The following is a 285,014-nucleotide window of genomic DNA, read 5'->3' as shown; positions in this document are numbered from 1 at the left end:
CGATGGCAAGGTAAAAACGAAGAAAGTTTATTTTCTGACTCCAACTTTTATACTTTTCCAAAGGTGACAGTGGGTTGGAGAGTGAATGGGCCGCCTCTCCAATGACATTGGACAAACCACCAGTACATCAAGTTTCTCCATCCCCATGAAGGAATGCAAAATAATATGTTGTTTATAGAAAATGTGTGGGAAAGTTTTCTAACAGAATGTAAACTCAGAAGCCTTTAGAAAATCTTAAGAATCAGGGTGACACCAGTGGGCACAGCTGCCCAGCCTCTGGCACTGCCAGCTGCTCTTGGCTGAGCGTGAGACTCCCCAGGGATGTCCAAGACCATGCCCAGCTAGAAGCTGTCCACTCAAGAGAGCAGCAGCTGTGTTTCCTGCAGCACGAGCTGGAGGCAAACTTCAGCAGCGAAGAGCAGCCTTAATTACCCAGCCTGACACATTCCACCCTAAGAGAGGTGTGGGGCAACTATTGCCTCCATGAGCCTCAGGAGTACAAGGCACAGTGCCCAGGGAGAGGGGCTGTGTAAGATAGGGTTTATAAAAAGATTTTATCATCTTGCCTTGTGGGAAACTGGGTTCAAAATATCCATGTTTTTCAAGCGTCTCTCCAGAATTAAATGAGACCATGTCAGCTGTCTCATGAACAGTCACAGGGATGAAAACTCTGCTTCTGAACACACCCAAATTTTGGGAAAGCTTGGGATTTTATGACTCAGTCCCATTTTCCAGTCCCCACCCCCTCACTCTGTAATGAATAAACACCGCTTGCAGTTGCTCTGTGGTACAGTGTTTCCTTTACACCTCATGGATTAAAATCCACAGGCTGAGGCTGAGAAATACACAGTTAACAGCATCATTCATCCTTGCTGTACTGACTATAACCTCACACTGGTTTGGTAAATTTAAAGAAACAATATTTTAAGCCAAACACTGCATAAATTCACAGCAGTTAGTAAATAGTTGCTTACATGTTAATAAGTGCTAAATCAGAAAAGAAGGAACTACAGAGACAAGTACAACAACATTTATTTTATAAATATCTGTGTCACATTATCATCACATTGAGGTCTGGATCACTTTTGTAAAGATCAGCCAGTCATCCAGATGGATCTTGAGCCGCTCTTTACTTCATGTCAGAGCCATTAGAACTGTGGTTTTCACTGTGGGTGGAGCAGCATGCTGACAATCTACCAACACCTTCAAAATTAAAAGCACATCTAGACGTCATGAAACCAAAAGTAAAAGTCTGAGTAACTCATCTTGCACATTTGATACCAGCACTGTTATCTAAAGCCAAATGACATCTGGGTTAAAGTTTAATGGTCCCTCATTCCCCATTTTCTGTTTCCTTGTCTCCCTCCTCGAAACCAGGCAGCTTGTCCTGGATTTGCCAAATTGTATGGCCATACCACAGACCACCTTCTGATATTTATTGTATGTGCCAATGCTCATTGCTGCATAGTAGACTGAGACTTGTTTGCATGATTCATTATGAGGAAATTTTGCACATTCTTCCATTTTCCTTACGCTGATCTTCCTGACTTGTGATCTAATCCTCATCTTGTTCTTAGTGCATAATGAGTCAGAAACACAAATTAAAACCGATCAATGTGAAAAATATTTACAGCCTGTGAGCTGTTTATATATTGTTTAATGGTGCTGTGACATTTCCCATTGTGGCCAGTATTGCTCCTGTTTCCTGATGGAATGCCACTCAGGTGAAGGAGAGGTGTCCACAGACATGCTGGGAGGCACCACCAGGGCTCAGGACACTCAGCCATGCACAGACAAGGAGATACCTTTACAACAGGGCAGGGCAGATGATCCTGCAGCATGTGAGGATCTCACTGATATTTTCTACATGCCAGCAGAGTGGTTGCCTGCAGGTAGCCAGTTTATTTTTTAAAGACTGCAGCTGTGCTGTACTGTACACAATTGCTGCCCACAGAGGCTCTAGTTGAGAGATAAAAAGAGATATTTGCACACCCACGGCCATTCAAAATTCTTTGCAAAGGGAAAAAATTACACAAAATCCTGAAGTGACCAGGAGAAACAGATGTGCAAGACATGTATGCACCTCCCACAGGACAGGTGAGAAGAGTTTAAGGGAAAAAAAGCAGCCATGGAGGGGCACTGGGATGAGGACACCACAGTGCTTGCCTACCAGGCTCCCAAGGCTGATGGGGTTTGTAAGATTCTGCTGAAAAATCTTATAAATGGGGCTCTGCTAGAGAAGTGCATTGTCGTGCTTGCAAGAGGAGGGGCACCCAGCCTCCACCCCACGCCCTCCACAAAACCAGCAGGGACCCAGCAGGTGTTAGCTCCCTCCCCTCTTCACGCCAGCCCCCAGGAGATGCTCCTAACACCAGAGAGCAGGGCTGTGCAGCTGCCCTGCCTCCTCGCCCTGTGCTGCTCCAAACCACCTCCTTGCTCCTGCCCCTGTTCCCTGCAGGGGGGAGATGGAAGCAGTCATCTTCCTGTGGCTCAGACTGCTCAAACCTCTGCGAAGGGAGTGGGCACAGCACTTACTTCCTTCCTTCCTTCCCTCTGCCTCCAGAGCTAGGTGATATCACATTGGCAGCTGGAGCAGAAAAACAAAAAAGTCTGTGGAACCAAAGGCTCACTCTGGGACTCAGCAATGCTCTCTAGACTGGCTGAGACCTTCTGTTTATTTGCTTTGTCAGATACTTTAGTTGTCTTTGGTTTCCCTTGTGCATCACTCTAACCTGTATGCAACACTCCAGCATGCATTATTCAGTCACAGGCCTGATCAGATCCTAATTAAGCTCTTTGTTCTTTATACCTGAGTGCAGTAACATTTGCTATGCACTGGGCCATGACAAAGGGGAAACTGCAGTTTTGCAAAGGGAAGTATCACAGAAACCAGCAAACCAAGCAAAGTGATCCTGCCCAATGCAGCAGCCCCTCTGAGCCCTGAGCTGGAGCAGGAGGTCCCATGTAGGAGACCATAAGGGAGCTGGGCTCTGTTGCCATCCCCAGCATCTATCCCAAACTGAGCTGGAGCTCAGGAAACAGGAGATGACCCAGTTTTGCAGAGGCACCAACACCTGCAGGGCAAGGACACAGATCTCTGAGGGCACCTGCCCAAGCTCTCACCTCACCCGTGCCGGGCTGAGGAGGAAGAAAAGTGCCACCATCACCTGGAGAATACCCACTGCCCCCACAGTGACAGCCCCAGCCCATGCATTTCAGTCACCAGCAGGTGTTGAAGGAAACATCTGCTGCTCCCTCGGGAAATCCTACCCCTGCAAGCTGGAAGGGCAGGGGGATGTGCCTGAAGCCATCTGGGGCTCTTAGCCAGCAGGGCTTCCGAGCTGCACCAGGGCTGCCTCTTGCCAGGATGTGGGCACTGCTCACCCTCTCACGGGAGCTGGTGGAGATGGCAGCCCCAGATACGACACATTTTGGGGCAAGGCTCACACAAAGCAGCGTGGGAGCACTGGCAGAGGTGCCATGCTAGGAGACACTTGTGGGTTTGGGAAGGCTGGATCCAACCCTCCCCAGTGCTGTTGGTGCCTCCAGGAGTCTGTGGCACGTTGCCAGGTGGGTTTTCCTTAACAAAGCACATTCTCTCATCTCACCAGCTTTCACATGCTGCCAGGTTTACTGCTGAACACTCCTGTGACAAAGCACAGCTCTCCCTTTTCTCTCTGAAACGTTCCCAAGGAGTGTAAAAGTGGCTTGTCAGACAACCAGATACAATCAGAGCCTACCAGAACATTCAAACACAGCTTTGATCCGAGCTTTCCCTCCTTCCTACCTCAGCATATGGCATGCAGGGTTTGCTGCAGGCCACCTGTCAGGGCTGATGGAAAAGCAGGAGACACTGCTGCTGCTGAGCTGGGAGCAGAGCAGGTCTCCTCCACCCTGCCAGCACATGAACCCATGGAGTCAGCTCTTCACCCATGCCACCAACGTGCTCCAGTAAACTTGGGTTTGGGGTTAAAAGCAGATCTCTCTGACTGAACTAGATTGCCATTTACCTGGCACACAAAGGCTGAGAATTGGGATTGGAAGACTGAGAAAGGTGGGGTTGTTCAGCCTGATCCTGATCCTTAATGCAGCCTTTCTGTACCTGAGAGGGTCCAGAAGAGATGGAAAGAGACTTTTACAGGGGCATGTCATGGTAGGACAAGGGAGAGTGGCTGCAAACTGAAAGAGGGTAGATTTAGATCAGATATCAAGATTTCTGTATAGGTGGTGAGACACCAGAACCCAGAGGGGCTGTGGATAGACCATTCCTGGAAGTGCTCCAAGAAAGGTTGGATGGAGCTATGAGCAACCTGCTCTAGTGGAAGGTGTCCCTGCCCGTGGCAGGGGGGTTGTAATTAGATGATCTTTAAGGTCTGTTCCAACCCAAACCATTCTGTCAGATAGCAGAGACAACAGTGATTAATACCTCATCATACATGTACTTTAGTCCAAAAGGTACATTGCACAATGTCTCTACCAAAAAAGGTGAAAAGCCACGTCAAAAAAAAAGATAACTTTAATACTCACTGTGTTTGCCACAAAAGTAGAAAACCCTTGGGAAGCCCATGAAAACTGCTATAAATAGGAACTTGTTCCACCTGTTAACAGTGGGAAGCGAAACAGAAGGCTGCACGTTTGCCAGGAGCTGGAATCAGCTGAAATGGAGAGCCAGCAGGTCAGAGCCTGGCCAGATCAGCTCTGCCAGGTGAGTACCAAGGTCCCCTCCGAGGGCAGCAGAGGGTGGCTGCTCCCTCCTTTGCCCTTCCCTGGTCAGCAGGGGCACACAGGCAGGCTGACCCGGGTAAGTGCAGCCTGTGAGTGCAGGGCTTGCAGGGGAGGGATGCTGCAGTCCCATCTCCTGCAGTAGCCCATGACCCTGGAGCAGCCCACACACGGACCAAACCTGCCCCACCCTCACAGCCAAAAAATACCCCTGGTGGGAGCAGACCTTTGGCTTCTATGCCCTGTTGAACCAGCAGGACAGGAGCTATGGGTCATGAAATGGCAGTGACAATACTTTGCTGACATTCCCTCCCTTGCACAGCCCCCTGAATATCAGGCTGGCCCAGAGGTCCGAGGCTGGGAGGGGAGGAATATCAGGAGATGGCAAAGATTCCCAAAAGAGGATCTTACCCCAGATATGTTGGTTCAGCTCTCTTTATTCTGTGGTGTCCATGTGGAGAGCGGGACAAAAGAAGACAAACAGAAAATGTCAGGGGTCTGTACAGACTTTGGACAGGGTGGGCTTCCCTGGCTCTCCACCAACCCTGTTGGGCAGGAAGGAGGGTCCAGAGTTATCTGATCAGAGCCACAGGGTCCTGGGGAAGGGGCCACAGAGTACCCATGAGCTCACTGGAACACTTTGCTAAACATGATGTCACTGAGCTTTCCAGCACTCACAGCGCTCATCGCTCTGCTGGTTCCACCACAGAGGGCTTCACCAAGCTAGTTTCTGATGCCTTCTCTTCTTCTGTCCCTGCTTCACGTGCTGGAGAAGTGTCAGTTCACACACACCCAGGCTGTCACACAACAGCTGTGCTGTTTCCAAAGCAATCAAAACGGGGAACTCCATTTGATGCGACTGGAGGTGGACGTTGGGAGATGAGATTAGATGAACTTGTGATGAGCAGCAGAAATAGGTCTGTGTCAAACTGAAATCCCCAGAGTGTTATTGTAACCTTCTCAGCCATGTTTGTGGTTTTACTTCCAGCTCGGAATGTTAAACTCCAGTAAATAAAGGCACAAAGCAACAAAACCCCAGTAACTGCATTTTATCATCAGAATGAAAGTGGTGGAACACAGGCCGAGCCAACTACAAGAAAGGCCAGACAGACTGAAATAACCAAAAGAATAATTTCTTAGAAAAGATCTCTCTGGAGGAGAGGAGCATGTTTTCTCATCCTGAATCCTAATTCAAGGAAGAGGGAGGGGGTTTTTGGAGGCAAACTGACATGAGAAGTTCATCCCAGGCAGAAGAACCTGGGTGTAGAAAGGCACCAGGCAAAGTCATGCTTCAGAAGAGCAGCAATATCTGACTTCAGCAAGCATTCAGGATTTGTTTCTTCAGGCTGCATTACTCTACAGGCACTCTGTTTTAAGCTTGGATTCCCTCCTTTCTGACAGAGAGCTCAGTTCTCCCTCAATGGGGGAAAATATCCTAAGCATCAGGCCTGGGGAAGGTGTGCCACTGCCACCCAGGGTGGCTGAAAGTGAAGCTCCCACAGGAGAGCACACCTTCCTGACAGGTGAAAACTACACTTTGAGAGCTGTTGGTGTGTGTTCCAGCTGGGATGGCTCAGCCATGCTCACCCAAAGAGCTGCTTCTTGGATACATGCTTGGTTTCCCACCTTACTTCCACTCAAAAATCAGGTGGAGAAATGGATCTGGTTCTAACTTCAAACTGTAGGGGCTGAATGTAATTCAGTTGTAACCAGTGGTGACTGTGGCTATATATCAAGGCTGTGTATTTGTTTTAATGTACCAGTTGAACTGGGGTGAAAACTTTGCTTTTCTCCCCTTCCACCCACCCTTCATCAGGCTGATCCCCTCCCTGCTCCAGTTCCAATGCAGGCAGAAAACTGAATGGGGCTGTCAGCTAGCAAAGCCAAGAGAGTAACTTCTCTGGGGAAATGACAGGAAATGAGCTGCAGGATAGAGTTCATTCACATTATAAAGGCATGTTACTCCTTCCTACCTCAGCAGGCTGTATTACACAGAGCAGAAAAAACACACCAAAATAAGGAAATGCTTTCTGGTAGGTGACACATCTACAGCTGGACTGAAGCACAGTCACCCACAATTAACTATATAGGCCAATACAGTGCCACTCAGGAGTTTATTCTACATTTACAGCCCTGTATCCAAACAGAAGTGAGCAAAATTCCAGTCTGAGCCTCTGATTCACAAATTCACATCTAACCTAATGGTTGACTGAGGCCACTTCCTGCCAGCTTCCTCAGAATACAGTTTTACTGCTGTTCCAGGAGAGAAAGGAGACTAAGAGGCAATGAAATATCCTCTGGAGGCTTCCAGATTGTTTTCATTCATAATTCTGTCCCAGTACTGTAATTGAGATCTAAATAATCTCCTTGTTTCCACTTCAGTTACTTTCAACCTCTCCAGTGTGAGAACAGAATCTTGTATCTCTCAGGTACCTCAGAAAGAAAGTTATTGCACCAGAAAGCAAAGATGATTCAAAAACTATTTTCCACATCAGCTCAAATGATAACACAGTCATGCAGGTGTTGTATACCTGATATTATATTCAGAGTAGTTTACTTTGTCAAAGTGAAGTATAAACATTTCAAGCATACCTACTTACAAGAAATATGCTTACAAAGCATGATTACTTCCTATGAGGAAAAAACCCCCAAGACTCTTCTCTTTAAATGGGCAAACAATACATTTCCTCTTCCCATACCACAGCAAAGGCTTGCACATGCACACCACGTAAAGGTTCACATGTGTAAGATCCACCACAATCTAAAAAGGAAGGTGCCATGAAAGGACCCCGCAGTAATTGGGCAGCACATCTCCATGTAAATGAGAATATCTCGGGAAAGCTGCAGGCCTTGTAGTCTGGTTCTGCTGTGCTAACCACACGCAGACACACACACAACAAACTGCTTTCATGTTAGATCAGCCCTCCTTCCACAAAGCTTGGTGCTAAAGCTCTCCCTCACATCCATCAAAGAAGAGACCGAGGAGGTGAGAGCTGATGAAAGTTTTGAATAGCCAAGGGAGCTGATGCTTCGAAGAACTTAATTCATCCCATCTCAAACAAAAGCTTGTTTCCCTGGGAACTCATCAGAGTAGCTGTTCTGAGAAAAAACTCCTTTTTTCTCCTTGCTGTACCCTGTCCTCAGGACAAAAGGATTCCTCTGGCATGTAGCTACCCATCTCAATTCCAGTGTGGGCAGCAAGAAGGGATATGCATTTTTGGAGCAGTCTTTGCCTCAGCCCAAAGTAAACATGTAATATAGGTCAACTGAGTTACCCACCCCCCAAAATGCTGGGGCTGAATGCAGGAAGGAAGCATGGTCCCAGTCCAGAGGTTAAACCTGAGGACACAAACAGGGTGCACCATTCCTCCACCACAGCACTGGACAGTTTCTTACTTCATCATACATCCTGCCACTATCTCTCCATCTGTCCCGGGGAGAGGAAAGGGCTTCCTCCGTGGCACCTACATCCCTGATGCACCCCAGCATGGGTTTAGTAATAAGGGAAATGTGAATGGTGACTTGATCACCTTTCCAATCCCTTTGGACATGCTATTTCAGGGTCAGCTGGCACATGTCTTGTTAATTATTAAGAATTTTCTTCCTCTGCTGCACAATAACTTCAACAATTTGGTGCATTCCATTTTGAAAATTATCTAGGTGCTTACCCCCATTACACTGCTTGAGAGACTGATTTCACTGCTGGAGAGACTGATCTTTGAATGGTTTTACTAATTTCAAGCCTGAACTCCCTCATGACCAATTTCCAGCCAGTTGGGTTGGAGCCAGTAGTGTCACTTAACTCAAATGCTTCTTTTCCCTCTGTGATTTTCCCCTCTCTCCCTGTTCCCAAAAACATATTTATAAGGAGACATCATTAATGTCTCCAGTTTAAGAAGCCAGTGTTTTTTCATGGTTCTTGCAAAGGAAGATAGGACATTCTTCTCCCATTAACCATTTAATTAGTTAATTCTTCTGGACCATAGATAACCAAAGTTATAAAAACAATTCACTGAAGAATGTCAGTATAAATGTACCAATACTTCCCTGTCTCTATTCAGAAAAAAAACCCTCACCTGCTAATCAAGTTTGTCATTGTTGCTCAGTAGGAAAAAAAAGACACAGAGGTGTGGGACTCAGATTCAGTCAAAGAAAGAAACTGAGAGTTTCTAGCCAGGCAGAAGACTGGGAAAGAGCTGGGAAAGAATGTAAATACTTCTTTATCTCTCTTGTTTTTCACATTGTTTATATGTGAGTTCTATCACTGTGCATCAAGCACTCTGCACCAATGCTTTGGGTTGTTTTCACTTCAGAACCAATGGAGTTGGTATAAAAAAAGCGGTGTATTTTGAATAAAGCAGAGTTTTACTCTCAGCAGCCTTCTGAGTCAAGCCTATTTATTCCCGTCCTGCCTCGACAGCGACACAGAGGTTGTTACAGCATCCTCTCACCAATCCACAAACCCAAACCTTTCTTCAGCTCATCCCTCCAGAGCAGCAGCTGCTGTGAAAGGAGAGCAGGGCCCAAAGCAGAGCCAGTGCTGAGCACTGATTGCAGAGCAGGGACAAAAAGGGACTTTGGGGCTGGCAGTGCTGGGCAGTGCTGAGCCCACACCAGCTGCTGGGAGGGGTGCTGTGAGCTCCTGGGCCCCAGAGGCACAGCTCCCTCTGCCAGCCCCACTCTCCTTTCACTCCCCACTTCCCAACCTGGCTTTCCCTCTCGAAAGGAACGTGGCTGAACCAATCCTCTTTGTTACACTGAGCTCATGGGCACTCTGTTCCCCTTCCCTGGGACCCTGTGGCTCTGATCAGATAACCCTGGACCCTCCTTCCTGCCCCAACAGGGTTGGTGGAGAGCCAGGGAAGCCCACCCTGTCCAAAGTCTGTATAGACCCCTGACATTTTCTGTTTGTGTTCTTTTGTCCCGCTCTCCACATGGACATCACAGAATAAAGAGAGCTGAACCAACATATCTGGGGTAAGAGCCTCTTTTGGAAATCTTTGCCGTCTCCTGATATTCCTCCCCCTCACAGCCTGCTTACCTCTGAGCTAGCCTAGGATATTTTGGGGGGCTGTGCAGGGAGGGAACATCACCTCTTCTCTCAGCTCCCCAGGTAGGTGCCAAGGACGTGCCAGCCCAGCAGCCAGCGCTCCTGCCATTATACCCCCAGACAGGAGCTGTGTTCTCCCTCCCCCTTTCCCATGTTTCCCTAGGAAAAAGGACAAAGTTAGCACACATAGGGATAAATTGAATAAATGCACGTTTACAACAGACCCTCGCTTCCCCCTTGTTTCCTGTTTCTTAGCAAGCCAGTGGGATTCAGCCCCAGCAGCCTGTTGGTTCTGCATGTTGAGAAGCCTTTCTCTGCCACAGGAGCAAGGCAGGCACAGGGCTTGGCTCAGCCTGTGGTGATGGAGGCACTGCAGTGCCCGGAGCAGCACAGCTCCTGCCTGCAGCCCCAGGCACAAATGCTCCTCCAGCTACCCAAAAGAGCCTGTGCTTGTAAGGTCCAAAAGCACTCGCCCTCTTGGGACTTATATTTAGCCTGAGAACAAACAGTACTTTTGGCTTATGGCCTGGATTCTCATCAGAAGGAAGGAAAAAGCTGGTCTGAGAGGGTTTTTCAGCTGCTTTCCCTAAAACCATCTGATTTTACTCCTCTTCATGGAAAACATTTGTGGTTTTGTGCTAAGGAGTTCATTCATCAGTTCTCCAAAATACAAAAAAAAAAAAAAAGCAAAAAAAAAAAAACCCAGAGTTTTTTCTAAAAGGTGACAGAAGTATGAAAAATGAAAATATTTAATTCCAGCTATAATTGCTGGAGTTTTGCATTGTCATTCATTTTCCTAAGTAATACCCAAATATTTTTTCTCACTGTGCTGCAGCCAATACCCACTTGAGCTTTCATATGTGGAAAGTAAAATAGATGTGAATTATTCAAATCTAAAAGCACCAAATCAACCACTATACAAACTTAATGGTGCATACTGGCAATCTTGTACAAAAGTATCTATGACCTATGTCATTATCCTCTGTTGAAAGGTAATGAGGTGGGGGAAAGGACCACAATGAGATTATTCATAGAACTGGGTATCTCACGGAGGGTTAGATGAGCCCTCAACCTCAGCATCAGCAGAGTTAATTAATGGGGTTATTGTTCCACTGGGGAAAGACCCTTTGTCTGATCCTTGACTAGATTAGTCCTACTCTGTGTACATCAAAGGAATCAAATCTGATAGGCAATGCTAGTGATCCCAGCTCCCTCAACCCTTTCTATTTTATGAGAAAAACAAATGAATTTAGAGCAAACAACTATCCTTGTTCAATCCTGTTCTGTTTCACCCCACACCAGTCCTAGTTCCATTAATTAAGGAGGGACTGCTGGACAAGGTGGCCTTTGATATAGATCCCAACAAGCAGGACAGCCACCTTCCAGAGGGGACAGGCAGGAAAGGTTTGCAATCAGATGGTGCTATACAATATCTTGTAACTCTTGATACATAAAATTTACGTATTTCATACCCACCACAGCTGGACCACAGCTGGTGACAGCACTCTGAGCCCAGGTGATGCTTTGGTAGCTGGAACTTGGTGGTAGGCAGGATTTCCAGAGGCATTCACACCAGGAAAAAGCCTGTTAACATAGCATTGCTACAACCTTGGTCATTCAGCAAAAACTTTGGGTTAAAGCATGTGAGTTGTCTCCCTCAGCAGCATGCTCAAAAGGATGAGTGAACCTGGAGTACAAGAAAAGTTTTGGTTTTTTTTTTTAACAAAAACTCAAACTTTCTGTCCCGTAAAAAAGAAATGAGAGCAGCCCTGTGGGTATTTTCTGGAAACAAGGAAATGAAGAGGCAGATTCATTTCTTTGCTGAAAGCATTTCACTGGGCATCCAGCAGCACAATTCCTGTGGTGCTGCAGAGCCTGTGGGGTAGGTAACTGCTGCCACAGCACTGTTGCTTTACTGACATGGGTAAAATGCAGCTGGTGTGGTGGCAAAGGCCCCACTGCATGGCACCCATGCTGAGCGACCAAGCCACATGAAATACACCTTCTGCTTCCTTTGCTAAATTCACATGACAGGCTCCCAAATCACTGGCATCCGTAAGAAAATCCTTTAAAAGTTCTAATGGAGTTCAGCTCTCAGCTCTGTTCAGTTGTATAAAGCAATGCACTCGACACTTTTGAAATTAATTATTGAAAAGACTGAAAGGGACTATTTTGCAAATATTTTGCTGTCTGTAGTTCATTTGTGGGGCAGTCCTGATTTCCAAGAATGTGTCAGTCATTCAGTTTGTTCTGCCACAGGGATGTTGAAACAGCTTGGAGCCCTACAGTTGGTTGAAAACACTTTTGTTCAACTGTTTACAAATCGTTAAAATAGTTTTGTAATGCCAGCAGTACTTCTGCCTCTCTGACTGAGACATTCTGAAAAGAAAAGTATGAATAATGATCAATAAATAACAGCACAATGACTATGGAAATAAATGCTTGAAACCACATACAGATTCAGGCATTTGTCTGAATGAAGGACAGCTTGCTGAACACACAGACAAGCAAAACCCAAGCTGCCTGGAGCAACCACCTTTCCCTCTAAGCCTGGCCTCTTCTGCATCCCTGCCTCTTCCCAGCAGCACATGGGACTTTTCAGTGATGACTTTTCAGTGCCATCTTTTCCATCCAACATCTGGTACTTTGCTATCAAAACGCTTTCAGGCTAAACACCACCCCATATATACACAAAGTGACGTGGTCAAACAAGCATACCAAGGGCTGGGCAGCAAGGAAACTTCAAAGGTTTGCCTACCTAAGAGCTTCTGGGCACTTTGTGAAGTGCTGGAGCAAGGTTTGGGTTTGCCCGAGCCAGTATCTGTATCTAGCTGGTCCCCAGCAGCCTCATCCCTCTATCCCCCTGACACTCAGGTAGCCTGATGCTGGGTGCTGGCACTTTCTGCAGCACAGAGGGGAGCCAGCCCATGAGGTTGCCTCATCTCCCCTCTCTGAAGCCCTGGTGGTGTGTGGGACTCAGATTTAGTCAAAGAAAGAAACTGAGAGTTTCTATCCAGGCAGAAGCCTGGGAAAGAGCTGGAGAAGAATGTAAATAATTCTTTATCTCTCTTGTTGTTCACATTATTTATAGTTAAGTTCTATCACTGTGCATCAAGCACTCTGCACCAATGCTGTGGGTTGTTTTCACTTCAGAACCAATGGAGTTGATCTTTGCGAAGCTCTGTATAAAAGAGCAGTGTATTTTGAATAAATCAGAGTTTTACTCTCAGCAGCCTTCTGATCAGTCTCTTCATTCCCGTCCTGCCTCGACAGCGACAGTGGTGACCATGTCCAGTCAATTCTTCAACACCTCCAAGGGTGATAACTCCACCACCTCCCTGGGTGGCACATTCCAACACGTGACAACCCTGTCCATGAAGAAATTCTTCCTGATGTCCAACCCAAACCTCTCCTGGTGCAACCTGAGGCTGTGGCAGCTTGTCCTCTCATCTTGCCAGTCACTGCCAAGAAGAGATTGAGCCCCACCTGGCCACAACCTCCTCCTCCTCCCCAGCTGTATGAACATGCGTGGTGCCCCATTGTTTTAGGGAGCAGAAAAGGCCTGGGGGTGGGGATGGACATGTACTTACAGAGACTCAGCACAGAGTCTGAGCAGTGCCCATCACTTATTGAACAGCCACTTCAGCCTGCTGCTCTTCAGACCCATCAGACACAGAGCCAGACCAGGGAACATAAGGGCAGGGCTCTCCTGACTCCTGTAAAGAGACAGCCCTGCACAGAGGAAAATTTGGTAAACATTTTGGAGATGGTTCAGTGACTGCAACACACAGTACAATGCTGCACTGAGCCAGCTGCAAAAAAAAACCTAATTCCTGGTTAAGGCCTCCTAGGACATGGTTAGAGTACACATGGTGCCATTTCCCAGAAATTTTTATAGACTTGAGTGGCTTTGGCAGAGGAACACGTCTGCTGTGCAGTTGCAATAGGCTATAAAGAAGAGCAGGAAAATATTTTTTCTGCAGGACATTTTTGGTACTAGGAGTCAGAGAGCTACAGCCCAGTGATGGCTGAGCTTCTGCCTCCACCTCTGGGAGCAGAGGCATCTAACAGCAAGAGCCAAAATTAAAAGCAAGACAGTGGAAGGAACTGAACATGCTCCTGAGCATGTCAAATCTATGGGCTATTGTCACTATTGGACACAAAATGAGCACACAGAAGCTTGGAAAGTTCAAAAGAGAAAAAGACACAGCTTTATTCAAACATCTGGTATTTCTAGAATTCCAAAGGTGACCGTGGATTGGAGGATGGAATTACCACCTCTTCAACCACACTGGTCCAAAGATCCATCAATCATTTCTCTCTACTCACAGAGAAATATGTAAACTATTTTATTTATAGATGAAATTGTATGGGAACTCTGACTCTCAAATATGTAAACATTATCAGAAGGATAAAGAAGTTTTATGAGAACTTTAAAACTTTCAAAAGAACTATAAAAGAAAATTTAACACTTTTAAAAATCAGGGCAACAGGCTATCTTCCTACCTTGCAGGCAATCAACAAGTTTTCAGATCGCTTTTCTCTGAAGAATATTAATTCCGAACATATCATTATTACCACCAGGACACTTAGGGGAACATAATCATGGGGAAGATACAGCTGAGTGTCACAGCCTAGCTCAAATTAAAACCATCCCACATCATGCCCAGAAGCTGCAGCACAAGGGTCTATCCAACATAAGAACCATGATTTCTTTTCTACACATTGACTCTCTAGAAAAATAATGGCTGGAAACTTGAGCCAAAGGTGTTTGGACAAGTCAAGCAAAAGAAATTGCATCCAGTGTTGAGCCTTAAAAAAAAAAAAAAAAAAAAAAAGAAAAAAACAGAGAAGAAAACATTTCTGATAAATCAATATCTGTGGTAAATGCACATAATTTCTCTGCTTTTTCACAGCTGTGCTAAAATTTTCATTGCAACAAAAGCCCAGGTTCCCTGCTAACACAGGACAGCCCTCAGCTTCTTCCATATCAAGCCAAGGGAGCTCCATTCCATTGCAGTCAGCAAGTTAATGAAAACAGGAGTAATTAGGAGCAGGGGGGAGAAACGAGATCCAGTAAGTGTCTCAAGTAAGCAGTTTTTGTCAACTCAGTGTGAAGCTGAGTTATGTCTTCTATTTTGACTGACAAATGTTTTCCATTCTCTGAAATTTCTCATTTTCCTTTTTCAGAAATTATAGATTTCCATCTCCTACCCTAGCAACTCTTTTGGTGGTTAATTATTTTTCCAGCCCCTTCTAATTTGTTCAGAAAACACAGATATGCCAGCTATAATAAACCATAGCAGGATGTGCAAAACCTCCACAAGAAATAAACATCTACAGTCTCTTCTTGCACCCACAATGAAACGTTAAACAAAAAGCAACCTGCCATGTGTGGGTGAGATCTGATTTCTAATCTAAACATCTCTTAAGCTTTCTGAGTGCTGTTTAATAGATTATCAGTTGGCCTCTTCTAGGCATAAAATGTCACTCAGAGACACAGCATTGTTTTGAGATGGCTGAAACCTCCAAAGGATGAGCTCTTGCCTCCCAAATCGAAGTTACAGTGAACCAAGAGTTTAAATTTTGTACTCTGCTTTTAAAGATATGTGCATGGGCTTTGCTTTTCAGCACTTACTCATCATCATTTCTATATTCCCAAAAAGAAACACTGGATATTCATCAGCTCATGACATGTACTCCCTGAAACAGCCCTGGGCAGCCACCTCCTCCTCTGGCTCTCCTGGGAGTCACCCACTTCATGTGTCAGCAGAACCCACCTGACCTGTCACTCTGATACCCAGCAGACTCCTCATTATACAAATTATCTGTCATTACCAAGCAGATACAAAGCTCCAGAAAATTGTTAATAAAAGGCTACATAAAAAAACAACAAAACACTCCAGATGGACCAGCAGCACACAGTTGTCCACCTTTTTGCCACCATTCGTGCCAATGCAAAATGATCAGATGGTGTTTTACGCAACACTTTAAATTACTTTTGAAGGCTTTTTCTTAAAATCATCAGCACAGAAAAGCACCCCAGTGATTTGGATGTAAGGGAAGTTGGGAAACATTACTAGCAGCTATGATTTAAGCAGTTTTAAACCCATAAGGCTCCACCACCTGAAGGAAAGTGTGAGACTCACCCAAAACTGCCACGCACCACATTTTCCAATCGTACAACCCATAACACGTTCAAGCTGAAACACCTGTAGGAAACTCAGGTTAAAGGAAAAGAAAAAAAATCAAATTATCTGCTCTGCTGACCCATTGAAACTGAACCCAACAGGTGGGCTGATCCTCAACAGCACTCCTCTGCTAGAAATTGCTTCAGCATCTTCCAAGGTGTTGCCAGCCTGGCCAAAAGCAACGACTGGGACATTACAAATGACAATCAGACATGCCTAAAATCCTCCAAGTTTCTGCTTCTTGCCATGTTTTGGTTGTGATAAACTGTTTTAGGGTTCAATGCTTCACCAAGCTTCCAGGATGCAATGCAATTTTGGTGAACAGGCTGATATATATATAAAAGGAGGAGCAGTCAAGGTTAATGGCCCTCTTCTCTAGAGGAAGCTTTGAACAACAAAAACAGCCCATGTTCATGTAATAAATTCTCCATGAGCTCTCTCACAAACATATAATTCTTGATGCAAAACCTTTTCAGGATAGGAGTTGAACACAGAAATAGGAGTGAAAGTCTGGTAAATATTCTTAAGGAAGCACTCTCTCATATCTGCCAGAGAGGAAAAGAAATGCAGCCTTTATTTTTCTCTCCAACCATGCGGACTCTGTAAACCTGTTAGAAAGAAAGTCAAGCCACAATCATTGCCCAGATTTGTTCAAAGTAAATTTAAGTATTGCTGGAGAGACATTGATCAGTAGTTTTGTCCCCACACCATGAGAGACTAAGTGCTCTTTTTAACACTTGTCTATTACAAAAAACAAAACCAAAAACCAAAACAAAACCAAAAAACCAAATATAATTCAGTTTGCTAGGGAGCTATGTAAACTTTGGTGTTAAAGTCACAGAGAAAGGGTAGTATATTAACTGACTGCTTGGCCTGGGGAAAAAGGCTCAGAGAGTAATGTGGAGAGATTGAAAAAAACCCAAAATAAACCACTTCTGAGTAAGTTACTTAACTGGAAATGCCTAGGTTGACTTTCCTCTGTCACCCTGGGAAAGTCACTTGTTCCTTGTGTCTACCCCAGCTGTAGGACCTCTGAAGCAGTAAGTCCCAGCAATGACCTAATGTGGAGAAAGTGTGCTCAGGTAACTCTCAGAAACAAAGGCTCTAGTGCAGGACAAGCTGGTGGGAAAGGATTGAAAGAAAACACAAAAACAAGCTGGTTACCAGGCATTAGCAAGCCCATAGTAAATTCCTAGAAGAGATAAGGTGGCTGTGTTTTTTACCACAAGATAACTAATGAGGACAACTTGCTCCACTCCACCCATACCTAACCTCACCACCTTCTTCTCTTCACAGTGCTATGGTATTTGCAGTGAGTAACCATATGTAAACTGCAGATAGCATATCCCTAATGGGCTGCTGTGATCTGCATGCTCTTTAACTCAATTATATTAATCTCCTCATTAACATAAAAAGTCTTAACTGATGGTTTTGAAAGCTTCATTTCAAAAGGCTTCATTTTCCTAGGTGTGGATTGCCTCACTTCTCCCATAGACAGAGACACACAAAATCAGAACCAGCCTTTGAAATGGCAGACCTTCACTCCCACACACACATTTTCTTAAAAAATGTGAAAACCAAGGGCCGAGCACGGTCTCATTCACAGCCCCAGCTCCACAGTGGTTTTTCCATGTTCTTTAGTCAGTAAAGTCTCACTGGAAACGTGGTGCCAAAAGGTCATAGACCACCATTTGCCTGTATATGGAAGTGGTACAGGCTATGAGGTTTCCCTGTAAGAGCCTGAATTTTCAAGCTTTGTCTGTAAGGCTTACAGGCTTTAAAAAAAAAAAATTAAAAAAAAATAAATAAAAAAAAAAAGTAAAAGCCCACTACTACCAGTTGTAGTTGTTTCGTTTAATGGAGCCTACCATATCATCTTCTTGTGCTTGAAGCCTGAGGGACAAAACAAGAACAAGACTCATGTGCAAGACCAAGCCCAGAAGTGAGGGCAGCTCCCCAGGCTTGGCTTGCATTTCCCACAGCTCTGCCTCTGCTCCCACCTGTCCTGCAGGGAGCACTTGTCTGTGTCCTTTCTGGAAGGGAAAGCAGTCTGGACTACCAAAGCAATGAGAAGGAGAGGTTCATTATAGCATCACAATTTTTTTTCAAGTCCTAAAAATCCTTTTAAGAGCCCTCCATGCTTTGGCACGGGTGGGGAAGGAGTGTTGTGCACTACAGCATCCAGGACAGAATTTCCTGTCCCATAACAGGTCTGACAAAAAAGACAGAGAACATCAGGGTGCCAAGAACTTCCAGATCTTCTCATCTATCTTGGAGCTTTCTTGGAGAGACAGTCCCCAAACCTTGATGGGTGTACCAATCTGACAAGCTGAATTAAGTGGGTAGAGAAAAGTTGCTGTGCTTCAGAGCTGCAGAGAAAAACTCAGGGAAAGACTTCCATGGCACCATTTGTAATTGCTAAAATCCTTTGCAATACTAGGACCTTGCAATTTTGAGTCACAGGACTAATTAGTAACGCAGGACTTGTGATTTGGATCGCAGATCCTGATCCTGTTTTTGATGTCCAAGAAGACAGCTGGACAGCATAGGTGACCAGAGCCCTGTGCAGGCTCCATGTCCTCCAGGACCTGCACTCACAAGCTCCCTAGCACCACGCTCAGCCACTCGGGCTGGGAAGCAGCATGAGCTTGTCCTCTAGCTTTGGAGACCCTTCATGCTGCAGAGGGAAACACTGGGGCTGGTGCTGGAGGTTCTGCCAGGCTTGGGTCAGCTGGGGCCAAACTGGCTACTGCCATGAGAAACAGGTCGTGATTTCTTGCTAAAGCCTGGCTGGAGCACGCGCTGCTCCCTCTCCCATCAGCAGCCCTGCCTATACCTGAGTCCAGGAACACCTTTCTCCTTCTCTCTCCTCCTATTCCCATCCCCTCACCATGGGGCAGTCCCCAGGAGCATCTGTCCCTTGGGAAGGTGGGCAGCTTGAGCAGAGCAGAGGGATGGCACCAATCCAGAAGTGCCTTGGTGCCTCCGTTTGCCACCAGCAATGCATGTCCCACCCCTGGGGTGATCTGCTCGTGTGGGGGGCTCAGCTGGTGGTCAAAGGGGTCTGGACATGCCCCCTATGCTGGCACAGCCACCAGTGCTGGGGAAAAAAAAATAGAAGAGGTTCTGGAGATGCTGAGCCAGAGCAGTACCAGGACTTCCCCACCGTGGTCAAAGCTGGGCTGACTGAGGCAGAGGTCACCCTGCAATTTTCCTGAAGTGACAGAGTGAGCTGTGACACTGTGACAAGATGCCTGCATCACTTCTGTGGCAGCACACCCTGGCAGGGGAAAACATTGATTTTCTCATTGCTCGGATCACAGTGAGGTAGAGAAGGTTCCCTCTTTACTGGCTGCCAGTTGGAATATGACAAACCACCCGTGATTTACCAGGATCCCTTTTTAATATACCCAATACACATAAACTGTAAACTCAGCCTTGCTGCTGCTCCTAGCTGTGGAACAGTAGCTACCACTTCTGCAATTAAGAGAAAAACAGAGCAGTTTATTAAGCACAGTTGTGGGAACGTAGTTTCAGTTTTCAGTGGGTTCATCTGAATATTTTTTCCATTTTAGTTCATGTAAGTTCACGCCCTTTGGGTTTCACATAAAGCCGTAGGGTCTGAGAAGCTCCAAAAAATCTCAAAATCAAAATGTCAAGTTGAAACGAAACCATAAAAGGTATTTGGATTTGCATGAAAACGGGCCCAGATTTGCTCCAGGAGTTCCTGAAGCCTGGTAAAGCTTTTGAAGAGCCTAATCTGAGTTTTGTGGTTTCAGTGCAGACAGAAGGCAGTGCAAGGGAGCAGATGGGCTCCTTCAGGAAGCCAAGGCAGAGGGGAATGATTGAGAAGCTATGAGAACAAGAACCATGGAGCAGGTGGGAAGTAGGGGTGGGGAGGGAATCTAAAAAATGTCCAAAACCAGATTTTCAATCGCTGGATACCTTATATCAGGATCTAAGAGAACATGGGGCAGGTCAAGGCACTACAAGGTAGCAGACAGATTCTGATTCTGAGAATCAGAACAGAGGTTTGGAGATGAGTCCAGCCATGACAGTGCCTTACACTCTTCTGCCATACACTGAACATCCCTCTCCCCTTATAAGTAATGCTCTTTCCACAGTACTCCAGCCACACATGAGGCAGGAAAATAAAAAGAAAATAATCTACCAGGCTTATGCTCTCTGGTTAACACCTATAAACCTGTCTCAACATCAAATATTTTAAATTCTGGCTTTGATTTGTTTTTTAAATAAGTTATTTAAATTTCATATGCTCTAAATTTATCCTTGTTGCATTTTTTTACTGACATAAAAATAAACATTTCAGAGTGACAAGTCAATTTAGCTGCTCACCTGAAAAGATGCAGAATAAATTTAATCGAGAAATTAACTTTTCTTTCCACTAGGAGTCTATATATTTCATTCAATTACACTCTTTACATTAACATCTTTTACATTGACAGATGCAGAGGAGATTTATTGAAAAATTGAATTTTTTCAATTTCATTGATTGCTTGAGATTTAGTCTCCTGGCTGAGCAACTGGGTGTGTTAAAAACAGAAATCTCTCACCATGACTGACATAACAAGGGCATACAATGTTATGAACAATGTAAACAAACTGCAGCACTCACAAGTATCTTTCTTTGAGAGCATTTTACCTTCTAACTACATGAAAATTGAACATCTAACCAGCAAATTAAACTTCCAGTCTCCTCTTCCTGACTTTTCTGGAAAAAAAAAAAAAAAAAAAAAAAAAAAAAAAAAAAAAAAAAAAAAAAAAAACCAGAAGAAGAAATTTTCTTCTTTAAACAAAAGAAAATATAAATTTGGGCTGAAACACTGAGTTTTTTTCCCTTCCATCATAAGGATCCATACTTTCATATCTTCTCATGAGTTCATCTTGCCAAAGAAAATAAAATGGTTTTGCATAGCTTCAGCATTTGCTTGAATTCTCAGGAACTTGGAGTGCTGCTGGCATGTTCTGTTATCCTCCCAGGAGCACTCAGGAGATGTGACACTCCTGCTGACATTGTCATGCAGCATCACCACAGACCACAGCAGCATTTCCAGCATCTGCACATCTAATAACCATGGTTTGAAGAACAGGATAAATCATTACTTCGTTGTCCCCTTGCTTTGGCATTTCACTCTCTCTCAGGTTTACTTTCATGCAGGCCACTAAACTTATTTAATCTACAAAGCCATTTGCTCTCCTTACCCTTTCAGCACCTTTTTCTGTGATATAGAAGAATTCCATTGTTTGGCCTGAGCTCACAGCACCCACTCACAGCCATGGCTCTTTTTGAGAGTCCATCACAAGTGCTGTCTGGAACTGCAATTGTACCTTGGATCCATCTTTCAGGCAAGATGTTCTTTGCACTGTCAAGAGCTGTCTGCATCCTCCCAGCTAACACCATACCTGGCATTCAAAGGATGCTTAGTCAGGCCATTTCCATTGAAATCAATTTTAAAATGCTTAAGCATGCTTGCAGGCTGGGCCAAACAGTCTTTGTGCCTCATCCAGTAGATCTGCAGGCAAACACTACATTCCCACACCGCAAGGATAACAACTAGGTTTGTTTGGAAAATTGTAGTGGAGCAGCTTCACTATCTGACAACTCAGCCCTGATTTCATCAATACCCTGGGTCAGAGTAAAAATGGTCACAAGGCAAAAGGTTCCATGCCCCAGTCACAGCCAACCAAACTACTGAGGAATCTTCTTTCCAAATTATAATGTCTCAATACATTTTCTATTAATTTCATAGAAATGGGCATAGTAAAATACACAACCTTAAGATGCAAGCCAAATCCCAAACCATAACAATTTACTTTAAACTAAACTAAAAAGTGTAATTTTCTGTCTTGGAAGGAAAGGTTACAGGGGGTAGTCTGAATTCTTGTTGTTCAAACAGTTTGGACCATCGTGCAGCAGTTTCAGGAGACATCCCAAATGATAACAGTCCAATTCCCACCATTTCCACAAGCAGGATTTGAAGTGTCCAGCCTGGCCCTGGAGGGGGCCCAGGCAGCTCTCCACCCTCCACATCTGGCATCCCAAACAGCTCACTGCCCCCAGAGCCACTGAGCCCCCAGAGAAGCAGCTGATTCAAAGGAGCAGCTGCTGTGGCCACCAGACAAACAGGGCTCATTTCACAGAATTCACAGAATCATTAGGTTGGAAGAGACCTACAAGACCATCAAGCACAACCCAGCCCTAACGTTGCTATCGGACACTAAAATGAGAGCACAGAAGCTTGGTAAGTTCAAAAGAGAAAAAGACCCGGTTTTATTCAAACATTGGTATTTCTAGAATTCCAAAGGTGACCGTGGATTGGAGGATGGAATTACCACCTCTCCAACCACACTGGTCCAAAGATCCATCAATCATTTCTCTCTACTCACAGAGAAATATATAAACTATTTTATTTATAGATGAAATTGTGTGGCAACTCTGACTCTCAAATATGTAAACATTATCAGAAGACTAAAGAAGTTTTATGAGAACTTTAAAACTTTCAAAAGAACTATAAAAGAAAACTTAACACTTTTAAAAATCAGGGCAACACCCTAACACCTCAACTAAGCCATGGCACTGAGTGCCACATTCGGTATTTTTTTAGACACATCCAGGGATGGTGACTCCACCATATCCCAGGGCAGACCATTCCAGTGTTTTATCACTCTTCCTGTAAAAACTTTATCCTAATATCCAGCCTATATTTCCCTTGACACAGCTTGAGGCTGTGAGCTCTCGTTCTGTCAGTTCCTGGAGAAGGAGCCCAACCCCAGCTGAGCACAGCCACCTTTCAGGGAGTTGTAGAGGGTGATAAGATCACCCCTGAGTCTCCTTTTCTCCAGGCTGAGCACCCCCAGCTCCCTCAGCCATTCCCAACCCTCTCCCTGAGGATGTGTATGGACTATGTTAGGGTTACTGCTTCATCAGGGGGTGGAAATGGGGCCATGAGGATTATCTCAATCATAACTCAATTTCAGCTTCAGAAACTGGATGACAATTAAATTTGTTACTGCAGGGTAGTGAGAAGAAGGTTTTGGCAGCATTCCTGCTGGTTTCACAAATTTTCTACGAGCCTTTAATTTTCTAAGGTGACCTTAAAAGCCACTATCCAGATCCCAGCGTCACTGTAAATTGTCTTAGCAGCATTGAGGGAAAGAAGAGATGGTGGTGGTGATATCTCTAAATCATATTTTAAAAAGAAAGAAAAAGAGGAAAAAGCAGAACAAGGAGTCCTTGCATTAATCATCCATTAACAACATCTAACAGTCACAACAAAAAAAAAGGAGGAAATGGGAAATAAAAATATTATACAGGGTAAGGGAAAACACAATAGAACAAAGGTATCACCCAAAGATTAGCTTGTCCCCACACTTAGCTGCATGCATGAAGCAGTCTTGCTCACTAGCTTGTGGTAGGCATGGGGAAGGCTGCAAGCAGCTCACTGGGTTTGCAGTACTTGCTCTGAAATTTGCCACTGAACCTTGTCCATGGCCTAAAGCAAAACCAAAAAACAAATAAACAAAAAGAAAAGCAGAAAAAGAGTGAAAATGCTACACCACAATGTTATGTAAAAAGAGAAGCACAGCTGGAATCATTTAGAGAAGATTTGGGGTTTGTCCTGTGACCGGTTCATCTCTGTGGTTTTTCTCGGTACTGATGCAGTGTGAAAAGTGTCCAGCTGTACTTCCCTTCTTGAAAATCAGCACACAGTCCTAAGCAGAAATCGCTTGGTACACAAGGGAGCCAATTCTGCCTGATGTCACCCAGCTCTACAGGCAGGAACTTCCCCAGAAGTGCCACTCTGGGCCTGCGAGAGCCAGGCACGGGGGATGACACACTGGCACGGCGTGGTCTCACCCAGACCTGCCCCATCACACCCTGGGCACAGCACGGGGCCAGGCCTGAACAGAGGACACGAGCCATGGCACCCAAGGAAATGCAGCTCCTGCAGCAGGGCTCCAGCATTTCTCAGGAGCTCAGCAGTCCAGCAGACACCTAAACACAGGGCTGGTTTTTCCCATAGCTCAGCACCGTGCTCTTTGGAAAACCTGACTCACAACGTTGCGAGCAGCATCAGCAGCTCAAACCCTGTTATTTATCTGTAGGACAACAATGTCTAGAGGCCCCAGGCGTGGCGTAGCATGGCTCTGGCCAGGCACTGCACAATCCTGCTGGCTGCGAGCAGTACCTCCAGGAGAGCTGACCTGGCACTGGCAGCCACCATCAGCTTCCCAGGACACCGAGCAGGCGTGGCTGCCTGCCAGCCCTAAGCCATCCCATTTCTCTTTTCTGATCAATCACACCACTGCAGAGAACATTTAGCTCTGAAACTGTGAGAACCTTGCTCTAGGGTCTCATCTGGTGGTATAATTTCTCCTCCAAGCCTTGCTTCCAAAGAAAAACTGTGCAGGTTCTTGCTGTTCAGTCTCAAGGCAGTTTATTGCAAATTATCTAAAAGATTTTCTTCTCGGGCTGTGGCTGCTTGGTCAGCAGCTCAGGCAGAGGCACACACACACCCTGACATGTTCCCTGTCTGCTGTCTTCTTCTTCTCTCCCCCCGCCCAGGGCTGCTGCTATCTTTTATATTATATATTACGTGTTACATGTTTATAGTTTTCCCCCAATACCTACTACCTATATTACCAAGTGCTTTTCTACTCTAAACCAATCCATAAGTGCCAGCATCACCAAGAACATGGAGGCAAGGAAGAAGAAGGAGGAAGAACAGGATCAGCCCACTTTCCTCCATCTTAGAACTTCTGACCCCCATGTACAAAGTAAAAACCCCCCTGGACAGGTGCTAAACCCCCCCTGTACAATACTAAAAAAAATTTCCCTCTACTTTGTAACTACTCTTACTATACTATCTAACCCTTTGTGACTGCTTGTTCCACCTCCAAAGTTGGTAACTCATTCCATGGCTCAAACCCAAAATCACAGCTGTTTGCAGCTGCATGCCAGGGTCTAAAATGCTTCTGACCAAGGCCTGGAACCTCTAAAAATGTCTGAGGGACATTTTGAGTTCCAACATGAAACCACGGTGCCAGGCTCCAGCAGCTCTGCTGCTGTTGGTGAGCATCCCAAGTACATTGCCTGGCTTAACTCCAGCCCTGCTAGCTTGGATCACAGGTGAGACAGACAAGGGCAGCCAACATCTTTTTCTATGGGTCATATATGTGCTCCCAATCCTCCATCAGCCCTTGGGGGAGAAGCTGCCACTGCTTCCCTGAGCTCACATTTTCTCCAGCCCATCAGGAGTTTTCCTCCAGCTTGCACTTAGGAAGGCAGCATGAGCTTCCATCCCTCTTGCTCTCCTCTTCCTGAAAAGATCTGGCTGTGGCTTCCCCTGTGCACAGACATTTAATGGGGACTTTGTAAAACAAAGCTCATGCCAATGGGGACACAGCCAAAATTCGTCTGGCATCAGTTTCACAATGAAAGGAACACAGAGGAAAAGAGGGAGGCAGCTTAATCTTTTGGCCAACACAGGGAGAGGGAGCTGGCTGGCAGCACCCCTCCAGGAGGAGACAGACCTGGCTTAGGGACATGCAGCAGTGATTCCATTGTTCAAGAACCCCTAGCAGAAGGAAATGCTCTCTGCAAAGGAAGAAGGGGACTTTCTCAAGCAGACAAAGACGGAAAGACTGGTCTGGACCAGCGCAGCATATCAAGATCTAGATTTACTTCTGGTTTTCCCCCCAGCCTTCTCTGTGACCTTAGACAACTTGCCCTAATCTTTGAAGAAGTTTTGTGTGTTTTGCTCATGCACAGTAAGGGCCCAGGCTCAGCACCCTGGCAGACAGGCTGCGTGCCCACCTGCTTGCCACTGGTCATGCCAAGGACAGCATGGCACCACAAGGACATGGAAAGGAGCCCTGACCAGAGCAAAGCCAGGGCAGAGGCACCTTTTGTGTGAAACACTTCCAAAACAAAAAACATCTCATGTTGCCATCATGAGAGGACTGAAGTCAAGCTCTGAAAACACAGACGACCTCTTTCAGAACTCAAACAGTGCTCCCCCATTCCCCAAACGTAAATATACCCAAGGGAAGGAGACTGGCAGCAGTGCTGTCAGACATCATAAGTCTTTTCAACCCATCTGGCCAAGAGCAGAATAGACCAGAAGAAGAAAAGCCCTTGCTGAACCATAACTAATGGTCTAGCAATGTTAGTCAGCAGGAACACATGGGTTTCTGTGGAAAGGAGGAACAGTTCCCACAGGATAAACATACCTTCATGCTTTTTGGTAAAAAAAAGTACCAAAAAAATACTCATAGTAACCTGTTAGCCAGAAACCTGTGGTGGCTAACAAGACATCTGAAAATTGACCTGCAATTTAACTTCTGGCAGAAAATGAGCAACAGAATAGGTCCTTGTTTCAAGCCTACACCTCTAAGACAGATCTTGGACATTTATTACCAAATGTGAAACTCTTAGTTCAAGCTAAACAATAGAATTAAGGAAGTAATTTGTTTATTATATAAACACTGATGTTTCAGAATACACAGCTGGCAACAGGCACATCTCCAAGGGCTGCAGCTCATGGGTAGAGATCCCAAATCAGTATTAGTTGTGCACCATCAGCTCACTCACGTTTGCCTTGTTCCTTCCCAGTCTCAAAGGAGCAGACTATAAGAATAAGCCTGTGCTATCAGCTGGAGATTTTTGGCTTCTGTGTTTGGGGGCAGTGAGATTGCCCACCCAAATTCATCTCACTGCAGCACATGGACATTTGAAATTTGCTCTTGCCCCACAGACAGGAACAGTTCTGAGTCACGCTGAAAGCGACAGGGGATTTTCAGAATTATCACAACACAAGACGTCACCTTCCTCTGCTGGCAAGAGGGGTTGAAAATGACTGACCTGATTTCATAAAAATATCAGCGTGTGAGTGGTGTGTGCTCTGTTACTCCTCCACACTCCTGCGGTTTCTGGGCACGCAGCAGCAGCCTGCCTGCTACAGATTGTCAAGAAAAATACAGGCTGGGAAACTGAAAAAGGGGAAGAGGAACAAAACAGAAATGCCTGGACAGATCTGTACCCAGTGTAGAGCAGCTAACATTTGAATCAGAACAAAAGTAGTAGCTGAATGGGAAACGTTTATTTCCTCTCCTTCTGGAACAGCAGTAATATGAGGCACAGGAAGTACACATGCTCTCATGTTTTGATTTTCAAATAAACATCAGATGAAATGACATCAAGAAGAGATGGAATAAATCTGGGAAAGTCCTTTGTTTATTTTTTTTTTCCTTGTTTTCCTTTGCATAGAGGCAAGGTTTTGGCTTATTTCTACATTTGCAGATTCACTGAAATAATTTCAATCATACCTGTAATTCAGAATATATCACTACAAACTATTCAGCAACTGGGCTGGAAAATATTTTTATGACTTAAAACCATAGTTTACTTCAAAATTGAAGTATATTATCTCCTTATAAACATTTCAACAAGACAAAAAAAATGGCAGGTTCCAATGCACAGGTATGAATTTCTCCAGTAAAAGCATAAAAATAATTTGGTTTTAAGTTATTTTTTCTTACATCATCCACATCCTGCCCTCAGCTTACTTTGACCCTCCTAGACCTCATGGAAAAGCCTCATTTCCAAAGCCCTTCACTGCTTTAAAATGTATTGAATTTAACAGGCTTGATGCAAAGGCATTGTTTTTACATTGTTCCCTTCAATTTCTTCAATTTCTGATTCAGTTTTGGGGGGTTTCCATGTCTTTTCACTCCAGTTTAATGCACTTCTGGGTATCATTTCAACTCTACACATTCAGAAGCAGCTTCTGTGGATCCACCAACCTCTCTGTTGCCACTGTTGGGAAGAGGGAGGGAGCAGAGCCCTCTGGCTGAGAAGGAACCAACCTTGTGGATGGCAGCCAGGGAATCAGAGGTGAGCCCACCCCCAGCAGCTGCTGGAGAGTTTGTGTTCCACAGGCTTGCTTCTCCTGAATGCTCTGATCCTCTGGTGTCTTGAGGCTAACACTGAAAATGCCCATTTTGGCACCACAAGGTGCAGTACAAACACCCCATGGATAGCTGAGGAGGTGGCACACATCACCAGAAGCCAGAGATAATCTGATTTACTCCGTTCTGCTCAATCTCAGAGAGCCAGTGTGCTCCAAGCACTCACACTGACAACCATCAGAAGGGATGAGCACAAAAATGGAACACTGATGATAATGTCCCAAAAACCAGCTAGGGATCTAGCACTGCTCAGGATGCACCAGCATCTTGAAGCAAATATTCAGCAGCATCTTGCTCCCTACGTGGTCTTCTCCCCCCTGCAGCAGGTTTGGGGCCAACTTCTGAAAAACAGATTAAAGGACTCATACCCCAAACCAGCTTCTGTCCTAAAAACTAAGAGCAAACTCTGGCCAGGTTCACTTTTTGAAGGTCAGAATAGAAAATGGGATGGGGCCCCTGGTCCTACAGGCTTGTTCCTGGGGAATTCTTCATTCTTCCAGGCTGGGGTGGCAGCTGCACTCACTGCAGCCAGCCCACACGCCCACCAATTCCTCTATCCAAGGACCCCTCTTCAACGTGTCTGCTCCCCAGCCAGCACTGAAGCTCTATCAGCTTCTTTACACCCATGAAATGGCAGAGGTATTATTGCCTTGAAACCCGTGAGCACAACCTCTGTGCAAGGTTAAAGCCAGGGCAGCTCTACCTGGCCCAGCAAAGAGCCTTGCAGCAGCAGCCCCTACAAGCAGAGTAGCTCATCTCTGGGAAAACCCTGATTCATAGACCAGCTATTCTTAAATCACAGTGCAGACACCTCTTGCTTTTAGGAAGCAGCCCAAATGTGCATGTGTCTCACCTATTTCAAGGGAGCTTTTTCTTAGTAATTCTTCCCCAGATTAGTTTGCAGCAAGAGGGCTCGCCAGAGCCTCCTACGTCATGCAGTGATGCCCTGTGTCAGACAGCACTTTCTGTTCTTAGAGAGAGAGAAACCAAGATCACTCTCATTTTCCTAAGGCACATTTATTGTGAGTGATTTCAGCAGTGTTGTAAGCTAACTTCAGAAAGGCAGGCTAGGTGATTCAACCAAGCCAAGCACCTTGGTAGTTACTGATTTTCCCTTTGCTCTTGTCACTTCTTTTGGAGGAATTTATTAATTTTAAAAGTGATGGATATTCTTCTATTTTAGAAGGTTACAGCCAGACAGAATTGTGGTTTTCCTCCCCTTTTGTGCAAGTTAAACAGCCTCCAGTGGGTGCTGGATTTGAAGAAGCCTGCTGGAGCTGGGAAGAAAAAAATCATCTTCCAGTAACATGAGCATCCCAACACAAGAGGTGGAACCTGCCTGCACACAAAGCACTTCTCCAGCACATCAGAAACATAAGAGAAAGTGCAAGTTGAAAAGGCAGGGTGAGTGCAATATTGAAAAAATATCCTTGAACCAGTCTGCTTCGGGGTGTACTGCATAGCATCCATAGCAATTATACCAGTTTGCTATGGCCAGCTTATTTTCTCCCTCAGAAGAAGCCAGACATGAAAAGCTTTGATTTGAATTCAATTACCAAGCAATATATTTTCCTGTAGTGATAAATTATGACCTTTCATCAAAATGTGCTTCAAATTTTGCATTCTAGGCACTTTCTGAAAGGGAAACTCCTTCACATTTGACTTCTGAGTAGAAGACAAGACTCTAACCATGACATTTTCTGCTATCTGGAAAGGACTCCAGGAATCCCCCACCTGAAGGTTAGTTTCAGATGTGCAAAGAGACCACTGGGTCCTGATTAGCTACTTGCAGAGGGAAATTTCAATGTGTTCCCCTTCTTTGCTCCTGCTAAAACCTTACTGTGAAAGCCTCACTGAGAATACCAGTTAGGAGGAAAAGTGGAAGCTGCATCTGTGGTAGCTCCCAAGTACCTCAGGGTCAGAGAGGCTCAAAGATCAACCCCAGAAACTATATCTTCAGTAAGGAGAGACTGCAGAGTCTCTGCTCTCCAGCAAGAGAATTGCTGCTTTCATCACAAACAAGATAAGCAACTCCGAGTTGTGAAATGTCCTGTTTGACACTGAAACATGGAAAGCACATGAAGATCACAGGCAAGAACAGAAATGGCTTTGGTTGGCGTTCCCCATAGACTTTTCACACAGCCCATGGGAATCCAAACATAGATATCGGTGTTGCTTCCCATCAGATGCCAAGTCATCCTGCAAGTTAAAATATCCAAAAGCTCGGGGTCCTCTTAAACTACAACAGGCACTTGAAGATTTGCTGCCCTTTTTCTCATCCACCATTTAGAAATACAATCAGGCACCTCCCCACGGCTGCAGGTAGAAGCAGCTTCTCGTGTTTCAGCCCAAAACAACTCGGGGCACGTCCCACTGCTGCACATCACAGGCCACTCCAAGTCTGGAGTTATGGAAGGACAAGACTTCCACGTCTTGCTGTGTCAGCTCAACAGCTTAGCACCACAGCATGTCCATAACCTGCTTTCCTCCTTAGCACACTGAGCCACAATGGGCTCATTCCAAGAATTTACGTAGGTAAACAGGGCTGCTTTCATCTCCAGCGGGTTACAGATAACGAGTGGTTTTGCTGGCAGATCAAGTCAGGGCTTCGTGTTGTCTTCCTGCCCAGTAGCTTGCCCTGCACCTCATGCTGAGGGCAAGCCCCCAAAGCACCAGAGGCAGCTGCTTGCTCCAGGCAGGAAGATTGTGCCTGGGAAATGCTTCCAGGGATCCACCACGGCACACCGGAGAGGGCTGCTGCTCCTGCAGCTTCCTCCCTCTGCAACAGGAGCCAGTGGGCAGGCAATGGTAATATCTTCCTTTAGCACAGCTGGTTCAAAGTGAACTTGCCTTAAATTATAACTGAGTAAGCAATATTGCTTATCAAGATACTTGAAGGCAAAAAAGAAGTCTTCTCTGAAGAAGCAATCAACTTAGAATCCAGCTCTTATAAAACTACACCTTAAATTTGAGATTATTAATTTTGAACTCGGAGGTTCTTTGTTGCAAGACTGAGATGGAAAGGTCACTCTTAACACAATATTACCTTTGAGCTATGAAGTGAATATATTATCTAACTAGACAAGACATTGATAAATATCTAAGAGGGTGGGGCTTTTGGCAAGCACAATTTCTCATTTTCCACTGATGCAACAGAAATTGCTTTTTTAAGTACTGTCTAATATTGTCCAAACTGAACATGCATCACAGACCACAATCTTGAGGCACACAGAATAGATGATCCCTGGTTCCAGGCTCCTCCAGTGATTTGCAGATGCCCCACATGCTCGTGACACCCACAAGGTGATCAGTGACTATCATCACCAAGCGTTGTATGCAAATTCCACAGTCTCTGCCCTTTGCTGAACCGTGGGCCAGACACCACCAGACCAGTCTGGGAGGCCATTTCAGAGATGTCAGTGCAGGTGGCCAAGTGGCCACCTCCTGAGGCAGAGACAGCACCTAATGTCCTTTCCCCAGGAATGAGCCACTTCACAGCACTGACTGTAGGTAAAGAAGTCTTCCTCTGGAAAAAACACACATCAGCCAAATGGAAATGTGAGCAAGGTTAAAAAGCAGATGTGTTTGTGAAGGGTTGGGGAGGATCATCACACATTAATGTTGAGCTAATTTTAGCATCTAACTTAGGTGCTGTAGCAGGGCTAGGGACTCAGCAGAGTATCCAGAAGCTGACTCAGATTCCCAGAGCCCACCCTGGGTGCTCTGCCCTGCCTGCTCCCCTGGCACAGGGGGCACCTCAGGGGCTGTGGCTCTGCAGAGAAGCTCCCACCCTCCAGAAGAGAATCACATTAAACCAGGGCTTCAGGAGACAACAGGAGAATGCACAGCACCCAGATCCAAAGAAGTTACCATAGAAGTAGACTGGTGATTGCAGAGCTAAAAGGCACATTGCCTACAGCCACCTTCTAGTGGAGGATGTGGAAGCAGAGCTGCTGACACCCCGGTCTCTGCTCAGACCCCTCCTGGCTCTGCACCTCCACACACCCTTTCTCTGCTGCCTGGGGACCTCTCCACACCAGCCCATGTGTTCAGGAGATTGCGTGCTGGGACCCTGTGTTCTCAGCAGGGAGCAGCAATACTCAAAAGCAGCTCCTGGCCAGTCTTGCCCTCTCTGTCAAAGCACAAAGGCTCTCTTCATGTCGCAGTCTGGAACAAATACTTTAATGGGAGCAGCTTCAGAGGACTTCCAGCTGCATGCTCAACACCTCTTCCAGACACACGAGGTTCTACAGATGGAAAAGTAGCCAAGCCAGCATATGCTTCCTCCCAAGTTTACAGGAGCCACCTTTTAGGAGGTGAGACTGAGATATACCTTCATCTAACCACCAGTCAAAGTTCCTGTCCAGGATTCACATGTAACTACCCCAATTTAAGAAACAGATGTCAGATGTTGGACTGCAGCCAAAAAATCATGCTGAAGAGCCTTCTTTTCAGGAATAAACATTATTCTCTGTAGGCTGGAGTTAAGCTACTCAGTTACAAGAGAGAGATTCATTATCAATGCCCAAAGCACCTACTGGCATGTGCAAGTGTGTTTTTCTTCTCTGCTGTGTACACATACACATGGTCACTTGCAGCAGCACCTGCAAGTTCACGGGCAGCAGTCACACACGAGGTAGCTGATCTGTGACTGTCAACCTCAAGTGCGGCACAAAAAAGTGCCAACCCATGGTCTCTGCCATTCCATGAGCCACAAACCGACACTGCCAGACTCCGCCAGGAAAACCATTTTAGAGATGTCAGTGGAGGTGGTCAACTGGCCACCTCCTGAGGCAGACACAGCACCCAACATCAGTCACTTCCCGTGGGAAGCTCTGCATGGACCCACTGTGTGAGAGAGAGGAGGAGAAGAAAGACATTTGATCTATCTGACTTAGAGGCTTATCACTGTCAGGCAAGAAAGGCATTTTTGCCATCACAAAGCTGGTCAATGCATGGAAGAACCTCAGCAGAGGTGCAATGCCAGGCTCAGCATTTGGTATGACTTTGGTGAGCCCCAGATTTCCCAAGCCCAGAGGCAAACTCTTCTCCTGACTGGCCTGGACTCTCCACACACTAGGTGAACGTGAGGAGTAAGGAAATGCCACAGAGCTGCCAGCCCCCTCCCAAACTGACAGCAAAAAAACTGGGGAGGAACAGTGCACAGATTTGCAACAAGTCACCTTAATTACCCTACAGGTTGCTTAAATAGTGAGAGCTTCCCTGGAGCACATGCTGGGTCTCCAAGTGCTCGTGAAACAAAAGCCATTGGTGTTTCCAATGTCTTTTGGAACATAGCATGTTCCTGCTGCTATTATAAAACAACAAGGGCTGGCAGGAGTCAATGGGGACCTGCCATTTCATATCAGCTGGGAGGAGAGCACTGAGTTACTGCAGTGCTGTTTTTCTCACATGACTGCTCTATATGATAAAACTTCTAATTATCTGCATAAATGCCATGGGAAGACTCTTTTGCTAATTATTTCTATGCCTACAGGCAACAGAATAAAATCAATATGTAGCAAGAAAATGATAGTTAAATAACTGTGGCAACTTGTGCTGCAAGTAAATTAAAAGTGTGGCAGCAGAAGGGAATGCCTCCACAAATCAGGGTGCTTCAGATGTGTGTCACCCACCAAAGCTGCCTCTGCCTCCTTCAGTACAGCCTCACAACTCCCTGCAATGGGGTCCTACAGATTCTGCTCAAAGCAGAATAGGCTTCCTACACTTTCTTGTATTGAAAAGTCTCTACTACATTTACTTGCTTTAATGCCACTGGAACAGCCAAAAGGAGAGGAAATGACCTTTGGAGGCAGGCAACTGGCACATTTCTTGTTATCCCTCACAGGCAAAACAATTTTTGGATTCAGTCACGTTTGTGTAAAACCAGGGCTCAAAACTGTGTAATTCTATTACCCCTCATCAGTAGTTACTTTCCCACATAGAAGGAAAGACGAGATTTTAAGGCTTAAACCCGAGGGATTTCTCACTTTGGAGCTCTGTTTTACTGCAGCCACTTTCCTCACGCTGGAGGGGATCTGTGTTTCCAGGAGCCACTGAAGTTTGCTCGGAGCTGGCACCTCTGAGAGCCGGAGCATGCTGGCTTTGCTAGTCGGCCACAGCGTGGTTTCACAGATCTGGGCACCAGATAACCACTTACAAAACAAAACCACAACCACTTGCGAGCCCCGAGTGCCTCCATCTAAGGCTGCACCAATTCAGGCGTGGAAGTGCAGCCAAAGGGTGCCGGCGTTCCCTGGCGTCCAGCCCCATCCTGCCGCGTTCCCATGCCGAGCTGGCAGCGCCGGGGCAGGCGCAGGGCAAGCCTGGCAAGCCTGGCAAGCCTGCTGCCGTGCCTAGCTCTGCCTTCCTGCCATAACAGCTCGCCCAGCCCCACATGGGCCTCGCCATGAATTCTGCCGCGTGGGTTCCACGAGCGGCAGCGCCAGGTCGGCGCTCGCTGCCGCTCTCACAGGCTTTCTGGGCCTGGGATATCCCCTGGCTCTCACACACAGCTCTGGTTGCTGTCAGGCACTTGGGCCAGGCCCGCTGCTCCACTACCAAGGCACTGCTTTTGTCCGTACCGGTACATCACTCCCAAAAATGCCCCATGGGCACAGAGTGCAGCAGGGCAGATGGGAGCACAGTGAAACCCCTTCCCATTAAACCACACCAACACACCCAAAAAGACACACAGGTTCTTCAAACCCAGTGCTTAGCAGCCTCCACCTGATAAATGCCTCCTCCCCTTCCATCTTTTCCCTCCCTCCATAATGTCCCAGAGTGATATACTTTGAAAGGCACGTATCATGGGTCCATACTGTCATTATACACCAGAAAAAGCCTTTGCAGCTTTCAAATCTTCAACAACAGAGCTTTCTTGGCTTTCAAACACAAGATCTCAGGCTTGTTCACAAGAATGAGCTTACATCAAAGCAAGCTGTCAGCAAAATTGCACTAACTGGCACAAATCAGGCACATCCAGCAGTTGTTTTCTCTGTTGGCACTAGTTCTTGCTTCCATTTCCTCCACACCGTGCTCTTGGCAAAGTAAAATACTCATTTGTCCCAGGTCCTGAACCCCTTAGGATCATTTCCACAGCCCATGATTGGCTAGCTAGGAATAGCCACATAAAAATTACTGCTTCCCACACTGGGGGTCTCACCTCTGCCAAAGAGGAGTTGAGCAGCCCACCCTTGCCTGATTGTGGATCCCAGCATGGACTGGATAGGCAGAAGACAACCTGAGCAGGGAGATAGATACAAGGCTGCAGGCAGGGTACACCCAGAGGGACCAGCCCCAGAAAACAGACTGCTAGAAGAAACTTTTAACTTGGGTTTTCTAATGCCTGCCATCACTGGGCAATGATTTGCCAGCATTCACTGAGCCTAGAGTCTCTGCAGGAACCAGGGGGACCACCCTAAAAATAATGGACAGCTTTATTTCTCAGGGCCCTGTAAAGTAGAACCATGTCACTCTTTTTTTTTTTTTTTTTTTTTTTTTGAGGAGCCTCCTTGCCCTGATATCTTTAATTAAGAGGCCTGTGTGTTGTTTTTCTTTTACTGTGTGGTAGCTTTTATCTAACAGGCATATGTAAAAAGTGTGCCTGGGGAAAATCATATTCATGGGAACAAACTTAGCAAAGCCACTTTAACCCAGCTGCTTTTTTAAGAAGCACCTGAGGGCAAACCCTTGAAGATATTTATGCTCTATGGCGAGTCAGAGGCTTCTGAAAACTCCCACTAATCCCACTTCCCTTTATTCCCCGGGTACAAGCAGTGGGAAGCACCACTGTCCCTCGGCTCTCAGTCTGGAACATTCATAAGGAGCTGCTTTAAATCCAGATGATGGGCTCCACCCTGTGAATTGCTGAGGGCCCCAGCCCCTCGCAGTAAGCCATGAGTGCCCCAGCAGCTCAAGGGGTTTGAACGTGATTGCCAAGCTCATGCAAATCTAAATAGCTGCATAAAACATTGATGACGAGCACCTTATGGCTACACCACACAGGCCAGGTACACATCACCAGGCTGGGGGATTTTTGGCCAGAGAAGTTGTCAGTCTGCAGCTGGGATGTCTACATGATGCAACTGGTGCTGGCAAAATGTAGCACAGCTGGTACCACAGTCACAGAATCACAGGATGGGCAACGTTGGAAGGGAGCACTGGAGGCCATCTGGTCCAAGCTCCCTGCTCAATGTGAGTCCCCCAGATCTATTACTCAGGATTCTGTCCAGACAGCTTTTGAATATCTCCAGTGAGGGAGATTCCACAACCTCTCTGGGCAACCTGTTCCAGTGCTTGGTCACCCACACAGTGAGGTGAGCTCTTGCTCATACTCAGGTGGAACTTCCAATGTTCCACTTTCTGTCCATTTTCTCTTGTCCTAGCAAAACCGCAAGAGAAATTAAGATTTTAAGTTACAGTTGGAGATTAGAGAGGTACAGGGCATTTTTACTATGCTTCATCATTCCTTTTATATAATATCAATCTGCAACATCATTTCTAGATTAGACTTTAGTTTCTGTTTAAAAAACTACAGAAGCTGCCTTAAAATCTTGATCCAGCTCCTCATTAAGTCCATGTGAAAAGGGTTTTCTGAAAGGATCACTCCCTAAGCAGCTCAGGTCTGTGCTTTTGTGGAGGAGACCTATCTGCATCAGAAGGAGGGGTAGATGTAATCATAGTGAACAACACAGTCCTGTTGCCACTTTCCCCAGCTTTAAGCATTCAGAAATTAGGGACAAGCCCCTTTCCACGGCACAGATCTTTCCCACACCAGCTAAAAAAAAAAATCCCCACAAGGCTAGCTTGTAAATTCAGGTCTTCAAGAGAAAACAATTTAAAATAACAAAATCAAAAAACCCGAACATCTGGGCGGTTTGCCTCCAGGTGCCTGAGCGTGGGGAGTTTTCCAGCCACAACCCCAAATGCTTTCACCACAGCCCCGGGGCCCAGCAGAGCTCCCAGTCAAGAAGCAGAAGCAGCTGGTCAGCAGCAGCTCCTTGGCAGCCCAAATCCTGGCTGCAGGATGCCAGGCTGCTGCTGTGAGCTGTGACCCCGTTTACAGAAGCTGGCACGGCTGCATGGGATGCACCAGCATGTTTTTCCATCTGTGGACTGGAAGCCCTACAGGGAAAGGAGGGGAGAGGGGGATCCACTGGGCATTTTTTCCCAATGGAAGTTGGTGGAGTTAAAAATTGCCAAGAACAGGCCAAAAAGGGTTAGGCAAGGGGAATTCCAAGTGCATCAGGCAGCAGCTCGAGCACAAGAATCTGCATGGCACTGCCAGCCCTGCTGCCACTGGGCTCTGCCACCTGCACTGCACCCAGGCAGCACGGACCTCAGGAGAAAGAGTCCCAACAAACTTCCAGAAACGCATGCAGGCCCTTGCTTGCCAAGGAGGATGGCGAGCGTGCCGCCATGCCCCGGGCAGCACCAGGCTCAGTGCTCGCTGCTGGGCACGATGCCGTCCTCACAAGCCCTGCCAGGATGCTCTGCTCTGGCACCTGGCCACCGAGCTGGGAGCCTGGGGGAGAGCAGGGCTCAGGCTGCTCCCCTGAGCCGAGTGCTGCAGGAGGGGAGGGTCTGACCTCCCCACCTTGGTCCCTCTCCCCTGCTCTGGGACAGGGCCAAGTCCCTGACCAAGCAAACCTTGCCTGGCATTCACATCTCTGATATGAAACAAGCTCCGATTTCATCCCTGCTGAAAATTCCAGACAGGAACAGGAGTGGTTCCTTCCAGACAGCTCCTGTTGTTTTCCAGTGTTTCCTTTCTCCTTCACCATGGCACTTTTCCTGCTCCCTCTCTGGCTGTGGCACGGTAAGACTGGAGTGAGAGGGAAGGTGCAGGAGTGGGTTTTGCTGCTGAAAGGGACATTTAGACCCTCTCTAGCTGCCAAGGCATTTGGACATGGGCATGCCAGTACCATGCACTGGCATTCCCTCCGTGCACAGCTGCTCTCACCACATCTGCAGCACCAACAAAAGCAGAAAATCCCTACGTACACTCTGCTTGTGGGAAGCGAGCAGAGGAGCATGAACGTGATAAAATAAAACCACCGAGCACTCACACTGTTTTCTGTGCCCTCATTTACACTGCAAACATGGACAGCCACAGCCGGTCTCTTTGACTCTGGCTAAGCTGGGAAACAAAGGAGCCAGGGCCAGAGGCCAAGGCTGCTCCCCTGCAGCCAGCCTTCCTGCCCCCAGCCAGGAGATTGGCACCCATCCGTGCTGTCCTGGGGGACAGCCCCAGGGATCAGCGCCCTGCTGCCCCAGGGCCAGGGCTGCTCTCAGCGAGGCAGCACCCTGGCACTGAGGCTGGGTGCCCGCCCCGGGGACGTGCCCCTGAGCCTGCTCTGGCCCTGCTCCTGTGCCTGGTGCAGAGAGAAATCCTCTCCCTCTGTGTTTGTGCCGGGCATTTCACACAGGAGCCTCTGGGGACCACTCTGGGAGCCCCTTGCAGCCCACATCCCTGCCTGGCAGCTCTGAGGCTGCAGTGTCACCTTTGAGATGAGATGCACTTAATTCTCACCGGAGCAGGCAGAGTAAAAACTGTCCTACAGACCTCCCTGTGCTGCGGAGGTGTCCTGGCAACACAGACAGACTTTACAAGAGGCCCAGAGCAGCTGCTGATGCCATTCCAACACCACTTCTCTATGGACTGGACAGGGAGTCTGCTGAGGCTCCCAAACCAGGATACCAAAATACCAGGAAGTGCATATTGGCCAGGCTGGGGATTTTGACACAGAAGATGGAACAGGGCTATTATCATTATTGCTGTTGTTGTTTAAAAAGTACCTTTTTTCCAGGAGGACTCAGGAGCTTCAGTCTTGCTCTGGACTCCATATGTAATAGGAGGATGTTCCTGTCCCAAAGAGCTGCTCAGCTCACCCCAGAGCACAAACCAGCAGCCCAAAGTAGCACAGGTAGAATCACAGGTGCAAGCTTTTATTTTCTACCCTCAGCCTGGTCAGTCAGGAATGAGCACTGCTGGGCCAAATCTCCTAAAACAGGCACAGGTGATGTATTACTACTTGAAATGTACTCCTAGTAGCAAACTAAGAGGCCTAAATCACATATCCAGGTATATAACACTGTAAAACACCTCCAGCACAATGTTATGTCAAATGTCAGTCCATTGAGAGCTTTCATATCAAAGGGCAAATGCTGATTGAAGAGAAGCAGAGAAGCAAATAAAAGGAAAGGTCTTAAGAGGCTTACAGCCACCCTGGTATAAAAGAATAATCTTTCAAGCTGATAAAAATATTGTTACATGCTCTGATAAGAATAATCTCTCAGGCTCTGATAAGACTACAATGAGAACAAGGCTTTTACAACACAGCATTAGTGAACCACAGCCCCATCCTGCCCAGAAATACCCTTTCTAGCTGCCGCTTCCTTTTGTTCTGCACTGGGGCAGGCACTGAAAAGAGCTGCTGTAGCTTTCTCCCTGTGGAGCAGGGACACAGCCAGGAGAGGACTCGGTGGACTCCACCCTATTGAATATGGAGCAATTCCCTCCAAAGCAACTAAAGCATGCAAATAATTGCATTGACTTCAAATGAAATTATTCCTATGTGTAAGTGCTCGACTGAATCGGGGCCAGGGTGCTTAACACTCTGGAGTATCAAGTCTTAAAAGTTTTGGAAGGCTTTAAGTGAGAGAGAATGGTTTGGGAAATGGGGGGGAGGAAAGTGGGTGGGAAGGAGTTCTCCCACTGAATAATAGGTCAATTATCTCTGAAGTCTGTGATGGGTACGATCAGATAGGAGAATTGGAAGGTCTGAATCTATTCGGGCCTCTGCCTTAACCATGACTTAGCACCCCAAATCCACACTGACCCAAAAACTGGACTGGCTATATGGTTAGGAATTTGAATTTGGAAATACATCCTGTAGTAGCCTATGCACACAACTTATCTTCTTTCTTTCCTTATTTTCACCACAATACAAGAACCTATTCAGACAACCTGCTGTTCTTGAAGGGATGTGATGATTTCCATGGCACAAAAAGTGGCTGAAGAAGGTAGAAACTTTTTATTGAGTGAAACTTGAAGTCCATGAAGTTCCATGAAGCCCGCTGAGCAGAAGCACCTACTCAGGCCCTGTAATTCAGGGGGACAGCTCAATGCTGGAGGCCAGGCATGGAGCTGTTTTGCTGGGTTGGTCACACTGACAGCAGCAGATACAGGGATGGCTCCCCCAGAACCACTGGTTTGGCAGGTGGGAGCAGCACAAAAACCCAGTGGAAATGGACTACAGAGCTGAGTGCCACACGGGCATTTGGCTGCAGACATCCAAAGCAGCCTGGGGGCGAAATTAAGGGAAATATGAGGTGAAAATGGAAGGCCATAACTTCAGTTTAATGCTGAAAGACCAGGAATATTCTTTGGTGTGTTACACTCATGAAAGGTCTCATCCCAAGAATGTGGACATAGCCAACAGCTCATTCCCAAACATCTCCCAGCATCACTGGCTTCCCTCTGCCCTAACAGACACTAGTTGTGTGCACTTCTCAGGTCTGATCCCAGTTTATTCCAAAAACAGATGAAAGGCAGCAAGCATTAAAGTAAATAGGAGTTTTGCTCTCAACCACATTTGGAGCAGAATTTGACTCAGAATTAAGAGGACACTTTTTACTGGGGATCTAGCAGGTTTCTGATGCTGTTCCAGTAGCTCCAGGAGGCACACCTGCTCTTGGATCTGCATGGCAATTTCTGTGGTTTGGCCACTGAGGAGGGTTTTATATTATTTTTAAATGTTACCATTAAAAACAAGGAGCTATTTTTTCTTTTCTCTTCACTTTTTTTTGCAAAAAGCTTGGACAGGACTGACTAACCATGTAGGTGACAAAGTCATACATAAAATATTCTATACAGAAAATATGTCCCACAGTTGTTCTGGATTCTTCACCCAGCCTCAGCCTCTCATGCAAGAGCCCTTCCCTCAGCTCCTGCTGCTGCCTCTCAGAACTGACCCCCACGAGCCAACTGCAGCAGCAGAACACTGGGGCATCTGGTGTGATTCCAGAGGACCTCCCCAGCCCCTGCTCTGTGTTTCTGACTCACTTCTCTCTCAATAATCATGGGAATTGAATGGCAGGTGATGCCAAGCTGATAGACTCCAATAGCTTTTAATCCACCCATTACTATCCCACCTTACATAGGGAGAGCCATGTCACAGAGCCAGGCTGGGAAGCAGAGGCTGTGGTCTAGTGCTTCCCACCACTCATACCCTTGTGCTTTGGCCATTCATAAATGACACGAGATGGCATCTGCTGTAAATGACCAAATCAGAAGTCGAAACATTTATGAAAACGTAGGGTGATGTGGCGCTGAGCTGATATTGAAGCAGTTTTCCACAAGTGTCACCAGCAGTGCAGAGGAGAGGACAGCTCCAGTTCAGTGAGGGCAGCTCACAAGTCCTGGTGGAACGATGTTGTATGATGTGCCTGTCAGGAGAGATAGGCCAGGAAATGGGACAAAAAGGAGAATCTTTAAGCCACTTCATATTATTTTAAACAGTTTTGGATAATAGCAAAAACGATGCTGCGAAATGATGCTTAGGTATCCGAAACAATTTCTACATAAAATGGGGGGTGGGGGGACAAAAAAGATCCACATGTTTAAATCAGAAAAAAAGGCCAAGCAAAGAGTATTTCACACCAAAAGAAATGAAACCCCCCTTTCAACATAACCTACCTAGAGCAGGAGCTCAGCCCCCAGGGAATTTACAGGCTGCCCTTCACCAGGATGTGGGGAGCAGCAAGGGCTGAGCAGGGCACTCCTGCCCGGAACCCACGGCGGGGCTGGCATTGGAGCCGGTCCCTGGCAATTAGTAACTGCTCCAGCAGCTGGGGAACGCCTGTGGCTGGATAAAAACTGTTCCTGATGCCAGTGCCTGCTGGGCACCGAGCTCTGCCCATCCCACCGGGGCAGCCACGCTGGTGGCAGAGACGCTGCCGGGGTAAAGCTGCCCAGGAACGCAGGGCACACTCGGGACTGACGGCAGGAGATGCTGGGCCAGCCAGCCTGCTCCCTGCCAGTGTGCACAGCCTGGGCTGGGCTGGGGATTTCCACAGCCAGAGGCTCAGGAGCACGGGGAGTCACATCGCAGAGCAAGGATGCTCACTCTGGCCGGCAGAACTCAGAACGCCGGAGCTGCTCCTTCAGCCAGCTTAGCTTCTAGCGTTGCACAAATCAAACTTGTTGATAAGTCATTTCTGGAAATGTGGAGAGTAACAACGTAGAGAAATTGGAGCCGGTATGGAAAATACTTTGACATTCTCTGTGATGAGGCATTTTCATGATTCACCCTAGATCCGAAGGAAAACACTTCTAACATGTGTCACAAGTCAGGCAGTTCAAATAGCATCAGTGAGATGTGACGTGTCTCTCTGCTCAGCAGCTCTCAGGTATTCACTTCTCCATCATCAGGTAAACAACCAGAAAAAGCCTGCCAAACCATTGGCTCTGAGGGAGTCATCCCTGGATCTGCTGCTGTCAACATGACAAAGAACATGCAGACCCCAATTTTAGCCCTACCAAAGAAGCAAGTGCTTTTAAATCATATACCTGGGCAATCTTTTGTACAACTTAAAAAAAAAAAAAAAAAAAAAAAAGAACTCACCATCTAGATATAGGGAAGGTTAGGGGAGACATTCAGAGGATTTTAGGCTTTTGGTGTGGCAGTGGCAAAGGCATCACTGTATACCAAGGACAGGAGACACAGGAGCAGGTGAGGCAGGCTGAGCACAGCAGCTCTCAGCAGAATTCGACTTATCAGAATTGACAAACCAGAGCTCTTCAGATATTGCTTTTTTTGCCCTCAATAATGAAACACCAAATATTGACTGGTGGCTAACTGCAATTCATGTAAAGTTTATTTCACTCCAAATTCACAGTTTCCCATTAAAAATTACATATCACTGGCACTCAGAGATGATCTGGTGAGAGATAAGGAGCAAAGGATCAACTATCTAATCCATATGGACAAAAAGAATAGTCAGAATTACTGCTGTAAAAGCATGGAAGAGTTACTCAGTCTCTGGTTTGGGCCTTATAATAATTAGATTATTAGTCATCTGATCTCATAGGCAAGATAATCCCGACTTTCACAGTTTTTGGATCACATCTCTAATAGCATCTAATGGCATCTGCTGTCCTATTTACAAACAAAACCATTAAAAAAAAATGCTCATAAAATATTAAACAAGGCAAAGGAATACACATACTACAGAGCTGGAAGGAAAACCAGCTACTTAGCAACACCATCATTTCCCAGTAATCACTTCCAAATAAAAAAAAATTAATAATGTGAACATATTAATTCCAGATCCCTCCTACTTACAAATCTTAGATGTTTTCTGTGGATTAAGTCCGCTGCTGATGTAATGGTCTGGAGCCAAGCAGAGCTCGCAGCTACCATGGCCTGGGTTCCACCTGTTTTTAGGTAAACCATTACTTCCTACATTAGGCATATCCAAGAGCCAGAACATGGAGATAAACTGTTTGTTTTATTGCTTTGTCATGGCTGAGTTACACTGTCCTGACACCCAGACCCAGCTCCAAAAGGCAGCAGAAGTGCAGCAAACAGCCAGGGTGGAGAACTGTAATGGCTGTGAGAACAGGCAGGGGCAAGAGCATATTTGGCAGATAGGAAGGGTGTGTTGTACGGATTTAAAAAGTATTTCTGTGCCACAGAGGAAAGCTTTAGAGAGAGCAGGGGACAGAAGGAGAATAGTGAGCTGTTGCATTAAGCTATTAGTGCCTTTCTTGAGAGGACCTTGTATCACTGGTGTTCTCTTCCCATCACAAAAGCCTATATTTGAAAAACTCAGAATAGAAATCTACATTATTTTCCATCAAAAGGAAATCTCTCTGCAGGTCAGTGGTAACACTCACCTGCAAGCACAATCTCACAAGACTCCATGTGTCTAAACAATACCTCTAACCCCCAGACTCCTTGGAGTAAAGTAACAGGATAGCAGGTAAGAAAAGCAGGCTGCAAGAATGGAGCCCATTGCAGCCCTGCCTTGACACTTGACACCACTGCACATGCCTGGAGTCACAAATCGAGGCTTTACAGCAACCAGAGAATTCCTATCCAAGCACAGAACAATCTCTACTCAGCAGGAATACTTAACCTGAGCCAATAAGGGGAAATGCATGCCTCTTAGGAAGACCTCTTCAGTAGCAAGTAATGAAATTCATTTGATGCAAATGTAAGCCCCTATTAAGAAATACAAACCAGACATTGCTTGTGCATTTCCAAACCAGCATAGCTATTTTTATTTTCATTTTGCATACATCCTCACAGATTTTCAGAAGGTGTTTTCAGCTGTCTGGATTTTGCTAGAGACTACATCCTTGACATCTTGTCTTTTTATGCATTGATTGGTTTGGTGTCATAAGAAGCAGTATGTGCATTCTGCCTCTTCAAGTATCCAATGTCTCAATTTTCCATATGGAACAAATTCCTATTTACCAGTTCAAGCAAATTATCGAGGGAGAAGGATGACCTTCATTTACTCACAATGCTTTCACATACTTTCTCTGCTTGCTGTAAGCCTAGAGCCAAGTTCTTTCTGGGTAAATATTTTTCCATCTAAGAAACCTTTTTTTTCCATTACAGGGTTATATAAGCTGTTAGCAAACCCTGTTTTAATCAGGAATTAAGCCCTGATGGAAATGAAGAAGTGCGTGAAATGCTGGGAAAAGGAAGTCTCTTTCAAAGGAAAATATAATGAAAAAGAAAAAACAAAAGAAAAAAAAGAAGGGTGAGGGTGGGGGTTGTCAATTGCTTAGCTTAAACTGGCTGGAGTGCTATGAGCATTTGCTGCCTCCTCTTCCACTAGATGAGGTTGCCAAGAGACACCAGAGATATAGACCATCAAATTGTTCCTTACCAATTTCACTTTCCTAGCCTCTGGCCTTGAGGAGGAGGTGGGAGTCAAGGTGGGCAGCAAAATCTTATCAGTTCCCACACTGGTGGGCAGAGTGGGCGAAGAGCTCTGGAGGCCCCATCACCTGCAGCCAGCATCCACCAGCAGGCAGCCGGTGAGAAAGTGCCCTGGCCAGAGTGGGGCTGGCAGTGTGTGACAGGACCTGAAACCCTCCCAGGCACCCAGCAAACCCTCCCTGTGTGTGGCCGTGGCCCCAGCCTGGGCTCTGCCCCGTCAGGCTCCAGGCTGCTCACTGGTGCCCAGCCAAGGCTGGCTCCTGGCTGGAGTTGAAGCTGTGTATTTGCTAGCACCCTTTGCTTCCCAAGAAAACCAGCAGCAAAGCAACCCAGAAGTTTGTATACCTCATACTGATCAAACATCAATACAGGAAACAACCAGACAAAAGATCAGTACAAAAGATAACCAGAAATAGTGTGCTATGTCTTCAGGACAGCAAATGCAAAGAATTAAGTTTAAATCATTCCATTCTTATTCTGCAAATAAATGATCCATTTCTTCCACTTCAGTCCAAACAGTTTATCAAACCAGCATATCACACACAGCAGCAGCTCCACCTCAAGAATTAACAATATAGTTACACAGATACATATAAGTGTGTATAAACACTCACATTAGCCAAGGTACAGGTCTAGCCTGCATTATATTGGATTGTATAATGTTAACTTGCTCTTGGTTTCTTTGCCATTCCAGCTGTTAAGCAGAATCCAAATATTTATGTGATTGCATGTTAGTTCAGCTAAAGAGCTGTTAGAAACATCAGCACAGAGCACAGACAGGGCTTATGTATAATTCATACAACAAGTTTTTTACCCCTGGCTGGATCCCACATGTTGCCCATTTGCAAATGCAGACACTGGATATCAGTTTTGGAAATGGATGTGTAACAAGTTGTAGTGTATAAACTCCTAAGGATCCTACTTATTTGTTCTGAATGATCAGAAATGAGATAGACTTACACCAGGATAAGAATTCATAAAAGGCATTGATTTGCATTAAGCCAGAACAATTAGGTCAAACCATCTCCTCTCTGACATCTACATGACCACCCAGCAGCACTGAATTTGACAGCGTGGAAGGAACCTGGGCAAGATAGCATCTGAGCTGCTCGAAGCACAGGCTCAGCCTGCACGACACAGCTGCTGCTTGCACAGCTCCTGCAGCCTGTCATTCACTCCAGCTATGCAGAATCAAATTTTCCTGGCCACCAAATACAGCAGCTCTGTGTAGTCAGTGGCAGGGCCAACACTGTGAGGTGACAAAATGTCCTGCTATTGCTCTGCTCAGGCAGCTCTGCTTCTGACACAGCTTTATGAGCCTTAAACTGCCCTGCACATGGCAGCTCTGCTGAGTTTTTCCTGAAAAGCAAAGAGGAAGACATGCTGATTAAGCAGGAATCCTGCATCTGGAGTCCATGTAAGACCTGGAGCAGGAGATCTCCAAACCTTTAGAAGGCCAAATAGATAGGATGTCCAGCACATTGCCAGGCTGTTCTCCCTGTCATCCTTCCCAGCCTGCAGTGATGTGCCTGGAGACGTCCAAACTCAGCCTCCACCTGCAGAGGAGCCCTAAGAAAGATGAGTTTACCACAGCATTGGTATTGAAGTCAGGGAAGTACCCAACCTAGCAACAAGAACATCACCCACCTACCAAGAAAAAGATGAATCACCTAGCTCACAAGCTACATGAAACCTTGATTTATTGGCAAATTGTGACAAGTGGGCTGGGTTCCTCATCTCTGAACAGGCTGTGCTGTTCAGGCAAACACCCCCAAGCATCATTTGTGATGTGAAGTGCTGGTGCAGAGCTGCTGAGCTCATTGATGGGAAGGAACTGGCTTCCTCAAGTGTGGTTTTACTCTGAAGAAACTGCCTTGAAAAATTACCATCCCTCCTCAGGCTGTGTCTCTGCAGAGTGAGTCAGAGTGTAATAGATGTCTTGGGTGGCCAAGATAAGTTTGCATGGCCAGACACAGGCAACATGCTGAGCACATTCTGCATCCTGAGCTCAGAGCTCAGCCCCAGCTGTGGAGCAAGACCACCCACTCACCCCCAGGACAGGCTCCTTCCTGATGATCCAGGTGGCACAGCTATGCCTCATGCAAGCAGCCTTTCATTTCTGACTGCTTTCTATTTAAAGCACCTCCTTCTGGTGCATCCTGATGCTTTCTCCCTTGGGACATTAATCACAAAAGCAGTCACAAACAGCACAGCATTAAAATGCAGGAGACCCATTTCTGCTTCTCACAACACTGGGACATGAAGATCATTTGTCCCCATGATGTCTTGGGAAGCTGGATGTTCAGTCCTCAAGAGAGAGATTGTAGCAGGTGTGGAAACAGCCTGAGTGTGCCACATCACATAACTGAGTTAACATGGACCATGAAATTTCCTCTGAAGCGTCTGCTTTTGGTTCTCTCCAGACCCACATCCGTGGTCAGTGGCCTGAAGCAACAGATTATGATCACCAAAAGGTATTTTGTTAAAAGCCACATAGAAGAGGAAAATGCAGGCTCTCCAGTTAGCTCGTTTTTTCACTTGGATGTCTGGCTCACTTTTCCCCAGAAGGAGAGGTGGTGGGATTCCCCAGCTGGCTTTTGCTGCTAAACACCACTTCTGTCTGCCACATTTTTTCCTGAAGGCAGCCAAGCTAATAGAAGAAAAAGACTTGCAAAGCAGAAAAAAACTGTTTGCTGGAGACCTTGTTTGGCTGCATAGTGAAAATACCTGAAATACTTGGGAAAAAATGTCTTCTTGCTTTAAAAGAAAAGCCTGCAGATTATCCATCAAGGTTCAAGGAAAACTAGTCAATTACTTATTTCTTCATTAAGTTCCTGAACATATTCCAAGGAAATCTACTTACCTATGCAGTGTTTTTAATGTAGCCAAGTTATGAAAAAGGAGAACACTCAGTAATCTCTTTCTTAAGACATAAACTATGACAATCAGGCTGCATCTCAAGAATGTCCTTTTTTATATTTAATTTTAAATTTTTACTTGAAGTTATTTTCCTTCAGAATTTCTGAAAGGGAAAAGAAATGGTTGAAAGAGGGATATGGGGATACTCTGAAAGCAGAGGGGAAAAAGCTCTGCTCCTAATTACCTTCAGATCAAGTCATTCTCCTAAACCCAGGTTCAAGCTAACCCTGGGTTAATACTGATCTAGCAAGAGCAGAACTCTCTGTGAAACCATTCACTCTCCATTTATATGTCAGGGTGAGGAAAATGAAATAGGAAAAAACACAAGCCTATGTACAAGGTCAGATCTCCTTAAGAAACCAAGAGCTGGGCTTTTTTTTTCCTTTTTTTGTCATCCATCTCGCCTTTCCTTTGTTAGCTGCTGCTCTGGAGCACACACATTTAGGTTATCCACACTTGTGGCCCCACTGGAGACTCACAGATCTAAATGTAGTCAGTGCACAGATGCAGAGGGAAGGCCAAGCCCACGCCTGAGGGCTTTGGTGCAGGAAGATTCACCAGCAGGCTCTGTGGCGGTGCCAGACACGGCTCTGACCACGCAGTGCCACGCAGACTGGGGAAGCCCTGGGAATCACAACGGGCACCTTCCCAAGGGCTCTCGGGACATTTCAAGCCTAATTCCAAGTGTAGTTGACTCGAGCACGGCCGCTGGCAGAGCTGCAGGCACCCCACGCGCTCGTGCTCCACCAGCTCCTGGCCATCTCTCGTCCCAGCACACCCACACCCCAGCCCAGGCCTGTAACGCCTCCACGGCTGGGACCCAGCCCCATCCCTCACTTCTAGGAGCCAGAGCTGCCCACACAACCCCTTTGCCACCAGCCATGACCCACCTCTGCACTCTGCAAGTGGGGATCTAATGGAAAGGTGAAATAAAATTCCCCCTCATTTTGTACATGGTGGAAGTGCTGTTGGACCCACCAGTAAGCACACTGGTGGACTGATGGACTTCTCTGAGCCATCCACAACACTTCAGCAGGATTCAGCCTTGCTGCCACCCTGTCCTCAGCAGAACAATGTTCCCAGAGCTGCCAGACTCTCAGGAGATAGATCACTGCTGCACAGAGCCACAGACAGAGAAAAACATGAGCTCATGTCACCCTGATTCTTAAGATTTTCTAAAGCCTTCTGAGTTTACATTCTGTTAGAAAACTTTCTCACACAATTTTCTATAAACAACATATTGTTTTGCATTCCTTCGTGGGGGTGGAAGAAATTGATGTACTGGTGGTTTCTCCAATGTCTTTGGAGAAGTGGCCCATTCACTCTCCAACCCACTGTCACCTTTGTAAAAGTATAAAAGTTAGAGTCAGAAAAATAAACCTTCTTCTTTTTACCTTACCATCGCGGTGGCTTGTGTTGTGCTTTCTCATGTCCTGTAGCAACAAGCTCAGATCTACTGGCTGACACAAAGAAAGGCTGACAGTGGTGGGGTTCCCTGTGCAAGGGGCCCAGCCTGGGCTGTGGCAGGCAAGAGAATGGGAAGAATCCCAAACCAGCCCTGGCACATCTACAGGGGAAGGAATCACGGTGCTGGCACCAAGTATCTACATCTTCCACCACAAACTGATCTTCATCAAGCACATTTCTGAGTGAGGGGGAAGTATTGGTATAAAGCATGCTGGTCAGGGAAAAAAAATCACCCTGAAAATTTGGGCAGACTAAGCAGAGCATATGAATCTTTTTCTCTGAAAACCCCATCAATGCCATTTGGCAGTTTGCTCAACCCTCCAAATTGTTGCTGACAATTTTGGGTTTTTCAGCAGAATTAGTCATGCCGTAAATTGTTACACTTGAAATGAGAACCACAATCAGCAGTTTATCATACATCTAATTAAAACAAACCTAAGTATTTCACGCTATATATACACTGTGGTGTTCATGTGCCAAACATCAAGATACAAAATACTTTGGAGTTCATATTGACGTCAGTTTTCTGCTTCAATCAACATTTACCTTTTAGCTCAATACATTTTTGTGTTTGCCATAACAGAAGCTAGAATCAACATGCTTATGTCTGTAATTATTTCATTTAACTCTTTCAGCGTTTGAAATAAAGTTTGTAAGGAAAAGGCAAAGCTGAATACAAGTGTGCAGTGGCTTTGCCTGGCCTTTTGCTCAGTTAAAATCAGAAAAATACTATTGCAGGGCTGTTATCTGGAAGAATCACCTTGTTCTTTGCCAGCACTGGCACAAAATACACAACAACATTGCCAGTAATATTAAATACCAGTAATAGCCCACCTGAATAGCCGGGAGACAAACATTCAGTTATTAAAAGTGATGGTACAGAATTGCCTCATTAAGCCCAGGAGCTCACTGTTTACAATGGGCTAGTGCCAAAACAAGAACACAGTTTTACAGCTTTTATTGCCATTGTCTCAGTGCATTGAACTATCTGTTTTCAGATAACCTACAAAAAAAAAAAAAAACAACCCAATTTTAATCAACCTGAGGTATTTGAACTCTGTGGCCATCATTTGATCCAGCCCTGCTAAGTAGGAGAATGTGTACTTATCTGTTTGGTTTATACAACAAGTAAACTTCTTATACTCTGCTGCTCTTGCCAGCATTACCAGTGCTGGCTGGAGAGCTGCTGGAGAAAACATCTGCCCAGGGATGGATGATCTGTGTTATGAGTGCCACAAAGGCTGGCAAACCATGACCGTGGGTGCCAATGGCTTCCTCAGCACTGCCACCCCAGGGAATGAGTTTGTGTCTCCATATATCCAAGTTTAAAATGGGCTCAGGATAAGAGGAGTGTGTAGGAATGGTATAAAATGTGCAGGCACAAAGTCACATGTGCCCTGCCAAGAAGTACACACACATATTCACATGGAGGCTTGTTGGCAGGCTCAGTCTCCTGCTTTCTCTTTCACGCGTTTACATACATATGCACGTATATGTATGTATACATATATATATATGTGTGTGTATTTTTTTTTTTCTGGGCCACAGGTCTTTCTACAAGCCCAGAATTGTCAAAACCCCTTTCACTGGCCTTACTCTAAATTGTTGACAAGAGCAACAGTTGTTCAGGGAAGTGAGGAAAAGACATGTGTGTACAGCAGGGCAGGAAAGGTGGGCACAGGGTGTTTCAGTGGCTGCCCACATCCAGGACAGAGCTGTGATGCCAACAGTGGAACTTCTCTGGTGCAGCACCTGTTCCATACCTCCCTGCACTCATCCCCATCCCAATTACAGCTCCTCAAAGGAGAAGGGAGGAGGAAGCTCAGTGTGCTCCATTGCAGACTGAAAATAAAGATAAAAAAACATGTAAAATTGTCTATTAGTGCATGAAAGACAAACACTGTTTGCCTCACTCCCCAGTAACTCACACCTTAGTGGCAGAAGATAGACAATTAATAGTGTGGCTTCCGTGCTCAATCACGTTGGGGGCTATGGCTTAAACCCACTTTAAAGAAAGTAGGTCAATCATTTTATGAGGCGTGGGAATTGTTAAATTGGGCTACCCCTTCTGCTTTATACAATTGCATGAAGGCTGGTATTGTGGAGAGGCTTTAATGAAGGCCTTGTATAGCCCTAGGTCAGGACATTTGCATTTGTGAAGATTACACTGAAGACACAAGAAATGAAACAGCATGAACAAACAGCAGTGTTTTCATCTTAAAAAAAAAAAACCACCTCACATTCCATCCGTGGGAATATGGTATAAGGGACTGGGAAACAATAGTTTCTATTTCCAGCTCTGCTGTCAACTTTCAGGAGTCTGACCTTAAGCAAATCATTTTACTTTGGAACCTCATTTATCTGCCTCGGGTGTGTAGAGGCTCATTAGTACTCTTACTAATGAGCTTCATATAATCATATGCAAAGCACAGCATTTTAGTAGATTTTGGAAGAGTAGGATTTGTAAAGCCCTTTGAAATTCATGATGATGTAGATATGTAAAACTCTGCCTCTTGCTTGTTCTCTCTCACACACACTGTCTCTAGGTGATAAAGACAAATTCAATTTAAAATTTTCAATTCTCAAGCACAAACAGTGTAAATTCAAAGTCCAGTTCTTGAAGTTTTATTACTTCTTTGGAATAACAGCACTAACACACTCAAAAGAAAAACAAACAGCAGCAGGGTACTGGAGCAGTTGATCCTGAGCAAGCAATAAAAACCTACACAAAGCTGAACTTTGGATTACATGCCATGTTGAGTTATTGAATTGGACAAGTTAATTTGTTCATTTCTTTGCCCTGATTTATACACTCACTGTATACTTGCAGGTCTACTCCTCCTCAGGTGTTGCTTTTATACTTCTTAGCTCATTGTAGCCTCAGTACTACAGAGGCAGACACCTGCTCTGAGTGATTATATGATTGCAAACCTGTCTTTTATTAAACTAATTGGTATAGATGGAGAAAACCCTACTTGTCATGCCTACAACCCAAAATCAAAGGATTATCCTATTCCAATAAGAGTGTCATTTTTTTGCAATTATAACAGTTGGTTTGATGAAATATTACAGCTTTACCTACAAATCTCATCCATCTTTTGTCCTTTCATGACAAAATACCAAGACAAAAGCTCTGACTTAGCCTCCTCACTGGAAATGAGAGGTGCACCAGTTTTGACTGGGACATTTGCTTCATAGCAGCTCATACAGGGCTGTGTTTCAGATTTGTGACCAAAACAGAGTTGAGAGCACACTACTGTTTTAGCTACAGCTGAGCAGTGTTTGTACAGCAGCTTATACAGCTTTTCTGCTCCTCAGCCTGCCCTGACCAGCAGTGAGGGTCAGAAGCTGGGAGGGGGCACAGCCAGGACATCCAGCTCCAACTCACCAAAGGGATGTCCCACACCTTCTGCTGCCATGCCTCCAGCACGTGGGCACCAAGGAGAGCCAGTTCCACCTCCACTCTCACAGGTGGAGGTGCACCTTGCTGCTCAGGGACACGTGCTCACATCTAAACTGGAATACTTTCCTGGGGAAGAAAAAAAAGATTTGCTGTAGGAGAAGTGGCCAGAGCAGCCCTGTGTGAAGCCTCAAGGCTCTGGTGAGCCAGTCACCTTGCAAGGATATCCCAGCTATTTGAGAGTGAGGAGCAGTGCTGGAAGTTAATTGCAACGGTGGGGAAATTGTCCTGGTTTGTTTGGTGCAAGCTTTATGCACACTAATTATTTGCTTGGCTGGAGGTTTTGGGTGTTAAAAGTAAAGGGAAATTATATTTTTTTGAGTGCTAGATGAGGTCCTCTTGACAACTTAGGTTTCACTAGGGCAAGGAAGCAGCAGGAAGACCGCCACTTTATAGATCAAATCAAACTTTTATCATTGATCAGTTTTCTACCATTTGTTTTTTCATTGAACCTAATTGCATTACTTTGCATTTATCCTTGGGTAAGGCAAAGTTAAAAAGTAGGTAAGACATGATTTAAGAAAAATTAGGTCAGGCAAGGAGGTTGAAAGGCTTTAATTACAGCCTTGTCTTACCAACTGACTAGTTTTGTTCACCCTCTGCACTTGCTATAACCTCTCAGAAACACAAGGAAGGCCCTCCACACCCTTCTACAGCCAGTCAGAAAACCTCACCTCCTTCACATCCCCACAAGGCTCTCAGGATTTCACCACATCAGATCTCAAACCAGCACCCAGATGCAGCAGGCTTCAGTGCTCCTCGAGCCAGCATCACTTTGCCTTGATGGGCCAGACAATCTCCAGCACAGCCCCTCCCCATGAGTCTGGGGACTCTGCAGCACAGCAGCCAGCTGCTCTTACCTATCACATTCCTCCCCTCTCTTCCATCCCCAGGCTGCAGGGTTTGTGTCTCTTAATGGCACCCCAGAGCTGTCCACGGCATCAAACCTGTTAGCAGACATTGAAGGGTCCAGATTAAAAAGAACCCCTTAAAAAGGAAGTGCATGGGAAGGGTCACCGAGACCATTCAACACCTGGCAAAGCCACGGAGGTGGCAATCAGTCAGTGGCAGTGGGCACGAGGGAGGATGGGGCAAACCTTTGTCCCTGGAGGAGTCAGAGCTGGGGTCCATTCCCACCACTTCCTGATCTCCTCTATCCTGCAAAAGCTGGCACCAGTGCTTGGAACCCTTGGTTGGATCAGTGTCAAGCCCTCCTTGGTGGGGACAAGCCTTCCACTAGGGGCTGGGTGCTCTGTTCAGAGAAGCAGCCTTCAGGAAAACAAGATTTTTTATTTCCCCAACCACGTGCTGGCCCCTTGCCACCATGTCCCTCCCCAAAACAGCCCATGGTTGAACCCCCCCCAACAAGAAGCTGTGTGTGACCCCCACGGGGACAGCACTGGAGCTGGGCTGCTGCCAGAGGAAGCAGACAAGCCCCAGCACCCAGCAGCCAGGAGAGAGGGTGCTGCTGGCACCCAGCACCCAGCAGCCCTTCCCGAGAGGGAGAGGGGACATGGCAGAGCCTTGCATCCCCACTCTGCCCAACACTGAGCTGGCCCTGCTGTCTGTGACTTCTCCTGGAGAGGCCTCCCTCACTACATCCATGCCACAGGGGTGACAGCTGGTGTATAAAGAAATGTCAGGAAAGCATTTGAGGCCACCCACCCCCCCAGGATGGCCGTGCCAGCGCCACTCCTGATGCTGCAAAATGGATGGGACTGAAATGGAGAGGAGATCACAGCTCCCCTTTGCCCACTGCAGAAAAACATCTCTTTCTTTGCAGACAGGAATGAACCAGTGTGGGGTAGGGCCATCAAAAATCCCCACACTGCTTCTGGAGCCAGGACTGATGCTGGGGTGTTTCCTCCCTCTCAGGCCCAGACAGCTAGCAGGCCCACCCACTCCCTCCTGAAGGGAGGGCTTGTTCCCTGCTGGGAGCATGAGCTGGCTCTACGTGCATTTACATGCCTGCTGACAGCACCCAGAGTCACCCTTCCAGAATCCCTGGCTAGAGACACCGGGAGCCTGCTGCGGTGATTAACACCAAACTCAACCCCCATCATGCAGACTTCTGTCCCTGTGCCTGCCTCAGGAATCTGCACACAGCTCCAGGCTGGGCTGTGCGTGATGATGAGCTTTCCCTTGCAGAACTAACAGGATGGTTTTGTGTTTTGGCCCTCCCCATGCACTCATTTCCATGTGAAAGAGAGCACCTTGGGGTCTGAGAGCATCCTCCTGGAGCTGCATCCTCTTGCATCCCAGGCAAGCTCCTACATGGACACTGGAAGTGCTTTGCTGCTCCTCTGAGATTAAGAAAGGGGAAGGCAAGAGAAGATTTTAAGAATGAGTCTCTGCTCTCCCCACCAATGAAGATCTCTTTCACTTGCACCACTCTCTCTCCCCCTCCAAAACAAGGCTTGGCTCACCAGAAAGCAAACAAAGCAAGGAGGAAAACGTGGAAGAGGAGCATAGCAGCAGGCAGTGCCAGGCTGGGGCCTGGCAGGGCAGAAGAGAGCAAGCTGAGCCATGCCACCAGGAGCCCCCAGGTTCCCATCACCTCCCACCCTCTTCCACCGAGCAGGCGTGCCCTCCCCGCCGTGCCAGCGCCTCGCCCGCCCCTCCTGCTCCTCACCCATCCCAGCCACAGCATGCCAAGGCACACAGGCACTGGGCTACAGCCAAACACACATTTTTGTGAGCCAATTCATCATCTCCTGCTCAGCAGCTCAGTCTCCAGTTCTGCAGCTGAATGATCACAGCCCAGCCTCACCCCAGCCAGCACAAGCACCTATGGAAAAGGGCGCCCTGCACTGATGCTCCGGGCTTGCTTTCAAGGCCATTGTGTATCATACATCAAAATGACCAGGTATTTCCAAAGCTGGTTAGTAGCTGTTTTCTTGTTAGCATGTGTCTTGTGGAGAAAAAGCAAAAAGCCATCTTTAACACAGCTGGAGAACACTGAATGTGTTGTGAGTGCTGCAGTTGTGACCTGTGTAAGAGCCAAGCAGCAATTCCTCACCCACTCCCACATGTGCTGCCAAGGTACCATTGAGCCACGCACCAACAGAGGCTGGTGGTGTTAGAAACAGGCTACAAGGAAGGCTACAAGAGCTGCAGGGTCTCTCTGCATTGCTTTTTCCCTCAGGCACCCCCACTTGGCATGAAGCTTCCAGCTGGGCTGACCGACTTGGAAGCTGAACTTCTGTTTAGCAAGAGAATAGGCCTAACACAAACTTCCCCACGGCTTTGTGATAAGGAATGACAGTCAGGAGCCACACCTAAGGAAGCTCTTCCCGGGCTTGTTGCAGTCTGCAAGGTCTCTGCCAGCCTTGGCAGAAGATGATGTTTTTGGGCAGAGAGGGGCTGTGCCATCCCCTCCACAGCAGCTTACTGGGATGCTCCTGGCAGCAGCCACCTCCCATCTCCTGGGGTACCACAGGGAGAGCTGGGCACCACACCCACCCTCAGGCACGTTTCTTCACAAAGAGAGCAATTTTCACATGGACATCTTGAGAGCCTGCTGAGATTTATTGTTGAGACATTGTGCAAGAGGCCCTGTGAGCTGTGGCAGGAGCTGGCAGCTGCCATGGCACTATGGAAGGGAAGTCAGAAAGCTGTGCCCCTCATCTGAGGTATCACAGCATTTCTATACATTATGTTATGCACCTGATGTGTTTTGAGGGGACAAGCCACTGGCGTACATCCTGGTGATGCAAGATGTTATCACTTCATTAAGAGAAAGACTGAAGATAGGCAGATATGGACATGTAGGGAATATCTTGCTAAAAAAAAGCGAGGGGGGGATAAGGTACAGCATTCTGTGGGAAACAGTCTCCCACAGGAAGAAGTAGAGGTTTCTTTTAAGTGGGTTTATTCCTTTTCTCAACATTACAAGAATTCTGTTTTAAAGGAATGGTGTTTCACCTGCAAAACCAGAGTTCATTTTATCTCCTCCCACTCCTCATTAATTAACCTCAAAGAACGTTTTTATACTAAAGAGATACAATATTAGTTAAACTAATGACTTACACAGACAGAATCATTCCCGTAATCTTGCCGATGCTTGGAGCAAGCAGACAGGTCCTGAGAACTGACTGAATGAGCAAAGGCTGCTTGGCAGATGGCTCCCCACTACCAGCAAAACACCCTGGCCTCACCAGCCTCTGTCAACTGCATCGCTGAGGCCATGAAGTCGTGGCACAGCAAAGAAAACACAACACAGACAGCAGCTGGAAATCTGTGTGCTCCAGTTTTGGGAAAGAAAGGGCAGCACTATGGAAATTGCTGGCCCCAGTGCTGCAAGGCAGGATGGCTGTTCTAGACAAAGCCTCATGTGCAGGCTGGGCAGGAGGGTGAGCTGCAGGCTGTGCCAGCTTTCTGTGTGGGTGCAGAGAGAGGCACAGGGGCTGCAGGACTGCTGGGAATGGCACACGAGGGAGAGAAGCAGGCACTCGGCATTTCAGCAATGGTTACGACCAGAGGAATTTGAAAAAGAGATTAAAGTGGGAGAATAGATTCATTCTAGGCTCATGAACAAGGTTTATCTGTTTTTAGGCTTGACCACTTTTCCTTCCTCTTCTAGTCACCTAAGTTTCTATTTACTTTTTCCACAGCCAACACTTTAGTAGCAGCCAACAGAAAAGGAAATGTGCTGGTGGTGCTACAAAGGAAAGCTGGTAGGATTTGCAGAAGTCAGCAGTCAGGAGAGAAGATGGATACAGTGTGATGCTGGAAATGGATTCAGTTCTGGGAACAGCAGCACAGAGCACAATGCAGAGTGGTGCTGGGCACTGAATGCTGCAGCAAACAGGTAAGCCTAAGCTCCACAGAGGTGGAACACCCCAAGGCACTGGGAGAGGCAGGATCTGACTGCCCAGCAAAGACACAGGGCTCCAAGTAGGAGCCTGAGCAGAAAATGGTGGAAAGGCCAGGTTGGATGGGGCTTTGAGCAGCTTTGTCTAGTGCAAGTTGTTCTTGCCTATGGCTGGAACTAGATAATCTTTGGAGTCCCTTCCAACCCATAGCATTCCATAATTCTGTGGTAAACAAGTACCAGAGCTAGATGTGCTGGACTGAAGACAATAAGATAGAGGCTTCTGGGAGCTGCTCAAGAAAAGGGTCACAAAGAGTCATTGGAACTAGTCTTGAGGAAAAAAAAATTTCTCAAAATGAAGTTTTTCAGCAAAGGAGAAAGTTGCAAAGTACACTTCACCAAAGGAATATGGACACCAGCAGAGAGAAGAAACCAAAACCATTCCCAAAGCAAGAAATAAGAGGGATAGGGGAAGCTGTACAGACAGATCAAAGAATGCATAAAAACAAACAGAGAAGAGAAATAAAAAAAAATAAAACAAATTGACCCACACCATCCAGTGCCCAAAAAAGGCAGGTAGGATGTAGGTTGTGAAAGAACAAGGCAAGAAGGACCTGGTGGACAGAGGGCTGCAGTAGGACCATGAATGCTAACAGGAAAGGACTGGAAGGATTGTCCATAGCATCAATGGAAGATACAAGTGGATGGGGAAGCAGGAGTAGGAAAAGATGAGAGAATGGCCAAAACAAGCCAGAAGCAAAGCTATTGGATTTAACAAAGGCACAGAAGAGTCTCTACCAGTATGGCAACCCTAATTAAGAGTATATAGCATCTAGATATGATGGCAGCAAATAATTAAAGGTTGTTAGGAGGAAGCAAATTAAGGCTAATAAGAGACAGTAATTTATCAGAAGCCAGCAAGAATAAAGAGTTCAGGAGCAGTAAATTCAACAATGGAGTAAAAATAAACAGGCAGAGCAAGAACCAGAGCCACCAGCATAACAAGGACAATGCCACAGCAGAGCATAAAGCCTGTACACAAATGGTGAGTGGCTGATAGAGTCCCAGATGGAGCTGTCAGGCCTCCTCCCTCTCCTTATTCAAATGTTCCCTGAGCTCCCATCTGTGCCGGGAGGCCTTTGGGAAGATATCAAGCCAGTGATCAGGGAAGACACATCTTCTTGAAGTGGGGCCCCTGTTGCACTTGTCCCTGCACCCAGCAGCTCAATCAAGAACTCTTGAGGCAGAGGTTGTCACAAGACCCACAGCACACAGGGGGAATGCACACAGGGTTGGAGGAGGGTGGCAGCCACCAGTAGATCCCTGAAGGAAAGTGCCATTGTTGGACTTGCAGAGGGAGGGGCAAGGGTCTCCATAGCTGCAGCCCCAGCTACGGTGTGACAATCGAGCTCATTCCTGGGGAGCAAAGGACCATCCTCCCGTGGGAGCAGGGAAACAGGAGTCCAGGCATCAGCCTGGGAGCAGGAAGGCAGGGGGAGCAAGCTACCCTCCCCACAGCTCTTGCTGCATCTTTACAGCACCTTCCTAGAAAGCACATGGAGCTTATTAGCCACGTTCCTGGTGGCCCTGCTCTGTCATGCTCAAACAGGAGATGACTGCTACTGTCCCTGCAGCAAGGACACCCCTCACTCACTCGTGCCCAGTGTCCAAACCAGCCAGCCAGGAGTGCACACCCATGCCACTGCTCTCCACACCCAAGCCAGTCCCAGTCCTGAGCCCAGACTGCTCCAGAGGAGCGAGGGGCAGCCAGGTTTGCTGCAGAGCTCCCTCCCATCGCTGTCCCCAGGCCAGCCTGCTCTGCCAGCTGGGGACACGAGGCGTGGGGAGAAGGGCCCCCATGGAATCCACCTCGAGACGTGGATGCAGAGAGCGTGGGAAACGCTAACGACATACATGCTCATCAGAGGGCAGATAAAACCACTGCAATAATAAAATTTCATTATGACAGCTAAGGAAGAAGAAACAAAAATTCTTTGTTTACTGTGTCTATAATAAAGTACAAAGGTACCTGCCTTTGCACTACTGGCTGCACAGACAGGTTTCAGCCCTGGGTGAGGACCAGAACTTGCTGGTGTGTTGCATGTTGGTTTCCAGGTGGCAGATCCACCTTTTGCAGTGTTAACTCAACACTCTGTGACACAAGGTACACCCAAAACACCTTTCCTGGGGTACTTCCCCTTATGGTAAAGGAGAGACAGATGGCAAGACTTACTATTTCACACAAATGTCAGATTTTATAGATTTATCAAGAAAGAGGGAGAATATTAGGGACCTCACCAAGAGCCAAGGAATGTGCTTCATCCTCATTAGGCATGGGAGAGTCTACACTGGCAGTTATTCTCAGGACGGAAAACCATTAGAAACCAAATTTTTATTCTTCATAGTGCTTTGGTTTTCACTAGTGCATTCAATTTGCAAATTCAAGAGAACAGCATGAGAAAAGTTTCTATTTTTAACAAAAGAAGGTTAAAAACTTCTAAAGTAATGAATTACTCCTGGATAAAAAGATTCATCTTCTTGAAAGAGTTTTGCTGCCTTATGTACTCCCACACAATACATTTTACATACTTACATTTTGCATGCATATATATACATACAATTCCCCTACAGAATACAAAAATAAATTGATCCATATTATAAACTTACTCTACATATGCATGTATTTTATTCACAGACATGTGTGAGAAAGTTTGAGAAAATGAATAATCATACCAGCCTGAGACTAGAGCCAGGGGCTAGAACAGAAGTGGATAAAAACTGTGTAAAAATACTAATAAGAAAATAAGCAGTAAAGCATCCTGTCCTATCTGCTAATTTTTAAATACTTTCTTTTTCCCTCCCATGTTTATTTTTTTTAAGAGGTCCATCTATCCCAAGCACCAAAGCAGCTGACTCAGTGGCATAGTTACTTCCTGATGAGTCATTTGACTTATCTCCCCTTTAATTTTTTAAGAAATCCATTAATGACCAACGATGTTTCATGACCAGCTTTTCAAAATGCCTTTATATGATTTTGCCTCACTTTAAAAAGGTTTCCTAGTTTTGACTCAAGTGTTCACAAAACACAGTGAGTCTAGAGTCGTGGGTCTAAGTCAGAGTTCCCTGCCATGGTAGCATACTCAATTTGCTCTGGTGCATATTTTCCTAGTCTGGCTCTGCTTTTTCTCTTCCTGTTCCAGCAATAAGGGCTTAGAAATGTTAAATTCTTCAGGTGAAAAAGCTCATTTTGGAGGCATTGTCCAACGGCTCCTCCAAACTGCCAGGTAATCCTAGCAGTAAGCAAAGCAGCATTACAGGCAGGATCTCCAAACTGAGCACGCAAAACACATGAACTCAACACGAATGACCAATAGATCAGCCATTACTCATTTTGTTATTTGACAAATTTAGAAAGAGCAGACATCTAGAAGGATAACTGCAAGCCTGCACAGCCTTTGGATGGAACTCCTCCTGTGGTTCTTTGAATCTCTTCAGACACGCTTCTTTCCTTTCCCTGCTTCGGGTTTCTTATCTAGCTGATGGCACTAGTGATTACCACTGGCTTTTGAAGCCACCTGGAAAGCTCCTGATGAATAATGGTAATAGCATGCTACTATCTTGATGGTTTTTGTCAAACTACTCCCAAAACACTTCCCCTCAAAATGAACATGGGCTGTCACTGGTGAGCCAGTTCTTACTCCTCCCTGCACATCCAGCTGCAGCACAGTGCAAAGGACACCGTGAGCATCTCTGGGGATGTTTCATCACTGTGACTTCAAACTTCCAATTCTTCTTATAGAAATGCCAAATTTATTGGCATCACTTACTGGGATGTTTGTAGTGGAGTGAAAGTCCTTGTGGGCAAGGACCTGTGTTCTGCCTGTGGATAAACAACAAAATGTACATGCTCAGCTCTTTGGGGTTTATTGACTAGCCATGAATAGCATTATTTACAGAGTCCTTGTCCTTTTTATGGCAAGCCTGGCTCAGAAGATTATGGGGCAGCCCTGGGCCTTCCTACAAAAGCCTCAAGAGAGACTGAAGGCGGTCCTAAGGAGCCATGGACTGAAATAACCCAAGTTCTGACTCTCTCCCCCAGGTTGAGTCAATGAAAAGTACTCAGCACTGCTCAAGAAATCTGGTATTTGGGGCCAACACATAGCATTTGACACCATGACCTACCCTAGAAAAAGATGGTACCCACTGAGGTACCAACACGTCACCTGCGTGGCCCAGATCATCTGAACAGAAATACAAGCCTGAATTAAGCACATACAAAAGTATCTCTGCACTGCATCCACAAGACAGTTCACTCACACTCTTCAGTCTGCCTTGCAGCCCAGACACATCTACAGAAGCAATGTGCAACTTCTTTCCATTCCCTGTCCCCCCTTCTAAACCTAAAGCACCACCTTAGTCATCTTTCCCTCAGGCCTCCTGAGCAAAGGAGGAGGGAAAAATTTCACCACAAACTAAGGGGAAAAACATGTGAAGTATAAGTTGGTTAGTACAGCAATCACTTTCTCAAAACAGCTTAGATTACATTTTCAGAACTAAAGGTAAGATTATCAGGTAAAACAAAGATTTATTAAGACAGACTCAATCACAAAAGCTGAAAACAGACACTAAGAAAACACAGCTCACAATATTCTACTCTTTTCCAGCAAGAGAAGAGAGATAGGTACCTGGAGAAGAAACCAACATCTAAATTCCACTATTACAAGAGAGACTACCTCAGGTTGTCATCCTCATGGACTTCTGCACTAATGTGATTCCCAATTCCATTAAGGCTGCCTTGAGATTTTTTGCTATGAGGAAGCAGATCTAAAGAAATACTGCCAAGAACAGTCAGGAAATTTTGCCAGGAAAAGAGCTGACCATATAGGCTCTGTGTACACATGAGCATTTCCTCCCAAGCCATCAGTATCTCAGGCCAAGGATATCACCAAACACTCAGGAAAAGTAATAGATAACAATAGAAAGATCTGAATGCATTGAAATACCAGGTCAATTTTTGGCAGATACTTAATTGCTGGAACCTGGTTTTATCTTCACATGCTCACTGCACTTCAATGAGCTTCAGCTCTTCCCCTACACAGAAGAGCATATATATTTTTAAAAGAAAGGCAACCAGACAAGCACACTGTCAGGTAAGAACAAGCAGTTCGTGTTGTATCCTCCCAGTCAGTTCCACCACACCCAACCTCTCTAAGAACGTACTTCCTGTCTGTGTTTTTGTTTTCTGATAAGAATATAAAATGAGCAATAAACGTGGGAAATGTACATTTTCCATCTCCGGAAGCAGGACACATTTCTTGTAAGTCATGGATTACCACCTTCCACAACTCCAGCCAGATGAGTAGCCCACAAAAATCAAAAAGCAGCCCTTTACTGAGGTGTGGCTTACATAGACAAACAAATCAGAAACATCCTGGGAAGAAAGCACCGTGTGTCTTAACATTCCTACTGAGAACCAAGCCAGAGTCTCTTCTGTCTCTACTGCAACCAGTGAAATAAATGGTGAGCCTATGTCCACATCAATAAAAGCTATTTGACAATTCCAAGAATCGTAAGTTATCAGGGAAACACTATTAGCCCGCTAAATATTTTGTGTCACTTGGCCTTTAGTAAAAAGGAATTGCTTCTAATAGCTAGTTAAATTGGGTCAGATATGCCAGACCTTCCCAAGATCATAGGAGAGAAAAATGCGTCAGAGCAGGGATGCTTTCTTGTAAAATTACCTACTGAACTCTCCAGACAATGAAATTATGCTCCAGGTAGATGAAGTAAGTTTCAAACATTAGAACCTCCCCCTAGGAATTTTTGGAGTGCCAGGAGTGCCCCTTCCAGAAGGGCACAAGTGCCACAGAAAGCAGCACACTGCCTGCTAAATGCCTCACCTTCACACTCAAGCACTGGCTGAACATGTGCCAGCCTTACACGCCCAGGGTATTTAATCCCTCTGTGAGAGGACAGTCAATGCCACTCAGAAAGGAGTGCCAGGCAGTCAGAGCAGGCTAATCTGAAGGACCAGAATATCTCATCAGCAACTCTTTCTCCTATGTAATCATCTCTTATTAAGAAAATTTAAAATAATTGGAAACAGTAATATCAGGTTCCTTGCATAAATCAAAAATGTATACCCAAGGAAGGGTCACTTGAGAAGTGCAGATGACAACATTTTCAACAATTAGCTGCTCACGTAAAGAGCTGCCATTTCATCTTTGCATATCCTAATAAATTCAATTCTGTTTCCTGCTGTTGTGTGCATGGTACCATCAATAGTATCATGGTACCATCATGGTATCATCAATAGCTTCCAGCTCTCATGCTGGGAGAGTGAGCTCATCTCCACTTAGGGTCTCTGGCCTGTAATGGCTCTGCAGGTCTCGTTTACTCTGCTGCTCCTTGCAAGGAAGCTGCTCCACACCTCTGGGCCTCTTGCAATTCCCACACTTTCACCTGCCCACAAGCAGCAGCAAGGCAGGCTGGACAGCAGGTTCACAGTTAGAAGTCCTCTTGGCTTCCTTCCTTTCCTACAGATCCTAATGCTGCATCCACTTTTATCTCAACTATTTCCAGCTCCATGCTCAGCTGGGACAGCTCTTCCCCTGAAGGGTCACTGACAGCTCAGAACCACCTCATCACCACCTGTGAGGCAGACAGCCCAACCCCACATGTACAGCTGCATTTCCTAACAAAATCTGCCTCCTGTGCTAGGCTGACACTTGTGCCCGAGCTGCCAGAACTGAGGACCAAGGCAGGGAAGCCACGGGGAGAACATAACATTGTCAGAACTGCTACCATTCTTTCCAGGATGCAGGGACAAGTGCTCAGGTTCCAACCTGGTGACTGTAACTTGATTTGGGGCACACCTACTAAGTTCACAGACAACAACTGCACGGTGCATGACGCAGAACACCAGCATCAAACAGCAGAAAGAATAACCAGCAGGATGGCAACGCTTCGTTTCATCTTAGCAAATGGCTTTTCAGCCCCACACTATTACCATGCTAAATCAGTTTTACAAATCATGATGAAGTCAAGCTTGAGGTATCACACACAGTAACCACCAGAACTGAATGAGCATGTTTATTCAAACACAAGTTACACATAACCCTTCAAGAAATACGCTGCAACTAAGCCTTTGCATATCAGATTTTTTCATTTAGCTTGTCTACAAGACATACTTTGCCAAAAGAGCATAATCAGACTAATTAAGTGGTTACAACAGAAAACTGCATGTGATGAAAAAAACAGTTTGAGAACAATGACCATACAGAGAACATATTACTGGATTACAGCCCAGCATGGATCATTCAGAAAATGACAGGAGGAAGTTTTATCCAACAGAACACAAGTAGACAGCATCATAAGTATACATTTTCCATTAATAATTATTAAAAAATAGAAAAAACGTTAACTTCAAATATTACTTTGCTAGCCACTATACCTATAAGGTAAAACCATAAATGGACTAACTCTGCTTAGGAGGTGGAAAACATTAAGTCTCTAGAATTAACTAGAGCTCAATTCAGCAAGCTACTTATGCATGTGCTTAAGCCCCACCAACACTAGTAAGGCTTACACATGTTGAAGTATTATAATTAACATTGAGAGATTTCAGCATGCATCAACAGTGTAGTGCAGGCCAAACATTTGCACTGAATCAGGATTATATCCTTTAAAGTACAAGTTACATACATGCTATAAAAATCATGAGCCTCCTCTCTCAATCTATTGTTCTATCACAAGCAAAAAACCCTACTGGGTACAAGAAAAACTGACACAGTCCCCTGAAGAGGCACAGCTTTTCATGTTTTATTACACAACTCCAAAAGCATGCAGTAATCAGTGCCAGGGACAATTTTAACTCTACTTTCCATCCTCAGTCTTTCAGAACAACAGAATTTACCTGATTTGCACCAGTACAGTATTATAACTCTGTATGCAATTTGCAAGGTCAAGATCAAGAAACTTGTTTCTTCAGATCCTTCCCCAAGTAATCAATAGATTCTTAGAACTATACAGCTGTACAATAATGTCAGTAACTATATACAATCCTGCACAAGATACTGGAACAAAGCCACAAAGTAACATAAATAAATGTTCAACTTCAAAAATATTTAATTTCTCTTGCATTTAAGTGTTACTAAAAACACAACAATCACTGCAATTTTGACCTGTATTAGCCCTCTCTAAAATTTAAAAAAAAAAAAAAAAATCCCATACAATTGCCCTTGTCTAGAAGTTACCTGTATGGCTATTTAAATAAAATCAATCTCACCATAGCTGTGAAATACAGAAAATACAGGTAGCCAGGAAAATGTTCCACATACTTAGGAATGTAGCATTCCCTTTTGGATGGAGGAATTTGATTGCTGGGTTTGGGGCTTTTTCACTCTTACGTAACCCACTATATAATAGTGAACAAAATAGTTTTGTTTCACAGAAACAACTAACATTTGCCCACACCAGGCAAATGCTCTATGTACAGATAGATTAGGACTGCCTGACTGACAGTGAGTGTAAGTTACTGAACTCCAAGAAACATGGAGCCTAAAACGGCGACACTCTCTGCTGAATCGCCTTCCCTTTGAGGATACGTCTTATCTGGAGAAGAAAAGAGACAAAAACATGAGTATTCATTGTCTTGAAGTGAGCCACAATTCGAAAAAAACCCACCCTATATCCAGTTTTGCATTCATTTATCCAAGCCTAGGTCTTCAGTTCAGTGACACTAGAAATGATCCCACTTTTTACAGCATTTGAACCAATGAAAGGCAACAGTCAGCAACTCAGCTGTGCTTAAGTTACTTCGGTCAAGTGTCAGTTTTTTCACCAAGCAGGAAAAAGGGATTTTCTTCATCTGTTACTCAGGCCTAAGAACTGTCATTACTAGTTCTGACAAGAGCAATAAAAGCATGAACTCAGGCCATACTGACATGAGCAAGAGAAGGAATATTGCCTCCAGTATGTTGTAGGGTTACGGAAACAAAGCCTATCTTGACAGGTAAAAGCTTTTGAGATGGAAAAAATAACATGAAACCTAAAGGTCTGTATATTCTGCCTGATCTTGGGGTTGAAGCTAAAGATCTAAAGAATAAAGTATTTGCTAAATCTTTTACAACTCAAAACCCCAAAGAAACCCGTGGAGCGGAACGCAGCTGTTGCGTGGACAGCTGGAGGGAGAGGGCTGCCGTGAACGTACCTGCTCCCCGACGAGGCCGTCGGGAACCAGGTGAACTGGCTGCTCGTTCTCCAGGTTCCTGGCGCTGGGATCGGCGCCCCGGCGCAGGAGCAGGCGCACGGCGTCCAGCTGGCTCACGCGGTACTGCAGGCTGGCAGCCACGTGCAGGGCCGTGTTCCCGTTGTACGCCTGCGGACCACAAGGCAGCCCCGTCAGGGAACAGCGGGAGAGGAGCATCAGCCTCCCTCTATCTGTGTGATGGAAAAATCACCCTACCTTTGCATTAACAAAAGAGAGATAGTTGGGCAGCTCCAAAAAGAGACGAATGAGCTCCAGGTTTGCTTCTTCTGCTGCCAAATGTAAAGCAGAGCGACCACTTTTGCGATCCTATCGGAAAAAGAAACTGTTTAGTCTTCCCTGCAGGTGCTTCACCTATCCAGGGGGAACATGTAGACAAATAAAAATGAAAAGCAAAGTAACTGCAGAGTGTTGAGAAAACATACTTGCACTACAATTCATCAAAAGTGAATCTGAATACATATATTTTAGTATCAACATCTAATGAACAATGGAACCTGATCTCATCTGCAGGTAAGCTTACATAATCTAACATTTGATATTTTGGCTAAGTAATGGTCTGGCACGGCATAGACCTGAACTGCACAGGTAAGCAGTTTTTAATTAAAATTTGCAGCTCAAGAAAAAGGTGTCATCAGCAGCACCCTACTACTATGGGGACCTCAGAGTACTCCAAACATATTCCTACTTTTACAACACTACTCACTGCAGCCAGCGTAGCATCATTCTTAGTCTAGAGATTAGACTGTCATCTCCCTCTTTCCCCAGGGTTCATTTGCATTGATAATACCTTGCTCTGAATAAATGCAGCATTCTCATCCCATCTGGGTAAATTAAGCTGTAGGGAAGCTTTCGAATTAGTCAACTTCCCTTGTAATAAATGCAGCGTGGGAGAAAGGGACATAGAGTCTGCTTCCACATTCTCTCTGGATCTGGCACTTCAGACTAAGGCATTTTACTCACTTTTGCTTCAACAGAGGCTCCCATTTGTATCAGGATCTTGATGGTTTCTACCAGGCTCTTGTTTCTGAGCAGAAGCTCCTGGACCTCAGGGGAGTGAGGTGGCTGGCAGTTCTGCAGCTCATGCAGCACAGCGTTATGGGCCAGAACTGCACAGTGCAATGCTGTCAAACCTGAACACCAAAAGAAAACCATAAAGATCATCATGAATGAACAAACGCAGCACAGAAGAATTGACTGGCTGCTTGTTTCAGAGCCTGGATAAAGGAGCCTTTAACCCCATTAAGCCCAGGGATGGTTCCATATTTGTAGGTGGCAGTGACTGGTCTCAAGCAGTCTGAGATCTGGACTGTCCATCAGTGAACAGTGAAGTAGCAGCCTACTGTGAGCCCTCAGCTAGCAGATAGTGAAAGAATCAATTTCTAATATATTTTTGTACAAACTATGCATTAGAAAGAGCTGTTTTATGAAAAAGGGGTCCAAATAGAACAGCTTTCTACTGCCCAATTCTGGCTGCTGTATCCACTTGACACAAGGCTGGCACTCCAACATTTCAAACAATGGCCAGTTACCACCTACGCTCTCCATGCCAAACACAGCAATCACATGCAAGAGGAAAGAGCTCCTGACAGACACAGATCAACCACGTTTTCATCTGACAGATATTTGCAACTGTAAATTTCCATCTGAAAAAAAAATATTGCATTTTACTGCATTCCCATCAGTAGCTATAAAACACTGCACTGCCCAGTAAACTCTGTAAATTATAAACTCTTAACTACTCACCATCATAGTTTGTTGCCTCAAGGTCCACATACTGATTGCTTCCCATAGCTCCCTTTTGGATTGCCTACGAAAGTGAAAACAGGTACACATTTACGTCTTATCCAAACCACATACTGCTTCAAATTTGTTTATTGTCTTAATACAATAGCTGTAATAAAGTTGCAATAAATAACAGCATCCCTGGAAGTGTTCAAGGCCAAGCTGAATGGGCCTCTGAGCAATCTGGTCTAGTGAAAGGTGTCACTGAGCATAGCAGGGGCGTCGAAACTAGAAAGTCTCTGAAGTCCTTTCCAACCCAAACCCTTCAATGATTCTGTGATTAAGAGGAGACTTATTGTTTTGGTTTGGTAAACTACAGGATTCCTCCACAATTACTCAAAAATGTTGATGAGAACCTTAATGAGAAAATCAGTCCCATTTTAAAAACCAGTCAGTGTACACAGACTCGCAAGGCTGCCCAGAGAGAAAGATAAAGGAAGGAGTGGTGTTCCCAGAATTTCCCAACACAGCTAACGCCAAGAGTAGGAGTCAAGGGCCAGGGCAGAGCTGTGCCTGCCTGGCTCTTACCTGGAGGACCTGGGCATGCCCCTTCTCAGCACAGACATGCAGCGGCGTCCTACCCCAGCAGTCTGTGGTGTTCACTTGAGCCCCCAAGCTAACCAGGTCCTGCACAATGAGATGCTGATTGGCAGCCACAGCAACCTGGAAAGCACTCTGCAAACATCAAGAAGAAAATTTAAGCTATTAGTCATCTGATCTCTAACAGGAAAGAGCAACTAAAACAAATAAAATACCCTAGCTACCTGGTATTATTTAAGCAGTGATTATGAATACTAGGAAGCCAGGACAAATGAAGCAGAGCACAGTTTACCAGCTCAAGGTGATCCCAAGAAGTATTAATAGCTCAAGGTTAATATTAGTATGCAGGCTAAATCTTGGGGTTAATATTAAATAAGCATTTCACCACATCTTTCCCAGGGTGCAGACATGCAGAAGCACTCAGGTGCAGAAAGCAGGTGCAAAGGTTTTTTTCAGAACCTCACCTGGCCATTGTGCTCTTTAATATCCAGCATGTGCAGGGCAGCCATCTTCCTGGCAAGAACATAGGCGAGTGCTCGACGGCCCTGGGCCACGGCGATGTGGAGGAAGCTGCAGGAAAGAGGAGCAACAGAGTTACACCACCAGACACCAACCAGGGCTCAAGGCAGCAGAGAACCAAATGCTGCAAAGGGTTTTATGCTGCCAGCTTCAGACCTCCTCTTTGTAACTAAGATGGGAACACGGGTGTTTTCTTACCAGTGCAATCTAAAGCATCTAAATTACAATGTTTATTCCCCATTTAGCCAATTCTAACGATAAGCACCTGAAATTAGAAACTACATCTACTCAAGTGTCCTGGAGCACTGCATGGCAGCCATCAGCAGCACCACACCTTTCCCCTGATCAGCCAAACCACTGCACTTGTGGCAAACACTGCTACTGAACCGCTTCACTATAACCCACGGACTGCCAAAACCCAAACAGAAACATTCCCCAACCTCCCACAGAAGAGAGACCAAGATAAACGGCACTCACGTGTCTCCATCGGCGTCTTTTGTGAGGAACTGGTCTTGAGGGATGTTAGCCAGTTTGTTCTCCTCCTGCTCCACTTGCCATTGAAAGAACGACTTGCCCAGCTGCGTCGTGCTTCTGGCAATGTTTTGGTCGGGCAGCGAGGCGTTCAGAGTAGCCAAGGAGACGCTGCGCTCCAGACTACCGCAGAGGTTGCTGGAGAGCAGGCTGAAGCTGGGGGCCTGAGGGGCGACCTCGGCCTGCGGGTGGGCACTGCCCAGCGGCTGCAGGGCACCGGAGATGCTGTCCGAGCCCTCCGAGTCGTTCAAGAGGGAAGAGAAGCTCTGCGACGGGCAGTAGGGCAGCTCATGGCTCTCAAAGGTGTTCTGCTGGTAGGCAGGAGACTGGTCACTGCCAACAAAGGGCCTGTAGTCCAGGGAGGCATCTGAAGGATAACTCTGGGACAGGTCGTGGCTCTGGGACGCAGGGAACTGGTAATGCTGCGGCGGATCGAGCAGATGCTGGCTGGTGTGGTCCTGGAACGCTTGGTACTTGTGGGACGGGGAGAACGCCTGTGCTCCCGGGCCCTCCTGGTACTGCTCGGCAGGCGAGCCGTGGCTGGAGACCGAGTGCAGCCAGCTCACCTGCACCGTGTTCAGGGAAATGGGGCTCGACTCGTTCTTGATGTTTATGATGTTCTGAAGCAGATCAGAACTGCCGTCGTGCTTTGGGTCGGTTTTATGTGTCTCCTCCATACTATCCATAGAGGTTGGTGTCTGGGGTGGGGTCTGACAGAGGAGGAAAAAAAATAAACAACAAACGCAAATCAAAACAAGCCCGAGAAGATGAGAGGTACAGCTGTATCTGGTAGTTTCTGATCATACAAAGCAAACTGAAAAATAAAGACACAGAAAAAAAAATACTACAGACTTACCAGGAGATGTGGGTGAACAGTCGCTTGTCGTTTGAAAGAAGATCCATCAGAAAGGAGTTCAGGAGCCTTTCTTTTGCCACTGTGGCCCAGTATGCTCTTCAGTTCTGATGAAAAAGAAAATAAATTCAGAAGCCATTCGGAGGTTACTCTTATAATTGATTTTAAATGTTATGTTAAAATGGTTTACCTGTGTATGGTTCGTAGTTCACCAATCCTCCTTGTGCCTGTTAAGAAAAATCCAAATTTTTCTGTTATTATAATGTTATTTCTGGGGGAAAACAAATAAAAACAAATAAACACAAAAAACAACCCACCCAAAAAAAAAAAAAAACCAATAACAACAAGAAAGCAGCCATGACTTCCTTCTATAAACACAGAATACACCTTAGAATAATTCTAGTACGTGGTTGTATAACCCTAACTTAATTGCTATTAATTAAGGTTAGAAAATGGAAATACTTTAATGAAACTTAAATAAAACCCACTGTTTTTCTTTAGGCTTTTCAAGCCATTCGTTATAAAACCACAGAACTCCAAAAAATCTAGAGAAAGACATTATTCCTTCCAGAGACCAGAGGATTTTTTTGAAACATAAATAACCCGGCCAATTTTACACTTCCTTAGTGCTGTGAACTTCCCTATGCAAAAATCTTCCCCTGAAAACACTTATCTAGGAAGCTTTCAAACACACACTCAGAAAAAGTAATCTATAACCAAATCAAAAACACTCTATAATCTTCTCAGAATTTCCTGTAATTTCTGTCTTTTCAGATTGAAAGGGTTTACCCTTTACACTGTGTGTTTGCACAGAGAGGTGCAATAGCATGACAAACAAATCTGAGAAAAATCCCTAACCCTTCCAATGAATGATCTCATTCCAGCCAACACAGAATTTCTGTGGTTTCGCAACACAAGTGTATCTTTATCCAGACTCCCTTTGGAAAACAAAGCTTAGTAAGAACATTTTTAAGTGCCTCTTTCTCTCATGGCAAACCTTTCTGATTTCTCCCCAGCTGTATTTTTCCATTGAAAAGGAGAATTGTGTTCACAGCAGGTAAAGCAGAAGCTCATTTCTAGCATTACCGCGAAGAGCTTCCTTGCCAGCTCCAGTAGCCATTAAAACGAAAGCTGCCAGCGCAGAAAGCTGCCGGTTACCTTGCTGTCCTCGGTGGCAGGAGCCGAGGACATCTGCTTGCTGCTCCTGAAGTGCAGCAGGAGCTCCTTGACGGAGTTCTTCACACGCACGCCCTGGAAAGGTCCTCTGTGCTGCTTTCCGCCCCCCATGTGCTGCTCAACTGCGGGGACACGAAAACAAATCCAAACTGAAGCCACCCATTTGACATTTAACAAAGAAAAAAACACCCAAAGGAGAAACCCTCGCGGAACGGCACCCACACCCCGGCTCAGCAGAGGAGCCGGGGAGCTGCCCCGCGTCCCGCTGCGCCCTCCCTCCCCGCGCTCCCCGCCGCCCTGCCGCGGCCGCTCCCGGCACGGAGGCTCGGGGCCGCACTCCCCGCGCTCCCCGGGCCGGAGCCGCTCCCGGCACGGAGGCTCGGGGCCGCGCTCCCCGGGCCGGGGCCGCTCCCGGCACGGAGGCTCGGGGCCGCGCTCCCCGCGCTCCCCGGGCCGCTCCCGGCACGGAGGCTCGGGGCCGCGCTCCCCGCGCTCCCCGGGCCGCTCCCGGCACGGAGGCTCGGGGCCGCGCTCCCCGCGCTCCCCGGGCCGGCCCGCGGGGACCCGCCGTACCTTGCAGCGCGGGGCGGGCGCCGCCCCTGGGCTCCCTCCGGCCGCCGCCGCGGCTGCTCACCGAGAGGTCCGAGTCGGAGCCCGGCGAGCCCGGCGCGGAGGAGTGCGCCGGCGAGCAGCTGCCCTCGCTGGAGTGGGGCGAGGCCCCGTAGAAGTAGGCGAGGTTGATGGGGCTGCTGAGCGCGCCGCCGTCGCCGCCGTCGGGCGCCGCGTCCCGGCTGCTCTCCACGATCATGGCGGGGCGGCGGCGGCGCGGGCCGGGCGGCGGAGCGGGCACGGCCAGGGCTGGGCGGCACGGCCGGGGCGGCACGGCCGGGGCTGCGCGGCCGGGGCTGCGCGGCCGGGGCTGCGCGGCCGGGGCGGCACGGCCGGGGCTGCACGGCCGGCTCCTCCCGCCCGGGGCTGCGCGGCGGCTCCGCAGCGGCGGCTCTGGGGGCGCGGGGCCGCGGCCGCGCTTATAGCGGAGCCGCCCCGCGGGCGGGACGGGCGGGCGGGGCCGCGCTGCCCGGAGCCGGCGGGAGGAGCCGGAGGGAGGAGCCGGGCGGGAACCACGGGCCGAGCCTGCCCCGCGGGCTCCGCGGGGCGACAGAACAGCCTGAGTTGGAAAAGCCCATCAGGACCATCGAGTCCAGCTCCTGGGCCTGCCCAGGGCACCCCACGAATCGCACATGACACCCCGAGAATCGCATATGAGCCCCAAGAAGCGCACACGAGCCCCAGGAATCACACACGGCACCCCAAGAATCGCACATGAGCCCCAAGAAGCGCACACGGCACCCCAAGAATCACACATGACACCCCAAGAATCGCACACGGCACCCCAAGAATCACATATGGCACTCCAATAATCACACATGACACCCCAAGAATCGCACATGATACCCCAAGAATCACACATGAGCCCCAAGAATCACACATGACACCCCAAGAATCGCACATGAGCTCCAAGAATCGCACATGGCACCCCAAGAATCGCACATGGCACCCCAAGAATCGCACATGAGCCCCAAGAATCACACATGCCACCCCAAGAATCGCACATGAGCCCCAAGAATTGCACACGACACCCCAAGAATCACACATGACACCCTAAGAATCGCACACGGCACCCCAAGAATCGCACATGAGCCCCAAGAATCACACATGGCACCCCAAGAATCACGCACGGCACCCCAAGAAGCACACACGAGCCCCGGAGCATTGTCCAGCTGCAGCGTGGCAGCCCTCGCTCACAACGCGTGCTGCTGCTGATTGCCACGCTCTCATGGAGCTGCGGAGCTGGGCACGGCCAGAATCCCCGTCGGTCTGCCACGCTGCTGTGCCACCTCATGTCCCCACGGGCAGGTATCCCTCGCCCTTCGCCCCTGTCCTGCCAGTCCTTGGCTGCAGGACACAGGCGGGGAAGAACGGAGACTTTTCGGTCATGTGCGTCCCATCCAGCGAGCAGGGGAACGTGAGCAGTTCCTCACAGTGGGGATGAGTCACCTGTGTTCCTCTTACCCGAGCAGGCGGGGGCAGAGAAGGAGTGATTTTGGTTGTAGGTTGCACCATGCTGTGGTGCCAAGAGCCTCTCAGGCAAGGCCACGGGGAGAAGCGGGCAAGGAACACGACACCAAAACAAAAAGAGGGCAAAAACGTGCCATCGCTGTTAACCTCACTGAGTTATTCCCCATGTTCGCAGGAAGACTTCTCAGGTTTCTGCTTTTCAAACAAATATTTCTGCTTTCCAATTCCCACTGAAGTCACCGTCTTCTAAAATACAAGTGACCAATTTTGCCCACGAGCTTGAGTTTAGGATGTTTTTAGCACTGTGGCTACTCCAATAAATATGTAGCAAAACAACATGGTCTTTCTAAAGTATATTATGCAAATTTGAGGTCTATAATTTATGTGTTTTAATTGTATTGAATAACACGGGTCAGGTGCAATACGAAATTATATTAATCAGGAGGGAATTGCTTTATATTATTCAAATATTTCTCCCACCATCAAGTGAACGAAGGTTTTTGCTGAGACTGAAACTGTCTAGGCAGGTTTCTACTCCAAAGACTGTCGTTTTGAATCTACACAGCCAGAGTGAAACTTGCAAGTATAACCCATAAAACAAAATCAGATGCCAAGTAGTGCCAGAAATACCCTGATAAAGGTAAAAATCCACTTGCTCCCTGAGCAGAAACTCACCCCAAGCACACCTTCTCCCTCATTTAACAAAGCGCTTTACACAAGTGAGGATTTGTGAATTCAGGCCGTGTGTTTTAAACAAGCAAGGAGATGGTTCCCTGTTCTTCAAGCCCTGGACCTCAGGTATGGAACCTTAACCTCAGGCAGAGGCTTGTGAGTATCTCCTCATTGAAAAGCACCTGGTGCTCAGAGGTCCTGGAGCCCACGAATGCTCTTTGCACATTCGGTGGCTGTGAGGAGGACCCACAGCTCAGATTTCCAAAGTGGACCCAACCAATGGACCTTTGTGTTCTCGTCCTGGCCAGGGAGCCCAGAAAGCCATTTCAACCTCACAACTACTGCAAAATGCATCTTGCCTTTCAACAAGCAGATGGTAATGCAAATCTGAGAAGCTGATAATCCAGAAAATTAGATTTGTCATCACAGTTGCCTGCTATTCCCTTTAAAATGTTGAAAGTAAAAGATTTCAAACCAGAAGTGGCTTTGTCTCATTGCAGTTCTTCAGTGTTGTAGAAGGTCCCTAAACCACATGCAGGCAGGGACAGGCCTTTATCCTTGCTATTCAATAACAATTTTGGAATGGATTTAATTGGAGATTAATCTCTACATATGAATGAAAACTTCTATAAAACAATTTAATGAGTTTGTGTTTGGTTTTTTTCCCTAAAGAAGGCATGGAATTTCTTTTTCTCTCCTATTCCAAAGTTTCTACTCTCCTGAAGGAGTAGATTGCTGACTTGTTCTCCTTTTACCCAGCAAAATTAATTTCAGGCAACACTCTGATACCTCAGCTCGTACTTGTTTCATCAGTGACACCTTATTTATCAGGTCTCCTGGCATAAATCTACTCCCAGTCAAAGCAGATTAAGGCAAGTCTAATTCCACCAAGCTCCATAACAAAAGGCTCTTTCAAAAATATACACACACCCATTGGTTGCACAAGATGTGCTGTCTCACAGCAGCCCTGCGTTCTCAAAGTGCTTCTATGAGAGTTACTGGTAAATTATTGCTACATCCACAAACTAATTATTAATGCTGCAGACCTTGAGCATTAATGGGTTTTGGCCCAAGCACTACGTAACATCTGTGGTGACCAAAACCCTGTGAGACATCTGCAACCAAAGTAAGTTCCTCTGGGGCAGGGTGGTGGCCAAAGAAAAAAGCAGTTGTCACCTCTTCTCCTGGGGAAGGCGTGCAGTGGTTTCAGCCTTCTTTGGCTGAGCTGTAACTCGGTGTAACCCACCAAGCTCAGGCACAAGGAGCCACCCCAGCTCCTCCATGTGCTGACTGCCCCTGTTTTTATCACACCACCTCCCTGCTGGGATGTATCAATCATGCCAGCTAGTGGCCATCAGCAGCAGCATTTGTCCTGAAACCACTTTTCTATACACCTGCAAAAAGTGAGACAGGCTTGTCTTGGATCTCAAATAACAAGAAAAAGGAAAGAGAATGCACTTGTTTCTGAAAACTCTGTTTCTTACCTCTCTTCTGAGCACAGCCCAGTACTGTAACATTAAAAGCAATCAGTCTTGGTTTAGGTTAATCCAATATACTTGATTAATGAAATAACTTTTGAGAGTGTGACTTGTGCACACTCATGAGCTACCTCATGGGATCCAGAAAAAAAAACTTTTGTTAAGAACAAAACCAAAATCCAGTTGTCTTGAAGCTTGCTGGAGGGGGGTCTCATTACAGAAAGCAAAGAGGCTGAATCCCAACACCTTAGACTTTAGCACCTGCTAAAGATCTAGGCTAACCAAGGTCACGTTTATCCCCTCTGCCATCCTAATCAGAAGAGAGAAAAGATGCAGTGTGCCTGCACTGCTTGGTCCCTGGGGCACACACTGGGGTGAACGCTATAGGGAATGTAAGCTTTAAATAAATAAATGAATGAACAAAGCAAGCCCAGTGAGCAGAGCTTTGACTTCCCTGTAGAGCAGCACGTAGTCACTCTGCCAGGCCAGTGTATGACCTCCTGTGTGAGTGAGGAGCACGGCAGCTCTCAGAGCAGCCCACGCTTGGCAGGTGTGGGAGCAGAATCCATCTCTCCCCTCAGCCTGCCCCGCAAGCAGCAGCACGGGACAGCCTCCAGGCCAAGTGTCAGAGCACAAACTGCTAGTAACAAGAGCTTGGTTTTGCAACGTGTTTCTGGAGCAGCGTGACCTTTGTGGTGTTTCTTAAACTGGACATAAAAATGGTACTTTACAATCCAGTTGCTTAACGCAAGTGAATATTTGCTGTGTTGATGTCAAACGTGCCTTATTCTCCACTGGGTGTAACTGAGGCTCCTGCTGCCCGCCGAGAGCTGAAGTGTGCAAACACCTCTGCACCCCAGCAGTGTTCCAACAGCACACACCTCCCAAACCATGCAGCACAACACCCACTCTGCTTCTAGACTGGCACTGAGAAAAACAGGTAACATCTCAGGAGCTACCCCACTCCTAGAGAGCATTCGGGGTCTGTAGCTGCGTTTGCTTTACGGGCTCTGGAAAGCACTTGTCAGCAGGTTGGAAGTGGCCCAGTTTTACTCTAAAGTGGCCCATGACACAGTTTTACTCTAAAAACTGGTACAGAGTTAGTGTTTCTTCCCTCTTTGCTATACTTGTATTGCTACATTTTTCCTAGACTTTGGTCTCCAAGGCTGACATTCTGGGATTAACCTGAACATCAAAAGGGGGCACGTATAATCCTTCATATTAAAGAAAAACTTAGACTTCTTATTATACATATTTCTTTTGGGACTTATTCCTTTGATCCAGAGAATACCCTCAATTCGGGTTTTTTTTCTCTCAAGCCATCTGATATTTAAAAAAAAAAAAGAAAAAGTAAATTAAAAAAAAAGTGGTTTGCTCCTAAGTAGATCCTTCAACCTTGAGTATATAAAACAGCTGAAATCAGTACAGAAGAAAAGAAACCCTAAACCCAGCAAGTGTTGCAAAGCTGGCTGAGAGGACCTGAGTTCTGTGAAAGCAGTTTCCTTGTATATATACCTCGTGTTTGGGGACATTCCTCCCAACATACTCACTGCCCTGGTTAGTCATGTTTTCTCAGCAGCTTACCAATCTCATTAGTTCATTAGTGCCTTGCAGTAGGGAAGAAATGCACACACCACTGATGTCACAGTGTGCAAACAAGGAGCAGGAGGCTGTTTCCCCATAGCAAAGAGCAATGTCATGTGCTGCCTACCCTAAAGGATTCTCAGTGTACCTGGATGAGGTAGAGAGTGCACGTTCTTGCCTCAAAGTACGTGGCTTGTTGTGGTATTCCAGTTCAGAAAGGGAGCTGGCACAGTTTCTCAGTGCTGTTAGGAGGTTTCTCAGTCTAGGTTTGGATGGGTCAGCATCAGTTTTCCTTGTCGCTCATGCTTGAAGATATTTTTCTTCCTAACCCAGATGATCAACCTGGCCAAAACCTGACATTCATAACTCACATTAATTTCATGTTCTGCTGTCAGATGCAAGAGCGTGTGCTGCAAGCACAGGAGGTGAGTTGGGCTCTGGTGTACTTTGATTTCAATGTTTTCAACATTGAAAATTATTTCAACCTTCCACAAACAAGGACCACTTCAACCACCTGTAAAACAAAACCACTTTCAAACAGGGACTGCAGAGCTGGCCTGCTGTACATTGCCACACAATACTTCAGCACAGGAATGGGAGGAAAAACTCTCAAAGTGAGATCTGAACCTAGAAAAACATGATTTTTTTTTAATTGTTTTCTACCCAGACACTTGCATTCCTAGATTCAGTTAGTATGTAGTAGCAGGAAACCTATCTAAGATTAAGATTGCCATACAACCAGGTTTCTAAAACATGCATTTTTTTCCACTCAAAAACATTGTCTGGGCAGATTTTGAAAATTTGTGCTCTTCTTGGACATGGCAAAGCAGTCACATCTACCAGACAGAAGTCTAAGAGCTGAGCAGTCCAGAAAGGCCAGGCACAATGTCAGCACTGTACAGCCCACCTGTGCAGCACTTGCGTGGCAGGATCAGCACCTGCAGGAAGCCTCAGCACTGATTTGCACAATCCTACACATCCTGTGTACATACCATCAGCTCAAGGGTGCAGATTAACGAGCAGGAAAGTCCAGGCACAAGCAAGACAACCAGCAAAAAGCACCTGTAGCATGTTGACACTGTAGAGTTCATTGAAGGGAATGCAATGCCCTCATCTAATGTCCTGAGCTTATTTCCAGCTCTGCTTTCCAGCTGATAGAGGCTAAATGCCTTCAGTTCAGATATCCATTCACTAGAGGAGTCCCAGCTTTCAAAATATACGTCCATCTGACCATTGGGAAAGTCCTGAAACTCAGCTACAGAGCTGTCCTCAGTTAGTCAGACAAAAATGCAATAAACAGGAAATTTTCTCATTTAAAAAAGCACCTAAATCAAGACAGACAAATAAAACTTTGTTATAGTAGGGAAAATGTTAGGTCACTTCCAAACAGCAATACAAAAGTTTTCCCGGTGCTTAGGATGAACTGCATCTACTAAGGCAGGCTTTATCTTCAGTTAAATGTGTGCTGGAACAGGTTGGGACAATACTTCTCCACCTATGGGTCAGAATTTGCTGCCACATAAGTCTCAATCACGGATGGCTGTGTAAAAGATTCAAATATCACAGAAAGGACCCAAACACTCTGTTATTTCTATGGACTTAACAGCCACCTGCTACAGGCTTAGCAAGAAATCCATGACAGTAATGTCGACTTCACAGGAATATGCAAATCGTGCACGAGTTAGCATAAAACATCAAGAAAGTTGGAAATAAAGCCTTTGATTTGGTGGGGCACTGTGCAGAGCTCTGTTCCCAGGCGCTGGCTCCCTCCTCCAGTTCCCAGCTGGGAAAAGACACCTTCCAAAGGCAGACACATCCTGTCTGACAGGACGCTGCTCTCCGCAGAAGACAGCCCATGGATGCTGAAGTTTCCTTTTCATTTCCTGCCAATTTCTTAAGAAGAAAGCAAAAGTAAAGGCAGCTCTTGTTTCTGCCTCGCGCGTTTTATCTCAGGAGTTTGTGACTGGGAACACATCAAGTCACACAGGGGTTTCTTAGCAGCACCATCGAGCTCTTGAAAGCCCAGGCGAGAAGCAAAGGCAGGTCAGACCACCAGGAAGGCAGAGCCAAAGGGATGGGATTGCTCCTGCTGCTGCCAGCAGCCCAGGGATGGGAAAGGAAGCTCCCAGTGCCCAGCACCAGGACTGCTGCTGCACACCTGCTTCCAGCAACTGGTGGTGATAATGACGATGATGATGATGATGATGATGATATCCCAACCACAACCTCCAGGGTGGCAGGCAGCAAGGCTGCCCCAAGCAGCCCAGGGCTTGGCTGGTGCTTGTCCCCCCACCCCGTGACAGAGGGCATTTCCTCCCTGCACACACCCTGCTCCCACCCACTGCCACCAAATGCAGCAGGAAATGTGGCTTGCTGCAAAGAAAGTAAATAGAAGTCTAGCGAACAAAAATCAGAAATCACTTGCTGGAACGTGATCGCTGAGCTGATACTGGAGTTTTGTTTGGAGCAGAAATGTGGCCCCTAGGTGACATTTGTCCCTGAATGCTGGGCACCCAGTCTGGCTGAGGGAGAGCCCGGGGTGCCTCCAGCAAACCTCCAGTCTCAGCTGGAATCACCTGGCTTCCATCTGAAGCAGTGCCAGGTGCCCACCCCCAGTCACACGTGTCCAATGTCATCATGGCACACACGTGCCCCCAGACATTTGGGGTCTGAAAGCCAGACCCCGTTTATCCTCTGCAGACTCTTCCTGCTGAGCTGCCAGAGACGGGCAGCGTTGATGAATGGGTGCTGCATAATCAGCCTCCTGTGGTGAGCCAGGGAAACCCTCGCCAGGTGATGAAAAGAAGTTTATGGTTTTGTTTAATAAACTCCTTAGCATAACAAAATTTAAAGCGAATTTTAAGCTAATTAAATGTAATTCTTTTCATTCCCACCAATTTTTTTTTTTTTTAGGCGTGGATCCCTATTTCTATATGCTTCCCTGTGTTGTCTCACACTGCACCATGACAGTTTACTCCTGTCCTGTTGAAGCTGGCAGACTTATATGCTCATATGATGGTTCTCTGCTATTCCAAAATTAGCTGATGAGCTGCCAGGAAATAATTGTAATCAAGATTGTACAAAACACCTTTTTTCACTAACAATGCTTCTTCTATTCAGTAGTCTCAAAGCTTAGCTTTTCATCCATCCATCCATCCATCCATCCATCCATCCATCCATCCATCCATCCATCCTCTGGAAAGTTATTACATCCTCCCCTAAAAATGCAGATTGTTTCAGAGAGAGAGTCACCAAGAACAGCTAAGCTATTTAGGAGTATTTTGCCACCAGATTCACAGAGGGTTTTCAAAAATCACACCATTCTTTGTGGTTTCTTTGCTCTTGGCTGTTACCCATTACCTTTCCAAAAGCCAACCTTTCTATCATACTCAACCCCAAAACACACACAGACTATTACAGCACAAGCTACTTGAGAGGCTCTTAGAAGTATAAAAACTTATGAGAAGCCAATATTGTTTCAATCAGTTAGGTTTTTTAAGCAATAAGTTAAATAAAATGATACCAGCATACCTTCATGTTGGAGGAGTGAAGTTAGAAATAGTTCTATGGAAAACAAGGCAGTTCTCTGCACCCCATTGGCAACTGATCATTCCTTATGGCCATGCCTCTGTGAATGACTGAGAAGTTCCTCTGAGGTTTAAAGGTGTGAAACAGAGAAGCAGTGGTAAGGAAATTTTTCTTCCCCTCCCTCACAAAAGTCCTGCTTTCTTTGGCTTTCTATTCACAAAAAAAAAAAAAACACTCCAAAACCCTAAATAACACCCCACAAGTTTCTTTCAGCTCTTGGCTGAGTACCCACAGGGCATCTTTAGTGCAGTGGCTCACACAGCATTTATCTTTAGCTCTGGTGAGCAGGAAATGGGGACGTTGTGACATGTGAGAGGAAGCAGGGTGGAGGAGGACAGTGGCTGAGCTCCCTGGACTTTTTCTGCACCCTGGAATTTCCCAGGTGGGGTAAGCCCTGGTTGAGGACATTCCCCTGTCAAAGAGGCTGGCAGGAAATCCCAGGCTGGTGTAACGCTGCCAAAAAAGGGTCTAGAAAACACTGATGAGATAAGAATCATGAAAAGGTGCTGTGCAACAATGGGATGAGGAGAAACCTGTGGGTACAAGCAGTGGGGTTCTGGCCTGCCAGGGTCAGGTTCTGCTTGCCCACCATACACTGCTGCATGCGTCTGGATGGCCACAGACATTAGGCTGCCTCTCACTGTCCCTTTTCTGTCCGGCATTACTGGGTAAAATAGCATTCACCTAGGAAGCAAGAGAGATCCAGTGTCCCACAGGAAAAACAAAAATAGCTCCAGCCTTTGGGAGGTGGTGCAGGGCAAACGCCTCTCCTTGGCAAAGTCTGGCTGTCACCAGGACTTTGCCCTCAGGAAGTTTGCAATGAGTTTCACACGGCGTCAGTGTGAAAGCTCCATAAAAGCAGGAGCCTGGTTAAAATGGGAAGGGGGATATGTGTAAAAAAATAAATAAATAAAAAGGAAAAAGATAGTCTCATTTGTCACAGATGTATCAGGTGTATACAGATGTGTCAGTCACCTGCTCCAGTAGATAAAAACAACCTTCAGTATAAAAAAAGTCTCCTGGATTTTCCTAAAATGTGTGAAAATCCATCTTAATCATAATCCCTTTTCTCCTTGCACAGTGGGATGGGCCAGGACTCACCATGCATATCAAACATGGTGAGCAAGGACAGGACACCCAGATCTTTTCAGGGCAAACTCCTCTCACTTCCAGGGCCTTGTGTTGCCCCTTCCCAAGAGCAGCAAACTGATAAAATTCCCAGCAGCTGGCAGCAACACCAGAACACTGGTCCCCCCTGCCCCAATGCCTCCTGCACTGCAACACAGGTGTTAAAAACAAAGAGAACACCCTCAGACTTGATTCCCACCCTTGCCCTGTCCCAGCAAGCTGCAGGAGGGAGGTGGGAGAGAACATCTCCATCCCAAAGGTGATCAAAACCTTTCCCCTGCAGGCAGGAAACGGAGCGTGGGCTCCATCTTCCTGCTCACAGCTGTATTAGATCACTGGAACGTGTTCAGCTGATAATCTTGATGGACTCGATGCTTCTCTTAGAAATCAGGATGCTTTGTTCCAGCTGGGGGTGGCATTTGTGGTGTCCTCAGTCTGTGCAGCAAAACCTGCTGCCTCTGGGGACTGAGGGGCTCCTGAGAGCCTTCACCAGGTACAGAGATCTCTCTTTGCAAAGAGGGGGGGCTTTTCCTCCAAAAATCACAGGGGACATTTGTTATCAGCTGAATAGGAGATGGAGGGCAGCCCCCTCCTGGGCACCACTCACCCGTGCAAAGAGGTGAGCACCCGCTGCAAAGAAAAGTAAAATCCAAGAAAAGACAAGACAAGAAAAGAAAAGACAGGAAGAGTAAAAATGTCATGGCTGATGTGTGGCAGGGCAGGATGAAAAGTCATGACTCCAGCCACAAATGAAAATATCTACTTGCAGCAATGTTTGCTCCACACAAGAACACGGGCAACAGGAAGAAATGTGTTAACAGAGGAAACCTACATTTCAGCCAGCAGATATGAAACTTCTGGGATTGGAAGATACACATATATGGAACACATTTTACAACAATGTAAAGTAATTATAATATCAGCTTGTTATTGGAGCACCGGATTTTTTTTATTGTATTTTTAAGACAGGACATTTTTTTTCAGTAAAGTAACTTTCTTTTCCTATTTTTACTTATCAAAGCAAGGGCAAAAGCAAGGCACAGCAAAAGCGAAAGCAAATAATAATAATAATACTACACAGGAGAAAATACAAATGTGGAGCAGAAAGATATGAAACCATCAGAAGAAAGAAACAGCTAGAGACAGAAATAGCTGCTTTGCTGAGAGCAAGCAGCAGTGCCCTGAGAGAAGCTGACTCAGAAAAGAGGGCAGGCAAGACTGGAAAGCATGACTCACAGAGCTCAGGGAAAACCAGAGGTAGGAAGGAGTGGAAAGAACTGACTGCAGGATGGCAAGAGGGGAAAAACCCTGTAATTTGTCATTGTTCTTTCACTGCAGGTCCTCCTTGTGCCGTGCCTCTCACCCACTGCACTCCCACAGGCATGTCCCACCCGGGAGCTCTTCAGAGCCACCCCACAGCAGAGGAATTGTCCTTGTCACAGAAACACTCCTGGTCACTGCAAACAGCCTCAGCAGAGGTTTAGGGAGAAAAGGGACAGCCTTGTACCAAACTGAGCCAAAAAAAAAACAGGTGCCTTCAGAGGGTCCAAGCACAAGGACAAAGGGTGAAATTCGGAAAAATTGTCCATGTTCAGAACTGACCAGGAAAGGAGAGAGTAAAAATTGGAGGGGACAAAATGTTTAGTGGGTGGCTGTCCCAGAGAACACTGACTGCCTCAGCATGTCTTGCTCTCAGACCACAGACACTGCTTAATTTTCTATGTTGCAGAAAGCTGTAACTTGAAATATACTATTCTAGCCTGGTAAAGTTTACGCCTCTCAATCCTTTTGTGGCTTAGGATAAAAAAAAATCAGATTTAAAAGAATATTTTTTGGGGGGAAAATAATCCTCTGAAACATAGTCTTCAATCTAAGAGTTATCAAATCTATGTCATCAACTGATTTCACTCACAAACCTCAAGTCAAAGAGCCTCAATGGTATTTGTGACATTTGTTTTCAAAACACAAACTATGCAGGAGTTAGAAAACAAACCACCACCAAGACAAATATGTTGTGGCTTATGTTTTTCATCTGAGAGTCATCCCAGACTCTTTTCCAGTGCCTCAAAGCCCTCTTCTGGCCACATTCATTAAGGGATTAATCTCTTCAGCCCGAGCTGACTTGCTTGAGTTGTGATGCAGGGGAGGGACGTTGCACTTTCACTTAGCTTTAGTGACGTGCTCACAGAAAGTAACTCACTCCATTCTCTAGCAGTCCCCCACAAAACCCCTCTTTTGCCTCCCAGGCAGAGAAGCTCCTGTACAATTCACCGTGACAGACTCAGAGCAGAGCAGCTGGCATCACCCCAGAAGGGTGAACATGCTGAAAATGCCCACCAGAGGCTGGTAACACCAACAGGGAAGGAGGACACAGTAACTGGGACAGGACTTTCGAATCACTGCCCAGATACAAGCTAGGTTCCCTCACACAAGAGTTCAGATCTGGGTGACAAGCACTGTGATGAATTAACAATTCAGGAAGACTCAAAGATCCAGATTCAAGGCCAAAACATTTCCGTGGTTTCAAATACATCAATCTTGCACCATGAATAGGACAGCTAATGTTAGAAGTTACCTTCTACACTGCTAACTGAGGGCTAAACCAGAGGATGAGCACATGGAGCCCCATTCCCACCAGATCAGAAACCATGATGAAGTTTTGGCTTTTTGCCAGCCCTGGTGAGCCTCCTGTCCCCGTGGCTGATGGATGAGGCTCAAGCCCCTGCCCTTGCCAAGCAGCCTATGCCCAACCAGGCAGGGTACATGCCTCCTCTGAGTCACCATAGCCTCTGAGGAGCACTTGGTGCAGGATGAAAACCTGCCTGTGCCCTCCTCCTTAACTTGGTTACAAATGCTTTGGGTTTCTTTTAAAAAGTTCCCCAGCTGTGATATCTGTCATGTGAGAACACAACACACAGGGCTTCAAACAAACTGCAGGCAGAGTTTGGAACTGTCCCTAACATGATTGCTGTGTCATTGCTCTCAGGAGGGCATAGAGGAAGAGGTGGGTGAGGAGCCTGGGTGGGAAGAACTTTCTTTTTTAAAGCACGTGGAGCACTACATCTATGTGCATTCTCAGAGGAGTGAGTCTGTCCCACACTGCCTTTGGAAATAATCTCCACGTGACCAAATCCCTGACCTTCCTCTCACTGGTGTCACAGAGCAATACATGTTTCTTTTCTTAAACTACATCCTACTTTTCTCTTCCCCTCTCTGTCCTACTCATCACTCTCACTTCCCCTCTGAAGAGGCCTGGGGCCTGACTAACCCCACACTGAGAAGCAGCTCATACTTTGCAGCCTCTCTCATTCATTTTTGGCTGAGTGAATGTCAGGGTCAGCTGGTGAGACCCCAACAGTGTGAAAGTCCTCGTTCCCTTAGCCTGAGCAGCCAAAGAAGGAGCCTGGGATGGCTCTGATTGCGCTTCCAAGGTTGTTTATTTTATCTTATCTATAACATCCTTTCTCTGACCTGCTGAGCTCTGGCTAGCAAGGAGGCCATGGCCATCTGCCTTCGAGCCCTGGGCGGTTCCCACCTTATATACTCAAAACTACATGTATATGTTTACAATTTGTTCACCATTTCCCATCACCTATGTCAGACTGAATCCCTACCTTAAACCAATAGAAAAGTGTCACCATCACACCAAGACATGGAGGACAAGACAAAGGAGAAGGCCAGGACAAGCCCAAATCCCTCCATCTTGTACCCCCTTGAAACCCATTCTAAAAATCCCCACATTCTTGGGCTCCACACAGCCCCACTGCCCTTGAACACTCTGACTCACAGGACACAGCTCGATTTTTCTCCCACGATTTAAATAAAAACTGCTCACAAGATAGAGAAGCAATGACCACGCTGCACCTGCTCTTCACCCTTTTTCTAAATGAAGTGGTTTAAGGATGTCCTGTGGGTCAGTCAGGCTGCAAAGCCCTCGGAGAAGGAAGCCTAGATTAGGTACAAGCTTTTATTATGTGTCGGGTCTGACACACCAACAGAGGGAAACATCGGGGTGCTCAGTGGCAGGTCTCATGCCAGTACAAATCACCCCTCTCCAAATACAAATCACATATAAAAAATTACTTGGAGCGAATTTAATCTGTAAACGATAGCGTGAAACTCCTACCCAACACACAGCACAAAGTATAATAGGTAAGCTAAGGGAATTACTATGCAGCTATAAAAATATAAAGGACGCGTGGTTACAGCAAACAAGATAAACCGAGACTAAATCAGATTAAACGGTTGAAGTAAACTTGCCCTCTTTATTAGGAACTTTTCATTCTCTGAGCTTTTTGGCTATTTAAATTGTTTTTCTGATCACATCAGGAAACAAGACAGTAGAGCCTTCTGTATATTGTAAGCATTACAACAACATACATATATTAGAAAAAAACAAGTTCTTTGAAAACAAGTTCTTTCTCTAATATACAGAGTTCTTCACTTCTCCCAAGAGTGAGAGCTTTCCAAACAATCTAAATATATATGAAATGATCTGGACATAAGGAGTAAGTGCTTTACAAATGCAAAACACATTTGTGACTGAAGTTTTTTTGCTGTTTATTAAACTGTCATGAATGGAAGAATATTCTAACCCACAATTCTGCAACAAAACCAAAACAAAACCCAGTATCCTCCACCCCTCTAGAAGGCAACTTCAAACCTTCGTGTTTGTCATGTATCCATGAAATTGTCACCTGCAGTACATAAAAAACTGTACAGACACTTGTGGTAAGCAAAGTTTCCATTTTTCATTGCTTACCTATAACAAGCAAAGCAATGAAAAATGGTAATTTAAATCTCATTAAGCAGTGCTACATTTGCAGATGAAATTAGAAGCAACTGAAAACTTGAATAAAGGGAAGCTTTTGCTTTTTATCCTCCTTTCTCATCAACAATTCAACTGACATTTTTACTAAATTTCTAGAAGGAAGAAATCAGCCTAAGATACACATGAGAAACAAGACTCAAAATATTACAGCGCAACACTAATATATATAAAATGGAGTTTACTTATTTTACAAATAAATTACTCTGATATCTTCTAATAAAAACAATAAAATTATCTTCTTTCACTGGAATTTGAGAAAGCTGGATTTTGAATAAGAAATTAAAAAATAAAAAATATCTAATTAAAGATTAATAATCAAAATTATCAGTACAAGAATGAAAGTATACAAAATAATACAATTTCTTCCTTTCAAAGGAAGAAAATACAAGGAAAGGGAAGACAGGACTTTGAAAACCTTGTGAATTAATTTTTTACGTGTTGAGGAAGATCCTTAACAGATGCTGAGAAATTCCTTTCCAGTCTTGTTTCACATTAAGTAACTTCAAAAATAACCAACACCTTAACCTAAGTCCCTAGTAGAATCCATTTAGAAGTTTAAAGAAACTGATTTTAAAATATTTTATTGCTTCTGTGTTTGCATATCCCATACATATACAACTGGTAATATAATGAGATAGATGGTAACAAGATGAGAAATGAAAAATCATTCATAGATCACCTGACCCTCAGATTCTTCTTTGCTCTTCCCTGTCTATTTCAGAGCCTAAAAAATAAAATCTTGACCCTCATTCTAAATCAACTGGCAATTTCCCTGAAGTTCATTACCGATAAGTTAGTTCATCTGTTATTAAAAATTAATCTAATTAATCTAAAGGATTAGGTTCTACCAGAAGGCAATTAGACACCTTTTCTAATAGCAGTTCTGTCCTCTTTCCCTCAACTGTCAAAGCATTCAAAAGAATATTTTTCTCTCTCGGTGCTCGGTAGCTAGCAGTGATCTAAAGCTGCTGTTGAGGAGCAGTAGCAAGCACTACAACACCCAGAGAAGAAACATGCAGCCACAACATTTTCACACACAATGTGGCTTTAGGAGTTCAATCTAATGGTCAGTCCACAAATTAAGTAGTTTCCTTCAAAGAAGTCTGAAGTCCTATTTCCATGAGCATTATTAGGATAGAGGTGTTATTCAGGATGAAAGCCTTTACCTATTATAAAAATCACAACTGGAAAAGATGAAAGTTCATGTTTCATTGTAGCAGTTTACTTTCCCAGACCTGAATTGGTGTGGCCTCTTTTTAGCAGAGGATAAATTGCCATTACCATATTAATGTAAGAAACAGTTACCTAATGCTAATGTATGGGCAGGTGCTGTGTGAGGCAGCTGTCAGTAGGAACCAGCAAATCTGACCTCTGAACTGCATATTTGAAAAGCTAAGAATAGGTGCTATTTCAGTGTACACAATTCCTCCAGACATGTTTAAACATTTTTAAATTGTTAAGTTTAGAGATGGATAGTACTGATGCCTTTTACATGCTGAAATAATTTATATTTGTTTTTCAATTACTTCTCAGTTGCCCTGTAAAATGAACACTGTAAGAAACACTGTTGCTGTAGCTGGCAGCATTGGCTCTCTTAAGGCTCTGGCAGTAAGGGCACAAACTTCCTTAGGAGAGCAGCAAACCTAACAAGGGGTGAAACTTTTCTAGCATAAAGATATTTTGATCATTTCACTCTGTGCAACCTGCCAATTTGCCTTATTAATCCTCTCAGTTTGCTCACGAAGACATGACTTGGTTTTGACACAAACCAGTGAAGACTGGCTTTGGCCTGAGTGGGACCAGAGATAAGACAGCATGGAACACTTCCCAGCTGTTTCATTTGGGAGTTGACTTTAATAAAAGCTGTTTTCAAAGTGCTTCTAGTTAAAACTGTAGACAGGCTCAATCAAACAAGCAGCAGGAAATGCCAGGCCAGGAGGCTGCAGAGGCACAGCAAGCCTGGGTCAGTGCCAAGCAGATAGATGAAGGCAAGCCTGGCACGCTGGACTTTGGGTGCAGGGTGTTCCACCTCTTCTACTGGCAGCAGGGAAGTTCATGAAGAATGACAGAGCTGCCAGACCCCAAAGAGGAGTCCCTGCACGGCCTCATCCACCACTGCCACAGCACACAGGGACCCTGGGGCACTCTGCCTCCCGTCCCCAGCGCGTGTGCAGAGCCAGCCTGGCCTGGCAGGAGCGTCAGCAGCGCGCAGGGATGGAAACACTTCCGTGGCAAATGAAACTTTCATGGCAAAGGAAACACTTCCATGGCAAATGAAACACTTCCATTGGCAAATGAAACACTTTCACTGGAAAATACTTTAAGCTTCAAGTAGGACAGCCTGCAACTTGAACTTGTAAAAAACTGCCTGAGACAGTGTTTTCACTGAGGTCGTAAAACACACATATCCTTGCTAATGATAAATCAAGAACTAGACAGTGTATCAAAGCTCAAAAGATATTCAGTAGTACAAGAAACCAAACTAAAATAATGGCTATTAGCTCTATTAGCAGCCATCTGTAAAGAACAAAGGTACCTAACTAGGGTGCTCAATCAAACTTCAGCAAATTCCTCATGCCTTAATTCTACAGATATTGTGATTGTGCTTCCTTATTGGTGACTTTGGTACATTCCCTTCCCATTTCTAATTAGGACTTTGAAACAAGAATAGACACTGTACTTCTCTGACACACAACTGGAGGAGACATCCCTTAAGCTCTGGAATGCTGAGAGAAAGACCATTCCCAAAATCCTTCCCAGGTTTCACACACTGTTCTGAGCAACAAGACCCTGGCAACAGAATCAGTGTCACAGGGATTAGATTAAGTGTACAGTGCAGAAAACTAGTAAAGCTAATAACCCAAATAGTCTCTTATTGAATCCTGCCAATTTAATTTAAGGTGCTCTCTAATAATCTCAGGTATGAATGATAAGCTTGAAGGAATCAACCTTGCAGGAAGATACAGCCTGAAGAGTCAACTCCTCTTTACCACCCTTCACAGCTACCCAGACTTTAAGGCCACCCTACTTATCCTGCGTGTGAGTACAGTACCCAGAGCTCCTCCACATCATCCAGCCTCATTCCACAGCTCGAAAGAGCAACTGTTCTCAGGCTATAGCAAAAGATGACATAGGGATACCCATTTGTGCTAAGTTTGCAGAGGGCACACATAAGATAAAAATGCATCTATTTGATTCTTAACTATTATTTCACTAGGGTGCAGGTTATGTGGCAAGTAATGAGCCACAGACATCTCCCAAGCGTCCACAAAGTGCACAGCAATTCCTGAGAACATTTTCCTCATGACAGAATCAAGCTGCAAGGAGTACCAGTCACTGTTGAAGAGGCTCACTTCTGGCCCCAGCTCCTGAACGTTGGCGGTTCTGATGACGATTGCAGTCTTGGGGCTGCGGTCCAGCAGCTGGAGGACGGCCCTGCGGATGTTCCTGAGGCGCCGGATGTAGAGCTCCACGGGGAAGGTGCTGAAGTGGGACCAGATGGTGATGGCCACCACGGTGTTCCTGCCGCCCACGATGCTGTTGAGCTCGTTGGCGATGTAGCGCAGCTCGCTGCTGAACACGGTGGAGAAGCGGATGGGCGGCCCGTGGCAGCGGAACTTCAGCAGGATGTTGTGCTTCAGGTCCACCGACATGAAGGGGCCCACGTTCTTGGGGCTGCCCAGGTTAAACTCCACCAGATCTGAAAGCCCGGGAGCAAGCGTTAGCGAGAGGTGGCACAAGAACTTCAAACTGACAACAAGATGCTCGCGCCACGGGGGCAAAGCAGGAGTAGGTAAGGAAATCTGAACATATCTCTGAAATTAAACAGAAGGTGGGCATCATTTTTCAGAGTGGAGTATGTGGGTGTTGAAACCTGCAGGACAGCACATTTGGACTTCATAAGGCTGTCAATGTCTTTTCCAAGCTTCCCAAACTATTTCTTTCTCTCTTGTGAAAAATAAATTTTCCGAATAGTCATTGTTACTCTCCGAATCCAGGGTTCCCAAGAACCCTTCTAGCAATTTTAGGACTCCATTACATTTAAAGATTACCTCAAGTTGCAGGAATTTAGGCAGCTCAAAAACTATAATCCAACACAATTGAAGCGGTTCAGGGAAAAGGGATGAGGGAGAGGGGAATATTTAGTTGTCTACTGAAATTCTTCTACTTAAGAAACTTGAATAAGGCCCCAAACCTATAAACAGCAATGGAGGTAATTTGCTACTTCATTCCAAAATCTCTCCTGTGGCTGGGATGCTGCAAGGCCTTACAGAGGCAACTCAAGTGACTTCCTGCCATGCCTCCCTGGGTGGGACCTTAACTCACAATTACAGCAGCAGTCCTGTTACAGGGACAACTTTACAGATACCTGGTGGCCCCATTTACAAGGTTTACACGTTTTCAGTGTCTGCTCAAACATTTGACTCTCTGCCAGGGCTTCTGATGAGGTTTTGTCTTTCCTCTTCCTTTGTTTTGTCACTGTCGAAACCAGCTCTGTGTCTGAGATGTGAGAGATAAGGCTTTGCAAGGGACCTTAAGGACAAAGCTAAATAACAAAAAATTACCTGGAACAAATGCTGTCAAATATTCAAACCACTGCCTTATTGTGGAGTCTCCAAACAAATGGATTACTTTTCCTTGTAAGCACTCAATTATATCATCTGATTTGTTAAAATTATGGATCCAATGTGTTCTGGACCTCCACTGGTCTTCATAATAATAACCAGAAGGGGAAGCTGTGGGATCTTCAGCTCTGCCCATACTGCTTGAATCTGGAAGAGAAAAATCCTTTGAAATTAACATGCAATTAAAGCAGCCTCCATAATCTTCACACCTAATTAGCAACTGCCGACGCGAGCCGAGTGGCCGATTATAGTTCGGTTGAAATTAAGCGGTATCTCTGCCGCTGATGTACAAACGCATCTGCCACCTTTCTCCCCGCGCTAGAAGCGCTCGGTGGCGGGTGTTCGCCCGGCACCAGCAGCGGAGGCAGGGAGAGCAGCGGAGCATCTCCCGCGGCCCGCGGGGCGGAGCATCTCCCGCAGCGGAGCATCTTCCGCAGCGGAGCATCTCCCGCGGCCGAGCATCTTCCGCAGCGGAGCATCTCCCGCAGCGGAGCATCACCCGCGCCCGAGCATCTCCCGCGGCCGAGCATCATCTCCCGCGGCCGAGCATCTCCCGCGGCCGAGCATCTTCCGCAGCGGAGCACCTCCCACGGCCGAGCATCATCTCCCGCGGCCGAGCATCTTCCGCAGCGGAGCACCTCCCACGGCCGAGCATCATCTCCCGCGGCCGAGCATCATCTCCCGCGGTCCGCGGGGCCGAGCATCTCCCGCGGCCGAGCATCATCTCCCGCGGCCGAGCATCATCTCCCGCGGCCGAGCATCTTCCGCAGCGGAGCATCTCCCGCGGTCCGCGGGGCCGAGCATCTTCCGCAGCGGAGCATCTCCCGCGGGGCGCTGCTGCCCTCCAGCGCCCGGCAGCGCTGCTCGGCGGGGACAGCCCGGCAACACTCACAGAAACACCCAAAAAACCTCAAAACAAACCCCCCAAACAGACCAAAACAAAACCCAAAAAGCTGCTCCTACAGAGTAACACATATCCTGGCACTCTACAAGAGTTAAGTCTGAACCATAAGTAATCCAAACCCAGAAAATGCCAGAATTGAAGCTATGACCAAAAATGTTATATGAATATGATCATTGTAAGAGTCTCTGATTCCATGGATTTTGTAATTTCTCTCTGCTATATAGCCCCCTTCCCCATTTATTTCCTGGGACTGGCAGCCCCCTGAGGAGCAGCTACACATTAGGGAAGCTCTGTTCCATAGGATGCCTTTTAAACTTGCATAAAATGAGCAATACCTCGCAAGAAAATTTGGATTACAGGAGATTACAGGAAGAGAAGCTGCAATCTCATGGTTATATTAGCCAAATATTGCCATATTTCTCGTAGTAACCAGGGTGATATTGGTACATCAAAATTCCATAAGGTTGTTTCAGGTTCTTCCTTTCCCATTTTTGTGTATTCAAATACCTCAGCTAGACAAGCATGGAGATCTTCCCCGGCCATGCCCTGTCCTAACTTTCAGCTGTTTGATAAAGCACACCTTGCCATGGCCAAAATCATGCCTGGGACTGTTCAAATTATGTAAAAGCACAAGCACTGGAATGCCAGGGCCCAAAAGCATCCTCTGATAGATATTTCATTATAGCACACACAGCCAATAACCATCTTTCCTAATAAGCATTTCTAACAGCTCTTTTTCTATTCAATATCCTCTGCATGTTGTATTAGTAGATGTTAACCTTAGAGGTTAGAGGATGTTAACCTCCTTAGACTGCACAGGGAAACTAAAAAGCAAATTACTATTATGTTTGTGTAACAGAAATAATATAATTACAATTACCATCAGTAAATTCTATCTCTGGATGATTCTTTAAATCTGACAGCAGGAACACAGAAGTAAAAAAAAAAAACTCAGCTAATAATGTGGACTCAACCAATATTTATTAACAGGAGAAAGGAAAAAAAAAAGCCTTCACATGGTCATGCAGTTAAAGATTAATTCATAATGCGAATTCACAACTTGAGTTTGACTCTAAGTTTTGATGCAAAAGAAATTCAATTTTTTACCTTTTAGATGGATTCTTATATATATAAAACTAGAACAACTTTTTGGTGTCCCACAGTAAATCAACATTTCAACTCTGTATAGTATCATACCAGTTTTGGCCCAGAATTCAGAACGGGCCTTTACTTTGAGATTTTATAAAAGAGAATAAAATCTCCAATCTGAAGTTAAAAACCAAGGATAGAAAAAAACCATCTTGTATGTCACAAAAAGAAAGGTTTTAAAAAACTTGATCTACATTTACCACCACACAGAAAAACCAGAACAAAAAGAACAACAGCAGAACAATGACTTTGTGTGTGGCATCAGTCCTAACAAATGCACACACTCACAGTGGTACACCAATGAGTTCAGTTTATTCAGAGACTGCTTTACTTGGAAGGAATTTCCCTGAGGAAATGTGCTACTCCTACCAACCCTTTTTAACCTAGCATTAATTGTCACCACATTGTTGGCAGGCTTTGATCATTCTTAGCTCCTGGAAGAAGGGTGACAATCAAATTTTGAATTTGCAGCAGTTTCTGTCAGGAAACATACAGGATTAAAAAAGCAACAAAAACACATCAGCTAAAGGATCTGGACAAAGAAACGAGGTGGAGGGTAAAATGCTGCAAGCCTACTAGCAGAACTGCATTTTTTCAGTGAACAGTAAAACTAAAAGCAAGAAATTCTCTAAATTGCCTTCTGTTCAGATTTTATTGCTCAGGTCACTAACTCTAAGTTAAAAGTGTCTTATAACCTTGTGGGAAAAAATATGAAAAGTTTTTATTTAATAAATAATTCCTGTGTATCACATTATATGCAGACTTTTTAGAAGCATAAAAAGCTTGCTTTTGGATAAGAATGAGACAAAACCTCTGAATTTATTTTAGTACAGACTTTGTTTTATTCTTAGAAAGGGCACAGAACAATTAGGTTCTAGCCCAGAACTGAAGATTCTGACATCCTGTGGTAACACAAACTATAGTAATACTTAAATGCAAGTTATCAAAATCTGTTAGACAATATCCTTAATAAAGAAAGAAATTAAGAAACAGAACACAGCTGTTTTCATTAGATTGAGAGTTTGGTAAGCAGTTACTCTAAGACATTTTACACTGTGAGTAAATGCTAGGGGAAATAAAATACATTTTTGGCCAAGAGAACAAACTTCTCTCTTATTTTGATTTCTTTTTTTGCTAAAAATCCCATTTATGTATGTAATTTTAGGGAAAAATATTCTGAACTTGTATTACAGTTAACACTCAAAAACCTTCATCATCTCCATAGAAATCTAATACTGATTTTTTTTTTCCATGCTAAAAAAACCCAAATTATTTGACGCCTGTTGTTCTTTTTATAAATTTAATTATGAATTACAAACAAGATCTCATGCAGTTCACCTTACCTGTAAATGCCTTGGGCTTTACAATGACTGAATCGGGTCCACTGGAGAGTATTGGCCTTTTGATATTCACATCACTTGAACAAAAAATGAACACAGCAGTATTTGTAAGAGTTACCGTGAAACTTGAAGGTAATATAAATCTCATTGTTTTCTTACTCCACTTCAAATAAGCACACAGTATGAATTTTTACTCCAAGTTTACTCTACTTCCTATAGCTGAATTCATTCCACATTTACATTGAGACCACCATCACTATTCTTGATCCAAATTCAACATTTCATGGCACTGACACAAATCTTGTACACGCTGTACTGACACAACTCTCAGCGAAGCAACCCAGCTGTCAGAGGTCTGCAGGAAGCTTTTGGGGAATTGCCCCAAAGATGCTCCAGCTTGCAGAACTTGTGGGGACAAGCTCCTGCAAGGCTACAGGGCCACAGCAGCAGCCCCAGCTGACTGACAATAAGATCTTGTTCTGTCTTTTTCTACTGTTTTGAAGAGAATCCTTATCTATTTTTTTTTCTCCATTTCAGAATTATGTGGGATTTCTTTAAGCCACTTTGGTCAAGGATCTCAGAGCTGAACAATCAAAACTAAACCAAGAAAAACATCTTTCCCATTCCCAAATGGAAACATCACCAATAAATATAAGCTATATTTTACTGGTGGACTGGCAGAGACAAAGAAAGTCAAAAGACCCATTTACAAACTTGATACAGAACAGCCAAAAAAAAATTCTACTGATACTTACTTTTTATTTCTTGTTTTGGTTATGAACATGCACACACGCTTTCCTAAATTAAACTATTTGGAGCTGCTGCTCTAAAATCTTTCCCAATTTAGGCCTCAAGTGAACATTATGCCAAAAGACTTTCCTACATTTTGTTGTAGAGCGAGGCATTAGCCTATAACTACAAATCTGACACTACACAGTAACTAACTTTATCTAAATTCAGCTGTGTAATTTCATAAAGAAGCAGTTCTGTCACACATACCCAGGCACTAAGAGATTATTTGGGTGGTTTCTTTTAATGTTGAATGCAGAAATAAAACATGACTGTGAAACTAATTTAGTTTGACACTTGAAATTACATACACAGATCATTTCCATTTGCATGGGTATTGCTCAGCAATTTGTTCCACCAGGTGTTTTCTTTATGAAAACTGTTTCTAAGATTTGAAAGTCATACTGAGTAACAAGGGACACATTTGAGATAATTTTTGATGTGGACAAAAACAATTGGTAATTTCTGTAAAAATGAGTCTAAAACCTGGACCCTTTTTGGGTAGTTTATATTTGGACAGAAATACTTCTCGAAGCATTGTTACTAATATTGCAAGTGTAGGTATGGAAACAGAAAATAAGGAAACAGCAACCCCCACAAACCACCACCAGATTTAGACAGCATGCTCTTGTGCAATTCAGTAGGGTTGAATTCCAAGCACAGAAAGAGAACTACATGTCAAGTTCCTTTAAGATTGCTGTGTAAGATTCTTGCACATGTGAATGGAGGGGAACAGACTATTCAACAACTCACACCAAACACCTGGTCCTGCAGAGCCACTCCTCCTCTAAGGCAATGTGGCATATTTAAGCAACAGGCTAATGTTTGTATTAAAATAAACAAACAAAACAACTTGACTGAATATATATAAATTCAACAACATACAAACCTTTGGAAAAAGAGGCTTTCTTCTTGTGTCAGAAGACCTTTCAGATATCCACCTTTGGCATGGCTGATTCGGCTGGCACAGGACAGTTTTCGAGGCTTGTAACAGAACCAGGGCTCACCCGTGTAGAGATCTGTGAAGTTGCAGACTGGGAGGCCTGCAGGCAAGCAAACGTTGCACTCCGTGGTCTCTGAATACCTGCCGGACTTGAAAGAGCTTTTGAAATAGACTCTGTCCGGCCTTTCCTCTCGCAGCCGCAGGAGGACTTGGATTGCTTCACTCGGATGGACGAGTGACACAGAAACTTTGACCTCTCCCGGCCAAAGCAAGGTAAAGAAGATTTTGTAAAGGCCATTATGGCAATCTACAATCCTTCCCGCCGCTCCAGCTTTCAGCCCGGGAGAGTGAATTCGCGCCTGTAAATAGTCTCCGCCATACTGCTTGGCTTTTCCTTGGAAATCCTTCATGCGAACGAGTACCTCCAGCTGATCCCCCACCCTGAGGAACCTGCTGGGGTTCACAATCACGAAGTCACTGTGTGCAGGGTCAGTGCTCTGTGCAAAGGCGACTCTGCCCTCGGGGGGCTGCGGCCACTGTATGGCAGCCAGCAGCGACTCCTGCTCCGCTTGCTCCCTTCTGGACAAGGGCTGCTGCGTGTCCCCACAGTAAGGCTTCCTGGTGCTTTTGGTTGTCTGCGACAGGGAATGCTGCACATTGTTTTCTGTAATCCAATTCGATCCGGAAACTGTGTCATCATCCAGGTGCTGGGGAGAAAAAGATGACCTGAAGCTGCGCTGTGAAATGAAACACTGGGAATAATGGATGCTTTGTTGGGAAATGATCCCAAGAACTGGGCTTTGCTATGCAGAGCTTTGAAGCAACTTCTCTAGAAGACCCAAATCTATTACTTCGAGCATGGGATTTCTAAGGAAGCAGGTGGACAACCTGTAGTTCTCTTGCTTTGGCAAATAAGCATTTAAACAGATCACATCCGGTGTATGGCAGCATTTCAGCTACCAGTACACCCTCTAAATATCAGCAATGTGGGAAAAAAATGACAAAAGGTTGGATGGTTAAGTTCTAACTCACATTTTCTTCTGCAGGAACATTTTAGTCTTGGAGCACCATGAGTTCTAATAGCTGCCCCATGTGTTCTAATAGCTGTCTCATATAATGCAAGGAAATAGGGTTTCTTTGGGATGTTACACTGCAGGCTAAGCTGATGCACCCCCTGCACATGCCTTCCAGAGAGGTTTGCTGCATGTAGCAGCTGCAGTCATTTATCTGGTCACACTCGCATCGCTTCTTGGCTTATTATCTGAAATGCATGCTTCCCTGTAAAGTACACATGAAAAGAAATAAAAGAACAAAAGCCCAGATCCTCCTGGGACAATGAATTCATGAGCCAGTTGGCAAGTAGAATAGTGCAGCACAAGCTAGGATTAAACAGGCAAAAAACCTGCTTGTTTATTTATAAGATTTAAAAATCTATACACGTCTGCTTCTAGCACCAGATGAAACAGCAAGCAAAGCATCCCCTAATCACACAAGAGTTTAAAAATTAAAATACTTAAATTCAAAACTAGACTAAGAGAGGAGACTTCTGCTGCAACTTGAAAAAGCTGCATTTTGTGCAAAAATATCAGTGTCCAAAACTGTATTTACATGCAAATGACTGCAGATACCATCTTCTTTATGATATCACATAATTTTGCAGGTTTGCATTAGGAATATTTTAAAAATAGCACAGTCTAAGACTCCAGGGGTACCCATGAGACTTCTAATCAGCAAATTAAGAAAAACCCCTTCAAACACACACAGAATCAGCAGTTAATTAATTACCAGGTATATATAGTATACTTTCTCAATAGTTCTATTTCATAAAGAAGAATAGTTTTTCAAGCAAAGATTAAAATTATACAGTGTATCATTCACATAGCATCAGATGATATGCTCATTTAGATTTGAAAGATTGCTAAAAAAATTCAAACTAAATTATTTGAAATCTTTAAAAATACCATTGTACTTACCAATACCCCAGTGTTTGCCATTTACTTCCTCCTTAACTAACTGCTCAGTAATGTACTAAAAGTCACAACACTCATATTAAAGCCTTATTCATTGTTATAAACCATTCTTAAGCCATGGAAATAACAGCAGTGTCTTAAAATAATTTGAACCACACTGAGATTCAACATACTTATTCAGAAGATAGGTAAACCTAACAAGCCATAGAAACATATAGACTTTTGAAGTCAGTGGCATAAATTGGTCTTGATCAGCTTTAGAGTAAGAGGATGAGCACATGAGGATGTAGGATGACTGAAACTTTAAATTGCTACACTGTAGCTCTAAAACATAAATTGACATATACCCATCTATGCACCAGATGTTAACATCATAAGATAAGCTTTAGCTTCTGTTTTATATTCCCACCCAGGATTTAACAAATTTTCCCTGAAGGCCATAATTCATAATCATTTTTGTTTTCCATTGCAGCAAGCCAAGCTGCAGATGTATGCTGCACATTACTTTTATTAGTCCAGTAAATTTCAGCCAAAGTTGAGAGTGAATCTCAGGCACAGTTCTACTTTAATGAATTCTTGAATTAAGCCAAGTTTCTATTTTTGGATACTTCACAACTTCTTCCCTTCACTTGCTCATGCATAAATATATATATATATATATATATATATATATAAAACAGAAAATGCTGCATGAAATATTTTTAAAAGTTAGCTGTATATTTTGATGCAACCAATAAGCCACAAACAATGTCTCAGCAAAAATATTTATGCATTTTATTAAAGATAAGTGGAAAGAGAGAATATGTGTTACAATTAATTGCTGTTTTCAGTGTAAAGTCCCAAGAGAAAGTTTCTGGTTTCAGTTGGTTCTTCAGAGGTTGGTACTTTGGGTTGGTGGACATGGGAAAAACAAATCCTTTCAAATTAAGAAGAGATGGTTATGTAAGAGAGCTTAAAATTTTATGCATCCCTATTATTAATCTTCTATAAATTGCCTCGGGGTTTTTAACCCAGTATTTCTGTCAGAGATGTAGAGATGCCATTTCTGGCCTAGCTAGGCTTTCTGAAGTTTTTCCAGGGGCATACCTGTATCTTTCAGTGGGAAAGGGTGCAGGGAACAACAAGCCAACAAACTCAATCAGAAAACAGAATATGGTTTGATGTCTCCAAATCAGTCCACCTACACAGATTTGCAGCAGAGCATAAGGCCAAAGCTCTTCACTTGTATGCAGCTGAGAACAAGCACAAGCACTGCCACTTCAACATCTCCAGGTTATGTCCCACTAAGCAGAAGAGATCATACAACAAACATTTCCTCATTCTATCTTCAAGGGGCCTGTGAGGGAAGCTCCCTGAAGGTAAAAGCAGAGCTTCTTCAACATCCTGAAGGAGCATTCTTTCTCCAGCATCCTTGCTCATCTTTACAGCCCTCTCTCAAGCCCAACCAGGACCCTGTATTGCTGCAGAATTATAAGCTTATGCATGAAAATAAGCTAGACCATGTATGCTATTCACAGGAGAAAATATTGCAGAGATTCTCTTGGCCAGTAAAGGCAGAAAAAGCTTCAGTCAATTAATACAGCTTCAGTCAATTAATACAATGATCCCAGACTGGAATATAAAAGCTTTCCAAACCATCTTCCTTTCTTAAGTGTTTCCCAGGCTCAGCTCCAAAGAAGCACTTCAGTCCTCCTGCCCCTCTGGATACACAAGGCCTGCTCTGAGGTAAATAATTAGCTCAGTTTGTGCCCACTCCATTTCCTGCTCCCTCCTGGCATTTCCCTCTCTCGCTCCCTGTGTTGTCATCCTGAGACAATGGAGGCCTTTCTACTGTAGTCAGTAGCTCAACTAAACAAAATTCCTTTATGAAAAAGAGATAACGAGCATTTCTCAAGAGTGCACTTCCTTTATGACACACATTCTTTTAGTGTTCATTACAGGCTCCATGCTGGATAACACCTGCTTTGCTTATTTCCATGTATACTCCATTCAAGGTATTGTGTATTTTTAAGTGCAATTCCCAAAGGGTGTTGTTTGTTTGTTTGTTGGGTTTGAGAGTTTTTTGTTTGTGTGGGAGGAGTTTGTTTAGGGTTTTTTTGTTTTGTTTTGTTGGGGCTTTTTCTATCTTTTTTTTTTAATTTACTGCATTTTGAAGCTAACCAAAACCCAATTGTGACCACAAAGTAATTTAATGGCTATCTGCCAAGTAACACAGGCAGGACAGAAGAGATTACATGTCAGTTAAGCACAAATAAATCCACTAGCAGTTCCTGCACTAGAGATGTCATAAAAAGGAAAAAAGGATGCTGTATTTTTATGAGAACTAATGGAAGTTTCAGCTCATCTCCTCAGCTTTTGGCATTCTCACTGCCATCTAAGCAAAAATTAGATACAACATATAGATTAATCCAGGCAATAATGCTCTCAAAAATATGCTAGATGGGTCACAGAGTACTTGGGAAGATCTGCAGTGAACACCTGTCCTCAGTTAAACACCACAATGGAGGTGCCTGATGAAATCATTGAGCATTTCCATTGCTGCTGGAAAAGGGGAACTCCACCTCAAAGCCCAGTATCTTCCAGCAGCTGTTACCTCCTGCCTTGGCCAGATACATCCTGAGCAGCTGCTGCAGACATGCAGAAGTCACTGTCACTAGAGCAGGAAACAGCACAGGAGATTCCCAGGCAACAGGCACAGTGGGGAAATAAAAGTTCCAGGGATCAGCATCTGAATCTGAACAAATACCAATTCCTGAAAGGTAAGTCATCTTATATTCAGTAATTTTACACTCCAGGTACTTTATTTGTTGTCTGTGACAGACATGAAATCAGTTCTCTATCATTACCATCTCACAGCACTAAGTAGCTGCTAAAGTACTCTAAGTGTCAAAGCCAGTCCTCAAAAGCCATCACCTGGCAGTCAAATGTTCCAGAAATAATTGGAATAAGATAAAGTTATCTTTTGTAGGCACCTGCAGCTTAGCAGTAAGAATTTAAAGCTTTGTTACACAGTTCTTTTGTTCAATTTCAGCTATCTGATTTCATACACTGTCCTGGCAAGAAGCTTCTCCCCATACACTCTCTCTTCTAGGTGCTTTTAAATAAAACAACCTATCCCAAAGTTGTTCTGTCACTCTAAAGCCACTGGTACAAATAACCAAACCCTCATGCATCCTGCAAACATGATGTTGAGCAACATCCTAATACTTCACAAAAAAAAATTACTGTACATTTTATCTGTCTGGCTATACTCACAGAAAAGGATTATAATAAAATAAAACCACATTTCTTCTGGTACTATATGATCAACTATGTGACCTCAAGGGAATAGTTATTCCATAATAAAAAGCAAAGCAAATAATAAGCTGGCTACCAAACTTTTTGTGGACAGCTTGGTTTTTTTTTTTGGGGGGAGGGGTTTAAACACAAGATAAGGAAAGTAAAATTCTGACATGCACATGGCTACTGTGAGGGTGTCTTTAGTAGCTTAAGAAATTAAGAGGAAACATTCTAACATGAAAAGTAAAAAAAGAAAGGACACTAGGTGACAATTGCCTTAAATCTTGAGCTGTAGCCAGCTAGGCTGGATGACTTGGGGATGAAAAGTATGTCTGATGCATTTACAAACACATTCTCAACAGTAACCAACAATAAACTCTCTTTCCAGAGCCTGAACAGATTTGGTTACAGATATTCTGTGAAAGCTTTATAATATTTTTTCTGGCTTTGATCTCTGACTGAAAAGAATCAGCATAAATGGCTGTATTAGACTGCCTGGAAAACTGAGCCAAGGTAAATACAGGAGCATGTCCATGCAGAAAAGTCATGTCAAGAGAAGGGGTCAGAGTTGCATGTTATAGTGTAAAGATTTACACAGCAGAGGGAAAAGGGGAAAGAGGGAAAGGTAAATAAAAAATGCATCAGTACAGGGCGAAGATGAACAAGCTAGTAACAGCTCTGCAGAAAAAGACCTAGGGATTCCAGGAGACAGCAAACTTACCATGTATCAGCAGAACAGCACAGTGGCAAGGAATTAACAAGATCCTAACCAGCTGATTGAGCAAAGTTAGAGTTCTCCTCAACTTGACCATGGTGAAGTCATACCTAGAACACTGTGTCTGATTTTTGGACAACCTATGCCAGACTAAAGCTGGCAAGCCCAGCTAAGAACCCTTGAGATGATTAGGGAACTGGAATGACACTAAGGGAACCAAAGCATCTTTTTTAATTCTGGAGAAGACTAAAAGGGAGTCTAACTGCAGTCCTTCACTACCCACAGGGGAGTCACAGAGGAACTGGAGTTAAAGTACACTCTAACAAGATAAAAGGCAACTTCCTGTTGCACATAAGGCAAACATTCTTTCCTCTAAGAGGGAGGCAGCATTGCAACAGGCTGCCTAGGTAGGTTGCGAAATATGAGTGCCCTTGAATATGGTCAAAAGTCAAAATATCCCGTTGCAGTCCAAGCTAACTCTGATGCCAGCCTTTTGAGGAGGATGTTGGAATATATACATCCAGACATGCCTTCAACTATTGTCAGACAATACACCTTCTACACCTATTGTTCCCCAAACTATGAATTTTCTTGATTCCAACTTATAGCTAAATGCTGTCAGTCAGATAATACTAGCCTTACACTCAAAAGCCAATAATGTTGCTCAAGCCAGCTTGGAGAAGAAACAGGCTCCACTTACCTCTAACTGAAAGAAGTTATGGACCAGCACCACAAGAGCCAGCACTGCCATGAGCAGGCAGAAGAGCTGCAGCCTGAACGAGTCACGCCACATGGTCCATCCGTGCCTTTCCCTCCCATGTTACACACTGCCATGGCTTCCATTCACTGCAAACAGGAATGGCATTTCGTCCCAGCAGAGCACCAGAGAATTCACTTGACTTCCACTTCATTCCTGCAAGTGCATTTGCAAAACTGAATTAAGTCCCAAAATGTTACCAGAACTAAAGTCAAGTTTTGCACCGAAAGCTGACAAATGGTGGGTCAATAACGAGCACAATAGAGCAGTCAACACAGATTGTTTTTGTGGAACTAATCTGAACAGCACTATCTATCATGTTACATAAATCTCTTGGATCTGCCAAAGCAAACTCTTATCATAAAAACAAATAACCACCACCCTATTTATCTGTTAGGCCACACCACCACCATCCAGACATTACCAGACTGAAACAGAAATTTATGGGTTGAGACATCTCCCATTAGCTTTTATAGCAGAAACTTGTGGATTTGGACATCTCCCATTTACCTGCTTACACATTCCAATAAGTTGTTAAACACTGGTGTCTGAAACAAATTTAGATAAGCAAGACAAAACTTCCTCCAGTTTTCTGTTTGGGAAGAGGGGAAAATAAATCAACTGTAGCATTAAAGAAGAGATACCTAAGAGAGTCAAAAGCACTAAAATTTAGCTTCATGCAACATCTGTAAAATTACATCTTCCCTGTTTTGCTTTTTATCATTCCTTTTATCTCAGGTACTGATATGCAGCTCTAAAAATAAAAAAAAAAACTTCTGGAAAGAATACAATCTGTTGGGATTCAGTGTTTCTGGTTCTTTAAATCTAATAATAGTACTGTCTTTCATAAGCTTTAACTTCCATACAATATTGTTCCTTTAAGGTTGCTTGCTGACTGATCTGCTATAAAATCACAGAATTAACAGCCACTGATAAAGTTCTCAATGCTTGAGAATGACTCTTAAACCTTCCTTTTCTTCTGAGAAGGACAATTTTGATGCAGTCTTTTTGCAAGCAAGAAGGGTACTGTTCTTGCAGAAGCTCTAAACTTGGAAACAGAAAACAGATGGCAAGGAGAGACACTCAAAAGACACCAATCTCTCCAAACCCAATATCCTCAAAGCAGGATTAGTCATACAACCATGCACCAAGTGCAACAACACAATCAAATGATTATATAAACTTTGTAAAACTTTATATAAATTGTATAACTGAGAATTTATACAATTAATATAATATATTGTACCTATAGTTTTTAGACTATTTGAAAAATGCTGTGTAAATTTAAATGAAACATAATGATACATTAAATATCAAGATTGAAAAATTATTTATCAAATCAACACAGGCTAGAAAACTGAAATACATTACTGGTATAACCAGGACAGCCTCAAAATAGACTACACATCAAATTGCTTTACAAGGATTATAGGGATTATAACTTCAAATGCTTTGCTGAGAATTAGAGAGATTGTATTTCTGACCAGTGTACTAGCACTGAAAGAGCAAGACATCCATTAAAGTGAAAGTATCAAAATGCCACAAAAAATGCAGCTTTGTTGGAACGGTTCTGCACTAATATGAAATTTGCATAAAACAGCAGCTTGGGTCGTAAATTGATATTAAATATACCTAGAGTACATGAAAATGCTAATTTAAGGACATATATGTCCTTTTGAGGAAGAAAAACAAACACATTAGACAAAACCAGAACTTTCAGTTCTGTTGCTGAGAATTCTTTCCACATCACTGAAAAGCACAAGACATTGAAAATGTAACATAATTTCATATGCCTAAAATTTCAGATGTAATTTCATGTCATTTCAGATGCCTAAAAATACCACAAACACTGTTCCATATATTTTTATTCAAAATTTTCTGTATTCTGTAGATGTCACATGCCCCAAAATATTTAAATGTACAGGTTTAGAGCTTTCTTTATGATAAAGGGTGAATATACTGCCAGTTTCATCACAATTGGTGAACAATTGATCCCATTCATTTTTTGTATAAGGGAAGCCCACAAGTACACTAAAAAGCCTTAGGACTTACCCTACTCCTGAAGTGTTCTCTGAAGCCATCCACACAAAAGGCCAGATAACCTTGGAAACAATACATTAAAAAATAAATACATGTATAGAAAAACACACAAATATTTCTTAATAAAATTTATACATTGGCGGTTTGCTTACAGTGGCACAAAATAAAATGGCAGTTATGACTTTTTACCTGTAAAATCACTTTAGTTTCTACAATGACCCAAGGATTTTGTTGAAGTATTTTATTCTTTTAAACTTCAATGCTGTGCCCTTGAATTTTCTGCTATTTATTGCTAAGTATCGCTTCTCTCAGCTTTGTTCCATGTTGCCACAAGCCCCATTTTACCCAATGTTGAAAACAAAAACCCATTTAATGACATTTTTATGAATACGTCATTAAATTATGCCGCATGCTCCATTACAGGATTGTTGCTTTGGGTTTTTTTTACGAGTTGCCAATTCCTGTCAGCTCTCTATCCCTGCAGCTCTCTAAGCCAACAACCTTGCAAAGGCAGATACGAGTGCAACCTCTCCAAATTGTCATGTAAGGCACAGAGGAGTCGCTACCACCGGCGATGCCCGTGTCACTGGGGCACAGGGGCTCGATGCTCGCGTGGCTGCCAGCACGGAAAACCCGATTTCTGGCTGCTTTTCGCAGATTCCGCCCTGCTCCTCTGGGAGCTGGCAGCCCGCAGCCCGGTGACATTCCCGGGGCCGCGAACACGGGAGCGGAGCCGCACCACGAGCCACGGACGGTCAGCGAGCAGGAAGCGCCGCTGCCGGCAGTGCGAGCCGCGCAGCTCTGGTTTATCGCTCCAAAGGCACTTTTTAGGCTGCCGAGGGACGGGCATCCCCGGGGAGAGGCACAGGGCAGCCCCAGCATCCCCGGGGAGCGGCACAGGGCAGCCCCAGCATCCCCGGGATGAAACACAGGGCAGCCCCAGCATCCCCGGGGAGCGGCACAGGGCAGCCCCAGCATCCCCGGGGAGCGGCACAGGGCAGCCCCAGCATCCCCGGGATGAGGCACAGGGCAGCCCCAGCATCCCCGGGGAGCGGCACAGGGCAGCCCCAGCATCCCCGGGATGAGGCACAGGGCAGCCCCAGCATCCCCGGGATGAGGCACAGGGCAGCCCCAGCATCCCCGGGATGAAGCACAGGGCAGCCCCAGCATCCCCGGGAGGAGGTACAGGGCAGCCCCAGCATCCCCGGGGAGAGGCACAGGGCAGCCCCAGCATCCCCGGGGAGCGGCACAGGGCAGCCCCAGCATCCCCGGGATGAAGCACAGGGCGGCCCCAGCATCCCCGGGGAGAGGCACAGGGCAGCCCCAGCATCCCCGGGGAGCGGCACAGGGCAGCCCCAGCATCCCCGGGATGAAACACAGGGCAGCCCCAGCATCCCCGGGAGGAAGCACAGGGCAGCCCCAGCATCCCCGGGAGGAAGCACAGGGCAGCCCCAGCATCCCCGGGGAGCGGCACAGGGCAGCCCCAGCATCCCCGGGAGGAGGCACAGTGCAGCCCCAGCATCCCCGGGAGGAGGCACAGTGCAGCCCCAGCATCCCCGGGATGAGGCACAAGGCAGCCCCAGCATCCCCGGGGAGCGGCACAGGGCAGCCCCAGCATCCCCGGGATGAGGCACAGGGCAGCCCCAGCATCCCCGGGATGAGGCACAGGGCAGCTCCAGCATCCCCGGGAGGAGGCACAGGGCAGCCCCAGCATCCCCGAGGAGCGGCACAGGGCAGCCCCAGCATCCCCGGGGAGCGGCACAGGGCAGCCCCAGCATCCCCGGGGAGCGGCACAGGGCAGCCCCAGCATCCCCGGGAGGAGGCACAGGGCAGCCCCAGCATCCCCGGGGAGCGGCACAGGGCAGCCCCAGCATCCCCGGGAGGAGGCACAGGGCAGCCCCAGCATCCCCGGGAGGAGGCACAGGGCAGCCCCAGCATCCCCGGGATGAGGCACAGGGCAGCCCCAGCATCCCCGGGATGAAACACAGGGCAGCCCCAGCATCCCCGGGGAGCGGCACAGGGCAGCCCCGGCATCCCCGGGAGGAGGCACAGGGCAGCCCCGGCATCCCCGGGGAGCGGCACAGGGCAGCCCCGGCATCCCCGGGAGGAGGCACAGGGCAGCCCCGGCATCCCCGGGAGGAGGCACAGGGCAGCCCCGGCATCCCCGGGAGGAGGCACAAGGCAGCCCCAGCATCCCCGGACCGGCAGGAAGCACCTCCAGCCGCCGCCTCCCTGAAGCCCGAGCGGCGCGGGCAGCGCGGCCCTGCGGGCGGGCGGACCCGGCGCGGGGATGGGGGACCGGAGCAGGGCACGGCCGGCCCCGGGAGCCCGCGGCCGCCTCCCGCCCGGGCCCCGGCCGCCCGCGCCCCCCGCCCGGAGAGCCGCGCCACCCGCGCCCCCTCACCGCGGCCCCGGCGCGGCCTCGGCCCCGGCCCGCGGCGGTGAGAGCTCGGCTGGAGCGGCTCGGCTGTAAAATCCCGGCTGTGGAGCCCGGCTCCCGGCTCCCGCCCCCCGCCCGCCCCGCGCCTCCTCCCGCCCCGCCCCGCCGCGGCTGCCGCAGCCTCCAGCCCGGGGGAAAAGGGAAACACGCAAAACACAACAGAAACGGCACCACCGGCCCGAATTTTTGAGCCACCGCAGGGAATGAAGCCCAAGAAAGCAGGCTGCGGGGAGGAGCCAGGCGCTATGGCCTGGCATGGGTCCCCAGCCGCGGGAGAAGCCCTGACACCAACCATCTCCCAGCCACGGGAGAAGCCCTGACACCAGCCATCTCCCATCCACGGGAGAAGCCCTGACACCAGCCATCTCCCATCCACGGGAGAAGCCCTGACACCAACCATCTCCCATCCACGGGAGAAGCCCTGACACCAACCATCTCCCAGCCACGGGAGAAGCCCTGAGATGAACCATCTCCCAGCCATGGGAGAAGCCCTGACACCAACCATCTCCCAGCCACGGGAGAAGCCCTGACACCAACCATCTCCCAGCCACGGGAGAAGCCCTGAGATGAACCATCTCCCAGCCATGGGAGAAGCCCTGACACCAGCCATCTCCCAGCCACGGGAGAAGCCCTGACACCAACCATCTCCCAGCCACGGGAGATGCTCTAACCCAAACCATCGCGGCTTGAACCATCTCCCAGCCACGGGAGAAGCTCTGACCCGAACCATCGCGGCTTGAACCATCTCCCAGCCACGGGAGCCCACGCAGCTGCACAAAGGGCAGCGCTTCGGGATGCTTGCTGAGGACACGCACACAGCGCTGAGCTTTGCACCCTGCGCCACAGCCGGGTGGCACTTGCAATCCGCAGGACATCTCTAATTAGTTTGGTAAACGCTGCATAAGTTTGGGAATGCCAAAATGCTCACTTGCCAGAAGTTCTTTGTATGAGTACAGCTTAAGGGTTTGAGCTTATTTTCACTAAGGAATGTGTGAGTTGCTTAAAACCAGAAACAAGACAGAGCAGCTGAAATATTCTTGTGAACACAGTATTTTAGCCGCTAGAAATTGCCTGCTTTTGTCTTCTGCCTCCATCCCCATCAGCCGTAGCTATTTTGAAGAAGTGATCTTACCTCTATTCTTCTCCTTTCTTCATCTTACACAACAGTAGTTACCTGGTAGAGATAGGAGGCAAAATCTCAACAGGCACCAGTTTTTATTCCTATTATGCACTGTAGGTCAAGAACTGAAAGCCATCTGGCTGTACAAGCAGAGCACATTAAAAACACAGTATTTTGAATTATAATTGGTACTGATTTTTTTTACCCTCTCAATATACAAAGTCTATCAGTTCCATAGCAGTCTCATTTCTCTTCAGTCTTCCTTCATGAGCATCAAATTCCCCTACAAATTCTGCAGCTCAAAGTGCAACCTAATGCAAAACTCACGTGCCAAATGCCAAGCATCATCCCATCTCTTAATACATCTGGAGTGATGTTGGGGTGAAGGTACAGAAGGTGACAACAGTGAGAAAACCTGCTACTTCTAAAGGAATAGGTACTGCTATGCTACCTTCTGCCACATTTTACATTTCACCTCCCCTCAGAGATGGGAAGTGATCCCCACACTACTTCTCTCCATAAATTCTTCAGTTATCATTATACTTAGTCTTGATGAAGGCCTAATGATGAATCAAATATGCCTTTCTAATCTCTAACATGGTAAGCCCTTTTGCGGAGAGGCCAGAAACCAATTTCTCTGTGTTTGCCCCCATGCTCTACAGAAAGCCCCATGTAAAAGGGTGTTTGGGTTATTTGAGAGTCAATGGCATTAGTGAGGTCTGTTCCACCTCATCACCATGCAACATCTAAATGCCATTAGTGCCAAAAGAAGTACAGCTGTAGCAGCTGCTGCTCACTTTACATCCCTCCTTGTTTATCACACCAGAATCACTTGCCAGTTATTCTGAGTACAGAAAGCTGGATAATGAAAAATAATCAGTCTTTCCTTATTTTTTTCCAGAATTATATGCAGTAAGATGAAGTTATGCTGGGCACTTGGCTCCATTGCCCTCCTCTCTTTTACCTACAAAAACAAAAACAAAAAAATCAATAAAACACAGTATTTTTGATAATATATATGGGACTACTGAACCCATTATTTATTATAAGCAAGTGTTGAGGAATATTTTGGTTTGCTCCCTGAGACAAACTAAAACATGCTTTCGTGCTGAAGTATGGTGAGATTTAACAAACAATGCATTGGACAGCCTGCAAAGAGCACAATTCACACTGCTTCCTTTCTATAGACAGCTTTGATCTGTCTCTTTTTGCTACATTACCCTTGTATCACTTCTCCAATCTTTTTTCCCTTCTACAATCATCCAGGTCTTGTTCTTCTGCAGTCGTTAGAACAGTGAGCTTCACTCTCATCTTGCACACAAGTTCAGCATGGCCCCCGATTTCAGGCACAGCAACAATAAGGTCTATTTAACTGTTGGAAAAACTCTTGCTGACCTGGTGCCATCCAAATGGTTTTCACATCCTCTAATGCTTTAAAGGGATAATGCTTTTGCTAGAAGAATTTTCTTGCAGTTTCCTCAAGTCCTTTTCCAAAAGGTTAAGAGGAAGATTTCCTATAGGCACCATCAGCCTTTCCATGAACCTGCATTCCCACTCCAGGGCAGACAGGAAGGAACAGATTTCCATTTCTTTCAGATAACTCTGCTCACCTTTGGGACTAAGAGAAACTCTTCTTGGTCTTCCTTTCTATTTCTCCACCAGACAATGGACATGGCCACAGCCTGTCCAGAATAGATCCTGCCCGTTTAACACTGACACTGCTACACCAAAGGAAGGAAAGCATCAGGCAGCTAGGAATGTGAGAAAGCAGGTGAGATAAAGGTAGCTTATCTGTCCTAGTAGTAAAATAATACCTAGTTCATGTGCTTAAAAATTTCAGTATCAGAATCAGAGACCAATAGGAAAGCCAATCTGCTGTAAAGCTACTGAGCTTGGGAGTTAGCAAGCTGCAGTGATGACAAGTGCATCTCTGTCCTGGAGAGCTCACCAGTACAAGACAGCTGGAGGGCCAGTCTTGAAAACATGGGCTCCAACACCACATGCATTTGCCCAAGACTTCAGGTTGAAGGGGCTGTAGGAACTACTGATGGAAAGAAGAAAAGTAAATCCTGGTTGTAGAGTTTCTGTTGTAGAGTCCTGTCTCTCCCCACGTCCTACAGACTAAGGCATAAGCAGCAGTAAACTGCTCAGCACATCTTCCATGCACTTCCCACACCAGAAAACATCCTGCTAAAACTCAAGGGACTGGATAACTTCAGCTGGGTTAACACTGGATAGGAAGAGATTTCCCAAAGGCTGCTGCTTGAATGCAGTTTAGCACAATGCTAAGCAAACTTCCCTGCCTGCTAGACTGCTGCCCCTTGCAGCAGTACATTGTCTGAGAATTGTTTAGGCTTTTCTAAGGGTTTATGGCTTTCAGTCCAACACATGAACACTTCAAACACAATGTGTCAGATTTTACATTTTCCAGAGCATCCTTTATGATCATGGGCTTCTTAATTTTCACAAATTAAAGCATCTTAGAAGTCAGACGCAACTCATTTTATTTGGGCATCCTAAGCACAATTTTCTGATATTCCTTCCCTTGGTGAATATCATCTTGCACATGCTAGAAAGAGCAGCTATACTGGTTTTGGATGGGAGACAGGCAATTTTCTTCACAGTGGCTATGGTAGGTCTGTGTTTGATTTGTGCTGCAAACAGCACTGATAACATAGGGCTGTTTTAGCTACTGCTGAGCAAGGCTCAGAGCCAAGAGCTTTCCTGCTTCTCACACCACCCCACAAACAAAATAAATCCTAGCATAAGTAAGGATTTCAGCCCATAAAATTAGAAGTAACTACTTCAATTTGAACAAAATGGGCCCATCCTAGCCATACCTTCATTTTCCAAATCTAGCTAGAGATTTTAAGATTTGATCTTATTACAAATATGAATAAAAAACAGGGACAACAGTGAACTTCAACCTGAGTCCCTGAAATACTATGGTTACTATCCCTACAACACAGAGCATTTAAACTTACTAGACCAGCTTTAAGGCTTTTAAAATAAAAGGGCACTACTCTTCTCTTTTCAGACCTGGAGTTACTTTAGCTGTGCCTATTCTTGACTTTTAAATAGAGTCCTAGAATGAGGTGGAAGGGACCTTAAAGATCACCTAGTTCCAACTCCAGACCAGACTGCTCAGTGCCCCATCCAGCCTGGCCTTGAACACTTCCAGGGGTGGTATCCATTCCTCTTGGCAACCTGTTCCAGTGCCTCACCAGCCTAAGAGCAAACACCTTCACAGAAGTGCAAGAAGAGTCCCACTTGAAATAAACATCTTTTCTCTGGTGTAATGAAGTAGAAACACATAGTAAAGAATTTAAAATGTCCACTGACCTCCATGAGTTACAAATGGAGTGAAAACAAAGTTAGCTTTGTTGTTTCAGTTTTGTTATTGTTGTATTCTTTTTACCTTTCAGAGAACTGTGTTGCAGTAAAACATGACTTCCATGTATGTCAGAACTGAACTGTTTCTTTTTGTTAAAGCCTAAAAAGATGTTTAATTAACCTTCGTTTATTTAAGAAGAGAGCAGGTATCTGACCAAACCAAGACAGGCAACACCACACATTGCAATTGTGTTTCTCTTGATAAGCCCTTAAAGCTTAATTTTCTTTCTAGAAAACTCTGTACAAAATACAGCCACATCTTTTAATTTAAACACAGCAGGCAATTAAGAACACAAAAGAGGGCCAAGGAATAGAAACAAAGGGCTGCAAATCACAAAGACCAATTTCAGAGCTGTTGGTGAACTCATTTCATGTACCCTACTACACTCTTACTGTCCTAGGCACTGGAACAGTGGCCACCAGCTGTGCCAAGTAAAGAAATGTCAACTCTTATCTTGTCATCACTTGCTTTCTATTCCTGAGCTTCCCATGTCCAGAAGAGTTCTCCAATTTTAAGATTATGACTATAGCCATAAGAGTCAATATAAGATACACCATAACATTTTCAATAAATGTACAAATCATTTATTTAAAATTCCAAACTCAGCAATACAAACCAAATACTTAAACCATAAATCCAAAATGTAAACACTTATAGAAAATATATGAACTGTACCAGTTTAACCACCCACCATTGTTCACAGAAGACAGCAAGAAATAGAAAGACAAACCAATACCAAATTCTTTTCTTCTCAAATTCTAGTCTAGAGGTAGAAAACCACTGTGAAAGTCTCAAAAAAACCCAAATTAATTCAGTAGAATTATGCTACAAATAAATTTGGCCCAGATACTTATAAACGTAATGAAGCCAGAAAAAAAAAGATTCTTACTGAGAGCTCTTGCACAATGAAATTTGGCATGGCACTTTCCAAGAGATAAAGCACCTTTCCTGGTAAATACTGGTTTATGTTCTTGCAAGAAAAGGATCCTATGCTTTTTCCATTGCTGACAAAGAAAACATTTAAAAATACACAAACTTTTTGGTAGGCATATAGAAAGCAAGTGTTTCTCAGTAACTTGTCCTAGAAAGCCAATCTGGGAAAAAAAAAAGAAGTGTAACTATTAAAAGAAGACATTTTGAAAGACTTTATGAATATTTGATGCATACTTACTTGGGTGGCACAGTCCTCAAGGGGGAAGGGGGGAATTAATATCACAGGAGAGGAAAAATAAAGTGTCTTTTCCACTAGCAGGGGAACTGACTGGTTTTTACATTTTATTGTCACTTAGTCAGTCTCCCCGAACTGCTACAATTTTATCCTCTAAGGAAAAGATGTATCTGTGAGAGACACACTAGAACATCAAGTGCAGTAAAAATTACCCAGGTAATCTCAAAGGAACATATATTCCATATTTGTTCATCAGATAACCTGCAACAAGTAGAAACAAAAATTGCAATTCCTCAGACAATATATATATAAATTCATAAAAAATCAGGAATAATTTGCAAGCTCAAATACAAACATTATTCAGAAAAAACCCCAACATTTTAGTATAAAGACTGGCTGCTAAGTGCATCATTTAAACTGCTGCATGCAAATAGTGGAACCTATGGTTGTCTAAGAAACTTAACTATCAACAGCTGTTAGGCATCTGCAATTTAGTTCAGCAAGGATTTTCTCAAGTATTTGCTGAAGGACATTTGTGGTTTAGAAGCAGCAAAATGAAATTTCAGTCCTAATGCCTTCTTGCTCTATTGTATATAGAGCCACTTGTCCCAGCCTTCAGAAAAAGAGGCAAGAGTAATTTCTGCCACAGACTAGCAGAAAATAGCTTTCATGTGCCTGCTACCTCATCTGGGGCAAAACTACTTGTGTGGTGCAGTTTAAATAGTCTGAGCTATATTTATATGATTTTTCTGAAGCAAATTAAAGAAGCATTTGGACTGTACTCACGGCAGAACTGGCAACATTACCTGTCAAATAACCAAGTGATCTCTCCCACTAACACTAGAAGATCAGCCCAGGACAAAACACAAGAGATAAGCATTTCTTCTACAAAGTACATTCTTCTGCTGAACATGAAGCCTTTCAGAAGGAAAGAAGATAATATTAACACAGTAACGTTTCAGATGTATTTTAGGTCTTCCAATTTATTTATGAAATTTCCATCACCTCTAAAGGAAAACTGTGCATCCCTACCCAACTAAAAGACTATTACATACCTAGATTAAGGAAACTTACTAAAAGATGAGTAAGTGCTAAGCCATATATTAAACTAAGACACTTCCACATCATAATTCTTTGAGAGATCAAAAATAGGGCTGAAAGAAGACAATTTTAAGTATACATCCAGTTTTATTCCTTATTTTTCCACTGTATCCCTCATTATGCCTTTCCCTGTATGTATTTCAATGATCAGGATGAAAATATTAGTTTATACAAACTAATTATATTTAGCCCTGTAAAAACTAATCCCAAACTTCACCATTCTTTGATTTCTCTATATTTAGGCAACTCATCTGCTACACATGCAAGCTACTTCTCAGAATATTAGAAAAAAAATTTCTAGTATTTCACTGTTTCCCCAAAAAAGTAAGATAAAGCTGAATATTTGTTGGTACACGCTTCGCTGTACCCTGCATAAAACCATTTTTGTATATCTAGGTTACACATTAATAAGGACAACAGCTGACCTTGAGATTAGTTAAAGTAAGTTGCCTTGTCTTTGTGCTTGCAAGTTCTAATAACAAAAGGAAATATCAAGAAACATCTAGGGCTTCCATTAAAAATTTACTTGAACCAAGGTTCCCCCCTCTGACAACTCCAAAATTAACCCTAATTCTGCAGCAAAAGTGAGAATCCAAACCAGCAAAATACATATGCTTCCCTCAGTTATCGAGGCAGGGTCTAGTTTCTTCCAGCTCTTGCAACATAGCACTCTGTCAAGAGAACCTACACTGACCACTGCCTCCAGAGTGCAAGATCCAGAACTGCTTCAAACACTGAAATAATTTCTCTCTCAATATACAAAGAGGGCTCTTTGAAGTTTGGGGGTTTTATATAACATCTTGACATTCAAAGAGCTAAGTCCTATGAACTGCAGATCCTCAAGCATGGCAGACTTAAAGCCAAATTCAGCACCTTCAGAGGACAAGGGTATGATCCTGTGGACTACACACTGCTTTGCCCAGGTAATCAGACATTGTGATGCATTAATGCACCTGTACCATTTTCAACACCCAAGCACAACTGTGCTCTAAGATCTAATTATGAAGATGGTCATGTTACAAATGTGTTGTGACTACATTCAGTTACAAAGAGCAACGTGAAGAACCTACCACCTCTGCTGAGATGGGTTTTCTTTAATGCTCCCATATATGCACAGCACAAAGGTCAGCCTGACTGCACAGACAGCTCTTTGGAGAAGTTGGTGCCCTAGAACTTTTTTGAGGTGGGAGAAAAAAAGATGACGGATACTCTATACACAGAGGCAAGCTTTATTCTTCCAAGGTGAACTTCACCACTGGCAACATGGCTAGTACAAGATCAATCCAATTTATGTTCTAAATAAAGGATATTTTGAGGCCTCAAGCAGATAGATACTGGCTTCATCCCAAACTCCTGAGTAGTGGTAAATTTCAGCTTGGAACCTAAAGCAGACATGCAACCAAAGCTTTCACAAAAATGAAATTATTTCACATGGTAAAACATTTTACATGGTATGGTGGCCTCAAGTGTCCTTTTAAGAGTGCTAGTTGGTTTTCATGACATCATAGCACCAGAAGTTAACCTGTGGATCCAGAGAATTACAATAAGCAAGTGTCTTTGTAACTGAGAAGACATTAGCAAACTACTGCAACACTGGGCTTCCAGTACACGTTGCAAAATGCAGCATCAGCAAATGCCACTGATGCCTGTGAATCACAACACCAACTTTATTTCACTGGTGGCCATCCCAAATCACATGGCAAAACAGACTTCTCTTGTCACTGCTGAAGTATGACAAGATACCCAATCAATTTCCATTAAAAATCCCAACATAGCCATGGCCAGGTAACATACAAACCCTGCTGCTTTCTCAGTGTTTAAGTGGAAAGCATAGCCTAGGTATCTCAGCATATTTGCTAACTGGGAAGAAAGACAACTTTTTATCCAGATCTAATTAAAATGTCAACTACTGGACATAAAGAGAAAAGAAAAAAAAAACAAACAAAAATCACAACAGAGATATCAGGAATGAGTTAAATCATAGGATTTGCTTTTAGTATTTATACCTGTAGATAGAAATAGCTGTGATCCATCAAACTCACTAATGTCTTGAAAGCCATGCAAGTCCAAATCCCACATGGACATTAGCATCCTAGTGCAGCAAAACATACTCCTCCAAGTCTGCTGCTGTAACCCAGGCGGTTACAGGGCAGTCCTGGAAATGATGTTCCCAAATCACACACCCTTTTGAAATTCTTACTTAGTCCTGGCTGCTGCTGGCTCCATTTTGAGTCTTACCTGAGAAGGCAGGGAAATTCAACCCCAGGGCAAACAAACGTCAAGGCTTGTTTGAAGCTCCCTGAGGTTTCTCTCCTGTGAGTCCTTGTTTCAGTGTGTGTATGTAAATGATCTAATTCCTCGCCAGCAACTTCAACTTATTTACAAAATAGTCACTGACTTGGACACTGGTTTTCTGGAATGCATCTTTGATACACTGACCAAGTTACTTTAAGTCAAAAGAAGCTTGAAAAGCAACTTTTCATCTTTCTCAGGAGGCTGCATCCTGCCTATGACAGGATATTGCCTGTCTTGAATCCATTTCTTCCAGCATTGTCTGCTTCTCTTTACAAAATAAGAACTTAATATTTCTTTGCAGAAAAAACAAACAAACAAACAAAAACCAACCAAAACCCCAAATACTTACTAACACATTCACCAAAGTGAATTTACAGGAAACATTACCACCACCACCACCCAATCTTCAGAACTAATTTAATGGAGGCCAATTATTAGGATACCAGTTTTATGTTTGAAAATAAAGTGCATAATGATTGTCACTGAGAACTTTGCTTATTTCAGGTTAGCATAGTTAGTGTCAATCCTCAGCAACATCAATAAAATAGTAATTACAACAAATTCTTAACATGAGTCAAAATCTGAAACAACACACATGAAAAATAACTTTTGTATAAACAGGAAAAAGAAAGAGAAAGTGAAATGGAATCCCTAGTCCTTTGTGGAAGTGATCCTATTATACAGCTATCCCAACATGTAGCACCTGAAACGAGGAATCACAGTCTGTTTGCTTCCCTTCTACCATTTCTGAATTCAGTTTGAAGCTTTCTGGTGGTGTCTGACAGATTTCACCTCGGACAGGGGAAGATGTGTCTTGAGGGAGCTCCATAGAGACAGTGTCAGAGGAAGAATCTTGGCTTTCTGCTGACACAGAGATCTGTATACAGCTGCCCTCCATTTCCTCATTGCAAACTGTGTCTTCATCAGCCTCTTCCAGCTGCTGAACAGATTTTAAATACTGTTCTATCAGTCCGTTGTCCTGCTCATTACTAGAGCTCTCTTTACTTTGCCCACACGCCCCAGGGCCATCCTCTTCTGAACATGCTAAAACAGAATTGCCACATTGTTTGATGGTTTCCATTGAAAGGGAGCTCTCAGTTCCTTCAGCTGAGCTCTTTTCAGAGCCACACAGGTCACTGGCACGAGTCTGATCAGCCGCAGAAGTATGAAAGCCAGAATCTGGAAACTGCAGCAAGGACCTTTCCTGAGGCTCATCCTCACTGGCTGGAACTGACAAAGCAGAACTAACAGCTGCTGGGACTTCGTGCTCCACTGCAGATGACTGAAGAGGTGGTTTGGATGTACATAAAATATTGGCTGAAGGGACCCCAGCACCACCTAAATTCTGCATCACTGAAAGCTGCCATTGTTGAAGGGATTTAACCTGTATAGAGAAAAATTCATTATGAAATGCAGCTAAATGTGTCTTGATTTCTAGTGGATTTCTTGCATTCAGCAACCAAGCTCTAGTATAAAATCCAAGACCAAGTGACAAACAAAAGGTTTCCTATATCATTAGGGAAATTTTGTTCTTCTCACTGTGAAATCATGGCTTTTAAACCCACATGCCAAACACTGACAGAGCACACAAGCTCCTGCTCTTAAAACCAGAAAGGATTTATCTGCTTTTAAGAAAACAGCCTTATTTTTGGAAGCAAAGATTATTAAAAGGTGTATTAACAACTTTCCTGCCTCAAAAATGAGCTGCTCACAACCAACACTGCTTGATATCATCTCATCTGTCATGAGCATTTACCCATAACATCATTCTCCCCAGTCCTACTTATGTTTATTCAGCTTTTCTTGCATTTTGTCTTCCTTCTTACACCAGGCCACAATTCAGCCTTTAGTAATAAAACCAGTGTTCTTGCACTGATGTTCTGAGGGTTATTTTCCCCAACAGCATCAGTATAGCAGACAACACAGCAATAAGATTCTATTAAACCACTCAAATCATCAGAAAAACTGAACCATATTGACTGTCTCTTCAGGATCTACAGTAAGAAATAATGCAAATTCACATATAGGCAGATTCAAATTCGAATTCCAAATTCACATTTAAGCACAAAAACAAGAGGGCTAAAATTACTTACCTGGTTCCAAAGAAATTTGATAGCTTCCTCCTGTACAAGCCTCTGCACTTTATCTTCCTCTCTTTCTTTTCTCAGTCTGCAAGAGCACACATCCAAAATTTATGCAGCTTAAATAAGCAACATTTTGGTAACAAGAGCAAAAAGAACACATAAATATGCCTACTTACATAACAGCACTTTTGAAAGATATAACAGAGCCTAACATTAAGAAATTACTGCAGTCTGGCTTGCCATAAATACCCAGCTGCTGACTTCAAGTTTCTTTTTCAGTTACATTTAAATTCTGCTTCCTTTTACCGCAGCACTTTTGTTGACTTGGCAATAATGTGTCTTTTTCTAAACTGAATCTGAGCTCTTATTTTTTCCTACACAATTATCACTCCCTCCACACCAAATAGTACTTCTTCATTTCAAATTATGCTGTCCCATTGATGTATGGATGGAGTATGGTGTGTAAGCATTGGGAGTTTCTGGAGGTTCACTGAGCACTCAACTTGATTTACAGAACTTTTGTTACTTGTGATAGTGAAGAAAAAGAGACCGTCAGACTAGCTGATCCAGGATGATCTAGAAAGATATCAAGTAAATACTGAATTTTTGGCTTACAAATTGAGGAACTTTGACCATGATCTTCTCCAAACATGGATTCACAGGATCAAAAATTAAAACAGAATCAAACACAGAATCACATTTTTAAATTGTATCATACAAGGTAGAGGAAATTCTTTTCACAGCAACAGAAGAATGGCTCTCAAGATGGACACTATTTATAGACTCTAATTGTGAGGAGACAAATTTAAAAAAATCCCATTCAGCAATTTCTATTTTGAAATATGCAAGTCTACTAAAAGAGGAATAGAAAAATGTGTTCTAACCCAATCCACTTATAGAAGGCACTTTGAGAGTATGAATAGCTATGTGCAAAACTGTGCTTACCTTACAGGAAGTGATCCTGTAATGTGATCAGTTTTATGTTTCTGATGCTAGGTTCTACTGTGAGTAGTTGTATCGTATATATCTGTTCTGAAATAATCTGGAATGATGGTTATATCAGACAGACTTGCAAATACACAGCAGATCTCAACTTACTTTTTTATTTCAGCTGTTAAGCAAATGATGTGCTCCTGCATTCTGTGCAGTCGAATTTCATTGCGCACTTCCTTGGCTCGAGGATGGTGGTTCCTCGTGTAAAAGCCTCTCCAGGAAGCTTGAAGCTTGGTAGCTGCTTCAGTCATCCTTTGCAGCTCAGCTGCACCTTGATCAGCTGGTGCTGCACCTTGCACAGACAGTGAACCAGACCTTTCTTCTGTCATTTGGTCAGGACTAAGAGTTTTTACTCCTGATTCACCACCTAACGAGGTGCTGGGGCGACTGTGCAGAGCTTGGCCTGCAGAGGCTCCTGAAGAGTTGCCAGTCTTTGCAGCCAGGCCAGCTGCTACTGGATCAGGAGCAGGCACCTGCAGGATCTCTCTGACACTCTCTTGCCTTTCCACACTTCCTGCTGCTCTATTAGGGTGCTCTCCTGTAACAGACAAAGCTTTTTGCTTGTTAGTTGTTTCCCTACTATTATTATCTCTCACACCTTCAATCACTGTATCATCATCATCTTCTAGGCCCAGATTGATTCCATGTAGCTTCAGGCCTGAAGCAGGAGACACTGGAGACAATCCTGAAGCAACTGGCATGAAAGTTGACTCTGAGGATAAAAGGCTGCTGTTTAGTTTGTCTTCATCTGTCTGTAAATCTTCGAGGTGTAGCTCCTTGGAAAAGCTTCTTTCATGAAGAAAAGTGTTCTTTACTGCATAGGAATGATCACCGCTTGCACTTGGTCCAACCCAAGAATTCCTCTGGATGACGGGCTCTAGATAGGCAGAAAGCCACATTATAGTGTTAAGAGTATTTCAAAAATAGTAACAGTTTGTTTAATTCATAGGGATTCCCAGTTTGGTTTTGACAGTTAGCACCTGGGTGGGCAAGATGATCTAACATGTTAGTAATGATGAGCATCATTTCTGTATCAGGACAATATGTACCACAGTAATATCCAAACTTGGCAAATACTGGGTACAGGAAATTACACAAACTGCACTTCCTTGGAGAATAAACTTGTATGAAATGCAAAAGTCAAAGTAGTTACTCTTTAGTTTCTTGGATTGGGTTTTTCACCTAACCAGTCTACTAGCATTTCAAAACACAAATAAGCATGGACTGGATATTTTTTTTAGGAACAAATTATAACTTAATTTGAGAAAATCAAAGATCAATAAAATAAAATAATAACAGGGTCTTGCTCTGAAATTCCTTCCACAAAGTAACCCATGTTCAAAAGAAAAATATTTATTTCTAGAGGTGTAGATAAGCTACTTACCCTTTTCAAGAACCACCTGCGATGGCTGGGCCAGACCACTGTGTTCATGAGCAACTGGCACTGTTTTGCTGGGAGCAGAAGATGTAGGTGGCTCCTCATTTTGGTTTTCATGCATCAGCTGCCTCTGGTGGAGTCTAAGCACAGAGTGCCAACAACAGATTTTATGTTCCTTTTAAACTTTCTTTAGTACAGAAAACATCTAAAAGAAACTATGAACTATTTCAAAAGAAAAGTGATCAAAACATTCTAAAGGAGAGGCCAGTTATGCAGACTCCTACACACATAAGGCACTAACAGGACTATTCACAAAGCAGGAAATTGCAGTCTTTTCCTGCTCCCCTTCCTCTATCCCCTCTTTCTTCATTACATGTACCAAAAACAAAACAAAAAAAAAGCCCACCAAAAAAACCCAAACCGAAACAAAAACGAGAAAAAACCCAACATGCAATTCTGACTATAAACTGAAAAACATGAGGTTATTTCTACAAACAAAGAAAGCATGCAGACATTTTAAATGTCTAATGTGGAATACATGATGTGTGTAGGTATAGGAGTATCTTTTACATTTCAAAGTGAGTGTATCAAGGAATAGGTGCTCCTGTTACTAACAGCCCAAAATCCTAGTACAAATCAACAAATATTTTCACAGGGAAAAAAAAAACATCCTTTACAAATTCAGAGAACGCACAGGTTGTTTCAGCCCAGCTAAATCAGAAGCTCAGGAGACAGGACAAAGTCAAACTGTCCTATAAATCATATATGCATACAGGTGATGATCTGGGGGATTGCTTTTTCTGCTAGGGTTTGTTTTTTTTCTTTGCTTGGTTGTTGAGGGATTTTTAATTTTTGAAGAGTTATATTTAGCAGAACAACTTCCTGAATTTTCCCCAGAAACATTGAATGCTAGAGCACTTAGCTAAAGATTCCAAGGTCAAGATGCCTTGACTGCACCTCCTCCTCAGAAACAGCTACAACATTTCTGCAATTTCCTCCCAAGACCAATTTAGCCTTGCAAAGTGGGCAGTGACTCCTCCCAGATGCTCCCAAGTTTCTGGCCCTTTTGATGAGATACCCTTCTGCTAACTACAACACTTTTGTTGCTCAGCTTTTTAACCACACTATGCTACTTAGGTAGCGTGCTCCTGGGAGATTAATTTTCTGCTCTTACTGCAAGCAAAAGTTTGTAAATAGGTCCTGCAGAATAGAACAACCTGCATTGTTTTGTTTTCTGCCTTCTAACCAAAATTAGTTCATCTTTACATGGACAAAAATTACACCATGATAACTTTACTCATCTATTTGCACAGACCTTAGCAACACAGCTACTGCTGGCAGAGCCAGTGGCCTCTGCTGACAGACCTCAGATGCCAGATACAGATGGACAAATGCATCACTGGGAACAGTGTCTCTCAAAGGACAACTTTAAAACCAAGAAAGAACATCTCAACAGTAAAAAAGTGGCTGATACACCTGTGTACCACAATAGTCCTCATTTACAATTAGAACAAAAGCCAAGCTCCTTTTTGAAATTTTCATCATTTTTTTGTGTGGCAATAAAAAAATATCCCAGTGTATAGTTTGTTTATTTTAATCACATTTCTAACACAAATTACTTTCAGTGTCCTACAAAGCACAGACTGAAAAATATGAAAGAATTTTCCCCTAGATGGCCCAGAAAGCAGGAAAACACTCCTGCTGCTGCTGCCTTGCCTCTCATTCCCATCTAGGACACATCCTGTACCTCCATGACACTTTGCATCTCCAGTCCTCTCTGTTACTTTGAAATACTTAAAATGAAATCTTACTACATCTAACACATCAGATATATAATTATGTTCTTAATTACATTCTCTAAGAAAGAAACTAAGTTCTCACCTTCGCTTACTCAGTATTTTTTCCAGTTTGGCATCCTCTTCAGTCCGGAGTCCATATGCAGATGTGAGAGGACAAACAGTAGCCAAGTACTGAACTAGCTGAACATGCTGCCCAGGTCGAAATGACCTCCCTTTCCCTTGACTGTAGAGCCATTCTGCTTTCAAACTGTTAAGAAAGGGGGAAAATGGTTTAATAAATGGCAGCTTTAATAAATGGCATAGAAACAGTAATTCTGTTTTCACTACAGTTCTTCTAGTAGGTACCAAAGAGCTAATCTAGAAATCTAAGCAAAATTTGGAACATGTGCAATGCCCAGGGAAACTGGCAATGTCATAAACAGAACAATGACTAATGTATTCATTCATTTAAGCATCAATGAAACAAAAAAAAAAAATCCCACTTATCCAAAACTGTGCAGTCTGCTTTGTGTGTAGTCTTTGAGCACTGAAAACACATTTGTCTCAATGAACTTATCAGCAAAGCTTTCACAGAAACAGAGAAGTTCATATAAATATGCAAAAAAGACACAGAGCAAATATTGCTAAAAAGTATTCAACAAGTCTGTTTTTCAAATTAATTTCTGAGAATATTTAATACAATACATCACATGCATTATACAAATACGTGTATATACAGTTGTATATATACAAGTACATGTACAAACAATTGATACAGAACATCCCCTTAGTCATGAAAAAAAGTCTAGAATTCCAACAGGCAACTCTCTTGGAAAGTCATAGCATGTTATGGTGAAACAGAAAAAGAATTGGTTTACCTTTGACCAAAAAAAGGGCACCTTTTTATTTTAGTAACGGGGGAAAAGTACGTTAATGTCCTAGAATGTGTTAGTGTCCGGGATTGGAATGTGCTTATACTGGATAATCCTTATGCTTGGACTGTTCTAATGTCAAGAACTTTGTCATACAGATACCATAGTGATCTAATGAGCACAGTGATACAGTAACAAATGATTTGAGCAAAATAGTATTTAAGTAATTGATAACAAAAAAAAAGCCAAATCTAGAAATGCACACACAAATCATGCTTATATACGGACAAGTTTGAACTTCCCCCAAGACAACAGCTTTAACTCCTGCTGATTGTCACATACTACAAAGTCAAAGAGGCTGTAAAGAAAGGGTACCAGACTACTGATGAACTGCTACCACTGTTTTGCTTTGTAGAAGTGCTTCTGTAATTTAAGCAACAAAATAAAAGTTTAACCTCATACTTCTATCTAAACAAACGAAATAATAATTCCCGTGCAACAGATGATAAATTTAGCTACAGCAATTTTAGCTTAGCCAAACTTTATGTAGTAAGTTTAGAGATTTAATAATACTATTATGTCACCTTTCCTTCTGAGAAATCACATATCCATCAAGAACTTTAAGGTTCAGACACCAACTGACAATATAAGGTCTGTAGTCAAAGCCAGGAACGGAAGGTGTAGCTATCACACAGGGATTGTCCATAATTGACAGTTGTTCCAATTGGTGAAGAGAGGTCAGGAAAGAAACCTTGAGAAAAAAAGACACATTTGTTAACTGAGCAAAACATTCCACATTTCTCCTAACTACAGCTGGACAGCTCATGCAAAACAGAATGACAAATAAATCAAAAATCACGTTCAGTTTTTGAACACAAAGGACTACAAAGGACCTTCTATCAGCTACTGCCATTTCCCATTAATTCTTCTGTAAATGCTGTTAGTCCTTGGAAATTACCTTCTCTTAAAATTTGGGGCTTTATGTATAGAAAGGTGTAATATGAATCCAGTCTACTACAACAGGTGTTGGATTTTGATTTTGAAAACAAAGGAAAAGGAGAAAAGAAAAAAAAAAGGCAAGCCAAAAAGTTGGGAAAATCCTGTCCTGTTTTGAAGAGAAATTATTACCAAAAATTTTTCTTCTGACATGAAATCCCAGCCAAGAGTTTTGACTGCTACTTATAATACATCAAACAAACAAAACAATAAAGACAAAAGTCACAGGCAGATTATTTCTCTTACACAGTGTTTGAGAAATAGGTCAGTGGCAACAAGTGCAATGCAAACCTCTGTTCTAATCCCAGCAGCTGCAGAAGCTGTCTGAAGCATTTAATCACCTCAGCTTTCAACTTTCAGACAAACAGAAAAGGTTAGGCCTAGAAGTAACATCCTTGAATAACAAAAACATAACAGAAAAAAAACAATTTTCTTTCCAGACTAAATTCTAAAAGATACCACTAGCTCATGCAGCTAATGCAAATATGGCTATTACATATACACAATTAAACTATTAAAAGTTGGGTTGTTTCAAAGAAGAGAGCCCATTTTCAATTACAACCTCAAAAATATTGTTCAATTTCCTTCTTTCAGTCTACAATAAAGACAAGGTAATCTATCTTCTATATCTTACCTCATTTAAGTCTCTTATTTCATTTTCTGCCAAAGAAAAAACAGTCAAACTCTGAGGTAGGCAAGCAGGGGCAGTGCGTAGTGAAGTTATAATATTTCCATGTAGCAAAAGAGTCTATAAAATAAAAACACATGATGAAATAAATGTCTGATCAAAACCCACAGATTTCTTTTTTAGGCATCACCTGACAAAAAATACATTGCAAAAGAAGTATAAGTAAGACTTTCTGGTCACAGTTACCAAAAAATGCATTTGGAAACATTTTTCTCTACAGTGTGCATGTTGGAAGAGTTAGAAGTATACTTTGTTTTGACTCATGATAGGAGATAAGAGAATAAAGAGCTATGAAGAAGGCATCACCATCACATCTTTATCAAAATCATTAGAGTGGCTATAGAAAAATCACTACCTCAGCTCCTGCAGCTTCAAAACAAGGAAGAGAATATTTACACGTTTCCCTCAAGAAATTACAGTTAATGAATTAAAATGCTCTAAGAGCTAGTATTCAAAGAGTGAATGTCTAAAGGCAGCAATTTTCAAAGCAAATTTCTTTGTGTATAGAATGCAATAAAAACAGAGCTAGAACATCTACCTTTAGTGAGGTAAGCTTGGAGAGGTCGCCTAATTGAGCTATGTTATTGTCTGACAAATCAAGATGCTGAAGAGACAGGCAGGAATTGATTTGCTCAATGGCCTACAAAAATAAAGAAATTGGTTACTCACAGTAACTTTTTTTTAGCTACTAAATAAAACCAGGTATCAATAATTATAAAGTATTTTGAAAGATAAAAAACCCACTAGCTAAGTAACACAAAGTAAAAAATATGTTTTAATACAGTTGTATTTTAAAGATAGTAATTATTTTTCCTACTTTGGACACTACTTCCTTACTTTCATTTCATTTTGATATCAAACCTTTTATTTTTTCCTAGACAGCTCTACTACAAAAGCTGCCATCTTCTATTTCATAAGCCAGCAGACACAAAACATTAACATTGTTGTTCCAATCAAAACATATTCTGATTTCTTTGCAGCATTTTCCAAATTTCAATAACACAAAATTCTGGTAAACGCAACAGACTAAACACTTTACCTTAATGTTATTTCCTGCCAAATTCAGCCATTCCAGGTGCACCAAATCCTTCAGCCCTTCCACGTACCCAATACTATTATGAGGCAAGCTGAGCACCCGGAGCTTGGTCAGTTTTGCTACACCCATCATTCGCACCAAACGGTTGTTGGCTACAGAGAGCTGCAGATGGACACACAAAATAAAAGGTTTTAACTATGCAGATAAAGGTTGTACTTCTAATAGTTAAATCTCTACTCCAACAGATACTTGTTCAATCTCCGTATTTCATTTTCATGTAAATGACACAGACAAAAAACCCGCAAGAGCCAGGAAATAAATTACTGATCAAAGAACATGAGTCCTCACAGCTCATTCCACAAACTTAAGAGAAAACATTCTAGCAGTAGCTAAATAAAGGAAAAAGAATGAGGAATCATGTTATGTGAAAATGCAGTTGTAATATCAGAACTGCCAATTCATTGTGCAAATTTTTGCCCCATTCCTGGTGTAAAATTGCCCTTACTGTCAATATGGCAAAGGACAAAATGTATTTCATACAATTCTGAAAGAGGTCCTGTGCTAATAGGACTGTAAACCACAAACTTTTAAAGGGTAAATTCAGACTAGACACACACTTCAGTAACATGATCACCAAGCTGGCAGTGTGGAGAAGGTTTGTTGTAGCAACAAACCCCACCTCTGCCAACTCAGTGTAGCTGGGCTGTAGAAGTTATCAGGCAGCTTCGAGTCTATCCAGAAGAACTTTCAGTGATAATATTAAGTTATATTCAAGGTTACAAAGCCCATGTACTCAAAAGCTAACAAGTATCAAAATTTGAGTTATCAGTAACTTTTCTAAGTGTCCTTATGATGTCCCTCCCCCATTAGGATTTATTTAGCTCATTTTTAGTTACAGCCCCCTCCATTGAAGGCAAAGCTTTCTACTTTAGTCAGCCATCACTTATTTTCCTGTGAAGACAGTAACTGCTAGCTTACTTCATAATATGGCCTGAAGACAGCAGATTCTAACATCATATCACCATTATTTGATAATAATCTCAAATCAAGTAACACTCACCTGCATCAGATTCCTGCATTTCTCCAAGTGTTCCAATTTAATTATCTGATTTTTGTCCAGAATCAGAGTCTGAGTATCAGCATCACAGGGCAAGGTTGGACCCAGTTTTTGCAATCCTTGACCTGAGCAGTTGACTACCAAGCCTTTGGAAAAAAAAGGAGGAAAAAAAACAACAAAAAAGCACCACAAAGTTTATATATGAGAACATGTACTGGAAAAGCAACGCAAGACAAAAAGATTTGTTTTATAATAGATGCAGATAATTTGGAAAAATGGATTTGTTTTCTTTTCCATGTAAAACTAAAGCAAATTACTTCAGCTCGAACACTTTAAGAGTAACTGATCCAGTAACTGGAAAATATACATTCCAGACACTGTTCCAATTAAAAACTCTGGCAGAATTCTGGGAAAGTCACAACAGATCCTTTGAAGTGAGATGCAGCAAAATTCTGGTAGCTAAATTTAAAGGTGTGATCCTCAAAACCCCAAATTTCAGAAGAGCCTCAATTTTTTAATTCTTCAGAGAAATTTGAGCAGCTTGACAACTATGTGTAAGCATTCTATCTAAACTAAGAAGCCATCCATGCAGCCATACTACAGTACTGGGGGCATTGGGAGGAACAAACTGTAAATGGGCTAGCCTACTATTTACTTAATGCAACACACAATTCAAACGTTCCATGCAGAAAGGGTCACAACATAAAGTTAAAAGGCAAACATATGCCATCTACAGGGAGCTTAAATCACTGGGTACTCAAAGTGACACCTGATAATCAGAGTAATTTTCATACATTGAGCCTCTGCCGTATATTTGATGTACAAACATCACTGTAGTGCTTCTTGATCTCTTAATATCTGTTCAGTAAATAACGCTTCAGTTTTCAGCAACATAGGGTGTTCTCACCCTAATATGATTAATATTATCGTTTATAGGTTTTTAGGGTTTAGTTACACTATGGATGGAGACAAACATTTTTTTGTGTATATACTTTTTTTGTTTTGTCAGCTAGAGAACATGTATTTCTAAAAAACATGTCTGATGACAGTTATTACATTTCCATCATTTTTTTCAAATCCACGGTTGCCCCAAGTGCTTTGGAGAGCAGCAAGGCAGAGCCAGCAACCATCACTCTCCTGTCTTTGCACATGCAGGGAGGAAGTACCACTTGCTTTTCACTCAAGCAGTCACTTCTGCAACCGCTTCGTCACTTTAATTGACCAGACAAACTTTGCATCTGCTCATTTATCCAAGGGTTTGTTACAAAAATTCACAACTGGCCCCTCCAACCTAGGAGAGAGGCAAGGACCCACAGTACTGAATTGCAATAGTCATCAGTTTATTTACACACATGAGGTGTCCCATTCAAACTGGGGCACTCAGAATGTGGCTGTACACACAGTTCTCATAGATTTCCAGCATTCAAGTATAATGTGATCCAATTGCTACTTACTACACACAACTATTTGCAAAGAACCTGTATTTCTATGGCAACATCATCCACCTGCTTTGCTGTTGAACTAGACATCCCTGCAGTCAGACTTGCTATAATCACTTCTCCATGATGCTGACAAAGGAAGGTTTTCACAGAGGCGTTATCTCCCTTGTCTGGGGGTGTCCTTTATGAGCACCTCCAAGATTCAGAGAATCACAGGTCTCTCTTTCACCATCGTCTGTCCTTCTTGCAACAAGCTTTACTTTGCTTGCTCAAGCATGGCGATTCACTATACAGCATGAATTATATACACACGTATAATTCTATGAAATTATTATTATTCCATTCCATAAAGAACGAGATTTTCCTAATAGGCTTTCAGGACCCAGGAAATTAAAAAATTTGAATTTGACCCAGGAGAACATTTCAAAATGGCCTATTTCTCGTTTGGCAGGTAGCAAGGAACCCCCCGAAGCGGCGCTGTCTCCAAGACCTCTCAGCCCTCCCCTCTGGGGAAAACGGGCCCTATACCATTCAAATCCCGGTTTATAAAGGTTCTACGCCGCGGCGGGACCGCCCAGCACGATGGACAGCCGCTGTGTCCCGCGCCCCTCGGGGCGGGGAGCGCTGCCCGCCCCGGCGCCGCTCGGCCCGTCACCCCGAGCGGCACAGCGCTTCTCGGGACCCGCAGCCCCACCACCGCCGCCCTGCCGGCCCCCGGGCTGCCCTTACCCGCTCCGGCCGCCTCATGCCCCGCCCTGGCCTCGGCCGCCGCCATGCCCCGCGCTCGCCGAGCCCGGCGGGCGGCGATGGGCGGCGATGGGCGGGCGGCGATGGGCGGCGATGGGCGGGCGGCGATGGCCGGGCCCGCCCGCTCCCGTCGCGCCGCGCGCCGCTCCGACACCGCCTCCCGCCGCGCGGCCCGCCCCTCCCGCCTCTGCCGCCGCCGCCGCCATCATGAAGTGAGCGTCCCGCCCGCCGCCATCCGCCGCCATCCGCGGCCATCCGCCGCGGGGAGGCCGCCGCGGGGCTCCGGCCGCCTCCCCCGGGCAGCCGCGCCCTCCCCTAACTCTTCTCTCCCGCGCAGGGTCGAGCTGTGCAGCTTCAGCGGGTACAAGATCTACCCGGGCCATGGCCGCCGCTACGCCCGCACGGACGGGAAGGTGAGGCCGGGGCGGAGCGGGCCCTGCGGCCGGGAGGGCGCTGCGCCTCTGGCGCTGTCCGGAGTCTCGGTAGTGCCGGGGCGGCCTCTGCCCGAGCCGTTCCTGTCCAGCTGTGGGAGCAGCACCGGCGGGCAGATGCCGTGGCTGCTCCGCAGCAGATCCCTGCTGCGCTGTAGCTTGCGGTTGAGTTTTAGAACGTATTTTCCAAAGGGAGCCTTAAAGTAGCAGGTGTAAAGTACCGAAGTTGTGTAGAAAATGGTGCTTAGACGTTCTGTATCAAATGCTAAGATCCGCTGGTGCCAACAGCTGGTCTTCCAAATTAATTGAGTAGAAATCTATGAGGTAAAATAGGGTCGAGAGCCCCTTCAAGCTGTCATGTCATAGGCAGAGAGGACTGTCCCTGCCTGTGAAAGGAGGGCTTGGCTTTTGAGTATCCCAGTACAGTCAGCTTTCTCTGTGGAATTCCCAGCAAAACGACCAGGAGATAGACTGGTTAAATCCTTGTGAGCACTCCTGGGAATTAGCTTATACTTTAAACGGAACTCTATAGCTAATAACAAACCAGCTTGCACGTTCTGCCTGTTGATTTAGACGAACAGGTTAGTGTGACTAACCAAGAAGCTGAACACTGGTCTCCCTGTGTTCCCTAGGCCAAGTTTTGAGTCACTCACATACAGGAAGTACATTGTTGCTTGAGGACAGACACTTGGAGAGCATGATGCTGGACACAGCTACTCATGCTGTGCCTGAAATACACAGCAGCACTGCATGCAAGTGGTTACTTGAACTTTTTTCAGCAAAATGATGATGCTTCAGAATGCCTTGCAAGACATTAGTTCGACCAATGTAACAAAATGCAAAGCCTGAGATTTCTTGAGTTATCTGCTAAAATTTTGACTAGTCAGAGCTGTGCTTAAGAGCTCCAAAAGCACCAATGTTGAAAAACACTGACTCAAAGAATACTTAATGCAAACTGTGATAATGTCTTTCATGGAAACAAAGCTTACACAAAACATTTTGCCTTCCCAGGTTTTTCAGTTCTTGAATGCAAAATGTGAGTCTGCATTCCTTTCCAAGAGAAACCCTCGTCAGATCAACTGGACTGTTCTCTACAGGCGTAAGCACAAGAAGGGACAGTCAGTAAGTACACACCAGTTCATGGCACTGCAAGCTCATGACCAAAAGATGTGGTCACTGGTCTGTTGGAGGTCACTTAAGTGTGCCAGTGTCAGAAGTGCAGAAGCATGACCCAAGTTACCAGGATGAAGACTAGTTAATAATGGTTTATACACCACTTGTGTTGTAGCACTTCTTTGAGAGACTACTCAGCCACGGTATGTTCAGCAGATCAGATCAGGGAATTGCATGTTTTTAAAAGTTAGCTTTAGGGAAGGTGGGTAACGCTGTTTAATATGCAGACTTCCTAAAAGTTTGGTCTGGTAAACTTCTCAATGGTGTCAGCATAGGGGGCTGATTTTGGGGTTAGAGGGGCAGGGATGACATTCCTAATACACTCTTATTGAAGGCTTTGGGCTGTAGCTTAGCATGAGGTCTTTCCCTGTGTAGCTGTCATTGCATGAAAAGGATAAATCATGAGGGCATGTAGAATGAGGTATGCTGCAATGCTCTTATTTAAACTAGCACAGAAGAGGCTTTGAGAAAGGCTTACATCAGTGCAATAGGTTAGTGTTCTTGCCAGTTTTGTTGAAGAAAGTTGATGCGTGATGGCTTACACTGCTCCCAGCACTGGATCCACATGAATAGGCGTGGAGTGTTCTCCTTTCAGAAGGCACCATCAAAGGTTTATGGTTCCCACCCTTTCTTCTGGGAGTTACAGATGGCTGAACTTCTAACATTCTTTCAAAATATTTTTTTTCATACTTTGCTGTAGAAGCGTGGAAGATACAGGGTCTAATGTGTATGTCTCCAACACTGATAGCTGGGGAGCCAGCCATGTTGCTAATAACACACTATGAAAAGTACAGGATGTGGCTGGAGAAGGGACCACGTGGAGGTAGGGCAGCACTGGATCCTCTCAAGTGAGGAGTAAAATTCTACTACCGTGTACAGTTTTAAATAGCTTCAATTTGAGTAGCAGCTTGTTTCCACAGTTGCCTTCAGCCCCGTGTTGGATGTCTTGTGCTGCTGATTGTCTGTGTTGTCTCTGCCCTCTTAGGAAGAGGTCCAGAAGAAGCGCACGCGCCGTGCTGTGAAGTTCCAGAGAGCCATCACTGGTGCCTCTCTCGCTGAGATCATGGCCAAGCGGAACCAGAAGCCCGAAGTACGAAAGGCACAGAGGGAACAAGCTATTAGGTGAGAAGTCAGCTCAGTGGAGCTATCCCAAACTTTTCAAAGACTACAGTACTTTACATACAAAAGCTTAAACTCTAGGTGAGCTCTGTGTTTTGTAGGATTTTTGTGGGGAGTTTAGTTTCTTTTAATCTGTATATTTGTATGTAATACTAAGTAATCTTGGCAAGAGATAGTGGCAGCAGAGAAGGCTCTCTCCTTGCCTTTTCCCTTTGTACTTTTGTACAAAGTTCTGCTGTCTCTGTAGAAATTCCTTCAGGGGATAGTGAATATAGAGGAGAAATCTGCATGAATGCATTCCATTCCTTAATCTTGGGAAGCTCTTACAGTACTGAAACAAGGAAACAGTGAAGGGCAGACACGGATAACTTGCACTTTTTCTGTGAATTAACAGGGCTGCAAAGGAAGCCAAGAAGGCCAAGCAGGCAACCAAGAAAACAGCTGTTTCTGCTGCAAAGGTGAGATGCAATAGGTGAACAGGGATTATAAGATAGAATACACCATGTTGTAGCATGATACGCAGTGTTCTGCTGTAGCACTTCATTGGAAATTCTGTTTTTGTTTTGTGGAAGCATTTTTGTAATTGCACAGCTGCATAGAATGAATCTTTTTTACCAAATAAGTATTCCAGTAAAACAATTCTCTGACCTAATATCAGAGATAATTAATAGATAAAAGCTTGTCTCAATGTGACGTCTTCATTATCTAGGAACTTGGTAACAATATATTGATGAATGCTACCATGTGTTTCATTATCATTTATTAATTAATACCATATGTTGGCTTAGCATTACGTGTGTAAACATCTGTTACCATGATCCAGATATTACAGATTGCAGTTCTAGTCGGATCTGATTTCTGTGAAGAGTGCATACAAAGACACTTTTAGGACTGCAGATAAATAGCTTCTTTTCATTCATACTTCATTATTTCTCTACAGGCCCCTACGAAGGCAGCACCTAAGCAGAAGATTGTGAAACCAGTCAAGGTTTCTGCTCCCCGTGTTGGTGGAAAGCGCTAACATGCCAAACTGTTGGTCATGCTGAATAAATCTGATGGAATTCCATTACTTGTGCCATGGTCTGCTCAGCTGTGTGAGATACACTGAAGGGAACGAATCTGTAAAATGACCATGTCTGGATTTTGCAGACTGAAAAGGATCTTCTGCCATAAAATGTTTCGTGTCGTAGACAGTTCCCCCAGTCTTCACTGAGTGGTTCAGGTAGCAGGGAAGATGGAGCTGGTATTTGAGGAATGTTCTTGCCTGAAGGACAGAACAGCATCTAAGTTTATTCTGCATCTATGACAAGTGACATAAAAGAGGTTTCTAAGAGCAGAGATACATGCAAGCTAAAAGGGGGTGTGAAGCAACACCATCTGCAGATTACTTACAAAGGTCCTGTGGAATGCATGTGGCAAGATACAGAATCAAATACGGAAAAGGTAAAAAAAAAGGAAAGGATGGTTTCACAGACTGCATGACTCTTACACACAAAGATTCAGATGCAGCTTCTGGGTCAGGAAGTTCCAAAATTATGCTGGAAGCTGTTGTTAGGGAAAGGAAATGTGTGAAGATTTGGTTTCAAATGCAGCTGATGTTACACAGTTAAAGCACATTTAGGTTCATATTTAACTTGCTGAATGCAGCTAGGGGCTCCCTTAGTAATTTTCCACCCTCCCACTGCTAGAGGGATTGAAATTCCTTATGGGAGTTCCTGTGTCTGCTAAGTAACTGCACTGTGCAGACAGCTTGCCCAGACTTTGCCGGTTTTGCTGGACAGGAATGGCCTTGGCAAAGCAATGTCCTGATTAACTAGAACCAAAACAGAAAGCAAACCTTCACTATTTTCTGTATCAGTTACTTTTCTGTTGATACTGTGAGGGCTTGATTTGTTACCTTACGACCAGTCAAGAAGACTGCTGTGTTTCAACTTCCTGCAGTCCTGGGCTTCGAAAACAATGGCTGTAATGGGCACTGTGGATTATGGGCTGTACTTACACCTTGTTTGGGTTTTAGTAAAATAGATATGGGTCTGGATGAAGGCTACAACCCATTTAAAAAGGTCTGGCTTGATGATACTAATTGATTCTGCACCATGATCTTCCAAACAATTTTGCTTTTTGCTATTAACAAAATCCAGCGCTACTTATTTAGAAAGAAATTGGAAGCTAGTTAGCACGTTTGAAAGCAAAGGGTCCAGAAACAAGAGGGGGAAAGAGAGGAAGAAAAATTGCCTGTAGTTAGGAGGGAAAGGAATTATAATAATTTAATACTGAAGGCTGAAAACACCTCTGAATCTTACCCATGCTAGTGGCGATTATAAAAATCACATCACTGTCTTCTACAAGACACCTGGTACCCTGAATGTGTCCTTGTGAATATTTTCAGCTAAGAAGCTGAAAATAAAGATGAGTTTTTACCATCTGCTTGAAATACCACTAATGATATATACAGAAACTGGCAGATATGACTTATTAATAAGTTAGTATTTGTTAATGCTTTTAAGTTTGCAGGCTTTGGCTGCCTGGTGTCACTGCAGCAGTGCACAGAAGTGCTTCACAATTACTCTTCTTGCTGTTTATTCCCGAGTTCTGATATGAGAAGAAGAGTGACAGCCCATCAGGTTACTCCTCTGAAAAGCTATGCACTGAGTGAGGCAGGCTGTTCAGAGCAGAATAAACAGCACTTTATTCACCTCAAACACAGATGTAATAGAATGAGTTAAGGAAATTAATGTAAGCCCTTGTGTTCACCTAATTTAATGTAGTTGAGCCTCTATCAGGTATTTGTCAGGAGAAATTGAGTACCTACGTTTGTCACAGACCTACAAAATAATTTTGGTTTAAAAGGACATCAACTCTGTTGAAAATGCGTCTGTTTAGATGGGATTTAGTATCCAGCTGAGTCTTGAACACAACTCCAAGGACAGAGATTCCACAGCCTCCTAAGGCCGCCTGTTCCACTATTCGACCAGTGCCATTGTTAATCCGAAAAACTAAATACAGAGCCCTTTTTCTACATAAACAGCGCCTTTGGGCGGCTTTGCTCAGTCTGGTGGGTATCTGTGTGTGGGGACCGCGGTGCTCCCCGTGCGCCCCGCAGGTACCGAGCGCAGGGAAAGGGATGGGGAATGGAACTGGGAATGGGAAACAGCCACAGCCCCCGGCTCCCGCCTGGCGTGCCTCTGTTTCGGGCGTAAAAACCAGCGCACAGCTCGGACAAGCAAAACGCGCAGCCGCCTTCTAAAGGACTTTGTTTCTTGCCCCTTACGGACGAACAGCGCGCCCCGAGCGCCCCGGGGCGTGGCTGCGGCGCTGCTGCTGCTCCCGCTGGGCACGGGTGACCCCACTACTCCCCTCGCAGCTCCTGCCCGCCGAGCAGTTTGGGAGCCGGGGCTGCACAGGGGTTCATTCCAGGGGTTCATTCCTGGCATTCGTTCCCTCGGGAGCGCTCCCGGCTGCACCGCCGCAACCGCGCCCCGCGGCGGGCTTTGCCCGGCTCCGACATGGCGGCCCCGGCCTCGCGCCCGGGCTCTGCCCTGCCCGGTTCCGACATGGCGGCCCCGCCTTGTGCCCGGGCTGTCCCCTGCCCGGTTCCAAGATGGCGGACCCGCTCCCCCCGCCCCTTCCCCGCCCCTCCCGCGCGCGCGCGGCGCCGCCTCACTTCCGCTTGTGCAGCAGCCATTTTGTCTTTCCGCCGCCGCCGCTGCCCGAGCTTCTCCCTCCCTCCCGCCGCCGCGGGCCGCGACACTCCAGTTCCCCCCCGGCGCGGCTCCCGCCGGGCCGGGGCCCATCCCGACCCCCTTCCCGCACCCCGGCAGGCTCCTCCGCAGCCCCTGAGGGCTCTGAGGGCGCGATGTCCAGCGAGGAGAGCTACCTGGCCATCCTGCGGTACCTGACGAACGAGCGGGAGCCGTACGCGCCGGGCACGGAGGGCAACGCCAAGCGGAAGATCCGCAAGGCCGCCGCCTGCTACGTGGTGCGCGGCGGCACGCTGTACTACCAGCGGCGGCAGCGCGACCAGCAGCGCTTCGCCGAGCTGGAGGTGGTGCTGCAGGCCGAGCGCCGCGCCCGCCTCATCCGCGCCGCGCACCTGGCGCCCGACGGCGCGCACCGCACCCGCCTGCAGACCTGGCACGGGCTGTCCCAGCGCTACTGGTGGAGAGGTGAGAGCGGGGCTCGGCTCGGCGCGGCTCGGCTCGGCTCCCCTGATGCGGGCTCGCAGCCTGTGCCAGCGCGCTGGCGCCTTCACTCGAGTGCTCTGGTTCTGTTCTGTTCTAGCTCCTCGCGTTCTCGCGTGGAACTTCCCGTGCATTAGTTTCCCTTCCTTGTGTCATTGCTTGGCACCAGCGGGACCTCGCTCCGAGCTCCTGGCACTCTCTATTTAGATATTTACCGACATTATGCGGCCCCCTCTCAGTCGTCTCGTCTCGAGGCTGAGCGGGCGCAGTTCCCTCAGCCTTTCCTCGTAAAGAGATGATTCGGTCCCTTAACCATCTTCGTTGCCTCCGCTGTAGCCGGAGTTGCATGTCTCCCTTGTGCTGAAGGTCTCCCTTCCGTGTTCCCATCCCTGGCGGGACAGGAGGGACTGTCACTCGCTGAGTGACCAGAGCCTTTAAACGCCACCTGGAAGCAGTGTGGCAGTGAGATGTGTCACAGCCCGAGAGGCAGGGCTCACCCTGCGTGCTGCATCTGGTCAGCGCATTGTCCAGGCTTCTGGTCGGGTGCTGGCACCTTGAATAGGTAGAAACGCGGAGTATAGCTGTCCCCTCCAGGTCTTGCACGCAGCCCAGGTAAGGCAGTGGCATCTCCACTGTGCCCTTGGGATAGGGTGATAATCCAGTCCACGTCACCTGTGTTAGCTTTGGACCTCATTCGTGCATGTGATGGTGTTCGTGTTAAAGTACTGCAGCTGCCAGTGGTGGTTGGCAGTCCTGGCACTCATTGCTTTATTTGTCTCCTTCTTGCAGCGACACGCTGAAGAGACCAGGCTAATTCTCAGCTGGGTCCTGAGTGATGTCACAGCTGTTAGAAATGCTGGTGCCTGAACAGCAATCATTTCCAATTGGGATTTTCTTTTGCCTGAGGGAATGACTCCATATCTTGTTCCCTTTCAATTTGCTGTTCTGCTTTTAGCCCTAGATATCCATGAAACAAATAGCCTGCTTTTCACTTGCCATGGGCCCAGTGTGTGTCTATGTTTATATTGCTTCTCTTGTTCTGCTCTCTTCATCCATCAGCAAGTCTGTAATTTCAGCTTTAGTTTTCCCTATTTTCAGTTGGAGGGATTTTGCTCTAGCTGCAGCCACTCCCTCCAGTCCAGATCTCATTGACTTGAAGGTATTTTCATGTGAAGAAAGGGTTTGGCATCTCAAAGCTGATACACCCATTTTTGTTTCCTTGCCTTTATTTGCGTTCTCATTGTCTGCTCAGCATTGTGCTGTTCTGGCATCTACTCTTATCCTGTGCTGGAAACTTTCTCCATGGGCCTCAGTGTAGCTTCTGTTAGTCAGGAGAAGGCATTCTGTATTCTTTTGATCTTATTGGTCACCTTTATTTGCACATCCTAAATCGTCTTGCTTCTCTTACACTGAGAATACTAAAATTCATTCCATGCTTTCAGTTCAAGTGTTATGTTTCTTACATATGTCTCCCTTAAGACAATGTTTTCCCAGGCATGACAGTACTCGCTGGCTGCTATGGACAGCAGCTTTGGCCCAGCTGCCATCCTGAGAAGGACATCAGCCTGCTGTGTGTCTGTTCTCTAGCTGCAAGGCCATGGGCTGGAGAATGGCTCTGAGGCCAGGAAGGGTGTTAGAGATGTGATTTGCAGCCCCTGTCTCATTTCAGATGAAATCAAGGAGATGTACAAATGTTGAAATGGGCATTCATATCTTAGCTTGCCTTAAGTCTCTGTTTTCCTCATCCTTGCAGAGACAGGTATTTAATGATAGTGCAAGTCATGCTCTGAGGAGATGTGAGCAAGCAAGTCTAAGTCTGGGTCAGCAAAGCTTTTGAGCTGTGCTGGATTTTAAATCATGGCCACCTGCTATACGTGCTTTTATATTGTGCTGGTGAAGAGAACGAACTTGGATTGAAAGCCATGCGTGGCAAATGCCTTGGTATCTAGAAGAGGACCCTGCACCTAGGACCTGTTGAGTGTCTGAAATGATTTACAGAATTGCAGAAGGTGCTGAGTGGGAAGGGACGCACAAGGATCACTGAATACAGCTTCTGGCCCTGCACAGGACCATCCCCAAAAGGCACAAGAGTCATTCCTGAGAGCATTGTCCAAACACTTTGTGAACTCTGTCAGGCTTGGTGCTGTGACTGCTTCCCTGGGAAGCCTGTTCCGGGGCCCAAACACCCTCTGGATGAAGAACCTGTTGTTAATATCCTACCTAAACCTCCCCTGACACAAATGCAGGCTGTTTCCTTGGGTGCTCTCATTTATATTTAGTTCCACTGGTTAAAGTAGTGGTGGGAAATGGAGTTATTTAAATCCCAAAATCATAAGCAATTGTTTTAAATCAGCATTAATAGTTCCCAACAGTGTCATTGCATGTAGCACCGTTGATCCCAATTTTGCTAAAGCTCATAAGTGAGCCTTCCAATTCTTGTCCTCTTCAGGAGGAGCAAGCCATTTGTGTGGGCTAAATACAGGATTACATTACATTTGTCATTACCTTGGGATGATGAGACTATATTTCTGAATACCGTGTTGGGTTTTGTTTTAGCCTTAATAACCTTTCTAGGAGGGTTTGCTTGATGTAGTGGTATTCAGAATGTTCTGTCTCAAATTAGCAGTAGAGACATAAAATATCATGCAATGGTGAGACAATAGAATTGATAATATTGCATTAGAGAGGGAGAGTGTAGGTGACTCGCTTTATTTTTCTTGGTTAGTATGTAATATTTTTGATTGTTATTGATATTTTGCTAATCTTCTACATAGTTATTTGTTTACAGTAAATGGAATTAAGATTAGAAGCCTAATCAAGCTCCATTAATTTTTTTTAGGTATTCTTAAGCAGGTTAAAGATTACATTAAAGAATGCAGCAAGTGCCAGGAAAAGCTAGATCGTTCTAGATCTCTGTCAGATCCTTCTGAAATGCTGGAGGAGCTAGGACTGGATGCAAAATCTCATGAAGACAGTAATGAAACAGATGATGAATTGAGTAACACAGCATCAATCCCAGCAGCATCCCCAAAGCCTGTGAAGAAGAAGCCAATAGCAAAGCACGAGCTTGTGTTTGTAAGTACCACTGTTTACAGCTGAATAGATTTGCATTTTCTATTACTGCTTTCTTGGTCATGTACTTCTTTTCCATTGTTGTGGTAATCTTGTTACAGCAAGACTATAAATTTTGCCAAAGATACCGAATATGTAGAAATGGGATACTGGTGTATATGTCATGAAATTAATTACAGGACACCATTGCTGGGAAATAAAATCACCCTATATATTACGCATATAGAATCTAAGGTAAAGTGAATGGCAGTAGTAAAACATCACATACCCGATTCTTATGGGCTCTATATCTTTCTCTTAACACATGATGCTGTACTGATATGTAAACTTCTTGTTCATAACTGCAGGCTCACATGCACATAAAAGACATTTGAATTTAGAAACTTTTTCAGACTGTAACATAGAAAAATACAGTCAAAGAGCTGTTTGAATATGTCTTCCCATTTTCCCAGTTGGTTTTAATTGTGTTTGGAGGGAGGGTGAAACTTAAAGAAAGAAAACAATAGTAAAGTTAAGCTGTATATTCTCCAGGCTTGAACTGATTGTATGGTTGCAGAAAATAATCCTTTTCTGTGTTTCAGTGTGAATGCTTAAAAAGGCACAATCTAAATGTAATGAAGTTCTTAAATGTTGTTTATGACAGGTTGACAGTAAGGGCCTTGTGAAGCAGTCATCTTCCAAACATTGTCTGTCAGTCTTAAACCAGCTGAATCAGCAGAGGCTTTCCAATCAGTTCTGTGATGTGACTTTGCTGATTGAAGGAGAGGAGTACAAAGCTCACAAATCTGTCTTGGCAGCCAACAGCGAGTACTTCCGAGAGCTCTTCATTGAAAAGGGAGCTGTCACTAGTCATGAAGCTGTAGTGGATCTGTCAGGTGAATTGCTGTGGGTTTCAAAGCTAGAAATCTATAATATCCTAAGTAAGGTGTACGGTATTTAATTCAGTCTTTTTTGAGTGTTAAAGACAACCAAATTTTATCTTGCTTTTTTCTCTCTTTTAATCTAGAAATATTTTGTGTGGATTGTAATGCAAAAGTGATCACTCTGATTTTGCCTAATCTGATTTTCCATGGACTGTGGTATTTAACCTTAAAATTTCTGAGAAGCTTTTGAGGGATTTTTACCTTACTGAGGCATGTTCCCTCCTTGTATTAGTCACAAATGTTAAAAAGGGAACAAAGTCGAATGCTTGGGTGCATCAAGTGGGGATGTTGACAAGCTGCTTGGAAAGTAGTCCAGCTTAACAAATGCTAAATTGCTTCTTGTTTCTGTGAAGCAGAATTATACGTGTCTGCTTATTTCTCAGACCTGGTACATGAAAGACAGGAGCTAAAATATATGTTCTAAAAATAGCTTTGTAGTGATGAAGAACAGTGTACAGAACATATGCCTTCTTCATTGCTTTCTCATTTATTAACTGTCTTTCTCAGCATGAACAATAATTGCCTAGTAGGATAGTCCAGAAGGTTCCCCACATTAAATATTTTATTTATTATTTATGTAACTGTGGACGATTATACCAAATTCTTATATTTCAGCATTTCTATCTATATGTCCATATTTTTATTGTTTTCAATAGCTACTTCCTTATTTTTCTACCACATCACTTGTTACTTAAGACATGAGTACTTTCTGAATGTAGCAGATCCAGAAAGTCTTTGCTTCAGTTAATCTGCTCCAAAAGTATTGTGGCTCTCCCAGCAACTTGAAATATTCCTATTGTGAAACTCTTTAAGTACTACTTAGTTTTTGAAAAAGTTGTCTGAGCTTTCCCATACATGGAAACTACGTGAGGAAAAAGCTGTAGTGTAAATGACAAATTAATTGAGTGCCAGTCATGGGCTTGTTATTTCCAAGTGTGTTTTGCTCTAAGTTTCAGGCTTAGATGTATCAAAGGTGAATTGTTGTATTCATCAAGGGATATTTTGGGGTAATTTCAGCTCATCATTACTTACTCTAATATCTTGTTTTATTCCTGGTAGGTTTCTGCAAGTCCAGTTTCCTGCCTTTACTGGAATTTGCCTATACTTCAGAATTAACGTTTGACTTCTGTAGCATGGCAGAAGTGGCCATGCTCGCCCGGCATCTCTTCATGTCAGAGGTCCTTGAAATCTGTGAGAATGTGCACAAGCAGATGGAAGAGAAACAAATTACAGTGTACCAAAAGGGAGATATTCAAACCGTGGAGTCAACACAAAATCTAGCAGAGCAGGCTGAAGTGGAGGTGCAGCCCATGGGTGGTGCTGAGCAACCTAAATTCACAGCCAGTGAAGTGCCAGTAGCTGTGAATGGAGCTCCTTCCTCTGCTGGGACAGAGGAGGAGGCAGCACCCCAGCCTGACCTCCTGCACCCAGAGCCTCTGGAGGCCACTGCAGGTGATCTTTCCAAGGCTGTGGAACAGTGTGAAACAACTGAAAATTACATCAAGATCCAGCTGGTGGAGAGCATTTCAAACAGCCTCTACAGCAGACTCGGCACTGAGCCATCGGCTGTGGAAGCCATGGACGTGCAGAGCCAAAGGGAAACCGAGACAGTTCAAAATCACAGTGATGAAGCACATGTGGCCTCTGCTTCTGAAGACTCCTCAGAGACACTCAAGCAAAAAAGTGATGGGCAGAGCAGCTCCATTTCCCAGCCCGAAAGCATCACTTCCAGCCAGGATGATACTTACAAAAGCAAGCTTCGCCAGCGTTCAGTCACTGAGGGGGGATACATCAGGCTGCATAAAGGAATTGAAAAAAAACTGCAGAATAGAAAGGCAAATCCTAAATCTGCAGTGCAACAGGTATTATGTCTGTCATTAGACCTTGTAGTTACCAGAGTCATTTCTAAGCTGTGACATTTGGGCAAAGAAAATCCCAAAAGTATTGACTTGGCATCAGTATTCCTTCCATATTGAAGAGTCTTAGAATGCACAGTGGCCACAGTCTAGGTTGAGTATCTTCTCACAGCTTTTTATGTTTGGACAGAAATTGTATCATCTCCCCAAAACTCTTAATGATCTGTGAATTTAATTCTGAGCTAGCTCATGTGTATGTCAGTCACAGATATATACATTTACCTATTAGAGAAGTGAGATCCTACATTTGTTCAGACTTGACAACAGCATTGGGAACGAAAAATTTTACATCCCTTGTAGAGCTTAAGATGTAATCATGAGTCACAATGCATTCCTGCTACCTTCTGATTGTGGTCAATTAAGAAAAAGGTTCAAAAAGCACTGGTGTTAAAAACTCTAGCACCTGAACATAATGTTAAGTAATTGAACTACTTCTAGTTACATTTTTTTTTTTTTAATGAAACACTCTTATTACTCTTTCCCCTTTGAGGGCCTTTCCTCTTTCAGTGCCTTTGGATAGTTGACAGTCATCTCACTGGGCATTCATGCATTTAGTTTGTGACAGAGTGCACTTCACTGCATGTTGGCTAAGTCTTCTGAAGAACTGTTAAATTGCAGAGGAGTCCTGAGAGTTTTTTTGTATACTAGAGCCACCAGTCCCACACACAGGACAATAATTTCTAATCATTTCAACACCCTGGTAGATAGAAACTGTAGCATTAGTGTCTTTTTACAGATGGGCAGCTTAAAGCCCAGATGCTAAAACTAGCACTTCAAAATACTTGAGCAACCTATTTATGCTGGTTGGAGAGCCACCAGGGTTGTGTTCTGTTTTGGGAAGGAGAATATTTACCTTTGAGAATAGTTCCTGTTAATGTATTTTGCGGTTTTTAAATCCAGCTCCTTGACAGACGAAGTGCCAGACCTATGGAAAAAATAAATTTATTTGAATGATTACTCAGGATTGGACTCAGGAATAGGTTTCTGCTTTCCTAACTTGTTTCATAGCCTTTAGTGTTTTGTGCATCCCTCAACTCCCCCTATGGCATGGGATGTCATACAAGCTTTGGGAAGGAGACACTCTCCTGAGTTCCCAGTTTTGATGCTGGGAGAATAACAGGAAAGAGATTGCAGGAAAAATGCTTCTGGTTTAAGTTACAGTACTTGCACCTGGCTTGGAGATATTGGGGGTGAGGTGTGCTTTCTAGGAATTCATTCTTTTCCTAGCTCTTACTAATCACATACTGAACAAAACTATTTTTGTGGCTTCATAATTTAGCCAAGGTTGCATAAGTTTTCAGAGCAACAGGAAAATTAAAAAAAAAAAGTTAAAAAGTTTTCTCTGTTTCAGTTTGGTGTTCAGAGGCATGGAAGGGCTGGCATGTTTTCAAAAACTGCTAGCTACCTCACTTGTTGGGTATGGGGATAAATCACGTGAGACTCCATTTTCTGCATGTGGGAAAAGCCGAATCTTTATTCACTTGAGGTTTTGATTTCATACGGCCTTCCTTTTTTAATTCTTCTACCTGTCTACAACAGTTGGGAGAACAGGATGAAGAAATTGGGATGCTTGTACTTCTTTCCCTTGCCTTATTCTCAGGAACCCAAATGGGACACACCTGATACAGGACATTTCAGCCTGATCACTCTAGAATTTGCCTTCTAAAGAATTTGGCAAGTTTCTACAAAGGAAGATGAGATTATCAGCTCCAGGTAGCACTGCCAATACCGCCTAGAAAAACCCCCTGGTGCCTTATTCCTAGATAAAAATCTCTAGGAAAAGCTGGAATGCCCTCAACTTTATAGAAATCCTGACTGGCAGTATTGTGTGATTCTTCTTTAACTATCCCATAGCTGTCACTTAGGCAGTTAGGGCTGAAGAGTTCATTGTCCCTGAACTGGTAAGTCACTGTGTGGCCATCATCACAGTAAGTTTAAGGTTTTTAAAAAAGAATGGTTTTTCACTCACCTTGACATCTGTAGTTTGGTAGTGAACAAGGCAACTTTGAAGCAGCTTAGTCAGCTAAGCAAAATTAAGAGGTATTACAGAAACACAGAACATCAGCTTTTAATATAAACTTTCAGACAAGGTATGAAGTACAATGCAGTAAAATTCATTCAGAGGTTCTGTTTTTCCAACTTAGGTTGCCATGAAGCTGGTACAAAGAGGGAAAAAAATGAAACAGCCCAAAAGAGAGACCACGGAAAATAACGAAGTGGAAGCGCAGCACAAATGCACTGACTGTGGGATGGTGTTCCAGCGGCGCTATGCACTTATAATGCACACGCTGAAGCACGAGAGATCTAAGGAATATAAATGCCCAGTAAGTTGAGGGGTTGGGTTGGTGTTTTTCTGTGTAAACCTTCCTCCTTACAAAAAATGATTCTGTAATTATTAGTAATTGTTTTTGTTGCCTTTTTTGGTATGTATATTTATTTTCCTTACTGATTTCAGAGTTGGATATAGCCTTGATCTGGATGAAGTGAGGCAGAATGGAGTGCAGCCACTTGGCCTGACAGTAGTGTGTGACTTGCTGCTAAAGGCAATGCTAGCATGGGATTTGCTTTCAACCCTACCAGTAAATTTGTGTTTAGTCTAGTCTGGAAGTTAGTCTCACTGGGAAGTGATCAGAGGTTCTGTCCATAGCCATAAAATAAAAATTTACAACTAATCATTAACCTCATACAAAATGGCTGTTGGAGTTGGGTTATAGATTTAACTCATCGTATTGCTGGTCTTAAAGCATTTGATTACTTCTGTTGTGTTTTTGTTTAACAATCCAGAGTGTTGCATGCAAAGTAAGCTGTAGTGTTTTCTGTCCAGCTGTGCAAGAAGGAGTTCCAGTACGGTGCCTCGCTGCGGGCGCACCTGGTGCGGCACACGCGGAAGACGGAAGCCGGCGCTGCGGGAGCCGAGGGCACGGGCGTGTCCTCGGCCAGAGGGAGGACCAAACGGGAGTTCGTGTGTGACATCTGCGGGAGAACTCTGCCCAAGCTCTATTCCCTCAGAATACACATGCTTAAACATACCGGTGTCAAACCCCATGCCTGCAAGGTAAAGTCCCTTTGCTCTCTTCATCAGATCAGTGATGTTCTCTACTGCCAATATTTTGGTAACCAGTGTAACATTCATGATGAAATTGCTTGCAGTCCAAGAGTGAGAAAACAAGAATGAATTTGAGTTGTGCAAGTTCATATTCTTGTCTCTAGAAGAATGTCTTCCTTCGATAACTCCTCTTTTTTCAACAGGCTAGTTCTGTCACTGGTGCAAAATCACAGGCTCGGCCGCTCTAGTTCCCAAGAAATACAGGAGGTTTTGTTCTGTTTGAAGTTAAACACCTATTACATAATTAGTTTGATTTGTCCTATTCCACCACGTACGGGTTTTTTTTTAGGTCTGTGGAAAGACCTTTACGTATAAGCATGGATTGAAAATGCACTTAGCTCTCCATGAAGTACAGAAACAGTTCAAGTGTGATTTGTGTGAAAAGTCTTTTGTCACAAAAAGAAGTCTTCAGGAACACATGAGCATTCATACAGGTAAGTGATGAGAAAGGGAATCCTTTTCCTTTGCTTGGTTATTTTGTGATGCTGAACTTTAATGTTGTTCTTCAGTGTCAAAAGAAACTGTTGAAAAAAAATAAATAGTAGTTTGTTCTTTTTCTTCTGCTCAGGCAGCTGAAATAGAGGCAAGTAGTCATTTTCTGGGGCTAAACCATAGTTTAGTATTATGCAAATGTTCTATACAAGAACAGGTTGGTCTGTTCCTGTGGTTTTATGTAAGTATTTAATGCCTGTATCATGTCAGTTCAACAAGAAATAGGCAACAGGCTGAAATGTTCTAATGCACTTAATCTCCCAGCCTGTCCTTTTAGAGGAAAACATGCTAAGTTAAATCTCTACGTGTATGTTTTACAAGATTTTCTGTACTGACATTTTGTAGTGTCTTGAAAGATCTTAGCATGTGAAAGATGGCAACATAATAATTCAACACAAGCAGAATTTAAAAATTGTTATTTGTGAAGATCATCTGTGTTTCTGGTTTTCTGGGCTGGGCAGAATCAAGAGAGATACTCAGAATAATTTGTTCCTGAAATTAAGGAATTTATATTAGTAGTCATCACTCCTATGTTGATGAAATGGATCAGAAACTTGTATTTTAAGGTGTTTTTCCACAAATGCAAGATATAAGCAATAGCCCATAAGCAATGCTGTGTTTCTGAAGAAGTTGCATAATACATAAACACAGGCAGTCATGGTTTTTTTCACACAAGAAGGCAGGTTTTTAGGCTGCTCACTTTTCCTCACTAAATCATAGTTATAGCAATGTACCTATGTTTAAAAACATGAAATAAAGTAATTTAGAATTGCTACTGCCCCCTTGTGTATTATTACATTAGCACATACAAAATACACTTACGAATTCCCTCAGTGTGTAATTAAACAAACTTGTTTTGTAGTACTGCTCTGATTGCTTAAGGTAAGTTATATATGAATTAAAAACCTGTCTCACAAAGCACTCCAGAGAAATGGAGACCTGGCTTGGTAACATGTTTTGTTTTGTTTTTGGTAGGAGAATCCAAATATCTTTGCTCCATCTGTGGAAAATCTTTCCACAGGGCATCAGGACTCAGTAAACACATAAAGAAACATCAGCCAAAGCCTGAAGTTCGTGGATATCAGTGTACTCAGTAAGTCAGGTGGTTTTGGTGGGCTTTTTCTTAGTATTGATAATCCTAGTAATTTTTAACATGAAAATTTTATACTCCTTGTTGTAGCGTAAAACTGTTCCACTGGCCTGGGATAAGACTTGGAAAGCGTGAGAATAAAAAATGTGTTTTTGTAAATACATGTGCTGGAGAGCAAAGGCTTGGCTTGAAGCTGTTACCTAGCTCTAGTGCCATGCAGCTATCTCTAAAGAAGAGGGTCCCAGTGCTTTTGAAATGGGTGCCTTTCTTGTATGGGATGCTAAAACATTTGCTGTTACAGGTGTGACAAGAGTTTCTATGAAGCTCGGGATCTTCGGCAGCACATGAATAAACATTTAGGTGTCAAGCCATTTCAGTGTCAGTTCTGTGGAAAATGTTACAGCTGGAAGAAAGACTGGTATTCTCATGTAAAGTCTCATTCTGTCACAGACCCTTATAGGTAAGAGGAAATTAATTTAACAACTGAAATATACTAATCAGAGTGAGGCTATGGAGATGCAGAGCCTGTCAGCAAGGCACTGCCTAGTCCACTTCTGAAATACCAATGGATTGATGGTGACTGGGGTCTTGAGTACTTGAGGATGGATGGGTGACTTTAAATAGTGTGGGTTAGCTGCTAACCTGGGACACAGTGCTGGAACTAAGATAAGAAGTCATAAATACAATCAGTGAAGTTACAAACTTATGTGGTCTCACTTCTCTAGAAGGGCAAGGGGAAGCTTTGTGGCTGTGGATAAGAGGAAATGTAGTTTGGGCCAACAATATTACTTCTAATTATGGAACTACTTACCATGTAAGACAGTATTGCCAGTTATCTTTGCCTACTGTAAATAGAGTGCATTTTGGCTTAAAAGACATAAGCGTACAATAATGGTTATAATAGATTTCTCACTTAACACATTTTAGATGTAATGTATGCGGAAAAGAATTTTATGAGAAAGCTTTGTACAGAAGGCATGTAAAGAAAGCCACACATGGTAAAAAAGGAAGAGCAAAACAAAATCTGGAACGAGTTTGTGAGCACTGTGGAAGAAAATTCACACAACTCCGGGAATATAGGAGACACATGAACAATCATGAAGGTATGTAGAACACAACTAATCATTACATCCCTCAACCCCTAAAAACACAATGTGCAAGGGGGTCATTGTTTCTTTGAGTCTTTGTGTGTGCTGCCTGGCAGGACATGGAGGATCTTTTACAGATTCTCCTGCTTTGGTAACTTGCTGTCAGTGATTCCCAGAAGTTGCTGTCGGGCTCTTTCTAAAGCTCCAGTCACACACAGACTGTGCCAGTTTGTCCTCAGGTCCTGAATAGAAGAGGATCATTTTTACAAGTGACTAAGAGGGGTAAATCTGGCAGAGAATTGGATGCACTAAAACATTCTCCATTTTTAAAGGCGCACAAGTTAACAACTAAGTACTCTTCAGATAGGAGAATGATTGGCCTAAATTTAAAAAGAAAAAAATGGACCAATGTTGGAAACTGATCAACTTCCTCTAATTTATGACAAGTGATAAATTGTATGATGTTTGGAGAAAATACGAAAACATTTTCTATTTTTTGTTAAAGAATTGTGTGCATTTTTACTTTAGATGTAAGGTATTAAATGGATTTTTGAGTATTTGGTTCTTTCAGCTGTGTTGGGAGTCTATATTGTCCTGTCCCAGGGCAAAACCCACTTTTTTTGAAGCATGTCTCCTTTTAAAGAGCTCTGAAAATAAGATTTTGTGTTTGTGTCTAAACAGAGGAAGTGTCCCATAGTAGGTACCTAGGCTAAATCTACAGTAACTGTCACAGAGGAAAAGCCAGTAGTGAGATGGTGTTTGTCACCACCCACACGCCCCATTAGACATTACAGACCACAGAACTGAGATGTTACAAGGGAAAATATGATCATACAAACATCAGGTGCTGTATTTGAACATATGCAGTGAAGAGGAGGGATAAAGCTGTAGGTGTACAGAGAATTGACAGAAGCAAAGGATGACTAGAAATGTAAGTGACAAGTCCTGTGAAGTAAAACATGGCTTCAGAAAAGCGCCAGAATGATCCAAATTCCATTAAGCATTGTGCACTTAAAAGAAACTGCATTAAAAGGAATCTTGAAAAGGTTTTTAAAGTAGAGTATTGGAAAATCTAACTGCTGAATGCACTACGCTTGCACTGTATTGTTGCACAGAAAGGGTGAGCAGGCTCTCTTTGTTCATGGCCAGCGTGCCAGTGCTGCTCTGTTCCCCCATGTTGTGCCAGTGCTGCTCTGTTCCCCTGTTGTGCCACTGTGGCTCTGTCCCCTGCCGTGCCATTGTGGCTCTGTTCCCTGCCATGCCACTGTGGCTCTGTTCCCTGCCATGCCACTGTGGCTCTGTCCCCTGCCGTGCCATTGTGGCTCTGTTCCCCATCCTGCCAGCGCTCCCTGTCCCTGCCGTGGCACTGTGGCTCTGTTCCCCGTCGTGCCATTGTGGCTCTGTTCCCCATCCTGCCAGCACTCCCTGTCCCTGCCGTGCCACTGTGGCTCTGTCCCCTGCCGTGCCATTGTGGCTCTGTTCCCCATCCTGCCAGCACTCTCTGTCCCTGCCGTGCCACTGTGGCTCTGTCCCCGTCGTGCCAGCGCTCCCTGTCCCTGCCGTGCCACTGTGGCTCTGTCCCCTGCCGTGCCACTGTGGCTCTGTCCCCTGCCGTGCCATTGTGGCTCTGTCCCCTGCCGTGCCACTGTGGCTCTGTTCCCTGCCATGCCACTGTGGCTCTGTTCCCTGCCATGCCACTGTGGCTCTGTCCCCTGCCGTGCCATTGTGGCTCTGTTCCCCATCCTGCCAGCACTCCCTGTCCCTGCCGTGCCACTGTGGCTCTGTCCCCGTCGTGCCAGCGCTCCCTGTCCCTGCCGTGCCACTGTGGCTCTGTCCCCGTCGTGCCACTGTGGCTCTGTTCCCCATCGTGCCACTGTGGCTCTGTTCCCCATCGTGCCACTGTGGCTCTGTTCCCCATCGTGCCATTGTGGCTCTGTCCCCTGCCGTGCCACTGTGGCTCTGTTCCCCATCGTGCCAGCGCTCCCTGTCCCTGTCGTGCCACTGTGGCTCTGTCCCCTGCCGTGCCACTGTGGCTCTGTTCCCCATCCTGCCAGCGCTCCCTGTCCCTGCCGTGGCACTGTGGCTCTGTCCCCATCGTGCCAGCGCTCCCTGTCCCTGTGCCCCGGCCGGCTCTGACGTGCTGCTGTGCCCGTGCAGGCGTGAAGCCGTTCGAGTGCCTGACGTGCGGCGTGGCGTGGGCGGACGCGCGCTCCCTGAAGCGCCACGTGCGCACGCACACGGGCGAGCGGCCCTACGTGTGCCCCGTCTGCAGCGAGGCCTACATCGACGCGCGCACCCTGCGCAAGCACATGACCCGCCTGCACCGCGACTACATTCCCTGCAAAATCATGCTGGAGAAGGACACCCTGCAGTTCCACAACCAGGGCACGCAGGTGGAGCACGCCATCAGCATTCTAGCCTCGGACATCCAGGAGCAGGAGGCCGAGATCAGCTTTGGCGCCGGCGAGGGCGAGACCGTGGTGGTGACGGGAGAGACGCTGGAGGCCATCGAGGCGGTGGCGGCTACCGAGGAGTGCACGTCGGTCTCGACCCTGTCCGACCAGAGCATCATGCAGGTGGTGAATTACGTCCTGGCGCAGCAGCAGGGACAGAAAATGGCTGAAGTGACCCAGGCCGTCGAAACCGTGGAAGTCGAAGTGGCCCATGTAACAACAGAGTCGATTTAGCGTGTGAGAGAGCGGGAGGGTGAGCTTCTGTGTCTGTGAGAAGCAATGCTTAGCAGGTTAGCTGAGGCTTTCAGCAATGCCCGTTCTCAAATCTCAGGACCGAATGTTGTGGTGGCAGATACCGCACCACGGTAGATGGAAAAAGTACCAATACTCCAGCGTGGGCCAAGGCTTTGAAAGCTAAGATTTCTGTACTGGCTGTAACTTTAAACAAAACAAGGTTAAAATAATGTTTTTGTGTCATGAAGTATCATACTGTAACTTTGAAAAATTAAAAAAAACATATAAAAAGGCTGCACTATAATACTGGAAATGCACAACTGTTGGTAGCTTTTTGGTTTGTTCTGATGTGCATTTCTTCAAGTTTGTGAGCAAATTACCTGTATTGGATTCTGTCTGTTTATTCCCAAGACAAGGGAGGTGGTAGAATACTTTGTGTAGGCTTGTGCTTCATGTGGCATGCAGAAAAACTGAAGCTTTTTCCTCTGGGCAAATGCACCATTGGTGGTTAGTGAATCCCAGTTCTGAAGAACTTACTTAAATTCCAGGTGTGTGGGTGACTGGTCCAAGGTTCAGCAAAATGCTGTAAAATGTTTTCTAGATCATGGGCAGGGATCTGCTGAGTCTGAGGAAGTGGTTCTCCAAGGTGGTTGTGAATTGAAGTTGGCCAGAGGACAGCCCAGCTCAGGGAGGCTCCTTAGGGAAGTGAACTCCTTTTCCTTTGGAAGGAGGAGTGTGCTCCGCAGGCTCTGTGCAGAGCCACGTTCAGCTCTGGGTTTGTTTGCAAGCTGTTGCCAGCACTGGTGTGTGAGCCCAGCACAGGCAGCCTCATGAGGGATAATTCTGCTTTTGCTTTACATTTGATGTAGCAACTGTCAAAGGAAAAGGTCTTATGGCACACTTCTTCAGGAAGTTCAGGTAGTTATGGACTGATCTTTTCTTGTATTGCATTGAAAGGATGAGCCCTGCTAATTCCCAAGCAGGACACATGACAGTACCAGGGTAGAGAAATATTAAAATTTTAGGATGGGGTAAAAATTAAATTTGTCTCAAAATTACCAGAATCTCTAGAAGACCTTATTATTGCTGCTTTAAGAGAAATCCTTCTAGGGCCAGTTGATACGTGGAGTTACACCACACAGTTGGAAAAATCCTTACTGGGTGCTCCTGAAAGTCAGTGTGAATGAGAGCTGTGCCTGGCCCAGGTGTCCGTGTCCCTGGTTTGACACCACGAACAGGGCACCCCTCAGTCTGTACAAGGTGGGGTTCCCTTGCTGCTGCGTGGTTTCTTTGAGCAAGCAGCGTGTCTGTCACAGAAACTGAGAGTGTTTGCATGTGAACAAGCAGAGCTGTAGTCTTTGCATTCTCAGTCTGTAGTGGTATCACATTTGCTAACCTGGACAGCAGTGGGACACCCGAGCAGCCAGAAACTTGTCATATTGCAGGGTAAATGTCATAAATAAAGTGACATGCATATAACTGCTACCTGTGAAACAGATCCACTGAACAAACCTGCAGCAAACCCTGTGGCAAAGTAACCACCTCATTTGAATTAGTATTTCTACTTTTCATCTTATTTAACTATGTGGATATCTGTCTACTAAGCTACAGAGTGGACTGTTCTTTTTATACTTTGCAATCCTGTAGATAAGCGGTTGCTGAAGATTTTTTATGTTTGAGTTCCTGTCTTGGATCCAAATTAATTTGTAGATGCCTATTTCAAAAGTCAGGGTCTTATTTCAGAGAAATAATGTAGTTATTTATATATCCTGCACCCCTTTACAATTGTATTATTTTCTAATTACCAAATGGAGTAAAACTAAAATGAATATTAAAAAAAATACTGCTAGCTGTAACTTGAATTTTTGTATGGTAAAGAATCTGGAAATAGCCATCCTGCTTAAAATTAAAATATTGCCATTATGATGGAAAAGGATTTAAAAGAGCACTAGATAAACTTGAAAACTTACTTCAGTGTCTGTATCCTGAAAATAATTATGTATTACTAAAGTGAAGAAGTGTTCAAGGAAAAATAGCTGTAAATAGTGCTAGAACATTATTTGTATATTTAGTGTGGTACCTTACAAAAAAAAGAATATTACCAGCACCTTAGTTTAATCTTTGGTGCATTTATTTATTTGCCCAATCTATGGAAGAAGCAAAAGTGAATTTGAATTTTGGAGCCTTCTTATCCACTGTCAGAATGCTTTTACTGACTCAATGATCTGCTGTTTAAAAACAGCCACCAACCAAACTAGTAACAAAGGGTTGTTTTCTAAACAAGACTCACCAGGAATGTCAAAGCTGAATTTTGTGGCACTCTTTCCTAATGTGCTGTGCCTTACCTTTTCAGAACGGTGTGAGGTAAGTAGGGAGTGCCACTCTTGGCTTTGCTGTCCCATCCTGTGGGGTTGCCTTATGTTTTCCTTTGGACTTCAGCACTTAAGACATTCACTACCCTTCTGCAAAAGTCAGACTGCAAATATGCAGCTGGTATTTGACTTTTTAAGAAATAAAATTAATAAGTGTCTGTTCATTTAGTATTCCTTGTGAATTCCTGTACATAATGAATCAGATTTGTACATTCTGCTGTTTTTATTTAGTGTAAGATGTATAAAGTTATGGTTATTTCTGTCATCAAATAAACTGAGCTCTGCCATCAATTGCTGAGAGACGCTGCCCTCCTGAGTTGTGTCAGGCCGTGGCTGTAGCAGGTAGACAGCGTGTGTAGGGATAGTGGGATTGCTGCAGCTGCAGTCCTCGGGGTGGCTGCTCAGCCCTGGTACCCAGCTGTGACCATTCAGCTTTGCTTCACACCGTACTCCTTCTGACTCGGGAGTGCAACGCTGCACCCCAAAGCCAGCGCCTGTGGCAGCATGCTTCTCAGGATTTTTCATAAAGGTGCACAGAGAGAAAGAAAGAGAAAACAGTTGCTGTTTCTGCTCCTCGTTTTTCCCATGTGGAATGTGTTTGGAGAATTGTTTCCCTGGGGTGAGTGCTTGGTTGGATTCTGGTGAGGATTGTTTGAGCCTGGTGGCCAATCCAACCCACCTGTACATCTTTTTGTTAATGAAACCAGAGGAAATAAGGGATGTGTTAATAGGATAAAGTAAAAAAGCAAACTGTTAATTATCCAATATTTGTGGTGTTCTAGACACAGAGACACTAGACAACAAATTCTGGTGAATTTAGAACATAACCTTCCCTTTTGTAGCTTAAGGGCAGAACTACTCAGCATTCCTCAACTTGTAGTTATGTAAGGAATTAAAAAAATCCAAACCTCTTTGCAGAACACCCTTTAAGGCTACCAAATACACAGACAAAAAGCCTTCTTGAAACCCTGCAGCTTCTTCAAACAGGTTTATCTTACAGACACCTATAAAGAGTTCTAGTGACACCAGTGAATTCCAATAGTTTAAAACCTGTTTGCCTCTTCAGGAAACAGAACTTGCCATTTTCTCAAAAGCCGAGTTTTCCTCCCAGGTCTCTTCAGAAAGCCAAGCTTGGTACAGCCACTGGCAGCACACGGAGCTGAGCAGTCCTGTGAGTTCTGGCCAAGGGGTGCCCCCAAACCTGGCAGCTGTGGAGAGGGAGCTCGGCAGGCCTGGTGGCAGCTGTGGTGCTGCCCTGGTGCTCCCAGGAGGATCTCAGCTGCTTTGGCCGAAGTTCAGTACCAGGATCGAGTCGTCTCCAAAATGGGCACGGCTCAGGCTGGCAACTGGCACCCCTCAGCTGCCTTGACAGGCTGGGGCCTCCTGCTGCTGCTCAAACCTTCATTCTGAGAACCTGGACAATGCAGCTGCCCTGCTTTAAAGGAATGAAATCAGGTAAGGGGCCACACCCAGCACACCTGAAACACAGACACCAGCAGCTCACTGCACTGCTTGGCGGGGCTGTTTTGGTGTGGATTCTTGGGAGGGGACTTTTCTTGCCTTTTGGGGGCTTTTTTGATTATTTTAATACGTTTAGATGAGTTTGGATCCATCTCCAAGCCATCAGGACAGCACAGGGAAGGTTACTGGGTAACTGCTCTCATCCTCCCCTTCTGGCATCAGTGTTCTGCAGGCTGCTCAGCTGCCAGCTCCTGCTAAGCAAGCGTGAGCCCCATGGGATGAAACCACACCAGCTGGCATTTCACCCACTGCCAGGCACACACAGCACGCTGTACTGAGCACTTCAAGGTCTCAGCATAGCTCCTGGAAGCACTTCAGCTAATTCAGACCATCTACATGACTTTCAGGAGTCTTGAACATCCTTAGAAAAAAAAAGCCAAACCAACTAGCCAAAAAAAAAAATCACACCAAGAACAAAAAAAGGCTCTCTGCATGCAGAAAACATGACTAACAAGAGCCTACAGCATCAAGTTAATCCCAGCTTTGATGATATTGTTCAGATCAACCAGGTTGCTTGTGCAAGTGTCAGACATCAAACAGCAGCAGCCAAAATGCAGCTTGTCTGGCACCCAGCCCTGAGGAGACTGAGGCATCCTGGTGGCTTTGCTCCAGGAAGCCCAGAGAAGGATGAGAACACCTGCACTGGCTGAGGCAGGACCACTGCTCACCTGCAGCTGAAGGTCCGAAGTTTCTGCAGTCTCTCACAAGGTCTAGGATTATTTACTGACCATAGAAGTAAGAAGATAAATGTAACTTCTGCTCTCTCAGTTGCGTGGAAGGTATTTCATAGTATGTCTGCTCTTCTGCCTAGTTGAAGTACAAGGAAATTCTGGGTATGAACATCTACTTCAGACAAAGATGTGAAAGAAAGCTGGTGGTAGGTTAAAACAAGGAATAGATCCGAGTCATTCTCTTATTTGAAGTTCTGTTTTGCTTTGTTCCTGTACAGATTGATACAGTACGAACCAGCTACTGAGGAGCACAAGAAAATAGCTATTCACTATGGATTACCACTATCTTAAAGGGATTTATTCAGACAAACATAACCACATGTGATGAAAATAAGTGAAAAGTTTGTCTTGCCTAGTTCCAGTAATGCCCAAATTGGTTTTGGAAGGCCTGAAAGTCAGTTTTTAAAGTGTGTTTTAAATAAACCAGGTATTTCTGCTATGGAAGAAAAATAATGTATACATTTTTATGTTAAGTTTATAACAAGGCTTTTAAAAGAAAACAATTACAGGTATTCAACTGCATCAGACTTCAAAAGAAAAAAGATTACACATACAATACAAAAATACAAAAGATATTTTTAGAACTTACAAACTCAAAAGTCTAAGTGGTCAGAGCTTTCCTAAAATAATAATAATAAAAAAATACATTTCAAGATGCACTTTCCTTTCTGCACTTGCAAGTTCAACTTCAGCAAGAAGCCAGTTTTAGGGGCAGGATGAAAGCAACTAGTATATTGAATGTTACAACCATTTCCTAGCTGAAATTAATTTAGTGGTTGACACTATCAGGTATTTGAGTTGAAAAAGAACCTTATGTTTATTTGGGGTGCTGTTGGGACAGGTGGTGGTATTGCTGTTGGTAATTTAACCAGTTACACTGCTGTTCTATTTAACCAGTTCTGTTAATAAAATGTTTTTACAAAGACTGAAATGTAGATGGGCATTACTAGCACTGAAATCCTTCAGCACTGCCCTGCAGTATGGCAGCTCAGAAATAAACTGACCAGATTCATGCCACTGCAGAAAATAACGGCCAAAGGAAGACAGGCAGGAAAAGGCCAAGTTTTATTTCTGAAGCTGATACTTGTTAGGAACATCAGCACTGCACATACAGCATTCTCTGACCTGATAGTGTCCACTGAGGTCACAGGCATCAAGGCATTTTATCTTAAATGGCAAGACAGGGAAAGTGCATCTTAGATTTTTCATACTTAAGCAGTGAGTTACCCATTTTTGGTGTGGCTTTTATTCCTTCTAGGCATAGTAAAGAAAAATATTTCAACCAAAGGTGAAGCTTAATGTACATTAGCTTGTATTTTTGGTGGTGGCTTTTGAGTACCACTAGGAAATGCCAACAATAACTACTCAAGGCTAATGATTTAAAAGGAGCACACTGAAAATACTGATTTACCTTTGTGATGAATATTCTTTACAGACTGTATCTAATATACAGACAAGGCCCATTTCCTTACACAGAACAGGCCACTGAAGGTTACACACCCTACATGAAGTTTTAAACAAAATCAGAGCTAAGTTACCAGAGCCACTCAGAGCAACGTAATTCCTAGTTTGCAGAGACTTAACAAAAGGTGACTGCAGGGAGAGAAAAAATCCAAGTTCTTACTATTTCCTGTGTAAGATTATATTCAAAGTAATAGTCCAGTAACACTTCTAGTATGAGACAATGCTCACTCTCTTTAGCAGAATTCATAGGAGTCAACTGTTTCTCCTGTTATGAAGAGGGAGCCAGAAGTGAGAATGCAAGAGCATTCAATTTTAACCTGATTAAAGAGACAGTAACCTTTTTCATCCACCTTATTTAAGCACTGACAAAAGAAAATTATCTTAAAAAGGTATCACTCCAATTTCTTTATTATCCGTAACCTTTTGAAACTAATCACATGAACTACAAAATTAGCAAATGCCTTGAAATCTGTATACAAAACATAAATTACCTCTAATTTCAAACTCATTTATTAGTGTACCACTCAAAGTCTTAAAAAAGTGGCTCCAAAGATAGTCTCATACCATTCTTAAAAAAGGAAACTGTTCCTTTAATGTTACACCCTCCCCTCCCCCCAAAACACCCAACTTGTAATCCACATCATTTAGTTATTTTCTTGGTCATGGACGTTTCCAAGATGAGATTTTATATTTCGTTCCCATAGCTTCTGGTTGTCAGAAAATCCATGCTTTCCTTTATTGAACGAATTTGGTCCTGCTGAGGTTGGTGTATCCCTGTGAAAAGCACAACAAGAGCAGTTGAGAAAGCCAGCTCAGCTATAGCAGACTGTGCCATATGACACTGCTGATTCCAAGCCCAGCCTGTTCCTCTAACTACCACACGAGTTTCCTTCTGCTACATCAGGAGCCCTCACTATTGGCAACTCTGAGCTGGCCACAGAACTGATCTGTACACAGCGTGTCAAAACAGAGTGAGGAGATGGGGCAGGAGAGGAGGCGGCAGTAACTGCTGCCAGCTACAAAGATTAAGAAACTGAGGCTTGAAATTTGTTACTGGAGAAAAAAGAAAACCCACCAGAGAACTTCCATAGTTACTGACTTTAAAAGCAGTCTATAATGACAAACACCTCTGAAATACAAATTCTCAACATTCATACATTCATCCCTAATTTAAGTGAAGGCTCCTCTGAAAAGGTCCCAACTTATTTTAGGACTGGTCCCCTACCCTCTCAAATCTGTGGCAAGCAGGAGAATTACATTATTTATTGTAAAGAAGCAATTCTTTGTCTTTCTGAGAGATGATTCTTATCTTCTCCTTGCACATGAGTTTAAAAATGTGACCAGACTAACCTACTTCAAGGTAATTTATAAAAGGGAGAACCAGAAAAATACAAAGTAGAGACAAGCAGGAATTCCCACCTATTACACTTAATTAAAATAAAAAAAAAAAAGTTTTTATTTTTCTATTTAATGCAGACTCAATTTCTTCCTCAAAAAATGCAAATAAGATTCAAAGTTCAAATGCAAGTGTAGATGACACATTTGAAAATCTTGTTTCTGGAGAAATGCTTCTTTCACCTATTCGACCTCCCTGCATTCTGAAACCATCCTCCAGGCCTGCCCTGAGCCGGGCTGGCTTCCCACAGCTCCCCTGTCCCAGGCTCAGTGAAGGCTGCCCTACCTTCCGATGTTCTTCATGCGCATCTTGGCCTCGGGGGGCATCTCCTCGGGCTCGCTCTGCGGGGAAAAGCAGGCCAGACTTCAGTGCCTGGCACGGGAAGTGCCCAGGGACCTGGCACAAGGGAGCTCCCGCACGGTTATAGCACAAAGTACCAATTCCTTTGTTCAACTCCATCACAGAAGGAGCAGTAACATGACAACAAAATTATTTAGCAAAACAGAAGCACATCTTTCCTTTGCCTCCCTCTAATCAAGCCTAGAGAAAGCAAGTATTCATGCAAATTATGTTGTGCATCTTATTTTCAGGGAGTTCTCAACACTTTAATGATTTCTTGAAGCAACACAGAGGTATTGTACATTCTTAATCTAAGCCAAAAGAGATGTTTCTAGGTTGAAAATTCCTGACATTTACGTTAAGAGCCATAAATAACCCACTCTCTCTGCCTACCACGCCAATGGTATTTTGTGTTGATCACTGGCTTATTACTCACATCTTCATCTTCGTTGAAAGCTGCTGCTACAGAAAGGGTTTTTGGAGCCAGGGTTGGAACAGGCTCTTTAGGCTTCTGGAAAAGACAAAATGCACAAGTAACATAAGTCTACTAACTCAAAAAAGCTATCCTTGGCTTTTTAAGTATTTTGGTAAAATTAAATCAAACATCTTCACTGAAATGGGCAGCCAGGGTAAAAGTTTTTGTCTGAATCCACCACATAAAGGATTCTTTAATGACAAAGGAAAATGACTGTTCATTTATGTGTGATCACCCTGAGCAGCAAGCTGAGCCCTCTCATATTACAACTCCCCACATGCAGTTCTTCACTTTCTAGAACTCTGCAGGGGTACTCAGCCACTGGTGCATGACATGAACAATTAAAACAGAACCTGAATAACTTGTAGAATTCAAAATTTTATTGTGCCACTATTTCCAGTATTCTTTTGGGATCTTCTCCATCAATATCAGAAAAAAAAATAATATGTTTATTTTCTTCTACTTTAATAACGTGACAGCTTTCTAGCTTAAAACAATTCAATGCATTTAAACTACTACCAGTATCTATCACACAGTCTGATGAAGAAGTTCCTTTAAAATTTCTTTTATTTCCAATTTTTTATTGCTCTACTTAAAGTGTAGGAAGTTGTCTAACTCAGAACTGTTACGTGTACTACAGCAGTGGTACCAGAAGTTATTTCAACACCACTGAGAAAAAAACCAAGTAACTAGTAACAGATTGCTACTGTAGTACTAAATAAATCCTATACAGTGCTTTCTGAATTTTGCCTTTACTGGCAATTCTTTAATGCACGCTCCTAGAAGCTGGTACTGCAGCAGAACCCTTATGCAACTGCCTACAGCTGTTCTTTACTGATACTGCACAACATATAAATACCAACATTTTGAAAGCATCTCCGCCCAAGGAATGAGGAATGTTCTAGGGTAGTAAAAATGACTGAAGAGAAGCAGGGTAAATTTCAGCACTGTCCATCACCCACTAAGTTCTGTGAACCAGAAATCCTGAGCCAAATTTATTGCCACTTCGGACATGAGAAACCGAAGCGTGCTAGAAGCTCAGAGAAGGAAGCCTTGTCTATTTTTCCAAAGTCTGAGCTGACCTGGCTGCATTTATACCCTAGAATGCTGCCAGCCCACATCTCCCTTCCATCTCAAAGTAACAGAGCACCCTTTTAATCCTCTGCAGGTTCCTCAAATGCTGGCATTGCGTGTGCAAGGCTTCCACAATTAGAGTCTGAATTCGGTGCAGACAGCTACTTATATCCATCCCAGTGATAGGCAGGAAATGTAAATTAACTGTATTAAACAGAGAGGCTGTTCTGTTTAATACGCTGGCTTGTCCTTGGCCAAGCCAGTGGAGGACTACTCTGGAAGTACAGAGAGTCATCAGATTCCCATCTGAACAAGCACAAGGATACCTTGTGCTGGACAATCAAGGGGATCAGAATTCTTAGAAACCTATCAAAGCCCCATCTCTTACATTTAACACAAATCATACTGACCTTGCAAAGAACAAGCAAAGTCATGGAAATACGCTACCATTCCCCATACTAAAATAAGATCTTCGGAGTGGAAGACAGCTATTAAGCCATCTAGATGCTTTCTTCTAGCTTTAAGCATCCTATGCAATGAAGATCCCAGCACTCATTTCAAAGTAGCCCGAGCAGCTTAACAAGTCTCATTTCCCTCAGGAAATTATTGCAGACTTATCAAATCTCATTGTAAAATTATTCTGCATGTTCAAAGATCTACAGTTCATTTCAATCAAGTCTTATGATTCCTGAGACTACCGACCTGTTATTAATCACCTTGAAGTACTTACACATGCACGACCAGCTGGCCCTGCAACCCCTGCCTAAGCTTCACCCGAGTTACCCTCATGGGAATTCAAGGTTTCCTCTGCAAGGAAGCCTCCCCAAAGTCCCTTTACCCTCGGTTTCCCTTAAATTAAAAGCCCTCAGTAAACTTACATTTGCTCCCAGTTTGATGGATATTGCAGATGCCTTCTTTGTTGTCTGACTGCCTATGGAAAATCCAAACTTGGACATTTTGGCAGGAGCGGGCTTTGTGTTGAAGTCTTCAGCTTCTTCATTAGCTGCCCGTTTCTCTGCGCTGCGACTCGAACTTTCTCCTCCATTACTGGAAGAAACAGTCTTAGTTTTCACAGGTTTTTCTGCCTCTTCTTCAGGTCCTGGTGAAGTCGAAACAACTTACCAAGATGAGCTACTTTTACTGAGCAGATTGATGGGAGCAGCAACCTCAAAAAGCATTATACTTTGGGTGCAATAGGTAAGGTGTTTTTAGTGACAGCAGTTTCCACCAATGTATAATTAGTGGACAGCAAAACACAAAGAGGAGAAGAAACTGCAAGCACTCCACTACTTGTAAAGAACTTCTTGTATGAGTCAGGAAAACCATCTTGAAGCACCATCTCTTTATTTAGTATGGAAGTCAAAGTTCATGTAGTAAATTAAATGTAGATGACTAAATCTTTTTAAGCTGCCACAGATAAGCTTTCATAATTGGAATCCCAATTCCAAATCTAGAGTAGACAATCTAAGTTAAAACTTATTCTACTACATTTCTACAAAATCATGTCCATGCCAGTCTCTAGGCTTGTCTGGCACAAGCCTAAAATCATGGGAGTGACTACAGTGAGGCCGGCTGTCTCAATCATGTTTCAAGTCACTGCTTGTCCGCATCTCATCTGTAATAAATCTGCCAAGCGCTGCTTGAGGAAGGAATCAGCACTAAAAAAACATATATATAGATTTCATCTTTTCTGGTTTTGTATAGCCATGGAAAACATAGCAGCTGAACAGTGATCCACAGAGAAAAAATATTCAAGCAACACTTCCATTCCTATAAAATCAGCTTCTTCAGCTACACCAAAGACAAAGGTGTCCTTGGAAAACTCATACTGAACAGAGTAAATGCTTTAGCAAAAAGACAAGTCCCTGCTGCTGCGATAAGCAAACCACTGCAGTAGCAGAAGGGGGGAAAAACCAACACACATTAAGGAATGGACAGGGAAGTGCTCACAGCAGCAGTTTGAAACAACTGGAGCTAGCACAAGTTCCTCATCACATCAAATGGAGAAGAGCACCTTCCATGAACAGCAAATTCCAACCATCGGGATAAAGCTCTGTGCACTGCTAACGCAAAAAGCTACTACGTAAGATGAAGCAATGGGAGAGAAGAAAGTCTGAACTGGGGGTCAACAAGATTGTAGCTCTGAGAAAAAAAAAAGAAGCAAACAACATCAGGAAAGAGAAATCTAGGGACTCAATCTATATATATATTTGTCTGCTATTTCCCGAATCAGAAACAGCAGAATATACCACTTCTGCCCCACTCTTCCAGGTGTCAATAAGTGATTGAAACCAAAATGGATTTATCATTCACCTTCAGAAATATGGCAGATCAGAAAAAAAAATTTGTAACTTTAATCAGTTTCACTGTATTAAAAAATGCTACTAGAAATTTGATCCAGAAAATATAGATATAAAATTGAAAAACAAAGCAAAGGAGGAAAGAGAAACAATCAAAATTTACACAAGTGACCTTGGGTAGCTGTCTTAGCAGAGTTTACCCAACAGCAGTCTGCAGAGACTGTGAGAGCATCCTTATAGCCAGTCCATGGAATGACATCAAACAGAATGTTCCAAGTGCAGCCTCGGTACACCAGAGACTGTCATTCAAGGGGAGCTAGAAGATTCACTGGCCAGATTCACTGGTTCCTGCTGGAACCTTAGGGATAAGCTTTATTTTTCATAACATACAAAATCCATAGCAGCCCAAAGTTCAGGGCACAGGGAACCAGTTCCTACACTAGTGCTAGCTTGAAGGTTATTACACTACTTCTTACAGCTTACTTCTTTTAAGTGCAGATTCTCAAATACTGCTAAGCACAAGGTGAAGCCTAATACAATCTACCCACATCTGTTTATGTTTTCTCACCAAATCCCAAAGAGCATGTCTGGCAGAATTAGCACTGCATTCTGAGCGTTATTTCTCCTGGGCCTGCCAAAGGATGAACACCAGACTGCTGAAGGAAACACTCCTGCTTGATGAGAGAGCTGTAAGGGGCACGGGACAACTGGGGAAGGAGGGGAGGGAGCTGTTGTGCTGTTTGATTTCTGCAGGAAGCAGAAATGCAGGCACACTGACCATTCAGCAGGTCTTTACCACATCCCATGCCAGTCCATAATACAATCCAGGGTATCAAGGCTGCTTTATCATTTCCTGGAGGTCTTATTCACCCACAGAAAGCACCAGCACTATTTCCAAACCAGCCTGGCTGGTTTCCATGGATTGCAGACACTTAAAGCTGTCCTATCCTCAGCTAAGTTTTACTCATGCAGATCAACAGCCCCACGAGTGAACAACTTCCACGGCCCGGGTGGCCGGAGTGCCAAGAGTGACGGTGCCAGCTGCACAGCACTTCAGGATCTCTTATCCGTGGGGACCAACCTGTCACAGCTAAGCTAATTTTAACGTGAGACCCATTATCTTGCCAAAAAAGCTAAGGACTGCAAATTGCTTTCAAAAATCGTCAGGGAACAACTATTCTTCCTTAGGGCCAAGGTACCTCAACTCATTCAGATCATGTTTCAGCACACAAAACAGTATGAATTACTGATGTGCTGATCCTGTCCAGTTATTGTATTACTAACACAAAAAACCACCCAATGCCACCAACAAAAAATAAATTCCAAAAAGCCACCAAAGCCCAACAGAGAACCAAGAGACAAGGAACTACCTAAAATCGATACTCTTCAAATGTCAAGGATTATCAGAAATAACATTCACTGTTGAGGATATCCTGATTGGTTTACAAGCCCGATTTAATTTTTCGACAGATCTAAGAAGTTCCCTCTCCCTACAGATATACCAAAACAAAAAAAGAATTAGCAAAACCCAATTAAAACAAAAAAAGAAACACACCAAGAAAGAAAAGCTTTATCTTTGCAAAGACACTGTCCTCCCAACTTTAAGGGAAGAAAGAAGAAAAGAAACATACAATTAAAATTTTCGAACCAAATACTGCAGAAATTACAGGAATGTCCAGTAATAATATAAATACTGTAAGACCAAACAGCAAGCTTACAGATTGTTGTCAAACAAAAAAATCCCCAAATGCTCAAAACAGCAATTAAAGAATATTCACTGCACCCATTTATAAAAAGGTACCATAACTGCTGAAAGTTAATAGTTAAGGCTCTGTCTTCATCCTTGCAGACAGCAGCAGCGGTATTTCTCTCCGAACACGGCGTAAGCAGCCCATGTATTTTTAGGAGAGAGAAACAGCGCATTGGCAGGAACAAAGAGCAGCCGGTGTGTTTTTAGGAAAGCGCTGTAAAGCTGAGCGCAGCGGGCGCGACTCGGCCTCTCCTGCAGCGCAGCCCCTCAGGCCCAGGCCGCCTCCTCTCCCCGCAGGGCCGGGCACCGCACGGCGGGGCGAGGCGCACCCGGACCCCCTCCACCCCCGCCGGGCCGGCCCGGAGCCCGTTCCCACCCACGGCTCCGCGGCGAGCGGCGCTACGTGTTCACCTCCTGCGGGCTGCGGCCGCTTCGCCTTCTCCCGCTCGGCCCTGCCGTCCGCCATCTTCCCCCGCCGCCGCCTCGCGCAGCGCGCACGCGCGGCGCCCGGCCCGGCCCCGCCCCTGCGGCGCGCGGGGATGGCGCGGCGGGAAACGGGAGCGCGCCGGGGGCGGGAGCGCGCCGGGAGCGCGCCGGGGGCGGGAGCGCGGCGGGCGGCGCCCATCCGCCGCTCGCCCGGAGCCGCTGCTCAGGTGGGCACGGGTTCCAGGATTCCATCCCCTCCCCCGGGAAAAGCCGGGGGATCAGTCACGCCCCGGCACTCCCAGCACCGCGCCCCAGCGTCGCCTGTAGCAGCTCATGTCCACTATTCTCACAGGCTCAGCTGGCTTAAAAATGGCAATTATTTCACCTCCCGTTTGGGGCACACCAACTCGGACTGGCGGGAATGTAGTAGTGTTTACTTCCCTGAAGCATTGTTCAGCTTAACAGTAAGTGTTTCGAGGAGGAAAGTAGATGTTCCAGCTCTTGGAAGATTTGGTACATGAGCTCTGCGTCTCGGGGGTGCGAAGGAACCGCTGCCGCACCCTGCAGATACCATTGCCTCCTCGCCTCCTCGGTGCGTGTAAATAGCTCAGGTGAAAACACAGGCACTCTGGGATAAAAGTTTTACACAGAAGTAGGTAAGATTAATTTTTCTCAGCACAGTAAAGAAATTTGCCTGATTCCTTGCAAACATGGACTTTATTTAGAACATCCAGAAATAAATTGTGCAGTTCCCCAAACTCACGCAAGGTTTAACCATTTAGTTCAGCTATCAATTCATCTGCATACAAGAGGATTCAGGAAGTAATGGGAGAGGTCTCTTCTACTTCATCTTAACTAATCTTTTAGAATAAAACTGTAGGCACCCTCCAAAGCAGCGAGCTCTGGAGACCTCTGCATTCAGTAACAATCGCCTTTGTCCAAGCACAGTTCAACTGAACAGACCGAGTCTCCATGTAGAGTTTTGGTTTTTTTTAAACAGATTACCTCATTTCTCTTACATAATTTCAATAATTTGTGAATAAATTTAAATAGCTGGACTACAAAAGTAATTTAAAAACCCAACTCTTAACAATGGCCATTTCAAACATAAGTGACAAACTTAAGTAGATTAACAGTTGAACAGAGTTCCAGATGTACCAAGAAGTCAGAGCATTAAAGTTTGTGTGTAAAAAACTAATTTTCCTCCCCATCACTCTACTTCTGCTTTATTTTATACTTCTTGGGGTAATTTTTGGCAAACTGCTTTTCTACTTTTTCCTGTCCCTTTCCAAGTTTAAGTGTGTTGATCAGGTCTAACGTTTTTTTCAGTTCCTTTACAGGCTTGTTTACAAAGCCACAGTATTTCCTTTTTGGAACAAATTCCAGAGCCTTTTTCCAGTCAGCAGTATCTTTTAAGGTTAATAAAATATGCATCATTTGATCCAGTGTGAGATTCTTGGCACCAGTACTCCAAAGCAAATACTTCTCCAGTGGAAGGGCTGCAGTCTCCAGCCCCAGTCGCTTTGCCCGTGCTAGAGAGACTCCTCTTTTTATGCTCTTGTCAACCAGCGACCCAACAATATAGATCTTATCGTGATCAAATGTCTTCATTACATTGGGAGAATCGGCCGTCAGATAGATGAGCTTATCCTTTGGAAAGATTTCTGTGTAGCACTGCTCTGTCACTGTGATAAGCAGTTTGTCCCACGCATCTCTGTAATTCTTGATGAATTCCCTGTGATAGAGGCTGTCATCCTTGAAGTTACAGAAGTGGATGTGGAATGGATCCACAGATCTGCGATTGCTGCTTTCACTCATCACTATCTGGCTCACTGTGTTTGTGACTTCTCGCGCAGACATTTCTTTTTCATAAGACATGTCAAATACCAGAGGCTGGCCAAAGACCATGGCCTGAGCAGCTCTCCAGTTGTACGCTTTATCCATAGTGCGGGACCATAAACACACGAATGGACAGTTTTTGGTCTCATCTGTCTTTGAAGCTTGATCTTGTGCTTCCAGCCTCCTCTCCCTTTTCTCATCCATCTTTCTTTTGTCATTTTTCTTGTGAAGTTCTTTGAGATGCAAATATTTTAAATACTTCTTTTTGGCTGACTTAGAAGGACACTCCATAAAAGTTTTTAGCTGTTCTTCACTAACATTTTCTGGAACTGCTCTGCCAGCTAGCCTCCACATCTCCAAAGTCTCACGTGCAGCAGCCAAACCAGAAAGCTCCTTAGGCTCCGAGGCTGTCTCACTGACCTCTTCTTGCAACCCAGATTTCATGACCTTCTTCCACTCATCTAAATCCAGTTTTTCTGAGGGTTCACATGACTTGTCTTGCTTCAAACAAAGTGATAAACTCAGAGTTCTACCGAGCAGAAACAAATCCTTTTTCATCCCATGTTGCACAGCAAATGGAAGGGCAGAACATCTTACAATTCTTCTTAGAAGCATATTAGCAGACTGCATACTTAGACATGTGCTGTGCTGCAACACTTATCTGTGAAACACCAAGAACAGGAGAAAAAAACTTGTCAGAAATCACAAAGAAAACACATGCAGATTTTTATTTTTATTTTTATTTTTATTTTTATTTTTATTTTTATTTTTATTTTTATTTTTATTCTGTTAGTAACACTAACAGACAATATGTTACTTATTGGAGGATGCTAGAAATTCCTCCTTCTAGTATGCATTTTTTACTATTTCCTAAATAAAACCGGCTTAAACCAGCTATACTTACTGCAATTCAAAATGCAGACAAACAACCTTCAAGACTGTGCAAGATCTCTTCAAGTTATCTCTGTCATATGATGAGCCTTCAAAACCAAAATCAGTGAACTGCTGCAAGGAAACCAGAAGTGTTTTTATATCATTTATCTATCCTGTGAAAACAGAAAGAAGAGATGGAAGAATAAAAACTGGTACAGGAAAAGACCCATCTTTCTTCTTTTTGCTAAACTGTCTGTGAAGTTGGCATAGGCACATAAACCCTCCCCAGTCCCATTAATTTTATCCACATTTGTATTTAAATATGAAAGGTCTGCAGAAAGAAAAACATAGACAAGAACATTTAACAGTTTCCTTGGCCTGTGCACACTACTGAAGTAAGCATCAGTGAAGTTTCAGTCCCGGAGGAAACGTGACTTGGACGAAACTAGAATTAATTCCTAATTTTAAAATAAAAATTAATAATCTTCCTAATAAACTGAAAATAAAGTGATATACAGAAGAAGAAGTTAATTAATCAAATGCTGGGTTTGTAAATATATACCTGCTCAGATACAGGCACAGAAGGAGCTTATTTAGAAATGTTATATAACCTGGCATGTGTTTTATTACACAGTAATTGGTCAAGTTGGTGGCTGACCTCTCATGTTCTACCGTTATTAAGATAAAAGAAACAAGATCAACCAAGCAACCTAACAATGTGAAAATTTGTAAGTGCTACAATGGAAGTATCCCTAATATCACACTGAAGCATTACACTAATGACAAAAGTAATAACCAAAGAAGCATGGAGAAACCAAGGGATCAGTTCTTCAATTAATTTACATTAGTGGAGCTCCAGTTAAGTCCATATTGAGCACCAGATTTACACTGTCAGAATACCTGATGACAGCTTTTGATAGAGCCAAGCTACCTTGCAGTGTGTCATTCACGCTAACACTGCTACTGCAAGAATTCATCTATCGCTCTTTCAAGAACCTACATTTGTAGCACTGAAAGTATTTTTTCTTTTCTTTTCGAGCATGACTTCACTGCAACTCATCTCAATAACAGAAAGGCTCTTCAGTGATGTTTCAGAGACTGAACAAGCTGCCTTACTCTTCCAGCACAGCTGCACACCCAGAATCACAGGCTGGGTAAGGCTGGAAGGGGCACAGTGGATCATCTGTTCCAACCTCTGCTCCAGGAGTGTTATCCCAGAGCACACGGCACAGAACTGTGTCTAAGCAGGTCGGGAGTGTCCCCAGTGAGGGAGACTCCGCAGCCTCTCTGGGCAGCCCGTTCAGTGCTCGGTCACTGCACAGTAAGGAATTCCTTCCCCGTGTTCAGGTGGAATTTCCGTGCCTCAGTGTCCAAACCCGCTGCCTCTTGTGGCAGCACGAGCCTGGATCCACACTCCGGGCACCCCTTTAGACTCTCGCTGATGAACAACCTCCCAACCGGCCCAGGAGCAGCCGCCCGCCAGCTCACACCTCCCCAGCCCTCAGCGGCGGCGGGGCCCGCGGCCTCCGGGGCAGCGCGCCGGGGCGGCCACAAGCACCTGTCCGATGTCCGGCCGCTCGCCGGGCTCGGTGGGGCTCGGTGGGGCCGTGCCGCGCCGCGCCGTGCCGTGCCGCGCCGTGCCGCGCCGTGCCGCGCCGCGCCGTGCCGTGCCGTGCCGTGCCGTGCCGCGCCGTGCCGCGCCGTGCCGCGCCGTGCCGTGCCGTGCCGCGCCGCGCCGTGCCGTGCCGTGCCGTGCCGCGCCGTGCCGTGCCGTGCCGTGCCGCGCCGTGCCGCGCCGCGCCGGTCGGACCCCGGGCGCCCCGCGGAGCCGCTGCGCCTGCGCGGCCGCGCGGCGCTCCCTCGGCTGTCGTCCCCCGGCGCCCCGCGGCCGCAGCGCCGGCGTTCCGGGCTGCCCGCGCCCTCGCGGCGGGAGCTGCGCCGGGCGGCCGTCCCAGCTCTCCCGGTTTGCATCGCTGTTCCATCGCTGTTCCATCGCTGTTCCATCGCTGTTCCATCGCTGTTCCACTCCCGCGGTGGCCCCGGGCACTGAGGACGCTGCTCCCGGTCTGGCCCCGCCGCCGCGGGGTCTGTCAGCCCGGCCTGCCGATCTCCGCTATCTCCTCTCTCCTCTTCCCTCTCCCTCCCTCGCTCTCTTCTCTCCCCTCACAGCCTTTTTTTCCTTTTAAAACATTTAGTAGCACAGAGAAGTGTCTCTTCTTTTTGCCCCGCGGGTCGCTGCTGTTTGACGGTGCGTTGTTTTGTTGTTTTTTCCGCTGTAAGGCTGCGGTTTCGGTGCAGACCGTGATCTGTCGCCATGAGTTTCCTGCTGCCCAAACTGACCTGCAAGAGGGAAGTGGATCAGGCAATAAAAAGCGTCGCTGAGAAGGTTTTGGTTCTCCGTTTTGGAAGAGATAATGATGCTGTTTGTCTGCAGCTCGATGATATTGTAAGACCTTTTTTTTATTTTTTTTTTTTTAACAGACTGTACGAGTATATATTTGGTGCATAGAAGAGAATGTTGCTTTTGCTAAGATGGGCACTCGTGAAAAGTTTAGTGACTAGTATAGAATGAAATTACACTATATTTATAAAAAGGTTTGAAAAGCAAGCATCTGTGTTACTATTGTAGTGGCTGAACAAAGGCTCGAGGTAGAGAAGATGTGATATTCTATATTCTACACCTGCTTTAACTGGTAACACACAAGAGAAACAGGCTTTATAAATCTTGCCAACCTCTTTTCCTCATATATCAGTCTAGTTGTCATCTGCCTTTCTCACTCTTTCCAGCTTGCAAAAACAGCTCATGACCTAAGTAAAATGGCAGTCATTTACCTGGTGGATGTGAACGACGTCCCAGTGTACACCCAGTACTTTGACATCAGTTATATTCCATCTACTGTATTTTTCTTCAATGGACAACACATGAAGGTTGATTATGGGTAAGTCATCCTACCACTATTATGTCCGTAAGAATTATCAGTCTTTTTCTATGTTGTCATGTCTGGGGAAGGCAACATTTGAAAACTATAATGTTGTTACCAGCATCTGCATTGAGAATTCTGTAGGAAGCTAGAAGGATGTAATTAGGAAAGCCATTTGAAATATGCTTTCATGCAATAAGTAGGTTAAATATGTCCAACTCTGCAAAAAATAGTAAGAAATTATTAAAATCTTAGACATGATGCTGCACCCGTTTGACCTTTGGAGGTCCCATTCCTGACTTGGTTATGCCATTACAAAGTTAGTTCATTCATTCAGAATGACCAGATCAGAACTCCTTATCTCATTTGGGCATCTTTGCACATTTTCAGGTGGTTTTTCTCTGAACACTTTAACGTTACAATTCTACTTTTGTCTTATGCTTATATTTAGGTCTCCAGATCACACCAAATTTGTGGGAAGCTTCAAAACAAAGCAAGACTTTATAGATCTGATTGAAGTGATTTACCGTGGAGCAATGCGGGGAAAGCTCATTGTGAGAAGTCCTATTGATCCCAAGAACATTCCCAAATACGACCTCCTCTACCAAGGCATTTAACGGTCTGACCTGAGATAAGAATTACACAAGACCTGAGATAAGAATTACACAAATGGACGATGTTGCAGATCCCTTTTCCTTTGAGCGCTTTTGGCCTCCCCTGACGTTGTGGGACAGTTTGAGCATTTATCCTGAAGGATCATATTGGTCTCCTTCTGAAGACAGATATTCTGTCACCTCATGCTGCTCTCATAAATAAAGCTACGTGTTCCTGAATAGAGTTGACAAAAGTTCTTGGAGCTGTGTGCTGAGCAGCCCTTACAAAACAGGCAGGCTGTGTGTATCCATGGCTGTGGAATCTTCTCCAGGGAACTGAGGCACTCCGGTAGTTGTCTGTGTAGTACCATTTTCATTCAGATGTAATAACAGTAAACCTGACATTAATAAAAAAAGCTGTGCTTGCTCTCAAGAACTTTCAATTGAATGTGCCTTTCCAATGGAATTTTATATTTTATCCATTGCTGTGTAACAGCAAGTTTCTTCTGAGAGAGATGATGACTGAAATCTGAAATGGATATAAATACAAAGGCAAGTTGATGCTCTCTTTCTGAAATCCATTATTACTATTCAATAGCTTTTTTGACTGAGATTAGAATGCTCTACACTTGTAGGAGAAGGTTTTGTCATCCTTCAAAGGATCCTTTTTCGTGGCCATTGAGCACTTTTGATTCCTATGGGTTCAAACTGGAATTTAAGAATAATTCTTTTCTTTACATTCACTTTAAAGATTATTTAAACTTCTGTTTGTACACATTGAAAGCCTTGAGTATGTAAAAACTGTGTGTCCCACCTCTTTCTAAAGTTAAACAAGTGAGAGGAAAAAGCAATGTAATTCCCTTGCATCAGTTTGGTAACTGCAGGTTGCCAGACTAGTGTATCTCTGCAGCAGATCATGTCCAGTATTATCACAGGCTCAGTGGGCTTTAAAATGGAAATTATTTTACTTGCATGTGCCCCTTTGGGGCACACCAACTCTGACTGGCGGGAATGTAGTAGTGTTTACTTCCCTGAAGCATTGTTCAGCTTAACAGTAAGTGTTTCAAGGAGGAAAGTAGATGTTCCAGCTCTTGGAAGATTTCAAACAATACATGTTACATAGGAGCAAAGATTGGTTACACGTTTTGCTATTCCAGATTTGGCCTTCTAATGAAACTAAGCACTTAAGCAAATGTTTTCCTGATAGTTTAGTCTGATTATAGAGCCAAAACTATAGAATGTTTATTATAGAAAATGATAGATGAGAGCTTGTATACCTTTAAATCCTTAATTCAACTTTAAATTTCACAGCTAGCCAAAGGGTTGTGGCTTAAGGCTTATATTTCCTAATAGTTAGTGTTTTTCTTCTCAAAACCAAACATAGTTTCAAACTCAGAACACTGTGAATTTCTCCACAGTGAGATGAAGGTGCTTAAGTGATGGAAAGGAGCAGAAGCACTTTTGAAAGGGAGAGACCACTATCAAGAACAAACCAGTGTACCTTTATTTATTGCCTGTCTTCTTTCTTGTGCTGCTTCTAGTTGCAGCGGGTGAATTCCTCAAGGCTGTTGCAATCTTGGCTTTCAGCATGGTTTTCAGGTACTTAAAGATGGATTGTAAGCAGCAGGAGGGTGCTAAACTATACTTTTCTGTTCCAGCAGAGAAAGTAGGACAATTTGCTCTCATGAGAAAGTGCACAGTTTTATTTAGGGGTTTACTGTTAGACACCCATTCTTGGCAGTTTTTGTGTATCCATTCTTGTATTTCTGGATCGTGTCTGCTCTGGTGCTGCACGTTGTGCGTGGAGTCAATGAATGCCACACAATACACTTTATTCATCACCTCACATTTCCTCTGCACCAGCAGATCAACAAACACCAACCCCCCATAGCCATGGGCAATGAAGGCCACGTTCCTGGCTGCACTCTTTGCAATGAAATGATCCCATACATACACGGTATGCTCTTCAGGGCTGCTGCTGCCCCTTTTGGGGATCCAACAGGCAGACTGTGTAAAAGTAAGCGCTTCTTTCCTGGCAGCAAACCTCTTCTTTTCAGCGTTCAGATCAGTGAAATTGTCATTGGGGTTCAGTACAATCACTTCCCAGTGGTTTTGCAGGGCCATTTTGATGAATGGCATTTGTGTTCCATGTTTCAGGCCCTCACTGACAATTGCCCTTCGCCCCCACTGTCCAGCACAAAAAACTCCACGGTCTTGAAGAAGGATAATTAGGCTAGAGGAACTTGTTAGTGCATCCTTGCTCATGAAAAAGAAGCTTCTTGGCTCATCCTCTGTAGCATCAGTAGGAATGTAAACCTTGTGCAGCATGCAGACTCTTTCCAGGAGCTCATAAACATACTGAGTAATAAAATGTCCCAGAACTTCATAGCGTTTATGATTCTGCTCATGTTCATTCTTGTAGTAATTGAAAACAAAGGACTCGTTTGTATCCAGATGCCTCAGTTCCCCTTTTATATTGAAGTCGTAATTTAGTTCCTCTTGATACTCTGAACCCTCTGTTAGTTTCCTCAAACTGAGTTCACCTTGTATTTGTAACCACTACAAATTAAGAAGACTATTATGTCAAAGTAGTGATAGACCACCTGTCTACCCACCCTACCCCCATTAGAATTTAGATTTAAAAGCTGTTACAAATTAAATACTTGTTAATCCAGAGTATTTAATGGTGATGTATAGCAAACTAGCTGCTTCTAAAGCCCCTTAGAGATGTCAATTGTGAAGTTCCAACAGCAGTAACTCCTCTGCCTTTATTTCAGTTTGGTAGTTAAAAATTTGTAAGTAGCATGTTTATTTAAAGATCCGTTTAAGGTAGTTTGAATTAAAGACTTTAAGAAGGAGGCACATGTACATGGTTCACTGTTCACTTGAACAACTTTTATTGTGCTGTCTCCTAGCCATTATCTTGGAACTCCACTGAGTTTCAAGGCCACCTTTGAAATACAAGCCTAGGCAGTTGGAAATAGTCCAAGTGTCATAACTGGATCCCGAGTTTTTAAAGAAAATAAGCTGTGCTTACTAAGGACTTCAACCTTCCCATTGCTTGTGTACCAGCATACTCTCCATGTTCTTCTACCTTCAACTGCACTAGAACAGGTAACACGTACATACATGTATGTGTTTGCTTTGTCTAATCTCTCTAGTTCGTCATTCATCCTTGCAAGCACTTGCCACATGGAAATAGAGGAATGGATGACAAAATAAACTAGCCACTGTGATCCAGGAGCAGGGAAAAAGAAAGTCCAGGCAGCAAACTATCAGGAGGTTGGACTGAGGTCTCCAATTTCAGATCATCTCTAATGATTGATATGAATTATACCAGAAAGTGATTTTTGTGCAGCTGAAAAATTAAGATTAGCAGAACCTTCTGTTTTCTGAGTGATTCCTCAATCTACTACTGACTGTCACTAGCTGTAGAACTGCAAATAAGGTATAACCTTTGGTATGGCCAGTATCCTACCTTTACAGGAGTTTAGTCCTAATGCAGTAATTTATTTTTTTCCTGTAAATTGTCTGAATCAAGTTATATTTGGCAAGTTAGACTGTATACCTTTTAAGTTTTTCTTGCTGTAATTCTGCATTCTAAATCAGCATTGATAGCTGTTTGTACTTCACTGTCTATATATAAATGCAATATTCAAGGCTGTATATGCTGGCAGCTGGTAGCAATTGCTACCTTATTTTTGAAAATTTGCTTTTGGGGGAAACATAATCCCTCTTTCCCTTCCTCCCACTTTTCTATTCAGAGCCTAAAATGCTTCAGATGTATATTCACCTGGTGCTTGTTGCAGCATTTGGCATATTCTAAACACTACTGCAGTATGAGTACTATGTAAGATCCATAAAGATTACTTTGTTTTCCATTTAAAACCATCTCATTCTAATAAAGCCCAATATTACCGTATCTTCTTCTGTAAAATCTGTCATCATCATAAATGGAAATCTTCTTCACTCTGGGAGTGTAGACAAGTTCTCTGCATGAAAAAAATAAACCCGATCATGGTTTTAATTTTCATTACTTTATGTACTGGGGCGTGTACCTACAAAACCTGTCAGTAGCTGGTAGTTCGTGGCTACCTAAAGCGCTCCAGATAGTTCCAAGTTACAAACTCACCTCTCTCGTTTGTAATTCACACCTGACAGTAAACTAAGGCTAAACCTCGAGTATCAAACTCAACATTTGCCCACACCAGTTTTAATTCCCACGACTAAGAAGAAAACAAAGCTGAAAGCGGCACACAAAACTTACAATTCTGAAGCTGTCCTGAGGGAAAAAAAAAAAACAAACAAAAAACCAAAAAAAACCAACAGCCACCAATTCTCGTCTCCCCTTAGCCGCATAGGGTTTCTAAGGCCGGCCGGGCTCTGAGGGCGCTCCGGGACGGGCCTGGCTGTCCGCCGGGCAAGCGGCATCAGCAGGGCGCGGTTCAAACCTGGGCCGGGCACGGGTCAAACCTGGGCCGGGCACGGGTCAAACCTGGGCCGGGCACGGTTCAAACCTGGGCCGGGCACGGTTCAAACCCGGGCCGGGCCCGGCTCACGGCTGCTTCCTGCCGAGCACGGCGGTTCCGCCGCTTCTTCGCTGCCTCTCAGCCACTCGGCCCGGCACCGAGCGCGCCCCGAGCGGGTTAAAGCTCGGAGGCCCGAGGGGCGGCGCCCGGCCCGGAAGTGCCGGGGAAGCTGCGCGGCGGCCCGGTACGGCCCGGTACGGCCCGGTACGGCCCGGTACGGCAAACAGCTCCGGTACGGCCCGGTAAACACCGCGGGGGTGGGGTGAGTGCTTGTGCCGGCACACGGCTCCGGTACACAGCTCGGGGGTGCGGTGAGTGCTTGTGCCGGTACACGGCTCCGGTACACGGCTCGGGGGTGCGGTGAGTGCTTGTGCCGGCACACGGCTCCGGTACACAGCTCGGGGGTGCGGTGAGTGCTTGTGCCGGCACACGGCTCCGGTACACAGCTCGGGGGTGCGGTGAGTGCTTGTGCCGGTACGCGGCCCGGTACACAGCTCGGGGGTGCGGTGAGTGCTTGTGCCAGCCCCGGCCCGGTACGCGGCTCCGGCGGTGCGGTGCGTGTTGGTGCTACCGCCGGGTACGCGGCTCCGGCGGTGAGTGCCGGCTCCGGTACACGGCTCCGGTACACGGCTCCGGTACACGGCTCCGGTACACGGCTCCGGTACCGGCTCCGGTACACGGCTCCGGCACACGGCTCCGGCACACGGCTCCGGCACACGGCTCCGGTACACGGCTCCGGTACACGGCTCCGGTACCGGCTCCGGCACACGGCTCCGGTACACGGCTCCGGCACACGGCTCCGGCACACGGCTCCGGTACCGGCTCCGGTACACGGCTCCGGTACACGGCTCCGGTACACGGCTCCGGCACACGGCTCCGGCACACGGCTCCGGTACCGGCTCCGGTACGCGGCTCCGGCACACGGCTCCGGCACACGGCTCCGGTACCGGCTCCGGTACGCGGCTCCGGCACACGGCTCCGGTACACGGCTCCGGCACACGGCTCCGGTACACGGCTCCGGCACACGGCTCCGGCACACGGCTCCGGTACACGGCTCCGGCACACGGCTCCGGCACACGGCTCCGGTACACGGCTCCGGTACACGGCTCCGGTACCGGCTCCGGTACACGGCTGTGCTTTTTTATTCCTTTTCACGCTCTAGTGAGACAGAGTGAAAATTTACCAGGGTAGAAATCCATTTGGATTTAAGTGAAATGTGCCACTTTGAGCTTGCTAACATAAGTGAAATATGCTGTTTAGTCTGGTAACTGCAGCACTAGCAAAACTACCCCAGCTAAGGAGAAAGAATGCAAATTTCTACACTAAAAGATAAGAGATAAGAAAGACTCCTCAGACCTTGAAACAGACCGCGCAGTGACCCAGGAGTTCTTTCTGTACTTTCTGACAAAAACTGAATACAAGTGTAACTAGCTGTAAGTGTGACGTGAAATTAGCAGAATGAATATGCGTGAACCTGTTGTGAAATTCTATGCATATGGAAATTAATAAGGGTAATAAAAAAGGATCGGGAGTTCTCAGAGGTGCACATGTCCATTGAAGGGCAATGAGTCCCCACATGGTCCAGCGCTGTGAATAAACAAACAACCCATTCCATATAAATCTTTATTGGAATTGTGGGGTTTGATTTTTCATCCGCGTTTCACTAGTTTAAGTGTGAGCTACTTATTAGTTGTGTGCTTACAGCAAGGAGTTAATCAGTAAATATCTTAGCTAAGGATAAATTCTAGGACAATTTCATTAACAATTTAGTCTGTGCTGACAATCCAGAGCCTTGCCCAGGTGTGTGTCTATCTTGTATTGTGGCTGTCAATTACTTTTTACCAAGGCCTGTAGTGATGGGGCAAGAGGGGATGGTTATAAATTGAAAGAGGGTAGGTGTAGACTGGACACGAGGAAGAAGTATTTTTTTACAATGAGAATAGTGAGACTGGAACAGGTTGCCCAGAGAAGCAGTGGATGCCCCATCCCTGGGAGCATTCAAAGTCAGGTTGAATAGTTTTAAGCAAAGTTGAAAGATGTCCCTGCCCATGACAGGATGGCTGAACTATAATATAAAATCTTTTAAACTCCCTATCCAACCCAAGCCATGTTATGAATGTTGTTCTTTTGTTCTAGATCGGTCAAAAATTTTCTTATTCTTTCTTAGTGCTTGCTGCTGTGGTTCTACTTCCCTCTTAATAAACTAGAAATTCTTAAATTTCTTTTTTTTTTTTCTCTTTGTATTTTTTTTCCAGTAGAGAAAACCATGTCAGGACGAACATCAACCTCAAGTCATGTCAGTGTAAGTGTTCCTGAAATTGTCAACATTTTATTTTGAGGCTGTAGGTATCCTAGGGTGTTCTAATTAATTCTTCACTTTGTTGGAACATGCTTTCTTGACAAACTGTTTATTGTGGTAGCAGTCAATACTAATGTCTACTGTTGTACACTTATTAATACGTTATAGGCTTAGCATTTGATTAGGTATAAACAGGGTATTTTCAAAGTTATTTTAAGACCTAGGAATTTTAGAGTAATTTTAAGTAAATAGAAAACAGCTGCAAAACTGTGTAAAACTTTATCTGCAGAGCTGTACTCAGAGGCTTCTTATGCTAGTGTGTGTTTTTTCCTAAAATATCCCTATTAGAAGCAGTTTCTAGCAGTGGGAGTACTGGTGAGAACAGATGGTGGACAAAGGAACTGGTGTGATTGGGTGAGGTCCAGGGGACATAGTGGTTTAAAAATTAGCTTTTTTAATTTCCAGCACTGTGTTTATGCACTTTCTCTGGCCCTTGCTTCTACAGGTGGGAACCTTCAGGAAAGTATTGCTGCTTTAGATGAGTCTGCTGAGTGCCTACGCACATGTATGTGTAGAGTTAGTCACTTTTTATTTGGGAAAAGCTGAGGCAACTGCATACCTTGTGTTTAGCATAGATTCAGACCTCTCTTTGCCTGTTGACTTTGTGCTTGCTCTGTAAGTTAGTTGTGAGTGCTGTAAACCAGCGTCTTCTTAATGAGTGCAAGCATTGGGAAGATGCTGTGTGGTGAGCTGGAAATGTTGCTGGTTTATGTATGTTGTGCTTTTTATCCCTTTCTGTCAGTTGTCTCTTCTTTTTACTGAGTCTGACTTTATCTGTACTTAATGTTGTCTGTTATGTCATTACAGAGGTTATCAGAACCTCTTTAATTTTAAATGCATGTTAAAATTCTAGATAACTGTATGTTCTTTGGACTGTCAAAACATAAGCTGCTAGTCAGGCAGCAGGTGGAGGTCTGAAGTAAGAGACCTGTTCCTAGCCATTACAGTGCAGATCAGAAATAGGCATTCTGACTGATGTGTTTATAGGCCACTTCTAAAACAAAACCAACCAAACAAATTTGAAACAATTTACTTGTAGAAGTTCTTGAATAAAAAAAATGTTGTTTCAATCCTTCTGTGTTGATAGAAGAGGAAGGGAGAAGTTGTTGCCTGTGTGTGACATTTGTATCCTTTAGAGTTTGAGGAATCTGTTATTAAGGGAGTATTTTTTGCAGTTTTTGACCAGCAAAGGCAGCCCGAGATACTGTATAGAAAATTGGGTCTAATTACATAAAACTTTAATCTTAGTTTCAAAGAAGTTTAGAGAAGGAGTAAGAGCACTCACGATTGAGACTGAAGGATTGAAATATTATCTCAGTATGGTGCAGCATGCTTCCTTATGGTCTGTCTGAAGGACTACCTGCTGAGCTAATGAATGCAGTTAAGGTGCTAATAATTAAGTTGTCAGAGTCACTGTTCTGGAATCCCTGCTTGTAATTTCATGTTACAACGCAAGGCATCTGGTGGCTTGCAAATCAAGTTCGTAGGATGCTTTACAGTGTCCATCATATGGAGTAGCTTCAGCTTTTTCCTGCCTGAGCTAGATTCAGTTTTCTGAGAAGTGTAAATGTTGCATTCCCTCTCTTATGCAATCTGATCTGGTTGTACTTGCAATGTCAGGTTTTGCTTCTCAGGATGCCTGGAGCAATATCGATGCTTGCACTTTTATTCTTTCAGTTGGTATTTTAACTAGTTTAATTAACTGATAGGAAATATCGTTTCCTTATCTTGATGAACTAGTACAAATTTAATTTGATTAATTTTTGATTTTCAATGAACAAACCTACTTTCCTACATATGATTTTTTTCTGAACTGGTGTATTTATGTGGATTGCTAACTGCTTTCAATAACTACTTTCAAAGTGCTGGGTCCATTTCTGTGGGAGTTGGCAATGACAATAGCTGATACCATTTTGAGTACATTAAAGTCTGTTTGATGCTAAAGTATCCTACCAAAATATTTGTACAATAAAGAACAATAAGATGTAATTGTTCTTCATCCTGAACTTTTGAGAACACAAACCTGGTCATGACATTCAGCTATTTTGTTTTCTCTTTATCATTCTCTTAAGATGAGACAGTTAATCTAGAATATAAACAAATTAAAATGAACCAAGAACACTGTGCCGGTGGATTGGTTATCACCTTTTTGTCATGTTTGAAGATGTGAAGTTAATGAGATGGAGCTTTTGCAGATGGTTCATGTGTTAAAACTAGCTCATGTGGTATGACACATGATTTGGGATCAAGCATTAATGAGGAATACATTTCAAGTAAAGTCACACGTCAGGGCTTCCCTTACAACTTTATTTTGCCAAGTTAAGACAACATTGTACATGGAGGTATGTCAGCTTATAGCACCAGTGGATAATTTAGTTTTACCATGTGTAACATCATCTATTTTCAGTTTCATATGCCAAAGAAGAAAACAAACACCAAGTCGGAGGATGTCCAAGTTCAGTCCCCTTTGGCAAGGCTCCCAGGCTCCTACCATTGTGACTACCCTTTAAAAGAGGTAAAGAGAAGTTCTTCAGAGTGTAAAGTGTCTAGGAGAATGTTACATGAGGTTTTGGTTTAGTTTTGGAGGCTGGGTTTTTTCAACACTAAGTGCTGCCTTTTGACAAGAACTAATCCAGACTGTCTTGAGAGACAAGTGTGTAAGTCTGAAATCTGTTTGTAAATGTTTGCAAGCACACATTTACAGACATGGGAGTCTTAGTGCCATGTTTCCTAAATCATTGAAAAGTAGTTTGTCTTTGGGCATAGTTTCAAACTACCTCAAGAATCATTCATTTAAAGGTAAATATGATATTCAATTTTTTTAGTTGATTGTCTTCTGAGTGCTGAACTTTTAGGTTATGTTCAAATCACTTACCAAACTTTTTGTTATATGGAAATAACTTTTACATTGAGTTTTCAGTTATCCAAGAGCTTAAGCTTTTAAGAGAATATATGAAGCACTCTATGCCTCTTGATAGACTTTTAGGTGCTCATACAAAAGTAACTGTATTAAGACTAAAAGACTGTAAGAGTCTTATGGCATTTATCATAACCGAGTGTCTGGATTATTTCAGTCATGTATAAAAGCAAGTATTTGTCTCTGTAAATCTGTTGCAAATTTCATAAGCGTTTCAAATGTTAAGTGTTGGAAACACATTTTGCTACTCTTGCTTCCTTCAGCTCAGCATCCAGAGTTTGTTGGTGGCTTCAGTGCTTTCAGAATCATGGGCCTGAATAAACAGACCTCCTCTGCCTCAGAGGAGGTTGGAAGGTGTAGTGAGGCAGGCACTTTTCTTGACTCAGAGCAGCAGTGGTGATGTGACCCAGGTCTCTTGGGAGGCCAGGTCATCTGAGAATGCTGTGGCAGAGACTCCTGTGGGCTGTGTTCTGTACTGGTAATGCTCTCAGTGAGCAGCTCATCCACTTGCAGTCAGGTTTTGAAATGGGAGGTGATGTCTCCTGTGGCTACAAGCAGCACCTGTCAGGCACATTCAGACAGCACTTGCATGGAGTTCTTCCTGTATTTCCCTCTGCCTCTGTAATAATGATGATTTGAATGGTGAATTGAAAATTACTTGATATCCTTGTTATTTCTTGGATGTTGTCTAATTTTAAATTTCTTATTTTTCCTACCTGTGTCTATAAATATTTTGAGTTTCCCATATATTGGGGGATTTCAAATGCTTTAAACACTGCCTGGTTTTTATGTTCTACTGTAAAAACTTGGTTGTACGTTGTCAGAGTTGTCACCATGTTGTTTGAGAAACTTGATGCAGTTTTCAGTGACTGTAGAGACTTCTCCTGTGCTTGAACACTGGTGGTATGAGGTGATCTAGATGGTGTTTGAAGGCAGGAAGAGGGGAGAGGCTCAGCAAGTCAATGTCTTGCTGCCAGCTTGAATAATGGGTTATTTTGCATTAAACTGAGTCCTTAGGGTAGTGAAAAGTTTGATTTGGGATGTGCCTTTCAGACTTCATTAAATGTTGTAGAATTTGCATGGGCATGAACTTTCCAGATACCCTTTCAAACCACACTTAGTCAAAAATGAAGATAAGTTTGTTTGCTCTCAGCCCGAGTGCCATAATTTTCAAGCATCTCTTGGGTTTATTATATTTTGAATTTTAAGAAATGAGGAAGATTAGGAGGATTGGAGGTTTCTGGAATTGCAGCAATAACTATGTTTTAGTGAGGCTTCATTTATTTAATTTGAAAATGTAAGTACTTTCTGGTAAGGTAAGAGAATTTGGAAAAAAATTGAAGTCTTGCTGTTCTGGGGTTTGCAACCTAAGTACCAAACCTTCAAATTGCTTTTCCTTCTCAGAATTTTATATCTTTTATATCCATATTGTAGCCTGTAAAATTTGCCTAAATGTACAGCATTAGCCTCTACTTTCTGCATCTTGTCTATTTGTGATTATGTGGAACAGGCCTAATATTTAAGTCTGTTTGGTATAGTTCCCCCTTGAAATTGGGAAATAATGGAATTGTCCTCTATATTTCTTCAGGAGAAAAGTTCTGTTCAGGCTCAGGTGGTATGTATATTCTTTAAATCAAGCAAACTAATTATTTGCAAAATTGTTGTATATGCTCTTCATAACTTTGGTCAGTTGCATTGTTTTGCTGTCCTATTTTCCTAGTGCATTATCCATTATGACATACTCAGGTTTTTTGAGATCTGCCAATTTTATTTCTTTTGTTTCAGTGGGGATTAAGTGCCAACAATAGAAAGCCTTCCACAAAAGGAAAAAGGCAAAAGGATTGCAACAGACACAGCTCTAATGATGAAGAATCAATTGGGTAAGAAGTAATCTCAAAATTAGATTCTCTCTGTTTGCATATTCAGAGTTTCACAGTCTTTCTTGAAGATGAGTGTCTCTGGTCTCTAGCTAATTGTTTGAGTCATGCAGAGATGGTTTTCAAGCTGTGTGGTGGTTCACCTTTAGAGAATCATGTTTCCATGGTCTAATGTCAACTGTAGCCTTTCCTTTGTGTAATAGAGTGAGAGTGCTTACTAGAGGAATTACTGCCTGTTAACCTGCTTGGAGTCCTGGAAGGTGTTCCTTACTCTGAAGTGTGAAGTGTCATTCTAGCCCTCGATACCTTTAGATATGCAAGAAGCTTCTCAGAATTATTTTTCTCATCCCTTTTTGTTCTGTAGTCCACACTCATTAGCCTAAGCTTTATCAATTCTTTAAAACAATTAAAATATCCCTTAAACAATATGGTGATTAGTAGTGGAAGGAGGAGAAAAAAAAATGAGAGTTTTTCACCTCTGTGTTACTGTCAAGACACTTAAGTAATTAAGATTGCTGATGTATCACTTCTTTCTCTATTTCCAAGAGCAAATATCGTGGTTTCTTTGAGATTATGGCAAATTATTAAAAGCTATTATAAGATAAAATCATCATCTTCAGAGTTGTCAGCTAGGTAATTGTTTTATCCAAGAAAATGTTGAAGCTGTAATTTCTGCAGTTGACAAATGGAAATAAAAATATAGTTCTAGATTTATTAGCAGGAGCTTGACACCTAATGACTTCGTGACAAAATGAATATGTTTGCCATAATTAAACAGTTGTTATTCCCTAAATCACTTAATTCTAAATAAATGAATAAGCATTTTCTGCCCTGTTTTCTGACTGCAACTAAACTTGCCCATAAGTGGTTTCTTATCAGGAGAGACTGTTAAAAACAAAGTGCACAGGTAATGAAAATGCAGGTGATTTTGACACTGCTGAGTGCTGTAGGTCTGTGGTTTATGAATAGTCATTGTTTAGCCTAGTCTGTATATTCAGAATGCTTCAAAGTGTTGCAGGGAAGAGCTGAAATTGTAAAAGATGCTGAGTTTATTTTTAATTCCTCTCAGAGGCATAGCTGTCAATTTACATGTACTTACCTCAAAAAGTTTCTGTCAGTAACTTTTAACTGAGGATGCAGCTCACAGGGTCAACCTAACAGAATTTAATTACAGTTTTCTGAATTTTATTTATGTTTTGACATGGCTGATATGTGATATCAAGATACCCATCTCTAGAGGTCTTTCAGTAAACTGAACTGATCTTTAAACATTGAGAAGTTTGGTTTCTTTAAAGCTACCTTTAAATCTGTTGTGTATTAATTTTCTGTTTATTTCAATATGTAAGAGACTTTCAAATAGCATTTATAGGTGTTCCGTAATTTTTACACAAATTGTCACCAGCACAATACTGAGAAATAATTTAGACTACAAGGAGACAGCAAGTATTTAGATATTAAACCTGTACATTTTTCAGATCCTTGAAAAAAGATGTGTTTCTGGAGACTGGCTGGAGCCTCTCAGTAAAGTCAATTTATTCTCCTGTCTGCAATGAAGCTTGTACTAAGTGTTCCACTGGGGTTCTCAGTGTTTATCAGTAAGTCTGAATCAACATGGGGACTTCATTGCATAACAAGTGGAAAGAGCACACAGGTTCTAAAGAGGTGGTGTTTATTGAGCAAGAGTCTGAGAACTGACAAAACTAGAAAGAGGAAAGAGTGAAGTTATCTTACTTATGCAATAGTTTTTATTCCCAGTGAGGAGAATTTCATTTGCATTACAAAATAGGAAATAAGTCTTAATGGCAAACTCCTGTTAGCTCCTATTAGATTTTAGAAGCAATCTACTTTATTGATAGGAGCCAATCTCAGACAATCAAAAGGTTTCCTCACAACAATCAGAGATTCCTGTTAATGATAGTGTATCACCTTACTCCTTTGGGCTTTGAAAGTCCAAGGAGCTCCTGGGCTGTGCATGTGCTGCAGAAGCTCAGATAGCTGAATACCCATCAAGTCTATCAGTGACTTTATTCTGTAAACACAGGACAGACCCTCAGCTTGTGTAAGGGCTGTAGGAACACCCATCAAACAGTATGTGACATCCCACTGCCAAAATATTTATTTCCCAGAACTTGGGTTCACTAGTAAAAGAATATAGCCAGGAAGTCAGTGGTGCAAACAATTAATAGTAATTTAGTCCCAAATGAGCCAGTAGTCTCCTTGTCTCATTTTGATCACTTTCTAATACAAATTTGAATGAATTGGAGACAGCAGTTCCAGCACTGGTATGTGTACACAATATGATTGTTGGGTAGGGAACCATATCAAGCAGCTGTGACTGTTGTGTGAAATAGATGTCAAACATTTTTCCCCAAAGTGGTATAAACGATAGCTTTTGTTCCTGTGGTATATAGGTTAGGATAATTGTTTTATTGCCTGTGAAAAGTAATATGAGACTTGTCAGGGGCAGCTAACAGCATTTTTCATAATATATTCTTTGTTTTTTCCATCATTACATGCATAACTATGTTTTCATTGCCCTTGTATTTTTTTTTTTCAGTTTTGGCAAGGTAGATGAGAGACTATGGTAAATACTTGTTTCAGAAATAGGGATAATTGCCTTTGGTTTTCCTTCACCAAGATGCCTCCAGTGTTACTGTTACACAAATTACGTGCTGGGTCTGCTGGTGGGACTTGCTTTTAACATATACTTTGCTTTTTTCTGTTTGATGCTTACTTTAATGCTTGAGTTACTTACTTTATTCTGTGAACAATTTAACAGGTAACTTAGGGATCTGTGTCCCAACCACTGTTTACAGATGTACAGGCTGGTTTAAGTTGAGATGTTTCCCTGAATCTATCATACTCCCAGTCTTAGTGACATGATTTTCAAGAAATGCTGCCAGAGGCCATACTCCTTTTACAAAGGGAAGCCATTGAGAATTCTTATGCTCCTCTTCTGCTCTGAAGGTTTGGTCATAACTGGTTCAAAAACTTCAGTCAAAACCTGGTGCCAGATCAGAAGTGATGCCTTGGCCTGGCACTGACCAGTATATACCATTGGTCTCCTTGTTTGTTGAAGGTTTTTCTCCTTTGCATAGATTTCCACTGCAAAGCTTGCTCATGACGTGTGTGTGCTTGAAATTATAAGATCATTTTTGCTAAAGTACTTGCCTAAATTCTATAAACCCTATTTAAATCAAGGGAGTGGGGAACATTACAAATTCTGTTTCATGACGATCAGTAAACCAAATTATCTAGGAACCTGGAGCTTGTTAAGGTCTAGGCTGATGTGAGTGTGAGCAAGGGATGCCAAACCTGAATTTTCAAGGTGGCCAACAAACTATAGGTAGTGAAATATTGCCTCTGACTCCTTTGGCTCCTGCTGTGGACTTTTTCTGTCATTATGTTTAAACACTCAATGTTGCAATATTTTCTGGTATCTTTACAAGACTTGATCATGCATGGTCACAGTGTCTTTTAATTGTGTCTTCCCACTGGACTAATTACCTTGTTGTTTGAGGCTAAATTTAGTAAAATTTCATTGTGATATCATGTGTTTGAGAAATAAAAAGAAAAAAGATAGTATTTCTGTGAGGTGGAACAATGAAAACTGAAAGAATTGAAATCTGGGAAATTGATAGCCTTGGTTTCTTTTTCATTGGGAAAGCTGAAGTAATCCATTGAGAATAGCACATTTATGTTGTCTCGGGATCCCTGCAATAATGATTTAAAAACATGTTTTTTAAGAAGGAATTTTCTGGTTCACATCTGCGTATTGCTAGGGCTTACTTCTATGACTGTTTTCTGTTTGGAGGAAAAAACATAATTTAGTTACTTTAAGGTTTGATTTTTAATTTTGAGTCCTTTTAGAGGAGGAGGGGAAATAGCTTAGACTTTCATTGCATCATCTCTTCTGGCATCCCTAGAGCTGAAGTGGCTTCAGTTCTTTGGTCTTCAGTAACTGGCCCTATAAACTTGTCTTTAGGGAAGCATTTTAAAGCACAAGACTGAATGCCTAGTTTCAAAAGATAACTTGAACAAATTTTCTTGATGAATTCTACCATGAAATTTTCCTTAACTACTTCAGTTTCTGTTAATTTTCTTAACACCCTAATAAGTTCTTGTGTAGCTGAATTTTTTAATTTATCATATTTTCTATATCCTTAGGTACTGTTTATTTTTTTATTATTTCTAATATACGTTACAGTAGACAAGCAACAAATGATGCAGAAGTCTGGTTGCTTGCTATAAACTCTTCTGAGGTATTAAACTGTGGTTCATGTGTGAGCTCAACATTTGAGAAGTCTGGAAGAAAGCTAGAACTTCTAATTTAGTGGGGATTTCTATAGGAAAATAAGTCTCTTTCTTCCTTTGCTGAATCAAGAGCACTTGCCAGACTTGGGATGTGCTCACTAAGTTGAGCTCCACCATTGAAGACATTGATGTTACTGAGCTGACCCCCAGGACCTGTGTTCACTTTGTAAGGTTTTCAGTAATGAAAGCATATCTGGAAATGAAACTCCAGTCTCTGGATCCTAGTAATGTTGAACAAGCCTCTCTGACATCTCCAGTATTTGAGGCACATTCTTGGAACACTTTTTTGCTTTAGCATTCATAGACTGTGTATACAGAAGTAGGTGAAGGAAAAGAAAGAGGAAAGCCTTTTCCAGGCTGCATCAAACATTCTGGAGCTCTACTGTGCTTTAGGTTGGTATTCAAATGAGACTGCCTTTGCACATGTGACTTCTTATTGCCTTCACAGAGCCAATGTCCCACTTGATAAACGGTGGATTGTTTTTCCAACAGCTAATTAGGGACAGTCTTACATAACACTTTGTCCTGTGTCCATGTCCTTGGCATCAGAGTGCTTTAAATGGGTTTTGGGGTTCTTTTTTATTGGTGCCTTTTCTTTGTCTTTTGAGGTAAAGCCTTAGCTCCTTTCCATCAGTTTTTCTTTGGCAATTTCTGATAGATGTTCAGAGCTCAAAGGAAACTGCCTTCACTTGAGCTTAAGTTACTTAGGTTTGAAAAGGAACCATTTAGATTTATTGTGCATTGTCTAGGTAGTGGTCTCCAAAGTGTGGTGTACAAGACAATTCACTGGGATACAGGAATTGGCCAGGAGCCACCATCCCTGAAAGTGCTCAAAGGCAAATAGACACAGCACTTTGCAGTATGGTTTAGTGGGCATGCTGGTATTCAGTTGAAGACTTGTTATCTTGGAGGTCCTTTCCAAACCTTATGATTCTGTAAGAAAACTCTCCAAGTTAATGCAGATTAATTCTTTATGTGAAGACTTCAGTACCAATCTAGCAGAACTACCAAAGTATAGATAGTTTTTTAAAGAACTTCAGTAGGGCATTTTTACTGACTTTGTAATTCATAATTCTAAGTAATTTGTTTAGTGACATTGAATAGAAATGGAGCTTCAGAATTGGAAGATTTGTAATAACTTCTTTTTTCCCCAGCAAGATCATAGTTAATCTGCTATATGGGAAAAAATAATATTCATGGTTTTAAAATAAGATGACACAAAATGAGTACCTATTTTCATATCCTGCAAATGGTCAAGCATACACTTTCAGAATAGCTTGTGAGGCCATAGTGATGCCGCTTCCAACATTTTGTGATGACAAGATGCACCAAAATTTCCATTCCAGTGTTTCTGCACTGAAAGTTTATCTCTTCAGAATGGCATATGGTTATGTTAGTCATTCATGTCAGAAGGAGAAACCTTGAAGAGCTGTCCTGATCAAAAGAAGAGTTTGTGATTGCTCTTTTCTAAAGAGAACTGCTTTGTAAATTGCCAGGGCAGGGATCTTAATTCTACAAGGTATGATGCAGAGACAGCAAACTCGTAGAATATCTTCCTTGAATTCATGTGACTTAAAAAGTTCTCAGCACTTAATGTATTGTTATATGTATGGCAGGCAACCCAGAGTTATCTTGACGAATGTCCTGAGGATGAAAATAGGACGAAAATACACACAGGCGCAACCTAAAACTGGTGTTAATTTTTCTGAGGCTGGCAAGCTGCTGTCAGATCAAGCACCCTCATCATCTGCTGCCAGCGTAAAGATATGGCAGATTTTAAACCCTACTCTCCAAAATCTTTTTCTGTCTAAAAGGTATGTTGTCTTTGCCTCATGTCACTAAACAAAATAATTTTCCTTGCAGTTATTTCTTCATGAGAAAATGTTCTTTATTGTGCCACAGTTTCCTAGTTCATGATATGTATTTTATCTCACTTCACTGAATTCACTTGTACCTGGTTCCTTTTGATAATCATTGAGAGAGATGGTGCCAGGCATGCTTTAGTGTTTTTTCTGATCAAATGGCTTCTAGATGATCTTGTACTATCAAGACCAATTAATTATGGTTTAGCCATTGGATTCTATAAATGTTTGGCTTTTTTTTTGTTCTCATGAAAAGAATACACTTGTATTTAACTGCAGTGCTTCTCTAAGAGGAGATACCAAGGAGTATTTTCACTGTTACTGCTTTAGGGTACTCATGAAAATAGGCAAGCTGGCATAAATGATCAGAAGAAAAGCATATCAAGTCTAGTATCTTCTTTGCAGCCCTGCAAGCAGTGGTCAATTGTAGATATTCAGGGAAAAGTATGGCTGGAATGAATGCTGTATTCTCTGGATTTTCTGTTGAGCTTCTGATGACAGACAGTTTAGGGGCTTCCTTTATTGGAGGTTACATCCAGTCTACATGTTCTTCAGTATTAGAATTTTCATCTTTAAGTTGTATCTCTTAATTGTTTATCCCCTGTGGGTCTCTGCAGTAGTGTCTGGAAGGTAGTCTCCTAATGAAAAGCAAATTTACATCTTGGTGCCAGAGGAGATGTGAGTGCTCTCCAGATGTCACAGAGCCTGTGCTGGATCATGAACACAGGCAACAGGAGAATTATGTAGTCAATTCCCAAAAGGCATTGTTGTTCAAAACACATTCAAAAAGGCCATAGCCTTACAACCTAATACAAAATAAATTGCAGTGGAGTGGTAGCATTTAAATCCCAGTCTGAGAAAGGAAGTGGATATGGGCTGCTGTGTCACTGTGTCAAGTTGAGCTGCTCTTACACATCATGTGCGTGTTCAAGTAGGAGTTGCACCTCTGTATTTCTGCTTGGCTTATTTTTGATGCTTGTCTGTTTTAACACCTGGGGGTATTTTTCTGGGTCTTGCAATACTGTAGAGTGCCACCTCATATTTGAGGAGTGGAATAAAATCTAATGCTACCTTTTGTGTACGGGCTACTTCTCTACCTTTTCACTAAGTGCTTTAGAAAATTTGCTGTTTTACTGGAGGCTTCTTGTTCACAGGAAAATCAAGATTGTTTGTTCCAGAGTCTGGCAAATGTGTACAGATGCTGCATGGAAGCTGTTTAGAGAGAAATATTTACCAGTTTTTAAACAGTACTGCAGGATATGTTAGAGGCAATGCAGTGTGCATAGTATCTGGCTCAGGTAAAACTACATGGCTAGTTTTTCTTACCTTGGTCTTATTTTGTGTTTGCCTGCTTTCCATGTACATTATTGTGGTGGTTTTTTTTTTTTTTTTGCCCCTAAGGGACTACAAAATGCTGATGTTTAATTACCAAGCCTCTAGGATACATGAATTTAACAAGAAGCTTGTTTCTGTAGATTGCAGTGCAGTACTTATGATTTACTATTATATGTATGGCAGGCAACCCAAAGTTATCTTGACGAACGTCCTGAGTACGAAAATTGGCAGAAAGTACATAGACAGGCACGTAATAATTGATGCAAATTTACCTGCTGCAGACAAATTGCAATTGGGTCAACTGCCCTCATCAGCTGTTGCCAGCCTACAGACATGTCAAATGTTAAGTTCTCCTCATGAAAGTTCTTTTCTGTCTGAAAGGTATGTTACTCACTGCTGATTTTGCCAGTCTTCCTGAAATGACCTAACTTCACAATGGAAAAGAATTTCCCTGAAACAACTTTTGTTCTACTCTTTTCTTGAATCAGGAGATTGGTTTGTTGAGTGCAACTTAACATGCTTCTCCAATGAGCCATTTTAACATTGCATTTGTTCTGGTTTGCTGGACCCAATGTTAAAAGGCTACTTTTCTTTCTTAGAAGGAATTTCTGTTTGCAATGCATCACTGCTTTGATTTGGGAAGCAACACAAGTAATTCTAACACATCTAAGGTGGTTTTGTGTCCAGAACCAAAGTCTTGCTTTCCTGTTGGTGTTAATGTGTTCTAGCATGATTTCAAAAACTTCTTTTGCAAAAATACCTCCAAATTCCTCTCTGTGATAATTAATTTCTTTTCACATTAACCCACTGGTGGTGTCAGTATTCCTAACAGGGTGGCTTTGGTTAAGGGCTGTGTGTGTCCTCCTATCACTTGACATCTACTTTTCATCTTTTCTTCCTATATTTAGGTTGACTGAGCATCACAGTAATGTTTGACATATAAAACTAGCAGAAGTCAGATATTAAGATTAGATAACACATATTTTGGTCTAAGGTGGCAGTTGTATTCAAAGTAAGCTGCCTCTTTTTGTCTGTTATGGCTACAACAGCAAATTTGCCACAGGGAAAAATAACAGGAAATTCTGAGGAAGACAGTAGAAAGATGAAGATAAGACTGATGGGGTTTTTTTGTTTGTGGGGTTTGTTTGTTTGTTTTTGGTTTTTTGTTTGGTTTGGTGTTTGTTTGTTTTTTAAGGCAGGGGTAATTAAAAGTTCCCAAGTTAAAATAGAGAAAAGTCAGTCATATTCCTCATTCTGATACATCAACATATTAGAGAACTGAAATTAATAGCAATTTTTTTTCCTGTTCAGTTACCTATTGCTGCTTAGATTAATCTGACAAAGCTGCAATTAAAATGAGATTTAGAGAGAGCAGTTTATTAGGTTGTCTCATTTTAAAGTATCATATTTTTTGCTAATAATTTTCTGTGACTTAAGGCTGGTTGAAGTGTGGGGCGTTCATTTGGATTCTTGTGAGTTTAGGTTTTTGGGTTTTATTGTTTTATTTTATTGCAAAATAAGACTAATTTTTCAGTATCTGAAAGTTTTTTAACTTTTTAAAGTTTTGGATGATGGGAGGTAGTGGATTTATAGAGAGGAAAACATGAACTCTTGTATTTAACACTCTAAATCTGAGGGTATATCTTGTGTATTTTTTCTGACTCATATCTGGAGCACAGTATCATATCTTAAGCACAATAATAGTTTGAGCTAGCAATCTTTTGTAGTAGTTGTGAACTCAACTTGCTTTAGATTTGGAGTGGTTCAGTGTTTGAATGATTAATAATCTGTACCTGTCCGTGGTTTTCTAATGTATTGTGTAAAAAGCTTGTTATCAGGAACCAGCATTAGGATGACTTTTCTCCCGTCCCCAGTGACTAGCACTTTAGTGCAATTTGTAATAGATACAATATGGGAAATGGAGAATTGAGGAATTATTTCAGCAAAGTCATGGCTTGATTCTGTCACGTGTCTGGGATTAAAGTCAGTGCATTCCACAGACTTGGCACTGATTCATTTGGGGTCTCTTCTTTGGAGGAGAATAATGAAAGCTCCCCCCTTGTAAGGGTTGTGCACATATATGCACATGATCATACAGAGAGTCTCTTGCACCATCAGAGTAGCCAGAATGCACGCTTTGTATTGCTGAAAATTGTGCTCATTCTGTACTGTGGAAATTTCTGATTGAGTTAAAGAGTTGTGTGGCATCAGAACAGGGTCATAATAAATGAACTTATCTCTACCAGCTAGAACTTACTGCCAACTTCCTCTTTCCATTCATGCTCTTTGTATTACAGAATTTGTGAATTTTTGTTGCTTTACCACAACCCAGTGTGAAATGCACTTATTTAAGTGAGCACTGACTTGTCAGTATAACTAATGAATTTGAGGTAGGTTTTAAAGATAAGAAAGCTAGGGTTTTAAAGTGTTTACAGTATTTATTTCTCATGGTTGTTAAGAACACTTTACAATATATATTGCCATAGCTTCATAGGTGATGCATATATCTGTTGAGGGGTGCATTTTAAACTGAATTATCAGTGAAGCTGGCATGGAAAATAAAACATGTGGAATTTGTGTACAAAGTGAACATGTTTAGGAAAATCTGTTAGCTGAAACAGCCCTATTCACGTGCTTTCTGTTCTTAAAATCCCTGAATTGTGATGTTGGTGTAAAACAAATACTGAAAAACACTTTATGGTTTTGTATGGTCTTTTAAGACTCTCAGCTAAAATATTTGTATGCATAACAGCTGTATAGAGTTGACAGAGAAGTGTGGGTTCCAAAATAAAGTTTTCTATGGTGACCTGCCTAGTCTGTGTAAGACTGAGCGTCTTGTTCCATATACAGAATGAACAATAGCACTTATTGGAAACTACTTCTGTGTCTGGTCCAGTTCATGATTCTTTATGAATGGAAAGATAATCAGTAATTTTTTCCCAGTGCTCATCACTGTAGTATTGGAGCACTCCAGGATTCTTTGTCTGTACAGAATTCCCAAAGAGCACTGATACTCCAATTTAGAGATGAGTCACTAAAGAGTCACTAAAGAGTTCTGTTCATCTGTTCAAAAAGTGTTCAGCAGTTTTGGTTGTCTGGTTAGAAATGTCAAGAATGATTTTTGCCATGGTGGGTGATGATTTTTAGGAGTTGAAACTTGGCTGTCTGTGATATCAGGTGCTGTGATGATCACTTGCTCTTTGAAAATTTGAGACCACAACACTCTGAGTTGAACACATTATAAAATGATAAGCAGAAAATCCATTTGGATTAAGTACTGTCATTCTTTTCTGTTTCTTTCTTTTGATGGCCCATCCCTTTCCACCACCTTTAAAGTTGCTGTTTCAGGCCCTTTTGAGCAGGAATTTCTATTTCAAATAATTTCACATTTTAAGATCTTACTCAATGGATTCTATCACCAGTTCTGAACCTAAGTTAACAAATATGGTGAGAATGTAGTATATTTTTACAAAGGCAATGTTAGTCAACTGACTGTTCTCTTTTTTCCTTGTGTTCTTGTTGCAGTCATTCCTTAAAGCAAAATAATGTTTCAGTGTCTGATCTCAAGCATATCAGATTCTCATACTGTGCTTTTTAGAAGCATCCGTTTCATTAATAATGTTGGAGTATCTGTGTATTTCCATAACTGGCCTGAATTAATTTGTGCTTAATTTGGTAAGGTCCACATGTTTATGGGAGAGGCAGAAGTTTGAAGTCTGATCAACTCTTGTTTCTGTTGGGATTTTTATTCAGTATTATTTCAAAATTAAAGATAAGTCACAGTTAATACTATTTACAGATCTGAACATTGCCTGAGAAAGACAGATGATGAACTGTGTAAATTGACCAAGGCTTCTAAGGAACCAGAAAAAGTTAATGCTGTCTCTTTCAGAAGACGAGAGCTGCAGAAGAAAGGTTTGTAGTTAGCAGTCATGTGGTAGTTAAGTATGAATTTCGGAGATTGTTGGGATATTTTCCTTTTTTACTGTGAGGAGAGCACAGAAATAAATTAAGAATTGCACACAGTGTATATGTTTCCTCAGAATAAGTTGTTTTTTTTTACAGCTACAGTAAAAATATATCAAATGCCTGGTTTTAAATAGGAATAAAACTGTGGTGAATCAAATCTGTGGAAGAAAAATGAGACTGAGTGCACCCTCACTGCACCAATATAATCTTGATTTTCTAAAAAGTCTTATAATAAAGTATGTAATCCATTAAGAATACTCAAATAGTTTGTGAACCCTGCTAAAACACTCAGGCTAGACAATATCTGTTTTTACTGCTGAAGAATTATGACCACTGTGCACATTCTCCAGGGGTAATGTGTTGTCTTTTTATGCTGACTACTCATATTTGCAGATTAGAACAGGAAATGGAGAATACTGCATGTGGGAGAAGATAAGAATGTGGAGTATAAAGTGCTAATTTTTGTTTGGAAGGGAGCTATGAAGTTTGTTATACCCTAGACTAATTATGAAAAAAATAACAATAATTTTAGGAAATATGTTTTGGCAGCCATATACAATTAAAAAAGGAAAGAACTTACTGTGGAGAACTTATTACACCTGCTAACATGCATTTTATATAAGACTTAAACAATATGAAGAAATGTAAAGGTTTTTAAAGACAATATGTTAAATTACTTTTTTTTTTGGACACAGAAAACAAGCACTGTGGTGAACTGGAGAAGAGGAGCAGACACATGAGCAGCACTACTCTTAGTCAAAAGGAATCGGGCTCTTCTGATTCTGAGAAAAGGAAAAGAAGACATAGTGGCCATATTTCTGATAATTTCAATGCACAGGTTCCACAAAAGTTACTTGCATTCTCTGTAAGTTACACTTAATTTTAGCACACATTCACACATACTAATGTAGCAGCATCCCAAATAGAAGGATTTTGCCAATAAATAGGATTTATTTTACAGATATATTAGCAGGTATTACCTGTTGAGGTAAAGTAGTTCAGTGATGCATCACAAGGAGTGAATAAAAGTTCTTTGTCCACATCATCATAATGTGCTTATTGTAGCAGAAAGGTTGAGAAAGATGAATGGCAATGTTTCCTTCAGGCAGGAGCATAGATTCAAACAATTTTGAAAATAACGCATCTAGCTACTTAAGTGAGGCTTCTTTCACAGGTGATCTAGAATTGGGCACTAATTAGGGGCATTAACAGCAAAACTGCAAAGTATACCTGAGGTTATTGGAATCTGGCAGATGTCACCTCCATAGTCTATTGCACTTTTCCATGAAATTTTGTTCTTACCCATCATTAGAATTTGAAAAAAAAACCCAGCAAATAAAAGACTGAGGGCATCAGTCAAGTACAAAGTGTGGTTTATATTCAGGCATTTGAATATAAACAATAAAGGCATCTCTGTAGCCTTCTGATTTAAGCCATACAGAGACAGGCAGTTATCAAACCTCTAAAATCCAGTTGACCAAGCCACACTTTTGGAAAGTGAAGAAAGCACTGATTATTGGCCTCTCCATGTCTGACACTGACAGAGCTGCTGAAAATCAGAAATAGTTCCTTGTCCAGTTTGAATAGGGGGTCACTGTAGCCTTTTAAAAGGTTATCCCTCATGCTTTTATGTAATAATACTCTTTGGAATATGAGCGGGGAGACATTATCCAGAATTGAGCATTAAATGTCACTGTGTTAAGCCATAATTATTTTTTCTAGCACATAGCTAAGATCAGTGATTTGAACCATCTAGAAATGTCAAGTAATAAACTTGCATGCTATCTCTGATTCCTGTTTCTAGGAAGATAAAAGTTTGAGTTCAGCTCAGTTTCCTGGCTGCAGAATACCCTGTGAAGATGGACAAAACCACAGATCTGATCCTATTCTGGTGTCAGATTGCCCAGCAGAGAGAGACTCTAAAGACTCTTCCACCCACAACCACTTAAGGCCTGCTCACAGCCACACAGAGGCCTCTGCCTCAGAGTCTGCTTACAGAAATTTGCCAAAGAAGCAGCTTTCTGCCACCAGCGAGGATGTGATTTCACCAAGGGTTCCTACAATCACGAAGTTAAGGATGGACAAATCCGAGTACCTGAGCAAGCTGCGGAACAGAATCTGCAGGGGTAATCAGCACCTTGTTTCCATTGACCCAAGTATGTACTGTGCCTGTGCTGGTGACAATTCCTGCTGTTGCACTTGGTTCTGGGAGAGCTGGAGCATAACTGGCTGCTTGAGACATAGGGAACCAAAGATTGAAGACTTGCTATCCTGTTGTTGTTAATGCATTGTGGAGGTTAGGGAACAGTGCCTAATATCAGGGTCTTGTACCTGAGAAACAGGATGGACAGCAAGATTCTTGAATTCCAATCCCCTTTTTTCAGCTGATTTTGTGGCTATGGAAAAACCAAGCTTTTAATTTTTAATGATGCTAAAACTGATAAAAATTACTCTCTTCTTTGAAGCAGCTGCGCTTTGTCCTGTTTCATTTAATAGCCAAATAATTTTGAGGGTCTGGTATAAAAGGTGTTTGTAAAGATGCAAAGCACTGCTTGTTGCATACCATTCCATGCATGCAGATCTTGACCAGTCTGAGCAGTGTACTTTGATATCATGACTGTGAGACAGAATTCTTTACTTGTCTGAAATCCGCAAGTAATGAAATATTCACAACTCTGTAATTTGTAGTATATGTATACTTCTTTTTTCCTTTTTAGTTATCCTTTCCAGTGATGATGAAGATGGATCTCCTGAATCACAATGCACAGAGCTGATACAGGATAGTATCACTGAAAGTAAAGAAACAGACCAACAGTCTGACTTCTGTTTTTCAGACAAGCAATTAGAAAACAAGATGGAAAGTCACACAGAGCAGGTAGTCCAGCTTTTGGCCTATGTATTGTTATGCCAACTTATTTCTGTAATGTTTGTTATAGAAAATGATTGTTTATTATGGTCTCAGCCACAAGCAGAAGCTGCAGTAATTTATTTCACAGATAGAATACTGGACAGTCTTCAGAGAATTTCTCTGGTTCTGAAGCTTGGGTGTTTTTGCTGCACACAATGTATTTCCTATTTTGAGAATAAACATTTGGAAATACTTAATTTCAGAAAACAGGAAGATCATCTAGTAACCTGAGGTAGAAACAGACATGATAAAGATACATGTGTGGAAAAATTTGTTTTCACACAGTTTTACATTGATCGTGGTTTCTTTTTGTCATCCAATCCTCTGATGTCATTCAGGGCTTATAGAAGTTCAGGATCTTTGTTGACAGCAGAGATAAGGTGAAGTTCCCTTTCCTGTCAGGCTAGCTGTAGAACTTGAATCTAAAAGTAGCCATAAAGGTTGTTTGCCCCATTTTGGACTTAATTAGCTTTTGGGTACTTGCTCTGACCTGGATATGGGTTATCTCTAATCCTGAAACAAGTCAGAGGAGCCATTGCTGCTGCCTCTTCTCACAGGTGAATCAATTCAATCATAAGCACAGAACTGAATCCTGAAGCTTTGTTATGGAAAGAAGGCTATTATTTTGTTGCTCTGTTGTTTGTGCTTTTACTAATTTAGAACCAAGTCAAGAACACAGATTGTGTCCTGGTAATGGAGGTGTAGCAAGGTACTGTTAGACCCTTAAGGAAATTGTCAGTAATGAATGTAATAACACTTAGAGCTTTTTAATATTTTTTTAATGTGGAAGCTGACTTTGAGAGTCAATTCTTACAACCATGAAGAAAGGTATTCCTGAAGTTACAGATGAGGCATATCTAACAAATATTTTTTTTTTTTTCAGTTATTAACAGAGTCAATTGAAGATAAATGTCCTTCTAGCTTACCTTCTGGAAGCATACCTAGAAAGCAGACAAATCTGGCACTGGATGTTGAATTTGACAGACTACACATTGGGAAATTTAAGTGTTTATCAACAGGCCCTGCTAGGGTAAGTTGTTCTATTATGCTATTTTGTGAATATTTAAAAATAAAAATTCTGGTTAAACAAAGTCAGTGGTACTTAATGTGGAAGCACAGAGTTTTTATTACTGTTGCATTAAATTCCTTTGGCTAAACAATGGAGTGTGTGGTCCATTGCCTTGTGCATTTGGATTGCTATCACTATAAAAGCTAACTGGGATTTGCTGTAGCCACAGTTTTCATGTGTAAAGGTTCTGTATAAATGCTATACTGGAATAAAGTCATACTCAGGAAGTTTTTAATGAATTCTAACAGAAAACAAGGGCCATATTAATGGCCAATTAATGTCACTTAAAATAAAGACCAATTACTTTTCTGGAATAGTGGTTGTGTTCTAATAAAGTAATTAAGAATGATCAGAGTTCAGATATATACTATGCTCTTGCCTTTTAAAAAAACTTGCTTGCTTTATGGCTTCAGATAGCATAAAAACAGTACTAAAAGCTTTAGTGTGTAGACAGTCTGCTACTCACAGGGTGTAGAAACATAAGTGAAGATGTTCTTTAAATGGAGCACCAACTCCAGGAGTTTCAACAGGTCTTTGACCACGTTCATTCTTTATATTGCAACTGAAAAAGAGATGCTTGAACCTACATCTCTTTTGCCTTCTGTAAGACATTTTGAAATCTTGGATTGTAATAACAATTTCAGCTTCTCACAAAACAGCAGTTGCAAAAACATTTCATGGAGATTTTCTAAATTAATAGGCAAAAATAATTGAATGATGAGTTGAAATAAGTTTAGGATCAATGCTCTTATGTGTAAAGTAGAAATCTTGCTTGGGAAACACAACTTTGTGCCTACTGTGGTGCCACGGGGAAACCTCCTTTGCTAATATTATATAACCTTTTGTCAAAGTGACAGGAAAGCATTTTTCATTTAGCAGAGTCTCTTTAACATAGCAGCAGTGCAAGTGCAATCTTTCAAGGCCTTTAACTCAAAGATTGATGGAAAGAAATAGCAGCATAAAGTTGAACCACTTCTATCATGTCCTTATTTCATGCAGTGCACCTGACAGCTTCACACAGGTTGTTGTAGCTCCTTCTGTCCCAAGTGTTCTTTTCTTTTTAAGGAGCCTGTAGAGAGTCTGCAACTTTCTGCTCATTTCTCAGTACCTTGCATTTCTGACAGTTACTTGCTGTCACTTATGTTCTGCAGTGCCTTTAGGGATGTTTTTTGGGTGATATAGGCAGTGTGAAGTCTCAAACTAAGCATATTTGACACGAGCTTAATGGTGTTTTCCAGACACGATGATTCTATTATATTCAGTTTATTTCACTATAAGGAAAGAAATGCAGATATTTAAAAATCCATATATTGTTTTCATCAATTTGTGAAATGTAAACTAATATATATTTTTTAAAAATCTTATTTCAGTTTACAATGAAAAATATTGTGATCCCATTTCGGGGTAAGAGAATTCTCTTTAGCCTTTTCTTAATGGTATCTTTAAAGTATTGCATTAATACACTAAGTATGTATTTCTGTTATGAATAATTTATCTCTCACAAATATGTTAGATAATTTTTTGTGTTTTTCAATAAATAAAAGTTTTGGTGTCTGTAGTGTAAGCATTAACAGCTTAGCAGCTTCCTGTACTTTTAAGGTCAATTTGTATTTTTTATGGTGTGCCTCCCATATTCCTGCATATTTTAGGTGTTGAAGTATAGCAGATATGACTGTGCATGTTTTTGAGGTGAAACATTGAACTTTTCAAACTAGCATTTTAGATCCTTAGGTTTACAAAAATGTATGTGTAGACTAAAGTTAATAGGAATATAGATTTGCATTCAGTTGATTTTCCAATATGACATCTAGTAGGAAAAGGTTTATGAGCAGTTCAAAATTGAGTTGACTGATGGCATATAGGAATTAATGATTTGCAGTATTCTTTTTTCCATATTTGTAGGTATTAACTGTGGTTATTTTGAGGAAAAACCATTTTTATTTCAGGAAGAATCCTGCATGCAGGTGTTTATATTTTTGTGTTACGATTTGGTAACTTTGTTTTACACAGCTTGATGTAACTGACTTAAATATTGAATTCTCAGTATTTCATGTAATGCAAGGCATAAAATCTATAAGTATTGTGTTAATACACTCCTGTCATACCTCTCAGCATATGTAGTACTCTGTCTATGGCTGTTAAGAGCATGGCTTTTTGAATTCTGTTTTCTACAGTGTTTCCGAATAACATTCAGCTTACAGTGGATACACTGGATCTGAGAAGATTTGGCTGGTGGAAAAGTGGTGGTGGCTGTTCTCAAACAATTATTTTTCTTTGGTTGTCTGTGGATTATGTAGAAGAGATTGAAACCCAGATGGGAATGTTGGTTACCAGCCAGCCATGTGAGTAGTTGCTTTCCTTAAGTGCACTGAAAAGGTCACGTCAGTAAAGTAGTTGTTTTACAGCTGTGTTTCTTGAATGCAGAGGAAAGCCTATAGTGTTGTAAAGATCACAGAATCAGAAAATACACGGAGTTGGAAGGATGATTGAGTCCAGCTCCTGGCCCTGCATAGCACCATCCCCAAGAGTCACACCCTGTGCCAGACAGCATTGTCAAAATGCTTCCTGAACTCTGTCAGGCTTGGTGCTGGGTGAACAATTCCCTGGGGAGCCTGTTCCAGGGCCCAAACATCCTCTGGGGAAGAATCTTTTCCTGATATCCAACCTAAACCTCCCCTGACACAACTTCAGGCCATTCCTTGGGTCCCGTCACTGTCACCAGAGCAGAGATCAGTCCTGCCCCTCCTGTCCCCCTCACAAGGAAGCTGCAATGGGGTCTGTCCTCAGCTTCCTCTTCTGCAGCTGAACAAGCCAAGTAATCTCAGCTGCTTCTTGTACGACTTCCCCTCAAGGCCCTTTACCATCTTTGTGGCCCTCCTCTGGATGCTCTCTGATAGCTTAATGCCATTTTTATATTGTGATGCCCAAAATTGCATACATGCATTCAAGGTGAGGCCTCTGGGAAGGGCCCCGATTGTGTGTGTCTTGCTTAGTCTGTAATTTGGGTTCCTACCTGCCATTTTGGTGTGCTCCTCTCAGCCTGTCAAAGTGGGACTTCTGTGGGCTGATGGCTCCTGTCATCAACCTGGCAGGGCATTGTTTGGGCTTTCCCTGTTGCCATTGTCCCTTTTATGTTCCTTTGTGGGTGTTCAGACAAGTCTCTATCACATAATCTAATAGTTAATATTACCATTCTCTCCCTTTTCCAGCCAAATCAAATGAATTTGTATTTTTTGAACTGTCTCGACCACTCACAGAATGGGAAGAAGACAGACTGACTAAACTGATTACAGGTGTCAGCAAGAGGAACAGAGCACCAGATCTTGCTGAGTTTTTGTCTTGTAAACAAGCATTATCCTTGCTTAAGGATCTTTCTCCTGAAGAAAGCTCTTTTGTGAGTTGCAATAAGGATCTACTAAAGCAATACATGCCGAAAGAGAATACCTCAGATGTTCATGAGCCTGTAATTCAGGTTAGTGGATAGCTGCTGTTTCATTCATCACCACTGGTTGGCATTCACACATTTGAGTAAATTTTAGGTCAGCCTCCTTCCTTAATTCATAGCTCAAAAAAACCCAGTCAGGATTACTCCAAAATTTGCAGTCAGCTGGATTGTGTCCACAGAGGGATAGTCTGTAAACCTCATATAAAGCACTGGTACTTGCCTCAATAAGTGGCAACTCATGGTTGTGTAAATTTAGAACCACAGGGGTGTTCTGCCCTTGTGGTGTCTTTAGGGCAGCAAGCAGGAAGTTAATCAAGTAATGAATAATGGAACCATTTTTTTGGTTGAGGTGGAAGTGCAGCAAAGGAGGAGCTGTGTAGATGGTCCTCCAGATACCTTTAGATGTACTTGTGGGGTCTCCACAGCTTGAAAATACCGAATTATTCCTCAGACTGCTGGAGAAATGAATCCGTGCAAGTTGATGTGTTATCTTGGTTTGATCTCTTGAGTAGATGTCCAAACCCAGCCCCACATCATTGTCACACAGAATTTACATACCTTTGTTCCCACTGGTAAAAAACCAAGAGACAGCATATGAATCTGAAAGGTCCATGAAATTGGGGACTTTAAAAGGAAGCCAGCCAGCTCTAATGTGGGTTGTTTTTAGGCATATTGTTCAAGGACTAGATTTTCAAATCTTCCAAGCATATACAGCTTCTGGTAAGACAGTCTGACACTTGTCTCCATTCTTCTATGTTTTTTCTCCAAAACCATTTTTGGTTCACTTGGCTAAATAATACTTGAATAGTTTTAGAGAGATTATTATGAACTAAGATCTGTCATTATTTTTTAACATATTAATATCTTTTTAGTTATTAATTTAGTCTGAACAATGGTATTTTTGCCCAAATACCAAATTTTATACTTTGAATCTCCAGCAAGAATCCTTTTCAGTGATGCAGGGTCCTCCTGTGGTTTTTAGGCTTGGGTTTTCCATCTTGTGTTTTCTGTATCAAGCTGTATAATGCTTTTTACATTTGTCTATGTTTTTCTCATAGGAATCAAAGCTAAAAGTCATCAGGCCCAGTTATGCCCTTGCAAATAAGCAGAATAGTGGCTGCTATTGTATCTCTTTGTCCTCTGCACTGAATGATGAATGGAAAGAAGTAAGAGAAATTGGAGCAGTTGAGAAGTAAGTGTATTTCATATAAATGAGAAAGGGAAAATATAATAAATTGAATCAATTAATTACTGAAATAAAAGCCCTCACTTACCTGCCATTCTCTAGTTGATTTGAAGGTGTTGTATAAAAGTCACTCTTCAAATCTAAAATATCAGCAAATGTCAATGTAGTTACCTGTTACAAGACAATATGGGTGTGTTATAGGATGACAGTCTCACAGAAATTGGAGTAAATCTGATTTGTGACTACAAGGTCATATCATGGGTGCATCAACAAGGAGGGTGGGATCTCATGGGTTCTGTCAGTACCCATGTAATCCTATCTTAGCAAAACTTCATAATTTATGCCAGCTTTTTGTAAAATCTGAACAAAGTTTTCTTTTATTGTTCTGTCGCACTCAATCTTTTTATGACCATTTGTCCTCTAGTATTTCTTCACATTTTATATAGCCATTTTTCAAATACTTTGATCAAAAATAGGAAAATGGGATGAAGACAAAAGTTTTTATCAAAGTTTTAGGGTGCTTTGGGGTGATACTTGTTTTGTACCACCTAACTGTTGGAGGAGGAAATGGTAAGGTTTTGAGAACTACTGCTTTTCACAGGTTTTATAGAAAATCTTCTGCATCTAAGACAGCCATATTCAGAACAGTGTCACATAAGAGTTTGTCACTGTTATGATATGATATGATTTGTTTTCTAGTTTAATTGTTTATCCACCCCCACCTGCAAAAGGAGGCCTGGGAGTCACAAGAGAAGACCTAGAGTGCTTAGAATATGGCGAGTTTCTCAATGATGTCATCATTGATTTCTATCTAAAGTAAGTGATCTCAGCCCTTCTTCTATCCTTCACGCTCTCTGTGGTGTGATGTGGACTTGAATGTTACTGGAAGTGTTGGTCACTAAATATAACAATTTCAGAAGTAACAATGGGAAAAAGTGAAATGGACAATTTAACTGACCTGTTTTCCATGCTCTTAGAGTAGGCACATAGTATAGCACATATAGGTTTGTACTTGCAAGTCTGTCTTAATTGTAAGGGCTAGGTACCTAACTTTCAAAATAAAGTCAGAAGCTTGAATACTGGAGAAAAAAATCAGGGACAAAAAATAAGTGCCTTCTTAGTAGGTGCTTGGCTGTTATATACTCTGCTGATGTGAATAGTTAAAAGAGGACAGTTGGGTGATTAGTGGCTGTGAAGGCAATTGATACTAATATGTTCTAGTATCAGTTGCTGAGTATGGTAAGTCATTAGAATAACTGCCATTTTTTTTAACAGTAACAGTACTTTCTAGAAAATTAGTTTCATAATTTCGTTTTCTTCTTTGGTAGGTATCTGTTGTTGGAGAAGGCACCAAAACATGTTGCTGACCGTACACACATTTTTAGCAGTTTCTTCTACAAGTGCCTGACCAGGACAGAGAAAAACTCTGAGGGGGATGTCAAAGTTTCGTAAGTTCATTTTAGATGCATTTATGACCAGAAACCGACTGGTGTTCAGATGAGGGTTTTGCATTTAGTGCAGTAAATAATAATTGCAAGAAAACCACTCCAATCTATGAATGATTGTGAGGTTTTCTTTCAAGAAGAGCTTAAAATGGTTCAGAAATGGCTCATTAGTCACTTGGGCTCAATGGTTTGTCTAGGAAATTTCTAGAATAAATGAAAAACCCATTGAGGGACTGGGGAGATGTAGGAGTGCTAATCCCTATGCCTTGCTGTAAGTGAAAGGAGTGAAACCAAACAACAATTGTCATTTGTTTTTTCAGAGCAGCACAGAGAAGACACAGAAGAGTAAGAACATGGACTCGCCATATAAATATCTTCAATAAAGATTATATCTTTGTGCCTGTCAATGAGGAGTAAGTCTATATGTTTTCAACACCTTTTCTGCTATTTAAAGATTTCAGTGAATGTTGTAGTAGTAAAAATCTGTGGCTGATCATTGCCTGTGATAGATTAGATTTTGAAGAAGTAGCACATGTGGAATGAGTAATTTTTGAGAGCTGTTCAAAAGGTCAGATGTTTATTCAGCTGTCAACTTTGTACCTTTGGTATTTGTTTTTACTGAAAATTACTCAGGTATTTCTCAGACTAATTTGTGTTATGATGGTTCCTGTGCACTTCAGTAATATTTCTATAAAGAAATCACAGCAACTCATATTGTCAGTAGATAAAAGTAGAACTTCCATAATCTGTGCCTTGTCCTGGTTAAATAACCAGCCTGTACATGGAAGCTCCTGTAAAACTGAATCACCATTGGAAGGTACATAATGGAAAACAGCTGTGGAAAGGTGCCATACCTTCAGCTATATACAAAACTGGGATCGCCATCACTGATTCATATTCTTTTATTTTGGATTTCAGTTGAAGTGTGGAATGGGTGCTCATACACTGATAAATTGCTGTGGAGGGTTTCTTGGGGTTTGTAAAGGAATTGATGCTTATTTTTGCTGTTATGCCACAATGCAAAATGAAAAGTGAGGGAGAGGATTAGTACGAGATGCCATGGAAAGCACATGGCAGTGATGGCTGTGTGTCACAGAACAGTTGTCCTTGAGCTCTCAGTATAGAAAAGCTTTTCATAGCCTTTTCAGCAGCAAATGCTACAGAATTGTGACACCTTTTCCCCCTCTGCTGGCAGGTCTCACTGGTACTTGGCAGTTATCTGTTTCCCCTGGCTGGAAGAGGCCGTGTGCGAGGAGCGTCCCCGGCAGCCCCAGCCGGGCAGGGAGAGCGCTGCAGCTGCTGCACGGCACCCCAGGGATGCAGAGGAGCTGCACGGTAACACAACTTCTCTAAACTAAATAGAATTCTCCTTAATCAACTCCAAACAGGAGTTCTCTAAAGGCAGCAGCCCCAGCCGGGCAGGGAGAGCGCTGCAGCTGCTGCATGGTGCCCCAGGGATGCAGAGGAGCTGCACGGTAACACAACTTCTCTAAACTAAATAGAATTCTCCTTAATCAACTCCAAATAGGAGTTCTCTAAAGGCACATAATCTAGGAGAAAGTAATGTCAAGCCATGAGCAGTTCGAAGTGGCTTAGTCCTTGAAGGAGGAAAATCATGTGAAAGATGATTTCTAAAATTTCCAGACTGGTGTAGTATGTTTTTATGTACACATACATACTAAGGACTGCAAGTTTTATGGAAAACACTGGAAGAGACATGGAAAATCAGGGATGGCTGGAAAGTTCTTTGGTTTCAGTAAAAATTTTATCAGGAGGGAAGACCTTTGGTAACACTGCTATTTCAAAATTCAAAAGGGAATGTTAAAAAGTGGTATATAAATTAGCTCTTTGATGTTTTGAATACTAATAATCATGAACATGAAAATAAAAATACTTTGCTTAGGCATTATTTTCCTTAATTTTTTTTTTGTTCTTTTGTACTAGGTGGCAGTGAAATTGCTGCTTCTGCTTCAGTTCTATATTCAGCTATTTCTAAAGTAAGTTCCTTTTCGTAATGACAGAGAAAACCTATTACTGAATTTCTAAAGGCTGTGAGACTTGACCAAGGGATATTGCATAATCTTTTTTGCAGTAGTTATTGATGTTTGCATAGCCTGCAGCATGTACAAGGCATTTTGAATTAGCTTTGTCCTCCTCTGCTTACCTATTTGCTCTGCTGTGATTTCACCTGTTTTTAAAATTGATTTATCAGTTTCTACTTTTCTGAAATGAGAACTTCTCTAACTACCTTTAAATTTGTGAAGATCTTAGCATTTATAATTGGTGTTGGCTTTTTAAGATTTATTTTTATTTTTTCTTGTCTCAGATCTCCCTAAGTAATTCCAAAAAGCAGATTTGTAAAAGGTATGTTTCTGTTTTCTTTCTAATATTGTAGCATTAAATTAGGAAATTCTGTAGTAATTTAGGTATTGTCATAAAACCACAGCTGTAGGTACTTGTCTATTTTTACCACATTGGTTAAAATATTAATTATTTTGGGTGGGCTGTATGCAAACAAAATACTTCCTTCAATGGTGTTGGTGATGAAAGACTGCAGTGACTTACTTTTGTTTTTGTTGTGTACAGGCCTTGTATACTCATCTTGGATTCCTTGAAAGCATGTTCTGTGCAGAAAACAGTTCAGGTTTTGAGAGAGTAAGTAACTACAGCTTCTATCTTTTAGCAATCAATGCTGCTGATTTTATTTCTATATGCAAAGTACTTTTGTCTAGAAAGGTGTATATTTGTAATGCTAAAGGAAAATCTATGAAAAGTCATGACTAAGAAAACTGTAGTTATAATGCAGAGGCTTCCATGAAAAGCCTATGTTCTGCAACCCACATACAATGCAAAAACTGTAAAGTGCAGAGTGGAGAAAAGAAAAATAGAGAGGTTTTTGCTAGTGTTGTTTTTGTGGCAGGAGGATTTATCCAGTCTAGTCTAGCAACTGAAGGTGTTTTTAAGGGGAGAAAAACACTTAAAATGAATACTTTGAAATCTGAACAATAACTTTCTAGGGGACTGTTGTTCATTTTTTTGGATGACACTTAGAGAATTAGTGTTAAATCCACTCCTATGTACAAAAATGCAGAAACTAGACTGAAGCTGTCTAAAAGCTTGATGTGTCAGTAGAGTTATAGTGGAATGGTATTTGTTTTGAAAAGTGTAAGAATATATTCAATTTTATATGTGAGAAGTATGTAAGTATAGTAAGAATGTAATAAGAATTTTAAATACTTTTACACATTCCTAATGATTTTAATGTCTATCAGCAACTTTCAAAATATTAAATATCTGAAGCCAAATGCAATTGTTCTTCATGTTCTCCTTTCACTGAAGGGTACAAAAATCTGTAAACTAAATAGCACTACATTATTGTAAAAGTGTATTCTTCAAAATGCTATGTAAAGTTTAGATGAGGTTTAGAAGTCCTTGTGAAACCATCTTTTCCTTAAATAATGAGACCTCCTTGCCATGTGTCTTGGGAGGAAGAATGAAATAGGAACTTATATTTATTTATTGTTAAAATCTCTGTGGGATGTATTATTTTAGTGCAGTATTCTTTGAATGACTCCTGAGACTGAAATTCCAGAGTGTGGTTTCTTGGAGTTTAGAGAGATGTCACAAAAAGTCAGAAAACAAGTGGAAATCTGTGGAGTCATGAAATAAGGGGAGTTTGGGAAGCAAACCCTGGAAGCAGAAGTTTAAGTAAACTGATGTAGGGATTCTATGACATCTTCTTTTCCCTGAGTTGATTTTTGTTATGTTTTGGGCAGTTTTCAGGCTCAGACAAATGAATTAGAAAGTCTACAGTCATAGGTTCTTGCAGTTTCTAGAAAGGGTGCTTGAAATGTCATCTCTTTGAACTGCTTCATATTTGGTGCTTTTTCACAGTTGCCATTTTCTCCAAAAGCTGCTTAAGTGTTCTATATGTATTTTTATTCTCGTGACTGCAAGGACTTGGGGCTTTTAGAAATCAAACACAAAGTCTGATTTAATGCATATATTTATTCTTTTAAGTCAGACCTTATGCTTGATTTTCAGGAGCCCTGAGACTGTAAGTCTAGCTAAAGCCAGGAGAAGAATACAGATAAGTATTGCCTTTGCAAACCAGAGCCTTGGGTTTTCCATCTCATCTCTAAAATCAGCAGAGCCCTGAATGTGGAGTCAGTGAGTTGCTACTGAAGCATGAGAGCAACAGAAAAGCCTGACAACAGATATATCCTAATCACTATAGAAAAACTTTCTAAGGTTTGCATCAAGACTTTAAATACCTTGTGCACTGTTTGAGTGCAAGGATTATATACCTGCAATTATTGCTGAAGTCTTTTGTAAGGTGAGGTTTAAGAGGGCTTTAATGGTTTGCTTAGGTTGAAAAGCACTGCTGGCCTCTTAGAATGAACCTGGGAATAATGTGTGATATCCAAGAAAAATTTTTCCTTTAGTTAAGGTATAAAAATGTCCTGGTATCCTAACAGCTTATAGAAACCTTGCATAAATAGCTGATTTTAAATGACATCATGCATATTTGTTTTCTATGTTGCCTATTATGTAGTAGAAACACCTCTGAGTGCAATAGAATATTGGCTGTTTGGAACAATGTTGAGTTGTGTCCCAAAAGGTTTTGAGCTTGGGAGTCATTCCTCAAGTATTTCAACTGTTTTCTGTCTTTTGTAGGTACCTTGAAGTGGAATGGGAAGCTAAAAGAAAAACACATCGGGAATTCAGTAAATCAACAATGATTGACCTGTGTCCCAGAGTGCCTAAACAAGATAACTGCAGTGACTGTGGGGTCTATTTGCTGCAGTATGTGGAAAGCTTCTTCCAGGTACAACTTCAAACTGCCTTCCCCTTTCCCCTTTTCCCCAAATTATCTTCAACCACAAAAACCCATTTTCTGGGCAAAATGGCCAGACACAAAAAAAAAAAAAAAAAAAAAAAAAAGCTGTCAGGAGTCAAAAGTGTCAAAGCCATTTGAGAAAAAGGAGATGAAACCCATTCTTAAGTAATGGCAGAGGTCTGTCTGGTGTCTTGTATGTGTCTATCCTCAAATGTTTCTGACCTTGTAGTTTAATGTTGCTTTTATTTTGACACATGCAGTATCCCTGACTACCTGCATGTATTTGGAGCCTAGAAGTTCCTTCAATCCCCAGCCATTCTGTGGTTCTCCCATAGATAGGTTGAGCTCTTGTGTAGGTGGAAAATTAAATTCTTACCAAAGCTTTTGAGCTGCTCATTCTCTAACAAGGGGGACTTGTTTTTCTTGAAGAAGCAAGGTTTGGGACAAGGTGTTTACAAACCCCTTGTAAATTGTGTTAAAGGTGTTTGTAACTTATCCTAAACATGCCAGGACTCATAGACTGGAAATCATGATGTGTTCTTTAGATTATTGTTTCAATTTATCATATATTACTTTATTCAAAGGAAGGAGGAGGTGAAACATAAGCATGGCAAAAAGAGTGAAGAGGGAAAGAAGAAAAAAAATTGATTTTGGCAAATCAGATGTGATGTTGTGGTCTTGACTACCAAATCTGCCAGCGCCTCTCAGCTATTTAATTTTGCTATCCTCTTTTGTTCCAAATTCTCCCCTTCTCATGTCCTGCTAAAACTATTATTAATAGTTTTGTTACTTTTTGTTGTCTCCTGTCAGAAGACCCTCTCATGACAGAAAAAACACATGCTTGAGACAAAAATCTCAGGATGCTCGAGCACAGTATGCTTGATTCTTTGCTATAGTTTGCTATAGTTGCTATATATTTGTCAAAATCCATGAAATCTGCCTTTTAATACATGTTAATAGTGATGTATCTTAGTGATGATAACCTGTTTGAGTACCTTTTGGTAAAGGCACATATATGTGTGATTATGATGAAGGAACTGCAATTTGACTTTGAAGGCTGGCAGACTTGTATGGAACTCATTTGTGCCTCCTTGATCTCAGCAGCAGTGGAAGGGTTTGAAATTCTTTCTGAAGGTTGTGCTAGGAAATTAACTCCATAAATATTCCTTTTTCTCTTGCCAGAATCCCATAGTTAATTTTGAACAACCACTGAATCTGGAGAATTGGTTCCCTCGTCAGCTGATCAGAAACAAAAGAGAAGAAATTCGAGACCTGATCTTGCAACTGCACTTCCAACAGCAGAGTGGCAGCAGCAGCTAATAAATCCAATAAATCAGGCAGTCCTGGACACTGCTGTGTAAAATAACTGGAACTCTGCATAGTGGTGTTCAGTCTCTCCCTGCCTTGCAAGGAAGAAAAAAAACTAAGGCACAAGGAGTACTTTTTATTCATCATGTATTTATTTAAAGATTTTTTTTTTTCACTGGTGTTGTGTGGTCTTAAGATGCTGGAATGGGGAAAGGTGAAAGTTGTAGATAAGAATGTAAATATGTAAGTTAAACCTAATGCATATGGATTGCTAGTTGATTCTTGGAGGATGAAAGCTGCTTACAGGTATATGCCTCAAGGATGTAAAAATACTTCTATCTTTTGGATCATGTTCTTTATAATTCTATATAAGCATGAATGACCCTGTAGGAGTCAGGCCTGAAGACAGGATCTGGATCTTGTGTTATGTCTCTTGATTTGCAGTTGATACAGATAGAATGAATACTATGTATTTTTTTACTTTAAGGATTTAATGTTGACTCTCTTTAGAGATGTATTTTTTTTTTGTTTCTGGTTATATACAGAAGTAATCTGCATGTGTCAGAAAATTCTGCCAAGATTTGAGGCTCATGAGTTTTGATGATTTTTTTAAAAAGATATTTTCCCTCTTCCTAGCATTTTCGTACGAGTGTGTTCACTTTGTTTGAGGGTGACTGTTGAAATACTTCAAAGTCGGGAGTGCATTTTCTTTTAAGTTTTTTTTTTTTCTTACCAGATTTTAGAAGCAAACTTGCTCTCAGAGTACATACCAATACAATATGTGTAGGCAGTAGATTTTTAATGCTGTTCACCTGATTTTTGGGGAATAATTCCTACAAATCTTAAGGCGTCACCTGCATTAGCAAGGCAAACAGGCTGTGGCTTAACAACTTCAAAAGTCTGAGGTGTTTCACTGAAAAATAAGGTCATTAAGATACATTATTTACATATAAGACAAAAAGGATTTGTACCTTGATTAGGAGAACTGAGTAAAGACGACTGAATATTGACTGTTTGGACTCAGACTTGATTTGATAAACTAGCAAAGTTCATTGTTTTAATTTGTATTTATGTAGCTTTTCCTTGAACAGTGGTCACATTTGGATGTGTGCACTTCTTTCTGTACTCACTGCACCTTAGCAGGTGACTGTTCTAAAAGGATGCTTTCTCCTGTTCACTGTGACTTTACTGAAATGTCATCTTACCCTTCAGAAGGACTGTGTGTCAGAGAACCACCAAGACCATTTGTGTCATAAAATAGTCTACAAAACCAGAGCTCTTAAAGCTGGAAACACAACTGAGAGTTAAAATAAAAATTGAGGGCCACCCAAAGATGCAAGCATTTTTGTCATTGCCGAATTCTCAGGGCCCCTTCCCTCAAGACAACTCTGAAACCTGGCTTCTTGAAAATCCAGTCATTTCAGGTTCTGTACAGCCATCCAACACCCCTCCACCCCCCTTACTTGTTTCTCAAACCAGGAAGCATTCTTTCAGGGGGAGAGAGAATTTTAAAACAGCAATTTGCTGAGCACAGTCTGTATAGCTGTGAGCAGCCTTGTGCAATGACTGTGTATGTTTTTTGTCTTTGTTTCTACCTTAATTTTGTAGTTTGGCACTACCCCTTCTTCCCCTGCTTCCCAACATCTTTCCTTCTCATCCCAGAGTTGCACCTAAATCACAGCACCAGCATTACTTACAAGAATAATCTGTGTATTTATTGTAAAACAAAAGATTAAATGCAGTAATATGTTCCCCTTCTCTACAACTTTCTTAATTGAAGAATATTTTCAGTGTTCCCTTACGAAAAATAATTTGGGCTTTTTCTTATGTTAAAGTTAGGCTTTATCACCAACCAATTGGTTCTTTTTTAGATTGACTGGTTTTATAGATACTGAAAAGCAAAATAACATATGCAATTTTCTAAACTGATTTTATTACACAAAAGGATTGCCTTTTTAGATTTCTTACGTATGTGCTACAAGAATGCCAGTGCATTTGATATTAAAATTATCTCCAGAAGTTGCTGACTGTGGTTGTCACCATTCTTTTCCCAGCTGTTACAAATAACCCACGAGTTAAGTGTAATAGAGGCCACCTGACTGGTTCTAAGGTACGTGTGTCTTAACCCAAATGTCTCACCCAGTGATTGTGGGACCTTCAGCCACCACCCACCCAGGGTTTGCACTTACCAGGCGTGTGGTTAATGCTAGGAAGTGTTTCTGTGGAAGAAGCTACACTCCAGGTATCCTCATGTTTCCTTTTTCTTTGCTGGAACTGCCCAAAGTTAGCTTTTTAACCAGACTGACTCAGGGACCTTTTTGCACATCACTTCTGTTTCCATTTCCTGTATAAAGCCCTGTTTCACTGAACTAGTGGAGTGACAGGGTGTTCCAAAGCAAACCAGCCCCTGCAAGGCTCTTTGCCCTAAGCTGTGTCATTGTGTTTAAGGCAGTCAGTTGTACCCGAGTGTACCTGGCAGTTTCTTTAAAACAAATTACTGTATTTGGTCTGTGGGACCAGAAGATACCTTCCACAATGACATCCGAGTCCTGGAGATCTGCTCAAGGTACTGCCCAACACAAGGAGCAAGGTAGAAGAGAATTAACTTGTAGGAAGGTCATCTGCCAGGAAAAATCTAAAAATAGACACCTAGTTTTCATCAAGAACTGGAGAAGCAAACCTGAAAGTATGTTTTTTGAGGGTTTTTGTTCATTTTTTAAGTATGAGGGGACTGCTGTCAGTGGAATTGCAGGCATGGATTATTTATAGTTCATCTGGGCTTTTGTGGTACTCACCTCCTGGACCTTGACCCTGAGATGAACTTGCAGTGCTCAGGAGGTACTACACCTTATAAAATAATAAAAACTTGAGAGCCACAGTAGTAACACTTTTATCCTGGTTAGGACAGAGAAACAGAATATTGCTTCTGGCACCCATCCCCTCACCCCACAAAAAAAAGAAACCCAAACAAGCAAAAAGAAGACAATTGTTTTCTAGATGGAAAAGCAGGAATTGTGGCATGAAACTTGGGAAGCCTCAGAATTGAAAATGTGTTGAATAAAACCAAGACTAACAGTAATCATTCTGCCCAACCAAACTGAAGTTGGAAATTGAAGTACAAAGAAGCACAGACACTGGGATCACCTTTGACTGTTGGACAAGGTAAGAGATTTCTGGTCAGCAGTTCAGAAAAGGAGGAATGCTGGAATAGGTTTACATGACATGGACAGCATTGATAAGTGTGAGATTAATTTGGTTGACCTCACTTCCTAATTTTTCTGCTCAAAACACTCTACAATACTGTATGATGGAAGAGGTGGCAGTACAGCAGGCTGTGGTGGGCTGAATTTCATCAGCTGGAAATTTGAACAGCCTCATAACTTGTTTATTCTTGGGAGGTGTTCACCAGAGAACTCTTAAGGAGAACAAGCAAAAAGAGACAATGGTGAATGCTTAACCACAGAAACTGAACAAGCTAAAAGGTTTTGGCTAACCTATTTGTCTCTGCTAAACTGATTGGGAATTTTGTTGGTAAATCCTCTCAAATGCCATAAAGTCTTTTTTTTTTTTGTCCAGTTATGGGAGACAGTTTAGATTCTGGATAGTAACCCTCATGAGCTTGGAGATAGTGGGTATCTCCATAATAAAGAACCATGGTGTGGCTCTATTAGTCATTTTCATTAAAGTAATCCTTTAGTTGACCTTTTTCTAGTTACAGGTGGATTCAGTTTTTTGAATAAATTGCATTTGAAAAACAGGGACATTATTTAGAATGGTATGTGTGCTGCAGCTGTATTTCAGTGAGCATTGCTCTGTAGAGAACTGATTCAGCTAATCACGTTTGCTATATGAAAATACATGCTCCTTCTCAGAAATGCAAGCTGTCAGAAAACCATCTTTATTTTTGGAGGTGCTGGGATGACTTGGTTGTGTCACTAGAATTACAGTTCCCTTTTTTTCTCATTCAGCCAGAGTTCTTTGCATGAATACTTTTGAACAGATACAACTGCTGCTCCTCTCAGGTAGCACCTGAACAGAGACGAAGGAATCATGGTTTATCTTTGGAAGAAGCACTGCTTTTGGGATGCAGGGGATAGCCTTGTGCTGTTCCAGCACTTTCTCCTTGAGCACAGACTCCACAGCAGCCCTGTAACCAGAAGAAACAGTCCCACAGAGAAGTTGCTTCAGTATTTACATACACCACAGTGCTTAAGCGAGTAATGCATTTATAGATGGGTTTACATTTGTGCAAGCAGAAGACAAAATGCACGAGACTTTCTGCTGGAGATCAGTGTGCTCCCCGTGATGTTCTGTGGCCAGCAGGATTTTTAAAAAGAGCAGAAATGGAAAGGCCAATGAAAAAGCGTGGTTAATTAAATGTGAAAGGTGCTGTCCTTGTTTGGACCGTCTGTTAATGGTATGACAAGCTCTGGTAAAGAGCTTAGCTGGCCAGATTAAAATTAAAAAATTGTGTCAGTCCATCTGCTAGCTCCAAGGAGTCTGCTTCCATCACCTTTTCTCGTTTCTTCACTAAAGCAGAATATTGTCTTCAAAAAGAACAGAGCCAGGATGTATTGGTTGACTGTTTTTACCTAATGCTTTCTCCAAAGATAACGATATGTGACGTCAAGACATTTTCAACAAGTGCAATGCTCTTGGTTGGTTCAAGGCTACGGTAAAGGCAACAGCTCTTTTGCTAAAAGGGATTGGGAATTTTTGCTTTTATATTTTTTATTATTATTATTATACAAATAAGCATGTTTGGCTTCATGTGGAAAATCTTTATTTGCCTTCCGGGAATGATTAACACAGATCTTCAAATGGTTGCAGGTAATGCAGACTTCTTTCTTATGTTCTTGGTTACAAATTTAGCTATGGCAGTGTATAGAATTAGAGATAGCTCTCTGATTTAATTGTAACAAAGGGGGCTAATACAGAGAAATGTTTGGTCAAATCTGTGCTGTGATAGCAGTGTGAATATGGAATACTTAGACTGATTTCCAGGTAGTATTACTGCACATTAGTCTTGAGTGTAGAAGTAGCTGTAGGAGGCAATTTTTTCAACTTTGAAATGTTAAATGCTGGCATTTTTTTTCCCTTTTCATTTTCCTTTATTAATTTTGTATTAAATCTTAAAAAGTAAGATGCTGTCTTCTGCATATGGGCACTGAACATGTATCAGTTTGGGTAAAGATTGGAGGTTTTTCTTAGAGACCTTTTCAATGTTCTTTCTGTCTCTGCTATACCATCTGGTGATCTGCAACAGAGCTGGTTATTAATACACTATCAAAATAACCATGCCTTTCATCTTTCAGCCATAAAAGTCAAAGGTCTATTGACTAGAAGTTGCAGAATAAACTCATAATCTGTTGGATGACAAATGCCATGGGGTTATTACTATTCTTTCTCTAATAAATGATTGGTTGTGATTGTTTTTCAGGTATGTTTTCCAGGGAAAAAGTGAAAGAAATTGAGTTTAATGGTTTCAGATCAGCTGACCTTAAAGGATGGAAAATTAGACTGTCAGACTAAATCTCAATATACATGTTCTTACCTCAGATGTTTCCTCTGGAATGGTGTGGAACAACTAACATAAGAGGGAATTAAAAATTAAAAACACCAAAAAAAAAAAAAAAAGCCACCACCAAAAAAACCCAACATAAAGCTGATGAGCCCTTTTATTCCTCCTTCCCCCCCTGCTGCTCTAGTAGAGTAGAGACCTATCTCAGTGATGGAAGGTTAACTCTCAGTTCAAGCAGCTTTCTTTTTGCAAGGTATACAAATCTGTTATGGAAAGCAAGTATGGAATAGGATTACTTCTCAAATATTTATTTTATATCTGAAAAGCCTCGAAAGCTTTTAAATACATGTTTGTTCACAAATATAGCCCCACTGATTTAATGGCAGATGGGAAGGTAAACACAAGGCGTTAGAATTCGAAGGGTTAGAGCCTTATTCTGTGTTATTAGAATTCAAAGGGTTAGAGCCTTATTCTGTGTTATTAGAATTCAAAGGGTTAGAGCCTTATTCTGTGTTATTAGAATTCAGAGGGTTAGAGCCTTATTCTGTGTTATTAGAATTCAGAGGGTTAGAGCCTTATGCCGTGTTACCATTTGATGGGATATTGTAAAGAGCTTAAGGTTGTTTATAACATCACAGTCAGAGACAGGTTCTGTTAACAGAAAAAAGCATTGCAATGTCCTCCAGAGAGCACAGAAGTGGCACGAAGCTAGTGCTGATTGCATCCTCCTCTCAGCTGAGACGTTCTGTGTGGTTTTGATTTCACAGCAGCGGCTCACCCGGCGGCAGGACGAGGCCAGGCTGAGGATGCTTCAGCAGCCCCTGGGCTCAGTGCCTGGCAGCTGGCAAAGCCTCCTCTGCCCCCCGGGCTGGCAAAGGCCCCTGGCAGCAGGGATGCTGAGCAGTTCCACGGGCACCTGCAGCTCCGCAGGAAGCGCTCCATCCTCTTTCCCAGCGGGGTGAAGATCTGCCCCGATGAGTCTGTTGAGCAGGCAATTGCCAACCATCTGAGGTACTTCAGGCTCAGGGGTAAGTGCACCTCGTGGGTAATTGATAAAGGACATTCACTTATTGAAAAATAGCTCACGCTCTTACACGTAATAAATACCAGGCCATAGGAAATACATTATGACTGGTGAAACTTTGCTGTGATAATCTTGCTTATGAGAGCTGTTCTGGCCTAAAACCCCACCCCTCTCTGTCTATACCCATATAGCATAAGAGCTCTTGCTCCCTGAAACAGCATTGTTTACTAAAATAATTCTTTCTCAGAACAATTTGAATGCTAACAAAAATAGATGCTATGTACAGAGTAGCTAAGTAATGGAATTAGTTTGGTTCATTTAGTGTTCTTAAGGTGCCAGCAGAATTCAGTGAGGGGCCAGTCAGGAAAGTCAAGTCTGAGGCATTGGCATTCAGCCATGTGACTTTTGGCCATGGCTGGTTGTACAAATGCACAATCTCTGTGTGTCAGGCTGTAGTATAATAGACAAGCAGTCTTTCTTTTAATGTGTGCAAGCTGGTGTGGCAGAGCTTTCTCTGAAGAGCTGCAATATTTCTGCTAACATCTTCTTTCACTTGATGAAATATTACAGTAACACGATGTATTCCAAACCCTTCTGTCTGACAGCTTTGGAATGGGGCATCACAGCCATGCAGCTGCTCTGTGTGTTGTGGCATTCAAACAATTTGTAGTTATCTTAACATGTCTGTACAAAACTGGCAAAATGACAGAGCTGCTGTCAGAGAAGAAGGAAGGGTGCTCAGAGACTCACGTTGTATGAGACTCATGTTTTCCTCTATAGAGAAACTCACTGGTGACAGTTCCTTTACTGAAAACCACTGACAACCAGGAGTTGCTTAGTGTTGGCATGAAAGTAAACATAAACAATGTATTTGGAGATAAAGTGGAATTACATGGGGTTTAACATTTCCCTGCCAGCAGTAAGGAACATCATGCCAGACACTTAACAAGCCCAGCCCTCTCACTGTCCCACTATAGGATTCCCACAACATTTTTCTGTAGAATCTCCAGCTGCCATTAGACACAATTTGTGTTTGTCACAACACAATGAACCACTATTACATTTACATGACTTTTCCATCAGCAACCATTACATTAGACCATTTAAAAGGACATCAGTTGGAAACACTCTAAGACCCAGCCTACAGGCCTACAGTACCCAGTCTGTAAATACCTGTGACTGATTTCCATCCCCACATTCCAAAAAACAAAATCCAAAGTCAGCCAACGGCAGCAACCTCTGCACACCCTGCAAGAGGTACAGAGACAGGGCAGGACAGAGGCAATCATAATCCAGGATGCATCTCAAAAGAGTGAAAATAGCATCATCTGCTACTGCAAAACTCTGTGCTGACTGTAGGAACAAAGCAGCACTTCAGAAATTTGTCTTCTAGCCTGTAGGCATAGAAAAACAAGTGCAACCCCCCTGTTTCAGGCTAATGCTTGTAAAGATCACAGTAATAAAACTACCACCAATAATCATACTATTAGTGAGACTTTCATATGTTGAAGGGTGATACTGCTGTTTTAGAAAATGCTGATTTTTTTCCAGATCCCTGTATTTTGTTGCACTTTGATTTTTTTAATAGTTTATTATATTATGTATTTATAATATTCTTTATATCGTATTTTTTTAAGGCTCAAAAAAACCCAGATGTCAGGAAAAAAAAAGCTGTACACTGTAAAGCCTCCAGCAATATGACAGAAGCACTTCCTTAAAGCCTATGACAGGAATGTTCATCTGCCAGTCTGACACTTAGAGAGGCTTTTGCCACCTAGCAAAAGTAAATAAAGCTATAGGAGCTATAGACAGATAATTACATTCCCACCTGTTTCTTTCTAAGGTAGACACAGATAGAACAAACAATCTGGATAATCAGCATATGCAAACCTTTTCTTATTTGGGAAATGGCAGCCTGAGCAATAGAGAAATAAACTTTATTACAGGAAAAACAGCCATGCCCACCCAGACCAAGTCTTTTGTGACCAGTATCCTTATGTGCCCAGTTCTGTGAACCTGTCCATTCTCTGTTGGGCACGTTGTTGGTAGAGGATTGTAGTAGACTTAGAAGTTGAATTAGCACATAAAACAGAAACAGGACAAGGATTACAAGATGGGTAAGCACTACAAGCCATGCTATCTCATGCCTCTTAATTGGGCTGCTGGATTTTGTCACCATGGCTCAGGGTAATATGCTGCTTTGCCACCTTTGAGATGTAATTACTCTGGTGGCTACCTTTCCTAAATTCTCTTCACAATTTCTTCCTACTGCGACTCTCTGTCTTAAACTATTCAGTGTACATTGTAAGTACTTTTTTTTTTTTTTTTTTGTGAGCACTGATCTTCTTTTCACATGAGTAGATCAGATAGTCTCTCTACCAGAACTGTTCTTGTCAGCCAGAGCTTCAGATAAAGCCAAACATCTAAGCATGAGCTTTTAAAGATACTGACCAAACAAGGAAATAGATGATACTGTAGTGAGCTGTAGCTGATGAGACATTTTTGAACTTTGGAAAGAATTCCTGTTTCTCAGGAAATAAATTCTATGCATGAATGTGATCCCTAGAGTGGACATAACACTATGCCTGCTCATTTCCCCTTTCTTCAGTCCCTTCAAATCTGTTTACTGAAGTATTAGAAATAATGGTGTCATTTTCTGCACATGAACACAGTTAAGAGTAAAGTTTCAATTTGATACTGAAATCACAACATTACAAATTATTCAGATCTTTCTAATAATGATGAAGCAAAGAGCCAAAGGTCATGAAAAGTGCCTGGCTAAAAAGCATACATTAAACAAAGAATCTGTCTGAGTGAGCCTTTTTCCCTGTTTCCCCCACACCCCTGGCACATATTACATGTACCTCATACTCAGCAATAAATTTCTGAAGTTTATTTGTAGAAGGTCTGTTTCCCTCTACATTTGAGTTTTTAGATACCAGCATATGCTTCTAAGAAACTTTATCCATGGAGGACACTTGTTAGTTTTTAGTGAAATATTATTGGTGAGAATAATTTATGTGCTAGAGTTTAGTGAGTGTTCAAATCAAAAACCTTTCATGTGAATTAACGAATTCACATTCAATTATTTTCTCAATTGAAACCCCTTGTTTGTTTTCTATATTGTTTAAGGGTTGCTGTGTTACAGGCCAGACCCAGCAGCATGCCAGCAACAGATGAGTGATTTCTCTGCACGTGTGGATTAATTTGTTTAACAGATGCTAACACAGCCTTTGCAGCAATGACCTCTTAGAGGGTCTGTCCCTGTGACTGTGCCTTTATCAAACCCCTCTGCAATTCTGCTGTTCACTTGTGCAGGAATTGTTAGAGAGGATGAGGAGCTGGCCTCACGTTGCCTCAAAATAGAATATTCAGCCTGATTCGGTGCTCCTAGTTAGCACAGACGATTCAGCTCCTAAGCAGCACTAATGAGATTTGATTGGGATTAAGCTCCAGCCCTGCCCACTTACACAAATGGCCAGAAAGCCACCCTACCCCTGCAGTGTTAGCCTCAGAAATCCCTGAGCACAGACTGAGTGTAATAGGCTAATTGTCTGCCAATTGTCTCTGCTTTGAGAGGTAACTGCATCCCCAGTGGCCCAGCTCCCTGCTTTGAGAGGTAACTGCATCCCCAGTGGCCCAGCTCTCTGCTTTGAGAGGTAAATCCATCCCCAGTGGTCCAGCTCTCTGCTTTGAGAGGTAAATCCATCCCCAGTGGTCCAGCTCTCTGCTTTGAGAGGTAAATCCATCCCCAGTGGCCCAGCTCTCTGCTTTGAGAGGTAACTGCATCCCCAGTGGTCCAGCTCCCTGCTTTGAGAGGTAACTGCATCCCCAGTGGCCCAGCTCTCTGCTTTGAGAGGTAACTGCATCCCCAGTGGCCCAGCTCTCTGCTTTGAGAGGTAAATCCATCCCCAGTGGCCCAGCTCTCTGCTTTGAGAGGTAACTGCATCCCCAGTGGTCCAGCTCTCTGCTTTGAGAGGTAACTGCATCCCCAGTGGTCCAGCTCGAGGCACAAGGATGCTGTACCCTACCCAGGTGCACGAGGGGTAGCTGGAGTGGAGAATTTCAGAGCAAGGGAAAGGTCATCTAATCACACCACAGATCTTGGCTGGAGGTTTTGAGAACAGTGATGATGCCTTTGGGAAAGGAAAACTTCAAATAAACTTTTTTCACTCAGTTCTGCAGATTAGTAAGACTGAAAAGAACTTGTGTCTCCCTATGAGGAATTTTTTGGGTTGAAACACAATTTTCTTAAGCTTTTCAGGATATTTGCTATTAATTTTGAGTTTTACTTGAGCACAGGCACTACATTTGAAGTAGATAAGCTCCAAGGGCTGGGCTTTTCTGCTTTTGCAGCAGCTATACTGATAGACAGTTCCCATTGGAATTGCCTTATGACATGTCTGGCTTTCTGAAGCAGCCTTGGGAACCTGATTTGGCCTTTAAAGGTTAAGACATTGCTTCCTTCAAGTACCTGTGACACTTGGCTCAGTAAAGCTTGGACAAGGGCATGGACCAGATGTGCCCATCTTTCACTTTTTCCTATACCCTTTCATGTTGAAGATGATTATCTCAGTGATGAGTTAAGTGACTTCTAACTTTTGAGGCTTTCAGGATGGAGTACATGGAAAATGTAGTATATGCATGCGAAATATACTTTGGAGACAAACTGCAAGCAAGCTGTGTGATTTGCATTCTTGGTTTGAATTCTGGTTTATTGTGCCAGTCAGTTCCATGTCTTCAGCATAACTATTCCTTTTCCTGTAGTCAGCTGGACCTGATCACAGCACTTGTAGCAGGGAGCTTCTCTTCTCATAAGCCTTCATTCTTTTTTTAACATTTGAATTCTTTGCAGGAAAATTGCAAGGTAGCTGAGAGGTCAATAACTTAAGAATACAAGTTATTTATTACTGCAGCCATGGAATGAGCAAAACCATTTTCCAGGGGAGCTCACCTTCCCACTCACGTGCAGCTTCAAGACTCTTAGCTCACTGCCTTAAAAGATTGATCTCGATTTTATGATGCTTTTAATCAGTATTGCTTGCTGGGGATTAGAAGCCTCACCACAAATCCTGTCTCCTCCAGGGCCTGGTGTGGCTAATGCTGTCCCACATATCCGTGCCCCTGGGCAGGCTGGTGGCAGTTTGGAGTGAGATCCAGGCATGGAGAGCAGCTCTGCACATGGCCCGAGGCTGGGCTGCTCTTAGCTGGCAGTGGTGGTGCTGCTGGCTCTGCTCAGCAGCTCCTGATGCTGGCAGGACTCCCTGCTCTGCTGTTTTATTCTAAGAGTTTTCTAGCTAGTCTTTGAAAACTAAATCCTGCCCAGCAGCTTCAATCATAACCCTGAATAATTATTTATTATATGCTCATGACAATTTATTATAAGCTCTCATGCAGCAATTTCCCCCCCATTCTCTCTCTCCTTTAAATGTTTTATATTTAAAACTCAGAGTAGCATTTCTAGTTGAAAAGCTCAGTGGTCAACATTTGGGTCCTCCTGACTCTCATTTTGTTTCATTCCTGCTTAGGTGTGAAGGAGTTACTATTTTAAATCTTAGTCAAAAGTTGTTTTATTTATTGTCTGTGTCTAGGTAATGTATTTGACACAGATACTGCAAGTTTCTGGAAGGACAGAAAGGAAAGGTAGTGAAGTATTTGAAACAGTAAGTTATAGTTATTATCTGAAGCTTTCAATCAAATCCTGTTTAACTTTTGTTTTGTGCCTCCAAATTTTGTCTACAGTCTCAGAATGCTTAAAATCTAGTTAATGGAAAACGTGTTTTTCTTTATGGGAGTTCTCCAGAATTTGAGAAACTGAAAATCCTCCCTCACAGATAGCTGAAAACCCATCACAGGGTGGGCTACACCTTCGAGTTAAAAGGTCAATCACACTTTGTAGCCAATTAAATGCACAGTGAGGCTGGTGGCTTTTCAGTTCCCTGGGTGACCATGTCAGGTCAAGATGAGAACTGGCTCCCTGTTGATGTTCCTGAAGGAGAGGGGGAAGATTAAATCTCGCTTGTCTCTTTCTTTACATGTGTGTGATTTGAACCACACTAAATAAATTGTGTTGTCCTCTCTCTGTGTGTGAAATGGCAACTCTCTTTTAACTGTAAAACAATGAAAATATTTATGAGAAAGAAATAGAACAATTTTGTTTCAGTCTTTCTTTGCCGGTCCATGAATGTTCTCTGGAGCAGCCTATGGGTAAGCACATCTGAGGATGGTTCCTGTGTTGAGCCCTTACAGCCAGGATTTGTTATCCTGCAGAGCAATGCCCTGCTTTACAAACTGGCCAGCTGGGCTAAAGAAGGCAGTGACAAGGTGGACTGTGTGTCAGCAAGGTGCTGCAGGTGCCTGTGCTGGTGAGCAGCTCACCAAGGAGTGCTTTCCTGGCCAAGGCTGCCAGAAGTGTTCACAGGGCAGCTGTGGTAGATGTTTGCTTGGAGTTTTTAATCCCTCCCTGTGTGTCAGAACTCACACACTGACTGTGTGCAAGGAGGAGGATAGAGAAGGAATTTGCATTTTGTTGTCCAGCCTGTTGCTCACCTCAGTGGAAACGGCTGGAGAGGGCAAGATGTGACTCCTTTCCCACATCTCCTTTTGCAGAATAATGGCTGCATTGACAGCTTAGGTCTAATTAATAATGGGCTTGGAGCCCACAGATGGCACAAAGCCTTTGCTACTGGAATTCAGTGGGGTGTCTAATTCCAAATGAAAGGACACACAGAAAATCCTTAATCTACTGGGAGCCGATTGGAACAACTGTTTATACGGGAGCAGCTTGTATTCAGGCGGGACACTGTCTCATCACATTTATTTTAAACTTGTTTAAGAGCATTAAGGAAAACTATCTTCAATTGCTTGCAACTGGAAAGCCACTCCTTTGCCTGGTGGTGTTTGAAAACTCTAGGATTAGCCAGTGTCCCTGCAATGTGTTTGCAGGCTATTGCTGTGGCTCCAGTGGTTACTGAGTCTGCTGAGGGCTTACCCCAGGCCCAGGGAGTAATCTCATTGTAGGATTGCTGCTCCACAGCGTGGCACGTGGAGTGAAAGGTATGGAGGCTACAAGTACCACCAACAGAAATGTAAGCACGTGGGATTCCTTAGTGTAGGCTTCTGCATTTGAAACCAGACTTCAGTCTTCTCCTGGATGCCTAGCTCTTACAAGTGGATGGCAGAGAGAATATCCTGGATGTTATTCTGCTTCAGGAAGCTTGTTAGTACTCTGGCAGGAACCAGGAATCCCAGAGCAGGATTATGGCTCACTGCCCCAGCTTTGTGCAGAGGTCAGATGGAAATGTGGTCTCTGCCTCAGCGGGTTTACAATGTGGGGGGAATGGGAGGTGGTGCATGGATGTTTGTCAATTTGCCTATTTGTTTCTGATTAATAGAGACGCATTCACTGATTGCAAACATGTACAATACTTACCAGATTAGTGTGTTTTACAGACAAAGTTAACTGCCTAGATGCTGAAGGGGTGCTAGAACAGTAATATACTACTGACAGTTAAAAATGCAGAGTTTGGGGATTTTATTGTTCTCTGGTCCTGCATACCATGTGAGCTACAATGCTAATCTCCATGTCATAAACCTGGGAGTGTGCCATGGAAATGAGAAATGTCTTTGTGTCTGTAGAGTTCCACAACACAGAAATGGTCTCAGCTGCTCTCATAAATTAAAATTGAAGGTGAAGAAAAGAACTTTTTCTGCATGGTGCCATCCAGTGCAGTAGTCAGCTCAGCTTTAAGGGTGGTGCTGCATAGGAAATAGTTCCTTAAGGTTGCTGTGGTAAAGCTTTTGCATTTAAGAGAAATGTCCATCTCTTGGTTGAATAATAATATTTCCATATGTGATCTATGTGTTAAGTTTTACATGGGTACATTTCAACTACGGAATTTGGAAAACAAAGCACAGGGAAGAAATAACAGCAAGGAACTGGGTTTGGCAGCCCAGAGCTAATTTTAAAGCTGATTGAAGACAATGGATTTCTGGAGATAGATTTAGTCTCCTGTAAGGGCTTGCTTGTGGTGTCAGGACTTTCCCAGAATGGAAAGCATTTCTCTGCTGAACTGTCTAATAAGTGAAATCAGATTAAGGCAAAAAAACAGGTTTGTATGCTACTCCTGCAGGATGGCATTTGGTACAAATGATTTTGAGAGTTCACCTTTTAATGTTGGTCTTTTCCAGGACACAACAAAAATCCTATAAATCTTTCTCTCTTTGAGTTATCCTGGGTCACTGAGTGATTGCTTGAGCATCACGTGACTGGCAAAAAGAGCATCTGCAAGGCTGGGAGATTAAAGTAGGCAGTGTAGGATATGACATTAAACCTTAATTCTCAGGCTGACTCTTCAGAACTGTCCAGTTCTTTCTCAGTGAACGTGCACAGCACAGTTAGAGTTTGACTTATTTAGCAGCATATTCTTTTGTCATCATCCTGCCTTGTTCTTTGAATTACGAATGCCGTTGTAATTTCTGAAATGTATTTTAAATTCTGTGTGAAAGTGATTCTGAAGGAATTGTTACTGACTGAGCTTACTAGACTTTGATCAGTGCCACCATCTTTCTTACAACTTAAGCTCCACATTTACTTCCTATGAGGGCACTTGCCATGGTATTTTGGTTTTCTAGGTTTTCTAAAAATTTAATTCATCGATCAAATGGCAGTTTGGCTCAGTGGAAATACTGTTGTTCAGGGAGAGAGGCAATATGAGTGTGAATGATCCACCATATCTTCATTGCAGTCGCTTCAATGCTTTCCCCAATTCCATGGAGATGTCAGGTTGCTGTTTTCTGTATTAAACGTCCTGCCAAGCTTACAGCACTGGGCCAGCAACAGCCTGGCTGCTTGTGCCACAGAAACAGCCCTGCTGTGCTAACACCAGCCCTTTCTCGTGCCCTCAGTGTGCCAGGAAGCAGTCTGGGAGGTCTTCAAGACGTTCTGGGACAGGCTGCCGGAGCGCGAGGAGTACAACAGCTGGCTGGGGCTGTGCGAGGAGGGCACGATGAGCATCTTCCAAATGGGCACCAACTTCAGCCAGTCCCAGGAGCACCGGAGCCTCATCCTGAAGGTGGGTGCAGCAGCTGCTGGGGAGCTCTCGTGGCCAGGGACATCGTGTCCCACTGCCTGGGGAGCTCTCGTGGCCAGGAACATCGTGTCCCACTGCCTGGGGAGCTCTCGTGGGCAAGGGATTGTGTCCCACTGCAATGAGCACCTGCAGCAGCTGCTGGGGTGATCTCATGTGCAGCACAACTTCTGCTGTTCGTAAGGGAATTTTCAGCTGGCATACAGGACTCTCTCCTGAGTCCATAGCAAAAAGCAGCTGAAAGCCTGATCCTGCAGGGCTTTCAGTGTAAAGTTCTGTCTGCATCCTGTATTTCCAAAGCGGGCGTGTAATACACGTAATAATTGCAATTTCCCCAGATTTCAATCAAATGTCAGAAAATCAAGTTGTAAGGAGTTGCTGTTCCTTACAGGTCTGATGACAGTCTGCAATGACAAGAGATGTTGAGAACAGCTGTTGTGAGAAATGAAGCCTTACAGGACCCCATGCAGAGTAACCTATTGGGCAGATGCTCAGCCACTCCTGCCCAGGGCTCCTGTACAACCCCACATCTTTAACAAAGTGTGTCTGACAGTGTTGGGCAGTTGTTGCCCTGTGCAACAGGGCACAGCTCCTCTTATCCTGTTCTTGGGACAACAGGAACTAGGTTATGAATCCTTTCTGAAGGAAGAAGGTCTGTGAGAGTTTTTTTTGGTTGCTGGTGGGAGGAAAATTTGTGCTCTGCCCACTGTGGTGGGTCTGAGAGCCAAGAGTTAATTAAGCTGAGATTTAGCGTGGAAAGGAGTTTGTGGTAGAGCTTTCCCTGAGGTTCAAAAGGCAGACAATTTCCCCAGGAATCCCCAAAACTGTGATGGGAGGTGCTAACCTACTGAAAGGCACCTTGAAGAGTTCCCAGGACAAGGCACACGCCCTGCAGGGTGTTGGCTCAGCAGTGCTTTTGTGCATTGACTTTGCAGCCCTTGGGCAGCTCCATCTGCATCACTGCCTCTGCAGCACAAACTGCTCAGTGCCAGATGAGGGTAAGAGGGGACAAGGCAACCCTGCCTGAGGATGCCTTAGCATGATGGAAGGGCTACTTAGCCATGTGAAAGGAGTGATTTTGCCTGAAGTCTGAGAGCCATATTCAAAGGTGGGATGTGGCATCCCAATTATATGAATTATTTGTAACCACTTACTCCCAGTGCTGTTTGAATACTTCACAGGGGCAGATTATTTGGTATTCCTCAGGTTCCTGTGGAGATCTCTTCTGCTGTCTCTCCTCTTCCCCTGTTCTGTGACCTTCCTGGCTTACCACTGTCCTTCTCTGTTTAATTAAAGGTCCTAACCATTCTTTCCAGTCCTTTGCATAGAACACCTCCTTTAGTTTCTTCTAGATCTGGAAAAAATCAGATTTTATCTGCTCTTTCACATCCCCCATCCCCCTCTATCCATGCAAAAAACAATTTTTCAGTTGCCCTCCTTTCAGCCATAGTGTCAGACTTCCTGCAGCCCTTTTCTTATCCATGCACTTACTGTTCTCTTACTGATTTTCATTGCATTACAAGTCTTGGCCCCCTCTGGTTTAAAAAGAAAACCCCTCCACCTTTGCCATGTGTGTCTCTAGTTTCATTTCAAGTGGCACGTAGCTGAAACAATGCCTGTTCCACTAAGCTGCTCCTGCCATTTCTCCTCTAGCTCACTGCAGATGTATTTTTAGCTAACCAGGGGTGTGCTTCAGAGCACTGCTCCCTGTTCTGCCTTTCTCTGCAGCTTCAGTTCTGGACATTTCCTCCCTTTCCTGGAATAATCCCCAGTGCTGTGCCCTTGCCTCTGTGGCAGCATGGCTCTGCCATGCCCCGTGGTGGGAAATGAGCACTGGCAGGTGGAGAATCATTTCTGGTATCACTCTCCTCTTGTAAATGATGTGTATAGGTGGATTAAAACAAATATGCTTTGTATAATACTGCACAGATGGGATTAACTAATATGGGATTATTTCAGATCTCCTTGACATTTCCTTTGCCTTTTTCTCGTGCCTGGGATTACCCCCAGGATATTTTGTCTTCTGTGCATAACGACAGTCTCTTAGGATCAGGCAAGAATATTGTATATAATTGCTTTTCTGCAGCATCCTGAGTTGACAGAAGCTCATCTGGTTGGTACTACATGTGATTTGCTGTGTTGTTGCAGCCTGTGTTTAATGTATTGCTATTAATCCATGATAACTTTTAATTACATAAAATAACTGTTTAGAAAGGTGAGCACTAAAGCAACGGACACAAAAGTCAGCTCCCAGCATCAGGAGCATTGGTATAATAATGTCAGGAAGGTCTCACTTCAAGAGAACTCATTTTGTACAAGCACTTGCCAGAGATCTTAGTGAGTAAAAGCTCCCCTCAGCTTTAGTGTGGCTGCTGCTGTTGTGGAGGATTATTTGTAGATCACTTCAAGTATTGAAAGTGCAAACATTAAATAATCTTTGCAGTCTGTGTGCAATAGGTAAATGTCCAACTCCGTCTTAATGAAGGAACTGAATCAGAGAAGTGAGGTGTTTTGGCAAAGGCTGTTCTGTCCTAAATGATTAAACAAGCCAAAATTAGAACTCTAGAGATCTTGCCTTCTAATTAGGGGGAAAAGTGATGTTTGCCATGGAGTTCAAATATGTCATTGCTTGCCCCCACCCCAGCCTGGAAAGCAAATTAAACTGCCCAATAAGCAGTCCACCAAACAATCCTTTTTTGACCCTCTAAAGCAGAGGAGTAGGAATTTTGTGGATTAATTCTCTGTAAGTATTTGATATTCTCTTTACATTGGTACAGCAGCAGGATACAGCATTATTTCTCAACAGATCCCATTATTTCTCAGGACTTCCTTCAGTTCTTGTGGTGTTCCTCACAGAAGCATCTCTGACTCACCTCTAGAACTAATGGCACTAATACTTTGAGAATTGTGATGAAAAAAATATGAACTGTGTAGCCTACACCACTACAGGAAAAAACATCATTCCTGCCACTTGTACAGCTGTGAGCAAAGTCATCAGATTAATCCTGCTTGTGGTACTTTAAGCTGTGGTTTTACTTTCAAAAGGTGGTTTTCAATCTGCAGGCAATTAGCAGAAGTAATACTGAATTTCTGAAGACTGCTTGCTTAAGAGGTTCTTATTGTTGGCGTCCTCTAATGTGGGAGAATGTTGTACCTGCAGAACACTTTAGGAAATGGAGAGCACCTCTGACAAACCTAATGCTCTTTACACTATCTGATGTCGAGTTTCAGTTGTATTTTGGAAATGTCAGACATATTTCCTTTTCAGCAGGGACTTTGTTAATAAATTTTGAACTTAACAAATGACGGTACAGAGAAAAGAATTATTTCAGCATGCAGAAGGAAATAAAGTGGTATAAACTGCACTTCAATTTATTTCAATTTATATTACTCAACTATATTTAGGATTTGTTTTTGTTTTCCAGAAACTGGCCTACACCAAGGAAGCAATGGGCAGGTGGGTATCTGTGCTCTCCTTGTATTTTATTGTCTCTGGAGATAACAAGAGGGCTGAGCTGTGACATTTCGTAACCTTTTCTCTCTTTTTCTTGTCAGTTCCTGTGCTGACTGGTCATGTGGGTAAGTAATTCTCTTTTTCTGAAGGCTAGTGGTTGTTTCCCTGGTTCTTGCTGCTGCTGGCACCGATTGGTGCGCTGGGGATGAACAAAATTAACCTTAGTGCAAAAGGACCCACAGGAAAGTGTGGTGGAGAAATCTGGTGGTTCTTGCATGTGAACCTCTGTCCTGGTGTGGTTGGCATGCTCAGAATGGCTCAGCCACCCTGAGGCTTGTGCTTGTGCTTAAGTGTGTCCTCACCTTGGTGGCTGCCAGGCACAGCCACGGGCTATTCACCTGGAGAGGCTTAGTGGGGGAAATCTGTTCTGGGAAAGAGGTGTCCACAGTCACTCGTGTCAGTGTTCTGCTCGTCTTGAAATTCTCTCCCAAGGGCTCTCAGGTAGTCCTGGTCATCATTACAAAACCAAAAAGGAATACTTTGAAATGCTATTTTGAAAGACTTTCAAGTGATGTGTTCTATAAACAGTTACAAGGGAACTGGCTGTTTGTGCTCCTCATGCTTTTAAAAAGGCAATAAAACCAAAAACTAATTTGTGGCATCTTTGTAGCAAAACAAACCTGAACTTGTCCTGTTATTTTCATGTCTTTTATTGGACTGAAAACAAGTTCAAATTATTATTGCTACATTGCTCCTCAGAACTTAATGTGAGCTGTTATTTGTAGGGTAATTCAAGCCCAAACAATCTGGTGCTGAACTCCTCTGAAAAACTGGCAGGATCAATTCTCTGCTTTACAGGCCACATAAAGCTATGCTAAATATGAGTAATTAAAATACCAGGAAGAGTAATTATTCAACAGACTTCTTAGAAAAGCCCCCAGCTTCTCAAATTAGGTGTCCTCATAGTGATTTCATAAACTGTGACTTGACTCATATAATCCTACCTAGATGCCACTGTGGTGTTTCTCTCTAGCTGGAAAAAGCTGACTTCACCTGGTTAAATGCTGGGATAGTTTTAGGTAGCCCACAGAAAGGTGCCTTGTGCTCTTGTGTTTAGTTTCTGGAACAGCTCCAGCCCAGCATTACTGCAGGTGGAAGTTTGTTCCTGTGAGGTTTGCAGCCTGCATTCACCTAGGCTGAATGCTCACTACTCTGCCTTTTCAGGAACTGAGGATTGAGCTAAGGACCACCAAGGAGAAAGCCTCAAAGGGAAAAGCAATATATGGGTCACAATCCACGTGTGTGCAGAGCAGTACAGTGCACGTTGTAGAGTTTTTGCCCCAGCTGGGAGTGTCAGAGCACTACATCAGCTGAAGACTTTTACTGATTTATTCAGTAAGCCACTGGCATTTCACACAATGAAATCTGTCTCAAGATTAGAGTCTGTCTCTTGACAGTGGGACAGTTCTTCTGTCTAATTCCTGGGGGATCAAAAGCCAGACCTTGAGAACCAGCTGCAAGCAAGGAAGTAGCACAGAACTGTTGCAGCAGAAAACAAGAGTTTTATGTCACAGCCTTGCTGGAGTGCTGTATGCACAACAGCTACTGAGGAAAAGATAAAGAGGACAGGATAGCTGAAAAGGAGGAATAGAACACACTACCTGTTCACTCCTTCAGGAGCATTTTTTAATGTAAAATGAAATTTGTAGAGGTACGTGTCCTTTCTGGTGGTACTTGCTGATTCTAACCTCACTGAAATTAGTTGCAGTGAATCTTGTCCAGACCTCCTGTGTTCTGTCCATGTTCTCTGTCTTGGCAAATCTGAAATCCATATTTTATCAGCAGTGGTAGCAATGGATGGTGATGTATCAATTTGGCTTTTGTACTATTTATCTAAATGTGCTTCATGAAAGAGTGTTTGTCTTCCATGCTGGGATAAATTCATCTGTTCAGCAGTTCTGCCTGCAGGGACATGGAAACATACCTGAGCTTCTTTACTGCTTGCATGTGCACTTGGCAGTGATATTCCTCATTTCTGACATTTTTTTATCATCTGCACAGCTTTACCACATGTGAAGAGTTCCACACTGTTTCTTTTCAGTTCTCTATTTTTTTTTTTTGTGCTTCCTACTGTCTGGTAGGAAATATGAAAGGTTTGTCCTGTTTTAATTAGAACCAAGAGAGATTAAAATCCAAGAACTACCTAAATGAAAATTAAGATAAATGCATGTAAATTTTAAGAGAATCTGAATACAAGCCTTTGTCTTGCATTTAAGTGTAAAAATACTGAAGCTGCTTGCTAGTTAGTTCAAAGTTGTGTAATTTAAATATTTAAAAAAGAGAAAATCAGTCAATAAATTTTTCTCCCCTTTGTGCAATATGATAATTGAAGTAATATTGTTCAAGAAAAAGAAATGCTTGACATAGCCAGCTATTAGAACATTCAAATTGACCAACCATCTTATAAATAATGGATAACCTGGTGGATGTCCAGAAGATGTATTACAGATCTGAAGATGTTACTTTCTTCAGCTACAGAGTTGGGTTTGTCGTAAACCTTGAGGTAGAGAAAAATCGAAGGAACGCCTTCCTCCTTGACGGGGAGCTGTGAAATGGTGTCAGTGGTGGCCCTTTGGCAGGCCCAGAGCAGTTTCTGCTCGGTCCCCAGTGTGGCTGCACACCAAGAGCTGGTGTGGCCCGTGGGTCAGTGGAGCTGGAGCTGCTTTGGTGGGCTGGAACTTGTCATCTCCTCTCCTGCCGTGGCCGGCGTCCCACGAGGAGGGGGATGTAGCTGTGTTTGTGAGCTGGGATTGCTGTTCCTGTTGGAACTCAGAATGTCTCTCAGACATTTTTAGAGGTTCCAGGCCTTGGTCAGAAGCATTTGAGACCCTGGCAGGCAGCTGCAAACAGCTGTGACTTTGAGTTTGAGCCATGGAATGGGTTACCAACTTTGGAGGTGGAACAAGCAGTCACAAAGGGTTAGATAGCATAGTAAAAGTAGTTACAAAACAGAGGGGAACTTTTTTTAGTATTGTACAGGGGGGTTTTAACACTTGTACGGGGGGGGGGGGGTTTACTTTGTACATGGGGGTCAGAAGTTCTAAGATGGAGGAAAGTGGGCTGATCCTGTTCTTCCTCCTTCTTCCTTGCCTCCATGTTCTTGGTGATGTTGGCACTCACAGATTGGTTTAGAGTAGAAAAGCACTTTGTAATATAGGTAGTAGGTATTGGGGGAAAACTATAAACATGTAATTCATAATATATCATATAAAAGATAGCAGCAGCCCTGGGCGGGGGGAGAAGAAGAAGACACAGACAGAGAGGATGTCAGGGTGTGTGTGTGCCTCTGCCTGAGCTGTGAGCAAACCACAGCAGCCAGAGAAGAAAATCTTTTAGGTAACTCACAATAAACTGCCTTGAGACTGAACAGCAAGAGTCTGAGCAGTTTTTCTTTGGAATCATGGGTTGGAGGAGGAATTTCACCACCACATGGGACCCCAGAGCAAGGCTGGGGTTCTCACAGTTCCCACGTGTTCAGGCTGCCCATGAGCTCTGTTTGCTTTGGATCAGCTCCCAGCCCTTTGGATCTCGTCCCTGGGTGCTGGTGTCTGACAGGGCTGGGTGACCTGAGCCCACTTCGTGTTTCTGCGGGGAAACACCACGCAGTGTTTGTTCTGGTGCTTGCACATCTGCCTGTCTGTGCTCCTTCCTGCTCCCCGTACCTACGTGTATGTTTTTATATTTTGCTTACTGCTCAGCCCAGATGACCCAGGGAATCACTCGTGCAGGTATGAAATTGCATTTCGTATGTCTGTGTCAAATTCACAATAAACTCTTCTTTATTGTGAATACAGTCCCTCTACCTGGAGTGGCTTTCTTGTGTAGGTAGAATTAAAAATCAAGTGTGGGTCCTGGATTAATCCTGAAGAAAAACCATAAAAAATCTTGTGTGTTTTAAGTGGTGCAAACAAGCACAAAATTGAACCTGTGTTTACCTTGAAAAGTGATGTGTTCAGGCATTTCAGTATATGCCATGTGCATTTTGAGTGACTTCCTTAGAGATGCCTAGTACAATTGATGAGTTTTTAGGTGATCAATAAAGTAGGCATTTGAAAAATGTTAAGGGGAATTAGAAGGCAAAAAGAAGGCAAGCCTCATCTTTCTAGTAAAGTAATGAAAAATCAATATTGTGCAAAAAGTGAGCCTGGTTACAGCATAGTGTCCTTAAAACCGTATTTTCATCCTCTTGGAAAAAGTTGTAGCTGATCATTTGACCAAATTTGGTGTTTGACTGGTTTAGTTAAATTTATTAGGGGTTTAGTAGGTGATGTTCAAGTGCTTGCTTTTTAATTTTCAGCCAGCTGTGCACTGGAATTCTGTCAGAAAATTTGGTAGCTCCTGAGAGCTTGTATTTAAAAGCCCCTCAGTGCCAGGAAGAATATATTGCCTGGCCTTGACAAAGAGTGTGCTCTGCTGTTTCCTGAGGAGCTGGGTTGGTTACACAGTCTTGGGCTGTGGTTGTCACCATGGCTAAAGCAGTGCCTAAGGTGATGCTCGTGACAGAAGTGCCCTGTTGGAGAGCTGCCATTTGTGGGGGTCAGTGGCAGAGAAAGTCCTCTTGGACTTTTTAAACTCGGAGAATTCACTTTTACATGTCTGTGACCAGTAATCTGATCTTGAAGTAGAAATTGAGAAACATATTAGGGCTTTCCATTTGTAAACGGCTCCTGTTTTGAAAGTGTGATTTATGCCACAGCATTTTGTGTGGGGCTCCTTGTGTACTTTGAGGGTTTTTCTTTTAAAAACTCAAACAGCTTTGTTCAGGGGCTCCTGCCTGGGTGGGTCTGGGCTGCCCCGAGGTGGCTCTGACAGGCAGGGCTGAGTCCTACCCTGGTGGCAGTGACAGCTCAGGGAAATTCTGGGTGAAAAAGGGCAGAAACTTGGTACAGGGAGAGGCAGAGGGAGAAAAAACATGGGAAACAGCTGTGTGGGGAATGCCAAGGCTAAAGGCACCACGCCATGGCAAATCATGTGTTCCCTGCAGCTGAGGGAGGACTCAGACTGGAGCAGGCAGAACTCCCCTGGAGGAGCTGCTGCCCCTGCAGGGTGTGCACTGGGCACGGGAGTCCAGAGTGAAGCTGAGCCTGGAAAGGGTGAAGAAGAAGTGGTGTGTTGATATTAGTCTGCTCCTCATTACCCAAATGTACTCAAACATGCAGGAAATTAGTTTTTCCTAAGCTGAGTCTGATTTTCCCATGGAAGTAATTGGTGAGTGATCTTCCTGGCTTTATTTCAACCAAGAAACTTTTCATCCTATTTTCTCCCTGTCTTACGGAGATGAAGGCAGTGAGAGAGTGGCTGGGTGGGTGTTTGGCCCTTGGCCAAGGCTAACCCACCCCAGAGCTGGGTGCTCAGTTTGTCAAATAGCAATTTTGGTCCTTTTGAGATGGCCTTAGTTGCAGCACGAGTGTGCACAAGGCTGGCAGGGACAAGGTGGGATGCAGGGGTGACCTGTGGGGCAGGAGCTGGAGGTCAGGAGTGCCTGGAGGCCCCTCAGAGGATGCTGGGCACCGACCTGTGGCCACCTGGATCCAGCCCCATGAGCCTCAGGATGGGGTCAAGGCTTCCCACAGCAAATCACGTATTTTGTTGACCTCTTCTTTAGCAAATGGGTGATACAAGACTCAGCTAATGGCTAGTTATAGGTTTGAACAGACCAGAACATTAAAAATCCTGTGGCAGAGCTTTTACTATTCATCACTTTGCTTTGGTTGAGTTTTATTCTGACCCTAGTTACACTGAATAGTTTGTAAGAAGTAAAATCCCAAACTGGTTCACCTCTACTGAAAAGTAGAGTCATTACTGCTTCTGAACCTTAAACATGATGCACTAAAATGCTCTGATGCTGTTATTTGGTGACACTCTGTTACAGATGTAATATGCTTCCTATTGAAACTGGAAAAAGAGGCATCTTGAAGTTATGTGAACTTAATTGGGAAATGTTTCATCAGACCAATTAATAATTAAGAAATAGTTTTTATTGCAGTTCTAAGATGACAAATGAGTAAATAAACTAAATCCCTCCAAAACATAACCAGCATCCTCAAGAAAATACCCTTAAGAGAGGCTATCTTGTCTAAATGACGCTTTTTAGTAAAATGATTTACTGAGCTTGTCAAAGATTTGGCAAACTCAAAAGCAGTCTTGCACTGTGCTGGCTGAAAACAGGTACCAGTGTCCATGAGATGGAAGCAGGCAGAACTACACTTCAAAGCTTGTATGGAGTTTATTGATTTTACTTGTACAAGAAAATACATGATGTTACTGTTTAAACTCTTGAATAAGTATTTTCTGATTTGTTCCTGTGGAAGTTTTTATATTTTGTTAATTTTTTAGAATTGTTGTGAAGATCTCACCCTGTCAGTTTAACATTCCCTGAATTATGTTTTGGTATAGTTAATTATTTTGTGGAGGAAAAGATTCTTGACTTAAATAGAAAGTTCATCAGGTTTGCCTTCAGGTCTGCTTATTGGCACATAAGGCTAATGTGTCTGTGAGGGGCAGAAAGTGTTCCAGACATTACCTCAGGGACCCTGTGGTCTCTGGGCATGTGCTGCTCCTCTGCTGTCTGTGGAATGGACCTGTGAGTCTGGCTGGTGCTGGAAGCCTTTTTTGGGTAATACAAAGACTGACTGAAGGAGGCAAGAGATCAGCTTGGAGTGGGGTTTTCTTGGGGATAGGCTGGATTGCAGGGCCAGCTGCAGAACATGTGAATCATCAAACAAACCTGGCAAGGCCAGGAGCCAGGGATGATGCTGTGTATGTTAGAGGGAAGACTTGCTGCAATGCTTGCTTCATGGCACAGGTATGACCACCAATAAAAAAAAGTGATCCTTTAGAAGTGAAAGAAATATCTCAATATAATGTTCAGTTTCTGCCCAGCAGTCTTACCTCTTGTGCTGTATATATTAACAGTATGACAAACTCAAAGAATGATTTTCCCTTCATTCAGGAAAGACTTGTTTCTGTCAGAGCATGTCTCCCACCCTTGGTAACTTGACAGTTGCTCCAGGCTTGCAGAATTGGCTCCAAGCAGCTTGGGTTTGCTGTAAGAGTTGTGTCAAAGCTGTTCCTTTTCCTTCAGGCTGCCAGTCCTCGTGTGATTGCTCTTCTGAAATGTTTTTCACATTTGGCCCAGAGTCGTTTCATATGTGTGTGTGCATCCCATTACTGGGTTTGGAAACTGATGTGTTTTGAAGATTTCCAAATAAGCAGAGTAAAATTAATTATGAAAAGAACCCATCTTCTTGCAGTGATTTGAGTGGAGTTATGGTGTTTGAGCGCACTGGGGAATGTTTTAAAAACAGAGTGGTTTATTTGGTATACACAGTTATCTTTGTGTTTTATCTCTTTGCATTTGCTTTCTCTACAGAACTGCTAGAAGGCAAAATGTATTTTTATATGGGACTCCAGGATATTTGGGATATAAGAGGCTTAGCAACCCAGAGACGCACATGATGTGTTGTATAATGCAAGTGACCCCAAATCTAAGTTGCAAAATATAACTGAAATACTGCTAAGCCTAATTTTTATGAAGTTATGAGCAAAATAGTTACATGAAAAATTTCTTCTGCACATGTGCTTTTTGGTGTGCTATCAGAATCACAGAAATATCAAGAACTAATACATTTATCTTACCATATCCAGCTTCAGTTTCTGATTTGTTTTTTATCTAGTGGGACTCCTGCTCCACCTTTGGATGCTGATGTTACCACACTGAGAGGTCAGTTTTTATCTAACTGCTGTTAAGGCTGATTCTGAATTATCAGAAAATTGAGACATTTACACCTCTCTAATGCCATTTGTAGCCTGGAAATCATGTTATGTGCTGACATTTCATTATTTCATGAATCATGAAAATCCTGCTCAAGAAATTAGTTCTGTGCTGGTTTTACTCATGTTTCCAAAAATACCTCTGCTTAGGCAGAATGTTAGCATCTTATAGTGATTAGTGTATTTGATACCTTTGCTCAGGCTCTTCATGTGTCTCCTGTGCTTTTGCTGTCAAGATAGTGGGAATAGGAATCAAATTTGACTATTGGTTTATGCTTGCTGAGCTGCTTCTGTGGGTATATAGCAGAAAACCAACAACAAACAAAATAATGCTGTTCTCTTTCAAACTCAGATGCAGCTGCCAATGTTCCTCCCCCTCACGAGGTCTCCGTTGAGAGTCCTGCAGGTGATGCCATCCATGAGCATGACAATGTAGACACCACTGTGAGTGGGATTTTTACATTTGCTTCAACATTCTGTTGCTTTCCCTACATGATATTGTTTATGGTCATTTACATTTTAATAGCAATTAAAAGTGTTATGAATATAGTGTGTTAACACAAACTAGGATTTCATAGTGATGCCTTTTTCTTGGTCCTAAAATTAAGAGCCAGACAAGGTTAAGGGATAAAGGGGTTTAACCTCAGTATTTAATAAGGATTTTTATGATGCACCAACTGTGAGGCCTCTGGGTGTTTGGTCTCCTGGCCTAACAGAATACCAGGACTGTGCTAAGTATCAGACTTAAGGAATTATAAGTATGCATGTTTAGGGTACTGAGAATAACCTAAGAGGTATATTTTTAAAAAGGCAAAAAATCATCACGGTAATAATAAAATCAGGGTGTGAATTTCTAAAGTTTTAAGACATTTTCCTGGGTAGATATTTTTTCCATTTGGAGAGGCTTTGAAATGCCTCTTCCCCTGCAGTGGGAGATAATACATCAGTTGAACTATCAGGTGAGGATTTTGCTAGTGTCACAGGACTGGAGAGGGAATGCCTAGTGGCTCTGAAAGCTCCAAGAAGAGTGTGGAACACTTATTCCTGTGGAAGCACAATATTCCTTAGGTTGCTGTGCTAGAGTTTCAAGGGTCTGCAGAGTACAATTGTGTAGGACAGCAGAGAGGTGGCCTGGGCAGCCTTGAAGACTCTGATACTCTGCTCTTTGCCCTCTGTTGATGTAGGTGAGCTTTTATTTAACATCATACAAGTCACCATTTCTGCAATATTTAACCACAGCTCACAACGCAGAGAAACCTAGACCCCATATTTAAAACATCTCTGTAGAAGTGAGCTGACCACCACGTAGGTCTCAGGGCAGTATTTGCTTCTAGGAAACAGATCCTCCAGATGTAAATTTAAATCCACACCCTAGAATCCAATTGCAGTATTCATGGGCCAACATGGCTGAAGACAAGTTTGTAAACCAGTGTTATCAATCATCTGACTTTTGTTTCCTTATAAAAATGAAATATCAATGGATCCCAGAGAAGCTCACAAAGTTTCACATAGTGCATGTGTGAAGCTGATTTATTGTACTGGATTAACTGGGCCATGTTGTTCAATAACCTGGCCCTGAAACAAAGGTGAGCCAAACTGTGCTTTCTTCTAGAGCTCTCAGTGCTGACTGGAGCTCTGATGCTGGGATAAATAAAGAACATGAAAGAGCTTCTGACTGAAGTGCAGGGACCTGCCTTATCTTATGTACCAAGAACACTTGTATTTGGTCCCAAGAACAGCATTATTATTTAGAAACAGAATTTCCTGGGATATTTTTACTGGAGCAGAGAATAGGACCACTCAGTAAATTGGGAAGGAACCAGAATTAGATTGCTGCTGCTACAGAATTTTTACTCTTTACAGTTAAATCTCACCTCATGTATCTTAGCAGCCAAAATGCATTGCTGATTACAAGGCCAAGAGTGAGCAAAGCTCATCTTCTGCACTTTGTATGCTGATTAGTACTATGTATATATGCCAGCTAAATGTGCATCTCTCAAATGCTAACTTTAGGTAATGTACCAGTCCTCATAGTCTTTGGACAGAATTATCCAGTGAAAAAGGAATGTGAGGGGCTGGAAAGAGAATTTAACTAAAAAATTTTAGAGGGTTCTTAAACAATGTAGGAATTGCTCACTGATGGCAGATAAACTTTCTGAAGAAAGTTTTTTTCCATTTCCTGCATGATGCATAACTTAAACTGCAGCTTCATTGAAAAGATCTGTTTTACTGGCTCTCTATTTTTCCTTTTTAATATGAAAAAAGCAGCAAATATGTATGTAAATAGTCAAATACAAAACATCTAGCAAAAGACATTTGGCTGAAACTAACAAGCCAGCCTTCTCTTCCCTCCTAGACAAGTATCTTTTTATTATTATTTTTCTGATGAATTCAGTACACCACAAGGAATAGTATGCTATTTTAAAAATACTAGGGAAGTAAGCAGAAAGCATGCCCAGTCATCCAAATTAGATTAAAACTTGGCATTCACTGCTGCCTGAGGCAACAAGCTGCATGCATCCCTGCTGCACTGCAGCCACTGCCCTGGGGTTTTTTGGGCAGCTGCAGAGCAGCTTTAGCTCAGCAGAGCTCCCATTCCCCGTGCCCACTGTGTGTCTGGGGGGATCCTTCCCCTCCTTTGGGTCTTACTCCAAATGCAGAACTTGGCAAAGGCAGCTTGTCTCCCAGCTGGAATAGTGACGAGGAGCCTTGTGACAAATGAGTAAATTTTGGGTAAATCAGCCTACAGTGACTGGGCTCAGGTGAGATGTTTGAGTAGCCATGGTTGCCCTTTAAACTGCCTCGTGAGCAGTCCACCCATCTGTACTTACATCTGTACTTCACTTTGTACCTGAGGTCAGTGAGATGGGCTTACACTGAAGGTGTCCAACTGGAAAACAGAATTCTCTCCAAATGAGAGTTCTCAGGAAATGTTCTTGCTTACCAGACTGCTCGTTAGTCACTGCCTCTGTCCCAGGGCAGTGCAGGGTGTGCTGGTGGCTGTGCTCTGCGCTGCAGCATCCACCGTTCTCTTACCTGCTCTCCCTTCTTCCTCCCTTCCAGATCAATAACGAGATCAAGCAGCAGGATGAAAAGCTGGTCAGGCCTGTAACTGAGCAGATGATTGAGTTCAACATTTTGATTGTTGGAGAACAGTACAGTGAGGAGCTGAAGGACCCATCTGCTGCCAAGTACCAGCTGCTGTCTGAACGATTCATTTCTCAGGTGATTCCCTTCCCTACCCTCATTTTTCCTTTTGCTGGCTCTGCAAAGCAATAGCAGCAAAAAGCATCCGTGTCAGGGCTGCTGATTTTTGTGTACCTATGGTTTCCAATATTTGTTTTTTATTTTGTCTATAATGGTGGTAACTATATTGCTTTCTTTTCTCCTTGGAGAGGCATCTAAGTTGTCATATCACAAGGCTTATCTTTTCTCTAGCTTTGCTCCTGCTCAGCCCCATTTAGTTGGGGTTGATTCTCTGAATCCTTATTACTGGGGCTAACCCTGTGCCAGATCCTGGGCCAAATGGGAGAGGGATGTACTCTTCACTGCAGCCAAAACCCACCACCATGGCTGTCACAAGTTGCCAGCGTAGGCTGACATCTGTTTTCCTATGTGAGTCCAAGTAGCAATGCCACAGTATGTGTGTGTGTGTGAAAAAATGTCAAATGGGACAGAGTCCACCTGGCACATGGATATTCCACTCCTTTGATCCCTTGCCTGGTTTTCTCTGAGTTTGAATAAAGAAGCTCTCAGAAAAAAAAAGGCAGCAGCACTGTGATTGTTTAAGTCTCACCAGAGACAGTTTAAAAATAAGGAGATGGGGGAAGGGAACAAGAATTTACAGAGTAAAAAATAATCCTCAACTGGCAAAGATCTTTGAAAGCTAAAAAACTTTCTAAACCAGCATGAACTTTCAGTATTCTCTATCTTGGTTTTGTCTCCTGTAGCACAGTTGATTATCTTGGCAGTGTCTTTCCATTTCTCCCCTTGGAGTGTTTCTATACAGTTCTTGGGGAGTACTGGATGTTGTTCTTCATACTTTTTATTTCCCTTTTTTCTAATAATGAAACAATGTCACCAAAACTACTCTTCCATAAAGGAAAGAATATTTAACTGTTTTTCACCTATTCTATATAACAGCTCAGATACACTTCCTGATTTCTCACCACATTAGCAGAAGCAAACTGAATCAGTGGTTTTTTTTGTTTTGTTTTGTTTTTTTGTTTTTCCATCAAAATAGATTAAAAGCGTATTTGAAGGACAACCTGGATACAAAAACATCCATATCCTGGATTACAGGTAAAAGATCCTGATGCATGTATGGTGATGGAGCATGATCATGTATGAAGATGCAATGAGCTTAGCAGGAATCCAGGCGTGTGTGGGGGAACTCCCAGGATGTATTAACCAAGTGCTCTCATCTTTGGTACCTCTATATATGCAACTGAAAGAGAAATACACAACTGATTTTTTTCCTCCTGGCATTTTTCACATGAAATGTTTGCTGCGATTTTAAGACAAGGCATTATTGTTCTATCCTAAAATTAAAAGATATACTCGTATCTGCTACTTCTAATATGTCCAAGTATTAAACAAGGAAGGACACAGAAATCCTTTTGGAAAAATGTGATGTATTTAGATTTCTTTTTCAAATTCTTGATGTTAATTTGGGATGGCTCTAAAGGATATGTAAAGTTCTCTCTCTCCTGTATCAAAAAAAAGGCGTGGGATACTTTGATAAATGATATTAAATGTTTTAACTGTCTGTATGCATCTAGAAATGTATTTTTCAGGTATAGAAATATACCTGATTCCCTCAAATCCATTTGTGCTTCAGAGTAAAAAGTTAATTTGTTAAGTTAATGCATCAAATGTAAAATGTCTGACTTTTGGAGTACAGGGCTCACAAATTGTGATTTTTCTTGAATGGATTTGATATAACTTTTAGAATCTAACAAGTTCTAATTTTCATGAGTTAATCTAAATTGTATTTTATATGAGACTGTAAGCTGTTTCTTAGACTTTATTGCCTGGAGATTTTAGGTAGCATACATGTAGGTAACACAGCAGCTGTAATGAGAGGTCTTGTTGGAACCCTAGGCTACATCCAGTTTTCAGACTGGAAGGGAGCAAAACTTTCCATCTTGGTATCTGCAGCCTAGGAGGTCTGCAAGCACTTAGTTAATTTGAGAAGACAAATACAATGCTGATATTTCTGGCAGTCTGTTCTCTGCTGTGCATGACAAAAACCCATTGCTTGTAAGTTAAACCTTTAGGTAGAATAAGGGAGCCCTGTAGAATACCAAAGCAAACTTGTTAAAGTTTTAAGACTTAAAGGAAGTTATGATATTGATGTAATAGGTTTTGCTCTTCTGTTTTGTTTTTATAATCAGCCCTTCTGAGGAAGACAGGTAAAGACAACTTTCTAATAGATATTGTCATAATACAGATGGGAATAACATGTTTTGCTGGAGTGCATTTTTTGGGGGGAATTGTATTTTTGTGTTCAGAGCAAGATAAATAAATATTGAGAGAGGGTTCTACCAGAAACTGCAAGTAACCGATCTGTTTCAATGAAGGATAAACCTAATTTGCTTATTTAAGTCATAATAAAAAGAAAAACCCTCAGGAAAAATCATCCTAAACACAGGTCAGCTACTGGGGTAACTTGTGTATAAGTGTCCCTTTTGTGAAGAAAACAAAATTGCTTAACAATGATTCAAAGTCTTCATACTTTGCTGCAAAGTCTTGAATAGATATAGGATTATTATTGTTAATGAAATAGAAGTTCATAAGAAACTTACAGTTCTCCAGCAAAACCCAGGCTCCTGGGTTTCATCAGTGTCTTTGTGAATTTTCTCTGTTGTATCTGGAACTGGGGTTTTAAAGTCTTCTCTAAACAGAGCCATTGTTTTAGAACTCAAATCCAGCTCTGTGGAATCAGGAAAACCTGTATCCAGAGCACATGTTTCTAATGCTTCAGAGGTTGTTTAATTTTCTTGCTGTGTTCTATCTACAGCCAAAATGTTTGTATCTGGTAAAGCTCCCTTGTGCTTTTGCCTAGTGTATGGTAAATCTGATTACAGCCTATCTGTCATGTGGAAAAGGACATCCAGATGTATTAAGGAAAAGAAAATTAAGAAAATGGAGGAGAGTTAATATGAAAAAAAAAACCCTTAAACTGTACACAGATACAAAACTGAGTTATAGAATGAATAATCAAATGAGTCTAGATAAATTTCCCAATTTGATGAATTAAATACTATTTTATTGCTATTAAAAAAACATTATTTCAAGCAGTTTAACACTGCACAGTGACAGAGATTGGGGCTCTCACTTGCTCCTATAGATTGCTACTATGTACAACATGTTTTTCCTGTCTATTTTCATACCTCAGAGCCTTTCCTATTTTTGGTATAATCTTAAAATCGCCACTCTCACCACTGCATGCTGGTGGACCCATTAATAATGCTGCAGAAAGTCAGTGTTTTGGTCTGCTTATGGGCTGTGTGCCATTCACTAGTAGCAATATGGCACTGGGACCAGACCAGAAGTCAGTTTTGGGTAGCATTTCCCTTGAGCACTTTGTGAAAAGAATCAGGTAGTTTATATTCATCCTTTAAAAACATGTATTTTTGTATTACAAAGGGTATTGATGTGGACCCTTGTGAAAAAATATAGTGTTTGCTTGCTTAGGAAAACCTGGAATTTCTCATGTGTATTCTTTCTCTGTGTACAACTGAAGTGGGGTGGAAGTTCACTATGCTGTCACATTTGATGGAAAAGCCATCAGCAATGCCACCTGGGACCTGATCAACCTTCATTCAAACAAGGTGGAGGACAACTCCTTCATGGGCATAGAGGATAATCCAACAGCTGTATACACCATCAGTGACTTCCGAGATTATATTGCTGAGATCCTCCAGAAGAGTGCTCTGCTTGAAAATGCTTCCATCTCCTTAGACCCAAACTCTCTTCAGCTTACTAATGGTGGGTATTGATTATCACGAGTCAGTGTGCCACACATCTGACCTCTTATAAAATAAAGCTCAGACGGGTGAATTATTCAGCTGTCCTCTGAAAAACTAAACAGAACAAAATCAAGTATCATATAGCCTGTTTTGCTCTGATCTTAACCAGGCCAAGTCATGAGCAGCAGCATCCTATTCCTGAACCATTAGCCTAGCCCCCCATTTTATCTTTTTATTTTGAAACGGAAGCTTTTAGTGTGCAGTTTCAGTAATATTTTCAAAAATTAAGAGGAATAAAAAGGGGAAACGTGGTTCACATGGTGCATCATGTGAATCAGGGTGACCTTCAGCTTAGTAGCTCTGTGCTGGCCTCATACAGCACAAAGGGAATACCCAGATAATTGCTGAATATTCAGTGATCCTGCTAGAGGTGATCAAAGAGTGCTGTCACCCCTTTATTGTTATTTCTCCCTTCACTTCCTGTCAGTGATTTGGATGCATTTCCAGAAACAAAATCTCTCTGGCAAACTTTTTGAGAAGATTTGACTTACAAATCTGAAATCAGAGAGGGTTTTTCAGTCGGTCTCCCAACACAGCTTCCTGACAGTGTGGCTGCAGCCTTTGGATCCAAGTGTTTCTGTTTCCACAGTGAAGGAAATACTGCACCCCACGTCAGAGGACCCGTCCTGGGCTCCTGAGCATCCCATCGTGCTGGAGCGCCCCGAGCTGGATGTGAGTATGGCTCTGAGCAGTGTGAACAGCTTAGTCCAGCAAGGCAGAACTGCAGCCAACACTCAGAGCTCCCCTGTCCTTTTGTTCATGCAGTACTAATGAAAGCACACTTATATTGGAGTCAGAACTGGTGAAATCTCTCGTGTGACAATTGTAGTGCTTGCCGCCCTGCAGTTTTCTGTGATCATCTTCTTTTGATTGTAAACATCTCTAAAGAGGTGATCCTTCCTTCCATGATATTACTTTTCTTTGGAAAGAAGAAATAGATGTAAATCCTACAGCCGGCTGCTAGAAGGGATAAAACACTAAGTTTCATAATCTCCTTTTGTTACTCTATTTATTTCAAAGAAAGTTCTTAATTTGGTTTTAAAATGATGCCATTCTCTTAATAGCAGCAGAGGAAAATTACTGGCACTGGTTCTTTTTTTTGTCTCTTGAAATTGTAATTGTTTTTTCTGACTCCTTCTGGAATAATCCAAGACACAGACTAGAGTTGTGTATTGGATAAGAGACTTGATGTCCCTCACCATGTCTGTACAAAGTGATTTTAGCAAAGATGCTGAGGTGGGTGCCAGCAATGCTGAGATCAAGTCAGGCAGTTCTGCCAACACAGAGATCTTCTGAGTGCTGAATCATTGTCTGGGCTGTTGGTTTCTGCTCTCCACTCTGTTCTGTAACACAGATGTGCTTTCAACAAGAAATGAATTCAGAAAATGCCTTAAAATCCAGATCCACTTGTGCTGGCTGATAGGTTCTCAGTCCATCATGAGATAATGTTGAGAACACAGATACTTTTAATTTTAGCCAACCTCTGAAAATTTTATTTGAGCAAAATTTGTTTTCACAGAATGCAGATATTCTTAGAATGGATGTAGGTATAATGTCCTTAATTTCATGACAGTTTTTGTTGAGTCTTAAAACCTACTTATTGATGTCTAAAATAAAAATTCACGTGGATTTGCCATAATGAATTAAACATGGTGTAGATAAACATGAATTTAAGTTAGCTTTCAGAAAAGGGATTTATCTTTACTGAAGACATCTTACTAGAGATATTGAACTAGTCTAAAATGTTGTAGGTGTTCATTTTAGTGAGACAAAGAATCTGCCATTCTGTATCCTGACAGATGTGCAGGCAGGAAGATATTATTTTGCAATAATAAATTTTAAACCAGTTTTTGGGAATATTATGACAAAAAATTGTGGAAGTTACTATATTTTTCTAATCATGACTATGGAAAAAGACTTCTATGCCTTCAGTTAAAAACTCTGATTATGTAAAAGGTATCAAGTGTATCCCCAAACTGGCTGTGTACAATCTGCAATACACAGGTAATTTGCAAAATAACTTCAGACAAATATAAGAAAATGCTAAACATGATTAGACAATATGCAATTGATCAATTATTTCCACAGATGTCAAACCTGTATCGTTCAAGTAGATGCTTTCAAGTAGAAGTGCTACCTGTGGAAGAGAATTTTGCTGTAGTTTTCCCTGGGTGATTTGAGAATAAACTGGATTTGCATTAGCACACCAGTATAATGACATAACATGAGACTATCATCATTTCATCATCCAATTGCTTCTAGATGGTACAAATAATTCTTTTGAGTTTTGCAGTTCTCTTTAAAAGTAAAACAAAAATCAGGTCTAGTTTCTGAAATCCACAATTTCTTGTTGTTTTTGTTGAGTTGTAAGAGGTAGAATGCTCTGGCTTAAGGAAAACAATGCCTTTCTGGGAGCAGAAAATGAAAAACCAGGGAGAAGCCTTCTGTGTTTACAGCCATCTATCATATTGGTGAGCCTTTTACATTGGTGAAAACCAGAACTAGCCAATATGATATTAAACTTGTTAGTATAATATATTGCCCTGTAACAAGGATCTTTGAATAATGTTAGTTGCCATAGGACCATTTATCCATATTCAAATAAAAGAATATGAGGTGCAATCCCTGGCAACTAAATGCTTACATTAAATTAATGTATTGAGGAAAAATTGCTGGTAGTCTTAATTCATTCTTTATTCAATTTATGTGTGTAATTTATTTCTAATTTTGTACAGCAACTCTTTTTACAGCTTTATTTATAGTGGCTAGTTCTTGCCAAAAATAAAATTGCTGGAGCATGTCTGCATGGTATATATACTTTTCAACTGATTCTTACTATATAAATTTAAAAAATTGATGAGACTGTGCTGGCATAAATATTGGCATTTTTGAATATGATAATACATGCAAACAAGTAATTTAAAAAAAAAAAACAACCCTTAACTGGCCTGTTTACAAAGCATTCATATGCAGTTTGAATTAAGCTGAAAATTCAATTCACCCATGTCTCAAGCTGGAGAAAAATTTCAAATTGAAGAGTATTTGGATTCTTCCTGTTATTCCTGCTGGTCAAGCAATAGAAAGAGATTTGACAGGAATGGTGAGCTACAGAAATGATTACAGTGGTTTTGAACTGTAATATGTATTACAGAAACCTGTGTCCACTGTAACTTTACTTGTTACTGTTGGCAGTTTTTTAGCCTTAGCAAATTGCTGCTTCTTGAAACTGCTTGGCAGATTTTCATACCCTACAGGGGTTTTGGTCCATATCCCACCCATTTATATGTGGGCAGGTATCCATGTAAAACACTAATTCCTGAGTTTTAGGCTATCAGCTTCCTTTCAGAGCCTTGACCAAATAACTCAATGTCTTTATTGCCTTTTTCTAATATCATTATTTCATAAGACACCAAGTAGGAGATTAATATACAAAGATTAAATATGCTAACTACTTTAACTGTAAACCAGCTAATGATTGGGCCGTGGAATAGCAAGTAAACAGTGTGGAAATTGGAGATGTAACAACAAATTATTTTTTCTCATTTCAGATAATTCACAAATTCATTCTGCATGCACTTTGTTGTTCATCATTATTGCTGATAGATTTTTTTTTTTTTCCTGCACAGGTATCTTGGCTTGAGACTAAATTATTGCAGGTTCCAAATGCTCTTCATTAGGTTCTGGTCTTTGTTATTCTCTTGGGTACTAAAGATATGCTAAAAGATATCAATAAATTATAATTGGACATACATCCATTGAAGTTCACCGTTTCACGTATCATAGTAGCTTAAATATTGGAATTAATGTATTAGTTGCGTGGCTGATGAATAATAGCTGTTAGAATTCATCATGCTTTAGGAAGGCAGAAAAATGTTATTTTTGATTTAGTTGGAGATGGACAGATTCATTTTTTCAGCATAGGAAAGGAGGTGGGGTTGGATATAGATGGTAAATCTCTTAATAGCCCAAGGGGTTCTCCAGACAATCGGAGTGCTCCTTTCCCTTTTCCATGGACATGTCATCTGTGGGGAGGATGTGCATGTCACAGGGCCAGGTCTGTACCTGCCACCATCCTGAGCATTGCTCCCTCGGAGGCAGGGCTCCTGCTGTTAACCCCTTCAGTGTGCTCAGCCCAGTGCAGGCAACCTGCTTCCCCTGCAGCATGGAAATGCTGACAGAGGCTCTGTGTTCCAGGACAGCACCTTTTCAGCTGAGCGCCCTTCTGCAGATGAGTCGACCGTCAGCAATGCCTTGCCCTTGGACTATGCTGGAGCAGACTCCAGCTCGGCTGCTGGCAATGAAATCCAGCCAAGGCCACAGAACGCTGACTATGGGGCTGGCTGGGCACCTGAAGCTCCACTTTCCTCAGAAGCTGATGTCACTTCTTTGCCTGACGGGCAGGATTTAGAGACTACTCATTTAGTCACGGTACCGCTGTCAGAGCATGATTCTGTGGACTCTCTGGAATGGCTTTCAGCCCCCAGTTCTTTAGATGGTAAGCTAATGCCATTGACTGAAGCTTAAATTTGGATACAAGTATTTCCTGATACTCACCAGATCATAGTTCACTGAAATGAGTCTTCAGAAAGGTCTGAAAATTGAGTCTCTTTCTCAGCTTTTACCTTTTGTGTGTTCATGTATCCAAGAGCTATTTACCAAAGTAAAATGCTTGTAATAGCTAATAATACCTGCTTCTCTCTTCTGGAAATGATACATACTTGTTAAATAGCATAGAAATAATTTAGTATATCTTTACTGGGCTTGTAGAATTTCTGAATGGAAAGTGGGAGAGAGGTCCTTATGACTTTGGTATACATAGGCCCGGATATATTATGGAAAATGTGGAATACATATCTACAGATAATAAAATGAATGAAATTTGACACTTTTTATCATAAACAACATCTAATTGTCAATTTGTTTTTGTTTTTAATGTTTGAAGATACTGGACTATCTGAAGAACTTTTGCCTTTAAGTCCTTCTCACCTTGTGCCTGAAGAATCTCCATCTACCGAGGACTCTGCAGTTCCTCTGCTCCCTGCACCAACAGTGGCCTCTTCGTCAGTCATACAGACTGATTCTAAAGAGAAGGAAGAAGTAATCCAAGGTAGTCCTAAGGGCAGTGACAGTGCAGACTCTGTGGAAGAAATGCCTTTTCCCTTAGAAGTGCCCCCTATGGAAGACGAAACTGATATATTTCTTGGAGATAGAGTTATATATGATGATGGGTCTGGTTCAGCTTTTGATGGTTCAGGAAAAGAAATGGATTCAAGTATCTGGCCTTGGGAAGAAGCAACCCTGGAACCAGTTTTCTACCCTGGTCCTGATAGCTGGCTTGAAGATGACAATGAGTCTTTATTAACCAAAACTGAGGATATTCCTGAAGGCATGATTTTAGACTATATTCTTAACTCTGGGAATAAATTAGATTATGATCTTTCCAAAGATGAGAATGAAGGGATAGTCGATATAAAAGGTTTCCTTGATGAGTCTGAAATATTTGTCTTTCCAGAAACCACAACTCTGCAAGTACCTCTGTTACAGACAGAAGAGCCATCGTCTGTGGAGCCATCTACACAGACAGAAACACTGGGCATGTACGATTCCTCTTTTGTCATGCCAGCTGGAGAGGCCCCTGTCTCACCACCACAAACAGATCTGTCTGTGGAAGATAGTCTCCATGCATCCACAGGGACTGTCAGCATGGAGCAAGCTGAGGAGTCCAGTGTAAGCCAGAACATAATCCCTGAAGACAGGCCAGTGGTAGAAGAGCTATTCACAGCGAAGCAGCCAGACGTAATGGAAGCTGCTACAATAGAACACTTGGACACAATCTCTTTGGAAACTATTCTGACTGCAGACCCTGCTGTGGTAAAGCCTGATGCCTCTACAGAAGAGCAGCAAGCCCTGGATTCATCACTAGCAGACCAAAACACTCGTGGATCAGCAGTGGGGGAGCCAGCTGGAGTTTGGCCGACTGACAGGGCACTGGAAACCTCCTTAGCTCAGACAGTGCAACCAGCAATGCCAGTGGCTACTCAAGGTCCAGCTCCTTCTGTAACTGATCACACCGCCGTCCTAGAGGGCTTTGCTGGACAGGATGGAACAGACCATGGCACACATATTCCCATGAGCTTCAGCACTGCTGGGGATTACCAAACAGCGAGTGTAACAACCAGCACCACTGAGCTTCAGTCCCATCCTCCTCCTGTGGGATCCACGCTGTCATCGTCTCTAGCTACCCCAACAAAGCTGGGAGATGGAACAACGAGAGTCCTGGATGTTTCAGTAGGCCTGGGTCGTGTTAGCACTGTCCAGTTTTCTCCTGAGCAGGCTGAGGAGGGAAGGAGAATGACTGAAAGTCACGTGGAGCTAACAACTCGTGTCCAGTCCACAGAGATGGCCAGCGTGGCTTGGGCCACCCATGAAACTCACTACAGCAGCACCGTCCCGTCCCGAGCCCTAGTTGTGTTCTTCAGCCTTCGGGTCACCAACATGATGTTTTCAGAGGACCTGTTTAATAAGAACTCCCCTGAATACAAAGCCTTGGAGCAGCGATTCTTGGAACTGGTAAGAGTCACTTCTATGCTAAATTTCCACTACCAGATAGACAAAAAACATTGGTAAATTATGTTTAGTCATCTCTCTTTTGCAGAAAGCAACTCAAAACTGGGGTTCACATATAAGACTTGTGTCCCTCTGTGGGGGAAGTTCTGTCTGGAAATGGGTGGTGGGATGCTGTCCATCTTTTATTCAGATAATAGTCTCTCTAAAGGAGAGCTGCTTAGCATCATGGAGCAGCTGCTCTGCAGGTGTCAGTAAATACAGCAGTGCAGCTGAAGTCACTGCTACACTCCCCCTGCGTGCTTCCAGAGTGCTCTGTAGTTAGTGTATAGGGAGGAAGATGCAAGGAAACCCAGGGCTGTGAGCAGGTAACCTTTCTGCAACACATTCAGCCTGTCCTAGTAAGAGGTAGCTGAGGGAACTTGGAAAGCCTCACAGGAGTTACACAGCAACAACTGCCAAATTTTAACTGGGAAATTCCCCTCTTCTGAGTGAAACAAGCATTCTCTTGTGAGAGATGAAGGAAGAGAGAGGGAAGGGGGACATGCTTGAAGGAAAAACCCAGTGAAATGGCAAGTATTCCATAGATCAAGGGAGAACACAATGTGTGTCCTGAGAACTGCGTTTCTGAATTGTAGATTTTTTAGAAACTCCTTGCAAATTGCTATACTCTTAAGAACTACCTGAAGTACCCAGGTTCCTGGCAGGCTGCCAGCACAGCCCTCAGCTGGGTAAAGATTAATGACCTTGATGTAGGATTTGGATAAAATCATTCAGACACTGTCTGCTGCAGTAAGAGTGCAACTGGCTTGAGCAGAGAGAGACTCACAGATTCAGCTTTTCTGACATATCCCCTGTGCTGCAGCTGGTGCCGTACCTTCAGTCAAATCTGACGGGATTCCAGAATCTGGAAATCCTGAACTTCAGAAATGGCAGCATTGTGGTGAACAGTCGAATGAAATTTGCCAAACCTGTGCCTCGGAATGTCACCAACGCTGTGTACATGATCCTGGAAGATTTCTGCAACACTGCATATCACACCATGAACCTGGCCATCGACAAATACTCCCTGGATGTGGAATCGGGTAAGGCAGCAAGGAAATGCAGCTTAAAGCAGGAGATAAAGAAAAATTTCTGGTTTAAGTGCTTAGGATCCCACAGCTCAGAGGCTGCCCACTGCTTTTCACAGGCTGGGCTTTAGAAAGACAGTTTTTCATAGGGTAAAAACAAACAAATGAAAATCTGCTCTGGGACTAAAGAAATGAATGTCAAAGTGGGACCCAGACAGAGAAAGCTGTATGGGATCCATATAAATTTATGGAGAAAAATTAATGTATAATGCCGCTGTATTTGACCTGGGGAGTGGAGGAGCAGACAGCTCAGGGAGAACAGTGGTGCCCATCTCTCTTGTGCTTACTTTCATGTGTGGTTTGAACTTACTCCACATGGTTATTCCCACAGGTAGTAGCCAGTTTACCTGCCAGGTGGGCATCTGCTCTGGTAACGTGACAAGCCCTCTTGCTTCACTTCTCTGATACAGGGAGAAGGTTGTTCTGGTTTGTTGTTCTGGTTTTTTCCCCTGTCCAAGTTAGACAGTAGTTTACCATATAAGCGACCCAGAAATCTCTCCTCGTTTAAGGTTAGATAAAAATAAGAGTCCTGACCTGTTGGCATATGGTGGCTGTTCTTCCCAGATAGGTCTCTTATAACAATGGTCTAATTAGCATGGCAAATGTTCTGCTAGTGATTGTTTAGCTGTATGCCAGCCTCTTAAGCCTGATATGAGATATTTTGAATGCTTCAAGCTTGTACTCCTTGTAGACAAAAAGGCAAATCCCCTTACAGCAGATGGTGAGTGCCTGACATCCCACTGCCCTTCCCCATATGCTGCCAAGATTTTCCATAGCAAGAAATACTGGAGACCACAAGTGGTTTATTCATTTGTAAAAGAAAGTTCCAGCAGACAGAGAAAATATGAGGTGCTGCCTCATGAAAAACTCACTTAATAAATGCTTTTTTGACTCTTTTTTTGTGTGGTCTTAGCCATGCCACTGGCATGTGCAGACAGGGCAATATTTGCTAGTGTTGATTCACCTTTTGTTACTCGGGGAAGATGCACACTGGGTTTTGGTGGGTTATCAGGGAGCCATTGGAGATGGCAGCCAACACCTTGTCTCAGTTAAGGCTCTCCCCTTTCATGAATAGTTGTGCTCTGTGTATTGTCAGGTGAGCAAGCGGATCCCTGCAAGTTCCAGGCCTGCAACGAGTTCTCGGAGTGCTTGGTGAACCGCTGGAGCGGGGAAGCAGAGTGTGTCTGCAACCCTGGCTACCTCAGCGTGGACGGGCTGCCCTGCAGCAGCATCTGCGACCTGCAGCCCAACTTCTGCCTGAACGACGGCAAGTGTGACATCAGCCCCGGGCAAGGGGCCATCTGCAGGTGGGTCACCCTGCTGCTGACAGCTCTGCTTCCTCCTATTGCCTCCTCCGCTGTAGCGTTCTAGAGATCCGTCCAAAATTCCGTGCAGTGTCGTGCAGCAAGCGAGCAGATTGCGATTGTCATTCCTGTTGTGCTGCTCAGTGCGAGTCGCAGTGTTAGCATTGCTTTTCCTATGTGTGTATCATAAATGAGATAGTAACAAATTAATAGAGCTGAAACATCAGGAAAAAAAAACTAACAAGGAATAGAGGTTGTAATGGAATGCACTCAGTTGTTCAAATCACTTGTATTGGCCTTTGGGGACAGAATTCATCTCCAGAGGTTTTCTCAAGTGGCAAAGCGATAGTGTCATGTTACCTGTGAGAGTTAATTCCATAACAGAAATTTGTATCTGAACATCACATTGATAGTACATAAATACATTATTTTTTTGGTCTGGAAAAAAGATAAAAGTAAATAATTGTAAATTTGGGAAAAATCATGTAGGTTCATAAAAGGATGAAGGAATAGGCCCCAGATATTTGCTTAAAAAAAAGATACAGATGCCTTTGGGGACAGAATTTATTGGCCTTTGGGGACAGAATTTACCTCCAGAGGTTTTCTCAAGTGGCAAAGTGATAGTGTCATGTCACCTGTGAGAGTTAATTCCATAACAGAAATTTGTATCTGAACATCACATTGATGCTGCATAAATACATTAAATATACTGCTTTTGGTCTGGAAAAGGATAAAAGTAAATAATTGTAAATTTGGAAAAAAAAATAATGTAGGTTCATAAAAGGATGAAGGAATAGGCCCCAGATATTTGCTTAAAAAAAATATACAGATGCATCTGAATAATATTGCTGTATTTTGCAGGTAATCAAAAAGACTGTGCAAAATGCAGACAAGTTGGTGATGCCCCTGACACGGCACTTTACTTTTTACTTTTCAAACACTGTAAAAGTCTATTTTTAAAAATAAAATATGTTTATCAATAAAAATTAAGAAAGTGACCACAAACAATAGTATTACTACTAGTAGTTATTTATGTTACTTCATGTGATTTTGTTTTTAAAGTTCACCTAGAACTTCTCTAAATTCAATCTTAGACTGCTAACAGTTAAAAGAAGAAATAAAAGTGGTTTTTAAACTTTAAAATTGGACATTAACACAGATGCATTATACATTTAAACATTTGTGCGATAGTGTTAATCAGAAGCAGGTAAGTGTCTGAAACCAAGCCTGTTCCAGTTTTATCTTTGTAGTGTTGATATGTCACGTGCAGGGCTCAATCAGGGCAGGAGTTTTTCCTCAGTCTAAACACCTCCCACTTTAAACACCTCACATTTCATAAAGCACAGGTGTTTTGCACCACAAATACATGAGCCTTTTGCTATTTTACCTGCCTGCATTCAATTCCATGACTGGGGTGTTCATCCTGGGGAAGAGGAGGCTCTGGGAGACCTTTCTGTGGCCTTACAATACTTAAAGGGGGCTTGAAAGAAAGGTGAGGACAAACTTTGTCAGGGCCTGCTGCGACAGGACAAGATGTAATGGTTTTAAACCAAAAGAAGGTACATTCAGACTAGATATAAGGAAGAAATATTTTACAGTGGAGGTTGTGAAAACTGGAACCAGTTATCCAGAGAGATGGTAGATGCCCCTGGACTGGATGGGGCTCTGAGCAACCTGATCTAGTTGAAGATGTCCCTGCTCATTGCAGGGGACTAGATGACCATCAAACGTCTCTTTCAACTCAAACTGTTATATGATTATCTACCGAAAAGTATGTACATAATAATAACAACAATAAAGAAAATTAGTGATTGGACGATGCAAAGATATTTATTGGGGTGACTTAACTGAGGCCACATCATAACAGGAACCTAGATACATTAACCAAAGCTTTTGCTGGTGTGTAATTTCCCCTGTTTCTTCGTGGCAGGTGCCGTGTGGGAGAGAACTGGTGGTACAGAGGGGAGCACTGTGAGGAATACGTGTCCGAGCCGCTGGTTGTGGGTATTGCAATTGCTTCTGTGGCAGGATTCCTTCTCGTGGCATCTGCTGTCATCTTCTTCTTGGCCAGGACCCTTCGAGACCAGTACACAAAGAGCGATACTGGGGACTCCCAGGGGTAGGTGACACCATCTGCTATTGTAAAACACGTCGGCTGCAGTAAGGATAATTCTGTCCTAAGTCTTATAGCACACAGTTTGCAAGCAGCAGCACGCGCAGGCACCTCCAATGCCAGGCTTCCTTAGTGTCTCTGCTGCCCTTCCAGGCTGCAGAGAGCTGACTGTGTTTGTTGCTCCCCAGGCAGGGTGACAGCCTCTCGTCCATTGAGAATGCAGTTAAGTACAACCCCATGTACGAGAGTGACACGACTGGCTACAGCCACTATTACCGGAGGTACCCGCAGCTCACGTCCTACAGCTCCACCAGTGCAGAGACATCCACAGACCACAGCAGTGAAGAGATCAGGCACATTTATGAGAACAGTGAGCTCACTAAGGAGGTAAATGACCTTGCTTTCACAGTGGCATGGGAAAGCTGGCAGGGGCAGTAAGCTCACTCCACACCTCCACCCTCAGAGGTGTGCCCGGCCTTTCCCCAGGGTCTGTGCTCCAGGTAAACAGGTTGCAGCTGCTGCAGCTGTTTCATAGATGACAGAAAGGTTTGCTTTCCCTGCTTGCTTTTAGAGAAGGTTATGGGGTTTTTCTGACCTGTAATGAATTTCACATAATAAAGGAGCCGACCCCTTAGGTCACTTCATGGGAGTTGGGGAGGTTTGATGTATTACTTGAGGCATCTTTTAAAGCCAACTCTCTTGTGTAAGAGTGGTTGCACACTGAAAAATTGGTACATCCAGGCCTATTTCACAGGGTGCTTTTGTTTTGGGTTTTTTCTGATAGTTTTTAAAGTGTAATTCTTTCCATAAGCTGCAAGTTAGATCACATCTTATTTCTTCCTGTATACACAGTATCCAAAGTTTACTCTAGAGAAAAGAGAAGGGATTTACATCCCAGAACTAACCACAGAAACTTGAGCCACTGGGAGAGGCAAATCCAGTACATAGCTGGTAGGCTGACTGGTAGGCAAAGTATCTCTCAGAGATAAATGGTTTTGTTAAAGCCTGTTGAAATACTACACTCTGTCCAAACCCTGGTTTTGATTTAGAAAAGTATTATGAATTCAAATGAAGTGCTTCACTTATTTTTTATTTTCAATTAGAAAAATTATAATAAAATAAAGAAGAATTTTAGCATTGGAGTGCCCAATTTTCAAGCTCCACTCTTTGAAATAGCAACACACAGGAGTTTTATTTCCCAAAACCCAGAAATCAGTTATTTCAGTAGCATGCTGATTTCTATTATGTGCTTATAATTCTGTTTGTTGTATTCTAGGAAATTCAGGACAGAATTCGAATTATAGAGCTCTACGCTAAGGACCGCCAGTTTGCAGAATTTGTTAGGCAGCATCAAATGTGAGTGAAATGTCTTGTCTGGCTAAATAACTCCTTTGGTATTTTTTCCTCTGGCCTTTACATTACTGTAGTATTTTTTAAGATTCTAGAAGTGCTGGGACACTAGAGGCTAAGATTTCATCATTATTTTTAAGGAGGTTCAACCCTTTTACAGATTTAATAATCCAAGAATAAAAAAAAAAAGGGCAGTGAAGGGGATTTCCAGAGTTAATGGGTGTCAGAGCTCTGACATCAATTTAGGTCCTTAAAAGCACCGATAGAATCTTGTTGAATCTTCTGGTGTAATTCCCATTGCCCAGTGCTTTGTTTAAAACCAGAAATTTTAAAAAGCCCAAACAAAAATGCTAGTTTGTCTGGAGTCCTCAGGACTTGGCATTGACCAGCATGGGACAGATCATTGGTGCAGTCCTGCCTGCTGTGGTGGGCACCAGCTGGGACAGAACTTTACAATTCCAAAATTAATCAGTCTGAGCTGGGTGCTTTGCTGGAAGCTGAGCACAAGGAAGGTCCTCCAAGACTGAATTTTAGCATGCACACTTGCATGAGCTGTATTCCTGCTGTAGGAAGCAGCAAACCACACTTTGAACCATACTGTAGTACAGTTCCTTGGCATACTATTAAAAATGTATACAGCAGCAAAAGCTCGTGTTCCCAGATTGTCAGCAACATTTTTTTTTTAATTGAAAGGAACAGCAGTTCCCATTTTTCCATGTCAGTCGTTCATTTTTTCATCTTGAAAAGGATCAGCATCTAGATTTTCCACAGCTGGAAAACAGTAAGGGCTGCCTTGTATAAGCCTTGAATCCAATGTTTGGAAGAGATGAACTTAACCACTGATTTTCTGTTTTTCATTTTAGGAAGCTGCTTTAAGAAAAAAAAGAAATTGATAGAATACATGTGGGAGATAAATGCTACCTTGCTGCCCCAGCAACGGGCTCAGATGTAACTGCAAAGTTACTTATAGTCTTAACATTGCATGGATGGATACAGATGTTTTCTAAATGAAAGGCTAAAATGTACAGATGTCTGATTATCTCAATTTCTTCTGGCTTTTCCATGTAAACTGACACCTTTAAGAGACAACCAGAAGTGGCAGAGGTTATGAAAGTTCAATTTTCTTTAACTTCAAAATGGACATAGAAAGATTTTGTATGCAAAAGACAAAAAAAAAAGACAAGATACATGGACAACCAAAATAAAATGCACATTGAAAATCCCTGCCTGGCATTTTATCCCCTCACTGGAGGTTCCAGTGGCAATTTTATGGGTATAAAACACTAGCAGAAGGAAATATTTGATTTGCAAAGGAATGAGTTGTAGGGGAGAACCATTGTGCTAGAGTTGTATTAGCATTATTTTAAAGCATTTGCAAGATTTTAAAGCAGACACAAACAAAGCCTCAGGGGAAAAGCTATTCTTCTGTGCATTTGGCATTAGCAAAGCAGAGGACAGCACCGAGCCTGAGCCCCTGAGGAAATCAGCATCACCACTGCCCATCAGTGCCCCACAGGGAGCCCGGGCAGGGCAGGGCTCTGCCCCAGCCTGCAGCATCTCTGAAGCCAGCGTGGGTGGTTCTGCAGCTCCTGCTGGCACACACACAAGCTGGGCCACAGAAGGGCTTCCATCGTGCAAATGTTCTGTGAAGCTTAAGTGACTAACGTTGATTTTTACTTTTTTTTTTTTGTATGTAGACATTTTATTTCATATTTTGTAAGCTAATTGCATTATTTATTTGTTGTGTGTTTCCTTCCCAGCTTGTTTTCATAGTGGATTTAGTTGTTGAAATGGAAGGATGACTAGTTTTAATAATGCAATACTATGCTGGCATTTGTGCCCATGTTTTATATCTGTATTATATTTAGTGTTTACTGAGGGTTGAGTTCAGCCAACTAATATTTGAAATTACTGAACTGGGCAATAGCCTGCCACGAGCTCCCTTTCAAAATTGGGTACTTAAGTCCATGCACATTTGGTAGAGGTCAGCACTTTCCTGTAGGGAAGGGAAACACTGAAATTATTCTTAGTTTACTGGAAATCAGCACAGAATTCCTTAAACAGAAGAAGCATTTTGAAATAGCTCAATTGAGAGGGGGACTTCCAAGTAAAGAAATGGAATTTTATCTTCAAGTTATGAGGAGAGTTCTGACTACGTGTGTTGGGGCTCTGTTAGTCACCCGAGGTCTCTTGTTGAAGCCACTAACACAGCTGGCAGGGTTAGGGCATCAGTTACCATCACAGTAGCTTGAGCTAGCAAGAAAGGCCAAGTGATTTATTTCTGCTACATCTGTAGTTCTCGGCCCACATGTGCCAACAGCCACCCGATACTCTCTAGAGTTAAGTGAGAGTGAGAATTTCTGGATTGTCTTTAGACAGCTTAGCTAAACAACAGAATATTTCCATGCAATTTTTCTACATCCTGCAGAACCTCACTGGATCACTCGTGTAGAACCTTCTTGCCTTGAGTGGCAGGGGATGGGAATCAGAGCCACAGGTCTGTCAAAGCAATGCTCATCTAAACCACTGGAAGCCAAATAATGCCAGACAGCAGGAAGCCCTGTGGTGCTGCTGAGCATGCGAGCAGATGTTCTGAGATGTTTGTGCTCTCCTGGCTGGCCCACGGCTCTCAGAGCAGCTGCTGCAGAGCCTGGGGGGCACAGCCACCCCTCGTGGCCCCGCAGCAGCAGCTGAGCCACCCCAAAACCTGGGGCAGAGCAGAGAACTGCTGGGCTCAGGTGGGCACAGCCCTGGGCGAGCTGGTGCTGCTGCTGGGGGCAGCAGGATCACACAGCTTCCCAAGGTGTTCTGCTGTGCACAGGCTGAGTGGGAGGTGCTCCAGGGAATATACAGAGATGTTCTCTTTGTGTGTGTGTGTATACATATGAACATGATGGTATGTTTTCACTACAATAAAAAATTATTTCCAAAATATTTTTTCCTATAACATTCATGTAGAGGCTATGGGTTTGACACAGAGAAGGTGTCTTAGCCATGAGCATTTATTTGTGTGTAGGATCAGAAAATTGTTTTGTTTTAACAGAGTTGGCTAAGCTGTTAAACTCCTTTGCTAACGAAAGTGCTGAATATAGTTCATTAACACTTGCAAGGTTATAGACAGAAAATTCCTGCTGGAAAGCACATACCTGGGTGCTTTGCTTTCAGTTAAACTTTTCTGAAGATGTTTCATCCCTATTTAAAAAGCCAAGAACTTAATGAATGATTGACTTTCTTTGATACTTTCCCAATCCAAGGCAAAGAAAAAGAACTCTAAATATCCTAACAAAACAAACAACAACAGCAAAAAAAGCCAACCACCACCCAACCAGCTCTGTGTACAAATCTATCAGTCTATTATCAGTTAGCATGTGCCTTTTCACTTGATAGAAGTAAAAAGTGCAGGTTTGAATAACTTGGCTTAATTTCAGAGCACGGGACAAAGCAGGTACTGGTTACTAAATGCTGACAGGTCCATCAGCATCTGTGGCTCCCCTCCAGGCTGGAAACAGAGAAGAAAATGAGGTCCCTCAGGATGCTCCCAGCTGCCCCTTTAACAGAGGGTCTCAAGCAGCCCAGGCTGATCTCTCAAGGCCTCATTTTTAGACCTCAAGACATCAATCCACAGTGTAATTATGTAATTATCCTTAATGTTGCTTTGCCAAGGGTAGGGCAGAACTCTGAGCATTTTGCCCAGTCGGGGCCTCTGCAGCCACAGATAAGCAGGAAGGAAGGATTAAGCTGGCTGTATGCATCTATCCTTGGAGGTTACATGGAAAACTTTACTTCTGAAATATTAGTGAGGGATGTGCATGAGGAGTAGAGCAGAGGTTCTGCAGCTTCACTGCTCAGCACCTGTTCAAGAACTGTCTTGTATCAGCTGCCAAACACATTTTCCAGTGTCTCCTGAACAGACAGAACCACAAAGACAAAAGTGTCCTCTGGTTTCAGGGTCTGACATTCACCTAATAGCTTATTATGGAAAGTGGTTTTGTGACTGACTCCTCTGCAGAAGACATCAAGTGCTGGTACAGCCTTTGCTTCTTAAAGGAAGACTGAATAAATGCAGTCCTATTCCCACTGTCAGCATGAGGTTTGACATTTTCCTTGCTTTGAAATGATTTCTTTAAATCATGCTGGAAATCTTATGCCTATGACTTTTAAAAAGCAACCTGTTCACTCAGATATTGACACATTACTGAAAAATGTGCCACAAAGTGTTTCTAGAGGCACCGTGTTGTAGTCAGGGTGCTTCTGCAGAAAGTTGGCTTTAAGTGAGTGTCCATCACCCTGGACACTTACCAGGCTGAAGAGCATCCAGCCACTGAACAAACCCCTAAGTGTTGTCCCAGAATTGATCATGACCCAGTCCTGGAAAATTCTGATCTAGGTAAACTCCTCCAACACTAATCCTGTGCTTTACACCTCCCTCCAAAGCTGCCACCTCCTCCCACAGTCCCCAAGGTCCCATCTTTGACTGTACCTTCAATGAGCTCTGCTGCCAGGACCTCGGAACAATCTCATCCCTGTCCAGCAGGTCCTTGCCAGCAGTGACAGAAGCACCATTGCTCACAGTAAAACACTTTTTGGTAGTAATAATTAGCTATTATCCACCCGAACACGTTTCACTTCCCAAGTTATCACACTTCTCTGCAGTTTGTCTCTCTGCTGAGGCTGCTGGTGACAGTCCATATCCACTGGAGGCTGCAATGATATGAAAAACTCATTTCACATAAGCCACCAAATCACTGTCTGAGGACAACTGACTTCCTAGCTGGCACTGAATCTCAGGAGCACTCACATAAAACCCCCTGTAATCCAAGTTACACCTCATCTGAACATTACCCACATAAATAAGGATGGATGTTAATAAAAGAGAGTTGTCAGCGCTAAAAGGTGTTGAAAATTATTTTAGGAATAATGAATACATTGGGGATTAACAGTAGCATATGGTACCTTTCACCTCCAATTTACTGGTACAAATCCAGCTAGAACAGCATGGATAAAATCCTCTACCATCTGGTGACTTACCACTTTATGGAAAATAAATAGGAGTTTATTGTAAATGCAGGTGAGCTTGGTGGGAAGAAATGATGTGTCTGACTCCAGTTCAGAAGGCTGAATGATTTTTTTATTATAACTGTACTGTAATATATTAATATACTATTTAAAGGAGATACTAAAATTACATAATTACTTTTTCTAACTGCCATATCTCACTCCCAACTTGTGACCCTCTCTCAACAGTTTAGACACAGGTGGGTTGGACTGGCCATTATCTCAAACAATCCTCACCAGAATCCAACCAAGCACTTACCCCAGGTAAACAATTCTCCAAACACATTCCACATGGGAAAAACAAGGACCAGAAATAGAAATGTTCTCTTTCTTCTCTCTGTGCACCTTTATGAAAAATCTTGGGAGAGAGAAGAATGTACCTACCAAGGAGTTTATATTTCACACACACAAAATCCACCACCATAACTGGAAGTCTTGTTGGCTTTCTCAGCAGACTGATCAAAGAGGGGTAGGACACTCTTCTCCTTCCCTAGTATAACCTGTCTATTTACCTGAGGAGTGAGGACAGCTGAATGCCAAATAATACCACCAACCAATGTCAGAAATCCAAATATGACCTTATTTTAGTCCCTTTATTAGGGAACAGGACAATTTATGGTTTTCAATCCAAAATCTTGTCTATTTCTTTCCTCCATCACAACCCCCTAAAGCAATAGGTGTTACAATAGTCTCCTTTGCTAAAGGCTTTAGCTTCTTAAATAACTGCTGCTTTAGCAGTGCTGCTTTATAATGATTCATTCACATTTAGCAGCTCTCATATCACCCATAACAAGGAAGTCTGAAGTAATCAGCTTCCACGCCTCCGTGAGTTCTTTTGGACTTTATGCTTTTTATTCAAGAGTACCATCCAAGTTTGAGTTACCTGCTTTGTTTAAAAATTTGCTCTCTCATGCTCCAGTTTCTCCCTATGAGTTAGGAAGGCTTTTTTCTAAAAGAAATATTATCATTAACATTGTAGGAAACATGCAAGCAGTTATTACCAGTTTTAAAATTAATAGAAAGAGGTACATAAATGTCCTCTGAATTTCCTGCTAATTTATCACTTGGGAATGTGGAAATCACCTTATATAAAGCAGAAGTTATTAGCTGTTTGATATATCCAATCTTTCGTAGTGGCATACAGGAGCATCTCTGAATAACTTGAAACAGGGATAGTCAGATAATTTGCTTGCCTTCTTTGCAGCTCTATTTTTATCCCAGAGTAAGCAGTGTGGTTTTGGCTAAGGCTGAATGCAGCTACTTTCACACCATGTAAGGACCAGGAACACAAATCGCATCAGAGAAATCTCTTAAGTTTCCTTGGCAAATCTGCACCTGTAGCCTCTTAATGAAAAAAAAAAAAAAAACCAAACAAAATAAGTGTTCTTATTTCATTACCCCATGTACACTTTAAACACTACTGATCAAAGGCATGGCAATGCAAACTAGAGACTTTCTATTCTTCTTTGCCTGTTTTATCAGGATGATTAACACATGCCAAGTAAGACAAATCTATTAATAACTAAAAAGGATTGATATCTGCCAGAAAGATCACCTTGCAAATCATATTATGTGTTGTCATACTCCAGTCACAGCAGCTCCCTGGTCTGACCCCTGGGTCTGGATACAGTCTGGCAGGGCTCCCCAGGGAACATTTTCATGCATCTGCTAAATTTTTCCAGGTATCTTTGGGCTTTTATCCTTACTCTGAGAAAAATAATGTTTAAAAAAAGCATCAATGACTACTTAGTCATCAAATATTTGTAGCTAAACAGAGAACAGTCTGCATTACCTATAGCTCCAGGCTATAGCTTAAACACGGTGTGCACCTTGGTCTCTGCCATGGCTTCTCCCTTCCAGCTCTAGCATGCTTTATTTATTTATTTATTAACTGTACAACTGCAGAGCCACAGTGGAATTCCTGGCTGAATGAATGTGCAAAGTTTCAAGGGGTGCTCTTCTACAAATGAAGTGCAGTGCATGAAGAATTACTCAGGAACTTTAAGGACAAGAAAGGGCATGGCCCAGCTGCCTGCCATGTCTGCATGGCTGGCTGGAAAGACAGCCCAGTTTAGGATTTTCTTGGCACTTGTCAGTTTAAGATTTCAATCCACAGCCTTTGTCCTTCAGATTCTTCCATGTATTTGTGGCACAGAGTGTGGAAAGACTGTGGAAAGACTGCTTAACTTGAGCCTTGCTTTCAGCTAGTCCTGACAAGTTTCCTGTGTTTCATCAAAACAAATGGCTTCTTCCTCTTCATGAGAACCAAGAGAAGTACTCTGCTTTCTCAGGTTGATGGTAGGCCAAATGATACTTATCTGTATGCCTTTTCCTCAACCTATTAATTGTTCTCCTCTAATAGACAATTATTATATTAGTGCCTCATTTGGATGCTGAAAAGGTCCATTAAGCACTTGAGGAAAGTTAATGCATAAGTTGTACAAATGAATTTTGGTAAAAGAGCAAAACTTAAACCCAACAAAGGCCATTAAATGTGGCCAAAAATAAACAGAAAAGCAGAGCAGTGAAGCACCTCAGACCCTTATAGTGAAGGACAAATAAAGATTCATGACAGATTGTATAGCCTATTAAACATATATTATTACCTCTCCTCCGAATTACACGTAGAAAATTCTCTGCATTTACATGGTTCTCCTCATGTCTCACTAACCACAGTGTCAGGGTCTTTGCAAGCTGGTAACTGACATAAGGAGTAACAGTTGTCTTAAATTAAAATTGCATGCTGAGCTAACAGCACCAGGGCTCATTAGAAAGAATGAAGGAGAAAACCTGGCCAAACTTCTCTTCAGTTTGAATTTATCCTTTAAGGACAATCGGGAGAGCAGATGGTCTACCATTCCTGCACAGCTTCTGAGTAAAGAAAGCTGATCCATTTATTTAATAGTCTTACCTCCTGTCGGTCCTGTCTTTGGCAAATGGCAGAGTGCAAGCTTTCCCCTTACTACAAGACTTCTTTCCTGACAGGCTTGGAAAAATTTAAGCTTTCCTGTCAGTCAGATGAGTCCCTTTATCCCATTTGGCAACAAACCAGCAAGTCTTTAAAAATAGCCTGCCATCTGACTAAGCAACTGAGAGGCTGTAGGACTGCTGGGATGCACCCAGCCTGAGTGCTGGTTAATCAGCTGCTGCCTTCCAGCAGCTCCTCTGGCTGCTCAGAGCATTTAAAAGAACATATTTAAAGTGGGCATTTGCTTTGTCTTCTTTGGTGTGAGGATGCCTGAGGCTCTACTACAGCTTCCTGATTTTAAGGGTTTGCTAACTTGAGCCTATCTCATGAGACCTGTTAGAAAGTCTCACGCTATTTTCTTTTCATCTTTTGAGCTTTGGGACAAAAGGGAAAGAGAAGAGACTCAAACCCAAACATGGTTCAGAAGACTTCTACATAAAGGCAGTTTGATGTAGTGCATACCAGTTTGGCAGACAGGAATGACCACTGTTGATTATTAGGAAGGCAGCAGACAAACATGGATCAATCTTTGTGAAAAATAAGTATTTCATGGCACTCTGACAGTATCAAGAGTATTTTGGTATTATTGACAGAATTTTTTTTCCATCTAAAATATATTAAACTCTCTCCATTCAGACCAATCACTAACATGAGATAGAAAGAGTCAATAAAGTAGCTGAATTCCTCCTTCCTCTCAATATCTACTTCACCAGCTTAACCTCCTGAACAGGATAAACTTGAATAAAGAAGTAAAGTGTAAATGACTTGCTGACATTGATCTATTATTTCAGGCTGAATAAATAAAATGTGATGGCTTCAAATAAATAAAATTATTTTACAGCTACCAAATTCAATAATTAATAATAACACCTGAGAAATTTTTGAGGCGTGTATACAGGCTCTGCCTTGCTAGCTGAACCTCACATTTTGGATCACAGGAAACATTTCCTGCCTTTCCAACACTGCTTCTACTCCCTCGCCCTCAAACGTATTTCAGCAGGTGGCCTACAGCACACTCTGCTGGAATTTCTAGGCTGGTACTTGAGAATCTTTTCGCTCATGCTTTTCCAAGTAATTTACTTTTTACCTGTACAAATGATAATTGGAAGTCTTATATTATTGTTAACATTGTGCCCTAAAGATGCATTAGAAAAGGTACCTGCACTTCAAAAAAGGAGCATATTATTTTAACTAGAAGAAGGCAGCAGTATGGCACAATAGGGAAGGAAATTTCAGGGAAGTAGTCAATACCTACTGTCTTAAGGCACAGACTAGACTGTTACATCTAGGCTGCTATCCCAAATTACTACAGAAGGTTTCACTTCAACAATAAATTTCAAGAAAAATTTAAATAAATGCAATGTCAAATATGAGAGAAAAAGCCAATTTCCAAGAGAAAAGTGGAGATTTAGTATTAATTTAATTAATTTGTATCACAATTTTCCACACTGAAGGGAAGAGTGGAAAGAAGAAAGTTCCTAAATTTTGCTGTTGCCTATCCCATTATTTTATTGTTATTATTGTCTTAAAGGCATACCATGGTACTCTACAAGACTAGGTGATCAATTAATTTAATACATCTCCAGAAAACAACCACTTATTTACAGTTTCACAGAAAAAAAATTAATTATAGAGGAAAATATGAAGTCTTTGAGGAGAGAAACAGATCTCCAAGATATAACTATAATTAGGTCAGGAAAATTTGGCACTTTCTACTAAACTCCACAACAGAAAAATTCTGACTGGAAATTGTGCATCACGGACTGGTCCTGTGAATACTGTTAGGAAAAAATGTGCATCACTTTGCAACTGGGCACAACCCATTTGCAATTTAGGAGTTTTATTTGGTTGGTTTCTTTTTAAAAACTAAAAATAACATCCTTTTGCAAACAAATACCAGCAACTAGTTATCTATAACCTGGCTATTTATCTATAACCTGGCTATTCATCTATAACCTGGCTATTCATCTATAATAACCTGGCTATTTATCTATAACCCAGCTGTTTATCTATAACCTGGCTATTTATCTATAATAACCTGGCTATTTATCTATAACCTGGCTATTTATCTATAACCTGGCTATTTATCTAATCTATAACCTGGCTATTCATCTATAACCTGGCTTTCAGCATTTTTGGTGACAACACAACTGCCAGAACACCATCTTTAAATAACACTTCTGACAGAATAGAATGCACTCATTTGAAGAGCTGCAGGTGGTTTTTATCGTTCTAAAATGGCTCTAAACCTGCAGCACTGATCCAGCCTGGCTGGCAGGGAGGTTCAGGAGGTTCTGCATGGGCACATTTTGGTATTTTCAGTGTCTAGGGCACTTCCCACTCGGCTCTCTGCTGGGAGTCAGAGCCAACAGCAGTGATTCCAGCAACGGAAACCTTTGAAAAGATGATCTTGATTCTGCTTCTGTCATCTTGCCTTTATTAACAAGAAGCAATGCAGAAACAATTGTGCAGATGCAGCTGTTGCTACAAGATGATGTAGCATGTTTTCTTCAAGAGTATGGCACAGTGACAGGGCATAGCGAGGGCTCTCGGACTGTCTTGATGCATTTGCTATGTTTGCAGCATGTTTCCAGAATCTTTAAATGATAAATTGTGCCTGCAAGAGTCACTTCCACAGAAAACCAACATAGTGGCATGCCTCTGACATGAGTTTTTGATGTGGGTATGTGCATGATGACGGGAGGATCAGATTCTGTTGTTCTAGTGATTATTTAGAGTTGAGATTTACATTTTGCTTTGTAACCTAAGTCAAAGAGGTAGAATTACCTTTGTGAGTTGCTAACAAATATCTTGTCCTGTTAACCTGTTGGTTGAGGTTTTTATAATTTTTAAAAAAGCTGTGGGGGTTAATTGCAGGAAAAGTTAGGAACATCTAAGGACCCTGCTTGCTTTGATGGTGTTCTAAAAACTCCTTTAGTTTATCTGTTGAGAAATAATGTAACATTAATTAATATAGTGTTTTTGGCATGTTCCTGTTGTCAATAGGGAAGATAGTAAAAGAGCCAAGTCATCTTAAGATTCTTCTTAATGCTTTTGCTCATCTTTGTGTTGTTTCTGAAAATAACCTGCACATTGGCACTCCCACATTTTTAATACATGTGAGCTGAGCCAGCTGCTATCTTCTTTAGAGATTTGAACATCAACAACTTAAAAGCATTGTTGCTCACCTAAAAATAGCATATGATGTTTGTGACAAAATATAATCTGGTGAAAATGAACTTGAATGTTCTTCATCTTTTCCTCATTTAATCATCACTGGATAAATTTACTCCATATGTAAGCAATACCTTTGTTTGGATTCCCTTTCAACCAAACAAAAAATGCTCAAAAGCAGTATATTGCTGTCACCTGAGTAAGATGCTGACAAAGCTGCAAGTAATGAAAGCTCATTGTTTAATGACTTCTGTCCTCTCCAGGGTTTAGAAGTATAAAAGGAATGAAGAGGGAAAGGTGGCAGGAGCGGAAGTAGGTTTTGTTCTTTCTGCTAAGAATTGGTGCTTTTTGCTGGATTAAGGTGATAAACTTTAATTAATAGAAAAACTGTTCTTTTATAGAGTCTGCATGTTATTTTAGCATGTTTTTTGAGGGTGAATTTTGGAATGCTTTACTTCACCTCAAGAAGCCCTTAACATTGAACCGTGGCTGTCCTTTAATATTTTTGGCTGTAATATATGAATAATAGAATTGGAACCATACTATGGCAAAGAAAATTATGGATGTTAATACTAAAAATAAAAAAATCCCACATGAGAATGATAACAGTTTTCATGCCTTGTAGATTGCAGTTCTTAATGTGCTGCTCCAAAAGGAGTAAGAATGTGACATATTTTTCTATTTCTTGACTTGCTTTCAAATAATTTCAGAACTTTAATGCTTTTAGGTAATATCTCAGTTTTCAGGGAGATTATGGTGTGGTGATTTACAGTGGTTAGGAAATACTGAGATAGGAGAAAAAAATGGTGACAGAGTGATGTATGCACACAGACACAATTTTTCTATTTTTGTTGCCATAGTCACTTCCTTTGAGAACTGATTGAACTAATGAAGATGTTATTCTTTCTATGTTTTTCCCCTTTAAATTTTAAGGTATGCTCTTTGAGACTTGTTTTAAAGTTGCAAAATCATTTGTTTATAAAAGCAATCCTAAGATAACATAGAGGTCTTGTTGCTTTTGGGAAGGGCTCAAGGTCCCATGGCCTCATGGCTGGTTCTTGCTGCTCTAAACTCTGTTCTCTTGACATGCTGGACTGATGGAAAACGCCCCTAGGGAATAAGCCCACAAGAAAGAGGAGAGATCAGCCCAAAGTGGAATGTCTTTGGCTCACCATTTAATGGCAACTTTTCCTCTGCTTCTCTCGTGTGTTTTTCCTTTTCCTTTCGAAGCTGTTTTGGTTTCTGTGGTCCTGGTTTGCTTCCCAGATGGGACTGTACTGGTTAATTCCTCTGACACGGCCTAATATGGTGCCAGCCGTGGCCAAAACTTCTTGAATCTTTAAGACCTCGAAGATTTGTAACCTTTGAGAGTTAACCTTTGCAGTTTTGTGCAGGCTAAGCTATGCAGTAATCTTTTTTGTTTTTCCCTTTGGCATGCAGAAGTTGGATCCTGTATTGTGCTTGTGTGGATTCGTGTTCTGAGAGAATGTTCAGAGAATCACAGCTAGTGCCTACATTGCTAACTACATCTATTTTAATGACACAAAATGAGATGCTGTGAATAGATATGAAGAGTACGTTAATTGGAAGTATATGCATAGAATTAGCATCTGTAATTTAAAGACTGGACTAATTCAATACCCTCAGTTACTGATTTATATCTGGTGAACTTTAACAATCTATTAACAATTGCTTTATGGCAGCTAGGAGTGTTGAAATCCCATTCAGCCACTAACATCCATGGAACCCCAAATACAAATCTATGTCCAAAACTGCCTTCCAATGCTTGTTTCATAGTCTGCAGTGTCTTGTTTGCATCAGTTCCACTCCCAGCAGGCAGCTCTCCAAACTGCACAGGTAATTCTGTTTGTGGGTTGGTATCTTTGCTGGCAACTTTTGCTGAATAAACAGCTGAACTGGTTGGGCATTACACTGGGCATTAAACAGGTGGGGCTGTCCCCAGACATTCTGGAAGAGGCCATATGAAGCACTGAATTTGTTCTTTCTGTGTCAGCTTCTCTGCTCTATCTTCTCACGTGTCGTGTGAGACATGTGCACATGTATCCTCTTGCAAATGTCATATTCAGCAAAACATTAATGGGAAAAGACACTAATCCATGTACTGTGGGAGATTCCACCAGTAATCTGAGAGCCCTGCATCATGGAAACTCAACAGACCTTTCAAACTTAACATGTGGCCAAGCACTGAAACATGGCTGTGCTTATCTAGCTATTTATTTAATCTTTATCATGTCATTTAGCTATTTATGTATATTGTATATTGTTTTATTTCTGTCACCAAGTGGATCAAATGCCACATTATTTTGTATTGTGAGAATTATTTTAATCTCAACTTGGGAAAATTGTAGAAATTGCAGTTCTTCTTGTGGGAAATTGTGAAAAAAATCCTTTGAAAAGTCTCTGGTTTGGCACAGTGGCATATTTTTGGTTTTGGCTTGTTGTGTTTTTCTGGGGTTTGTAATTCTTTTTGGTTTGGTTAACTAAGTCTGGACTGCTGACCAAAAATCTAATGTTTAAATGCTTTAGTTCTGTTTATTTTCCTTCAGGGTAATATGAGTCAAGTGAGGTATTTGACCTCTCTCAGTCCATAAGTTAAATCTTTAATATGAAACAATGAAATACATTGACTTTTTCTGCAGACTTAGTTAATTACATGTAGTAAAAAAATGTGGCTTCCTCTATAGGAAGTGAAATAATCAGTTTGTATAATAAATAAATTAACATTTAGAAGTGAACTGAATCATTAGCATTGAGAAATTGTAGTGACAGGTGCCACAGACCTTTTTTCTCCTCTTTGCTAATTATTTTGTTTATTTTTGTACTGACTAGGATGGCTTATGTAGTCACAGTGGTGCTGAACAAATGAACCTCAGTCACGAGCTGAGTGGGCTGTGAATTGTTTTCCCCTTGCACCACCCCAGATTTTGAGGAGGGTGCCAGCAAGCTGTTACAGATGTTGATATGCAGAGCAATTGTTTTTAGTACTTAGACCAGAACAGAGAGTAATTTCTGTGTACACTTGTAATATCAATTGATAACAGTGACCTATAAAGAGAAAATTTTTGTAAAATATTATCTGAAATAATGTATTTAGGTTGTCTGTATTTTTTTTATCTTAATCTTTCTTACTCTGGGAAATTATTTAGAACCCATTAAAAGTGTGAACTTGGAACAGCTATGAGATTTGTGTAAAAAGAGATTTCCTCCAATCTACTCATCTTCTCCCCCACACTTTTAGATTTTTTTATGTAGATTTTTTTTATTTAGTAAATGAATATATAATGATAATATATTAGTGCATTCAAGACTGTTACCATCTACAGTACACTTGGATTAGAAACAGGTGAAACATGGAAGAACAGCACATAGAATAAAAGTATTTCAAAGCACTTGCTTTACCAGAACTGTCTGAGGACTAAGACACCATTTTTGGTCTGTTTTTCTAAGAAAATGAAGCTGTGATGAGCATATATTTTGCATACATTATTGTCTGTAAATGTTCTGTATGCTGCCAGCAATATTAAGATTCTGCTCTATACATATTGTTTTGAATCCTATGCTATTTTTTAAGTAAGTATTTTGGGAGAAAAAAGAAACAAGTGGAATGTTTAATTTCTTCTCTTGAAAGTTTAGTTCAAAGCTTTCTGGCCTCTTGATTAGGGGGAATGGGAAGCAGTTGTTTCCTTTCACCTTTAGGATTCCACTCCTGATTCGCACATCTTTAGTGGAGGAGCCTTCAGCTGCTGTTTCCCCTGTTGAAAAGTTTTGGGTGAGTTTTTTTTGTTTGGTTGGCTTATTTACTCATTTATTTTGACATTTATTTCTTCTTCCTGTGAAATCTACTTCTAAACTTTGCCCACTGTTGCTTTTTTTCTTTATATTTTCAGTTCTGCCATTTCTTTTTTATTGAGTCTGGGCCATGGGGCAGAGCCAGCTGCATTGCTTGTACCTTCTGTGTTTAGTGCTTAGGCACAGTGATATCCTTTGTTGTCTTAATGACACCAAGGTCATTAATGATTTCTTAATGACTTTTATTCATTCAACCATCTCTTTTTGCTGATTTGTGTAGCTAGATCATCAGCACAATTTGTTGCATTACAGTTTGCCTCTTTTCTTAAACTTGTATTTTGAAGAACACAAGCTGAAGGATACTTTTACAGTAAGTAAGTATTTTATCTCTAAGTAGATAAAAGTAGATATCAAGGTATTAAATCTTTCCATGTGGTATTAATGGTGTTCAATTTTACCATTTGTATTTAAATTTGCAATCAAGTTAGTGTAATTCCCGTTTGTCATGTTTCTTTCATTCTGGTTTAATTCAGAATGTTTTCAGTCATTACAAAGAGGCAAGATAAAAAAACCGTAGCAATGAATGTGCTGTTTTTAAAAAGGCAGTTTAGAAGTTCATGTGGTGTTGTCCTTCCTGGGATGATGCTTGGCAGGCTCGGGGGAAGCGCGTGAGGAAGAGGCTCAGCTGTAGGGTGGGCTTGGTGGGACACACACCGCTCCTGCCCCGGGAATTCCTCTGGAATTTGGGGTTCCACTGCTGCTGGCAGCTCCTGGTGAAGCTGCACCTGCTCCCAGCTGGGAGAGCCAGTGCCGGGCTTGGCCAGGAGAGACCATTGGGATCTTCTTCTCCTCTTGCTGATTTAAGGGAAAATTGTCAATGGCATTCTCCAAAATATGTTCAAATTTATTTCAGAAGGGCTGGCTCTCCAATGTCTGGAGATGCAAGGAAGCCCAAGTTAGTACCAAGTTTTGATGCTAACTGTGTGTGTCCAACCCACTGTTGTGTTAGGTGATATATAATTTCCTTGCCCTCCTAGACAGGTATCATTTAGACCACCTTTCTTGTTTTTTTATGAAATAAACTTCTGAGTGCGTGTTTGCAGATTGTTCAAAAATTTAATACTTCATATTGTCAGGGCGAAATAATAAGGAAATTATATGCCTTGAATAAGTAAATAATTTGGAATTTGTAGTTTCTTTATCACTATCACACTGTTTTGCACAACAGAAGAACAGGAAGAGGGTTTTCAAAAATCCTCTTGAGGAGGACAGTGTGTTTAGGAATATAAATCTATGTTGTCGTTATAGGCTTTCTACTACATTTTCACTAACTGGCCATTTCTGCCACTGATGTGATTAACTTTGGCTTAGTAATTTCAAACTGACTCATTTAAAGACAGTTTAAGCAGCACTTTGAGCAGCAGAGCTTTTCATTCCCAAGCCTATTCTTCCACTATCAGCAAATTGTGGTACAATTTCAGTTTACCCCTTTGGTTCCTAGAATTGCAGTTTCTTCTTGCAAAAGCCTGAATGTTCTAGATGCTGAATGATGCCTATTTCATATTTTGCCTGTATTCTCCTCTTATCCTAATAAATAGATTGACTAATTCATATCAATATTCAGATCTGACATATGATATTGTTTATGTTTCATTGTCTCAAGATTGCACCAGATCTACTTCACTGCTCTGTGTCTGGAAGATTTGACTCTAGTTAAACTCAAAGAGATTTTTGTCTACCAAAAATTTACAGCTTGCACAGCTGACAGTTGCTTTTCCTTCTTCTAAGCCACTCAAACTCTTATCACCTTAGAAACAGAAGTGTAAAAATGAAGTGAATACCCAGAAGATGTAAGTGGAAGGATCTAGTGGCTTAGGGAGTCTTTTCTACATTACAGAGACCAGCTCAAATCCTGATCATCCTCCCTTTCTTTGGCCCTCTTTCAAGAAAGAGACACCTCTAAATGAAACTCCTTTTGTTTGGTTGGTTATGTGCTTTTTTGTTAATGTACTGTCCAAATTCTAGGCAGTGTCAAGTCAGAAAAAAGTGCAAACTATTGACACGGATTCAGGATGTTGTCAGCACTCACTAGCATTTTATCTAAAGTCAAACCCCTATCATTGTCATTGCACCTGTGTTTTATCTTGAAAAATATAACTGAAGGAGATTGTTTTGCAACTTGGCAATGCACATCCATGTAAAATATTCAGGAGTGAAATTAAAAGGTTTCAGGAGAGACAAGTGAAATGTTTCTAATGTGGAAATACTTATTTTATGGCAGAAAGTCATTACTGCATGCCTGCCCAAATAAAAGGGTTCTAACACAAAGCTTGGAAGCAGAAATTGAGATACAGTCATACTCTGTTAAATAATACCCACTCTGTCCAGCCATCTCTTTAGGAAGTGACTTTAAATGGTGTAAATTTTACCCTGGATCTGGGCCTTACTTGGGATTTGTTTTTTGTTGCTGAGGAGCATATTTATTTAAAGGACACTTGGGTTAGGAAAATTGTTGGACAGCTGAAACCTTGTAGAAATGGAAAAAGTATAAATTATTGAAAAACTGCTCAGCCTAATTCAGCAAACTGTGACATTAACTAGTATTCTTTTGCCAGTAAAAGCTATGTTTGCATTAAGATATTTTGGAACTATAGCTAGGCCAAATATTGTGCATCTGAGTCTTTGCCACAGCACAGAGAACAACTTTCATATTTTCTCCTCTAGTTGCACTGCTGAAGGAGAACGGTGCAAAAGACTACCTAAATATGAAAACCTCAAAAAATCAACTGGAGTAACTGTCAATTGTTTGTATAGAAAATAAACATTTGTGGCATCACGAATAGGTCTGGATGAGCTTTCAGGCACCTCCTGCTTGCCCCAGGCTGATCAAACCAGCAGCAATTGTCCAGGCACAGCCTCTGCCTGCAGCTGGAAGGGAAGGAGCAAACAATGACATCTTGACTCTGGAAAGTGCTTGCACTCTGCCAAAAGGTTCTTTCCTTCCCCATGTGGAAGTTGTATAGCAATGGAATTACATTGTCAGGGCTTTAATCTCTGAACTGAGAGGTTATTCCAGCAATTGACCCTTCTTAGTTTAGGAGTGAAGCTGTGGGTTCAGTCAGGAAATTTTAGTGGGTGGAGATTTGTGGCTTTCTGCTAGCAGCACTGGTGTGAAAAGCTTTCTGCACGCTCCACTGTGGTTTGTAGGGCATGCCAGCAGCTGCAGAGCTGCTGAGGAAAATGATCTGGAATCCTGCTACCTTTATTTAAAGAGAGAATCACCATGTGCAATTAGATACAATCAGCATTGAAAATTCAAATTAAATAAGTGAAAGAATTCAAACAATACCCTTATCATCAAATGGCTGTTATATAGATGTAGTTTACGTGGTTTATGTCTCACATGGCTACAAAGGCTGAGGCAAGCTAAAAGGAGGGAAGCCCTATTGATGCAAGCCTAAAGCTGGAGGGAAGTAAATTTTCCCTGGGAAAGTGGTTATTGGTACACCTAAGTACATGTATAATTATGTCTGTATTTATTTGGGATTTTTAAACATGCATCACCATTCTTGCACATAGCATCTCTCCAGACTAATGCAGTTTCCTGAATGAGCATGTAAATGATGCATATTAAAACAGAGGGCAAATTTTTTAGCAGATGTGATGGTTTAACTTCTGCCTGAATATTTTGACTTTGACAGGGTACTGGGGACCAAATAGTTTCCCAATAAATTTAGTTATGTGTCTGTGCGTGTGTTGCCACAGACATGTGTATGCGGAAACTTTCTCAGGGTGAGTTTGGGTATTTACCTCCACCCCCAAACCAGCTGAATCCAGGAGTCTCTAGGAGGAATGGCACTGATTTACAGAACTGCTGCCACCCCTACAAGGAGCAGAACAGAAGTCACAGTGCTTTGAATTAATGATGCAAATAGCCCACCTGCTAATGCAATATTTCTAATATCATGCCCTCTCTGTCACATGAACAAAACAAAAAATCTTCCCAAAGCAAAATGTGTTTTCTCTCACACAAGAAGCAAGTAAATAGCAGGGAATATTGTGAATATATTATAAGCAGTTTTGCTTCTGTCATATGTAGTACTTTAAAAATATGAAAGATGAGGATATCCTGGGATTTACAGTTTAACAATCAACATAAAAGACAAACTCACAAATTCCTAAAGCAGGTGGACAAAAGGAGACAAAAAATGTCTTCTGTGAATCTGCTCTACCCAGATATCAGATAAATTTGCTCACTTTAAAATTATTCTGTTGAAACACAGGTTTTCCAAATTTGCCATGCATTGTCAATAAAACAAAGTAAATGAACATATTTTCTGTATTACTTGGAGACTTTTTTCCCATATCTAGGAGTTTTTAAAGAGTTTGTAGTTAGCAATCCTGAAAATAAACATTGAAATAAGCAAATCTCTTTCATATCTTACTCAAAAGGAGCCCAAGCTTCCAAGACAGGAACACTAGCCTCAGTATGCACTTTTATTTAGGGTCTTCATCTTATTTTGCCATTTTTAAAGGTTGTTCTCCGTGCAAATCTTTGCAAGGGCTAAAGTCTTGTTGCTCATCAGAATTTCAGTCCACAAATGCAGCCAGAAAGTGGAGCCTTGTCAATGACCAGCTCATTTTGAATATTGTTTTTTAAGGATTGCAGCTTTCTGTAGACTTGACCAATCCAAAATTTCCTTTAATATGGGGGAAGCTAATTGAATGCTACTTGGAGGTAAATTTTTGTGATGTTAATTTCTTCTCCATTTCAATATACCTTTTCTCTCTAAGTTTTATATCTGACAGTGAACAGTATTTTTAGATTGTATCTGAGTCAGATGCTTGAGTAGGAATTTTTATTCACTGGCAGAGCAGTTTCATGTTAGACTAAACAAGATATGGTGATGGAGCAGCCAGATAAGCATTCAGCAATGTCAGCAAAACAAAGTGAATTTTCCTTTTTCATCCTCGGCTTTGCTGTCAAACTTCAGCAGTATTATTTAATCTGTGTGATGAGGATTGAAAAGTGTATCAGTGAAGTGCCTGCTCCTCTCAGGTTAATCAGCATGGCCAGACTTTCCAGCTACACCAATACTTTTATTGATCCTTTTAGAGAGCATCCAGAGCAATGTTCCACTGGGTTCCTCCCTTGCCTTTCACCTGCCTTGGCTCATTCCCAGGTGCCAGATGCATCTGCTAGGGAAAAGCATTATTGAGCACAGCACACAGGGGTTATTTCCAATTCTCAACTTTGAGGCAGTGGAGTTATTCTTCATTCCTGAGTGAAGAAGTTAAATGGATTCCCTTGCTTTTGGCAACTCCTGCCACTTAAGGATGGTGACTCTAAATGCTAGAGGCACTGTGCACGAGTAAGCCCTGGGTTACAGGATTGTGGAAGCAGATAAAAGTCTGATGTTTAGCCCTGAGTGTGTTCAGAAAAAATGGAATTGCTAGGATAATTTCCAGTAAGCTAAAATTTCCTGACTTTCAGTCACAGTGCCAAGTTAATTCAGCCTAAAATAAGAAAAAAGACCACATGTGACCACTTAAAAAATCCTTGTGGCTTAATCGTCAATGATCATAACAAAGACAGTGGTATTTACTTGTAGGCTGACAAAATAATTCTCTTGTGGTAATTGAGGCCACACTGGAAATTTAGGAAATAAAAATTAAAATAGAATTTATATAACATAACACTGAGTAAATATTCACAAGCTTGGACAGGCATCACTTTACTTTGTGACTGCATACCAAAAAGTTTTTGTTGCTGATGCTGCTTATTAAAGCTGGTTTTATTCTGATTGCTGTTTTTTGTATTTTGGGAGAAGAGGATCTCTTTGTAGTTCCAACCTAGGAAAACACTGCTTCCTTTCTCTGTATGTGGCATATTTAAAACCAGTTAGAATATGGATGTCTCATTGGAAATACATGTATTTAATGTATATATAGCCTGTTTTCTCCTTTTTGGCATTTGCCCACCAGAGAGACAGAGTGGGAGTGTTGTGGTGGGTTTGTGACAGTTTCTAATGCAATGTGCATCAGAAATTCAGAGAACTCCTAACATGCTCAGGAATGGCACCACGCTGGCGTGCCCAGCAGTGTGTGAGCTGGATGGATTCTCCCACTGGCAGCTGGGGATTGCTCACCAGTTTCTGGCAGAAATCTCACTGGGAGAGTGGAAACCCTGCACGTGTCCCAGGCTACCCAGGGATTTGTGAGCAGCCTCTTCCTCTGGAGCCTGACTGGAAAACACAGATTGTTTTGTTTGCCTGGGGCAGGGCACTGACAAGAAGTTCCTTTTGACTCATCTCTAGTTCTTTGGCCAACAATATAGTAAGTATTCTTCAGTCTCAAGGTCATATCCACTGCATTTTGTATTAGTAAAATAATGTTTTTGAGATGATGAATGAACTTGTTCTAACAGCCTCACCACGAGTATTTTCTTAGACTAAGCAGAAAAACCATGCAAGGCCGTGTAGCCGAGAGATTTCTGTCTCCATGCACAGGTTGTTTCTGCCTGCAAGGGAAGGCAGCTGTTTCAGGGAGCAGATTTCAGTGTACAAACCTGTCAAAGCTTCCCTGCATTTTTCAAACACTGTATTATTCAAATATATTGTCAAAATTTACATTAATAGCAGCTGGTATAAACCACCATATCAAAAATAATTATTTTCTCAGCTCTTTTTGAATTCTTTTCTTAGTTTTCCTGTTGCTTTTACATTCCTGCATCTTGGGTTTTTCACAGCTCGTTAGCATATGTTTTATTTTGTGCTGTTCCATCTCTGTTTGCTCCCTTCAGAGAGCAGAGTGACTGAGGAACAGTAGTATCCTATCATGACTATTATACATGTTAAATAAAATAAGGGGGCAGAGGACTCTTGCTGTTACTACTAATTTATTATTTGCAAACCAATACAAATTAATTCAGTTTTTGTGTAATAAAGTCCCTACTTAGTTACCTGTCCATTTACCCAAGTATTCTCTTATTGTAACTGGATACATTGGCAGTTAAACTGTACATAGATATATTCTTTTGCTAGCATGCAGAAATATTTCAGTTATCCTGTATTGTCAATCCTCTTCCACATTTAAATTGCATCTGCTCAGAAGGTTTTGCTAGAATCTTACAGTACTCCAAAATTTCTTACTGAGAAACATGCATTTCATCTAAAGCCACAGATCAGATGCGATTTTATAATTATCTTATTTTGTTATGATTGAATGGCCTTAGGGTGATTAACACTGTTAGTCAAAAATCCTATTCAGGCATGTATTTAATGATGTGTAATAAATAAATGATGTGTTCTGAGAAAGGGAAGTTTGTAGTTTTTGTAAACGTATGGTAATGTGTTAAAAAATATAAAAATATGGCAGTGGTATTTGCAAATAATTTGAAAATCAATATTTTACACTGTTTGGGCTATCTTTCACATTATATAAATGATGCTGCATGGTGTAGCTATTTTGGAAGTCTTGTAAAATGCAGTGGGGCAACTTAAACATGAGTCATATGCTAATTTTTGAGATTTTGCTGCAGAAGTATTTTAGAGTTTTTTTGGTCCCTTGTTTCCCTGATAATTAGTTTAAATAAGTATTGGGTCATTACTTATTATAATTACTTATTATTTATAATTCCATTATAAAATATAATTATATTATAATTTATAATTTATAATTATATTTTATAATGGAATTATAAAATTGTGGATTGTTGAGGAGTAACATGCATAAGCCTCCACATTATTACACCTCATGACTTACTATTCATGGTTTTCTTATGCACAGTTGTTAGAACTACTGAGCACCAGTTTTGAAATTAGGAAGTCCTTATAAAGCTTGGAACCACCTCAGTCAAGACAAACCCACTTTTCTCAAAACTGATTAATAGGGCCTTGCAGCACAACAGCTGATGTAACAATGGGTGTGTATAAACAAATTGTTTCCTGGCAAATATTCTGATACCCCTGCCTTGCTTCCATTGCTATCAGATTTCCTCGGGATAGTTGCAGCTTTTAATTTTTTTCCTTTCAAAATTCTCCTTTGTTTCCTCTAAGGGAGCCTGCATAAGAGTCATGTGTATGTATAATCTCATACAAATATTTCTGGTATTTGTCCAGCTTAGTCACAACATACACTGGATTTCAGGACTGCTGTGCAGAATATTTATGAACAAAATCACTGTTGTTATGGGCACTCACACGGTCTCTAAGACAACAAGAGACTATTACATCATTTGGTCTTACCTCCTGTGTATCACAAATCCTTTTCAATTTTTAGTAAAAGCAGAAATTGCCTTTAATGAAGTTTTTGGAGTGGAAAGGTCCTGTCCAGTTACTGCTTGAGTCCCAAAGGGTGGTCTCAATTTCTTATTTTTCCTTCCTTTGCACTGAAAATCAGAGTCTAGCTGATGTTCTGAACACCAAGGAGGGATCTGCTGCTTTGACTTTCCCCATCTGGTGCCTGCTGGAAGTTTGTGACCCACAAGTGCTGGGTGCTGTGAGGTTTCCATCTGGAAAAGGACGGGTTTTGTCTGTGTGCACGTGAGCCCTGCACTCAGCAGGTTCTGGAAATCCACGGAGGCCAGCAGCCCATCCACACTGTCCTCTGCTCTCCTGAACCTCCCCGTGCATGTTCATTTGGGACCTGTCCTGCTCTTGGCCACTGCTTCCCCAGCAGAATCCCCTAGAAGGGATCCTGATCCCCTGAAAAGCTTCTCCAGCACCCAGAGGAACTCATGAGGCGTGATAATGTGCAGCCTTAAGCAGGTTACTGCTCAACAATCCATAATTTCATAATTCCTGCATTTTAAACCTCAACACCTGCCTCTACAGCCAGAAACCTGGTGCTGCAGAGAAAGCCAGCTGTTCTAAGAAAGGAGAGAAAAAACACGAGTAGCAAACATCTCAGCAAACTCAGTCCCTCAGGCTGGGGCTTACCTGAGGGTAAATGCAACAGGATCCTATTGAGGGGAAGAAATCCCAGGAGAAAGTGTCCAAAGCCTTACTAAAGTTGAGGCAAATATCTGCCACTCTTCCCTCATCTAAGGGAAGATTATCACCAAGCTAATCACCATTGAAGATGATTTTTAGGCTTAGTAAGCATGATTTCCCATTCCTAAATCCATGTTTATTACTCCTAATGGCATTCATACATCTGGAAATTGTTTCCAAGATTAATTCCTCCATCACCTTGTTGTGAACTGGCCTCCTGTTGACTAGATCCTGCTTCTCACCTTTCTTGGAGAAGAATGTGACACTTATTTCTTCTGGTCATGGGGAATCTCTCCTGATCACCACAACCTTTCAAAGATATTCAAGAGTGGTCTTGAAAATTCATCAGCCAGCTTTCTCAGCATCCATGGGTTCCTTCTGTCAGGCTCCATGGACTTGCACACACTCAGTTATTCCTTGCATTTAGGTATGAGCAGATCATCAGTTCCACTGTTTCTGGTAAATATGTAATCAGCATTACCTCCTCCTCTTCATAGAGAAATATACAAATAAATAAACTCATGAGGTTTCAGCAACCTCTTCTAGCCTTTTCTGCTCTTTGTTATCAAAGATCTTCCTTTAAGAGATAACTTAAACTTTATTTTCTGACGCATTTAATAGTAGAAATAGTTACACAGAAAAGCTCCAGATACAGAAAAAGATATTGCTGTAATAAAGACTATTAGGATAATGCTTTGGTCAAATCCTTATTGGCTAATAGACCCCCTGACAAATTATGGGTTAGGCAAGTGGACAGTGAGGTGGACTGAAAACTTGCTGAATGCCCGAGAATTTTTCAGCATTTGAACTTGTGTCTTAAATAATGTCTGCCCTATTTTTTTGAGAGACCGGAGTAAAGTGGAGCATGGTCAGAGGAGAATAATTCCATTGCAAAAGCCTTTGCTGTTTCAAGCCAGAACTGCAAGTATTTTGACAGTTATTCATTGGATGAAGGCAGAGGAAATTAAATGTTATGTTCTAAATCCAGAACATCTTTGTTGCAGTTTATTAGGATTACTTTGACTTTTGGCAACCTACAAGGTGAATATACAAAAATGTTTATTAAATTATTTTAAGCATTACTTTGCAGAAATCTGCCTAATATAGTACATTTCTTCATCACAGTGTTAAAAGAAAGTTAAGAAAAATTTCACAATGCAACAGAAGGGCTACTACCTTTATATCAATAAAGCAGAGCAAGCATAAAGTGAATGCTGTAAAATGAGGATGTAAGGGACATGCTGGTGACTAAGTAGAACTTTTCATTTTTATAAAAGGAAAAGGTAAGATGAACAAAAAATAAAGGCTAACTTAGGCTCACATAACCAGGTGTGTATATTTTTTAATACTCATTGTCAATACTCGGCTACTGAGTATGGAGGTCTCAAGGCAGGGTTTCATGCACATTTTTGTGTTCTATTTTGCTGTTCATCCAGCCAAGCGCTGCCCTGCAGGGGAGGACCCTGACCTATGCCTGAAGTTGTTGCTTGTGGCTTCATTCTTCTGCTCAGTGTTGGAGACGATAAAAGCTTTCTCTTTCTGTCTCGCCCACCCCAACCCCTTCCCTCCATTAACTTGATAATGCGTTGAGTAACAGCTGGCAGCTTTGTGAGTTGTTTTGAAAGCTAAAAAAACCCTTTTTGTGCCTTAGAGACTGAATGCTGCTTGTGACATAAGTGATGCTGTACGCTTTGTCAGTTTATTGGCTGCTTTCTCACACGCTCTTTTGGAAAATCCCTGTACTCCTCATGCACTTCTTCCCACCATCCCTTCCCTCTCTGCACACTACAGAAGATGCCTCTAGCTTCTCTGTTGTCTTGTTGCTTGAAGAGCTTTTGTCTTTTAGCATCCAAATGCTGCTCCCAGGGGACCCTCTAGAAATTGTTCACCCTGACTCATGTGAAACTGAGCTAAAGATCTTCCGATCAAAAGAGCCTAAAACTGTTTTTCTGAGAAAATGATGTCTGACACTGTAATTTCCATTTGAAAACAGCTAACATCTGTGGAAAGCGCATAACCAATGCCTGAGGAATTTCTGTGAATTAAGTCCATGTCATGTTTGACTTTTTTTCAGTTCTCCTATAGAAGAAAAGGGTGGGTGGGGGGAACAGGGGGAAGAAGCCTCTGACCCAAGACTGAGCTAATTTTGGTTTCAGCATACCCTGAGAGTATCAAGAGGTTGTCTTTCTTTCTGCTGTTCTTCTCTATTTTTGGGACAGCTCTGTGGTTGCAGCACTTGTTCCCTTGTCGCTGGTTCACTCAGGGTGAGCCAACATCTTGAGCACTGAGTTAAGAACTGGTTGATTCAGTAGATTAACTCCACGTTTGTACTGCTTGCAGGATACCACTGATGCTGTGGGTTTTTCCCCTTAACTACTTTGACTCATCATTGCCCACAGATTTTTAGGGATGTGGCAGATGACAGAATGTTAAAGGAAAGGCTTTTTACAGAAGGTATACGTGTATACCCATGTGTACTTAATCAAAAGGATTATCTTCATCTACTAAATTATTCCAGCAGCCAACACTGGATTGTAATTTGGTAAAGTAGCAAAACTGATGTGCCTTACGTTATCCTGTAACATTTTTATACCATTCCAGGAATCCTGTGTGCTGACTTCTGAGAGCTTTTAATGCCCTTTTATGTTCCAAATTTTCTAAACGAAATCTCCTGGTATTATCAGAGTTGTTATAAATTATACAGGGGAATGCAAGCTATTTAGCTGTTCTGCTACTATCCAAGGGCCAGACATCCCACTAGTAACTGGAAGTTGTGAGCACTTTGCTGGGTTGGCTAGGGAAACTTTCATCCACAGGGAAGCACGTACACTGCTTTAATTGAAAAGTGATTTCATCATGTAATGAGAATGAGATCCACTCTGCTTGGACAAACCATGGCTTCTTCGAATAGCAATTATTTTGCACATCTGTCTTTTCATTTTCTCATCAAATTAAACTAGGAAATGGTGGTATTGTAATTCTTTTCTGCCTTTACAGTCTGAAGAGTTTTCTTACCAAGTGGGATTCTTTTCTTTGTAAGTTTTGGTGTTTATCTTATGCCACACTCAAAGCAGGAAATTTCCTGTGTTTGTCAATTCTTTTTTAAAGCTCATCTATGGAAAAGCATGTTCAGCATCCGCTTATGAAGATAAGAATGGCATATGCAAGATCAGAATATAT

At 42.7% G+C, this 285,014-nt stretch overlaps 12 protein-coding genes and 1 long non-coding RNA gene across 66 annotated transcripts; 6 read left to right on the top strand and 7 right to left on the bottom strand.

The window, feature by feature from the left end:
* Positions 1-64,647: 64,647 nt before the first annotated feature.
* Positions 64,648-73,069, bottom strand: NFKBIZ (NFKB inhibitor zeta). 2 transcript variants are annotated; one of them, XM_021541427.3, is made up of 12 exons: positions 72,820-73,069; positions 72,229-72,368; positions 71,261-71,297; positions 71,074-71,177; positions 70,164-70,927; positions 69,632-69,737; positions 69,156-69,302; positions 68,589-68,652; positions 67,806-67,975; positions 67,041-67,151; positions 66,786-66,953; positions 64,648-66,187 (listed from the first exon to the last, which is right to left on the bottom strand). In XM_021541427.3, the coding sequence occupies exons 1-12, from the start codon at positions 73,052-73,054 to the stop codon at positions 66,134-66,136; spliced, it is 2,100 nt and encodes a 699-aa protein (XP_021397102.3). In that variant the 5' UTR covers positions 73,055-73,069; the 3' UTR covers positions 64,648-66,133. The 2 variants fall into 2 exon arrangements, with proteins under 2 accessions (XP_021397102.3, XP_085432088.1); XM_085575962.1 differs by having other exon boundaries at positions 64,648-66,953.
* Positions 73,070-87,007: 13,938 nt separating this feature from the next.
* NXPE3 (neurexophilin and PC-esterase domain family member 3) lies at positions 87,008-108,668 on the bottom strand. Of its 3 annotated transcripts, XM_021541425.3 has the most exons (8): positions 108,522-108,668; positions 106,130-106,179; positions 104,588-104,669; positions 104,021-104,233; positions 97,303-98,063; positions 95,628-95,701; positions 92,172-92,378; positions 87,008-91,306 (listed from the first exon to the last, which is right to left on the bottom strand). In XM_021541425.3, exons 4-8 carry the CDS (start codon positions 104,111-104,113, stop codon positions 90,756-90,758), a joined length of 1,686 nt encoding a protein of 561 aa, XP_021397100.1. In that variant the 5' UTR covers positions 104,114-104,233; positions 104,588-104,669; positions 106,130-106,179; positions 108,522-108,668; the 3' UTR covers positions 87,008-90,755. The 3 variants fall into 3 exon arrangements, with proteins under 3 accessions (XP_021397100.1, XP_021397099.1, XP_085430691.1); XM_021541424.3 differs by lacking the exon at positions 104,588-104,669; XM_085574565.1 differs by lacking the exons at positions 104,021-104,233; positions 104,588-104,669; positions 106,130-106,179; positions 108,522-108,668 and adding an exon at positions 103,327-104,003.
* Positions 108,669-116,553: 7,885 nt separating this feature from the next.
* CEP97 (centrosomal protein 97) lies at positions 116,554-138,249 on the bottom strand. 3 transcript variants are annotated; one of them, XM_021541420.4, is made up of 11 exons: positions 137,823-138,249; positions 128,521-128,663; positions 127,464-127,622; positions 126,963-127,064; positions 126,371-126,484; positions 125,325-125,491; positions 123,972-124,136; positions 122,097-122,230; positions 120,818-121,589; positions 119,729-119,804; positions 116,554-119,019 (listed from the first exon to the last, which is right to left on the bottom strand). In XM_021541420.4, the coding sequence occupies exons 1-11, from the start codon at positions 138,232-138,234 to the stop codon at positions 118,312-118,314; spliced, it is 2,952 nt and encodes a 983-aa protein (XP_021397095.4). In that variant the 5' UTR covers positions 138,235-138,249; the 3' UTR covers positions 116,554-118,311. The 3 variants fall into 3 exon arrangements, with proteins under 3 accessions (XP_021397095.4, XP_085430557.1, XP_021397096.3); XM_085574431.1 differs by lacking the exon at positions 137,823-138,249 and adding an exon at positions 137,304-137,437; XM_021541421.4 differs by lacking the exon at positions 137,823-138,249 and adding an exon at positions 130,686-130,801.
* RPL24 (ribosomal protein L24) lies at positions 130,887-134,492 on the top strand. The gene is made up of 6 exons (XM_021541423.3): positions 130,887-130,915; positions 131,041-131,116; positions 132,146-132,256; positions 133,293-133,429; positions 133,821-133,884; positions 134,367-134,492. The coding sequence occupies exons 1-6, from the start codon at positions 130,911-130,913 to the stop codon at positions 134,445-134,447; spliced, it is 474 nt and encodes a 157-aa protein (XP_021397098.1). The 5' UTR covers positions 130,887-130,910; the 3' UTR covers positions 134,448-134,492.
* On the top strand, positions 137,094-154,644 carry ZBTB11 (zinc finger and BTB domain containing 11). The gene is made up of 11 exons (XM_021541419.4): positions 137,094-137,592; positions 140,447-140,682; positions 141,323-141,554; positions 142,662-143,464; positions 145,663-145,842; positions 146,343-146,573; positions 146,914-147,058; positions 148,092-148,209; positions 148,508-148,666; positions 149,134-149,309; positions 151,452-154,644. Exons 1-11 carry the CDS (start codon positions 137,283-137,285, stop codon positions 151,979-151,981), a joined length of 3,120 nt encoding a protein of 1,039 aa, XP_021397094.3. The 5' UTR covers positions 137,094-137,282; the 3' UTR covers positions 151,982-154,644.
* Positions 154,645-156,881: 2,237 nt separating this feature from the next.
* Positions 156,882-165,892, bottom strand: PCNP (PEST proteolytic signal containing nuclear protein). The gene is made up of 5 exons (XM_021541422.3): positions 165,815-165,892; positions 162,232-162,452; positions 160,241-160,315; positions 159,751-159,806; positions 156,882-158,843 (listed from the first exon to the last, which is right to left on the bottom strand). Exons 1-5 carry the CDS (start codon positions 165,867-165,869, stop codon positions 158,714-158,716), a joined length of 537 nt encoding a protein of 178 aa, XP_021397097.1. The 5' UTR covers positions 165,870-165,892; the 3' UTR covers positions 156,882-158,713.
* Positions 165,893-166,527: 635 nt separating this feature from the next.
* TRMT10C (tRNA methyltransferase 10C, mitochondrial RNase P subunit) lies at positions 166,528-170,361 on the bottom strand. Of its 14 annotated transcripts, none has more exons than XM_085575178.1 (4): positions 170,248-170,354; positions 170,100-170,136; positions 168,599-168,714; positions 166,528-168,329 (listed from the first exon to the last, which is right to left on the bottom strand). In XM_085575178.1, exon 4 carries the CDS (start codon positions 168,296-168,298, stop codon positions 167,045-167,047), a length of 1,254 nt encoding a protein of 417 aa, XP_085431304.1. In that variant the 5' UTR covers positions 168,299-168,329; positions 168,599-168,714; positions 170,100-170,136; positions 170,248-170,354; the 3' UTR covers positions 166,528-167,044. The 14 variants fall into 14 exon arrangements, with proteins under 14 accessions (XP_085431304.1, XP_085431362.1, XP_085431248.1 ...); XM_085575236.1 differs by having other exon boundaries at positions 168,599-168,673; positions 170,248-170,353; XM_085575122.1 differs by having other exon boundaries at positions 170,241-170,335.
* Positions 170,362-170,425: 64 nt separating this feature from the next.
* Positions 170,426-172,295, top strand: TXNL4B (thioredoxin like 4B). 2 transcript variants are annotated; one of them, XM_021541418.4, is made up of 4 exons: positions 170,426-170,504; positions 170,822-170,987; positions 171,329-171,480; positions 171,914-172,295. In XM_021541418.4, exons 2-4 carry the CDS (start codon positions 170,856-170,858, stop codon positions 172,077-172,079), a joined length of 450 nt encoding a protein of 149 aa, XP_021397093.1. In that variant the 5' UTR covers positions 170,426-170,504; positions 170,822-170,855; the 3' UTR covers positions 172,080-172,295. The 2 variants fall into 2 exon arrangements, with proteins under 2 accessions (XP_021397093.1, XP_021397092.1); XM_021541417.4 differs by having other exon boundaries at positions 170,426-170,626.
* Positions 172,296-172,447: 152 nt separating this feature from the next.
* Positions 172,448-176,391, bottom strand: LOC110476443 (putative protein ARB2BP). 3 transcript variants are annotated; one of them, XM_085575478.1, is made up of 3 exons: positions 175,974-176,112; positions 173,557-174,614; positions 172,448-172,584 (listed from the first exon to the last, which is right to left on the bottom strand). In XM_085575478.1, exons 1-2 carry the CDS (start codon positions 176,004-176,006, stop codon positions 173,559-173,561), a joined length of 1,089 nt encoding a protein of 362 aa, XP_085431604.1. In that variant the 5' UTR covers positions 176,007-176,112; the 3' UTR covers positions 172,448-172,584; positions 173,557-173,558. The 3 variants fall into 3 exon arrangements, with proteins under 3 accessions (XP_085431604.1, XP_085431650.1, XP_021397066.3); XM_085575524.1 differs by lacking the exon at positions 172,448-172,584 and adding an exon at positions 176,323-176,391 and having other exon boundaries at positions 173,537-174,614; positions 175,974-176,047; XM_021541391.3 differs by lacking the exon at positions 172,448-172,584 and having other exon boundaries at positions 173,537-174,614.
* Positions 176,392-176,710: 319 nt separating this feature from the next.
* On the top strand, positions 176,711-213,437 carry SENP7 (SUMO specific peptidase 7). Of its 32 annotated transcripts, none has more exons than XM_085572983.1 (25): positions 176,755-176,816; positions 178,840-178,886; positions 179,389-179,448; positions 181,351-181,458; positions 183,646-183,740; positions 189,668-189,865; positions 191,432-191,629; positions 195,048-195,163; positions 195,913-196,082; positions 197,022-197,373; positions 197,935-198,092; positions 199,009-199,155; positions 200,565-200,598; positions 201,369-201,536; positions 202,404-202,666; positions 203,698-203,831; positions 204,525-204,641; positions 205,154-205,273; positions 205,591-205,683; positions 206,466-206,605; positions 207,215-207,267; positions 207,597-207,634; positions 207,857-207,925; positions 209,948-210,098; positions 211,293-213,437. In XM_085572983.1, exons 3-25 carry the CDS (start codon positions 179,422-179,424, stop codon positions 211,428-211,430), a joined length of 3,087 nt encoding a protein of 1,028 aa, XP_085429109.1. In that variant the 5' UTR covers positions 176,755-176,816; positions 178,840-178,886; positions 179,389-179,421; the 3' UTR covers positions 211,431-213,437. The 32 variants fall into 32 exon arrangements, with proteins under 32 accessions (XP_085430060.1, XP_085429910.1, XP_085430211.1 ...); XM_085572939.1 differs by having other exon boundaries at positions 176,772-176,846; XM_085573107.1 differs by lacking the exon at positions 176,755-176,816 and adding an exon at positions 176,828-176,846 and having other exon boundaries at positions 178,843-178,886.
* A 2,780-nt stretch (positions 213,438-216,217) lies between these two features.
* On the top strand, positions 216,218-233,181 carry LOC146768560 (interphotoreceptor matrix proteoglycan 2-like). The gene is made up of 5 exons (XM_085558894.1): positions 216,218-216,248; positions 217,680-217,967; positions 226,871-227,037; positions 230,478-230,509; positions 230,608-233,181. The coding sequence occupies exons 1-5, from the start codon at positions 216,218-216,220 to the stop codon at positions 230,633-230,635; spliced, it is 546 nt and encodes a 181-aa protein (XP_085415020.1). The 3' UTR covers positions 230,636-233,181.
* Positions 233,182-233,572: 391 nt separating this feature from the next.
* IMPG2 (interphotoreceptor matrix proteoglycan 2) lies at positions 233,573-262,332 on the top strand. Its single transcript, XM_085572396.1, has 13 exons — positions 233,573-241,564; positions 242,583-242,641; positions 243,736-243,753; positions 245,088-245,332; positions 245,963-246,045; positions 249,568-249,868; positions 250,316-251,943; positions 252,803-253,022; positions 254,164-254,374; positions 256,302-256,490; positions 256,673-256,871; positions 257,761-257,840; positions 258,698-262,332. Exons 1-13 carry the CDS (start codon positions 241,253-241,255, stop codon positions 258,708-258,710), a joined length of 3,558 nt encoding a protein of 1,185 aa, XP_085428522.1. The 5' UTR covers positions 233,573-241,252; the 3' UTR covers positions 258,711-262,332.
* Positions 256,183-266,028, bottom strand: LOC144248373 (uncharacterized). Of its 2 annotated transcripts, none has more exons than XR_013341711.2 (4): positions 265,801-266,028; positions 263,973-264,233; positions 262,315-262,535; positions 256,183-256,507 (listed from the first exon to the last, which is right to left on the bottom strand). It is a non-coding gene; the product is annotated as an uncharacterized LOC144248373 (long non-coding RNA). The 2 variants fall into 2 exon arrangements; XR_013341712.2 differs by having other exon boundaries at positions 256,183-256,504.
* Positions 266,029-285,014: the final 18,986 nt, after the last annotated feature.

Source organism: Lonchura striata, chromosome 1, assembly GCF_050655825.1.
Source record: "Lonchura striata isolate lonStrDom1 chromosome 1, ASM5065582v1, whole genome shotgun sequence".
Classification (NCBI taxonomy): Eukaryota; Metazoa; Chordata; class Aves; order Passeriformes; family Estrildidae; genus Lonchura; species Lonchura striata.
The sequence above is the reverse complement of the archived record's forward strand: the minus strand, read 5'-3'. Positions and strand labels throughout refer to the sequence as shown.

Coding starts and splice junctions, on each gene's coding strand:
- SENP7 (XM_085572552.1), top strand. CDS start 178,851: ATGTCAGGACGAACATCAACCTCAAGTCATGTCAGT. Junction 198,093..199,008: donor TGGAAAGTCACACAGAGCAG/GTAGTCCAGCTT, acceptor TTTTTTTTTCAG/TTATTAACAGAGTCAATTGA. Junction 205,684..206,465: donor TTTGTGCCTGTCAATGAGGA/GTAAGTCTATAT, acceptor CTCTGCTGGCAG/GTCTCACTGGTACTTGGCAG.
- ZBTB11 (XM_021541419.4), top strand. CDS start 137,283: ATGTCCAGCGAGGAGAGCTACCTGGCCATCCTGCGGTACCTGACGAAC. Junction 143,465..145,662: donor CTAAATCTGCAGTGCAACAG/GTATTATGTCTG, acceptor TTTCCAACTTAG/GTTGCCATGAAGCTGGTACA. Junction 148,667..149,133: donor TCTGTCACAGACCCTTATAG/GTAAGAGGAAAT, acceptor AACACATTTTAG/ATGTAATGTATGCGGAAAAG.
- TRMT10C (XM_085575284.1), bottom strand. CDS start 168,298: ATGCAGTCTGCTAATATGCTTCTAAGAAGAATTGTAAGATGTTCTGCC.
- NFKBIZ (XM_085575962.1), bottom strand. CDS start 73,054: ATGATCGTGGAGAGCAGCCGGGACGCGGCGCCCGACGGCGGCGACGGC. Junction 71,298..72,228: donor CTGCCACCGAGGACAGCAAG/GTAACCGGCAGC, acceptor TTTTCTTAACAG/GCACAAGGAGGATTGGTGAA. Junction 69,738..70,163: donor AAAGACGCCGATGGAGACAC/GTGAGTGCCGTT, acceptor TCTTTCCTGCAG/CTTCCTCCACATCGCCGTGG.
- NXPE3 (XM_021541425.3), bottom strand. CDS start 104,113: ATGTGGCGTGACTCGTTCAGGCTGCAGCTCTTCTGCCTGCTCATGGCA. Junction 92,379..95,627: donor AAAGCCCAAGGCATTTACAG/GTAAGGTGAACT, acceptor TTTCTCTTCCAG/ATTCAAGCAGTATGGGCAGA. Junction 91,307..92,171: donor TTTGACAGCATTTGTTCCAG/GTAATTTTTTGT, acceptor CCGGGCTTTCAG/ATCTGGTGGAGTTTAACCTG.
- PCNP (XM_021541422.3), bottom strand. CDS start 165,869: ATGGCGGACGGCAGGGCCGAGCGGGAGAAGGCGAAGCGGCCGCAGCCC. Junction 162,453..165,814: donor GCGGCCGCAGCCCGCAGGAG/GTGAACACGTAG, acceptor CGACTTCACCAG/GACCTGAAGAAGAGGCAGAA. Junction 158,844..159,750: donor CGCATGAAGAACATCGGAAG/GTAGGGCAGCCT, acceptor TGCTTTTCACAG/GGATACACCAACCTCAGCAG.
- LOC110476443 (XM_085575524.1), bottom strand. CDS start 176,006: ATGATGATGACAGATTTTACAGAAGAAGATACG. Junction 174,615..175,973: donor ATTTTACAGAAGAAGATACG/GTAATATTGGGC, acceptor CTTAATTTGTAG/TGGTTACAAATACAAGGTGA.
- TXNL4B (XM_021541418.4), top strand. CDS start 170,856: ATGAGTTTCCTGCTGCCCAAACTGACCTGCAAGAGGGAAGTGGATCAG. Junction 170,988..171,328: donor GTCTGCAGCTCGATGATATT/GTAAGACCTTTT, acceptor CACTCTTTCCAG/CTTGCAAAAACAGCTCATGA. Junction 171,481..171,913: donor CACATGAAGGTTGATTATGG/GTAAGTCATCCT, acceptor GCTTATATTTAG/GTCTCCAGATCACACCAAAT.
- RPL24 (XM_021541423.3), top strand. Junction 131,117..132,145: donor ACGCCCGCACGGACGGGAAG/GTGAGGCCGGGG, acceptor TTGCCTTCCCAG/GTTTTTCAGTTCTTGAATGC. Junction 132,257..133,292: donor AGCACAAGAAGGGACAGTCA/GTAAGTACACAC, acceptor CTGCCCTCTTAG/GAAGAGGTCCAGAAGAAGCG.
- LOC146768560 (XM_085558894.1), top strand. CDS start 216,218: ATGATTAACACAGATCTTCAAATGGTTGCAG. Junction 216,249..217,679: donor AGATCTTCAAATGGTTGCAG/GTAATGCAGACT, acceptor CTCTCAGCTGAG/ACGTTCTGTGTGGTTTTGAT. Junction 227,038..230,477: donor ACCGGAGCCTCATCCTGAAG/GTGGGTGCAGCA, acceptor TTTGTTTTCCAG/AAACTGGCCTACACCAAGGA.
- IMPG2 (XM_085572396.1), top strand. CDS start 241,253: ATGAGAGTTCTCAGGAAATGTTCTTGCTTACCAGACTGCTCGTTAGTC. Junction 253,023..254,163: donor CTCCCTGGATGTGGAATCGG/GTAAGGCAGCAA, acceptor GTGTATTGTCAG/GTGAGCAAGCGGATCCCTGC. Junction 256,872..257,760: donor ACAGTGAGCTCACTAAGGAG/GTAAATGACCTT, acceptor GTTGTATTCTAG/GAAATTCAGGACAGAATTCG.
- CEP97 (XM_021541420.4), bottom strand. CDS start 138,234: ATGCCACTGCCTTACCTGGGCTGCGTGCAAGACCTGGAGGGGACAGCT. Junction 126,485..126,962: donor CCAAGCTTACCTCACTAAAG/GTAGATGTTCTA, acceptor TTTATTTTATAG/ACTCTTTTGCTACATGGAAA. Junction 121,590..122,096: donor GCAGGTGGTTCTTGAAAAGG/GTAAGTAGCTTA, acceptor CTGCCTATCTAG/AGCCCGTCATCCAGAGGAAT.